Raw genomic sequence first — 288,358 nt, 5'->3', positions numbered from 1 at the left:
GCGTTCAACTGTTCAAGCTTTCAATGGGAGAGAACGAGATGGATGATGAAGCGGGGGGGGGGAGGTACCGGCACGCCAGCTTATAGAAGACAGATTCTAAGTATTTATTGTAAGTGATTCAACTTAGGGCCGTTTCAGACTTGACACCCGTGTCGCGCTCGTATCTATAATTATAATAAGAGGCCTTTGTATTCGAATAAAGGGGCATTTGTATTATGTTTATGAAAGCCCCAGAGCTAATGAGTCAACGAATGTGAGCGCTCGACAATTTTATGAAAATATTAATATACTATTTATTACCTACTTATTTAATTGAATGTGTAAGTATTTATTTAATTATTAAATATATATCTACGGCAAAAATTAATGTTTTATTTTTCCCTCGGCTGTTCTGTTTATGCATGTGCTATTTTGTCCGATTACCTTCTTAGATTACCGTTTTAGTACTGCACTGGCATGCATAGATTAATAGTAATTAGATAACCATAAATAATTCTAATTTAACATGTTGGTGACATTGCTCACATGGTCAGATAAATAATATTTTTATTTTTAGTTGAGTACATTGTAGGTTTGCAAACGTTAACCACATTAATAGTCGTCATCTTTACACAAATCAGTCGTAAAATCAAAGTTTAGAAATATTTTTTAGTCTTCACCATGTTTTTTTTATTACGCAAGTAGGTACCTAACTAATACTATTATCGTGTACTTGAAGTTTGACACGAATCAAGATTCACGATACATGATTTTGACGTAACTACGTCAGTGTTGCCATCATGTTGCCATCTTTTCAAAGTGGAATTATAGTACAGAGCCTCCAAAATTATAGTATATTTGGGGGAAAATATAGTAGGTACGCGTTGTCATCATTCTGTTGAAAATGCATACCTAGGTTTTTAATTTCTCAGAAAAAAATAACGGACAGTTTAAAAAACTCCCAGACCCCTTTTTATTTAGGTACCTCTTCCGACCAAAAATGCTTACAGAAGAATTCTAGAAATTTCATATCAAACCAAAGTCAAGGGATTTTTTTACGTTTTTCGAGCATTTTTTTCTCTAAATCTTCTTATATTGCACAATTATAGTACTTTGCACCAGTTTATCGAACGGAAATATCGAAATTTTAGTACTTTTTACATATTTTTTCCGATACCTATTCAAAATAATAATTATAGTATTTTGGGCGTACTATAGTACGCGGATCAAAATTATAGTACAAATACTATAATTATAGTACGGATGGCAACACTGAATCACGAATGATTTTGACGTACGTGAACGTGGGTACAATACAAAACACAATTTTGTGCAAACTTCCGACTGTTCGAAAAACGACTCATCGAATGACAGCTGTTCCCAGTGGTCATAGTTCACGGGATTATTAATTAATTTAATATTATTTATTATAATCCACGAAAATGGATCCCGACGAATGCCTAAAAGAGTGGAACGATTTGGTGACGGATTACAAAAATCTAGAGGTATGTGGACAAAATTATTTTCGGTTTTATTTTGGCTGTTCGCCGCAAAAGTTAGGTTATGTCCTCTTTTACCTGCCAGGTAAATAATAAATTACGAAAATTGCCCGTAAAACGGCTTCCCGGGGTGTAATTACAGTGTAGGCTTATTGTAAAATATATTTTTTAAATCAATATGTTACGTTTTGAAATCTTGAAGTGTCATCGATAATAGTTCACACGTAAATAGTTGGGCCTAACCTGTATTTTCCATAACACCGTAATAATTACTTCCAAATTACCTCGTTCGCGTTGAAGCTATCAAAGATATTATTCGATTCGAAAAGAAAAATAATTTCCTCATAATTTCTTATCAATATGGGGCTGTTGTAAATTTGGTCTTAATCTATGAAGTCTAATTTATTTATAACACTTGAATTGGTTGTTTAACTTTACGGTTATAATAATTAATCCTGAAAGATTTACTTCTTTTATAATACTACCAGGCAATAGGTATATTGTGTTACCTTTAATCATAAATTTCCAATTGATTATGATAATATAGAATGATAGTCAGGCAGATATCATAGCTAATACTATTTTGTATGTCAGTATGACTCAATATACATTCAGTGGGACCTACTTTAATCGAATCAATAGAAAAATTGCTTATAATGAGTTGGGTTTTTAAATCTTTCATTCCCGTAGCCAATATTTTCTGCTGCATTAGGAAATATGGTTAACACCGGCATGCCTTAGTTTTCTCATCCCGGAAGTCATTAGAGCTTTGCATAGGTAATGAAATTGCTCTGCATACATAACAATTCTATTTGTCATATAGTATGCATATGAGGCGTCTAATAACATAAACCGAAAACTACACATATGGTCAATATCTAACAAAAATAAGTCCAAAATTCTATGTGCACTTTCACACAATAGGTATGTATTGGTCTATTTATATTAGTAGTGAAGGTTGGAGGTAGGCTGTTAAGATCCACCATAAATAGTTAAACTTTGTTAGCCGGCTCTCACATCGTCGCTGTAGGATTGGTTTGTCGAATAGACCAAATGTCAAATGTTCAGGAGATGAAAAACAAATTTCATTATCCTATATTTAAATACATGTAGGTATTTAAATTGTTGTTTTTACAGCATATGCATGCTGTATTCATTACAAAGTAATTTAAAGAAAAGGATGGTTCTGGTCCATTTAGATACAAAAAATCGTTTTGCATTGAAAGGTCGATTTTGACAAAAACGGATATTCAACAAACCAATCGTATAGTGACGACATCTAAACTCGCCTTGACTGCAACGTGTTGAATATGTCGTGATGCGACGTCATCGTTATTCACAAAACACAGATTGCCAAATGGAGCTTCGCAGATTGTTCGAATATTTTTAGTTTGAAAAAAAACATCTAGTGCTGCTATCAACAAATCGCATGCTTCTCGGTCTGCGAGTAGAAGACGCCAAAACACATACAAACACCGACAAATTGGTCATTCCTATACCGGCTCGCTGATCGCCGCATGCAAATATCTATACGTTTCGATAGGTTACGTGCGACTGTCGCTAGGTAGATGTATGTGTTCTTCATATGCAACACGTGATCGACGTTCCTAGAAGGTTTGATTTATGACTGTGCGGCAGGCGAGGTGAGTTTAGATGTGAGAGCTGGCTTAGTCATACGTATTTGTTTTTATTGAACTAAGACTTTTACATTAAATTTACATGGTTTTCGCAGGGTTTAATTGAATTTTAAAAACTAACCAAGACCATCTGTAAATTGTAGTCTTAATTCAATGAAAACAAATATGTAGGTATGACTGACAAAGTGTAATGTGCACTATGTATGGCGAATCTTAACAGCCTACCCCACACTTCGCCACTGCTTTAATATATTCTAAAACGCCCCAAACTCACTCAATAAAAATATTTTGAAAATCTAACGATTTACATAAACTGATTATTTAGATCGATACAAATAGATGTTGACATGTCCGATTTTATTTTTCATATTATATTGGGTTTTGATTAAATATTATTTGTTTTATTTTGATTTTGCAGGTAGTGAACAGGGAGTATGTCGGAAAGCTTGAAGAGATTGGAGACTTGCAGGGCAAATGTCTCAAAGAAATCACTCACCAACGTTATCGGATGTCAATTATCGGAAAAGCTTTGCAAAAGTATGTACTGTTTTTACCTAATTTACTTTATCATTTGAAATGTGGTGTTAATTTTGAAAATTAAAAAAATACACAAATATAAATTCTGTACAATTGGTATTTATGGAATTTAAAAAAATTTCTGTGAAATCATTAGACATATTAAGGGCGCAAGAATCTTAAACAGGTGGTTAATAATGGTGTATTCAATAAAAATCTGATTTTTGACTGAAATGAAACTTATGAGTTTTGCAAAATTGTCCGACAATATATTCCAAAATTTCGATATTATCAAATGCCGCAGATAACCGCATGACCATTTATCTCAGAGTAATAATATAAAGAGAGTGGCTGTTCGGCAAAATGAAGCCGTGTGTTATAACGCACAGTAGAACCTCAATTTTATTATTATTAACTTAACCATGAAACGTTATACCAACATGTTGCTTCTCAATACGGCTACCAAATTTAAACACAACATAGCTAAACATATTTTCTACTAAATTAACTAAAAATAATTACCACTATCTTTATATTTAACACAAAAACAATAAATTTCAGCAACACATGCACGCAGTTTTAAATGAATGTAAGTAATTAGTCAAATTCGACGTTTCCAAAAAATATTTACGTAATTCAGCCGTAGAAATTCTCTCGTACTCTTAAGCCGCGTTGACACGGTCCAAGTACCATCCAAGTACACTTGGATCGAGTGCCATTCAAGTGACAGCTTCATACTATTTATTCCTATCCAAGTGCACTCGTATGAGACATCTTCATACTAATTATTCCTATCCAAGCTACTTGGACCGCGTCCTACTCATCCAAGTTAACTTGGATAGGAATAAATAGTATGAAGCTGTCACTTGGATGAGACATCTTCATACTAATTATTCCTATCCAAGTCTACTTGGATCGTACTTGGACCGTGTCAACGCGGCTTTAACGCATTTTGCGGAGATATAAGCGTGCTGAATGCTTTCTCATTCGCACTTATGGTTCGTTTATGTTTAGGCCTTGCCATTTATCATTTTTTTTTTGCAGAAACAGGTTATCCCTTGTAGACAATTATATTAAATACCCTTTTCTGTCGGCGTAGATGCGTTTTGATTCAATAATTGTTAATTTAAAGTTTGATACATTTCGATACATTATTATCACACACTAAGGTTAGGTTAGGTTGGGTTTGATCTAGAAAAAAGTTATAAAGTGTCATGCGGTCATCTGCGGCACCATTACCGAAATGTTTGTTGTTAAGATGAATACCAATCGGTGATATGACAGCTGGTCGCAATTAAAGCCTCGGTAAAAGTTTAATCCTTTTGCTGGTTTCATGGAGACGTTCTTATAAACGAAATTTATACAGAGTTCATCTTCAGTTTGGACCTACCTGCATCATCATAGCAATATAAAAATGTCATTGGCTGTGAACTGCTTCATACTAAGCAGCTGATACTTCATTGACTGCATATTGTCTAGTACCAATGAGCCGCTGCGATTGTCTTACAAACTGTCTGAAATTATGTACAGTTGTAAACTTAAAATCCATTCGAATTTAGTTACAAGCTTATTCTATTTTATGGTAAATAAAATGGTAAAATTATAAAAGAAGATAAATACTATGTGTTGGGTAAATGTTATAAATGATACAAAAAAGAATGTAAGTAGTGACAGAGTAAGCAATGTGCCATATAAATTAAACAAATCGTATTTTAGAGATGATAAAATAGTATACGTTTAATTATTTTGTTCCTAAAATTTCATGCATCGCACATGCCAAGGGCAAAAAGACATCAATAACATTGCTCTTAGTGTGACCATAAATAATTATATCAACTAAGATCAAAAGATTCTGTTTAATCTCATGTAAAAGTTTAAAGTACACACAATCTGTAGGTGTTTTGATAATCTTATTTCCACTTTAATTATAAGATAATAATATGTTTAATAAGATAGGTAATCAATAATTATTATGAAATAAAAAGAATTCATAAATATTGTTTTATTTTTAGAGGATATTGCTTGAATGACGTATTAAATTATTTTTTATTTGGGTTGGTCACTTGTAAGTTTTCTATTTAAGTCAGTTCATTTAGTCATCAGGGGTCGGAAGACAAATGTGGAAACGGAACATATTATCATAATTATTCATACCTAGGATGCTGATACATTACATCACTATGTTCGATCCTGAGAGTATCGTATGGGCCCCCACAGAGACTGGGACTGGAGACTGTATTAAGATTTTTTTTTTTTTACGGGACCTAGATGTTGGTCACTTGCTCAACCTATTAGGTCCGTACTCTGGCCCCAAACATACATTGTAAAATAACAGGTGAATTTGTTGGACCCACGACATTATAAGCTGACATGTTACCGCAAATGTGTAATATCACAAGCTGCCCAGAAGATGCCGAAAGGCGGAACGCAGTTTATTAAAAACGATTCAAATAGAATAAATAGTACAAATTTGAATGGATATTGATTTAAGAAATGTAAAAAACAGGCTGTTTCATTGATTTACGATATAGAATATACTTTTAGCTAGAATAAATTTGCTCTCGATGCGTACATCGTTTTTGACATTTTATAAGGTTGTCGGGACTGTTCATTGGTTGGTCTATTGATATGGTATGTGGTATGCAGTCATTAAGGTTTTATATCGCTAATGTGGAGGCCCATATGATCCTATTAGGATTGGACATAGTCGAAAAGAAAAAAAAATGTGCAGGAAGACAAAACTGAAAGTGGGCTCTGTACGATTTTTGACCATTGGGTGTCTCCATCAGGACAGTGAAATTATTTCAAATCCCATTAATTTATTTAATATGATATTATCATATTTGATTATACTTACTTAATTTGAAAACACCCCAGAGAAATACATATCCACTAGAAGGTGTTATCAAATTATATATTATATTCAATAAAAAATGTTGCATTCTTAAATCTTGTGAATTATTCGTTGAATAAAAATAATGGTTTTTACTTTTGATTATGTTTTTATTTGTGTTATGCTTTGTTTAGATTGGCTAAGGGCGGCCTAAAGGCAACGAACGATGAGAGGATAGACAAATTAGAAAAGGATTTGATGAAACGCAATGCACAACTGCACGAGATCGAACAAACGTTACCAAAAAAGAACAGCGTGTATTTGCGGATAATACTAGGCAACGTAAACGTTTCCATTCTGAACAAAAATGACAAGTGAGTGCAATATAATATAATCATCATCATCATCAGGGGCGCGACAACCCGGTGTGGGTCCTGGCCTCCTCTAACAGCTCCCTTCACCTATCCCTATCCAGTGTGGCCGCTTTCCAATTTGGTACCCCCAGAATACAGCAGTCACTGGCAGCTCCATCTAACCAGCGAATCTTTGGCCTCCCTCTTCTTCTACATCCTATTGGATTGCTGGACATCACTCTCTTTGCCGGTTCATTGTCATTCATACGGTGCACATGACCTAGCCATCGCAGTCTCCCAATCTTAATATAATATTATATTATGTATAATTTGTAAGAGGCACTGAAACCAATTGTTAGTAGAATCTCGGAATAAATCTTGGACCAAGTGGGATTTGAACACACAATATTTGCTTGCTAAATGCTTAGGGGTCATCCATATATGACATTACACTCTATGGGCGGAGGGGGGTCTGATATAATGTGATGATTTGTGTCGAAGGGGCGAGGGGAGGAGTCAGAGAAAATGTGATGTCACAAAGTAAACAAAAAATATAAAAGGATCTAAAAACACAATATTGGGAATCGGGGATTTAAGGATAAATAGGTATTTAAAAAAAAATCTTGTTTTTTTAACATTTAGGGGGGGAGGTGCGTCAAAAATGTGACGTAATATTGACAGGAGTAAAAGGTTATGTAAAAATGGAGAGGGGGGGGGGGGGGGGGTTAAAAATAGCCAAAATCGTGTGACGTCATATGTTATTAAGCTACCGAGCCAAGCAGATATATATCTAAGGCTGTTAAACCCAGTCCAGACCAACTTTCATCTGTAAACAAATAAACATGGTTTTTTTGTATTCCGCTACGGATGGAAAACATGTGAAAAATGTACTGACATACAAACAGATTTATGTTGGCCCGGACTATGCTTACAAATTATGTATTTTAGTGTGTACATATCCGCATATGGTATGTTGAAAAGTTGAATATTATGAAGTACATTATACAGAGAATATGCCCTCTTGTATAAAATCTCAACACTAAAATGGACACGTTTTCTGGAATATGTCAGACATATGACAAAAATATGTGGGAATCACCTATCTTGCGATGTAGATATTTCTACAATATACACCTAATCGTACAGCTGTAGAAACATTGGCAGAATCGGACAAGATATGAACACAGCTTGTAAATTGATCATTTTTACAATGTAGGTAGTGTTCAATTTATCTACCACTTTCATCTGTCATCATCATCTTTGATACCACAAACCTTGGCGGATCTTAGCGTCTTCCATCCTGAACGATCCTGTGCCGCTTTCCAATTGCTTTGTCCGAATATCCTTAAAATACCTTTATTTATCTGTTGATGGACTCATTTTCTTAACGTAACTTCATTTTCTTTTTCGTAATTCCTATGTGCTTTTTCTCTCCCTGGCACTTTGCATTAAAGTAAACTCAGTCATAGCTCGCTCTGAGCATAGCAACCTAAGTCTTGGGCATCTTCTCCCAGGACACTCCCAGTCCAATTGATTTCAGATGCTTCACATCACCAATTGATAGGTCCCGTTATACGCTCGATTAAGACCGAGCGTGGTACGGGGCGGGGTTGGTGGAGGGCACTTAACTTCATTGTTGATGGACACAGGCACAAAGTTTATGTGGGCATAGTCGTTTAACAGGGCCAATTTATTTTTTACATCACTGATTCAGTTTTGAATAAACAATAATTTTCATTGATCTGTTGTATTAAAATTAAATTAATATTTTTAGTAAAAGTGTAAATAAACATTTTCACAACACAAATTATATTGTTTCACGAAAATATTTACATAGTGTTCATTCAAAGCGTGACTGGTTTTAAATAATTCTAAAAACAAAACATACACTGTTTGTTTTAATTTTCTACAAAGTTGAACAATAATTTATATAGAAGTTAATGAACCAATTTATAATCGCTTTTTGACTGACAAAATGCAAATTTTTATTCAATGCTAATAAATGCGATTGAGGACATTATACTTGTAGAAAGTTTTATTAGGTGAATTTGACTATTTCGTCATTATGGATTTCGAACTTCCAAACAATGGCATTTTTATTTTGTATTTAATAACTATCAATACCATTGTCGTCAACTTTGATCAGGGTTGTCCCAGTCTTTAGGTAATGTTTGACTAATGTTCGCACTCCTACACAAGAATATCACTTTTTTTTTTTTTAAACACATCGCACGCTCAAAAGTAAAGTGACCTAACTCAACATTTCGAGTTTCTAGGTTATAATGATAATCCGACTTAATACAACACCATCTATTGGGCTAAAATGTAAAAACATGGATTCCTTCAACGAAAGAGTGTGATACCAATACATGGGTCTCTTTCACAGTGACCATTTTAATCACCTGCCTGAGTGATTAAGTGACTCACTACTGTTTACGGCGTTTTTCTAAAAAAAATAACGTAAATTTAACAAGAATATTTCATGCTAAAGTGACTTATTCGTACTTATGTCCCTTTTTTACAAAAAAAAAAAAAATTATTATAACTAATTAAGACATAAGTCGATATAATACAAAATATGAGATATATATATTTATGTTTTATTTTTATATGGGTCGTTTTACAATTTACAACGTTCAAAACAATTTGGAATATTTCGTAATAAATTGACCTAAAATAATAACTTTTTTTTTAAATCCCTAAAAATAATTTAATCAACAATTACCACTTATTAAAATTACTTCAGTATATATCTCGATTTAACAAATTATTATTATAAGTAAAAAAACTGTGGTAACATTTAAAATCATCCTAAAATCAATATTTAATTGAGAGAAGTCCCATGTGTAAATCTGTTTTTTGGCTGTCCTGAAAAATCGCATTTTTTGGATTAGGTCACTTTATTATTAAGCGTGCGACATGTCGGTGAACAAATTGGAAAAAAAAAAAAATTCAATGATTCCTTGCTTCCTGGTTCATGATTTTGTCAAAATGTTGGTCTTCTCTGGTAATAGCGATTCACAGGTCTGACTGAAAATTTTACAAGTATTTCGTTGCAAGTGGAATACTTACGGACGATGACTACGTTTCGTCCAAGTCTGTAAACATATTCAGTGCTGAACACTAAAACTCTTTCAAAGTTTTTAAATTGCTTTTCAAGAGCTTGAATTGTCCGCAAATTTATTTTCTCCTGCTCTTCATTACCAGACATTCTTATTATGCACATACTTTCCTAGCTCAGCACGTCACGTCCCCTGGGTGTGCAGGTTTGAAGGTTAGGCACACCTACTCGGAGAGACGTTTTCAACTGTCAGTTGATAAAACATTAACAAGACAATAATTATTTGGGATCAACAAATCAATCCGGAAAATATCACCTCCAGAATAAATATTTTTCCTCCGTTCCTCCATGCCTCCATGCTTTTTCCATATGCTCATAGGAAACTGATCTAAACCGGAAAATCAAAAATGCGGACATTAAGAACCGAGGTTTACTGTACCTATTGATAGGTATGGGTTTACGGAGGGTGTTGATTTATACTTTTACACTTATTGAAAACACTGATTCAGGGACATTACGTAAGTATATTTCGCTTTACAGGAAACAATTAATTATTAATAATATTTGTAATCGTAGGCTTTGGCGCGAAAAAGGTAGCGAATCGTATTTAGAGGCGACGTAAGGGCTCAACGGGGGTAGGTAGCCGACTGGTTGTACTACCTACTCGGCCCTTCCGTCCGCCGAGAAACAGACAACGGTAACTTTCTTTTTCTGTTTCGCTGTGCATTCTGGTCTAGCCTTGACTCATTTACCGTTACAATAATATTATCATTATATTCTCAACTCTGTCGATTGGAGGATTTTTGATGGGGGATTTAGGCATTATGATATTTGGTAACACTATATAGACAAACATTTACTGTATAAGCACAAACATGAAAGTAGAATTTAAATAATGTTTGAGACTTTCACGGTTGTTTTTTGTTAGATTTTTAGGTTGTACCCGTGTGTTCTTTCCTTCTTCTTTCCTCGACCTTTCAGTCTTGTGGCAGAGACCATTCTCACGAAATAATGAATTAAAGTGTAGGTACTATTAGGTGTATGAATACAAACGCTGCTCTAAGTCTGTTGAAAATGGATAGTAAAAAGGAGTGATTCTGTATCGTGTTACATAGTTGTGATGGTATCAGAACGGATATTTTTTACTGAAACTGACAGATCAGGTAGAATTCTATTTTTTTGAGTCAGTGAATAACTTAATTTATCAATATAAGAGATATTAAACTATTTGTACTAATCGTGTCCGGAAATTTGTACGTATGCAGTTTGCCGTATCACACTTCACTGTGAAATATTGTATCGGAAATATATGGTCGTACATTAAAGACCGTCCAACCTCTTAGGATCGTATAGTACTGAGATAAAATTCATGCCTAAATAAAACACGGTTCTTGTCAGCGGCAAACAAATTTTGAAAATAGCTGATATACTGGATTATTTGTTAGGTTGGGTTAGGCTTTCATTCTTGAATTCGTGAATTTTGCCAAAATCGGCTATGAAAATTGAATTAATGTTCATAGTGAATCTAATAAAATTGGAGACCGTATATTATACAGTCATCTCTTTCCGATAGAAAGCTCACGGCGAACTGTGCCACGGTGAAATGCTTTACATACAATTAACATGTAGTAATAGCTCCAAAGTGATTACTATGCAAATTTATTATATTTTAATTTTGATGGTATTATAGAACACCCACGATGGCCGCGCGGCTTAGGCGTTGGCCTATTGCGTCGTGGGTCTCAGGTTCGAATCCTGGGTCTGACAAGTACACATATTGTTTTTCAATTTGTGTATGAGTCAGAGTATGGACCGAATAGGTTGAGCAAGTGGCTGACATCCATTTCTCGTAAAAACAAAATCTGTCAATACAAACCTCCGCTCTGTGGAGGCACATATGATCCCATTAGGATCGGACATGGTCGAAAGAAGAATAGAACATTTTATGATGTTACTACTAAACTAACAGTGTAATTAAAGGAACAGGAAATATAAAAATAAAACATGGATAATATTTTGGTTTTGAGTACTATTTTGTACTGATTGGATTTGTTGTTTATTGGAAAATGTGATATCGGAGTCAATATGTACATATTTGAAATGTAACATACATTTTTGATTGTATCCCAGTGATTAGTACAATCATAAGATAAGATTATCTGTCAAACGTTAAATGATATAGATAAGTGAGTGTTTTCATAGGTGTATGTATTTTTTGTGATGGGTATTAATATAATATTACAGTGATTGGCAGCGACTTTGAAACTTGCGGTTTGGTCAAATTTACATGTTGTTTTTCAATCAATATAATGTACATATTTCTACACAATGAATTGTACGAATGGCTAACAATCAATCATCGTAAAAAGTCTGCAATCCTCTCCAAGACAGAGCATATGGAGGAACCTTTTTGATCCAAATAGAAATATTGATTAAGAAAAACATGTGAATTTAATCCAATCGCGGTATTAGAACCTGTGGCCCACAGTACAATAAGCGAGTCTTCTAGCTTCTACTCCACAGAAGACACGTATTTTTAAATAACATTCTCATGTTTTAATTGTTGAAACATTTTATTTTTGTAATGAGTACCAAAAGCCACATTGTATTAAGGGGGGACATGCTCGTCGAAGGTCAAAATTGAGTTTTTATTGTATTTTCAAACCATGATCCTGGACACTCCTTAAACGTTGTAGATAATCTATTTATATAATTTTGAAGCCTTATTATCCTTTTTAGTTATTTTAAATATTTGATGACTGCATGAAGTATTTTTGTTACATAAAATAGTATTCTTTTAAACCTCTCGCTCTAATGTTTTAGAATATAGTCATATATCGGTACATAACTGTGCAGTGGTGTTAAGATTTTTTACATTTATTAATTTTTAAACGCATTTATAAAACCATTGGCATAATTTATTACGAGATAATTTTTGTAAAATATTCACGATAAAAAATTATATTGATAATCTCTGTGATCCCAAATTTGACAAGAATTAGACATTTTATTATTAAAAAAATCGGCAATATTAACACATTTGAAGATGATTCTAAATATATTTATTATATGCTATGTTTTTGACCATTCAATTGTGATAAACATCTTATGAATAATGGTTGCTTTATAACAATTATTGACCTAAGAATAAGGTAGTGTTTTTTTGAAATATGCCATTTCTTTTGTCATTCCCTAGTAGTTAAGCTACAACATACGGCCGTAGCCATAAATTGACAAACTCTAATTAAAGTAAGAAGTAAAATTATGTTAACGCGCGTGTTTGAACATGTACCTAACTGAATTTTTTTAATTTTTTTTTTAAACGGTTCATGTTCAAATACGCGCGTCAATATCATTTTACTCCCTACTTTAATTATAGTTTGTCAATTTATGGCTACGGCCGTATGTTGTAGCTTAACCACTGGGGAATGACAAAAGAAATGGCGTATTTCAAAAAAACACTACCTTATTCTTAGGTCAATAATTATTATAAAGCAATCATTATTCATAAGATGTTTATCACACTTGAATGGTCAAAGACATAGCTTATAATAAATATCTTTAGAATTATCTTCAAATGTGTTGATCTTGCCGATTTTTTGAATAATAAAATGCCTAATTCTTGTCAAATTTGGGATCACAGAGATTATCAATATAATTTTTTATCGTGAATATTTTACAAAAATTATCTCGTAATAAATTATGCTAATGGTTTTATAAATGCGTTTAAAAATTAATAAATGTAAAAAATCTTAACACCACTGCACAGTTATGTACCGAAATATGACTATATTCTAAAACATTAGAGCGAGAGGTTTAAAAGAATACTATTTTATGTAACAAAAATACTTTATGCAGTCATCAAATGTTTAAAATAACTATAAAGGATAATAAGGCTTCAAAATTATATAAATATATTATCTACAACGTTTAAGGAGTGTCCAGGATCATGGTTTGAAAATACAATAAAAACTCAATTTTGACCTTTGACGAGCATGTCCCCCCTTAAAAGTTTTCTAATAAAGCACATTAAGGAATGCTATTGATTATTTTAAATGCACATAAGATATTTACATGAGCTTATTTCAACAATGGAGACGATTCAGTACCAAGTGATTATTTAACATTTTATCGAATTGTAAAAATAATTTAAATATGAGAGTTTTCTTAACATAATACCTAAAAGGCAATTATTGCCATGAACAGCACAAATTTATTTAACATACATAATTTGGAAATACCTAATAACCTGGAAATATACCTATTAGAAAAAATATAGGGGCTCAAACTCGCATCCATCAGACTCCGTTGCTTTACCAATTGAGCCACCAGCACCCTACCAAGTCACACTGAAATTAACTAATAATCATGCAACTGAAGCGTTTATTTAATTTCATTATCATTCGCGTTCGGGTCCTGCCTGATAAGAAGAATAAAAAATAATACAGATTTAACATAAATCTCGTGGGACACATCAAATAGTCACGCGGGACACAATTGGCCCGCAGGACACACTCTGTGAACCCCTGCTTTAAAGGCTATTGATCTATTCAGGATTGATGGGAATTATTGGTAATTTTGTATTTATTTAAAATTCCAAGGAATACCACCAAAATAATTTATTTATTTCTCATCTTGTAAAAAAATTATTTATTTAACTCTATTGATGTATATATTGATACATGTTACATTTAATCGGTCACGACCGTGACATGCTATATGTGCCAGGATAATAAAATTGATTATGTGCATTCTAATCAGACAATGCAGAACAATTATTAGAAAGCCTTGATGACCCCTATTGCATACAGACATACCTAATGTAATTCAATATTTATTTATTATTATTATGTGAGGAGTGGCTAGTACTCTTTGTAATAGGCAAAGGAACATTTTGATGGGTTAGTTTAGTATATTTTGGGAAAATTTAATTTAAATGTATCGAATTAATTGAATATTTAAGGCAATTTTTTAATATTTGAATATTAAAATTTAAAGCAAGGATTTATTGTCATATCAGACATAAAAATCATTAAGTAATTCAATGTTCAACTATTGTACTTAGCAATGGCGAGGGATGGAGGTAGGCTGGATTTGACATAAATAGTTCAAACTAAATTTTGCTAGTCATACTTATTTGTTTTCAGGTGGTGCTGGTTGGTTTTTAAAATTCAATTAAACCCTTCCTAAACCAAACTATAATAGTTTAGGTATGCTATGGGCGATCCGACAAATATAGTGCACACCTTTTCAGTCATACTTATTTGTTTTCGTTGAATTAAGAATACATATTACTGATGATGTTGGTTACTTTTTTTTAAATTTGTTAAGCTCTGCCTAAAGCAAACTGTAATCGATAAAAAATATTCTTCCATCTATAAAATATCTAAAATTATTTTACAGGCAAATGAATATTTTTTGTTGACTGTTCGCGAGCCGAATACTACAAGGTTCTAAGTGTTCGTCCTTGAAAAAACAAACCCAACAATGAAGTAGTTTTCTAAGCTGCCTCATTGTTACTTTTGTTTCTCCAAGGACAAACACTTGGAGCCTTGTAGTTCTCCACTCGCGTGTTGTCTACTATGGTTTGAATTAAGCAGGGTTTAATTGAAATTTAAAAGCTAACAAACACTATCTACACATTTTAGTCTTTGTCCAATGAAAAAAAATAAGTATGACTGACAAAGTTTACTGTGCACTATTTATGTCAGATTTTAACAGCCTACGTCCACCTTTCGCCACTGGTACTTTATGAACTTTTAATTCTGATACTACAATAATATCTTTTCAAAGAAATATTTGGACATACAATTATTGTTTTACATTTACTCTACCAGCAAGCAGTATTTAATTTACAATACTATGATTGATTTTTACCACGTTTTTCTTAGCTCGTATTCTTGTTTGTCCTTTGGTTGTTTATCCAGTACAAATCTTGCAATCGATTTCTAATTAACTTCCTGACTAGCTAGACATTTGAAACTTTTAGAATATATCAGAACACGATGCTAATGCATTCTTTTAATACTTTTAGCCATCTTTAAGTAGAATTGAATTCATTTTCAGTTAATTCTGTTTTGTATGAAAAGTTATTTCGGAAGAAATCTGTAATCAAATCCACTATTATTGGTTGCTAAGGGGGTGGTCCTAGCAACTAAATCATTAATATATACGTGCGTTACTATGGAAATCAAAATGACATTTCAGTATTCTATATTTGTTTGTTTGATGCAAAATAGCAAAGAAATGATTTGTTGACGATTGCCTTATTTGTCCTAAATTATTAATACATAGAATTGTCAAGTTTATATGATTCAACAGAAAATTAAAAAACGTGGTATATTAAAAGTTCTTTTTATCTTATTATAGTTATTTGTAATTTCTTTAAAACTATGTTATACAACAGTATCAGGATTCCAAGCGTATTTATGTTCCACATTCAAATTGCTCAATAGATGCATGTCTCCTTCAGGAATCACAAAGTCCAATAAGATGTTTTCTCGAATGTGATTGGCCGATTCTGCTTTTGGTATTATGGCAATATTTTGCTGTAAAGGCCATTTCAGTAGTAATTGTGTCGCTGACACTCCTAGCTTTTTAGCAATTCTGTTAACAGCAGAATCATTTAGCAAAGCTTTGTTACCGGTGCCTCCCAGTGAGGAATAAGCCTGCAGTAAAATTCCGTGCGATCTGCATTCTGCCAGTAAAGAATCTTGATGGTAATGAGGGTGCCATTCCACTTGGTTTACGGCCGGCGGAAAGCCGCTGGTATTCATCAACTCCCTAATATGCCGCACGTTATAATTGGAAACTCCAATTGATTTTAAAAGGCCAGTTTTTTTAAGTTTCATCAAAGACTGCCATGATTCATTTCGAAGTTTCACATTATCTTTGTCAGAAACATCCAGTCTAGATGTTCCTGGCCAGTGGATTAAATACAAATCTAAATAACCGCATTGTAACTTGTTTATTGAGCTTTTCACGGCGTTTTCCGTGCGATCACCGCCTCCTTGATCGCTGGGTGACAGCTTTGAGGTTATATATATTTCTTCTCTTGTCAAATTGTATTTCGGAAGCAATTCTTTAAGCGCGATTCCTATGGCGCTTTCATTGCCGTATACGGCTGCCGTGTCAAAGGATCTGTAGCCGATTTTAAGGGCCTCATCAACGACAAACGTGATCTTCTGTTGTCCGTGGATACGAAAAGTTCCGAACCCTACAAGCGGGAATTCGTTTCCGTCGTTTAGTTTGAATAGCGGAGTTTTGTTCATTTTGAGTCACTTTTTCAGAAGCCCTACGACTTTATTAAGTTATCGTAAATCCAACAACGATTGTCACTACTCCAATTTATTGTAAATCGAGCAAAATCGAAAGTTAACTAAACGTCACCTTGCCAATTTGCGATAGTGTAAACATCAAGGTCGTCATGTTAGCGCAACTGACTCACTGACAGAAATTTTACCGCGAAAATTTAAAAAACCGTATTGTCTGACTGAATAATATTTTTTTTCCAGATTCCGTTACAAAGATGAATATGAAAAATTCAAATTGATTTTGAGTGTAATCGGATTTGTGCTGGCTGTCATAAATTTGATAACAAACTTCAGGTATGTAAAAAATATACCATAAACAAAACATAGATAATATTGGTAGTTGATCATGTAATCCCACTTTTAGGTATGGCACCTACCTATTTTCACATGGTAAAATTAAATGTTGAATCAATAGTAAAATTATTACATTTTAAATTATATCGAAGGTTCTGAAAGTATTTTAGTCAAAACTATTTTGTTAGTAATTTTATATTATTTATTAATCAAACAAAATACATGAACATTTCAATTGTCGCCAGTAAACTTCCTAAAATTGGGTTACTTCATAACTGTACTAAGTACATACAGTATAGGTAAAATCTAATAATGACGCACTACATTTTTTATAGATCCCTGGAGTTGATATTGATGTTTTTATTAGTGTGGTATTACTGCACGCTGACAATCCGAGAGTCAATATTAAAGGTGAACGGCTCTCGCATAAAAGGCTGGTGGAGGCTGCACCATTTCATTTCTACTGCTGTGGCGGGAGTACTGCTCATCTGGCCGCAGAACGATGCATGGAAGTTGTTCCGGGATCAGTTTATGTGGTTTAATGCATACATAAGTAAGGAAACTAAGTTCAATTTATCTCTAATTTTATCGGAGTTTTGTCAATGGGTTAGGTTTTGATATAATTCACACTTGTAATACTACATAGTCAATTTTATTAATGGTATAGAATCAAAGATGTTGAAGGAAAGCTTGTTTTTATTGTATATGTGCAAGTTAAGTCAAAGAAAAGATTACTAAGGCCAATAATTTAAACATCTGACTTTTATTGGCATTCCAGATTCATTTTGAATGGATCATTCAGGATGGCCTGTTTCTTATTTTCTCATCACCATGTATAGTCATATTAGTTAAAACATAAAAGTTAAAACTTCATGAATAATTAGGCATAACGTAATCATATTTTATTGAATCGACTGTTTCAGTGAATTTAAAATTACATTAAAGGCTTGAAAAGTGAATAGTGAAGTGAACTACAAATTAATCTACAATATCAAATGAATTGAGGGGCTTATAGACAAAAATGGCAATTTTCACTTTCGTAAAACATTAAAGTAAAGTAAATAAACAAAAATGTCATATCTTTTTTATAGATGTAATTTCTGAAAAAAGTATTTTTAAATGTTTGTCTACTAATAATATAATATATAATTTTGTAATACTTTTTTTAGAAATTACACCAATAAAAGAGAAATATTAAGACATTTATGACTTACTGAAATTGCCAATTTTGTTTCTAGAGTTTTCAATGATAGCTAATTCAAACAGTAGGGAAGGTTTTTATTGTCAACGTCTGTGCAATTTCTTGATCTAATGATAGGGATAGAAATATTAATTAAAAATTGTCGACTCACTTTGAGTATGTGTAACTTTTCAGGCGTGGTCCAGTACCTGCAGTTCCGCTACCAGCACGGAGTACTGTACCGGTTAAAGGCGCTGGGGGCCCGACACAACATGGACATCACCATCGAGGGATTCCACTCCTGGATGTGGCGCGGACTCTCTTATTTGCTGCCATTCCTCTTTGCTGGATACATGTTCCAGCTCTACAATGCGTATACATTGTTCCACATTAGTTTTCACCCGGAGGCTACCTGGCAGGTATGTTAAAATATCAATCACGTAATTGATTAGATTACAATTTAATTTATTAGTCTTTGGCAACACCTGTTTGTTTACTATCAGTAATTTAAACGATATCTTCTCCGTCTTGGATTTTTTTTGATACTGGCACTTAACTCTAGCCATTCTCAAATAGATTCAACGTGAATATGACGCATTTTTACTTGTACACTTGCCACGAGACATCGAGCGATTCTAAACAAAGTAGTACATATCGTCACCGTTCAGGCAAAAGTCACCAACCCTAAAAACTAAAGTTTTGAGATATCACAATTTGAAAGTTTGAAAATGCAGGAAAAATCATATTTTAATGTTTTTAAGGTTTTATCTACATTAAATTATTTTCTCATGTCTTCTTAATAATTTCTTTAAGGTATTTTTCCTTTTTGATGCTAATTAAAACATCTGGAAGGTTTTGAAGGAGGCAAGGTAGCTCAATTATGGTTTGGTGACTTTTGCTTGTTAATAATCTGAACAATGTTAGCCAAAAGAAGTATCATTAAAACTCACCATCCATAGTAGAGTGACTTTTGCTTGTATATTTATAACGAAAGATTTTTTCTTTATTGAGTCAATAATGTCTATTCACCTATAATGACTTTTGCTTGTTAAGATTTTATCGAAAGTCATTTAGTGAAAAACAAATAATTCGGATTTAAGCAAAATTTTACTAACTAATTTACCGTGGTGAGTTTTAGTTAATTTTACGCTTCGGGTGACATACTCAACTCAAAACTGCCATTTTCGGGGTTGGTGACTTTTGCCTGAACGGTGACGATATGTATTCATACTTACAAAAATATATTAAAATACCTTTGATGATTGATTTACATTGCTGCAATAAATACTGATTTGAATTTGAAGTATAAACAACAACTAGCACTACGATTAGAACTCACGATTTCATATGAAGGCCTGATTATATAGCGCTTTGGACTATATATACCAGTAGCGAAGGGTGGAGGTAGGCTGTTAAGATCCGCCATAAATAGTGCACATTAAATTTTGTGAGTCATACATATTTATTTTTATTGAACCTTAAGACTACAATAATTGTTTACAGATGGTATTGGTTAGTTTTTAAAAATCAATTGAACCCTGCCTAAACCAAACCATAATAGTTTTGTGTATATTTAGGGGGATACGATAAATTTGTGCACACTTTTCCATTCATACTTATTTGTTTTCGTTGCATTAAGAATACATATTACACATATTGTTGGTTCATTTTTTTAAATTCATTAAGCCCTGCCTAAACCAAACTATAATAGAAAAAAAATATAATTCTATATATAAAATATTCAAAGTTATGTATGATTTAATTGGATAATTTTAGATATTTTATAGATAGACGAGTATTTTTTTACTATTATCTATTATGGTTTGGTTTTCGCATGGTTTAATTGAATTTTTAAAAGTAACCAACACCATCTGTAAATTGTAATTTTATTTCAATGAAAACAAATACGTATGTCTGAAAAAGTTTCATATGCACAATTTATGGCGGATCTTAACAACCTACCCCCACCCTTCGCCACTGATATGTACTACACATTACAACCTCAATTGCCAATAAACAACGAGTCTACATGAGTCACTATGCAGATCACTTATCTGTAACTACACTACTTTTTTAAAGTAAGCATCATGAGTCAGTTCAAATGAAACTTCAGTGATATCTTTATAAAAGTAATTATCAATTTTCTAATAATTAAAATATCAACACACTATTACACTTGCTGATTTCACGGGTCCTGTGTGTACAACTCAATGACAATCTGGGGTCAAATCTTAAATTATGAGAAATTTTTATGCGGCGGAATTCTTTGCATCAAACGCCAGAAGATTTATACAAATGATTGTAATTTAAATCTTTGAATGTGGTAAGTATATCATTAGTCTTGGCCAATGTGTTTTATTTGGATTCATTCAATTTAATGAACCTTCATAAATTTTTATTTTAGATTTACATGTTGTGAACCATTATAAATCAACACAAATCGGTGCATACCATCCCATTCTGATAGAAACTACTGACTTCCATGATGAATGAAGGATTTGGATAACCTGTACACTGGCTATGTAAACATGCCCAAATGAATAGAGTCATATTATGTTGTAAAGGGCATTTGAACGTGCCTGAAATTAATTAAATTCAAATTTTGCCGCAGTTAATAAAAAAATTATAAGCTTAATAATTGATGCACGTTGCCAAGATTGATTCACGTATATTGTGTCATAAAACACTGGATATTACCATTTATTATTATGTTCAACCATTTCACACAATTGAGCCCAAACAACAAACTAAGTTATATTTTAATGCTGGGATTTTTTTTTTTTTAGAGTTTATCTGTTGCTGCATTATTAATGAATGTAGAGTCTGTATTCTATAAGCTGGCGTTCACGTCACGTCGTTCGCGGACGGAGAGCATTGTGCCATCTCGTTCGACTGTTGCAAGTTTTCAATGGAAGGGAACGAGAAGGGATGCAGTGCTGATTCTGAAGCGGGGGGGAAACCGCACGCCAGCTTATAGAAGACAGATTCTAGTAACTCATTCAATTAACTGTAAACTCGAATTATTCAAAATTCTGAGTGAGATACTCCTATCAGTGTTATTAAATGTTATTTCCAGTAATACGATGCTATTAATACACAATTATTATGCCTTTAAATTCAGTGAAATCTGTCAGAATGGGAATCACACGTTTGTGTGATCGAAATGTTCAAAAATAATTGATGCTGCGCAGGTAAATGTTATTTCAAAATTGTTGTGGTGGGGTAAGAATATTTCCGAGCAATCTATTTGACAGGTGCCCGTGCTGAGTTTGTCATTCCTGGTGTTGTTCACGGGAAACATAGTCACGACGCTGCTCGTCATTCCGCAGAAGTTGTCCGAGCAGGTACCGTAAACCGCCAGGCTGTCTCCGAGAGTCTCCCCGGCCGACAGTTTGTCTCGAGGAGGGGAGGGGGGGCAGTGTGAAGTGTCGCCGCATGAATCATTCCTAGTCAAACAATATCAGCTTCAGTGTTACTATTATTTTAACTATAATCCGATTATTTTTTTTTAAGCACGACTATTTTGCATACTTAATCGTTTTGAAACTCGATAGCGAATTTAATTTTTACAGTTTCATACAGGTGCTTAGCTGTTTTGTGTGTATATTTTGGGAATAATTCTTGCTTTAAAATATGATTTTTATTTATTAAAAACACTTGCTCTATTAGTAATAATAAAATAATATAAAAAGGTTTTTGAATTAACTATCGGCAGTATTATGGTTAGAAAATTAATTAGAAAATTAAGTATTCAATGCACAGTATACATAATCAATAACACAATTTGTTTTAGAAGCAAATTAACTGGCAATTCTATTTATTTATGTATAGTAAATTATTTATTAGTTAGCATCATTGATTTTAGAGAATCTCGACATTCCATTTAATTATAATTATTAATAACTAATACTTTAAAATCTCAACTTTATAATAAAGTAATATTAAGAATTTCATGGTAATTAATAAATATTGTGTCTTTATCATTAATTAAAATATCCTGGGAGAAATGTTTAATTAGGTTTATGTATATTACCTTTATTGAACGGTAATAAAAAATATGACTAATGGGATAAACAGGCTTAATTTCAACATTCAAGACAGTTTCAAATCAAACATTTTACAAAAATATACCTAGTATTCTATTATTATTTATTGTTTCTATTTTTTTGTTGCATTTTTTTCTCATTATAGGAAACATCTCATCGATTGTGACTGCTTTATTTGTACTCTAATGTTTTTGTATTATTATGTAAATAATATGTTTTTTGCAGATACTAATTTTATTAATTGTTATCGTTAATTTACAAAATGTAACTTGAGGTTTGGAAAATATTGATAGTCCCTGTTTGAGGAGATATAATTTTATTGTAGTTTATCAAAGACGTTTTACTAATCACCGGGAATTTCAAAAGTGTAGGTAGAATCATTCCAAAAACAATAGATTATTGAAATCGAAAGCTCTTATGATCATTTCATCTGATTTTACAGGAAAATTAAATATTTCCAGGCCTCTTCAATTGTATTGTGTTTATTTATTATATCTAAGCATGATTTTGTCTTTGTCCCCCTGCATTACAATATAACTGTTGATAGTATGAGAAAGTATGATCTGGTATAAAAGCATTTTGTAATTCTTTATACTATACCGTTTGAAATACAATATTCGTTGTATTAAAATGATGCATTGTGTAGATATTTCTGGACCTGCTGGGCTATTCTAACGTCAGTTTGGCATGATGTTTTTTAACACGGCCGCATTAACTGTTAAAAGAGCTTAAAATTTAGAGTAAAATTTAATTAAAAGTAAGAGTTAAAAGAGCGAGAGAGAGTACGAAAATTACTTATTCAAAATTTATAGCGAGCTGTCGTTTAAAATTTATTTTTAAATACATCATACCTACCTGATTCCAAATGCATCTGAATAGAATCTCCAATTGGATAAAAAAATCAAATTGGATTTGGATTGCATTTGGAATCAAGTAAGACGCATTGCCGTGTGTTATCAATTATTGTAGATAACCGCCTTATATATGGAATTGCCCCGAGTGATATCCATGTTATTTTGGATCAAGATAGAGTTAGAATAGCCCTGCTGTGAGTTAAGTTAAGTTATGTTAGTTGATACATACCTAATCCTGCCATAATCTTGTTACCACTACCAAAGAAAAAGTTTTATTTCAACAATAATAGTGCCTGTACACGTGCATGGAATTGCTGTCGGCGATATTGCTTATTTTAAAATATCATAACAATAACGGTTTACACGTAAAAGTGCTGACTCTCTCTCTAGTCTCATTCTTTAAGAGTAAGCGAGACGCGATTTTGTCATTTTATACTACTATTTGACAGGATGTATTGAAAATCGGTTAACTTCAAAATGAATAGTTCGTTTTTTTACCGGCAGGTTCGCCATTATCGTTCTACTGCGCAGGCGTAGATCTTGCGCATAAAAAATCAGCACAATTAAGAAGCTTCCAAACTTGTTCGATTCATGCATGCAATCTTGCCAACTGCAGGATAATACATGTTTCTCCATACATTTTCTTACTGTGCACAGTAAATTCATGATTAATGAAGTCATTCAAATGGCCAAAATGTCTTTAAAACCCTCCAATAAATTTTTTTCATGCTTTCCAAAATGTTCCCAAAGAACCTCGGCTATCCGAATTTCTTTTTTTTCATATGATTATAAGGAAAAGATACAAATTAATACTTTTTAGTACTACTACTACTAGATTCAAAATTATCAAGCTCATTTGAATATATTATGACATACTGAAAATGTTGTATCAGCTATTTTTGATATTTAAAATAAATTGAAGTTAGTTCCACCTTTCGGTATGAAAGATCTCTACAGTTTTATTGAAAATGGCGATACCAGAACATACTTTCTTTATGATGGATTTATAACTTGTACATTTTTTTATCTGTTCATAATCATTTTTAAATCTTTTAGTCATTCACCTGTTAATAATCCTCCATACTACCTCGATGTCTCTGCGTACCATTTATATTTATGCACGTTAGCCTGACATTATATTATTAACCTGACATCCGTTGTACATGAATTGATCAGGTTCCAACGATAGCGATACTTTTCTTCATTTTGTTTGCTGGCAACACCACCACGCTTTTCATAGTCTTGCCGGAAAAGTGGAGCGAGAAGGTGTCTCTCCGCTACAGACTAAAAGCCCTCGCAGCCCGCCTGCATCAGCATTTGCCCTCAAACCGTTTGGTATGTCAAACAATGAATAGGTCAAATATGGGACGTTTGGAATATTAATCAACCAAGTCTGTTCAATACAAGGATATTGAAAACAAACCTTCACTTAAATTACCAATTTGATGGTCATTTCTTGATAGAACTTTAAATACCTTTGATCGAGTAGTTTTTAGAAATCATTTTAAATAATGACAGATTGATAACTCAATGAATAAGAGCACTAACTGTGACTAAAATGTCAGATTAAATTCCGCTTGGTCAAAAAAAATTCTAGGATTTTTCCTAATTGGTATTTTACCTACGGTGTCTGAGCTGATAGAGCGTCTGTCTATAAAGTCATTGATCACGGATTCAATTCTGCAGCTGGCAAAAAAATGCATGTTGTGTTTGATCCAGTGCAAGGATAAATGTCTAATAACCATTCCTGATAAAAAAGGTCTCGTAATATAACTTACAGTCAAACTGGTGTGGATCTATCACACGAATTGCTTTTGTAACAAATTTTTTTATCCACTTGCTCAATCTTATTGGGTCCAGACACATTCGTAATTTTGCTAGACTCGGCATTCGAATATGTGACCCATGACTTCACAAACGGACACATTACCACTCGGTCATTGCGGACATATTTTGACTTGTTTCATTAATATTCTGAACTTAAGAAGAATAAACATTTTAAAGTATTATTGTGAGGCTTACAAAGGTGGTGTAATATTCGAAATATTTTTATTGGTAAAGGGTAGTTCATATACATTTTTTATGTAGGGGTGTCGGTAGACATAAATCAGAGGCTAAGATTATTGTTACAATGCACATGCAATGCAAAATTACAAATGTTGATTATTCAACTAATTATGGGTACAGTTTGATATTGTCCATTTCTACTTCGTATAATAAATCTTGTGCCAGGGAGGATTAAGTCGAACGTCTTGTGACGAATCCTCGAACAATTAGGTACCATTAATATACTTCCGTTTAAAAATTGAAAGATTCAGTTAAATTATATTTTTAGGTGAAGTATATTTCTTGTGATCGGGTTATCAATTTTTTATGTAGATTTTGTAGACGAATTTAAAACAAGTAAGTAATGTAGGTATTATGTAGTTGTTTTGTACATATTGTATTTAGCTTTTTGTGTTTCTGTCTGCATGTAGTTTGTCGACCAATTATGTGTTAATGTCCTCTTTTATATTTTTTCACATGCATGCCTTTTTATAGTGTTTAAAAACAAACCTCTTTATATGAAAGGATAGAGGTATTGCATTTATTTATTGTAAATTAAATTCAATAATAGCTTCCTAGCTCAGTATATTAATTAAACCAGGGATGGGGAACCTGCGACCTTTTAAATGAAATCAAATTCTTTATAATAAGTTTATTTTTATTAACCCTCCCGTTACTGTAATGTCAACTGCAATAAGTATCATGAGCATGTAACAGTTCTGATCGGCCACTGTCTAGTAGGTAGTATCAGTGGCGAAGGGATGTAGGCTGTTAAGATCCAACGTAAATAGTGCATACTAAACTTTGTCAGTCATACTTATTTGTTTTCATTGAACTAAGAATACAAATTGCAGATAGTGCTGGTTAGTATTTAAAATTCGATTAACTCTTACCATATAACAACCCTTCCTCGTGAAGAGTTAAGTTATATCAATGACACTGCTTGAATTTCACTTTCTCCATCTGGTTGGAAACAATTATTGATGAATTTGACATTCGCTGCCTGTCGTGAGAAAACATAGTCACAACAATTCTCATAAAAAAGTGATATGACCACTATTCTGGCCTTATTAACCTCCCGTTACCGTAATGTCACCTTAGGTTACCCAGCCTAATACCGATAATTTGTGGCTTAGTATTTCATAATTGAGGCGTCTAATTCCAAAAAGCGATAAGTCCACATTTGGTCAAAATCGAGAAAAAAATACGCACATATTCTTTGTATAATTTTACACAATATGTATTGATTTATAAATTCCAAAACGCGACATAACCCTACGAAAAAAAATATTTTAAGTCTCGATTTATTACAAAAAGCGCCAAGTCCGTTTTTCATATTATTTAAAGCTTGGTTGATTTCGCGCATGTTTAAGTCAACCAATAAGGGAACGTTCAATATTGAAAAGGGCGTCTCCCATGCTGTAGCATCTGGTAAACTTATGACAGTGCCACGGAAATATGTGCCTTATGCGGGATAAATTAAAAAGTGAAGTACAAGTAGCGCTAAGTCCAATTTTATTTTGCCTATATTTATTACATTTAAGAGTTTATCGGCTGAAACAAATTGCCATTTAGTTCTAATTTCGACATAGAATACAACAGAAAAAAAAATCACACGTTAAAACAAATAATTGAAGCTAGAAACATAAAAACGTTGTTTCCCGAAAATATTGAATTGTGGACTTGTCGCTTTTTGTAATTAGACGCTTCAATTATTCAAACAGATGTCACTGTGTGTTTAATTTTTTAGATTTTGCAAATCAACAGTGGCTAGTAATTTTAATTCAAAGTCGGACGAGATAACTCGCAAAATTTATATGTGCGGCCTGTCGATCACGGCCTCACAGAGCGAGAAAACTCGCTGAAGGCTTAGAACCGGTTAAATGCGGCCTTATTAAGTTGGCCTTCCAATACGAAAAGGTTTCCTACCCCTAAATTAGTCAATGAAAAATAGACTTAGGTTTTACTTTTATGTAAGAAATTATTTAAAAATCGTTCCTTTGAAGCAAAAATATGATATATGTAAGAAGAGGCTTTAGAATATATTATATTCAATTATTTAATTATGCGTAACATAAAATATGTGTTCTGTTTTTATAGCATTGCTATACAATAATTTCAAAATAGATACCAATGTCAATTTTTTGCACGAAAGGGACGAAATGTATTTATTTTTCCCTTTTTAACAAAATAAATATAAAATACTCTCATTAAAAAATGTATAAATACATTATTGGTGTTGCTGATTGAATATTTAACACATTATTGTCACTGTATACTATAAAGCAGTTATCTTCACTTGTATAATTAATGGTATTTTAATGATCTCACTGTAAATTATGGCCACAGTGGAGCACTGGCAAATGGCTTGCCTTCAGCGCCTTGTTTAAATTTAAGTAGGTTCGGTGAACGACTAATAATTCTTCATAAAAAGTCTGTTGCTAATCTTCACGCTGTGGAGACGCATATAGGTAGTCACTTTCGCAGCAAAGTTTTGATTTTACTACCTTATCATATTGACATTTTAAAATATCACTTAGTGAGGTGAAACTCATTATATGACATGGAAAAAATTAGAGCTTCTCATTATCTGTATCCGTTTGATAGTGGCGAAAGGTCGAGGTTGGTTGTTAAGATTCGACTTAAATAGTGCTTACTAAACTTTGTCAGGCATATTTATTTGTTTTCATTGAACTAAGAATACAAATTGCAGATGGTGCTGGTTAGTTTTTAATATACCCATAATGTAATCTATTATGTACTCCATGGCCTCGGGCTAGAACGTTTTTCGGCCCCCCTACCTATCGCTAAGGTTAAAGGTGGTTTGACGACCTACAGTAGCGTTTTCCAATGTTCACAGTAAAATTATGGGTATTTTGTGTATTTTTAGTACTTAAATCCATTTGAGTTATGGAGTTATGGAGTATCGACACACAATTAAAAATTGCATCGCATCACCACATATTTTTAAATATTAATATTTTTGATATAAAATAGCGCTGCAGGCGATTTTTTTACTATAAGAGCAAATTTGTGATGAGTGTTTATCTCACTTATCTGATCGACTCGCCAGGTTAGTGCCCTGTCAGCTTGTGGGGGTCATGGTGGACATGTTGAATTTTAATTACAGCATAAAATCTTTCATTATTAACTACTATACGATAATAGTGCTGCAGGTCTATTCCAACATAACACTTAACTCTAAAATGAATTAATATTGTGATAAAAATGTTATGATGTATTCTATGTGTTTAGTATGGAAATGTTAAAAATAACACTTTTAACAATGGTTCCGTTGTGCGAGTTAATTAGATAACTCTTCCAGCTGTCATGTTATTGCGATGATAGTGATAGCACATTGGATGATCTCGCCTGAAGCATTATCAATTTGAACTCTAGCCAAAACACAGTTAGCAACTCATAGATTTTTCTCATTTATACAGAGTACGTCCGTAATATAAGTGGCGTTATCTCGGATTTCGGAAATATAATCAAACTGTGTTATTGGGTGTTATGGAGTTATACAAAGTTGGAATAGACCTGTTGGTGTAGATATACTGCTTTTAGTATTATCAATGACAAATGTGCCCCTGTAATTTACAAATATCGTTGTAACATCTATAAATATTCATAATAATATTATAAATATTCTTTGTAAAATAATCCAAAATCCTTATCTTACTAACATTCATTTCAGGGAGAGGACAAAAAGAAGGTGGCCAAGGATGAACAGAAAGTAGAATAGGTTCTTATGATTTTTTTTTTAAATAGCTTTTATGGTTGATTATTAAATTATTTGGTAACTTGCTACCTATCTTAAATTAATGTTTCATTATTTTTGACTTGTTAAAATCATAATTATTCAACTGTACCTAATGTTTGTGTATTATTATGACATAAATTGTATAAAATAAAATCAAGTAATTTTTATATATTTTTTTAACTGCTTTTAATTAATGAATTGTCAATTTTTTTATTTTGTTACTGCATTCATTCATTCGTTGCTTTTACATATTTAAATAGATTAATTTTAAGACCTTCGAAATGAAAATATTTCTAGTTGAATTATTAATCATTTCTTAACAGTTATGTTTCATGTTTACATGATTGTGTTAAATCGTTACAATCTAAAAAAGTTGACGATTATAAAGGAGACAAGTCTATTTGAAATGTTTTACTTTCGCTTCATGAATATGTTATGTGACCAAATGTTGTCAGTGTCTTTAAATTAATTAATTGATCAATGGTATTTTTTCAATATTTAAAAATATATTTATTTCAAGTTTCATTATTGTTCTTTTGGGTACAGATATAATATTGATTTTTGTCTAAAAGTTAATTTATTATTTTTAAATATAACTGTTTTATAATATTAACAATATTATATTGTAATATCTTTAAATTAATAATACTATTTGGCTATAAGCAAAATCATTAGAATTTTATTCCATGCAAATTAATAATATTAATATATATTTTTATGTATTAAATTTAAAAAAAAATATTAATAATGTTAGTCATGGAAGTTGAATAAATTTTAATATTGTCTATTATTGCCAGCAGAAGCGACAGGTGAACGCCGGCCACTCTGCTAGGCCATGTAATATTAATTCTTTTCCCTGTGAATGTTGGAATTATCCCGTGTTATAATGTCGAAAGTATTGCTTAGAATTTTTTGAGAATGGAACTGAATAGTATTTATAATCAATATTCTCTCCCCTAATTTTTATATGAAACTTAATAAAGTTGTAATAATTTGTACCTACCAAAAAATAATTACTTATTTTATATAAGCATATTTATTAGAAAAAAGCAAACTCCTCCCAGTTCTACTAATGTCATATTGTATTAATTTCTTTTAACGACACAAATGTCAACGATTGTTAACGCTTGACAACCAAATGAAGGAGTCTCGACATTGACGTTGAGAAAGAAACTTTTGTTTAGTGTACAGTCTTGGCATTATAGGTGTTTTTGCTTTTATTAAAGAAGAGACCATCTTCCTTGCAGTGATACCTGCAATTTTTTTTTAAGTACATAGTAAAATCATCTCTTTGGACAGGCCGTATCTCAAGGATGGAAGACACAATCACCCAAGAAAGTCCTCTTCGTTAAACTGGAAGAGTTAAGCAGAGTTGGTAGATGGTCCGGTGGTGGTTGGAATGTATAGAAAAAAACAACATCCTTGAGAGGCTAATGCAATGCTAAAGGGGAATAGACATGTTTCTTGGATAAAATCATCCACTATAGCAAACGATTCGTAAAATGACATTATATTTTAATGGAGTTTTATCACGTAAATACGAGTTCAATCACTCTATAAACTAGACGTAGCTTAGTACCCTTATACCTAGTCGAACCTCATAATATAGCATCGTCACAAATAAAGCAAACATTAAATTTGTATATTCAAATTTAAACATCCATTCCATTCTTGACGGTTTTTTGGGGTTCGTCTCAGGCAATCGCAATCATGTGTACGGCATTCATTATGATCAGCCAAGGCCGATCCACAGCTGTATTTCTTCAAGGCCTCTAGCTCCATACACATCCGCAATATTTTTAAATAGAAGAATATGCCCATTTTTATTAGTCCTTAAATCCTTTATTATATATATAAATGTAATATTATATTATAATATCATATTATAAATGTAAACATAGTAAAATTCGACATATCGACATTTATTTATCGGCTTCTATTTGTCGTTACGTTTTTAAACATTTTATAATATATGCTTTTGCCACATTTTTACCATGCGCAGGGAAGAAGGCTCTCGCCTCTTTTCCTTTATGTTGTTTACATGTCAACAGGGTGTGCTGGTGTGCTAAAGTAAATTTTATATTATTATTAATTATTGTATACGCTGTAATCGTCTTTTTCAAATAAATACCCCTACACTTATTAGATTCATTCACCCCACCACTAATCTTAACATTTGGCGCCCAATGTGGGGCCAATGTGAAATGTGAATCAGTTTTTGGAAATAGACATATATTATTATTGATTATAACTAACAGTGAACTGAGTTATACAGTTATAACTGATTAAAAGATATAAAATAACGATTCGAAGACTTTTTCATTTGGTTGTCAATACGATTCGACTCTAATTTTTTGATAGCATTTACAACGATTGATATGTTTAAAATACTTAATCATAGATAATACTACTTATCAAAAAATCCGTACTGTATTTTTAATATCATAGGTAATTTTTGTGCAATAATATTAGCGATATATTCTTAATAACAACAACTAACTTCTTCAGGTTGTGTCCATCAAATGGATCGTGTTATGCATTAACAGATCAAGTCACATGTAAAAAAACCAGTTATAAACAAAAACGTTGAAGTAAAATTTATTTGGGCCAAGCCTAATTATATGACAGTGAAACTAGAGTCTGTCTTCTATAAGCTGGTGTACCGGTTTCCCCCCCGTTTTACCATCCATCTCGTTCCCTGCCATTGAAAACTTGAACAGTTGAACGCGATGGCACAATGCTTTCCGTGTAACGTGTACACCAGTTTAAAGAATACAGACTCTAGTTATAGTATCCTCCACGTAACTTTACAGTTGTACACAGTGACAAGATTTCTGTGCAATACGCACTGCGTATTATTGTATTAGTAAATGCCAGGCGCCAGATTGGCGGATTTCATCAAATAATTCAAAAAAATCTGTTCCAAATTGCAAGATATGTGGAGGGTGGTCTACAAATGATTAAATTAACTGCAAGTCATTTTGCATCACAGATTCATTTTCATTTCCATATATTATTAAATATGCAGATATTGTCATGCTTAATCATGAAACTTTATAATCTTATGAATGGATAATATTATTTTATTAATTACAGCTTAAATCTACCTTTACTGAAACCAAAACATTGATATTATAATGCAAATATAGTTATAATCGTGGTTACTGCTATAACGTTTGTAAAGGATAGACTGAGTCAATTATTGTACATGTGACATATAAAATCGCTGTCTTAGATGGCAGCATATTTCAATGCGCCAATGAATGAAATATTTTTTTTCTATGGCTACCAATTCAACCAGTACTAAAAATGTTGTAGGTACCAAAAGTTCATTAGTCTCTTGATACAGTTCAATGTCTTTGATAAAACCTTCAAAGAGCAAAAGGTAAATTAAACAGGCAAAACTATACTGAGAGAATTTTGAAGCAATGTCCGTTGTGCCGATTGAGTACATATTTAAAAAAAAAAAAAGAGAATTATCTCAGTTTCGTAAGAATATTACTTGATCCAAAAATGTATAACGCTGTCTGAGTTGTATGCGTAGAAGTTTTCGGTCAGTATAAATAAATACAGCAAAGATGCAATTATTTTGATACTATTTGAATTTTTACTAACCGGCCCAGCGCCCATTATGGGGCAATTTGAAACTTAGTCCAATTCACATGTTTTTGTTTCAATACATGTTGTATTTGGATCAAGACAATGAACCTAATGTTTTGAATCAACCAATCTTTTTAAAATTAGTTTGTTTTTAAGATATCTCCAACGGTTGGGCCATCACCATGCGGACTTTGTTCATCTTATTTACTTTATGTTTCTGGGCCACTTCAAGGGCAATTCTGCAAGAGTGTGGTAAAGTGCACTGTTAGAAATATATTAGGTTTATGTTCATACACTGATTTCCAGTAAAATTTTGCAATGTTTATTGACCTTCTATGCTACGATTTGATGGACACAACTAAACTATATTTTTTTATTGCCTTTTAGTGTAATCTTCATAGACAACAGAACAATAATATTGTTTTTTTTTTATTAATATGGATTGTAAAATAGGAAGTTGTTCTTAGGATTTAACTACCTACATGAAATTGCATGATATTATATTGTACCATTAACAATTATGTAAAAGCCGTAATAAAGATGTGTTATAAAAAATTATATATTCTGTGTCTCATTATAATACCCCATTTCACAATATCAATTAAATTTAAATTTAAAAGTTAAATTAACTTACATTCTGAATTATTTGTTAAATAAAATGGTTTATTAATTAAATACATTTATTAGATTACCTATATTTTGCATCAAGAGTTTTTGTATATTTAAATGACCTATAAAACACTGATAACCCAGGAAATAAAAGATTGTAAACAAAACTATCTATCATAAATAAAATTACGATGACATTGTTTATGATTAGGAATAAGTAAGTAATAATTTTTAAATTTAAAAATAACAGGTGTAGAGCCTAAATATGTATATCAAGGTAAGAAAGGAAAGGGAAGATAAATCTCAGAAAAAATTAAGAATGACTTGAATAAGCCAAACTAATCATGGTGTATATTGTGCGTAATGGATAAAAAGGATATATCGCTGAATTAGTAAATTTCACTAATTCAGAAGTTCACATATCTACAAAGTTGTTAAAAACTTAACGTAGATATTTTAGACTTATCTCCCTTTTACTTTTGCACGTGAGTATTAGGGGAGTAAAGCGGAAAAAGACTAATTATTAAATTAACTGCAGTTATTTTGCTGTGGAGATTCAGATCTAGCCTATATGATAGCCAGACCAAGTTAAGGACGATACTGGCCTCAATATCTATAAATACTTGAATCGCTGGAGAGACGTAACTAGCACATTTGTAAGCAGTCAATAGTGAAGAACAATTAAAAATATTATATGAAACAGAAGAACACGAAAGTAAGAATATTATAATATGAAATGTGTATTTTCAATAGCAGATAAGTCCACAATTTAATATTAGTGATAAACGACATTTCTGTGTGGTTTAATTTTATTTTGTCTAATGTATGTATGTCATGTTTTTAAATATTTTTGTTCATATGCGTTTGACTGAGCTTAGAATTTATAGACCATTCATTATGTCATATTGTATGAAATCACAGATATGTAGCTAGGTATTTTTTTGTTAGATTTTCACCATATGTGGACTTATTGGTTTTTGAAATTTAACACTTCATAAATATAAAACCAGATGTAATTCAATACTTAAATATAATATTCCTGTATGAAAGAAAATATAATATAAAATACAATAGTAAAACAGGGCACACAATAATAATAATAAAATATTAATAACAATATACCTAATGAATTGTTAAATTTGAAATAAAAAAAGTACAATATAACATATAAATTAATATACAAATGATATATAAAAGTACAATAAAATCAGCACAATAAATTATTAAAACAAGTTGAGTAAGTAGACAACAAAAAAAAATTGAATGCAGTTCTTAAATGCTTGAACAGAAGGGAGTATTGAACACGTCAATATGAGAACTATTCGAAAGAGAACAAATCCTTGGTTTTGAAGAATAATACTAGAGAATTTGGCTTTAAAAAAATCAATGAAGAAACGGTCATAATTATTTGTCTGTCAAGTGGGAACACGAAACTGAATCATATTCAACAGTTCGGGGCTGTTTAAGATTGAATATATACGCGGCGTAAATGTGAACTCTGCCATTCTTGGTGGTGATGGCTTGTGTGTCTCTGATAATTACCTTAGGAATCGAGGGCATCTGGTTTGTTCTCCCACGGTGCAGAACTATCCTGCCATTAGTAATGCCAATTGGGAGGGCAGTAACCATGTTTAATGAAATCGCTTCGGATATTGATATATTCCACTTACGTGAGGGTGAATTTAGGTGGACGTTGTTTTATAAGTTTTTAAGATAGGGTCTATCAAAGTTCACTCTGTATGCTTCCATCTACTTTTATTTTGTTACTTATTTTATTTATTTTCTTATTTTATTACTTATTCTCTGTATTTTTATTTTTAAAAATTATTAACACTTATTTTATGTCATGTCGTGAACGCTTTGAATTTATAATTTGTTATGTTCATTATATGTAAAATAAATAATTTTGATTGATTGATTGATTAAATTTGATAGGTTTTCTTAATAAAAGCATAATAAAATATTAACTAAGCAATTTCTTCAGGGTTCCAACTATATCTGATTTGAGTGGAAAGGTTACTCAGTCGTTTCATTAATGTATCAGGAATTATAAAGTCTAAATTGAAATTAGCCTGAATATGATTTGGCGATACAGCCTTTGGTATGATAGCAATATTTTGCTGCACAGCCCACTTGAGTAACACCAAAGCGACCGGTTTATTAATTTCCTTAGCGATTTCCAGAATCTCTGGGTCGGTGACAACTGCTTGATTCGACGAACCACCGAGAGAAGAATATGCTTGCAACATTACACCGTGCGCACGACACTCATCTAGCGTCGACTGAGGATGATGGTGAGGGTGCCACTCCAACTGATTCACAGCTGGTAGAACTCCATCGCAATCAGCAATCAATTCTCTCAGATGTCGTTCTGTATAATTCGATACACCGATGTTTTTAATAATCCCTTGCTTGTATAGCTTCGCTAGTGCAAACCAAGATTCTTTTCTGTGTATGGCGTTTCTTGGATCAGTCGGATTAGCACCAGGCCATTCTTCAAAACCAGGCCAATGAATCAAGTACAAATCCAAGTATTCACATTGTAGATTTTTAATAGATCTTCTCGCCTCAATGTCTGCGTTGACTCCTTGGTCTTGCGGCAACAGCTTAGATGTTAAAAAGATATCTTTTCGGTTAAGATTATATTTTGGGAGTAGTTCCTTGAGTGCTTTGCCGATGTCCTCTTCATTTTCATACATAGCGGCCGTATCAAACGACCGGTATCCATTCTTCAGTGCTTCATCAATCACTTTGTTGATTGTTGATAATCCTTGAATGCAGTAGGTTCCAAACCCGATAAGAGGAAATACATTTCCGTTGTTCAGTTTGAAGTAAAGATTATTGGAAGCCATTTTTAACTGCCAGCAACTTGCACTGATGTAACTTTTCTTATCACTAATTTCTGTTTAAAATTTTTGTTCCTTTCCATATAATATTTCGTAATAATATAATAATTTCATGTTATCAATATTACGTGATAGTGTGACTTCAAAAATAGTAACAATAATTGTATTAAATAAAGCATTAAATAGTATCACACTTGGGCTTACGGTACTTTACGGTTAAAGGCAGAAAACTCAACATGATTTCGATTCGAGCGGGTGAAGTAGTAGGTAATTGATAATAGGTACTTCATCTATGGTAGAATCCGATCAAACACATTTATTTTGATACTAATTTACATATTCGATAAAGCACATTTACATGATAATTAATACAGTTATGGAATTGACTTTTACCTGATTGAAAGGGGCTCGAGATTACAACACACTATCGTGCTTCAGAAAAAAAGTCTGGGGATGTCACATTGTCAGCACTGTTGATGGACAAAATGATTCTTTCTCAAGTATAAGAATGCGAAAGGGCTTATGTTAGTGGTTGCTTTCGCTGGAGGGCAGCATGTTTTCCTAAAAGGCGCGAATTTCAAACAAAAATCAAACTGGTTTTGCTTTGGATAATTAATCACGATTGTAATTAATAATAAATCGGTTCAAATGTGTTACCAATGTATTATTACAATGGTAGATAACAGTAGGGTACCTATTAAAATGTTAAAATGCTTACTTAGGCGTTTTCTATATCACTGTACACTAAATATCAGGTACCTATATATATACGATACATACCTACTGTTAAAGCAGGGGAGGCAAACCTGATAATCAGCAAGTTGACGGCAGAGAGATATTTAAAAAAAAAAATGATGATTACAGCATAGTACCTAATTTAATTAAGAATGTAAATTTAGAAAGACAGCCTAGCCTGCACACCATGCCATCTTGCTAAAAGCACAGAGTCTAACTGATCTGTTACCTGTGACACTCAGATGGCCTAGTTAGTTAGCTAAGGTGCCACATGACTTTCTCAGAATTTTGGTACGCTAACATTTAATTGAGCAGGTATTTGGTTTAAACTTTTTAAAACAATATATTCCCGAATTTGTTCGGAAACATTAAAAATATAACTAAATATTAAAATTATTATTAATAAATTTAAGCTACTCATAGTACCTATAAGACCACCAGAAGCGGGTTCCGGCCAAATCCAAAAATGGGGGTCAATTTAGTGGATACCAACTTTTTTGATAAATTAATAAACATATGTACTTAAATAAACAATCGCGTCAAATATAATATACGAGATAATTTTCTTATTTTAATTCTTTTATTTTTAATTTAATTTATTTTAATCTAAATTTTCAAAACTAATTTAAAATACTATTTTTTTTATGTCTGTTTATAAGGATATGTACCTACTTTTATTATTTATCGTTGCGTTTGGGCAGCTCTGTTGTTCATAAATATCATGTCGGCTGAAAAGTGTGGAAAGGCCTTATTAAATAAAGTATACTACAGATGCTACCAGAGCGATCTACTTGATGCAGGACTGACATGGTAAGACCCCCACGATGAGCCACTGCACTGAGGGAAATCGTAAGACCTTGTGCTGGCTCTATGCTACGAGGCTGGACTGTGATAGCGTGAAATGAGTGAGTAGTATTTATGTGTAGGGAAATAGGATCCAGCTCAGTGGTAAAATAAAGCAATACAAAATATTGTTAAAGCAATGTTAACTTTGTGGGTACCCAGTACTTATCTATTGGTCAAGAGATCATGCCATTATAATAATTATTATTAAATTAAAATCACAAAATCAAAACTTATATAATCAAGTATTTATTCTACGTCACAGCGCTGCATGCGTTGATACTGTTTCGCCACTAGGTCTTTGCTCCCTAATACTATTACGGAATGTTAATTACTTCACCCATGGCTCCCAGGCCAGGATCTATAAAAGGCCCATCTACCTATCGCTAAGGATAAGGGCCGTGCTATTTTCTACAGTAGTATTCCCTAAGTGGTTTCCACGGAACCCTAGGGTTAAGGGGGATCCTATATGCCAACAAAGAACCTAGCGGAAATATACGAAGCTTGCGATTTGAGAATTATTTTAATAATTTACAATTTCAACTGTATTAATTAATAAACATGTATCTGAAAACATTAAAAAGATTTTTTAAGTCAAACTTTGTAATTTACACATCTTGGTTTTACACTGACGGTGCGATAATATATATTAGAAAAAAATATGACTGGGCAGGCCTTCAACTTGCATCCATTGGATTCCGGCTAATAGCTTTACCAACTTATTGAGCCACCTGCGTCCTACTTAATTAACTGGTATTCATACATGTGAAGCGCTTCAACTCTTTTCTTGTCCCTAGTAGGCATTTCTGAGATGTTTTCAAATTATGTATGTTTAATATTATGATCTCATTCAACAGTTTCAAATTTCTGTGGTATAAACTGTGGAGTTTGTCACATATTTGGTACATAGGTTACGTTATTATTACATTATTTTTATGGTTATATTTATTATTAAAATTTAGTTTTCAATTTTTTATGGTTTAGATTTTTGACTAATTCATAGTTTTAATATTTTTTTATATTTATTTTAAAAAACATCGATTTTTACAAAAAATATAAATGTGTATAACTTGAAATCCTTTTTATTTATAAGGTATTCCATGTATTTAGCGATTTTTAAATAAATCCAGTTGATTTATTGAGTTGTCGGCATATTATGGCACCTACTTTTGTGGTACCCTTCGCTATATTGGCTATTTGTAAGTCTACGTTAGGAAATACACTTAAAGTAAACATAAAATAAAATTCTAAATAAAATAATCCCCTTGTGGGGGCCATGACTTCACCATCTACGGAGAATTAGAACATTTCCTCGAAATCCACTCAAACAATGGTGGTAGGTACGTGGCTGATGGATCTGTAGGAACCCTTGTGAAAAAATTGATTTGATTATTTTTTAAACTAAGATGTCGGTATTTTCTAGTGAAGCGACCGTATCTTCTGCCATCACTGTTCTTAAAAGTTGTAGTATTTGTATTCGTTCGTTTATTAGCCGCTCTTTATAACGTGCCGTCCCTATGCAACGCATTACCTGCATACCAGCACGGGGCGTCACTGTACAAGACAGTAAAATACTTGAACGCCTTAATTTTTTTTATTAAAAATATTTTGCTATTTTAATTAGCTATTTTTGAATATTATTATCAGGGAACTCAGAAATAATGGGAACTGAAATACCTAACGGGTAAGGAGAAGCAGACAACCGATCTCGATTAAGGAAGAATACAGTATAAATTTAAATACGTTTCACGAATACGTCATACGTTCAATACTGACAACTGCTCTCGATTTATGCATTGACGCTCATTTAATATTGGTGTATTACAACACACTATTGCACGTCTATGATGCGTGGTTCATTTTCATAGGACACTCACACATTCAAAACCATGCGTCAAAATGTAATGTATTGGTATATAGCCTATCGGAATTCTATGTATTATCTGTTCTGTGATTATTATGTTTTCCTCAATATCGTTAGTAGACACGCGTGTAAGATGTTCTGACATAAATGTACGGTAGTGTAGTGGGGCCATTTCGCTAGATAAATATTTTCAACAATGATCACGATGTTAAAAAACTGCGATCCACCACTATTTAGCACTACACCACTGATAATAGGGCCGACGGACACCCTTCAGAAATGGAAAATATATAAATTATTTAGGTAAATGGAATATTACTTCTTATTATTCGTCAAGAGCGCATGACTGAGGATCGTGACACGGATGATTTGGGTGTCGAACAGCTATCTGAACGGGTTGGCCACACTCATCTCGGCATTGTACGCCACGCAAGACCTTTGGTCACTGGAAGACCAGTGGCATTGACACTCATAAATTGGCGAAACTATCTATGGCATCCTCTTTAATATTCCGATGTGGCATGTCTAAAAGACAAAACAGCGCGGACGACACAAACGGACATGATCATAATGATTATTATTATGACTGTTAAGCCACGCGCATTCGATAACCACTCGTGGATGCAACAGCTCGCAATAACTCGTAGGTGAATACCATTACTTATACCTGAAGGCCAAGTGATTATAGCTAGACTCAAAATGAGGAGTGTCTGGGTATGGTGAGTATACATGGAAAAGTGTGTTATTCTGCGTTGAAGCGAAGAGAAGCTATGGGTAGGAGGTGGCACAGTCAGTGGCAATTGCTAGATTTTCTAACCACATCCTTTCCCACCGCCTCAAGAATCAATGAAACATAATAATATGAATATATTTTCAAAATGGAGTACCCCCAAACCATTTTTCTGTTTGTGCGTCTGATTCTACTGCAGAAAGGTGTATGTGTACAATATACTATAAAATATTAGATTATAGTGTAAAAATCAACTTTTCTCCTGTCATGTACCGTCTACTACAGATTATTTTTTTTTCATTTTACTTATGAGTAGGTACATAGAACACGTGTACATACGAAAATATTATTTTTAATCAGATTTTGAATTATTTATGAAGGAAATGAAATGAAATTCCGCGGCACACCGATTGGGAATCATTGGACCCAAAGTGTTATTTTTTTAATTTAGAAAAAGAGTATTACGGCATTACAGCGATTGGCCAATGCGCCATAATACATAATAAATACAAAATTATAAAAATATCTTAATTACAAAATAAATAACAACTAATATAACAAGAAAGTAAAAAATACTGCATGTGTCCGTCCACAAACACGTCCACAAACATTATATAGTTAATAAAAAATAAATCAACCTTTATGGTGCCATCAAATAAGTTAATCGCACGATACACAGCATCATGAAACATAACATCTGTCCTGCGACGAGGTATCTTGTGTGTGTAGATAATAATAATATTATGTCTGGCAGGGGCGAAAATGGACTTTTAAAGCTTGAATCACTCTTAAAGTTAAGTCGAAAATAAAAAAAAGTAATTTAATCATTGGCTATTCAGACAATAAAAAGTGATTCATCTAGATTCTAGGCAGCTAGCTAGATTCTAGGACGTATGTAATTATTATTAAAAGAAAAAAATACAATATTATATTTTCGTGTTTTTGCGAATAAAATTATGCAGGCTAAAACAATGTAACAACAGGTACCTAGGTCATTGTTCTGAGACAGCTTAGATAATATTTGTATTATGCAAGGTGGTTGACTTTTGTGCATCAGTTCTCAGGGTGGGAAACGGAAGTTTTATAAAAAGTTAAGACTTTGTTTCACAGAGTGACTCTCTTGAAGATTGTAAGATCATCATAATCGGTACTACAACCCTATGTGGGCCGCTTCCCGGAAATGACTCCGCCGCAAGCCACATAGATAATATTGTGATTATTTCTACACATTAATTCACCCATCATAATCTATGTAAGTCTCCAGACGCTTTTCTTTACTTCTGACATATTGAAAAAGAGCCTTTTTGATGATTCCTTGTCTTCCATCCTTGATACAGCGTCAGCACAATGGAGTCACCACACCTTCCCGTGTCAGATAACGGGCAACCATCGTAGAACATGCATGTATAATAATAGTTCATGAGCGTATCTTTCAAGGTCACGCGCTTTCTTCCTCGCACATGATTTAGTACTTTTCAAAGATATCCAGTTTCCTCTCATCCTATTATGTTAATGCCCAGTATTTCAGACCTTTGATCAAAATGGGCCAGACGAAGGTTTTATATATTTAACTTAATTTTAGTTTCCCTTGATCTTAAGTGTCCCTGTAAAGTGTAAATCTATTATCTTCTTGGTTGGTGTTTTGAGGTGTATTGCATTATCCCAAGTATATACATATATGAATTTTTCGACTTTCACAACCACACAATTAGGGATGCACCAAGCGGGGGTGTTGGGGTGCGAAATACGAAAGCCGGATTTTATGATGAAATATATGAAGTACATACGTAGGTACATTGTCTACTGTCGATGGGCAGCACTTACAGAGCGGCAAATCAAAACATTTAAAGTGAAATATACAAGTATCACCTAAAATCTCCGATCTATAACTACGCAATACCTACATTACAACTGAATAGCTATAGAGACATACCGAAAAGCATTCTTTAAAAGTCTCAATAGGTTGGGTCAGTGTTATAGCACAATACATAAGAAATTTGTCCTATAACTTTGTTTTACAAATAATATAAAAGTATTTATATTTAATCTCATTCAATATAATATTGTTATAAAAATTATGCTTGGTTTGGTTTTATATCGGGGGGCCGGCAATTTTTTGGGTGGTACTCGGGCGGCAGCTTCCCTTGGTGCAGCCCTGTTCACAAATTCATAGCCATTGCTCGAGACTAGTCAGCTCGGTGGAGCCTCTCTTGTTAGATCTGGTTTCTTAATAAGAGATGGAGAAATTAAACTTTCACGGGCTTAAATGTGCCCCATGAAACAAGAGAAGAGCAGAGTTTCTAAATTAATTTTAGTCAAAGAAACTTCATCTTCTTCTAGTTCAGGTATTGGAATGGAGCCATTTTACCCATAGCTAAGATCATGGCCCCCACATCCTGAAGCGGGGCCCAAGGCTAAGATCTTTGTCGCCCCCCCTACCTATCGCCAAGGTAATAGGCAGTGTGACGCTCAACAGTAGCGTTTCCCAAATGGCGTTCACGGTAAAATGAAGGGTATAGTGTATTTTTATTACTTACATACACTTGAATTATGGAGTTATCAAGTAATGACACAATTAAAAATTACATCGCACAATCACACATTTTAAAATATAACAACTACTAAAGGAAAATAGCGACTTCTTGGTATTAGAGCAAATTTGTGATGTGTGTTTATCTCACTTATTTAGTCGACTCGCCATGCCGGGCCCCCAGGTTAGAGCCCTGTTACCCCCCCCCCGGTGTGGGGGCCATGGCTAAGATCCATATGCAGGTAAAAGACGGATGATCACCGTAGCAATAACGGAACAAACAAATAGACAAATAAAAAAACCTATCTTTTGTGTTTATAAATAGTCGGAACGCTAATCAATAAGAAAATAGTTTGAAATCACAGATACCTACACAGTGACGTCCCTAGATAAAATGCCGCCCCTAGGCAGCGCCAAAATGTCACCTTATTTTTTTATACATTATTTTAATCATCATTTCATGAGTCCAATATCTAAGAATATGTAATGTATGGATACATTACAAACAAAATATCAGACTAATTTTATTATTCGCAAATTTGCACGTGTCGTTTCTGGTCACCAAGGATGTCGAAGGGCAACGGAAGTAAACTATATATCGCGAACCCGAGAAAACCAGTGAGCTGAATTCTTTAATGGAAAGATATTTTCGTTATTACTAAGTTTACGTAGTTATTTCTATATATTCCAAATGATTTTCCTCGATTCGCCGCCCTTCGAATAACTGCCGCCCCCAAGCGACGCTCAATCTGCCTGCCCCCACGGGACGTCACTGTACCTACATACTTATGTTGTATCTATTATTCGTATAGGTACCATAATAATTATTATACATAACAGATAATTAATTGTTCACAGATCGCGGAAAGTTGACGGAATCTTTATGTGAAACGGTCTAGCAAATTTGTAGGTGTAATCAAAATAATTATAATTTTATAATAAATTATAAATTCAGCAGCTAGCGTTGAAAGGTAAAATTATGATTGTGTCTGACTGACTACTGTATATCCATTAATGTTAGTCATCTTTGTCTACACAATAATGTTAATAATATTATACTAATTAATTAAAACGCAAGCAATTTTCAGATAAGTAATGTACAGTAGAACCTCGATATAACGGACTAATGCGGGTGAGGGAGTGTCCGCTAAAGCGAGTGACGTCCCGTGAGGGTAGGCAGATTGAGCGTCGCTTGGGGGCGGCAGTTACTCGAAGGGCGGCAAATCGATGAGAATCATTAGATATATATAGAAACAGCTACATAAAATGAAAATATCTTTCCATTAAAAAAATCAGCTCACTAGTTTTATCGGGTTCACGATATCTAGTTTATTTCCGTTGCCCTTCAACGTCCGTGGTGACCAGAAACCAGAGACCACACTTGCAGATTTGCGATTAGTCTGATATTTTGTTGGTAATGTATCCATACAACACAATTCTCAGATATTGGACTCATGAAAGGGTGATAAAAATAATGTATAAAACAAAATGAGACGTAGTAGTAACGGAAATATCTTTCCATCAAAAAATCAGCTCACTGGTTGGAAACTAAATGTATTAATTAACTAACATACAAGTTGGGTTCGCGATGTCTAGTTTACTTCCGTTGTCCTTGGAGGTCACGTCCTTGATGACCAGCAATGACACGTGCAGATTTTTGTATTATATGTAGGTACATACTTGCCTAATTTAAAATTTATCCAAAAATTTTTGCCAGTCGCTCGCGAGTTTAGGAAGTTGCCACCTGTATTTTTAAATGTATCTGAAACCGTGGACATATTTCTATTGAAGCAGAGATAGCATTTAAATTAGATTTAATAGTATATATTTTGTCGGTAATGTAGCTATACCACACATTTCTTAGATATTCTTGTCAGAAGGATAATGAAAAATATTGTATTGAAAAAATGGGGCAGGATTTTGGCGCTGCTTAGGGGCGGCATTTTGTCTAGGGACGTCATTGGCTAAAGCCGACAGTCCGTTATATAAAAACACAAACAAAATCCTGTTTATTCGTCTTCGGATGATATATCCAGAGTCCAGACACATCCGTTGTGGGGTGACGTTAATTTTCGATGTCGACGCGCTTGCTTTCGGTGATCCTGCTGTGAAAAAGAATCAAGTTGGTTTTTTGAATTTTGGCGTTAGCACCCAAGTGGCAACCACCCTTGAAACGAACAAGGCCATTTTTGGCCTCTACAGTTAGGCATCAGCCTTGTGAATTTCGATCATTGTGCTAGTTATTGCTTATAATTCGAATGAGATACGATGAATTTAAGATGTGGTTTGTATGCGTTTTTAGTCACGTAACGCCACTGAAGCCAGTCTCTGTCTGGCTTTTTATTCAAAAATCATAGGCTGTTTAGTTAGCGCTTACATCCGCACATTTATTCAAAATAATTAATAAGAACATAATTTAAAAAATAATTTCTATGGGATTCAATCACACATAAATATTGATTGTTGTTAAAAATATAAAATAATTTATCTCGCGATTTTTATTTATCAGTTATTTATACCTAAGTCTGTCTTTTAAATATAGAAGTATTTTAAAATGTCTAGCTTTACGGGTTAAATTATAAATTGTTATGGAACATATTATACACAACAACGGATATTTTCAAAGATGATAGATAATATATTTTGAGCGTATGTTACGTTTATAAATGCTTAGCAAATTACATAATTCAATCGAATTGCTTATTTATAAACTAATTATATCAAACTAATTGAGATTTTGAAATTTCATCGATTTAGTGTACCTATTCATCAGTAGTAATATAGGGTTATCTTCTTATTTCCCGTAAATATATCTGACAAGCTTGGTTACTCCACAGCCTACCTCTTTCCAAAAGTCACCCTTCGCCACTGCACCCCTTAGAGTTATGGATTACAAACATTCGATGATAATGAACCATTTACTACCTGTTATGGATGGATATACTTAAGTTATTCACAGATTTACATAAAAATTAAAAGTCAACTTTCATCGCAATAGATTTTAGGGTTTTAACCGCGTGTTCTTCCTCCTTTCTTTCGACGAGGCTTTCTCTTTTTCTTTGCAGAGGCCATTCTCTTGAAGTTTCAAACAAGTCTACCTTCATGTCTGTGCTTATAGATATTTTTTTGTCTCTGCTGTAAAATTTCAATTTTGTCATTTCAAAAAGACGATTTATTGGCTTTATTACACACGTCATGCATTCTTTATCTGAGGTAATTTGAAATGCTCCAAATAATATTGCACGCGGTAGGAAAACGATAATTTTACGTTCTGGGACGTCATCCAAACTCATCCGACATGCTATTGAAATAATTTCTAGTAATTGACTTCCGAACGCAATGATTATTTCATCAGGTCGACACGGTTTTGAGCTAAATCTTAACCTCAAAACATTTACGATCGCCTCACTCCATTTAGCATTATCACGTTGATTATCGCAGTCGGTTGATTGCATTAGTATGTTTTGACTTTGTATAATAGTCAATGCCATAAATAAGTACCCCTTTGATCTACCCATACCACATTGTATAATAATTATTGAGAAAAATTTCGAAAGATCTTGAAAAAGCGCCACGTCCGTGTTTCATATTATTTAAAGCTTGGTTGATTTCGCGCGTGTTTAAGTCAACCAGTAAGGGAACATTCAATATTAAAAATGGCGTCTCCCGTGCTGTAGCATCCGGTAAATTCATGACAGTGCCACGGAAATATGTGCCTTATGCGGAAAAAATAAAAAGTGAGGTACAAGTAGCGCTACGTCCAATTTTATTTTGCGTATATTTATTACATTTTAGAGTTTATCGGCTGAAACAAATTGCCATTAAGTTCTAATTTCGACATAGAATACAACGGAAAAAATAATCTCACGTTAAAACAAATAATTGAAGTTTGAAACATAAAAATGTTGTTTCCCGCAAATGTCGAATTGTGGACATGTCGCTTTTTGTAATTAGACGCCTCATATGTCGACAAGAATGTGAGCCTCGAACTGTTATACAACCTCAAAGTGTCAGAATATGTTATACTTACCAAACTTTGCAATCTAATAAGGGTTAATAAACAATATTCATGTAATATGATGCAATACCTATAGAATTACTTTAAGACAAGTATGGGGCAGACGATCATAGTTAGTACTATGGACCCACAGCGGATATCACATACAAGACGTCAATAAACCAGTGCTCGAAATAGAAAATTTTATGAAGCGGAGCGCTCGATAATTTTCCAAAAAATTACGTTTACCAGAATTTTTGTTATAACAATAGGTACCTAATCTACCTACAAAGGAAGGATAAAATGCAAATAGCCATTAAAATGCACATTGACTGAACATATGGACAGGCAACGCCGCAGGCGAAAATACAACGCATATTTACGAAATATACTCTAAAAATATATATTTATTTTATTTTTTGTCTCTATTTTCTGCATATGTACCATCTACCCCCACGGGACGTCACTGTATTTGTACTTACAATTAATAATGTATTTATTTTAATTAATTTGATTTAATATGTTTATTTAGTAATAACACAATCGGGGGCGTCCCTAGGACATATTCTGCCCCTTAAATAGACTGAAAATTCCGCTCTTCTGTATTTCAAGAAAATATTATTATCCTTCACGTATATTAAAAAAAAGATTTAAGAACCGGAACGTAATAATATTAAGTAAGACGCTTGAGGATTTTACTAGACGGCTCCTCGGAAATCCCACGAACCGGAACGGCGCCGGTGCGTTCTGCTCCATTCCGAGCGCTGCAATAAACTAATTAAAATGATATCATCAAAAATGTATAAAAAGGGACACGCACCACACGCCCTTCGTCTATAATTTTTAATTCTTTGTAACGCGTATATCTTGTCCGCTGTAAAATATGTACTCTTGCATTACCGTTGAAAAAATTTAAATGTTTTAATTTTCGTGAAAGCCTATTGTTTCCCGATCATCTTCTCGCCATCTAGTCTAAATACATTCTCGAAGGTAAATCACCTGACAATTACCTTCAAGACGACAGACTTAACAGTGACAGCTGTGAATACTACTCAGGAGTTGCACATAAGTCTAGTCTTTGGTAAGGAGTCAAAGGAACACCATCACACCACATCAGGTTCCTGTCAACCCAAGCCACCTGATTCCTTTGCCTTCTTCCCTGAGGGACAGAACGACAGATTATCGGGGAAAGGAACGTTTCGATAATTTAATTAATTGAGAAAGCATTTTACTTTACAATATAATACATTTACTAATTAAGTTATTACATTGTCGCTAGATTTCAAAATCCATAAAGGATGAATAGGAGAAAAACAGCGTTTTTGTTTTCTTAAGTACATAGTCACGAGGGTGAAAATTTATATCATTTCGATTATAGAATATTTAAAATTAATAAGTTCCTCATTTCGATCATGTATAAATGTTAGAAAGCAGTAGTTCTTCAGCAATTCACAAAACTACATAAAGGTGGACTTGGCTGATTTTGAAATCTAGCGACACTATGTCTTAGGACTACACTCTACGTTTCGTTAGCTCGTAGTACATAGTATTATTATTGGATATGGGTGGATTATGAAGTTTCCTACAACCTTCTTTATTTTTAGACTGCATCCGGAAGAGTTTTCTTCGGTGTCTTTGAGGCAATCCATAGACTGATACCGCACGTGGTTTTAAACCTTATGACATTCTAAATTTACGATAAGTATATGTTGAAGGAAGTATATTTTATATATAATATACCTATAGCATATGTCCTGTTTCAGATTTTCCCCCTGATTTCCAGCGATGGAAAAAACATCGAGAGATATAAATTATCAGGATCATCACGATACATCCACTGGAGATGGTATTTTGTAAAGAGAGTTCGCTGTCCGAATGGGAATGGTTAGCGCTAGAGTAACATTCAACTCGATGCAGAGTGTCTAGAACTCACGACTGTACTCGATTAAAACCAAATGCTACCTGTTCGACACTTGCATTTTGATGGTGCTGCTTTACGGTAGCAAATCATGTGAACTTATGAAGACTCAGAGCAACCGTATACTGAGTGTCGGGTCGGCGTCGAGAAACTGGGTGTGGACTTTAGGAGTAACGAGAAGATAATAGAGCGAACCAATTAGCCTCTCATCCAGCTGAGAGTGGAGAGGCAACGTTGGACCTAGTTCTGTCACGTGCTGCGGACGCCTGAAGAGGACTTCAACCGGGTTTGCATGTTCTTCAAGCCACCCGGATTCCGGCATACTGTAAGGTCGTTAAATACTATCGACAGAGTATATACGGTGGAGCTCCGGGATGCTGGCATGATCTGGAATGAAGCAAGAAGACTGGCGAGCGACAGCGATTCTTGGATTTTGGTAATATTTTATAGTAAATTTGTATCTTTTCAAGATTTTGAAACTTCAACATTTCATGACTGGTTTTAACCGTTTTGAAGCCCCTTTTGAGTTTTGAGGACATTTAAATCAGTTGCGTCATCTGCGTTAACAGTGCTTGAAATGATACAAATGAGAGCGGTCAATAATTTTCCGAAAATATTAACATAGTCATCTCTCCTCTAATTGTATGCATAGGTATTTTATAAAAAAATAAATGTGTTAGATTAATTGTTATATGATATATCTAGCTCAAATAGCCAATTTTTTCCCTAGAGACGGGATAATTATGAGGATTTCATGAACGTCAAATAAAACCGCCTCTGGCTATTGTATTTAAAGAAAATCTGTTGTACTGTACCTAATGTTTGATTTAGTTTGTAAACATGTATAAATTGTCAGTGGGTGTATTGTTTAGAACAGGGATTCACAATGTGTGTCCCGCGGGCCAATTATGTCTCGCGTGACTTTTTGATGTGTCCCGCGAGAGTTATGTTAAATCTGTAAGTATATTTTTTTATTCTTCATATCATATATTCAAAATTACATTTCAAATTAAATATCATCTGCAGGATTTAGTTTCAAACAAACAATTGCATAAAACAAATAAATATTATTTTTTAGTATATTAATAAGAGTATTAATCATGTATATTTAGTTAAAAATATAAGTTTACACAATGAAATATCTTTTTATTATTACAACGTTTTTCTTAGCTCGTATTCTTATTTGTCCGGTACAAATCTTGCAATCGATTTTTAACTAACTTCCCGACTAACTAGACATTTGAAACTTTTAAAATATATGAGAACACGATGCCAATGCATTCTTTTAATACTTTTAGCCATCTTTAAGTAGAATTGAATTCATTTTCAGTTAATTCTATTTTGTATGAAAAGTTATTTCGGAAGAAATCCGTAAAAAGTAAAACTATTATTGGTTGCTAAGTGGGTCCTAGCAACTAAATTATTAATATTAATATATACGTGCGTTACTATAGAAATCAATATGACATTTCAGTTTTATTTCTATCAAGTACAATTTTTTTTGATCATTTATGCTAGTCAAGTCAAGTTTATATGATTCAACAGAAAATTTAAAAACGTTATATATAAAAAGTTCTTTTTATCTTGTAATTATTTTTCTGCCTAATGTTTGCCAAAATTGTCCCTTTGACGAAAAGTTTTGTGAATCCCTGGTTTAGAAGATCTTGCCACCATGCTATCGGTTGAACATCGCTGAACTAAAACATCCCATTTCCAAAAGTCAGTGTAGCTACATTTCCGGTACTTCAAAACCAAACATGCAATATTAGGCTGTAACGTCATTTCAGTTAGCAATTATAATGTGCTGTGTCAAGTGTATTTGAGGAATTTCGCATTTTTTATGCACATGGAATGCTCGCATTATTACTGCCAGTAAAATTGAGGTATGGCAGTCTATAAAACAGATGAAGATCGAAAATTTCTCAGAATGTTTGAAATTTTAATGACGTAGAACGTAGACCTTCTGCATTTAATCACAGTGTACTTCCTGTATGACGCCACGCAGAAGCGTGCGGAAAATTTTACAAGATGAGGGTAAAAAAATAAAATCAAATTATTTGTGTCCCCACCGAGTTTCTATGAACATAGGTAAGTACTAGGGATTCCAATCCCGGGATCCCGAACTATTTTCGATTTCTATAAATCCCGAGATTGTTAAACATAATCCCAAAACTTTCGGGATTGCTTTTTTTATCAATTTTTATGGAAAATAACATAAAAACGAAAATATAACAGAAAAAATACTTTTAATAACATATAACTACGATATAAATAAACTGAGTTTGAATGAAGTTTGGTTTATTACCCATGTGTTACCAATTCATTTTATTTTTTCACATAAATTAATAAAAATGAGAAAGATTAGAAAAAAATGGTTCGCACTTTCTTGATATGAATTTGAGAAATAGAATAAATAAATCAAGAAACATTTAGTTAGACGTTTCCACCAGAAAATGCTATTCTGGAGACCCACTGATCACAGGGGGAATCACCGGACACTTCATGCTAGTTTGTATTTATTGTCAACACAATATGTTATTTTTTATTCTAATTGAACTTGTTATCTTTTCATAAATAAATAGAAATGTTTTACTCTCACATTATTATGTATATTACAATATTATTTACTCCATTACACCTATGTATTTCCAAGATTGAACAACATGCACAATATTAACAATAAATGTCTTAAATAGTAGAAATTATTTATTTTATTAATTTATGACCGATTTTATCAATGTTTTTTGTATATATAAAAATTTTATGTTTACTATAGAAAAAAATGCCAATCCCGGGATCATAGGATCGTCAAATTGTAATCCCGAAATCCCGGGATCAAAAATTTGGCTCGGGATTGGATTCCTTAGTAGGTACTAATTTATAGCATGGCTTGAAAAGACCGGAGCGCACCGGAGCGCCGTTCCGGTTCATACAATCCTTAAAATTATCGATCCGTCTCGTGGAATAAAATATTTGACCTCTGAGCTAGATTGGCCATATAACAAAACAATCTATTGTACGACAACATCTTCTTGGCTACGTAAAGGAGGGCGCTGTTGTCGACTAAATGGGAGGAGCTTGTTAGTTTATAATGGAAGTGTGGTTAAAAATGGGAGGAGCATGTTAGTTCACAGTTTTAACACGTAGCCAAGAAGATGTCGTCATAGAGTAACACTTATTTTTATGATATACATACACATACAATTGGATAACATATGTTCATAATCCATAATAATAAAGTTTTAATAATCATTTTATTTCCAGCGCAGTGGGTCTATTATATTCTATACACAAGGCGGCTATCGGCGGCTATCGACGGTAGTTTATCATATTTATATAATGAGGCGGTTAATTGTTACAATAAGTTAACCATCTGAACTGTCAAAAACATCCCCTCTCTTGGCTGTGTTCACTTTTAGAGCGAGGTAGACATTTTAGACAGACGGCTAACCTAGTGTAACAATTGTAACACCTCAATACATAAATATGATAAAGTACCGTCGATAGCCGCATTTTGTATAAAATAGACCCGCAGGAGTATATTCAATCGACATTGTGTATGAAATGTCGTCAGTATTTTTACTGCAGTTGTATATAATTTGAATATTATCTTGACTTAATTAATTGGAATAAAAAAATGCCACTCATTGCTTCAAATTGTTCTAGAATTTATAGACAGAAAAAGAAAAAGGAGGCCACTCGCACCAACAGCGACATTACATCACAAAAACCATCAACGTCGGTTGATACAGCTACAAAATAAATCGAATAATCATTCACTACTCCAATCAGTAACAGACGTGTTTCTATGACATACTCCAACACGGTGGCTGTGTTAACACATTATTGCACGCCTTTGAATTGACCGAGGAATAATCCAAGAGCACCTAGTTGTTTACTAACGAAAAATTCTCGGCATATTTTCAGCTTGACTAGTAAATTTAATATTGATATGATAACATGCATACCTCATAGTATTATTATTATTGTACTGCACTTAGAAATATTACCTAAGATCTTCAATAACTGTGGTGATTTCATCTTTTCAATGCAACATATATACGTCATTATAATTATTAATACACTAGGTGTGAAGAATATAGACAATAATAATTACTAAAGAATATATTTCATATTTCATAGTAACTGATCTAGCAGATGAAAACAATATAAATCAAATCAAATTTATTTATTTTACATATAATGGACATAACAAATTATAAATTCAAAGCGTTCACGACATGACAATAAAATAAGTCTTAATAATTTTTCAAAATAAAAAATACAGATAATAAGTAATAAAATAAGAAAATAAGTAACAAAATAAAAGTAGATGGAAGCACACAGAGTGAACTTTGATAGACCCTATCTTAAAAACTTATAAAACAACGTCCACCTAAATTCACCCTCACGTAAGTGGAATATATCAATATCTGAAGCGATTTCATTAAACATGGTTACTGCCCTCCCAATTGGCATTACTAATGGCAGGTTAGTTCTGCACCGTGGGAGAACAAACAACGGATGCCCTCGATTCCTAAGGTAAATATAATAGTTTATTCATTGATTATAAAACTAAAAATAATATATACAATTAATTTATCTATGATCTCATTACGTATTATCAAAGAAACTTCAATCAAACTCGTTTGGTATTCTAAAGCTCAAATTACTTTGACAGATTCTCAAGTCAACCGTCTGATCCGACCATGGCCCCAACAAGAGCGGGGGGTTGCAAGGTTTTAGCCTGGGGGCTCCGGTTTAGAGGGGGGGGGGCAGTGTGCCAGGTCGACCGCAAATTTTCTCCAATTGTAAAAAAAGTCGCCTGTGTCGCGCAATTTTCCTTGAAAATTATTAACATTTTAAAATATGTGTCTACGTGATGCAATTTGATGTGATTTGATGATTGATATAATTAAATTAGAAAATTATTTTAATTATTTTGAGACTAATAAAAATGAGCATTTATAAAATATATTGAAGGGCGCATGTTACTTGACTACCACAAAAAGGGGTCGCCATCAGTGCCTCATAATAAAATGCCTAGTGCCGATAATTACTCAATAATTCAAGTGGATTTACTTAAAAATACTAAAAATCTACAAATACACGGAACGCCTTTAATTTCACCTTGCGGAACTCTGGGGTTCCATTAGGAACAACCATTTAGGGACCACTATTGCCCTGAACCATAGCTAATGTGTATGGGGGCCCGCTTTACCATGGGTCCGGCCGTCTGCCACGATCGTAACCGATCGTGAAAATGATCGTGTGCGAATTAGAAAAAAATCCTATTTTAAAGCACGATCGTTCAAAGATCACAGAGATACTTGACATTTGCATAATGAAATGGGAAACTGACTTCATTATTTTAACAGACAATAATAATAGATACAAAACAAAAATAATATCTTACTAAATACAATCAGCAACTTGATTTTCCCTCCACCACTCGCGACGTCTTCACACCCGTTATGCAGGCGTGTACCGTGCATTATATTATTGCTGCTTCCAAGTTCATAGATAAATTAACAAGGACATACAGATCGACACCACCAAGTATGAATAAAATATTCATTTACATTAAATTTTGCATGTATCTTATTGATTTTTATTATCTAATGCCTGGAGAAGCCGCCATCTTGGATTTAGGACGTCACACAGGCCACTTTCCACGATTTCAAATACCTAGTAAGCAAAGATTGTACAGAACATTAGGAATTTATGCTCAAGGACCATTTATAGAAATTTATATTTTGTCGGTACCAGTCACTAAAAATGATTTAATCCCAGATTGAAAATCAGTGACGTGAAAATGCCGCCCCTAGGCAGCGCTAAAATGCCACCCCATTTTTTATCATCCTTCCATGACTCCAATATCTAAGAAATGTGTTGTATGGATACAATATTAATAAAATATATAGGTCTAATTTAAATGCCATCTCTACTTCAAAAGACAATATTGCAAGTCCACGGTTTTCAGACACAATTCAATATACACCTGACAACTTTCAAAACTCTCGAGTGACTGGCAAAAATATTTGGATAAATTAATTAGGTACTCTCCAACAAGAAAATTTAGTAGACAAAAGGCGCCGTTGTCGACTAAATGGGCGGAGCTTGTTAGTTTATAATGGAATTGCGGTTAAAAATGGGAGGAGCTTGTAGTTCGCAGTTTTAACACGTAGCCAAGAAGATGTTGTTCGAGTATAAGTACCTACCTATAATTCAAATATAATTCTCAAATCTGCACGTGTTATTGCTCGTCATCAAGGATGTGACGTCCAAAGACAACGGAAGTAAACTAGACATCGCAAACCCGACAAAAAATACACTATGGTTAAACATTCCATGTCAATTAATACATTTTGTTTCCAACCAGTGAGCTGTATTTTTTAATGGAGAGATATTTCCGTAATTACTAAGTTAGGTACCTATTTCTATATATACCTAATGATTCTTCTCGATTTGCCGCTCTTCAAGTAACTGCCGCCCCCAAGCGACGCTCAATCTGCCTACCCCTACGGGACGTTAATCCAGAAATTAAAGCTTATATTGAGTATACCGAGTAAGAATTATTAAGCCTCTCATTTTTAGAACAAGCTATTGAAGTAAACACAGTAGCAAATATTTCAATTGAAACAGGGTCGGTGTTTGAATAATATGGGGTTTTTTTATGATCTGTGTATAAATGTCTTTGTATTCAACAGACAAGAGTAAATAATATATTTTAATGATGTTCGCAATGTCACCATAAAATGTAATGGACCCATTAAGATGTATAATTAATAATTATTAATTAATGTATATAGAATAATTATTATTAATTTATTATTATTACTCGTAGGTCAATACACTCGAGTAAGTATAAGTTACGATTATCATGAAAAATATTCGCAAAGGCGTAACATTAAAAAACCTTCAGATTAATTATATAAGAAACATTTGAATAGACAAATATATGTATTGATTCATGATATCTAGAAAGTTTTTATCCTTTAGCTATGAATAATAATAACATGTATATTATTATGATCATGATCTTTTAATGTTTATTTAGTAAATAAGAGCCGGATTTACGGAGGGGGGGAGCAATGGCTAGGCCCCCCAAATTAATAGGGCCCCTGGGTCCGAAACATAAAATTTAAATACATTTATGAACATACATGGTATACGAAGTAACTGGTATCGCACAAAAGAATTTGTTCTTAAGCTCGACGGAAGTATGCTACTGTCAATAAAATATACTATAATTAAGGAGATTTAAGAACGCTCAGTCAAAGCGTCTGGAAAGTGTCGACGCTGGATTATACAGGAATAAGTTTGTGTAGAAAGCCAAGACCATTTGTCCTTTTACCTACCTACTGACAGGTGTAAATTTAATTCCCTTGTCTAAATACGACACTGTACAAAAGTACACAACATTCTTAAGTATTTCTCTGCAATCTTATTTATATAACAATTGCATTCTGATGTTAATTTATATTATTATATTGTTGAGATTTTTCCATTAAAAATTATAAGGAATGCAATATTTATTATCTTAAAAAAGCATTACCATTTACAAAATATATAATATGCATACTTATTTTCACATTCCTTTAGGAACTGATTACATATCTGAGATTATCAATTCTCTGTAATCTAATAATTTTCTTTTTAACATAGGTTTCCAACTATGACAAGTAATAGTTAGATTGAGATAATTATAGTATTATTGAAGTTATACTTCTTTATGCGCGTTTAGAAAATCAGATCAGAGTGTATTTTTGGCGTGTGACATGTAACACATAATTTATTTTTTCACACGAAAAAAATCGCACTCGATTGGATTCGAACCACGATTGTTCAGTTATCAGCCGAACGCACTGAATTTACGCAACAGTATGATAATGCAATTGTGACGATTATACAGAATAATATTATAGTTTTGAATTGTTCCGTTACCTAGGCAGCGAATTTATTATTATATGTATGAAGAATTGTTCCGTTGCCTAGGAAACGAATTTATTATCGTCGGCCATTTGCAATTCCTTCCGTAAACAAACCATTAAACGTTATAGTGGCAGTTGTTACTTTAAAAATAAAAACAACGTTAAATAATTATATAATTTAGTAATATAAGTTAAAGTGTATAGAAATAAACCAACGGCGTTCCAATAAGCGGTCCTTTTTCATGAGTGTGTAATTTATAAAAGATAATTAAGAGCTAGTCGAAGAATCTATGTTATCACAAGTTTTGTTTTTGTATTGTTACGCCAAAGAAGTATAACTTCTAACGCGAGTACATAAGTACACACACCGATTATTAGTTTTATTAATTAAGTTAGTTAGCATGTTAGTTAGTTAGCTGTTATAACATAATATAATTTATATTAAATTTTCTAAACTTTTCTATACTTACTAAATTTTCTATTTTTATACCCACGATGGCCGCACAGCTTAAGGGTCGGCATAGCGTCGTGAGTCCCAGGCTCGAATCTTGGGTCTGGCAAGTGCACATATTGTTTTTCATTTTGTGTATGAATCAGAGTATGGACCTAATAGGTTGAGAAAGTGGCTGACATCCATTTCTCGTAAAAACAAAATTTGTTAATACAAACCTCCACTCAATTTCCATGAATATCCAGTGCCAATGCCTATTAGTTAGCCTAAGTTTTGTTCAAGAAAAATACGGCCAGCAAACGCTTCTTGCATTTGGTGTCGGAAAGCTGTTAATATAGAGCATAGCAGGGATGGCGAACCTATGGCACGCGAGATGATTTTGCATGGCACGCGAATGTTTCACTTTGAAGAGAAAATATATTACTACTATACATTCATTATTTTAAAAATAATGACATATGCATGTGTATTTTTTTCGGTTTTTCATATTATGTTGAAAACGACGAAATTCATGCATAAATGAAAAATCGCATTATATAAAAAATAGCAGGCAAATCTTTTTCAAGATAATCATTATGTTTAAGGCGAAGTCTTCACTGAGCCTTTTTTAAAGAGGCACCTAGCGGAAAAATACGAAGCTTGCAATTTGAGACATTTTTTTGATAATTTACAATTTCAACTGTATTAATGAATAAATATGTATCTGAAAACATTAAAAATAAAAATATTTTTTATTTTAAGTCAAAGACAAACTTACAATTGTAAAAAATGTAATAAAATGTGAATTTGTTCTATCGGTCCGCACCCTATTATTGCATATATTTTAGTGTCATATTTATTATTAAAATTTAGTTTATTAAGTTTTCTAAGCATCACCTAAGCGATTTTTGACAATTTCATAGTTTTAATATTTTTTATATCTATTTTAAAAAACATCGATTTTTATAAAAAATATAAATGTGTATAACTTGAAATCCTTTTTATTTATATTAATATAAATATTTTATTTATATTTATAAAAATAATTGATTTGATATAAATAAAAAGGATTTCAAGTTATACACATTTATATTTTTTATAAAAATCGATGTTTTTTAAAATAGATATAAAAAATATTAAAACTATGAATTAGTCAAAAATCGCTTAGGTGATGCTTAGAAAACTTAATAAACTAAATTTTAATAATACATATGACCATAAAATATATGTAATAATAGGGTGCGGTCCGATAGAACAAATTCACATTTTATTACATTTTTTACAATTGTAAGTTTGTCTTTGACTTAAAATAAAAAATATTTTTATTTTTAATGTTTTCAGATACATATTTATTCATTAATACAGTTGAAATTGTAAATTATCAAAAAAATGTCTCAAATTGCAAGCTTCGTATTTTTCCGCTAGGGGCCTCTTTAAAAAAGGCTCAGTGAAGACTTCGCCTTAATGTAAATATACAATTGCATAGGTCGGTCCTTAGGATTGGGCAATTAAAAATAAAAATATTCAAGCAAAAAACCTTGTACAACTAATTATCGGCAGTCATTCAAATATAATAACTGCTTGTTATTTTTACTGAAACATAATCTCTAAAAATGAAAAACCGTCCAGTGATGGAGAATATAATATTAAAGAAGAGTGGTTCAAATGCTTCCACAATCTCTTTGAGAATTTTGAAAACAAGACAGAAATATTCAAAGAATAAAATATATGCCTTCGGCTGATACGGTGAAAAATAGTATATCAACAAGTCAATTGTAATTTTTAAACTTTTTTAATGGAATTCTTAAAAACTATTTTTTTAGAAAACTTTTAAATAAATTTTTTCGCCACGAAAAACTGCTTGGCACGTCAGACAGTCACAAAATATTATTTGGGAAATTTTGGCACGCTTTCGTAAAAAGGTTCGCCATCCCTGGAGTATAGACAACTTACTGATTAATACGGAGCCACAATACTATTCAGTGCATTAACATAGTATTACCCCTGTTTTCCCTGCAGTGATGTCCCCGGTCCCGTGAGGGTAGGCAGGCAAGCCATGCGTTGCTTAGGGGGGCATATTATGAAGGACGGAAAATGCACGAACAAATACAAATATTACTAGTTTTGAGAACAGTGGTAGTTTTCAATGAAGCGATCGTTTCATTAGAAAGTATCGACATCTTAGTTTTAAAAAGATCGCACATACAACATTTTCACAAAGGGTGTCTCCAAACCTGTCAGCACCAGAGATCTACACATAGAAAGTATCGACATTTTCGTTTTAAAAAGATCGCCCATACAACATTTTCACAAAGGTGTCTCCAAACCTGTCAGCACCCGAAATCTACACATAGAAAGTATCGACATCTTACTTTTAAAAAGATCACACGTACAACATTTTCACAAAGGGTGTCTCCAAACCTGTGAGCACCAGAGATCTACACATACCTAGAACCACCGTTGGTTGAGGTAGGTTTCGTGGAAATGGTTTAATTCTCAATAGGTAGGTACCTACGTACATGATGTGTTCGTTAATTTAAAGATTTTCGGCATACTTATCTGTTTAAGATAGCGGAAAATACATAATAAAATAGGTATGTAGGTACCTAACGAATTCGAAAGACAATTTGAAATTAAATATGAAAGGGGACATCATTCTAAATTTGCGGCACTTTACCCAGGGACGTCACTGGTTCCCTAGTTACCTACGTAAACAATGCAAGAATTTTAAACCTATATACGAGTATTATAATTATAATATACATACACAAAAAGTTTTACTTTGTTGATCAAAGTAATAAATTGAGAGCGTCTGGTCTGACCGCTTTATCTCTCTAAAACTAGATGGCAGTAATTTGTGCAAAAGTATGATACCGCGGTTGTCTACCTACAACCGTAAAGATTTTTTTATAAATGTATATTATTAGATACATAACTATTGTAAATTTATTTTATTAAATATTAATTACTATTACTGGTGATGGATTTATAACCAGAAATAACTGTCGTCACCGCGAACTCAAAAATTATAGAGTTAGGTAAAGAAAACAGTTTTACATCTTTATAAAGTCTACCATTATATCTAAACGCCGCTCCAAATGATAGACCTGTTTTCTCATGAAACTTTGACATAAAAGTCGCTCCTTCCCTCTCTATTTATAGTACACATACGTTTGTCCAGTTGGTAGAGCGACCGTCATTATATAGATACGAAACCGTGGGTCGCCGGCTCGAAGACGGGACTAGTCAAAAATTGTAGATATTATGTTGTTTTTTCAAAGTAGGATAGGTATTTGGTGCAGTGCTAGGACTCAATGAGTTTAGCTAATGGCTAACATAAAAAATCCGATATAAAAAAGCCGATATGCTCCGCGTAGGATCGAACATGATAACTTTATTTTAAGTTTTATTTTTACTATTTATATATAATTTCTTTTATGGTGTTAACTGTCAATTCATGGTGGAAATGAATTGTATTATTAATTTAAATAAAACGTATTTTTAGTACCTACTAACTACCTACTACTAGTTGAAATTTTCATGTCAGTTAATATTAAATTTAATAAAAATGGAATAATCAATATTATACAATTGCGTTTTATTTAAATAATTAATAATATTTGTATAAGTATAATATATTGGTATCAGCTATCAGTGGCGAGGTTTGGATGTAGACTGTAAAGATTCGACATAGTGCGCAAGAAACTATGTCAGTCATAGTCATTATTTTGTTTTCATTGAACAAATAATACAATTTGCAGATGGTGCTGGTTAGTTTTGAAAATTCAATTAAACCCTGCCTAAACCAAAACATGATAGTTTAGGTATGCTATGGGCGATTCAACAAAAATAGTGCACACTCATTCAGTGATATTATTATTATTAAACTGGCGCTAGGGGCCGTTCAGGTCCATGGCCGACTGCACAACGTTTCTCCAGGCATCACTGTCCAGCGCTCTCTCTTCCCAGTTGACTATCCCCAGCCTTTCCGCATCCCTTTGAATGTTGTCCGCCCATCTCCGTTGAGGGCGGCCAAGAGGTCGAGTGCCAGCTGGTGTGCCTTTGTAAATCCTATAGAGAGTTCTAGATCTTTCAGATCGTACAACGTGGCCCGCCCATCTGAGCCTTCTTGACCTCAGAATATTAGTGATTCTAGGTTGGTATCGGTCGAAGAGCTCAGCGTTTGTGCGGATGCGCCACTGGTGGTTCTCATTGACGGGTCCAAGTATTCTCCGGAGGATTCTGTTTTTCAAACACTTGGAGCGCCTTTTCTTGTTTTTCTGTTAAACCCCACGTTTCACATCCATACATGACGATTGGCTTGATGACCACGTTATACACCCGGAATTTCGTTTTGATGGACAGCATTTTGGACCTGAACAGACGACTCAGCGCGAAGTACGCTGCATTTCCACTTCTCAGTCGGTCAGAGAGCTCTAGGGACATTTCATTTTTAGAGGTAATGTTGGAGCCCAAGTACTTGAAGAGAGAGGTTCTCTCGAACGAGGAGTTTCTTATTCCAATGTTTCCAGATGGTTCAATGCCTCTTGTCATTTTCAAATACTTGGTCTTTCCCACATTTACTCGTAGGTTCAACCTTTTCGCTGTGTCCTCCAGAGGAGTGAAAATATCTCTGACTTCTTCTTCAGATTCTCCGAGCACCACCAAATCATCTGCGTAGCCCAATATTTTATGGGACCCATTCAGGGTAACTCCACCTTCTGCTTTCAGAGCTTCTCTAACGGCTTTCTCTAAAGCTAAGTTGAACAGCATGGGTGATAAGGAGTCGCCTTGTTTTAGTCCTGCTGTCACCTCAAAAGATTCTGATATACTACCTTGCATATGAATTCTACTTCTGGATCCGTCCATGCATACTTTTATTATATTTATAAGTTTTGACGGTATTTCAAATTCTTTCAATATATTCCAGAGAGCTTCTCTATCAATAGAGTCATATGCGGTTTTAAAATCTACAAAGTGACAGTGTACATCTTGGGCGTATTCCCATTTCTTTTCAAAGATTTGGCGCAGTGTAAAGATTTGATCGGTAGTACTGCGGTTTCGTCTAAAGCTGCATTGGTAGTCACCAAGAATGTTTTCGGCATATGGTAGAATTCTTTCGAGAATAATGTTCGACAGAACTTTGTATGCAGTAGGAAGAAGAGAGATGCCACGGTAGTTTGCACAGTTGAGTTTGTCCCCTTTCTTGAAGATAGGACAGACCAGTGATTCTTTCCATTCTTCAGGGATCTTTTCTTCCTCCCATATTTGTTGCAGTAGCTCAAGCATGGCACTAAGAAAGGTTTCTCCTCCATGCTTGAGAAGCTCCGATGGAATATTATCGTTTCCTGCCGATTTGTTATTCTTTAAATAACTCAGTGCTCCCATCAACTCTGCCTTATTTGGTGGCGGTATAAGAGGTTCTGCTGTCGCGATTTCTGGCGATTCCAAAGGTTCATCTGGTACAGAGCGTTGAAGTAAGTTTTCAAAATGGGACTTCCATATGTTTAGCACTTGCTCTTTGTTTGCCACTATCTGACCCTGTTGATCTTTGATTTGTAGCGTGCTAGGTTGAAAGCCTCTTTTTTCAAAGCTCACTTTCGAGAAGAATGATCGAGTTTTATTTCGTTTTGCTTCTTCTTCCATCTGCTCAAAATTACTTTTGATGAAGCTTCGTTTGCACTTTCTCAGATGCTTTCGGACATTTTTGCACGTCTCGCTATATCGTTTCTGTGCTTCTTCGCTCTGCGTATTTTGCAGATAGAGCGCTCTTTCTGCTTTTCTCTCCTCCACCATTTGTCGGCAAGTGTCGTCGTACCAAGGGCACTTTACTTTCTTGGGTGCCAGTCCTATCGAGACTTCAGCAGCTTTTACCATTCCTTCTTTTAGTCTCTTCCACCTCTCATCGATACTCCAGGCTTCTCCTTCGGTGAGTTTTCCGATTTGGTTTTGTAACTCTTTTCTGTAGCTATCTCTTCCGTTTGGAGTTGTCAGCTTTTCTATATGGTACTTCACTCTCGTCTTCGCATTTGCGTGGGCTGTCTTTTTAAATTTTTCCCTAAAGGTTGCTATCGATAAGTTGTGGTCCGTATCACAGTCAGCGCCTCTGTAGCTTCGAATGTTTTAAAATAGCTTTATGGTGTCGTCTATCAATTAGGAAATGGTCAATCTGGTTAAAGGTCTTCCTGTCCCTTGAATTCCAAGTCACTTTATGTATATTTTTACGAGGGAAAGTGGTACTTCGGGCGATTAAGTTTTTGGCGCTGCAGAAGAGAGCCACTTTTTTACCATTTTCGTTAGAATGATCATGTAGGCTCTCTTTTCCAATAAAGGGTCTGAATACAGCTTCCTTCCCTATTTTCGCATTGAAGTCTCCTAGCACACATTTGATATCATGTCCCGGTAGCCTGTCAAAAGTCGCTTCAAGGAGATCATAGTAATTATCCTTTTCGGCCTCTTCTGAAGTCTCTGTCGGGGCATGTACATTCACAAGTGATATATTAAACCATCTTCCTTTGATTCTGAGCACACATATGCGCTCGTTTACGGGTTCAAAAGAAAGTATAGCATCTGCTACTTCTCTGGCGACCACAAAACCTGTTCCGAAAACATGTTTCCCCTCTGTGTTTCCGCTATAGTAGATAACATGCTGTCCGACTATAAGTTCTCCGCTATCCGGCCAACGGGTTTCCTGGATGGCGGTAATTTGGACCTTATATTTTGACAGTTCTTCCACTAGGTTTTGAGCTGCGCCAGCTCGGTATAGGCTAAGTACGTTCCAAAATCCTATTCGTAGTCCATTTTTCGGTCCGGGTCGTCTATAAACGGTTGCCATATGTCCGAGGCATTGTGTAGTATTAGTAACCTTTGGTGATTTCACGGGAGAGAGTGGTTAACCCTCTGCCCAACCCCCATTTTATTTATTTTTCTTTCTTTTTATTTTTCTCCTACCCTTGATTAGGGCATTCTCCTATCCGCCAAGACGCGCTCTCTAGGGGTTACAGACTCCCTTATTTGTTTTCGTTGAATTAAGAATACATATTACAGATGGTGTTGGTTAGTTTTTTTTTAAATTCATTAAGCTGGTATCTATGGCATATAAGTAACTTACTACATAATATTATTAATTATGTTCCAATGCAGACTCAATTTTACTCAAGAATCCATACCATGGTTCACTCTCTGTTGTTATTTTGTTAAGGGCTTTCCATCTTGGGTAGGTACCTACTTGAGACTGTCTCCGGAGAGAGAGGGGTTGTTAGAGCCACTCTGGATGCGAGAGGTAAACTAAGGCAAGTCCGAATTTTGTGAAATTGAGTTAATTCATGAAGATATTATGGTAAGGCTCTATTGCGTGAATGTCCTGTTTTGAGTATTAAAAAATTTAAAAAAAATAATGGTTACAACTAGAAAGAATATTTATTAGAAAAGAAATGTAGCTGCTTTAAATCATTTCTCTGATAAATAACAGATAACAGATATTGAAACAGTGAAAAAGCAGTAATAATTATTGGTCTCTCGTGTAGTACTGTTATTATAGTCCCCCAACTTTGAGCCTATCTTTGTATTCTTATTAAGTATTAATAAGCAGCATAATGAATGTCTGGAAATGCGTTTGATAAAGATTTGTTTTATCACACTATTGTTCTTATCAATCTAAACGATTGAAATACAATGTATCTTTATCGCTCATTGTTTCAAACTTCATTCTTACGGATATTGTTGTAGACTGTAGATGTATCCACCTTTCTTATCAAAGTCTAGGAATGCCATGCGTAATATTAATGGTGTTTATTTTACATAGAATTGAAATAGCTTTTCAATTCAGTTTTAATTCAACCTTAAAGAAAGCTGCATTCAAGCACTGTATCGAATCAGATTGTTCAGGCCCTGGTAGAAGAAGAACGTCCTGGCTCAAGAATAGGGAATCCAATCCCGAGCCAAAATTCTGATCCCGGGATTTCGGGATTACAATTTGACAATCCCGGGATCCCGGGACTGGTCCCGGGATTGGAATTTTTTTCCATTGTTAATATAAAATTTTTATATTTACAAATAACATTGATAAAATCGGTCAAAAATAAATCTAGTATAATTTATACTATTTAAGACATTTATTGTTAATATTGTATACGTTAAATCTTGGAAATACACAAGTTTAATGGAGTAAATAATATTGTAATATAAATAATAATGTGAGTTTAATATGAGATTGCTATTTCTGATAGTAAAGACATAATGAATAGATCAGCGAGATTTAAAATAGTAAAGCAAATAATCATGGCGTACTTATGGCCTTTCCGCTTCATAAATCTAATTAGTCAGCCAAATGTGAAACTGCCGTAAAACATACGATATCATGGTGGAATTACTTTGTTAAAAGTGCGAAGCATTGTTTTTTTTACCAATCTTTCTCATTTTTAATAATCTATGTGAAAAAATAAAATGAATCGGCAACCTACACATCAAACTTCATTCAAACTCAGTTTATTTCTTATGTAGTTATTTTGTATTAAAAGTATTTTTTCTGTTATATTTTCCATAAAAATTGATAAAAAAATCAATCCCGAAATCCCGAGATTATGTTTATCAATCCCGGGATTCAAAGGTATCGAAAATAGCTCGGGATCCCGGGATCCCGGGATTCGGGATCCCGGGATTGGATTCCCTACTCAAGAACCTCAGGGACTGGTTTGAGCTCAGCACTCCATCCCTATTCAGAGCAGCGACGGACAGGGGCCAAATTCATCGCCGACGTCCGATAACGGATATGGCACACAAAGAAGAAGAGAATAAGTTATTGTCTAAAAAATAATCTATTATATTTATAATATTACCTTCGAATAAAGCGAATTTAAATATAAGATGTGTTTATATGAAGTTGGTCCCGCTGTTCCATAGTATTGACTATATTGTGGACTTGTACCATAGAGATTTACTTTTTCTTACGAAGCTTTGATTATTTAAATAAGTACCTATATGATATTCTATGGAAACCACCATAAGAGTGAAATATAGGTATTACTTATTCAAATCTGACTAGCTTAATAACATTATAAGGAATAATATAAATAATAATATAAAATTAAAATGTTCGTTTCAGTCTAAAATTATACATAATGTGGAAATTCATTACCTATTACAATGTATTAACTAGTTGTATAAAATCTTTAAAGTGTTAAATACTCAACCATAGACACTCACAGTCTAGTCAGTGCGTATTATTTACTGGGACTGCACTGTAACTTGCTAAACCGATGAATTTGTCAAATTCAGCGAATGTAGATGACAACAAATATCTACGAATCTAAAAGACTGATAGGATATAGGAGAGGCTTTCATCTGGCTGTGGATCGACCCTGAGTAACGGATTGATCTGAAACTATTGGAATTACAACAGTGACGTCCCTAGTCAAAATGCCGCCCATAGGCAGTGCCAAAATGCGGCCACATTTTTTTATACAGTAGGTACTTTATCATTCACTCATGATTCCAATATCTAAGGAATGTATTGTATGGATACATTACTAACAATATATCTTGCACTAAATCTAATTTAAATGCCATTTCTGCTTCAATAGACAATATTGCGTGTCTACGGTTTCAGATAGGTACATTTAAAAATACACTTGACAACTACCAAAACTCGCAAGTGACTGGCAAACATATTTGGATACATTTTAAATTAGGTATGCACTTGTCATTGCTGTTCACCAAGAACGTGATGTCCAAGGACAACGGAAGTAAACTAGACATCGCGAACCCGACAAAAATCCTGTTAAAACGTTTATAGTACCTAAATAATACATTTGGTTTCCAACCAGTGAGCTGCATTTTTTAATGAATTTTTATATTTATTATAATATACCTAGTGAGTCTCCTCGATTTTCCGCCCTTTCTGCCAATCTGCCTACCCCCACGGGACGTCGCTGAATTACAATGAGCTAGATTTCGTCTCGCAGGGGATAGGCAGCGACTGGACAGTATTTTCATCCACAAGAAGCGGTTGAATCAAATAACTGATTGAAGATCAATGTAAACACTTGGTGACAAAAAGGAGAGCGATGAGCTGCCGATACTATTATAATATTATTGTTATGTTCCCTAATTATCCCACATAATTGAAGAATATGTTCCTTCAATGTGATGACAACACTGTCAGTAAGAAAATAAATTTTAAAAATTACATTCTTAATCATAAATGGACCGTGATTGTATTGGTGAAAGGAGGTAAACAATTCTAAAATAATTTTAATTCAAGCATTGATTAATAATTGCCATAATAAGGTATTGCTTATTCCGTGTATTTAAAAAGAAACTTTGGCACCAATGACAATGCATTAATATTTAAAGTTATTAACAAATTCTTTTTTAAAATACATTTTTTCGAAGTCATGCTGACATTGTGAATAAAAAAAAATGACATATTGTGTTTTTAATGAAATAATCAATAAATTTAATATTGTAATTTTCTAGCGCTCGTACACTTCCTGGATTTACTGGCAGCAATAGTGTGTATTTTAAACTATCGTGACAATAACTCGCATCGTGAGTGTAAAACGGCTGTACGAAGATTGCAGCGCAGTTCAATCAATTAAGATTGGAAGACTGCGATGGCTAGGTCATGTGCACCGTATGAATGACAATGAACCGGCAAAGGGAGTGATGTCCAGCAATCCAATAGGACGTAGAAGAAGAGGGAGGCCAAAGATTCGCTGGTTAGATGGAGCTGCCAGTGACTGCCGTATTCTGGGGGTACCGAATTGGAAAGCGGCCACACTGGATAGGGACAGGTGGAGGGAGCTGTTGGAGGAGGCCAGGACCCACACCGGGTTATCGCGCCCCTGATGATGATGATAATGCTTGTAAAACCAACGCATCTGCGAATTTTTCAATATCGAGATTAAATTCAAAACAACTGCAAAAGTCGTAAACCTGTTAATTTAAAAAGTGAAGTAACTGAAAGAACATGCAATATAATGTAGATATAAACCAAATATTATGGCTTTTTTTTCTCCTAACAAAACGAAGACCTCAAACCCTAATATATCAAAAATATGTCTTTTGCAGTTGCCTTGGTTTTACACTCACGGTGCGATTACTGTTAACAATCTACTAATATATACCTACTAACAATCTCATTCTTCAAGAGTAAGCGAGACGCGATTTTATGGTACTATTTGACAGGTCGTAAAAATCGGTTAACCATAAAATGAGTCTCTACGTGGTGTAGATCGTTTTTTTGCCGGCAGGTTCGCCACTATCATTCTACTGCGCAGGCGCAGGTCGAAAAAATCGCATGTTGCAGTCGAAAATTCAGAAGCTTCCGAACTTTTTTGATTCATGAATGCAATCTTGCAACTTGCATGACAATACGTATTTACACGTGCGTTTTTCTTAGGTCGTATTCTTATTTGTCCGGTACAAATCTTGCAATCGATTTTTAACTAACTTCTCGACTAGCTAGACATTTGAAACTTTTAGAATATATCACAACACGATGCCAATGCATTTTTTAAGTACTTTGAGCCATCTTTAAGTAGAATTGAGTTCATTTTCAGTTAATTCTGTTTTGTATGAAAAGTTATTTCGGAAGAAATCCGTAATCCAATCGACTATTATTGGTTGCTAGGGGTCTGGGGTCCTAGCAACTAAATTATTAATATATACGTGCGTTACTATGGAAATCAATATGAATGTCAAAATGACATTTCAGTGTTATTTCTATCAAATACACATTTTTTTGATCGTTTAAGCTAGTCAAGTCAAGTTTATATGATTCAACAGAAAATTTAAAAACGTTGTATATAAAAAGTTCTTTTTATCTTGTAATTATTCTTGTTATGGCCGCCGCGATAATACGTACTGTCAGCAGTAAATCCATGCACGTATAAACGGGGTATACGATTTATTATCATTAGTTGGAGAGGGCCAATCAAACTTGAAAGCCCTCCCTGTAGCTAATCCCACTAAGTGGCGAGTTTATGGGCTTACTTGAGGCACCGTCTAATGCTTCTGAGGTCCCCCCACGATAAAAAAAATCAATAAAAACCATAAATCACCACTACCAACGTACCTTGTAAAAATAACAGTATAAATCATACCTATTCAATTATTTTTAAAATGAGCGTGACTTTTATGTATATACGGACGTATCTGTTTGTGTGGTTATGTTATATGACTATAAGATATTTAAGTTGCTGGGATTTGGTTATACCTTGGGTAATTAATCTGTAAGAATTACGCAATTTTTTAAGATTATATAATTTAATAATTGCGTGACTGGTTTGAACTGTTTCGAGGCCCTTTTTTAATCTTATGACGGATCGAATGCGTCGTTTGCGTCAGAAGAAAGTCACCGCTGTATCTACGTTCTTATTCACATTCTTCTTCTTTCACCCTGTCACGTCCCAACATTGGGGCATAGGGCAAGCACAAGTTGGCGCCACTTCCCTCGGTCCACCGCCAACTCCTGTGCCTCCCGCCATGTCAGACCTGCAGCACGTAGGTCACTTTTGTAGCATCGCTGCAGGGTGAGGGAGGGCCGGCCACGGCGACGGAACCCTTGAGGCTGTGCCACAAGGGTACGAAGTGCCGCACTCTTTGGCGGCATCCGGAATACATGTCCCAGCCACGTAATTCGTCTCTTCGTGATAACTTCAATCACCGAAGGCTGTTGTGTCTGCTCACGAACTCGGGTGTTTGTAACGCGGTCGTACCAATGTACCCCTAAGATTCTGCGGAGACATCGATTCTCAAAGCTCAAAAGCCGAGACTCTTGAGCTTAGTAAGATGCCATGTCTCACAGCCATACAGGAGCACAGGTAGCACGCACGCGTTAAACAAACGACATTTGGTCCTCACAGAATACAGCCTTGACCTCCATGCGACTCCAAGTTGGTTGAACGCAGAGCCCGCCACACCCATGCGGATTCCAAGCTCACTAGAAATACCACCATCATCGGCAACCGTGGCACCCAAGTATTTGAATCTGGACACCAGCTCGACGGGCAGACCAGAAACCCGCAGAGGAGTGTCAGCGTCGATGCAAGCAGCACTGCACATGGATTTGGTCTTAGCGGCATTCAGATTATTTATAGCTTATTCACATTAATTACACATTAATAATTCCAAAACTTAAAAAGAATTTTTCGTCCATTTTACATATAAATAGGTACTGAACATTTTCGACATATCAATAGGTTTGTACACGGAATTATGCTGTACGTATGTAGTACCTATGCCAGGGATGGCGAACCTATTTTATGCGTGTATAATGGCATGCCGGCTATGTGATTTTTGTGATTTGTGTGATGTTATGTAATAGTTGAGTTAGTATCCAGTGGTGATCCATTTAATTGAAATGAAGATAGATACCTACATAGTTTAATATCTACTAAATTAAAAAAAAATACATTCATCTGCCAATACTGGCGTATTTTATCAATTTCCAAACAGATTACGTCTCAGTTTGAATACGATTTTTATCGATTTATTTTCATTGACTACGAGTATCTACCATCAGAGGTGGATATATATATATTTTTTTTTTTTACGAAAAATGGATTTTTGTCAGTTTAGGTCCATGCTGTGGATCTAAACACATACCTACCTATTGAAAAACAGCATGGGGATTTGCTAGAACCGGGAATCATATACATATATCATAATTCGATACCTCATTTCAATAAAGAAACAACTCAAGATTTCAATGTTTTGAGTTAATAATGCCATTCGACGTAGAAGGGTCTTCCCTTTACAATTCAGCAAAAAAAAGAGTCAAAAATTTCTTCAATGTGTTATAAAATTGAAAAACTTTTTCTGAGATTAATCATTAATTCAGTTATATACTGACTTTATGGGTTAATTCCTTATAAAACTGTAAAATTTTATTTTGCATTGCTTAATTCCACTACACAAAATATACATTTTCTTCAAAATCAACAAAATCAAGGCTTTAAAATTAAAATGAGAATTTCTGCAAAAAATTTAAACGGAATTATCTTGGAACAAAGTTTTTCGAGTTGTTTCCCTATTTAAATATGCTATCGTTAGGTCAATATAAGTGCGAACAACTATTTTCTACAATGCACGAGTAAGAGTTATCACATTTATAATAATTTGGCTGAATATTATGAACAATTAATAATCTTAAATTATAAATTACGGATACATTAAGATCAGGCGCTATTGTTTATCAGACGTTACAAACAAATATCTCACTAAAAAAAAAATTAAAATAAAAAATTTTAAATAAAAAAAAAACATAAATTTTTTAATCCATAGTCTAAAAAAAAAGTGACGTCCCAAGGCAATGTGTCGCCCTAAAGCAAACTCAGAATACCGTCCCATATCATTTTTTAGGTACGTTACAAATTGTCTACCACTTCATTAGGTATCTACTTACCTATTTTACAACGTTTTTCTTAGGTCGTATTCTTATTTGTCCGGTGGTTGTTTGTCCGGTACAAATCTTGCAATCGATTTTTAACGAACTTTCCGACTAGCTAGACATTTGAAACTTTTAGAATATATCAGAACACGATGCCAATGTATTTTTTTAACACTTTTAGCCATCTTTAAGTATAATTGAATTCATTTTTAGTTAATTCTGTTTTGTATGAAAAGTTATTTCGATATCATTATTGGTTACTAGGGGGTCCTAGCAACTAAATTATTATAAATAAATAAATAATATATACGTGCGTTACTATGGAAATCAATATGAAGTGACATTTCATTATACTTACAGTATTTCTATCAAGTACATTTTTTTTTGATCGTTTAAGCTATATAGACAAGTCAAGTTTATACGATTCAACAGAAAATTTAAAAACGTTGTATACGTAAGTTCTTTTTATCTTGTAATTATTATTATTTATTTTCTTAGAGCCGTATGCATGAGATTCCCAAATACGTTATAGGCTATATACTGCTCGTTTGTATGCATAAGCGCAAATGTTATTTGTTGGTTAGCGACATCACGATGTGACGTCATAATGTGTCATGGCGTACAAATAATTGCAAGCTTATAAAATTTCATTCCCTGACCATTAATTTAAAATTTTGAAATTGTAAATGTGTCTGAAAGTGTGCGAACGGTACCATATAAATTTAATAATTATACATGAATAATTATTATGAATTTTAAATAATTTATCAGTTATTTTATAACATTTATTTTATAATTCTACTGTACAAAAGGATAAAGTATTGCCAGTAAACATTTCCATTTGGTGGCAATACATACAGTTATATTATGACTAACTTCACTTCAATCATTTCTATAATGAGATGTCAAAACGGATAAGAATAAATGAATGAATGAAATAAATAAACAGCACGACTAGGAACTGTTTTTAAAATTCGCAAATGTTTTACAGAGTCTACAAAATGAAGGAGGGCCTCAAGCAAACGTTTGTTATAATGAATGCATTATTAAAATGACATTTGAAAGTGACAGATGAAGCAGCCATTTTGAATGACGTGTGACGTCAGATTGCTCACAAACAGTGCTATACGCTATATGGTGGGAAATCGGTTAAATAGCTTATAAAGAATTTCGGAATCTCATACATACGGCCCTTAACGGACAAACAATACATCAAAAATACACAAAAACTTCATGCACACAATATCTACTGAGAATTGGAATATTTCCACGAAACCTACTCTCATACTATCACGGTGCTGGTGTTAGCTAAGTGCAGACCTGTGGCCAGCGCTCAAAATGTAAAAAGTTTATGAACCGGAGCGCTCGACAATTCTCTGAAGATGTTTACATAGTCATCAAATTTTACGCGTATTTTATAAACATAAGTATGATAGATTTTATATTATATGGCCTATCTAGCTCAGACGGTCAAAATATTTTTTCTTCGGGACGAAGCGATAATTTTACCAATTATTTCACGCCGGTGCCCATTTCGAGCCATCCCTGTGGCACTGACAAAGTTGGAGGCACCCTTGTGAAAAATGCCTGTGCGATAAACCACAGTAATTACAATACGTATTTCAATGGGTATTATAATACAACAATAGCAATGGTTTTAAAAACTAAGATTTCGATACTTTCTAATATTGAAGAGACCGCAATGTATGTTTAATTGAAAACCGCCATTGCTCTCAAAAGTTGTAACAAGTTTTGTAATAGTTCCTACATTCTCCGCCCTTTATAATGATCCGCTCCTATGCAACGAATTACTTGCCTACCCTCACGGAATGTCACTGTGTAAATTTTTATAAACATATTTTTATTTTATTTATCTGACACGCGACTTTTTTAAAAAGATTTTCGCTTATATAATTTGACAGCTATACAATATAGAAAAAGGTCTGCAATCTCTAATCTATGCTGACTCATAACATAATAATATCATAACGTTTTAGACATGCTTTTTTTTATTTTATCATATTAGATTTCATTCGTTTACGAAGGCCACCACAACATTGAACAGTTAAAAATAACTACACAATAAAATAATATTAACCTATTGTCAACCAAAAATGTAGAGGCGTTTGGACAATAATTGCATAGTAACTGTAAATAATATTAAATATCCGCCGTAGTATAGGTACCAGTTTTTACTAAGTAAGTACATAAATAACTATGCATAATGACATTATCAATTTTTTGTAGGGCTGTCATTATTATGTCAAATTATTCAATCACGGCTTATTGTGATGTAGAGATGGTTTCCGGAACAAATAATATTATTGCATTTTCTACAGTACCCAGTTTATAATTAAATTTTATTTAATAATACGGCTACATATAAATATCTTTCTTTGGTACTCAGTTTTTTATACATTTTAAAATGATTTCCAGAGAAAATAAAGCATTTTGAATGACAATCGATATAATAATATCGTCTCTGTTCTGGCAGAACACACTAACTGGAGAATACTAGTTTTGAGTAATTTGACTTTGAAGTTGTTAAAATGTTTGATAGTCTATAATGTGAGTTTATTGAGAATCGTAAAAAGGATGACTTTAAAATAAAGACTGTTTATTTATTAAGGAGGTTTCCAGGCAGTAAAGTTTGAAATAAGGAACATTTTGGTATAACTAGCTCAATATGTCATTTCTGCCAGAACAGTGACGATATAATCCTATTATATACATAAGAACACACATGTAACACCCACGATGACAGCGCGGCTTTAAGCGTCGGCCTATAATGTCGTGGGTCCCAGGTTCGAATGCTGGGTCTGGTAAATACACATATTGTTTTTCAATTTGTGTGTGAGTCAGGGTATGGACCTAATATAGGTTGAGCAAGTGGCTGACATCCATTTCTCGTAAAAAACAAAATCTGTTAATACAAACGTCCACTCCATTTCCATGAATATCCATTACCAATGCCTATTAGTTGGTCTAAGTTTTGTTCAAGAAAAATACGGAAAGCAAACGCTTCTTGTATTCACACATAGTAGAGTAGAGGTCCATAATATGATCAAAAATGGAACTACGGACACCATTTTGAAATCGTCAGATGTCAGATTCTGTCCAGTTGCGAGTCTTGATTCGGTAGTTTTCGACAGTGGCTCCCCATCCATTCTTCACATAAGTTTGTAGGTCTGTCCAGATGGCGCGATTTGACTTACGCGTAAAAACTCGCGCGCATTCCAAGTAGACGTGACCTCATTGATCCGTCGACATGTACTCGCAGCGTGTCATCTATCGCGCGACCAACGCAAGCACTCGCTAGATTCTCGACAACATCGCATTGATTCCCCATTACAAAATGAATTACGACCGCTTCAAGCTCAAAACGACAGTTTTATGGCCATTTCAAAATAAATTACGTCACATAGGTTGTACAGTGCCGAGAATATATCTTGCTAGCTTGCTCACTGATATTAAATCTCAGAAGCTTTGTGCCACGACTGAGTTGCCCTTGTTTATTATTCGCATTAAAAATGTATTAGGTCACACACAGCCAAATGAAACGCGTTATATGGACGCAGCACACATTTGGTACCTACTCGAGCGTAACGCGCGGTGAGGCACGCGTTATCTGGACAAGGCCTACGGTTTATTACAATACGACTGTTTTTTTTCTGTAATAGTCTTTTAGTTTATACATACGTTTCATGTACCTATGGTAAATCGCTGAATAACGCTGTACAATAGGAATATTTATATACATAATACATAAATTAATTCTGTGAATAATAACTTTACTTATTTGTATAGTGTACATTTTTTTATCACTTTTAATAAACTAATGCGCTTGGATTGTTATTGGTGTATCATTATAGCAAGTTATGTTACCACTCAGGGTTCAGGGAACAGAAGTATATTATCCTGATGGGTTTAACCCATAGAACAGATAATAAATAGAATACCGATAGGCTATATTCAATACGCCGCATCTGATGCAGGGTTTTGAATGTGTGAGTGTCCTACGAAAATGAAGCACGCATTATGCACATGCAATAGTGTGTATAATACGCCAACATTAAATGAGCGTAAATGCATAAACCGAGAGCAGTTTTCAGTATTCGACGTAAAACGTATTCTTGACACGTGTGTAAGTTTAACCCGGATTCTTCCTTACTCGAGTCGGTTACCTGCTATCGCCTTACCCGTTATGTATTTCAGTTCCCATTATTTCTGAGTTCCCTGGTTTAACCCGTGAATGTTTTGGGGGTAATAATGATGTCCCAAAGTGAAATATATACATCAAAATTACAAATAAGACAGCTCAAATTGAACACGTGGAAGCAGCACTGCTGAATTTTTCGATAAGCTAGCTTCGTATAAAATAACTTTCTTACTTTTATGAACATGAAAATAAACTACAGAAATCGTATGGACCCCAAAGACAGCATCCAAGTTACTCTGGAAAAAAAAACCCTGATATCAATGATGATGCTGTGTTATCAACAATTAATTAAACAAACCTTTTTTAATGTGAAAATGTTTTCAATTAAATACTTCAGTTTTTCAATCAAAGGGAGCGGAAGGTAAATTATGCCTTCGAAATTGTTCAAACATTATAATGAACATGACATAATTATAAATACAAAGCTTTCACGACACGATATAAAAATAAGTATAAACAATTTTGAAATAATAATACAGGGTAATATTATGAGTAAATAATAAAAATACAAGTACATGGAAGCACACAGAGAGAACTAGGTTGATAAACCCTATTTTAAAAACTTATAAAACAACGTCCACCTAAAGTCTAACCTCACCTCACGTAAGTGGAATATATAAATATCTGAAGCGATCCGGTTTGATTGAACATAGCTATTGCCCTCCCAATTGGCACCAAATGCTTCGTATTTCTTGGATACATCACAGGACACACACATCCAGAGACTAGAGATAAAGGAAAAGCTATATTTAATTATATTAATACTATCGACCGGGGGTGGTTCTTGATGGAGTTTGAATTTCAATTCTAACGGATTTAAGTTGTGTACTGTTCCATTTGAGTAGTTTTTTGTGACCCGGGTTTCACCTTTAAGCATAACACAAATGGTAAATACACACTGACAACGAATATAGCTAATTCTAACTTATATTTAATTTTATTAACTATTTCTTTTATTCAACGAATAATTCACAAGATTTTAAGAATGTACCATTCTAATTATTGAACATAAGAGCATAATGAGCAGGTATTAAAAATGCCAATAGTTAAAATTTGTCGCAATTAAGCATGTCAGTCGTAGCATAGTGGTAATAGATAGGGCGCGATACCCAAGAAACGCAGGTTTGACTTCTGTCGGGTGTCTTACTTTTTCAAAAAAGATTTTTTCTTTTGGCTTTATTTTCTCATGAGTGTTTTCAAAATTATGTATGTTATATTTAATTGTTAAGATAAAACAATTAAGTACTGCAAACTTAGAAGAATATTCTTCTGATATTCTGAAGATATACCAACAATATACTAGCATGTTATTTTTTGCTGTTTTAATAAAAAAAAACTTACACTTGTACTATATTAACATCATAGGTATAAAGATTACATCCAGAATATTCCTTCGTGTATTTTTTAAAACTGATATTCATACGTAACATGGTATAATTAACACGCACATAAGGCATTTATTATAGTGCAGTGTATGCATACTGTATCAGCTATATTATCCCTCCCCATTCTCGACAATGATCCCATACGCGCCACTGACAGCCGCAGAATAGTGCAAGCGCAATTTTGCAGTTGCAGTTGTGAGCAACAACTCGTCGACGCCGGTTGTCTTTTGGCGTCGTGCCGCGATAGGGCGCCGGAAAAGCTCACTCAAGTGCCCTTACCTACGACAACACAGTGACACGAAAGACGAAAACAGTGAGACGCCGACTGTAATAACACGAAAAAACGTCTAAATATAAATCAAACCGAAAAAAACATTGCTACAACACGTAACCCTTTGACATAATCTATTTACAAGTGCCAAAAGAGAAATGTGTCAATTGAATTACAAGTAGAAAGTAAATTACAATTTTATATGAGTATCCACGAAGTGTATCAAATAAATTACAAGTGTACAAGTTATCAAATCGATTATTCAAAAAGTTTTTTAATTGTACATAGAGTAGGTAAATAAAATAATAAATACATCGGTTTTGTGAATTTTTATAACATATTACAAAAATGTATACGAACGTCTTGAGTTTTTTTATAATACTAGGTGAGTCTTATTTTTCTTAATATTATTTTTAGATTAACATTTTGTTCGTTAGTTAGAATATAGTATATTTTTAATTTGACGGAAAGTGAGCAGTGTTTTTGATAGACACATTTCCACGTCTGTCATGTGTGATATATTTTGAGATGTGAATATATTATTATTTATTGAATATTTTATTTAAACAGGTAGGAAAAGAAATCTTACTTGTACACGACTTAACTTTTAACCTTTAATATATTATATTATCATAATATATTGTTATATTTGTAAGACTTTTATTAATTAGTGTCACTTTAATCCATTGGCCTATCTTGGCCACCATTTATATTTGTTTATCTCAATTATTAGCGAAAATACTAATTAGTCGCCGTAAGTATTACGTGAATAATTTTTAACTTCACAAAGAAACGTGAATCAAGTTATTTAAAAATTTAATACAGCTACGAATGCAGATTTTTTTATAAGGCGGTTTCATTTATAATTAAATCAAATCGAATTAATATCAATGTATTTTTTTTACTGTGGCATAGATAGAAAGACAGTACAATATTTTTTTTTAGTAAAAACACGTTTAAGTAAGTACTTATTCATCAAAATTTGGGGCGGTCCGGACCTTCAATCCCCTATGTGTATTCCTGGCAAAATATTGTGTATATTTGATTAAAACTTCTATTTGTAACGATTCTTTTCTCTGTCTCTCTATTCTCATCAATCTTTGGATTAGAGAATAGCTAACAACCAAACCTCACGGTAATCGGTCACGATCCATCTAAGTACGTTGTGCAATGAATGTTCTTATGCGTGTGAGTGTAGTGAAATCATAATATATAACTTTTAATAATTAACATTGCCATCATATATGACATATTATGCAGACCTCCCCATGTTCCTTATTTTTTATTATTCCCTTACGTTCTTTGCTTGTCATTACCAGCCAATTATGTGAGACATGATCAATGTTCTTCAATATATTTTAGTATTTTTGCCCCCTTTGGATAGGTTAGGTTAGGTTACATTATACCTAATAAAATTTTCCAGGTAGGTACTCGATATCCACCCTTCGAACATTATGAGAAACCCATAGCTATTTTGACAGTTGACTGGTGACTTATTTTACAGATAGCACCATTGACTGCTTTTTCACCTTTGACTTAATATATTATGTTGCTTTCCACATTCAACACCATGGCCCCCACAAGGGGGGGCTGCCAGGCCTCTAGCCTGGGGGCCCGTGCTCAGAAGCGGCCCGGCGAGGCGAGTCGACCCGATAAGTGAGATAAACACCTATCACAAATTTTCTTTAATAGTAAAAAAAAGTCGGATATATTAAAACATACAAAAAAATACACTAAATATACACATTAATTTAACCGCGTACACATGTGCGTTGGGAAACGCTAATGTAGAAAGTCACACTGCCTTTATTCTTAACGATAGGTATGGGGCCCGCCAAAAATCTTAGCTTGAGGGCTCGCTTCAGGATGTGGGGGCTATGTTCAACACTATACCTAACGTACACCTTGCCATGTCACACTATGTCTCTATTTTCTGTGTTCATGTTAATATAAAAATATTATTTTTGGGAACCATTATAATATAAAAAGTGAATATCAAAATTGAATTTAAGAGATAAATACAACATGGCACGGACTATCGTAGTATTTAATTAACATTCCTGTGTTAAGGTAAACAAAAAAAAATATCCATTATCAAAATATATTGAGAATGCATGCTAGGGTTTCCAATGCCGGGATTCCGCTCGATTATTTTTATAAAATCCCGGGAATGATAATACATACTGTAATCCTTTTTTTTTAAATAAACAACTTTTTGTTAATTAATAATTCTCAAGATGTAAGAATGTGACATTATTTATTGAACATACATAATATGGAAACACCTCAGATACTTATTATAAAAAATATGGCGCCGGACAGGACTCGGACCTGCATCCATTGGATTCCGGGAAATACCGGTACTGGCCTTTCATCCGGGAGCTCCGGGTTCGATTCCAATATATTTATGAGAGCCTGAGTGTTCGTGATTGTTTCACTTCTATTACTAAATACATTACGGCCTCTTGGTCTGTTGTAGTGTTTTAAAGAATATATATTATATATACCAAATTACGAATTTAACTAAAAGTAGGGCAACTGAAACGCTTCTCAAATTTCGTTAATATTAGCTACCGGGTTTTGTAATTTGAATTAATATACTAATAATACCTTGAATCCTAGAATCTTTCCACATTTTAAGGCTAATAATTAATTAATAAACTATTTTTTTTCAACGAATAATTCACAAAATTTGAGAATGTAACATTATTAATAAAACACCTCAAAAACATACATATTAGAGAAAAAAATCAATAAAAAAGGCTACAGGCAAACGAAAAATAACGTATTTTACCCATCTAAAAAGTTATCTGAAAAGACAATGTGAATATAATTATAGTATTTTTCTTCTTTTGACTATGTGGATCATATTATATTGTATTAATAGATGTTTGTTTTACGAGAAATAGGTGTTGGCCACTTGCTCAACGTATCAGGTCCATACTCTGGCACCAAACACAAATTGAAAAACAATATGTGCATTTACCAGACCCAGGATTTGAACCTGGGACCACACGACATTATAAGCCGACACGTAAGCCGCTCGGCCATCGTGCATGTCAATTATAGTATACCTAGACTCTAGCTAGAGCGAATTATATGAACTTTCTTTACTACATGGCTTAGCATTCATACATCCATGTGATAGAAGAGAATAATTACTATTGGAAGAGCATATTAGCGAATCGTACGCAATTTCAAATCTACATCGGTTAAGGTGTATATTTGCTGAAGGGGTGACTCATTTTGAAAAAGACACTCTTTGGTATCTCAATTCACTTGTTAACATTTCTTGAGACTGTTCCCATTTTTCATTGACCCATGTTCCCATATATTTATATTAACATTAACTACAAGATAGGCGCATGATATTATGTACATACAATTAAAGTTGGGTTTCGGGAATTTCCCGACGGGAATTCTCGAGAAATTTTCGAGATTTTCCTTCCCGAATCTCGAGAATTGAAATTTTTAACACTTTGGGATATCCCGGATTTCGAGAATCTTTTCTCGGGATTCAGGATTTCTTTATTATTAAATATTAATTGAACAAACTATTTTCTATATGAAAAAAGTGGACAGAAAACACAAAACGTTCAAGGACTGATCGGGGCATTTAACACAATTAATTCAACGTCGACTCAAAATGAGCGCAATTTTTGCAACATCAGGGAATTTTGTGTCTCAAAAGCGTACGCGATTGTCAGACGCGGCGATTGACAGTCTGTGTTTTTTGAAATTCTATTTTAATAAGTAATGTTTTGAATTATTTTTGTTTTCCTTCTTCTATTTGTTTTGTCTTCTTACATAATAAAAAAAAACATATTTTTTTGGAATTTGTCTGTTTTTACACTGATTTTAGGATTTTTAAATGTTTTTTTTTTTTAATTTCCCGATTTCTTGAGAATTCTTTTCTGGAAATCCCGAATCTCGAGATTGAGATTTTCTCGGGAAATACCAAACTCTACATACAATACTTCATGTACCATACATGTACTATATATCTATGGTACATACCTACTTACCTTCTGGATCCCGTGATTGAGAAATTCATACTAATTTTGCAATCCCGGTATTGAATTCCCTCGTAGATAAGTATTATCGGTTTAACACTGAGCATAATTTCATTATTTTTTAATATTACGTGCGTTATATCTCATAATGGCTAGGAGTATTATTAATTTATTTTTGTGATAAGAATGCATTGGTAGGTTATAGAAAGCAATAAACAATAAATAGCTAGATAATATTATTGTAATTACAGACAAATGTATTAAAAATACATGTTTAGTTATCAACATCAACACAAATTATCGGCGGTATCCACCAACTGCTAGATAAAGCCTTCTTTATAATATCATGATTATTCTTTTCCTTGCTACCATGCATCGTGTCCGAAAACTTGTACGTATGCAGTTCGCCGTGTCACACTTCACCGTGAAATGTTGTATCCGAAATATATTATGGTTGCATACGTCCAACATCTTTGGGTCGTATAGTATCTACTGACATAAAATCCAGCAGGCAGCAGCAAAGAAATTTTGAAAATAGCCGATATACTGGATTATTTGTTAGGTTAGATTAGGTTAGGTTAGGTTTTTATTCTTGAATTCATGAATTTTTCCAACAACAGCTATGAAAATTGAATAATTAATATTCATATTGAATCTAATAAAATTGGAAACTGTATAGTGTACGACTCTTTCCGGCAAGAAAGCTTACGGAAAACTGTGCTACGGTGAAATGTTTTACGTAATTTATATGTAACCACCATGTATATCCAACCTTTTGCCCATCGTTAAAAATCAACAAAAATTGCAGCATTTTGGTGCTGTGGTAAGTTGGGGATGATAATTGTTATACGGCTATTCAGTGGCAACACCAAAACAACCATCATGCCATATATCGGCAATGTACATACAGCCTCAGGCGGTCCAGTTTCGTTTCTATATTCAACTTGCCGCATTCATTCAATTCACAGTATCGATTCGATAACCCATTCTCCCATAACTCATAAGGTTCCATATTATATTCCGTAAAACATTACACGTAAAACAATATTTTTAGAATGTATTATTACATCATTTTCATCCTAGAAAGTAAAATAAGGGAATAATAATTCATTATGTAGGTACAGATTTTACAGATTTTGACTCCAGAAGAAATAGCATTTTATTGACTATATTCTCTTATAATAAGAAAAATAAAATATCAGGAACTGAATAAGATCAAACATATTCTAAATATCTACAAGATATCGAGGTCTGTTTAACATCTAAAAATGGCTAAGAGGCTATGATTCTATTTATAAATTCAGAAATATGTAGGAATGCATACCTAGCAGAAGCAAAGTTTTATTTAGGTGTCCATTTTTGAATTCATTTATTTCAATTTGTTTTAAATTTCGAATTGAATTACGCAATGACGTCGATAGTAAAAAAATATATTCACCAAGGAGTTACAAAAAATCGGTATTCTGGATAACCGGTATTTTTTTTAATAATAAATATCCGGTAATTTGTTGATAGCTTCGTGTTATTTTACTAGCGTTTTTGCAGAATCTATACTCGAGAAGTGATACCATAATCACATTATGTATTATAAGAGACGATTATCGTTGACGCATTCAACACAATCGATCCGTCAAAAGATTTAAAAGGGGGTCTCGAAACAGTTCAAACCAGTCATAACATTACATTAAATTCTAACGAAATCTTTAAGAGTGAGTATTTCTCACAAAATCACTCAAACAAATATGCACTTGTATACAAAAAAATGAACCATTAATAATATTATTATGTGTCATCTTCAATAAAAATTATTTTTGACTACTGTATGTCATTATAGGAACGACGTTATATGTTTGCTGTGTACGTCGGCAGTTGGATTTTGTATATTTTATTTTATTTTTTTATCGTGGGGGTTTCAAAATCAGTCAGTGCCTCAAGTAACCACTTACCTAAGCCCGCCGGTGCGTATTCTCCTCAATAGATTTTATTGACATTAATTTTATGACTGGGAATGCCTCAGGAACAGTAACCCAAGACTGAGGTCAGCATCTGCTCAAATGTGATTTGATTGAATTTACATGATATTAAATTAAGAGTACCCATGGGAGAGGGGACCACGTAGAGCCAAAATCAAATAGTGGGATAAGTGAGCTTGCCCTTATCCATGCAGTTTATTAACTGTTGAAATCAAACTAGATACACCTACACTGTGATATACCTAGATATAACACCGTCCTTCAAAAAACTAAGGTATATTATTTTTAATCTCAATTTTTATCAACAGTCATTTGTAACTACTTATAATATTTTAAACTGATACACGAAAAGATTGTTTTAACTCCACGGAATCTACACTTGCCGCTTCCAAGCAGTGTATGACGTCTTGGCCACATGAAGCGTTACTCCTGCTACCGTCTCAAATCTTGAATCCATGTGTACTTCTCCATATCTGCCTGGAAGTATTTTTGAAACCAGTCCCTAAGATGAGATACTTAGGTGATTTTCAAAAACAGTTTTATACCGTTACAGGAAAGCATTGAAAATCACCAGTTTGTGACACTCAGTGTAATTGTGCATCGCTGCATTTTATTAAAATTGTCAGAGGATTATTTTAAAACAGTCTTTAAATATTTTTTTACAGTCATTAATTATTCGTATCAATATTCATCTCGAATAATAATTAAAAACTCTTTTATTTTAAAATATACTTTTTTTAAATTTAATCGATATCACTTGTATAATGTAATTAATTTATGTTTTGACTATTTGCTTACGGCCAAAGGTTAAAACCTGATTGCATAAATTCACTTGATTATTTCAAAATCTGCTTAGATGACGCTTTCTTGGTCCAAAAAAAGATCAATGTGATGAATTTGAGTATTTTGTATTTTACGAAATAATAAAGCTGAAAAACAATTGAAGATGCATACACTATTCATTTTTACACAAACCTTGTACAGCGAATTCTCGCATTGGTATGTTTTTTTTGTTGTTGCTTGCTATAACACTAAAAATTGTTTCATTTTAAATGTCTATGATTTTTGTAATGACGGGTTTAGGAGTACGGAGACCCGAGTCACTGACATATTATTATGATCCACCCCACGCAATGACTTTATTAATGGACAACGCACTCAATACAGTAGCTAGCAAGTAAATTCGCGCATATCGACATTCGCACATGTATAGGTAGACGTCACGCAATTTCCATTATACTTTACCTATCACGCATCGGGAATTTATAACAATATGACCTCCATTTTAATGGCGTTAGAATAGTGTTTCTAGTGTCAATGTTCATTTGAGCAAATATACCCGTTCGAACCGAACCATTTGGCAGACCGACAAAAAGCATCGGGAATTTATAGCAATATTACCTTTATTGTAATGGCGTTAGAACAGATTATGCCACTCGGCAAACCCGACAAAAAAGTGAGTGTAATTTTTTTCCAGATGCTTCATCCATATTAATGTCATTGACCCCACGATTCAAAATAAAATAAAAATCATACATTCCAATTATCAACGTAACTAATAAATCTCTTTCCTAGAATCACATGACAGAACTGAACACAATTACTATTGAAGATGCCACATATTAATATTAGTGCTTCGTTGTTTTATCTAGAATAACGTATCTGTAATTTAATAATCGTATGACTTGTTTGAACTGTTAAGAAGCCCCCTTTTAAATCTTCTGACGAATCGACTGCGTCATATGCGTGAAAAAAATCGGTTAATTTATAAGTGAAAGGTATTCCTGTAAACATAAAAAAACTGCAATAGTATAGATCCACCAGTATAAATAATTATTATTGTCCGCTGACTGAGGGCGCCACATGCTAACATTTGACGTAGCATTCAATACTTTTTATACTGTGATAGGCTTAGTTCTAAATTCTAACACCAGACGATTTATGATAGTATATCTAAACGTGTTACAAAACTAACTATCAAATCTCAGATTACGATAGATTAACAGATGTAGTGTTGCTGTACAAACATGCTACGAAATAATTTTCAATAGAATTTCACTCAATTCTGAGAAAAAACAGAATGCTTATATCTACTATTTATTTTATTTTTTCATAACGGACAATAAATCCCTACGACTCTTCCAGTTAGATACTATAAATTACCTCATTTTTAATCGATCTATGCTCCGTACTTGCATTAAATATTACATACTCATGACTATTCTAAGATTTTGGATTGACCAAATAGAAGAGTTCAGAATAATATTATATAGTAAAACTGTATACCTGCCTCTCTCAAAACTATCAACTTTGCATTTATCAACGGTCCCAAATATCGTCTCTGTTCTGGCAGAACACACTAACTGGAGAATACTAGTTTTGAGTAATTTGACTTTGAAGTTGTTAAAATGTTTGAAATAATGGTCTATCATGTGAGTTTATTCAGTAATCGTAAAAAGGATGACTTTAAAATAAAGACTGTTTATTTATTAAGAAGGTTTCCAGACGGTAGAGTTTGAAATAAGGAACATTTTGGTATAACTAACTCAATATGTCATTTTTTCGAATCAGTGTCTTTTGCCAGAACAGTGACGATATATTGTATAGTTATATGAAAATGGTATTTTATTTATTTAAATTGAATTACATATATGTAATAATTATTAATATTTATAGTTAGTTTTCTATAGTAATTAAACGTTATATATATATATATATATATATATATACATCTATCTATCATCCCGGTAGTTTTTTTCACAAATCATCAAAACCGGTGTGGTAATTTTGATCCGGGATTACCTACCATATAGGTATGTCACCTACCGTGTACGTACAGTATACGAATAATAATATAATAATTGGATCACACATTAATGTAGAAAAAATCGGCCGTAAATTCAATATACGCAAAACGATTTATAAATTTAGTCCACTGGCGCTGGGGTCACCAACTGGTGGTTATATTCTGTCGAGATATAAAACCAATGAATTAATTTTAATTATTTAGTTATTGAGGTACTGTTATTTCATTCCCACGCACGGTGGCCTCGCGGCTTAAGCGTTGTCCCACGTTCGTATCCTGGGTCTGGCAAGTACACATATTTTTTTTATTTGTGTCTGTCAGGGTATAGACCTAATCATAGCCCCCATATCCTGAAGCGGGCCCCAAGGTAGGATCTTTAGCGGGCCCTCTACCTATCGCTAAGATTAAAAGCAGTGACGCACTACATTAACGTTTTTCAAATTGTGTTTTAGGTCAAATTAAGATGTAATTATGTCTTATACCGTGTATTATTAGCGATTTTTAATACATTTACTTTGATTATGGAGTTGTAGAGTATCAACACAATAATCAAAATTTACATCGCATAATCATATAATTTTAAATGTTAATAGTCATGAAGTACAATAGCGCCGCAAGGGATTTTTTTTTTACTAATAAAGCTAATTTATGATGTGTGTTTATCTCACTTATCCGGTCAACCCGCCACGCCAGGCCCCCCCAAAGCCCGGGCCCCCAGGCTAGAGCCCTGTCAGCCCCCGCTTGTGGGGCCATGGACCTAATAGGTTGAGCAAGTGGCTGACATCCATTTCTCGTAAAAAACAAAATCTGTTAATACAAACCTCTCTCACTACTTAGCTAGGTACTTTCTTTCATTGTGTTAACTGTCAATTCATGGTGGAAATTCATTGTATCATTAATTTTAATAAAAACGCAAATTTTATAGTTAATAATGCCATTTTTTATTAAATTCGACCGGTTTCATTCGTCTCAGAGGGAGTTCGTTGAGTTATAATTTTCCAATGCTGCTAAAATTCAACTCGTTATTATTATACAACGGTTGAAAGTGCTATTTTTGTCATTTCATATTATTGTCGAACAAGAACTTCTTGTCTACGTGTTCTAATCTAATCACGTTTTTAAATGTGGAACGCCCCCAAACTTATCATTTTACGCTTCCATGGTGTACGGATCTATCAATGTACGTAATCTGAAGCTTTTTATAATAAAAAAAAAATATGTCTACAACGACCAGGAGTGATGTTAGAATTATTATTAGTAAACTTTTGGTTTTTGCGAAGAAGAAAAAGCGTCGCATCTAAAAGGAGAGCCGATACATTATTTAAACATGGCTCTAGTACGCGTTGCCGCCATGACAGGTATGTCACTGAGGGGTTTTATAAATGCGATTATAGCGACTTCTTGTTATCGCTGATTTCTTGTTGTCGGACAGTGAACACAATCATGACGTCCCTAGGCAAATTTCCGCCCTTAGACAGACTCCGCCTACCGAATACCGCCCCCTTTTCATCTCGATTTTAGTTTCAAATTGAATGCAAAAGTGAACTAACCTATTTTACTATCTTCAACTGACAAAAATCTTGAAAAAAAAATACTGAGTATTGAAGCGTTTCTACGAAACCTATTCTCAAACAGCGATGGTTTTAGGTACCTAAGTGGAGGTCACTGACAAATTTGGAGGTCCCTTTGTGATTTCTTTAAACTAATAGGTATGTCAGTACTTTCTAAGAAAACGGCTGAACCGTCCGCTCAATGGATATTTATTCCCTAATTTGCCGCCCCTAAGCAACGCGCGGCCTATCAACAAAAACAACAAAAACGAAATATACAATGCCAATTTGTGCCAAGGTATTGAAATTATGTCGGACAAGCCTGTCAGAGTCGATTCCTTTCCTGTCACTTTAAAGTTATGTCGTTTTAATCACCTATTGTAGTCGACTCCTGCATTAATACGCCACATGCTCCAATAAAATCGTCCGAGAGAACATAAAAGTGCAAGAAAATAAATAATCAAGAATTCTTTTTATTATAGAAAAACGGTTTTTCGCAGTCTCTGTGTGAGAAATATTTTATAACGTTAAGTTCAACGCATTCTGAGAAGGCTAACGTGATATTCCTTGATCACAAATGAGATTAATTAAAACATTGCGGATGAGAATTACGTTATCTAATTACGAAACAATGCATATTATGTTGAATAATTAAGTAAGTATTACAAAGTGTGCTTAAAATAATAGTTTAGTAAGCTCATATGTGAATCTCAGAAATCTAGTGACTCATCCGTTTATCATTCTTTCATTATTTATGTGTGCATTAGGCTGGAAATTGGTTACCAGGCCCGACGTTACTATTTGGGCAGCATGGGCTGCAGCTTCAGAGTGCTCTATGCCTCAGGGCTTCATCTTTATTCGCACCACTATTTTGCAGGACAGTCATTTGTAGTTTCAATTTCTTCTTCAAAACTTTCAAGTTTCAAAACATGGCCTCTTTTCAACTAGATATTTTAATATTTCTGAATTACGACAGTATTTTATTATGACATTAACATTGTTTTCATATTATTATAATATATACAATAATAATGGATCAAATCTGTGATTTTAGGTTGCTGGGTACTTATTGAGCTAATGTTTCTCAGAGATATCTTAACCCTTTACTACTACATTCTTGTGTCACGTTTTAATTCACTGGAAACAGTCGGCGCCAATTTGACGCCGCTGTCGACCAAGTGATTCTGGACAATCGGCATCAATTTGGCGCCGCTTGTCTATATTTTCGTTTTGATATATTTATTAAAACACTATAAAACTACCTCATTAACATCATTTATGGCACTACAGTCCTTGGCTTCCTCCAAAAATTTCCTCCATCGAGGACGATACAGCGCCGTCACTCCCCAGTTACTTTTACTGAGCATTCTTAAATCTCCTGTGGCGCAGTTCACCCATCTCAATTTCGGCCGTCCAGGTTTTGCCCTTGGGGGTTGCGTACATAACCCGCCTTGCTGGTATATCCTCCGGCTTTCTATGCACATGACTGATTGTTTTCACAATATTATCTACCTATTTAAAAACACAATTATTACAAATTAAACTGTTTCAATACCGACCAAAACATATTTTTTTTATAAAATATAGAAATTAAATAACCATTAACCTAGTTGTAGCAGTTTTAGTAAGCTCTTCCCAACGTTATTTAATATGGCTGTTGATCCATTTTTTGGTCCATTTTAATCTGTCCTTAAAATTTCTTAAACGAACAGTTATTAGTATGCCGCCCTGCAAAGTAAAAAACATTGTTTTGTTTTTGGTAAAATGAGAACCCAAGTTTTAAACTACCTTTCCTCTTATATTATATACAATTATTGGATTGTTTTGACATAATCTCTAAATAGACAGTATATATTTACAGAGAAACGGTAGTTTAAAACATGGATTCTCATTTCACTAAAATCAAAAACACTGTCTTTTTACTTAGCCAGAGCAATATATCAATAAAGTTACCATATTAAGTTGGTTTACCAATATTTATTATTTAGCCATTTTTTAAGTATTAATTTAATTTGTTAGCGCGTGACGCTGAAATTCCTTAATTCTACTCTGCAAGTTAGTCACCTCATCATTCATCAGCCTGATCACACCGGTAGACAAGACAATATAAAAACTAGACACCGAAGCCTGTCTACATTAGTATTGGAATTAAATTAAGCAAATTAAAATTTCTGGATCAGCTTAATAGACTACCATGTAACAATGGCTTGTGGCTTGCTTAGTCTACATTTAAGTGGCGCCGTTGGTGACAGTAAAGGCCAAGATACAAGGTGTTTAAAAAGTTCTTTTATTTTATAGTTTGACTATGGAATAATGCACCCCAACAAACGGATAATATTTTGAGATATCGCTGTATTTTCAATGTAGATTTATACGATTATTAAGGTGCGTTTTGGTACTGATAAATAGTCAGCGACGCCAATTCAGTACCACCTACTCAGCGCCACCAATTCGGCGCTGCCAGCTTAGCGCAGCCAATTCGCTAAACATTTTGAACGCCGGTAATAATATTATAATTGTAATGACTAAATTACAATCATTCATAGTCTTTACGACACATAATGAATTATAATGAACGAATGATTGTCAATTATAATAATAACCATTACACACAAGGATTTATAGTTAGTTTAATTCAATTGATTTTTTAAATCTTGTTGTCAGGTTCTTATCTACTCTCTACAGTAGAAGCAAGTAGACAATGATTTCTCAGGGCATAATGCAACGTTTGAAATTCGGCATATCTATTTTTTAATTTGTTGCCTATTTTTTTTGTTCCTGATTCTTTAAAATAGGTAATATCGCACAAGCACAAATTTGTAATGTATCTACATAGGGGGCTCTCGTGGTGCAGTGCGTAATGCGCTGGCCTTCCACCTGAGAGTTCTCGGTTCGATTCCCGCTGACACAAAAATTTATGTGATTTTCTCAAAGTCTGGGTGTTTGTGATTGTTCAAAAAATTACTAACAACCACCTTCTACGAAAAAGCAAGGACATGGTTATTAATAATTATAACATGGTTTCTAAAAAATGCGTTGTAGGCTTTTTTAATGTACTCGGAAGAAATTTAAGAGAAAAGTATAAGAGACTATATTATCTTAATATGAATATCAGACTTTATAGACTATATGGGAAAGGAATTAAAGAAATCGACCATTTTTCGTCCATTTTGTCGAAAGGCTTCTTTGCTTATTTATATAATCGTTTGTCGACGACAAATTGGCAACACTGTCGGGGGGGGGGGGGGGGAAGTATTCGCACCCTCGGACGCCGCGTTGCTGCAGTTCTTTCCTTGTTTTTTCTTATTTAAAATGTCACCGCAAACGAGTAACAAGTTATGGTATATTACATATTATTATTTTTGTTTATTAAAAACTGGACCGTCCATCCAAGGACGTTCAAAATTTTTAACTACAATCTAAATACATGCTATTTAATATATCAATTGAATCGACATTTAAGTATATGACTTTTTGTGTTTATTTTATGTATTTAGTTGGCATTCAAGAAATCGAGTTGATTAATGATGATTAACCTCGTTGACCTAAAATCAGAAAATTCAGTTTGAAAGTGGGAAGAAACAGTTGCAAACTCGTAAAACTGCAATGAAAAATATATTCACAAATACTGTCCGCGGATTTTTTTAAATGTCTTCAAGAAACTAGAAAAATGTATTGTTTTATCTTACCGAATCACGACAATTTTAACTAGTAGTTGTTACATGAAATGCTTATCGAGTCGAGTGTCGTATTTTTTTTCTACTTAATAATGATTATGATAAATGATTTTTTCTAGTATATACCTATATGCATGAGATGTTTTCAAATTATGTATATTCAATAAAGACTATGTAGTACTGTTAATACAACATACATGAATAAAAAGTGGTAAAAATGTGATGATTGGTAATTCATACATAAACACAAACATTATCATAATTGGCGGAGTATACGCTTTGTAACTGTGCACTTATTTGCACTTTTTACTACACTGATACGCCCCTTTGTCTGATTACTTGATACGCCTCTTTGTCTGATTACTTGATACGCCTCTTTGTCTGATTACTTGATACGCCTCTTTGTCTGATTACTTGATACGCCTCTTTGTCTGATTACTTGATACGCCTCTTTGTCTGATTACTTCGCTTAAAATTAGATCAAATGATCACTTGTATTAATATAATCTAGTAAAAAATAAATAAATAGATACTATATGTAAAAAAAAAATATATTTTAGAATATATTACATAATTGTCATTCTAGAGCCAGAGTGCAACTGACCCCATTAAAAATGTAAGGGTGACTGCAACCCAAAGCAGACAGAGCAAGTTGTCATGCGCTGCCTATTAGTGAGAGAAGATGCAAGTTAGATCGGGCTTACTCAGTAAGTTTTAACATTGGCCGAGTCGCTGAAAATCGGGCGTCATTTTAAGAAGCATATGATTCATCCAGTAGTATATCAATGTGTGTACGAGATAACTCTGATAACTTCCGGATCGATTCTGTATACAGTACGGTTAACAACTGCTGCGCATGCGCAATGTCACGGACAATTTGTTATTATGACAGTAAACTTACCAACATGACTCTTCTATGTATAACTCGTAACATAATGACGTAATGTTGAATGTTCTCTTTCACCAGGTGCCGTCACACCTAAATCCTCACTGGCGTACCAAGACACCAATTCCCGAAGAGCTGACGGGATAATATACGCTGACAATTCTTCCCCGTCTGGTAAACCGTTGGGCACATGTAAGAGATTCTTCCATGCTGACCATTACGGGGGAGAAATATGCGGGAAGGATGGTCAGACGTATCCCAATGCGATGTATCTTCATTGTGTCAACAGGCATCGGACGAAAGATGAAAGTAAGTACCTATCTATCTATTAATGATTTGCGACTTTTTGTGTTTGAGGGACCTTTGACATATCGCCACCTTACTAGAGATGGAAAAACTGGTCGATTTTGAAGACTAAGTATATTTACTACCAGTATAAAAAAATATTTAGTATATAAACTTGTTCCAAAATACTTACTAGTAATTGGAATACTATATAGATCGTTTGGCGTGCGTATGCGACAAAAGTTTCATACTCAACTGAAACTAAAACCAACTCCATATTATTATTAGTATTTTAAAATACGTATCGGCTCAGGGAACTTAGACTGTGTATCGGCTTCAATATAATCGCTAAAAATACGCTGAGCTCCGCTTGTCGAAAAGTCCCATTTATTAAAAAAATATATATATGAGTTGTTTTTCTGTTAGGTTACAATATTATTGTTAACAAAAATGAATAACAGTGATTTTTTTAATTTTAAACATGTTTTGAGCTGTATTTAACAATCCTAAACCTGTGCGTCATCTCACCACTGTGACTAATAGACTAATAAATTAAAATATACCTATATTCAAGTGCTATTTTGTTCGTGCGCATTTAATGTCAATAGTGTTGAAAGTCTACCAACTGGCGAGTGCACAGAACAGCGACTCGCGATGATATCATCACAAGTTTTTTGGAATAAGTTTATTGGGCCACAAATACTTAGTATGGATGGTTTCACCCGAAACTTAAGTACACAAACTGGTGACAGTATTTCCTACTCGCCTCTACACCTTACTATTAAAACCTCGTAAGTCTTAAATTTTGCGGAACAAACTTCATTTTTCCATAATATCAGCCTTAAGAGGTCCAAAAAGGGTACAAACCGAAAATAAAAAGTAGTTATTTTTTACGGAACCCTGATCGGGAAGCATATTTATATTGACTGATACTAGTATTTAAAATAAAACATATAGTGGGGCTCTGACCCCATCAGGGAGCTTTGGCCTCTGGCCGAATATGACCACTCGCCCCTTCGCTACACTCGCATAATAACGACTCGCACTAATTAACGTAATGTTTAAGTTTCGTTATCTCTAAAAGTAGATCAGCAACACCCGTATATATAAATCGTCTATAAGAATCGGTTAGTCAAGCTTTGAAAGCATAACAAAAAAAAATACTTTTGTAGTACCGGACCGCCCCCAAATTTTAACAGAATCACATTAGCAGAATTTGAAGTAGGTATTTGTGTAAGGGAAGCAGACGAAAATTTTGCGTAAAAATGTGACGTAAAAACCTAGACAAAAAATCCTGGCCTACATAAAAACCTGACAGAAAACTTTGCAGTACTTATTTAGGTTATTCTTAAAATGTTTAGTGATAAGTTAATTAGTAAATATTCCACAATATAATATGAATGTTATAACCTTCAGCAGTCATCCTGATAAACATTATCAATATGTAATAATCAAATATTTGCAAAAATTACAAATCATAACTAAATATTTTAAAAAGTTATTTGTAAAATAACATGTCACTCCACCGTTAACAGTAAAAATAATTAATATTTGGAGTAGATAAATGAAATCAAAACAAAGATACCTATTAATATAGTCGCGCAGACGCCGAGGGACTGAAATGTGCCCTGGCATCTGGGAGGACAGAAGATCTCGGCAGAAATGTAAACCTCTTCAACATAATTGGAGGGAGGATCTGAACAGCGAACCTTCACTCCAAGTAGACAATATGACAGCGACTCGCAGTCAAAACCTTGCATAAAAATTTTTGTAAAGGACAGAATTCTGTTGGAATTATTATTATTTAGTTTGTGTCTCTGACAATAATTATTCTTCAACAATTAAATCGGGAACTTCGATAATTATCTATTTCAAAACGTATTATATTATAATATAGAATAATCTGACATTGGATTTAAATATCGATATATTCCACTTACGTGATATGACTTTAGATGGACATTGTTTTATAAATTCATAAAACAATGTCGGTTGAGCTCGCTCGGTATACAGTTCAATGTATTTTACAAAATGTTTATTAGGTCGTATTCTTATTTGTCCGGTGGTTGTTTATCCAGTACAAATCTTGCAATAGATTTTTAACTAACTTTCCGACTAGCTAGACATTTGAAACTTTTAGAATATATCAGAATACGATGCCAATGCATTTTTTTAAATACTTTTAGCCATCTTTAAGTAGAATTGAATTCATTTTCAGTTAATTCTGTTTTGTATGAAAAGTTATTTCGGAAGAAATCCGTAATCCTATCCACTATTATTGGTTGCTAGGGGTCTGGGGTCCTAGCAACTAAATTATTAATATATACGTGCGTTACTATGCAAATCAATATGAAATGTCAAAATGACCTTTCAGTATTATTTCTATCAAGTACAATTTTTTTTGATCGTTTAAGCAAATCAAGTCAAGTTTATCCGATTCAACAGAAAATTTAAAAACGTTGTATATAAAAAGTTCTTTTTATCTTGTATTTTTATGTTATATTCTACACACGTACCTACTTGATATAATTTACTTCGTTTTTTATATAAATGCAATGACGGGTAGGTATAGGGAATTCGATATCCGAGGAACTGACTGATTTTTAAGCCCCCACGTAAAATTTCTAGATTTTTGCATTACTAGAATCACATCTTATCACTCAAATTTGTGGTTTATTTTTTGTATATAAGTACGCATATTTTGTTTGAGAGATTATACTAAGTATAATATTATGTCCCTTTGATATAAGGTGGAGGGATTTTGTTACGCGTTGGGTAATATTTGTAATAAATTTGCATCATTTTATGATTATGGTATAATTTAATAATTATTGTATTACTGGTTTAAATTGTTTCGAGGCCCATTTTTAAATCTTATGACAAATCTATTGCGTTATAAGTGTTGAGGAAACTATGTGTTAAATGTGTCTAAATGTTATGCTGCGTTTCGAATCGATTAAATTAATTATTTGTAACAGAAAAATAAAAAAATATTTTTTTTTAATTGACTACGTGCAATACAATTAATGTTTTAGTCATTGATATACTACTGGATGAATCATATGCTTCTTAAAATGACGCCCGATTTTCAGCGACTCGGCCAGTGTTAATACTTACTGTTTTAATATCAGCGGACTTAACTCGATATAAGCTCACTTAATATTTGTCTCGAAAACGACCTGGCAATAATTATGAGTAAGCCCGATCTAGCTTGCATATTACTCTAACTAATAGTCAGCGCATGACGACTTGCTCTGTCCGCTCAGACATGAATTTTTGGTAGCTTTCAAGCTTTGGGTTGCAGACACTTTTAGGGTCACTATTCCAATAACGCAAATTTAGTTTTACAGCCAGGGCAATACGGGTGAAATTCGGGAATCCATGTTAACGGTCTTAACGCATTATACCTACAAGGAAATATTATAAGACGATATTCGTAATATCTTCTTTTGTGGTACATTTTTAAAATGACACTTGTATGGGAATTCCTCATCTAGTAGTATATCAATGGTTTTAGTCAAAACGAGAAAAGTAGGTAAAATAATATGTAAATTATGCAACCGATACTCATTAGGTAGCAAATATATGTGGCATTATAAATACTAGAAAGCTGGTGCCTCAAACCCTCTCATCAAAAGTGCACCTAATATTGTATAGATACTAACTAAATTTATTTTAAAAAACTAGACAATATTTTTGCATTATGAATAATTCATCGAAAATATAATATATTTTTTTTCATATTTTAATCTATCAAGAAAACAGTAATAATATGACAATTGAATACCTAAGTTTTCTTTATGAAATTTATTTCGTAAACAAAGAAATATGCAGAAAAATAATTACTTTAAATTTAAATTTAAATTAAAAAAAATTTAAATTACTTTAAATAATTACTACATTACGAAAAAAAAATATTTGCTTCTGGATTCACGAACATAATGTAATAAATATTACAAGTAAAATACACTGTGCCAAACATTGTATAATCCTAGCATTTTAACATCATGTTTTACTTATCTTAAAAATGCACTCGTGGGTAATAGAAATACAGTAAAAACAATGCTGCCGGTAAACATTTGCTCATTGATAACATGATAACAATGATTATAATAAAAGTCCACTCTTCGATTGTTTGGTTCACTATGTGTTACTGACTGTTAGCGCTCGTCCAGCGTACGGGCATTCCGAGGAGCATTGACCGGCGCGCGCAATTCAAACGTATAACCGTGTGTGAAAATGTTCGTAGACGATGTCTTTTTTTGGTTATACGTTTATACGGTTATACGGTTGAGTTATGCGCGCCGCTCAACGCTCCGCGACTGGACGGGGCCTTAAAGGCGTTACAGTCATTGATATACTACTGGATGAATCATATGCTTCTTAAAATGACGCCCGATTTTCAGCGACTCGGCCTTTGTTAAAACTTACTGAGTAAGCCCAACTAGCTTGCATCTTACTCTAACTAATAGTCAGCGCATGACGACTTGCTCTGTCTGCTTTGCGTTGCAGCACCCTTAGGTTCACTATTCCAAGAACGCAAATTTAGTTTTACAGCAGGGCAATACGGGTGAAATTCGGGAATCCATGTTATCGGTCTTAACGCATTATACCTACAAGGAAATATTATAAGACGATATTCGTAATATCTTTTGTGGTACACTTTTAAAATGACACTTGTATGGGAACTGCTCATCTAGTAGTATATCAATGGTTACAGTACGATGCTGAACGACACGTCAGAGCACTGGATACATTTACTAAGAAAGGCATGTTCTTCAATATTGAAATTACAAGGGGTATTTTGATATAACTATATTATTTTGTATCACACCGGATATTCCAATTTCAATATATGTACTTAAATTATTTCTACTGAATACTCGATGACAGATTCATTAGTTCCTTATGAAACTATACGTTGACAATGCATCTCAAAATAATGGGAACTGTTTGCAAAGCATAAAAAGAGACTTCCAAAGTCCAAACCGCACCATATTTGGTCTCATTTGGAGCAGTACAGGGTAGCTAGTATGTCATTAAAATTATTTATTAATATTATGGATACTTATTATATCATATGATTGCCTTGGAATACTTAAGGCATGCGTCGTATCCACAGCATCTATGGACCGCATGCTACCGATATGTACCGCACCACGCTAGGTCTTAATCGAGTGTATCACGAGACCCTTCGTTTGGGTCACCACTTTTTAACGCCTGGGAATGTCTCAGGAACAACTACCCAGCTACCAGCTACGCACTCAAATGTGATTTGACTGAGTTATTTCAACGTAAGGTGCCCATGGGAGAGAATAACACGGTGAACTAACAAAAAATAAATTATTCAAATTTAAAAATTAATATTATACGAAATAATACTGAAGAATATGACAATGTGAAGAGTTCTTCACGTCCACAGGAAGAGGCCGTAAATTTTTAAAAGAAATAAAGTTAGCCTTTGTGATGACTAATTCGGATGGCCACAATGGGCCCAACAGCTGGTCGGACTGACTTGAGCATCTCTTCCCTTCCGGTACACATTATCGGACATTAACAGAAAATGTGACTCGCACCATATAGTTTTCCGCCACATGGACATGTTGGTTGGGTAACAAGTCTAACCTCGTAGACCTTGGCAGCGAATCCACCATGCTCACTCAAAAATTAGCTGGTGTAGGATCAGGAGTAATTGCACATTAGGAAAGAAGAAATAAGTGTGTCTGCCCTTGATGGAACCACCCCAATTTCGACGTATCCAGCGTCATTTGATGTATTTTCTGCTTCCTCAGTGTTTTTCAGCGTCAAGGTTTGGAGGCGATATAAGTTCGCTAAAAACCTCAAATGGAAATGGTCTGGACACATAGCTCAAAGAAAGGACAATCGTTGGACAAATCTAGCTATCCAGTGGTACCCAAGAGGTACAAAACGTCCCCAATTAGCTCATTCGGTCTACTTCCTTGTATCTAATTTATATAGAGTGGGACCCCGATCTACCGTTCTCGCATAAATCGTTTTTTTTCATTCGGATCTTTCATTTTTGAAAGTCCTGCCAAACACCCATAAGAACAATGTTAAATTTAATAATCCCGCAGTGACGGTTACCCGATGTATTGTTTTCCTCGATCTATCGTCTAAATATTAATGGTCCCGTCACAAATGTTATCCCGATTTACCGTTTTTGTTGAATATTTTTCATTTCGCTTTCGTAGAATTGTTTATGATACATACAGACCTTTCAGTCGCGTCGCTTTGTTTGCACAGGTCGGTCAGCGCTTAGGCTTGCCTCGCATCTTGTATCACGAATTTTTAAGAAAAGTAGAACTCTAGGTGAGAAACTGAAAATAATTCAAGACGTCGAAAAACATCCAGGAAAAAAACGAGTTTTTTCTTTTTTTAATTTATATATCCCGCATTTATCGTTTTTAGGGTCTCTTTAAAACCGTAGAATCGGGATTTCACTGTTTATAAATATACTTATATATTTTTTTTTTGTATTTACACTTTTCTACTGTATAATAACTTTTATATAATACTGTTTCAATAATATTTCTTTGTTTCTAAATGTCATGTTGTGAACGTCTTGAATTAATTATTTGTAATGTTCACTACCTATATGTAAAAATAAATGAAATTTTAAATTTGCAAGGTCGATGAAATGATTAAGTTCTACGGAAGTACGTGGCGACGCAGCTCACAGGACCGAGAGAAGTGGAATCAGATTCGAGAGGCCTTCATCCAGCAGTGAATAGATTCAGGGTGATGATAATGATGATAATAAGGTGAAGGTCACCAACAACGGCATGTATTTACCTCATACCTGTATTTTGCAGGTCAATAGGGAGTATCCCGTCCAGTACAGGAAGCGCGTCCATGACAAATAAATAACTCTGAATTTTAGAAAATATGAAGTTTTGACGCAAAGCTTGAAAAATCAGCAATATTGCCGCACAGAAATATTTTATTTCGCATAGCAATATCGCATAAGTACCAGTATCGCAAAGTAAACAGTTATGTTGCTGGCACGATGTACTGAAGCATGCACATTTTTGCATATAGAACAAAATGTAATTATTCAAGATCAAGGTGGGACATTATCACAGAAATTCTTTAAGAATTTATTAATAGATTAAAAAATGAACGTGCCGAAATCAGAGTGTGGTATATATACGAGAAACATGTGTCGGAGATGGAAAAAAATCGCTGGCATTGTGCCACGGCGATGGATTGTTGTAATGCTATGTTATGACCACCCAGTCGAGGGTTACGGCTTTGCTTAATTTATTATCCAATTTTTTCATTCATCAATTGGACTGAGAGTAGGTATATTTTGATAAATAGCCGCTGATACTGTAATCTACATTACAAGATTCGGCATAATAGAAGCGTGACGTGAGAAGAATAGAAATGGAAAGCTGGCCATTAGGTTCGCGAAGGACAATCTGTAATAATTATTATTCATTCCATGAGCGGAAGATAATACATATCATAGTTTCGGAATCTATGGATTAGAGTCAAGCCACACGACCCGCAAAACTACGTCGATAGCAACCAGAAAACCATAATTGCATGTTTGCGGATTTGTATAATATAAAGAACAGTCTGCCAACAGTGGTATTGTTTTTGCGGTTCTGCGTTTGACCACAATTTATTATTCTATAGCGTTTTATAAGTTTCGGTTTCATAATTTAGTCAAGCATCTACGCAGAATAACCCAAATGGAATCCTACATGAAGGAATTTTGGAAAGTGGACTCCCAATCAACGTTCCTTCTAATTTAACTATTGTGTGTGCGGATCATCAACGCACCTGAGCAGTGGCGTGCGTACCCGGTGGGGTAAATTTACCCCCCCCCCCCATAAACACACACATACATTTTATGTAATAATAACACAAACTATAATTTAATAAATAAAAAAAACAGGAAATAAAGAAAAAAATCGATAGTATTCGTTGATAAAATATATTAAATACTAAACTTGCAGAATTCCGTAATTCGTCAAAAACATCTTTTACTGCATAACGCATAATTTTTACTTCGCCAGCTTTCGGGAACATCTGTGTAGTTAGATACAATATGATTATGAATATCTTGTACAGAAAGCATAGAATCATTTATTTTTATAGCCAATAGTACATTATCAATTAGCATTTTGACTAGATCGCAACCAGATTTTTTGCGCTCAGCGATCTCAATCTTGTTCTTTCGTTCTTCGGGTGTTTCCGTCATTATTTTGAAAAGTCCACCTCTCTTCAATTTTTTGAATTTCGTAACAGCATCCCGGTGTATTTTCTGACTTAAATGCCTTTTTAAAAGATACAACCTCCATTCAATCAACTTCTTTCCAGACGTGAATTATTCTTCTTGCATAATTGCTGCGAAGCATATGATGCATTATTTGACAATCATATCATTTCCGAATAAACAAATATATCACCAATTCTTACATTTTGCGAAAGCATTGAAGATGGCATTTCTGTTTTGACGATTACAGATAGCCATTCCAATTAAAATTTATCGCAGTATTTCTTCTTAATGATCGCATTTGAAATATCACATCCACTCCTTTTTGACATTTTAGGGGATAAGTTTCCTATACCTAATTAATAAGTATAATTGTACTATAATATACATATTATGTAACTAAGCAAGCAATCGTATTGTTCACTTGATTTGTTGCTTTCTTTTACAATATTTTTGTGTGAGGACTGTGCGGGGGATGAAAACATGTGTGCGGACACATTTTGATAGGTGTGCGCGCGCCTACGCGCACACCTTAGAAGGAACATTGCTTCCAATACCTCGAATAGTCCGGAATAATTATGGGCTTTTTTTTTACACATTTTCCTATTTTGTTTGTCTTCACTAGGGAATCCAATCCCGGGATCCCGAATCCCGGGATCCCGGGATCCCGAGCTACTTTCGATACCTATGAATCCCGGGATTGATAAACATAATCCCGGGATTTCGGGATTGATTTTTTTATCAATTTTTATGGAAAATATAACAGAAAAAATACTTTTAATACAAAATAACTACATTAGAAATAAACTGAGTTTGAATGAAGTTTGATGTGTAGGTAGCCGATTCATTTTATTTTTTCACATAGATTATTAAAAATGAGAAAGATCGGTAAAAAAACAATGCTTCGCACTTTTAACAAAGTAATTCCACCATGATATCATACGTTTTACGGCAGTTTCATATTTGGCTGACTAATTAGATTTATGAAGCGGAAAGGCCATAAGTACGCCATGATTATTTGCTTTACTATTTTAAATCTCGCTGATCTATTCATTATGTCTTTACTATCAGAAATAGCAATCTCATATTAAATTCACATTATTATTTATATTATTATATTATTTACTAAATTAAACTTGTGTATTTCCTTCCAAGATGTAACGTATACAATATTAACAATAAATGTCTTAAATAGTATAAATTACACTAGATTTATTTTTGACCGATTTTATCAATGTTATTTGTAAATATAAAATTTTTATATTAACAATGGAAAAAAATCCCAATCCCGGGACCAGTCCCGGGATCCCGGGATTGTCAAATTGTAATCCCGAAATCCCGGGATCAGAATTTTGGCTCGGGATTGGATTCCCTAGTCTTCACCTATAAAAATCCACCCTAAATCTGGGTATGGAGCAGTGGCGACCGGTGAGTTATTTTACTGGGAGTTCACTTTTTTCACCTTTTGACTGCCGTAAAAAGGCCTTTGCCTTCATCAAAACTTCACCAAAAAATCAAAAAAAAACAATTGAGAATATTATCATCAACAATGCCATTTATCAATTAATTCCAATAAAAAATAGGACTTCTGCTAATGAGAAGCAACATATTAAGGATTGGCTTACTTCAATAACAAATTAAGAAAATAGGTGACCTGATTTAATGCGGCTCTTGAAAGCAGTAACTCATCAAAATTGACATTATTTAAGCATGTAGCCGTGATATTTTACAATTTCCACCCTACCACGTATATTAAACCCCCCACAGAGCTAGTTTGGAGAGATATCATACTTGATAAACATTGTGAATTTAGTTATCAAACTGAAAAAAACTTGAAGTTTATTTTTAAATTGTACTTCGCCTAAATTTGAGAAATGTTGTCAATATGTGCGGAAATTTAATATACGTACTGTGAAAAGAATTAATTTGTATAATAATATTGAATAAAAATTATCAAACAATAATTGTACGTGTGATACAAGCTGTATTGTTTTAAAACCGATGAAGCCGCATTCGGGCCGGGAGCGACCGAAACTGTCGCTCGGGAGCACGCAGAAAAAATATTTACATATTGCTAGTCCACGAGGCAGACGACGCTCTTTCTCATTGCAAAGAAATCGAACAGGGCGCTTAGGTCGAGCGATGTCGGTTATCGCTCCCATCAACATATAATATTTAAAATAGCCGGTTAAAAACACATATTAGAATTTGTTTTGGTATATGAATTAATGACTACGGTAATAGATCAGAACACTTTTAATTAATCAAATATAAATGAAATACTTATTTAAAAAAATAAGTCTTTTTGCATAAATTGAGTGGGTGGGTGTCACCGCTCCAGCGCTCTCAAGGGAGCATCGCCACTGGACTATGGAGTTTTAGATTCCATTGAGTATCAAGCAGAGCAAACAGAATTCTCTAACTATTTTCTGAATAATGTAAAAAACAATATATTTAACGCGATACGTCGAAAAACATTAAATCTGGAAATAAAAACGAACAGTGAATCTCTAAAGAGTCCAAATGAATCTAATAGTATCCAGAAATTTAATCGCCCGAAGAAGAAGCAAACTACCATCATTGATACTTACCTACAGCCCACGTGTTAAAAGCTAACAATTATTTATCGCAAGATATTTAAAATGCACGTTATTTAAGTGCATCATAACCGGATTAAGGCATTAATCTCCCCGCAGGTTCTTGAAATACCTTTGATTAAAATAATAACAGAACTAATTAATAATCAAGTGCGGCGCAGGTTGCAGTGACTATTTTACATATCCGTGACAAAATAGAAAACTAATCTCGTTAAAAGGTTATTATCGATTACTTACCTGCATCTATTTATATTATTTCACTTTACGTCTTGTGCAAGAACTGGGCCACGTCAAAATGGTGTGCACTAAAACTAATATTTAACTTATTCAGTTTAACTTGAAGAATTTTTGTTTCATGTTAAATACAAGAAAGCAAGGTTGATTTGAATTATGGTAAAAATAATTCACTGACCAATGTACGTACAAGTCATTAAGACCTCATTAATTTTAATAAATTTTAATTAGGTATGACATTTAATTTTCTAATAAAATAAAAATCACTTCATATTATTATATACCTACTTACTCCATTCGGTTGTCATTGGAGGTCACAAGTAAATTATATATACAATCGTTTATCGTGAACTGTCATACCGAAAGAAATGTCCGTATAGCACTGAGATCAAAAAAATACGCATTGTTCATGAAGTATTGCAGACAGTAATATTCCAATTTTATTAGATTTAATAAGAACATTTTAGTTTGATATTGATAGAATCAAATATTTGATAATAAAAGCGCATGTACATCATCATCATCAGGGGCGCGACAACCCGGTGTGGGTCCTGGCCTCCTCCAACAGCTCCCTTCACTTGTCCTTATCCAGTGTAGCCGCTTTCCAATTTGGTACCCCCAGAATACGGCAGTCACTGGCAGCACCACCAATCTTTGGCCTCCCTCTTCTTCTACGTCCTATTGGATTGCTGGACATCACTCTCTTTGCCAGTTCATTGTCATTCATACAATGCACATGACCTAGCCATCGCAGTCTCCCAATCTTAATTGATTGAACTGCGCTGCAACCTTCATACAGCCCGTAGAGCTCAGGATTATTAGATTTAATAAGAACATTTTAGTTTGATATTGATAGAATCAAATATTTGATAATGCAAAGCGCATGTACACTAAAAACAAAACAATGATTCGGTTGGTCGATGGTGTGCGTGCGGATGGGGAGCCGTACTAAATACCTGGCAGCCGATGAGCGCGTATTCGTACGCATACAATCCACGAACCGAATCATTGTTTTGTTTTTACTGTACATATGCATGGATTTACTTGTATACGAATAGTGAGTATTTTAAACTATCGTGATAATAACTGTTTACGGGTAAAAGTGCTGACTGTCTCACCAATCTCATTCTTCAAGAGTAAGCGAGACACAATGTTGCCACTATCGTTATACTGCGCAGGCGCAGATATCGCGCAGTCCAATTGTCGCGTGAAAATTTAGAAGCTTCTGAAATTTTTGATCCATGCATGCAATCTTGCAACTTGCACGATAATACGTGTTTACGCGTCCTTTTTTTGTTATGGCCGCGTTAATACGTACTGTCAGCAGTAAATCCATCCACGTGTAAACGGGATATAATGCTGTCATTATTATCAGATATATAACAGGTTTACAACTTGATACTTACGAGCACCTATATAGGTACCAGAATTTTATATAAGTTATTTATAAGATATGGTTGTATTTCTATTTTACTTACCTACTTATTTTCTTCTGTCTTCCCACTGTATTTCGGTGGTTTTATTGTAATTTGAAACAATAATAATATTGTAAGTGTTTTATTTAGAATTTGATCTCGATTATAAATTTCCGATACAAAATTTTACGGTGAATTGATGATACGGCCAACTGCATGCATACAAATTTCCGGACACGGTCATCGACGTCTGTATATTCCACAGAACAGATTAATAAATATAATTCAGATAGGCTATACAATACACTACATTATGAAGCAGGGTATGGAATGTGTGAGTGTCCTATGAAAATTAAACACACATTATAGACTTGCATTAGTGTGTGTTGCAAGGTTGCAACTATCAAATAATAATATACCAATATTGAATGAGCGTCAGTGCATAAACCGAGAGCAGCTGTCAGAACGAAATACAAGCGTATTATTGACACGTGTTTAAGTTTATCCCATATTATTACACACTCGCGATCGGTTGTCTGTTACTCCACACCCGTTAGGTATTTCAGTTCCCATTAAAACTCAAAATAAAATCCGTTGATAATATTGTGAGTGATTTTGATTCATGTTCCCAGTTTCCACCGTATATATAGAACTATATGACAGTATTTCATTTTGTGACTCGTAAAATGTGTAACAACATTAACATCATTAGATATTTACTATTATAATAATAATAATATATTCTTATATATTAATATTTTTTTCTAATAGATACCACATAATCATCAAAAATTGAATTTTATATTATATTAATAATAATATGTATTCTATCTTCGAAAAAAATATTATGTGCACGAAATTGGGTCAGTAAAGATTCCAACAAGTCTATGTAGATAGGTAGCTATATGAATTCTAGTCTAGGTGACTACAGTGCAGTCTAGACTTTGAACCTTTCTCATATTATGTGAGATATTATACGTAATATGACCTTGTGCAACCACTCTTTTTAGAAATACTAAGTATCCGTCAAATAAATATTGTAGTTACTATACTATAACGTATGTGCAAGTGATGATTTTTTTGGATTTTAAACATTTTGGCACTCGGGCTTGACTTGAATCGATGAGACAGGGTATTTTTCGACACTTCAAATTGAGCTCTGTACCTAGGGCGTGGGATGAGAATGTAATGAGTATGACAACAGAGTTTACTTTGTCATGCACCTGGCCACACAATATGCAGTGGGCATTGAAAAATAATTTTGTATTTTCAGCAGACTTTCTTTTCTGGTTTTCTATCGCAAATCTAATCCAGACATAGTGTACTATGTGGAATTGTAAAAAAATTGGCCATTACTCATTTCTAACTTAGCTCAGTTCCAGTTGCCTCCCATTTTAGACCTTTTTTACCGTTAACATTTGTGCGTAGTTTATAATTTTATAATTATTGTAAGAAATAGTATTTACTGTTCCCACCAAATTTGGTGGAAGATTGAATTATATGTTATTCTGTTACTCACAGGGAACTCAGAAATAATGGTAACTGAAATACATAACGGGTAAGGCGATAGCAGGTAACCGACTCGAGTAAGGAAGAATCCGTGTTAAACTTACACACGTGTCAAGAATACGTTTTACGTCGAATACTGAGAACTGCTCTCGGTTTATGCATTTACGCTCATTTAATGTTGGTGTATTACACACACTATTGCATGTGCATAATGCGTGCTTCATTTTCGTAGGACACTCACATATTCAAAAGCCTGCTTCAACATGCGGCGTGTTGAATATAGCCTATCGGTATTCTATTTATTATCTGTTCTGTGGTTACTCAATACCCACTCTCAGATGGAAAGAGGAAGTTATGTCTCACTGGTTTTGTATATCAAAATAAACGGTTTCCTTTTGTCCATCCACATCGACCACATCCCGAACAGCCATCTAATGTCGTCCAACCATATTTTTGACGGAATTCTTCGCGGCATTTCTTTGCATCCTGCGCTGCAGTCACCCATATTGGTTGCATAATGTCACCAGTCAACTTGCAGCCGGATTTTCTCATCGTCAATGTGACATTGACCATTTAAGGACAAGGAACGGAAGTGACGTAATGGCGGTAGAAAACATCACAATACCAATAAAAAAAATCAAACCATTTTTGTTCTAATAATAAAAAAAATTCTAAGATGAAATTATACTGAAATCGATAATTTTAACAAAGAATTAGGGGGGGGGGGGTATTAAATATGATCTGATGTCAATGACATTAATATGGACGAAGCATCTGGGAATACAAATGACACTCACTTTTCTGTCGGGTCTGCCGAAAGGCATAATCTGTTCTAACGCCATTACAATAAATGAGATATTGCTATAAATTCCCGATGCTTTTTGTCGGGTCTGCCGAACGGTTCGGTTCGAACGGGTTCGCTCAAATGAACATTGACACTAGAAACACTGTTCTAACGCCATTACAATAAAGGTGATATTGCTATAAATTCCCGATGCGTGATATCGCATAATGGAAATAGCGTAACGTCTACCTATAGGTACATGTGCGAATGTCGCTATGCGTGAATTTACTTGATAGCTACTGTATTGAGTGCGTTGTCCATTAATAATGTCGTTGTCTGATGTAGGCAGGGGGAGAAATATGTTCTGTTTTTGTTTTTAGTTTTGGAAAGAAGTGTCAAATGTACACAACAAATGTTAGTACGATATCCGTTATAAAAATTTCAAAAATGTTACAAAATCTGTATAGCAAACTATGAAATATTGAAAATTTTCCAAAATTCAATTATTGTCAATTACAGGCGTGCATTAAGGGGGGGGGGGGGGGGGTCCGGACGCCTCGTCAATTACAATAAATGTATTCATTAAAATGTATTATTAAATTACGCTTGAAGCAATATTATTTGTCTTAACGAATCTGACTAGTTCCTTCTATCGGTAATACAGTTCCCTGCAATAGGTCAATTGAATATTAAATTTAATTTTTAATGATAGCAATTGTGCGCTAGGACAACTTTGATTTAAATTTTAATTTGCGGATACGTTAAGTAAGAGCCATTGATATTCTTACATTGCATAATCAAATCATGTCGTCCGCCATCTACCTACATCATAATATTATTCATAATCCTTGGGACTCCTAATATCCCTTGCCTCATTATGGATGATCACTAAAATTACAGGCATTTTACCAGATTTTATTCCGGAATATTCGGTCAACGAATGCCCATGATCTGAATCCAAACACTGATTGAAAAAAACAACATGTATAATATATTGGTTAGACGCGTATTTCGACCATGCAATCCACGACTTCATAAGCAGACTTTTCTCACACATCCACGGTGGGTGCTTATTCAAATAAATATATTCAACAGATTCAAACGTTTATTCTACTCGAGTTAAATTTCAAATATAAAACATTCGAAACAAGTGAAATGAATTTTACTGTCAGATAACGACATGAAATGGATTGTAACACAAAATGCACATAATATATTATTTTCGATGTTGGACTAAAAAAAATTTTAGTTGAAAAAGAAATACAAAAGCTGATGTTTCTATAATTTTCGTATACCTAATCAATATGTTTTATTGTTATATATAACTTGTAATTTTCATCTTATTTTAACACATTTCAAATGGGTAAATGGTAATTATTAAGTTGTATTTCTAGTGTGCGTGGAGGTCACAATATATTTTTTTTAATTAAAGTTAATATCTCAATATTCTAAAAAAATGCATGTACTCATACATACCTACATACAATGACTGCCGGATTTTGCTAACGTTCGATAAAAAATCAAGTTTAGTTATTGAACGTTTTGTATTATTTTTTATTTATTTATTTATTTAGAGCAGCGGTTCTCAACCGTTTAATAGTGGTAACAAAAATGAAAATTTTTCGAAAATAATTATGTCTAGTATCCAAATAGCATGACTATATAGTACAAAATTTCACACATTTTTATTTTATGCTTTCATCATCATCGGCTGAGTTCGATCCACTCTTCTTGGTCAATATTGCTTCACTTCTCCATACGTCCGCAGATTCAGAAGGTTTCGTTGACTTATCAGCCTTGTGGTAGTTTAGTATTCTTTAGTTACACTGCAATTTTCCTGTGGTTGTCCACTCACCTAGCGACATGTCCGGCCCATTGCCGTTTCATCATCTTTGCGACATCACGCACCCTTAGCTGCCCACTGATACATTGGTTTCCATATTATGCGGAATAGGGATCGCGCAATACCGGTATTTCAAAACCAGTGTCCCAGTATTTTTCGATACCGAAATACCGGTTTTTATAAATCAGACAATAGCGATCGGTATTGACAGTAGAAACAAAATGTATTAATTACATAAAATCAGGACTGTCAGTACTCTTTTTGTAGTTTTACGCGATGTTTGGTATACTTCCGTGACCCTTCATCGTCCTTGGTAACCAGCAATGACACATGCTTTAACATACTAATATTTTAAAGAGATTTTTACATAGTATTTTTTTATATTTATTGGTAGATACACCTCTTTTTTCCAATTATTTTACGAATATTTCAATAGGAAATACCGTAATACCGGTATTGGTATTTTCTTTCGGTATTGAAATCCCCAATGCGGAACATGCACTTTTCGATACAATCTCGCACATTTTTTGTGTTCATGTTTCACATGAATTTTATAGCACACATTTTTTGAATAATTTACGCATGAGATCACTTTAAAAATATATACCATCCCAATGTTAGTTCGATTTTTGTGAACGATCTCGTCATACATACTTTACTATAATACGTATAGTTAGTTGATTGACAGAAATGAGTTTGTTTATATTTTTATTCAATTTTTAACATTAGCTTGTTACCAAATTTGTTTTGTTTAACATTTTAATTCAAAATACAAAATTGAAATAAATCCTACTTGTCATTTTAGTACGTCCGAACAATATGACATTAAAATTATATTTGATCATTCTGAAATGTTTTTAAATCTTTTGTTGAATCCAGAAGTTGATGAAAGAGTTGTTTTGTAACATTTATTAAATAAGCAATACATTTAGATGACATTTAAAAAAAATAATATTATACTTAGAAATAATCCGAGAACCTCAAAGTCATCTCTCGCGTACCACTATTTGAAAACCGCTGATCCAGCATATTATCTTAATGAAACAAACCATAATAATGGCTAAACTATTAACGAGATAAAAAAGTATGGTAACCTACAGAAGGCTATGGACCGGTTTAGATTGTGGGCTCACGAATTAACAGAACGGTAAGTACCTAACTATCATTTACCAAAAAGACCGACATAAGAGTATAGACAATAATAGCCTTTAACCTTTAATACAGAGCAGTTACACGCACAAATTGTTTGTGGTTATATGAAATCATTTTATATGTATATATCACTTATACCCCTTTAATAAGTTTTATATCTTCAATTTATTTCTACCCGAAAAAGACGCGTTTACAAGGGATGCGTTTTTGGGCCCTAACCATCCCCCGGTGGTTTTGATGAAATTGTTCGCAGAGTAAAGCTAGGCTGGAGTCCTCTTGGCCGCCTGAATAATGTCTTCAAAAGTGACTTTCCACTGTGCCTAAAGCGCAAAGTGTTCAACCAGTGTGTGTTTCCCGTGATCACATGTGCGTGTGAAACATCGACCCTAAGTAAAAGAGAGATCCAGAAACTTAGAGTAGCACAACGTGGTATGGAGAGGTGCATGCTGGGCATAACGCGAAAGGACAAAAAGAGGAATGAGTGGATAAGGAAGCAGACAAGGGTTTGCGATATAATAGAGTTTATTAAAAGCCTTAAATGGAGATGGGCTGGACACATAGCTCGAAGAAGAGACAATCGTTGGACAAATCTAGTCATCCAGTGGTATCCAAAAAGTACAAAACGTCCGCAAGGTAGACCTTGAGGCTGCTGGATCTATGAAATGATAAAGTTCTGCGGAAGTACGTGGCAACGCAATGCACAGGACCGAGAGAAGTGGAAGCAGCTTGAAGAGGATCCAGCAGTGGACAGATTCAGACTGATGATGATGATGACGAACCATCCCCCGGAACAAAATTTCTTACGAATTATTTAGGTGACTTGAATATTACTTCTTCTCTTCGTCATGACCTAGTGACTAGTCAGTGTTGCCGACTGTCGGTGACAACGTCACAAACACATGCTAGATGGGGTACGAAAACAAGCTATTTGGCAGACAAAAACACTAGATTCTGAGAAAATAAAATTTTACTAAGTACCCGTTGCTGATCGAAAAAAGTGCAAGTAAACATCACACAACAATCTCCTAGAAACTCATTTTAAAATTGACAAAAATTAATTAAATAATCTAACAACCCACGATAATTAATAATTAGGTAATACCCACTAGAGAGTGAAATATAATCGTCAATCCGATGCCACATGCATAAGCACATATTAAATAATTATAATATCTGATACCAATAAGATAAATGATAAATGTCTCAAAGACAAAAGTGATGAGGAACTGATTTGAGCAAGTCAGCAGCTACGTCTATCCCGGACAGCAGGTGCCCATAGACGGAAGCATGCACGATGAAATTGCTCGCAGAACAAAGCTGGGATGAAGTGCTTTCGGACGTCTGAATAGTATCTTCAAGAATGACCTACCATTATGTCTTAAGCATAGGGTGTTAAACCAATGTGTGCTGCCCGTGCTCACGTATGGCTGCGAGACGTGGACCCTCAACACGAGAGATGTCCAAAGGCTAAGAGTCGCACAGCGAGGCACGGAGAGGAGTATGTTGGGCATCACGCGAAAGGACCGTAAGAGAAACGAATGGGTTAGGAAGCAGAAAGAAGTTCGCGATCTAATAGACGTTGCCAAACAGCTGAAATGCAGATTGGCGGGGCACATTTTTCGCCGAAAGGACGGCCGCTGGACAAATGCCGTCATCCAATGGTGCCCAAGGGGCACGAAACGGCCAGAGGGTCGCCCTAAAAGCCGCTGGATTGACGAACTGGTAAAGTTCGGCGAAAATACGTGGCAGCGAACGACACAGAACCGAAAGAGTTGGAAGAAGCTTGGGGAGGCCTTCATCCAGCAGTGGAGTGACCCCGGCTGATGATGATAACAATATGTTACTATAATTCCAAGAATGCCTCTATTGTTTCATTGTATTGTTTTATTTCTCAAGTACCGACCTACCTTCATTAAATATCTGAATAAATAAATTTAAAATCTAGCTAATTTTCAGCACATTTAAAGCTGTTGAAGGTATCAACATCAACAAATACTTATAAAAACGCTATAAGCTAGATGCATTTTTGCGAGCTAGATGCTTATCGAAGATACTAGATCTCGTAATAAAAACGCTAAGTTGGCAACGCTGGACCTGGTGACTGGCAATCGTGACCCGGATGATTTGACTGTAAAACAGCCTTCTCAACGGATTGGCCCCTCTCTTTTCGTCATCTATTTTCATTCTACGACTTGCAAGGCCTGTGCCAGTGGAACTCAAGGCATCCAATGGTTGCTTTAAAATTCTGATGTAAGATTTCTAAAAGTTAAGACAGCGTGGACGACACGAACGATCCTAATAAAATGGCAATTAAGACACGCGCAATCGCAACCGGTCGCAATAACTCACAGCTAGACTCAAAGTATGAAGTGTCTGGGTATAGATAATGTACTCGGAAAAGTTCGGGCTCCGCGGTTAAAGCGATAAGTTATACTTAAGGCTATACCTCAATTGAGGCACAAACGTAATATAATTTGTCATATAAATCTAACATGCGTCCATTTAATGTTCTGTTTATTGTTCTATTAGTAACAATAATAATATCGTCTATGTTCTGGCAGAACACACTAACTGGAGAATACTAGTTTTGAGTAATTTGACTTTGAAGTTGTTAAAATGTTTGAAATTGTGTATCATGTGAGTTTATTAAGTAATCGTAAAAAGGATGACTATAAAATAAAGAAGGTTTCCAGACGGTAAACTTTGAAATAAGGAACATTTTGGTATAACTAACTCAATACGTCATTTTTTCGAATTAGTGTCTTCTGCCAGAACAGTGACGATATATTCATTGACATGTTTTCTTTTACAAGTGAATGGGTAACGTTTTTAGTCATCTTTACACGATTTAAGAATTAATACCCCCGTCGCCATCACGAAACACATTGACGTGTTCCCAGCTCGACGTTCTCTCTCCGAATGGCAGCGAGTCCAAAATTTCGCCGCGCCTATAGTTGAAAATTATTTTCCGTTTCACTGATGTATAGCCTTAAGTAGAAAACAGGGTAAATGCGTGTCGAAATCAGTGGCTCTTGCTAGATTATGCCAACATCGCCGTCTTAAAAAATGATAATAAATTATTATGAATATTTTGTTCGAAATTAACACCCCCCCCATAAAATTTTCCAGATGCGCGCCTGACCCGGAACGCTGTCAGTGTAGTCGAATTTATATTGATTAACTATATCGCTGTTGTCACATGAAAATGTCGTCGCCTATTTTAAATCATATTTCATCAACCACGATCAAAATATTTATATTAATAATATTAACATATTAAAATTGACCGATTACCATTTTAATGTTATTAAATGATTAATTATTATACTGCATTAAGCGGTGTGTGGTTCTCAACATCATAACGGTTCCTTTAATAACAAAAAAAATAAATAAAGATCTCTTGTTGGCATTTAAGAAAATTGCATTAAAAATTACACGCCTGTCATATACGTCATTATGCACATTTTTTTTTACCTAAGTCTATTTTGATCAGCTGACCATGGAAATCATTATGATAGATGCATATTTCAACTATAAAATTTTATGCATCCATAAATTATCTCTCTCTTAGAGCCGGTGTATCGTATTTCCAAAAAGAACATTTTTGGAGGACGAAAATTAACATTTTTTATCCGCTTGATATCAGGCGGCATTTCGAAAAGTTTGTGCACTTTTAACAAGATGAATTGGCATAGTATTCTATTGAGCCAAAATATCGGGGAAAAATCGTTTTTAGATAACTACTCTCTGGTTTGATTGATATTCAGTTTGGACTACTAATTTGAAGTTAAATTTGATATTTTACCGCTGGAAGCCTATTAAATACCAAGATGGTCGCCAAAATATCAATTTTATTTAATTATCGTCTAACTTGATTGATTTTCAGTTTACAGATGTATGGTATGGTGCACAATACTAATTATAAATTAAACTTGATATATTATAATAGTAAGCCCATGAAATACCAAGATGGTGGCCCAAAAACACATTTAGAAAATCTAGATGGGTGGTTTTATAAAGTGCATAAAAACGTATTACAATTTGATATGATTTATTTTTATTGTAGTTGTCTATGGTGCTGATTTGACATTAACGCTTTCGATGCTGAATAGATAATGAGATTTTAATTACCCCCTTTAAAATGCACGTTAATTACATCGATCGGCCGCCTGGTCATTACGCACCGTGTGCGTCTTCCGCGTCCAAAGTATTAAATTTTGTAATAAAATTGGCAACTCATTAATTACCAAGATGGCGGCCAAAAAAATCACATTGTTTATTTTTTCTGATTTGATTGATGTAAAGGTTTTACACCATTTAAAAGTTTACTTTTCACAATGTTCATGCTTTTATACAAAAGTGCATAATTCGTTGGATTTTCAGATCTATGATCGCCGGACTACACAGACCTTCTGCTTTTTTTATTGTAGGAATTACACGTTTTGTTACGAATAGAATCGAAATGTGAATTGGCTTTGAAAGATATAATACGTCAGGTAATAAAATTGTATTTTACTCTTTTTCTGTAAAATCGTACTTACGATACACCTACAGATTTAATATCGCAAACACAAATTTAATTATACACAATATAATTTGCCAATCCAACATAGTGACTTATGAGTTATGACCACCGAACAGATTTTTGTATTCCGTGCTTATGACGTTCGGCACTTTTTATGAGATAATCCATGTTGTCAAAATGCCAGAAATAATCACGGCATCCGGGAAAATTCAATAATTTATTCGTAATAAATAAGGCTGTCCAAAATTACGCAATAAAACAAAGTCTTTTAATCTTTCGAGATCGTGTTTTGTTGATCATATTAAACTGCTGAGACATGGTTTTATAATAATTACAAATTAGTAAGTTTCAGAGGTTATAATTGTGTAAATGTTGTCGCCGTAACCAACCCTCCCTCACGTTGCAGCAGTGCTACAAATACGTTCTACGGGCTGCAGGTGAAGCAGGTGCTGATGATGGAACGAGGGCAGTAGAGCGACATTGTGTTTACTTTATTTTCCAATGCTGAAACGTAACAGGATGCAGTAGTTATAGTAGTAATAGTGCATGTCGTGTATTTATGCGATAATGGCCGTGTGTACCTGCCGTAACCCTGTGGCTTAAGGTCACTTTTGGATGGACAACAAATACTATTAGGATCTTTTTGTAAGCGAAAGAGTACTATGTCATAGCATGTTATGTTTTTTTACAAGGAGTAGAATCCCTCCAAATAGTCTTTATAAAACAAATTGATCACAGATTAACCTGAATTACAGTCTGAAGCTTTCTAGAGTTCTAACTTAATAATTCCTTTCATCCCGTTCCAACAAAAAGAAATGATGGGTATCTATATATTTATTTTTTACACTATGTTATGATAAGATAAGTTATAAAAGATGGTGCGAAGCGGACTGAACCTCGAGTAGTTGTGAAAAGGGTTGCGTATTATTTTTAGGTATTCTTGACCATCTTTATCGGGCGATGAGACTGGCAGCATATTACAAATTCATAAAATGAACAGAGCTTTATTTTCGACCATTAAACCTCAATCACAACAATGCATCGGCTTGCAAGTCTTGCCGGTGCATTTTCATGATAATTACACACTACAGTATATATGCATATATACTCTCTACCAAGCTACCGAATCCATACATATACAATGTGCATTACATGATAGCAACGACTATAAAGTACATAAATTTTAACATATTTATCACACGTCTTAAGGGCGGACGTGCTCAGCGTGGGTCAAAATCGAGCTTTTATTCTATTTTAAAAGCATGATCCTGGACATTCCTTAAACGTTATAGATAATCTATTTACATAATTTTGAAGCCTTATTATCCTTTATATTTATTTTAAACAGTTGATGACTGCATAAAGTATTTTTATTACATAAAATCAATGACATTAATATGGACGAATCATCTGGAAAAGAAAATGACACTCACTTTATTGTCGGGTCTGCCGAATGGCATAATCTGTTCTAAAGCCATTACAATAAAGGTGATATTGCTATAAATTCCTGATGCTTTTTGTTGGGTCTGCCAAATGGTTTGGTTCGAACGGGTTCGCTCAAATGAACATTGACATTAGAAACACTGCTCTAATGCCATTACAATAAAGGTCATATTGCTATCAATTCCCGATGCGTGATATCGCATAATGGAAATTGCGTGACGTCTACCTATACATGCGAATTTACTTGCTAGCTACTGTATTGAGTGCGTCGTCCGTTAATAATGTCATTGCATAAAATAGTATTCTTTTAAACCTCTCGCTCGAATGTTTTAGAATATAGTCACATTTCAGTACATCCATGTGCAGTGGTGCTAAGATTTTTGATATTTATTACTTTTTAAAAGCATAAGTAAAATTTATGTCGACATTATTATAGTGAAATATTTACGATAAAAAATTATATTGATAATCTCTGTGATCCCAAATTTGACAAGAATTAGGCATATTATTTTATTCAAAAAATGGGCAATATTTACACATTTTAAGATAATTCTAAAGACACTAATTATAAGCTATGTCTTTGAACATTCAAATGTGATAAAAATTCTACGAATAATGTTTGCTTTATAATAATTATTGACCTAAGAATAAGCTAGTATTTTTTTGAAATACGCCATTTCTATTGGTATTCCCCAGTGGTTAAGCTACAACATACGACCATAGCACATAAATTGACAAGCGATAGATAAAGCAGGGAGTAAGATCATGTTAACGCGCGTGTTTGAACATGTACCTAACCGGAAATTTTTTTTTTTTTTAAACGGTAAGTAATAATTAAAATATTATCACCAAAAATATATAAAAGGGGACACAAAGGGGGCTCTTTGTAACGCTATGTTTCTGTCTGCCGTTTTATGTAGGTACTTGCATTTCCGATTGAATAAACTTTACGTAAAGCTTATTGTTTCCCGATCGATAGTCTAAATATATCCTTGAAGGTAAATCACCTGACAATTACCGTCAAGAAGACAGTCTCTAAACGTAACATCTGTGAGTATTCAACAAGAGTTGCACAGAAGTCTTGTCTTCGGTAAGAAGACGAAGGGAAGGTAATACAATTACACCAGGTTCCTGTCAACCCACGCTACCTGTTTCCTTTGCCTTCCTCCTTGAGTAATATAACAGATCGATGAAAATCCATATCGCGATCGACGCGTTGGGCATACCTGTAATAATACATTGATAGCGTACTACAATATACCTTTAACTACGTTGTAATATTTTTTGTAAATTTTTCACATTTATCACTCAGATTACCAATCAAAGACTACGTATTTTTTGTGTACTATTGTAATTTACGACCGAATGGTGCTGCAATGGCAGAGTGCTGTAACGGCTGGCGCTAAAACGGCCGCGCACAAAAGGCGGAGACGAAATGCTTACTAAACAAAAAATATTGTAATATAAAATAATATAATAATAAATAATTATTTTTCAAAAAATGAACGAAGCGGCCGAAGTCTTTAAAATAATTCCATATTCAAATACAGTATAACCCCTATTTTACGTTTTTTAAGGGACTGAAAAAAAACCTAATTGGAGGGAAAATGTAAAAGGAGGGTATTGAAAAAAAGAACATTTAAATTTTATGTTTCTAAAAAAATAACGTTTTATTAAAAAACAACATTCAATTAAAATTTTTATTGAATTTTTTTTTATTTTTTATTAAAAAAATCATGTAAGTATATTAGTTTGTTGCATTTTTGTTATGCAATTCTCACCTTACGCCGTTCGAATGTCGCGACCCAATCATTGTCAAGCGCGCGGAACTCGCATATTTTGAATATTTCCGACGTAAATCGCGGGAAAGAAAAACGTAAATGCGGGTATTAAATGTACTGAAATACATCGGGACTGAAAAAATTACACGCAATTGCCGGGAAAACGTGAATTCCGGGCACGTAAAAACGAGGTTATACTGTATTACCAAAGCACATTCAATGAATTTGTTATAGCAAAAGAAAGAACCTTCTGCTGTCACATCAAAAGATGCGATTTCATAGTGACATCTATTAACCGAATTACGAAGCATACAAATCACCTTCGAGGCAACTTACTATAGTTAAACTAATTACATTTCATAATAAGTAGGTACCTATTTTTAAAACCGATATTGTGATTAGGTACAGTAATTATTTAAACAGTAACATGTTGTGTTTTATTTCAATCGGGGTTGCTTTATAAAATTTGGTATAGTACTTTAAATTATATATGGACCATATACCTCTGTCTACTGCATGGGTGGCCAAACCGCAGCCCGCGGGCCACATGCGGCCCACTGGGTGTCAACTTGTGGCCCGTGGAGCAGTGAGAAAATAAAAATAATAATAAATCAAATGCTATCACTAGATGTGCTAATTTCGTAAATTGGGATCAAATATTGGCTCAAAATTTTAAAAAGCACCGTGTGCTTTTTGCTGCATTTGCAACGCCATTCTCAGTAGACGTGAATTTATTACCGGGGAATTTACAAATGGAACATTGTGAAATATTTTGCGATGAACAGTTGAAGGAGAAATTCCATCAGGTTGGTTTGGAAGAGTTTTACAAAACATATTTGGACAACGAGAAATATCCTGCGTTTTATAAACATGCTCTTCGCTATTTGGAAACACACGTGTGAATAGCTTTTTAGTCGGATGAAGCATATCAAAGCCCGAGTGAGAACACGAATCACTGATGTGCATTTAGAAAACTGTTTGCATGTAGAAACAACCTCACTCGATATCGATGCATTTAGTTCTGCCACACAAAATCAAACTTCTTACTAAAATTTCTTATTTTTATATTATTTTTATTATTTAAAAAAAAGTCCAATCTAATAATATGTTTGATTCTCATTTATGTTTTATTTTATTAATATATATTTCTTTTTTGTTTTGTATAATAAAAAAATCGGTTGTGCGGCCCGGAAGGAAATCTCATTTTTAGAATCTGGCCCGGCTGCTGAAAAGGTTGGCCACCCATGTTCTACTGTTAAAGTTAGCTACAACTCACTTCGCATTGCAGGTTTACTTGAAGAGAACTTCACACTTCTACTTTGATATTCCATTATAATGTCAAATTCACCCAATTGCGTGATTATATTATGTGCAGACATTTTCAAAATAATCTTTGTACATGTATTTAAATACAAATGATTAGGTGTCGCTGAGTTTCAAAACCCGCTATAACACTTTTTCATTATGTTGAGAAAATCAATAAAAACTTTTTGAACTAAAAAGGTTTTTGAATGTTTCAGTAGTGTTATAGCGGGATTTGATAGACACATTGATTTTGTTTCATAAATGACAGTTAGACGTAGCGGCTTTTGAAAGAGGCGATAAAATTTTCATGTAGAGATTTTAATAATGAATCCAACAATATATAGTATATCTTAATTATTTCAAAAAAGTGTTATAGCGGGTTTTGAAATTTAGCGACACAGATGATGTATAATTAAATTCGACATCAATTAAACATTTATCGTACCTCACACATCGCCATATCAAAGTAGGCAATTGAATATAAATATCTGACAGAATACGTAGAATATTATTTAAGTTGAACAATCACGTAAAATAATGAAAAATGCATACGTAGGAGCTGCCATTTTGATTTTGGGGCTGCCAATAGAAACGCCAGCGAGCGGTTTACGCGTCAACTTATAATGTCGTAGGTCCCATGTTCGAATTCAACACATATTGTTTTTCAATCTCGTAATAGGTTGAGCAAGAAGCTAACATCTATTTCTCATAACAAAAAAAATCTTTTAATGCAATCTGCACTCTGTGGAGACCCATTATAATGAGCCTTAGGAAAAAAATAAAGAATAAAAGAAGAAAATAATGAACTTGTTATCAATACAACCACACACGTACAATTGCATCCGAAAATCGAACTGCCTTCAAAATTCCTAATACTTACGGAATGCATACAAGTCTCGAGTCCAAATTGAATTATTAAAAAAAAATATATGCACCATATTTTAAGGGCTGACCTGACAGAAAGATATACCTATTGATTTTTTAACAAAAATAAATTTTCGTCAAGACTTGAATCATTGAATAAATTGAAATCCTTAATACTCGCTCAGTGTTGCCAACTGTCGTTGACAAAAACATACCAGAAGGGATACGAAAACAAGCTATTTGGCGGGAAAAATGCTAGATTTTGCGAAAATAAAATTTCAATAAGTACTTTTTTTCGATAGGTATTGAAATTTCATTTTTCTCACATTTTCCCAGAAACTAATTTCAAAACTGACCAATGCAAAATAATTAATTAATCTAACAACCTACGATAAGTAATAATTAGGTAATACCAGATAGTGGAATCCTCGATAATCGTCAATCTGGTGCCACATACCTACCTCTAAGCATACATCAAATTATAATATATGATACTAATATATCACTATAACGCCAAGAATGCTTATATTATTTCATTGTGTTGTTTTATTCTTCAAGCACCGACCTACCTTCAATAAATAAAGTAAATACCTATCTATCTTATTTTCAGTACATTTAAAGCTGTTGAAGGCATTAAAACGTTAATAAAAACGCTACAAGCTAGGTGCATTTTTTGCAAGCTAGATGCCTATCATCTAAATCATAGATAAATCTGGCAGGAAAAACGCTAAGTTGGCAACGCTGTACTCGCGCTTAATTGTATGTCATAAATCCATTTCTATTCTATTACTAATAAAATTGTACATAAACGCGAACGAATAAATATTATTTTTAGCAATTTAACGATCAAAATCACGAACGCCACTGTTATGCAAACGTTTTAAATTTAGAACAATTTAAGCGCCATTGGCCCATTACCGGCTATCAAACTGTATTTTACTGCGCTATAAAAAGCAGATTTTCAAGATTCCATAATACCAGTAGTAAAAAATCGCTCCCCGTAGATTTACTCGACACACGGGTTAAAGGTGATGAAGTTTTACACGATTTAATGTCATAACCGCCAGTTGAATGATAATTTATTTATGATCTTGTGACAAATGTAATGCGGCCCACCCAGAGGCGTTACCTTTAAGACAATAGAGATCAAATTGGCAGACAAGAATAAATCACCCAAGCGTGATATGAAATCCATCTGATTAGACATATATTTATTATTTTGTAACATTTTATGTTATTGTTCAATCGTAGATCGGTTATTTTACATAATATCTAGGTTACGTATAACATATAAGTAATATAATATGTTAAACTATATTATAATAATTCGACTTTGGAAAGGAAAAAGGGCGTAATCCACACAAATCGAATTTTACAGGAGGTACAAAAACATGTTTGTTATGGTTTTCGGTCAAAGTTAAAATACAAAATACACATAACCTTCAAGTGCATGATAATTAATAATTTTGTTTTTATATGCCTAACCTGATATTAATAATTATTGAATTAATAAAAAAAACAACAGAAATGATGGTAAAGTCGATTTTTCCACAACACTTTGTTCTTTTTTTTTTAATTGTTAGCTAAATTTAGATAGTAAATCGGCTATGATGATAATATTATATCGAATGTAGAATTACTAAATAACACTAAATCAAGAAAGACAATAAATATTTACATTCTGGTTAACAGTGATATTAACGAACGAATATTCCGTACTAAGCGATTATTAGCTCTAGCTTTATAATACCAGTGGCGAAGACTCAATAGCAAACGACGCGTGTGTTTATCAATTAAATTAGGTAGCGACATATGTCTGATAGCATAAAAATCTTACGATTATTCAAGCCTGCACGAGGCCCTCAAAATGTTAACAAATACTGTGATCATAAACAATTCCGCTTTGCATGACTGAGTAGGCTATTAGCGACTACCTTTTTACCTTACATATACGAGAAAAATGAAAGTGTATGTTTTGTGACTTAAGATTTTTATAGTAATAACACCCTGATATGGAATCGGGCGGCGGTTTTATTTTTCTGTAAGATGCGAGTCGTCACTGTTGAATAAAATATAATCGCGAATAAAAAAAAAATATATATATTTTTTTACTAAATACAAAATAAATACCACATTATCTAATGAATTGATGAAAAACGACTAAGAAAGGATTATTACAACAGAAAAAATATTTAAAAAAAATAATCTATTTTGATAATTATACGAAAAATATACACGTACCTACTTAAGTATGTACCTAAATGCGGGCCCCACAAAATGACATTTAATTTGGCCGTCGTAAAATGAAAGTTGACTTATCACTATTGTAATGCAAAATAATATTAAACACAGACGTTATGTCAAAAGAGTAGTTAGGTACTAGTAACTAGTAGGTAAAAGTAGGTAAGTAAATTTAACTATGTTCCGTAAGTATTACTGTTCAAGTGTAAACTTCTTTCAAATATTAATCGGTTACATCCCTTCAACAAACGCTCTTCGCCATTTCTGTGTATGCAGTTTGGTGTATATTATATACTATTTTTTTTAAATCACATTTCAGATTCATTTATATCGAGACTAATTTAGTGTTACAAACCTACAATATTCTTTTATATGCAAATTTTGGATCATAATCATAAATAACGTGATATTAGCTGTTATTATGTATTAATGCAGTATTCCATACCAATTTTAAAAAGCTTGTGTTTCCTAAGTATAACGATAAAACTATAAATTTAATATTAAATAGTTTTTAAAGATCATTTCCGATGCAAATTAACTTACCTAATTATGTAGTGTGACCAATATTCAGAGTATAATGGCTTTCCAAGAAATTGAATTTTGATGATACAATAGTGGTATTCTATGTATACTGTGCATTTACTTTACTATTGTATTACTTTATCTCATTTATATAGTCACTAGTCCATAGCTGGTCTAGTTAACCAATCTTTAAATAGGCGTTTCTTGAAATGACACAATTGGACACAGTTACTGGAACAGTTATACATTTTATTTAATGGAAATAATGATGTTATGAAATAACAACAAAAAACCTCAGTACCTTTATTAGGTTACGGGAAATCAGTTTGGGAAATCTACGTAGGTAGAACTAAAGCAGCGTACACATTAGTGCATGCAGGCATTCCCAACCGCTGTGTCGCGATACACTGATGTGTCGTTAGCATCGTTCTTCTTCTTCATCGTGAGAACCTCATGGCTAAGTAGTGTCATAACCCGATTGGGCTCCATCCCTCTGTGTTCCTAATTTCGAATTCATTGTAGATTCAACATATTATGCTTCTATTAACAAAACGTGACGCTTTTAACATGAAATACGTACTTACAGTGACGTCCCTAGACAAAATGCCGCCCCTAGGCAGCGCTAAAATGCCACTCCATTTTTTGTATTTTAAGTATTTTTTGCCATCCTTTCATGACTCCATTATCTAAGAAATATGTTGTATGGATACATTACTAACAAAAAATATAAGTAGGTACCACTAAAACATAAAAAAAATTATTTAACCAAAAAATATAATATAAGTTAGACATTTACCCAAATCCCAGAGCTGAGGTCTTATTTGGTTGATATTTCTGGCACATTTGGTTTGTACCATTCAGGAATACACAGATTTAATATTTTTACAACATTTTACTATGCTATTATGTACCTACAACGCGTAAAAAAAACTAGCTGTTTCTATATACACCAAAATATTTTTTCTCGATTTGCCGCCCTTCGAGTAACTTCCGCCCCCAAGCGAAGCTCAATCTGCCTACCCCCATGAGATGTCACTGCGTACTTAGTTTCATTAGTGATTTATGATTTATCTGCCCGAGATAATAGGCAGCCGGACCAACCATTTTTCCAGCCGCAGGGGTCGTCATACCTCACACGAATCAAAACTTGAAATTGTGTACACATTCAGGCCACGACCCTCAGCTATGAAGTTCCGACGATTAAAAGAATAAGAGCGATGGCTACACCAAAGAAACAAGTTTGTAAGACTTAAACCCTGTTTACACGTGCATGGATTTACTGCTGAAAGTACGTATTATCGCGCTCATAACAAGAAAATGCACATGTAAGTAAACACGTATTATCATGCAAGTCGCAATTTTCACGCAATAATTGGTACATGCATGGCGGTGCGCATGCGCAGTAGAACAATAGTGGTGAACCTGCTGGAAGAAATACGGACTGTACCGCACAGAATATTTTGACATCTACCGATTATCTACGAAACCTGTCCAAACTTGTTTGAAGAATGAGATTGAAGAAACAGTCAGTACTTTACGTGTAAAAGTTATTATCGCGATAGTTTAAAATACACACTATTGGTGCAAGTAAATCCATGTACGTGTACAGGCGCTATAATGTACTTATCATACTAATTTACCCAGTGACGTCCCTAGACAAAATGCCGCCCCATTTTTTTTATCATCATTTATTTCATGACACCAATATCTAAGAAATGTGTTGTGTGGATACATTACTAACAAGAAATGCCATCTCTACTTCAATAGACAATATTATAAGTCCACGGTTTCAGATACATTCACTGCGTCCAACGCAACTGGTGCTTTGCCCATCAGGTGGCCATTAGATATAATTAGCATGTTATTTAAATGTGGTAATTAAATATTAATTAAAAGGTCCGCTGCGAATGGGTTTTAAAAAATACACAAAACTCGCGAGTGACTGGCAAAAATATTCGCATAAATTAATTAGGTAAGTATGTATCTACCTATAATTCAAATTCGCCAATTTGCACGTGTCATTGCTGGTCATCAAAGACGTTACGTCCAAGGACAACGGAAGTAAACTAGACATCGCATACCCGACAAAAAAAATACTTATATTCCTGTTAAACCTTGTATGTTAATTAATACATTTAGTTTCTATCCAGTGAGGTGAATTTATTAAAGGAAAGATATTTCCGTTATTACTAAGTTTAGGTACATATTTCTGTATTTACACAGGGTTCGAAATGGACCGGAACGCACCGGAGCGCCGTTCCGGGTCGTAAAGTCGGCAACATTGTCGTTCCATCTCATGGAAAAAATAATTTTACAATTTGAGCTAGAATGGCCATGATATAACAAAAAATCACACACTTATTTTTTTATAATACACATAAAATTAGATAACTATGTTAATATTTTCATAAAATTCTCCATTTCGAGTGCTGTATATACATAATGATTCTTCTCGATCTGCCGCCCTTCGAGTAACTGCCGCCCCCAAGCGATGCTCAATCTGCCTACCCCCACGGGACGTCACTGAATTTAACTTCACCCACGATTACATTCAGATGTTTCGTAGCGTCGGGTGTGTGTGATATATACACACGTCGCGTGCCGAAGCGTGTTCCCAATACTGTTCTCACCATTAGACGTTTTACGTCAAAAACAACTCGGGTGTCTGTCCGCTTGACTTGATATCAGATTTTCTACGACTCAAAGATTCTAAACTTCTATTATACTTTAATCTGACCCAACATGACCTAACCTAACTAACAACACAATACGAACATAGTATTATCGTTGTGTAACAAGGATTTTTATTCATGTACGTACTTAGAATGTTTTCGGCCACTTGTGTTGCATACCCACTTGTGAAAATATTTTTATTTCAATATTCAAAGCTGCCAATCTCTGTATGAAATAAGTCAGTGCATTTTTTTATTAATAGCCTTGTAAACTAATAATAAGCTTTAATTAATCGATGTAAATTTTCTCGCGCCCGTCTCGTCAGCTGTTTTCAGCCGCCGCAAAAAAAATGTGAGAACATAAATTACATTTTGCTTTATCTGTTGTCTTCAACTTGTTACGTAAGTAAATTGGCAAACCAAATAATAGCGCATGCCCAATTGAATGCGAGCAATTTGCCGTTGTGGTTTTATTACTAAACAGTGTAATTGGTCGTCATTTATGACAGCAAATAGAGAATGCCTCGACATAATATATAATAAAAAAATACTTCTCCCCATGAAAATTAATATAATATAGTATATAGGAAACCAGTGCTCGAAATAAAAAAAATATGAACCGGGACGCTCGATAATTTTCCGATAATATTAGTTTGCGATTTTTTTTGTTATCATCATCATCAGTCCGGGTCAATCCACTGCTGTATGAAAGCCTCCCCAAGCTTCTTCCAACTCTCTCGGTGCTGTGTCGTATTTCCGCCGAACTTTACCAGTTCGCCAATCTAGCGGCTTTTAGGGCGACCCTGTGGCGGTTTCGTGCCCCTTGGGTACCACTGGATGACGGCATTTGTCCAGCGGCCGTCCTTTCAGCGAGCAATGTGCCCCGCCCATCTCCATTTCAGCTGTTTGGCAACGTCTATTTCATCGCGTACTCCTGTCTGCTTCCTAACCCATTCGTTTCACTTACGGTCCTTTCGCGTGATGCCCAACATACACCTCTACATGCCTCGCTGTGCGACTCTTAGCCTTTGGACATCTCTCGTGTTGAGAGTCCATGTCTCGCAGCCATAAGTGAGCACGGGTAGCACATATTGGTTGAACACCTTACGCTTAAGACTTAAGGCTTTTTTCGTTATATACCAACCTAATTACAGCAGCAGATTTCGTTTTTTTTTATGTAAAAAGTTCTCTATTTAATATTTTATTTATTTCCTATACAGTTCTGATTATTTCCGTTGACATTAGAAGTTGAATTATATACATTTTTTGTATTCATAATCAGATTGCTATAATGCAAATAAACAATAGTTTTTATTTTGGCTTAGCGGTCCGCGAAATATTTCTTATATTTTACCGGTCCGCATGTGTAAAAAGGTTGGGAAACACTGATTGAATGTTACATTCTAAACATTTTGTGTCTTATTCGTTGAATAAAAGAAATAGTGGTACAGTTCGTTTATGAGGAATACAGCGGAAACCACATTTTGAAAATACCCGATATACTGTATTATTTGTTAGTTTGGGTTAGCTTAGGTTAGGTTGGGTTAGGTTTGGTTAGGTTAACCTAACAAATAATCCAATATATCGGCTATTTTCAAAATGCGTTTTCCGCTGTATTCCTCATAACCGAACTGTACCGAAATAGTTTATAAAATTAATCAAACGGTTCTGATTGGAAAAGGGGTAAAATCTGACCAATTAGAGAGTATTACTGCCTCCATATTTTAGTGACAATTAAATTAAATTGCTTCTCCATTTTTGAATTCGGGCATTAACCCATCGATAGAACTGCCATTTCACTGATTAAATTTGGTTTAACTGCTCTCATGAAATTTGACTGATTATTTTTGATTAGAATAAAATACGACGATTATAATTTTATTGTTAGGAACTTATAGGATTAATCTGTACCTATTACGCCCACAATGGGCGAGCATTTACGCGTGAGGGTTATAATGCTGTGGGTCCCGGTTTCGCATCCCAGGTCTGGCAAAAATTCACATGATATTTGTCTTTGTGTGTTTGGACCTAGAGTATGTACCTAATAAGTTGGGCTAGTTGCTAACATCTATATCTAAAAAAATCTGTTAATACAACCTCCACTCTGTGGATGTCCATATTAAGATGTTTATAGGATTGGACATGGTTATAATGTTAATAAACATATTATTAGTGTGTTTATTGAGGAATTGTGTCTATATAATCAAAATATAATATATAGTATAGACTCGATACTATGGAATCTAATCCCGAGCCAAAATTCTGGTTCCGTGATTTCGGGATTACAATTTGACAATCCCGGGATCTCGGGACTGGTCCCGGGATTGGCATTTTTTTCCATTGTTAACACAAAATATTTATATTTACAAATAACATTGATAAAATCGGTCAAAAATAAATCTAGTATAAATTATACTATTTAAGACATTTATTGTTAATATTGTATATGTTCAATCTTGGAAATACATAAGTTAAATGGAGTAAATAATAATATTGTAATATAAATAATAATGTGAATTTAATATGAGATTGCTATTTCTGATAGTAAAGACTTAATGAATGGGTTAGCGAGATTTTAAATAGTAAAGCAAATCATGGTGTACTTATGGCCGTTCCACTTCATAAATTTAATTAGTCAGCCAAATATGAAACTGCCGTAAAACGTATGAGATCATGGTGGAATGACTTTGTTAATAGTTCGAAGCATTGTTTTTATCCAATCTTTCTCATTTTTATTAATGTATATGAAAAAATAAATTGAATCGGCAACTTACACATGGGTATAAATCAAACATCATTCAAACTCAGTTTATTTCTAATGTAGTTGTTTGTTATTAAAAGTATTTTTTCTGATATATTTTCGTTTTCATTTTATTTTCCATAAAAATTGATAAAAAAAATCAATCCCGAAAGATTCGGGATTATGTTTATAAATCCGGGATTCATAGGTATCGAAAATAGCTCGGGATCCCGGGATTGGAATCCCTACTCCATACTATATTATAGTACAGTCATATCCAACTTCGAATAGCTATCAAAATTGGCAGTGACCTATCACACTATTCGTCGTGAAAATTATAAGTTTTGGTCTTTTTTTACTGTTCTTATACAGTTTTTACTATTCTCATACTGCACTTAGAGATAAAAGGAAACCGTGCCTATATATTTTCAACTTGATTGTTATGTTATATTTAATATTGATATAGTCATAACATGCATACCTCTTATTATGTACCTATCAATAATATTATATACTGCACTTAGAAATATTACCTAAGATCTTCAATTGCAGCTGTAGTGAGTTCATCTATCCGATGTATCAGATAAGTAGCTACGTCATTTGAAGTAAGTATCTATTATACATTGGGTATGGAGATTATTGATTATAATTATTACTAAGTACACTTTATAGCAGGCATGTTCAACTTTAAGTAGGCTGTGATTTACTATTCAATTCAACAACTCTCACTACACAGTACACACAGCCATTGTTATGCTTCAACTAGTTCAACTTGAATAAGCGTTTTATATTTGGATCAAAGAACAACACTAATTGTCTTTCACCATTACAAAGAAGTACACAATTTCCCATTCGTCGTGATTTGGTCTTATGTTGGACACTCATTGCATTCATTATCAAATTATTCTCATACTACGTAAAGAGTCTACTGCGCATCGTTAAAGAGAAACTGCAGGGATTCATTAGTACGCGACCACAGACTATAGATACATCTAGACGCCAAACGTTGCATTGCTAAATGAAGCTGCGTGCCGTGCGTTTGGTTTGTGGGCGAGCGAACGCATTCGTCTACAAATGTTCGAGACCATAGACCATTTCGCTAGTGCTTGCACTAGACGCTCAGAATTAAAATATAATTTTCTATTTTTTTTACGTTATATAGTATTTTTAAGCGGTCAAAATGCAATCATTAGGTAAAGATATCCATAATTTAAGTTATTTTAAAGAAACACTAGGTCACTGATATTAAAATATATAATAAAATAATATACAAATAAATTATCACGAACATGTATCAACTTACCTATGAAACGTAATACCATCTTCTTGCTTATCAGTACGGCTACCACATTTTAGTACGCGACGTTGTTTGCAGCAAAGGGAGGGTAGGGGTGAAGTGGGAGCGCTGGAAGTGCTTAAAAAATATCTCGACTTTCATTTTGAACGATGTTTTTAGAGGCACTTGCTTAATTTTTTACAGAGGTGCCCAATATTTATAGCGACGTCACTGCATCCAACTGATCCAAGACAGGGGACAATGGCGAAGGGTGTAGGTAGGCTTGGAGATTTGACAAAGATAGAGCACACAACACTTTGTCAGTCATACTCATTTGTTTTCATTGAACAAGAATACAAATTTTAGATTGAATCGGTTAGTTAAAATTCAATTATACCCTGCCTTAGCCAAACCATAATATATAAAAAAATACTCTATCTATAAAATATCATGTATAATTTTAGAACATAATTTTATATATTTTATTTCATCTACAGTTTGTATTCTTAGTTCAATGAACACATATAAGTATGACTGACAAAGTTTAGCCTGCACTATTTATGTCAGATCTCCATAGCCTACCTCACCACTGATAGGAGAAGATGGAAGAAGTTTTTTGGAGGATGCCACGACCCCCCTGGGTTGTTAATCCACGTATGGTGATGATTATATTAGATATTCCATGTATAAAACGTACCATTTTAAACCTAGAAAAATGTAGGGAAGTAATAACGCTGTATATCCAACTTCTCTCAAATAGATTAAAGAATCTCACTGTAATTATGTACCTCTTATTTATCAGGCTTTACTTATATCGCGCGTGGAAGTCATGACATATTATTTTTGTCCGAGTACCTAGTGCATGGCCCCCACAAGGGGGGGCTGACAGGGCTCTAGCCTGGGGGCCCGGGCTCAAGGAGAGGCCCGGCGTGGCGAATCGACTAGATAAGTGATTTAAACTCACATCAAAAATTCTCTCGAATAGTAAAAAAAAGTCGATTGCGGCGCTGTTTATCTTCAATATTAGTATTATTTTAAAGTATGTGGTTGTACGATACAATGTTTGATAGTGTATCGATACTCGACAACTCCATAATAATTCAAATATACAAAAAAACACTAAATATAGGTACACATTAATTTTACCGCGTACACCATTTGTAAAATGCTACTGTAAAGCGTCACACTGCCTTTATATTTAGCGATATGTAGGGGGGGGGGCTTCAAAGATCCTAGCCTGGGGGCCCGCTTCAGGATGTGGGGGCCATATTCTAGTGTGTGTTTTTTTTTGTTTTAAAGAGTCATCAACAGAATACTTAATATAATGTTCTTTTTCTTATTCTATTCGCAGAGATATTCATCGCTCACGGAGGATCATGCAAGAATGAGAGCGACGAACTTCCAGAGTGTGAGAAGAACATGCTGTACGAGCCAGTCTGCGCGTCCGATAACCAAACGTATGCAAACGTCGAAGCCTTGAGATGCAAGAATGCCATGGTTCCTGAGCACAGTAAGTCGATATTCAAACACTTATGTGTGCATAATTTTATACATAATACAGTGCATCTTATTATATAATATATTCAATTGTTGTTAAATTACCAGTGGTGAAGTTGACAATATTTTCGCCCTTGTCAAGAATTTTGGATTATCTATTGATACTTTTTTACCAATACGTCTATTATACTTTGGTATAGTCTTTTAATTTTGATAGGATACTGTGATATATTGTTTCGATGCGACAAAGTTTATTATTTGTGTCATGGCCCCCACATTCCTAAGCGGGCTCCCAGGCTACGATGTTTGGCGGGCCCCTAACCTATCGCTAAGGTTCAGGGCAGTATAATGTTCTACAGTAGTGTTTTCCAAATAGTATTCCGTGGAACTCTAGGTTCCGGGTAAAATAAAGGATATTGTGTTTATTAAGCGATTATAAATAAATTCATATAAAAATAAAGATGGTAAATAAATTCACTTGAATTGTCGGCAAACAGCATCATATTATGAAGCGCTGATCGCGATCCCCTTTTGTTATAGCCAAGTAATATACGACCCTTTGGCCATATTGGATAAATAGTCATTTTTATTAGTCAGGGAACACGCTAAAAAATAATTATATCATTAAAATTCACTTACAATTCGCATATTGGTAGTCACTTTCGCAGCAAAGTTTTGATTTTACTACCATATCATATTGACATTTTAAAATATCACTTAGTGAGGTGAAACTCATTATATGACATGGAAAAAAATGACAGCTTCTCATTATCTGTATCCGTTTGATAGTGGCGAAAGGTCGAGGTTGGCTGTTAAGATCCGACTTAAATAATGCTTAACTAAACTTTGTCAGTCATACTTATTTGTTTTCATTGAACTAAAAATACAAATTGCAGATGGTGCTGGTTAGTTTTTAATATACCCATAATGTAACCTATTATGTACCCCATGGCCTCGGGTTAGGACGTTTATAGGCCCCCCTACCCATCGCTAAGGTTAGGTTAGGTTAGGTGTTCTGACGACCTACAGTAGCGTTTTTCAAATGGTGTTCACAGTAAAATTATGGGTATTTTTAGTACTTAAATCCACTTGAGCTATGGAGTTGTCGAGTATTGACAATTAAAAAATGCATCGCACCACATATTTTAAAATATTAACACTATTGAAATAAAATAGCGCCGCAGGCGACCTTTTTAATATTAGAGCAGATTTGTGGTGTGTGTTTATCTCACTTAGCTGGTCAACCCGCCACGCCAGGCCCTTCCTAAGCCCGGACCCACAAGCTAGAGCCCTGTCAGCCCCTCCTTTGTGGGGGCAACGATTGGTGTATTAACGTACGAGTAATATGGATGGATACGTCGCAAAGTCTACAGTTAGATGATTCTATTTATACTTTCTCTCTTACCAGGGCCACTACTAATCGCATCTCGCTTCCCCGTGTTTCCTCGTGTACCCACAGATAGGGAATCCAATCCCGAGCCAAAATTCTGATCCCGGGATTTCGGGATTACAATTTGACAATCCCGGGATTGGCATTTTTTTCCATTTTTAATATAATTTTTTTATATTTAAAAATAACATTGATCAAATCGGTCAAAAATAAATCTAGTATAATTTATACTATTTAAGACATTTATTGTTAATATTGTATACGTTCAATCTTGGAAATACACAAGTTTATAGTATTGTAATACATATAAACAATAATGTGAATTTAATATGAGATTGCTGTTTCTGATAATAAAGACTTAATGAATGGGTTAGCGAGATTTAAAATAGTAAAACAAATCATCGTGTACTTATGGCCTTTCCGCTTCATAAATCTAATTAGTCAGCCAAATATGAAACTGCCGTAAAACGTATGAGATCATGGTGGAATTAATTTGTTAATAGTGCTAAGCATTGTTTTTATTTCAATCATTCTGATTTTTATTAATTTATGTGAAAAAATAAAATGAATCGGCAACTTAGACATGGGTATAAATAAATCAAACTTCATTCAAGCTCAGTTTATTTCTTATGTAGTTATTTGTTATTAAAAGTATTTTTTCTGCTATGTTTTCGTTTTTATTTTATTTTCCATAAAAATTGATAAAAAAAATCAACACCGAAAGTTTCGGGATTATGTTTATCAATCCCGGGATTCATAGGTATCGAAAATAGCTCGGGATCCCGGGATTGGAATCTCTACCTACAGACTCTTACGCATTCAAATAAGCCACAAACACTTAAAATATTATTATTAATAAAAAAAAATATTTACGCAGCAAGTTTGAGCAATTTTCGATATTTTCTTCAGCAAATTTCGATGATAAAAATTCTTTTACACCTTGTCACGCAAACGTTCTGTCAGAAATGACTAATCGGACAGAACAAGGCCTGAATAGAAACGAACCATAAGTGCGAGTGTGAAAGCATTCGGTACGCTTATATTCTTCGCAATATGCGTTAGAATGAGATAGAATTTTGTACGGCTGAATTAAATATTTTTTTCAATATTTATATCATCGGCGCTGCGCTGTCATATTTTAGACATCCCGCTTGTCAATATCAAACGCACACATTTATTTTAAATTCCATTCACTCATTTAATATGAGCCAAGGAGAAGTCGAGTGAGCCAACCGACATTTTTGAAAAAATGAGTTAGGTGCGTTATGGTATTCTACATGTCATAAACTATCATAAAAGTGAAGTGAGCTAAGTAAATATATACTAAAATAATGGGTACTGTTCGGTTAAAGCGGATACAGCGGAAAACGCATTTTGCAAATAGCCGATAAACTGGATTATCTGTTAAGTTAACCTAACCTAACCTAACCTAACCTAACCTAACCTAACCCAACCTAACCTAACCTAAACTAACCCAAACTAACAAATAATCCAGTTTATCGGCTATTTTCAAAATGCGTTTTCCGCTGTATCCGCTTTAACCGAACAGTACCAAATAATGTTTTATTGTTAAAATAAAAATATTCATTGAGCTATCGTATTATATTGTCAAATGGTGAAGTGAGCCAAGTCATTGTTCACTTCACTTCACCGTTCTTACCAACTGGTGGTTAACGTGTTGTTATCCTATAGAAGTGAACACGGCTAACACGCATGTTGCTATGGTAACAAGCTTGTTAGCTGTGTTCACTTCTATGCATTCATCCAAGTTTCTCACGTAATGGTGAACATGACTAACTTATCTAAAAGTGAGCCAAGTACTATTAGTATGTAGAGGTGAACACGACTAACATAGGCTAAAGTGAGCCAACTGACATTAATAAGTAAAGGTGAAGTAAACTCACCCCTTTTATTATCTTATTACAATCAATATTATCCATAAATATTTTTTTTCTATTTGTTTATGTAATAAACTTCCATTTAATATAATAAATTGAATACAGCTCCATAATTAATTTAAAAAATATGGGTACTGTTCGGTTATCAGGAATACAGCGGAAAACACATTTCGAAAATACCCGATATACTGGATTATTTGTTAGTTTGGGTTAATTTAGGTTAGGTTAGGTTGGGTTAGGTTAGGTTAGGTTTGTTTAGGTTAACCTAACAAATAATCCAGTTTATCAGCTATTTTCAAAATGTGTTTGCCGCTGTATTCCTGGTCCAAAATATGTAAAAAGTTCATTAAACTAAAACCTTCAATAAGAAAGTTTCACCATTTTGTCACTTAGCCTACTTCACTTCTTGAGGGCTCATTTGTGGTTTATTTTGTTCGTTCTTGGGGTGGAAGGGATGGCCTGAACTCGAGAATCCCTACTTGTGTGCGCGCCTGATATCAATAAGTATCAAGTTTTGGATTCTGGGCAGACCTATAAATATGATCCGTATGCTCTAACTGAGGAGCGGATAATGGTGAAAGAATGCAAAGAAGAATATGATTTTTCCAACAAATTCTTTCTTGTTAAATCTAACGATAGTTTCGTAATTCTGATATAATATGTAAATAATCATACAGTTTTAAAGTTTCTTAAAAATATGTAATCAATATGCGCAAAACTAGCATGGACCATTTAATTTAATTAATATTGGTTACAAAGCTTTTACTGACTGTTGGCATATAACTTCATCCTCAATTTAATAAAATAAATTGTTTTATTTCGGTCTAATGTATAAATACGTATTACTAGACTTATAATAATTATTACTAACATTCCCCACAGATGTAACTCAGCCATAAGTAAACGGCAATTAAAGTGATAATATTTTAGCAAAAGAAAATAATATAAGTTTGGGGGTAATTTTTCCTTGTCAAATTGATATATCGGTAATATAGTTTCACGCTTCGCAGATTTTTTCACATGAGAAAAAAAATAGCGCTATCTTTATGAGAAAATGCGTCACTTATTTACTCGTGAACAGCTATTAAGATGAAATACGTAGTTCAGTAATTCCTAACCTTTTTAGTTGGAAAAACACTGGGACTAAAACCAGGGACAACCCCTACTAACATTAAGTTCGACATAGATACAAAATAATTACAAGATAAAAAGAATTTTTTATATACAACGTTTTTAATTTTCTGTTGAATCATATAAACTTGACTTGACTAGCTTAAACGATCAAAAAAATTGCACTTGATAGAAATAATACTGAAATGTCATTTTGACATTCATATTGATTTCCATAGTAACGCACGTATATATTAATAATTTAGTTACTAGGACCCCAGACCTCTAGCAACCAATAATAGTGTATTGGATTACGGAATTCTTCCGAAATAACTTTTCATACAAAACAGAATTAACTGAAAATGAATTCAATTCTACTTAAAGATGGCTAAAAGTATTTAAAAAATGCATTGGCATTTTGTTCTGATATATTCTAAAAGTTTCAAATGTCTAGCTAGTCGGGAAGTTAGTTAAAATTCGATTGCAAGATTTGTACCGGATAAACAACCACCGGACAAATAAGAATACGACTTATTAAAAACGTTGTAAAATAGGTTATCATCTACACATTGCGTCTGCTTACTGTTTAGAAACACACGCCCAAACAAGGCCGTGACAGCTTGGAATGACCCATGGCATCCTCTGTCCTTCCATATAAAAAAAATGGATGCTTTCGCTGTCATCGGTAACTCTATCTAGCCAGAATAGAGCCATATATTATATCATCAGAATAATTATGTATTAAATTTAGAATAAATACAAATATGCGATAGCACCATAGGTGTCAACTATTGTATCTATAGGATTTTTTGAACTTCAGATATATTTTGTATGACTGTCAGGTTACGTCACATCAGGTCTCTCTACCGAAATGTATGTAATACGGTAGGCTTGAACAGCGAAGCCTAAAACCCTTCCGCATAATATTATTGTCTATCACTGCAGTGGGTCTAGGACAATTTGGCACCGCGAACTGGCCTCCGCCGATTGGCCTCCGGTAATTGCTTATCAGCAAGCTTATCAATCAAACTACTGAAACATTTATACTTAGCAGATAACTTACTTAATATTTTGTTTTTAATTTCATACTATTTTAAAATACGCATTTATGCATAATAATATACATGTTTAAGCTTTATTATAATATTAAGTCGATAAAACGCTGAAATATAATGTAATTTTCATTCTAACATCTAACATTATTTTTAATATTTGTTGTAAATATAAATAAGTACCCGTGTATAGACAATAAATTAATTGATTATGCGCATCTTTAAGTTTTAGCGAGGGAAGACTTATTTTCTTTTAATAAACATCATAAGGCATAATAATTATTCTCAATCTATATTAAAAATGTGTCAAGCGCGAAATGTATAAGGTACAACTACTGAGAAGATAGAAGCATATTAAACTGACTTGCTTACTTACTCCAACATATCGTAACGTACGTCTATTCCTTTGCGCATTTAATTCAACTATGCGGCGTCCAATCCTCCCGGAGACAAATTGGGTCGGCGTCGAATTGGGTCGGCGTCCAATTGGGCCGGCGTCCAATTGGGCCGGCGTCCGATTGTACCGGCGGCCAATTACCGGAGGCCAATCGGCGGAGGCCAGTTCGCGGTGTCAAATCGTCCCATTCCCCACTGCAGTTGTGTCCAAATTAATTTCTGTGGCGTTCAATCACATAAAAATTATAGCTAAGTACTTAGATTGGTTTTAAAAATAATTTTATATTATGATTTTTATGTATCAGTTAGTTCAGTCATAGACTAACAATTTTTATATAGTTATTTATCATGTCGAGATATTGATGACGCTATTTTGATTTGTAAGTTTTGTGATCTAAATTCAGCGTATTACTGTGTTTTGTGATTGTGGATAAATTATTTGACATTGCACTTAAGTTATTCGTCAGTGTTTTGAATATAATATCTATAAGTAACTATTTTTTTTATTGTCTAGTTTTATGGATGAAACTGTAAATTGCTGTGTAGCAGATCGCATTACAGAGATATGATTTTCAAATTTGATGTTTATGTTATTACATAATTTAAACTCATCTACCTATTCATCAGTAGTAATATCGTAAGTGTCTTCTTATTACTGATACGTGTGCTCTTTGTCTCTGATCTCCAAACCTTTCTCATGCCTACCTCTTTCCAAAAGTCACCCTTTGCCACTGATATATATTATATATAGTTATCGGCAGTGGCGAAGGGTGACTTTTGGAAAGAGGTAGGCTGTGGAGATCTGATAAAAAGAGCACACTTGTCAGGTATACTTACGAGAATAGTACGATATTTACTACTAATGAATAGGTACACACTAGTAAATGACAACGACACACTAATTCAATGAAACTTCAAAAACTCATTGACGACATAAAAATGAGCGATGTGTTTAAATTACGTATTTTTCAAAACATGTATACCGATCAAAAATCATTAGATAAAATTTATTTTTATTTATAAAAACAATCTATACTTACTTATTTATTAACATTCGATTAAACGCCGTTGAAATTATTTTTTTAATTATCTAATTATTAATGATTTTGGACAAAGGGCGCGCAGTCGTGACAACATTATTATGCGCGAATGTTTTAGGCTCTGCGATATGAGCTTACCTTATTTCGTACAAATCAGCAGACTTGCTGCGGTTACGAGACGTAAAGCCCATACAAAAAAAATCAGAATTATTTCACACATAATCGGAGATTTATTTACGTCGAGACGTCGCGTCATTTATTATTTATTTGCGGCACGCTGTGGTATATTTTTAATACCTTTACAGTTGTTTTGTAAACTGTGTAATACTGTAATACATTCCTACATATACGACATCTCTCGTTGGCAAAATAAATTATTTTTATATAACATAAAATAATGAAGTGATTAAGTATATAAATATGTCAATATGCAATTAAAAAGTATTTTTCTTAAGAAGGTAGGCTTTAAATAATCGCCTAGTATGGAGTCTTCGTCACTGGTTATCGGATAATATCTATGTCTATATATAACCAAATTCAACTATCAAAATTCTTCATAATAATATTGTTAAATTAATAGGTGACATCGTAAAAATCTTTTTAACTATTCTGTTTAATCAATTATTAAAAAAGGCATTGAGTTATATATTTTTATCGCAAGCTTTTGCAAATCCCCGCGAAATCTGAAGGTTGAGAATCACTGATGTAGTTAATATGATTAATGACTGTGATGTGATATCTGTAATATATGTCTAAGATTTTTTTCACTAAATACGCTGCAAAATAAGGTGGACACTTCTGTGTATTATTATAATTATTATATTATGTGTCTAATCAATTATTAATGATGACTTTGTGATTGCTTTTTTACATTCCACTAAGTATAATATGTTTTAAGATCAACATTTTTAACCAAATCTTATATTAGATCTAGGGATTGCAATACCGGTATTCCAGTATTTACAATACCGAAATACCGGTTTTGAAAATCTAAAATACCGGAATTTTTAGTATTAAGCAAGCACATTTTTTTACGGTTTTCAAAATGAATTATAAGTTATGTGCTTCTAAAATGCAATATATTGACTTAATCCAACATAGGTGAAATAATAATAAAACAAGATTTATCAGATATATTTCTGTAACTGTCGCGATGAATTAACATAACATTATTTCGAAATAGAAAAATCCGTGACAAATGTTCAATAATCATTATATAATTATTGATGACTGCACAAGCGTTGAAATTAACAAGCTTTTCCTGCAGCCGGCCTTATTTACACTTGATGAATTAGTCTTTTTGAGGGTTTTTGCTAAAATTATCAATATATTGAAATTATTTGTAAAAATCACCAATTCTACAATATTATGATCAATGCATATTTTTAAATGTCAACATAATAAATGTAGGTAAGTAGATGACATTATTAATGGACAACGCACTCAATACAGTAGCTAGCAAGTAAATTCACGCACAGTGACATTTGCACATGTATAGGTAGACCTCATGCAATTTCCATTATTCGATATCACGCATCGGGAATTTATAGCAATACCACCTTTATTGTAATGGCGTTAGAACGGTGTTTCTAGTGTCAATGTTCATTTGAGCGAACCCGTTCGAGCCGAACCGTTCGGCAGACCTGACAAAAAGCATCGGGAATTTATAGCAATATCACCTTTATTGTCATGGCGTTAGAACAGATTATGCCATTCGGCAGACCCGACAAAAAAGTGAGTGTCATTTTTATTCCCAGATGCTTCGTCCTTATTAATGTCATTGGTTTTTGCTATAAATAATGTTTTAAAGAAATTGAATACCTATACTTACTGATAAGTACCTATTTCTGTGTTTCTTAATGTTTTACTGTTATGTCTTTCTGTTGTTCTTAATGTTTTAACGAATACCGGTATTCAATGAGGAATACCGAAAAACCGGAATTGACATTTTCATTCGGTATTGCAATTCCTAATTAGATCGTCCGTATATGAACTCATGTCATAAGGCGGTAGGGTTTGATAATATAGTGTGACGATTCGTGACGTATTTGTGTGAAGAGGATAGGGGAAAAATATGAAACGTGACGTTAAAACAGGGCTCTAAATAGAAAATTTTACGAACCGGAGCGCTCGATAATTTTCCGAATTATTAACATAGGTATGTAGTTCTTTAATTTTATGTATATTTTATAGAAATAAGTGTATCTATCTAGTGTATATCTGGCTCAGACGGTCAAATTATTTTTGTCCACGAGACGGAACAATAATTTTGCCGGATTCATGACTTGGAACGGTGCTCCGGTTCATTTCTAACCCTGCGTCAAAACGAGTAAAATATAAACATTGAGATATTCCTTGTGAGCCATTATCAACAAATTAGGGCAGTTTGAAAATGTATTCGACAGGGGTAGGTTTTGTGAGAGACTGTGCTGATGGAGGTCAAAAAAAAGAAAAGGCGTCAATATGGTATTGTATATTATTATTATATTATTAGACCAAACAAACAGAATTATTTCATAGGGACCTATAATGTTTTGTCTGGTTTACGTACGGTTTACAGTTGTAGTTTGTAGTTTGCTTACATACATACATGAAAAAGTAAAAAAAAATACTAAAATCTAACATCATATAAAAATGGCTAGCATTTTTCTATGTGGCCATAAGTATTTTTATTGATTGGTGAGTAGATACTGACAAACTTCCTTCTATTGTCCAGATTAATAGTAAAGCAATCACGGGTGTGAAGGGTAGAAAATGTTGTTGATAAGGACCACCTCCTTATTATAAACATCTAGCCACCGTAAATCGTTCAATCTGCAATTCGGTTCAATATTCCCTGTATGATTATTACAAAACTGCTGAACAGTTAATTAGATTTAACGCCAGAATTCTCGTCAACATATTAGTGCCAGCCATCTGCTTAATGTCATAAAAAGTTGGTAATAGCACATAGGTATCTATCGATAAAAAAATGTTTGCACTGCCTATCAGTATTCCTATACAAACTCTAATAAAAATACATTAAGTACGTGCATGACCAGTGCTTTTAAGATAACAGGAATCGTCACTTTAAATTAATCACTTTAATTAACAAAATTCAGCGCTCGAAATGGAAAAGTTTACGAACCGGAGCGCTCGAAAATTTTCTGATGATATTAACAAGGTTATCAAATTTTATATGTACTGTCATTTCCCTCCATTTTGGTAAGGTGATTAGGAAGCTGTCACTTTTATTTTTAGTATGTTTTTTCGTCTGGATTCGGGATGTGGAGGTGAAGAAATAACACACCGGAATTGTTTTGGAAACGGCAAGGTATATTTAAGTTAATATTATATAATAGTTACATTTTTAATAATTTATTTTACGGAGGACGAAATGTACGTGTTTGCGATTTAGCTGCTTGCAGCGTTCTGCCCGCCATCTTGTGCTTTGCTTTCAACGAAAGTGTTGTCGAAAAACGGCGACGTTGCAATATTTCAACGGTCATAATCTACGGCATTGCCGGCTCGGCTCTATTATTATTATTTATTTTCGTAATCAGCGCTTTACTATTTGTTGGATTTGATACCGATTCGGGCCTCTCCAGATACACAAAGACATCCCCAAATGGGGACCATACGAGGGTGTCACAGTACCTATATTATAAACATAAGTGTGCTTATGATTTTCTGTTATATCTATGGCATATCTAGCTCAGACGGTCAAATTATTTTGTCCGTGAGACGGAGCGATAACTTTACATATTTCACGAACCGAAACAGCGCTCCGGTGCGTTCCGGTCCATTTCGAGCCCTGATAAAATTACAAATAAAAATGCCATTTAGTACTTATCGTGCATTGTGACATGTACATAATATTATTTATTATCAACTAAATACACCCCTGCAAGTAACTAAATATCATGTAACGAACCGTGACTATTTCAGGTTATTTTCTTTCATACCTTTTTGCATTACTTCTTGAAACGAAGTATTCCTTTCTGTAACTGACATCTCAAAATTACATGATTGATATGCATTATATATTATTACAGCTGGTATGCAATAACACATCTCTAAAATAAAATGCATTAAAATCCTCTAAAAAATATCATAAAACGAACCTGATATCTTGAACTTTTTTTATATTGCAAAACTGTAGTCACGAGTGCGTTAATATTTTTGATTCAAATTAAATTTGCATTGTTGTAATTTGAGAAATGAAGTCATGTTGTAATTGATTAAGTGCATTTTTATATCTGCATACTTCATAATAACTAATACAAAAATATTATATCAGTATAATAAAAGCAAAATATTGATCTATTCTATAATTAATTTACTTTACTGTTATTTCAAGGTGGAAGGTTATAATAGTTGTTTTTCTCCGTATCTTCGGATGCCACCCGCTGTCATACAACATTTTGCTATATTAGTTCAATAATATGTATGATATTTAATGCTAATAGTAGACGGGGATGTGCCCAACCAGGGGCGGGGTAAAAATTAGTGAGAACAGTTATATAAAAAGAAATAATACTTGTGTATATCCTTGTGTAGTTTTACGAAATGATTGCTTTACCGCATTTTTCTTTTTCCCCAGTCGTACTATTCATTTCAAACTTTCTACATTTTTTTTATTTTATTTTGTAGAATTTATATAATTTGGACGAATCCGCGTCATCATTACATAAAACCTTACTATGTCACTGTCCCTCGATTAGTCTATGGGCATAGAAAGATATCGACCGTGTTTAGGAAAAAGGGCGTAACCCACACAGAACCAATTTTACAGGAGAGGCAAAAAACATTTTTTGAATGATTTTGGTTGATTGATAAAAAATAGGCATAGACATTGGGTGCATGATGATTTGGTGTAATATCTTTTTGGTCTACTAATAATTAAAGAAGTTATTACGGAAAATCATTAAAATTGAGGGTAAATGCTTTTTTCTTTAAATTAAAACTTATTAATTAATGCTCAATTAAAACCTGAATTTAGATAATAAATCAGCATTTACGGCTTACTTCCTTTTTATAGAACGTGTATTTAGTTGTATACATTGTTAATATCTAATAAAAGCACTTTTCGAAAAATCGAGGGTTACGCCCTTTTTCCTAAACACAGTCGAATATTTAATATACTTATTAGCTAGCTATAGATCATTCTGAAAATGGGTCTGTCGTCTGAAACATATAAATACCCCTTAATACCAACCGCTCCGCACTGCAACCAGTCTTAATCTGGTGTATCACGAGGTTCTACATTTCTATCTGAAGCATCACCAGTTGTCTATGCATGGGAATGTCTCAGGAGCAGTAACACAAGACTGAAGTCACCACTAACTCAAGTGTGCTTTGACTGAGTTTACATGACTATAAATTAAGAGTTCCCACAATAGACAAACAACAGACAAAAATAAAATAATAACATATTAATCAAAATCTAATGTAATATTGCCGAAAAAACTAAGTAAAGAGATCGCCAAGTTCACAGTATAACGATTTGTATTATTTTTAATTGATTAAAATTACCGAACAGCTGGTTAGCCGATTTGAACAGTTCCCTTTCAGTACACATTTCAGGGAATTTTCAGAGGATGTGGTTTGTATCTTATAACTACGTCTCCACCACGTTTAACAAGTCCAACCTCATAGAGTTTGCCAACGAAGCCACCATAACCAAGCCAAGCCAGACAACTCTAAAATAGCTATAATAGTCATGGCCCCCAGGTCACATGATTGGCGGGCCCCCCAACCCATCGCTCAGTGTGATGTTTTACTCCAGGGTTCCATGTAAAATAAAGGGTATTCCGTGTATTTTAGCGATTTTTGGTATTATTAAATAAATCCACTTGAATTGTCGGTACTCGGTATTATATTATTATGAAGCACTAATCGCGACCCCCTTTTGTGATAGTCAAATAACATGCGATCCTTCGCCATATTGAATAAATTTACAGTCAACTTTATTAGTCAGGAAACACACTAAAAGTAATTATAAAATAAAATACTACTTGTGAAATAGCCCCGCAGGCTACTTTTTTACTATTAGAGCAAATTTTTGGTGTGTGTTTAACTCACTTAACTGGTGGATCTGCCACGCCGAGCCCCCAGGCTAGAGACCTGTCAGAGCACCCCGACAAAACCGCCCGGACAAATCCACCTAAACAAAATCGCCCGCAAAAAATACAAAAGTGTATAAAACAAGTGCTTTTATGGTTTTTCGAATTGCGTATCGATAGAAATTTACATGCATACGATTAGGGATTACAATCCCGGGATCCCGAGCTATTTTCGATACCTATGAATCCCGGGATTGATAAACATAATCCCGAAACTTTTGGGTTTGATTTTTTTATCTATTTTTATGGAAAATAAAATATAAACGAAAATATAACAGAAAAAATACTTTTAATAACAAATAACTACATTAGAAATAAACTGAGTTTGAATGAAGTTTGATTTATACCCATGTGTAAGTTGCATATTCATTTTATTTTTTCACATAAATTAATAAAAATGAGGAAGATTGGAAAAAAACAATGCTTCGCACTATTAACAAAGTAATTCCACCATGATCTCATACGTTTTACGGCAGTTTCACATTTGGCTGACTAATTAGATTTATGAAGCGGAAAGGCCATAAGTACACCATGATATTTGCTTTACTATTTTCAATCTCGCCAACCCACTCATTAAGTCTTTACTATCAGAAACAGCAATCTCATATTAAATTCACATTCTTATTTATATTACAATATTATTTACTCCATTAAACTTGTGTATTTCCAAGATTGAAAGTATACAATATTAACAATAAATGTCTTAAACTTAAATAGTATAAAATATACTAGATTTATTTTTGACCGATTTTATCAATGTTATTTGTAAATATATTTGTTTTATATTAACAATGGGAAAAAATGGACCAGTCCCGGGATCCCGGTCCAAGAAGGTTAGCACACAGTATTGAAATTTAATTTTAAACAATTTGTATTTTTTTTACATCTTTATTCGTATGTTTTTTTATTTGTGTAAGTATCTAAAATATAATATTAAGTATATGAAAATTGTCTCATTTCTAAATCGTTTTGGCGGCGATGTCTGGGCGGCAATGTCCGGGCAGTTTTGGTTCGCCCCCCCCCCCCCCCCCCCCCCCTGTCAGCTCACCCCCGTGTGGCGGCCATGATCATCGTAAAAAATCGAAAATTATAGAATGAAGGAAAGTATTATCTGAAATCCAATATAATGGAGTTATACCAAACAAGCGCAGGTTCAATTGATAAATATAATGTTTTTTATAACAAATATCTACTCATACGATGGTATAACAGACGTAACCTTGGCGATTCTGTCTTGGTAACTGATTATCAATTCTGATGACAAATGTTCATAAAAACTTTTGGCATAAATACTAATCGGAAAAAAATTGGCATACAGTGAGTTGAATAAAATGCACCGTTAATAAATATTATTGCTCGGAGAATACGGCGATATTTTTTTAACTTTGACTTTCTTGACAAGAACAAGTATTTTTTTATTCGCCTGTCAAAGCAGTGTCCATCCTTTGTCCAAGTGGCTTTGAAATCAATAGCGGTTCTCAAACTGGGCTCCACGGAATACAGGTGTTCCGTACGACATCGAAATAATATTATTAAAACATACATAATTCTGAAAACACTTCTGAGATAATATTCGACTGTGTTTAGGAAAAAGGGAGTAACCCTCGCAGAACAAATTTTACAGGAGAGGCAAAAAACGTTTTTTGAATGATTTTAGTTCAATATAAAAATAAAAAAAAATGGCACAGACATTGGGTGCATGATTATTGATGATTTGGTGTAATTTTTTTTTGACCTAACAACAATTAAAGAAGTTATTACAGAAAAATCATTAAAATTGACGGTAAATGCTTTTTTCTTTAAACTAAAACTTAATTAAAGCTCAATTGAAACCTGAATTTAGATAATAATTTGGCATTTGCGGCTTACTTCCTTTTTACAGAACGTGTATTTAGTTGTATACAATGTTAATATCTAATAAAAGCACTTTTCGAAAAATCGAGGGTTACGCACTTTTTCCTAAACAGAGAAGAATTATATTATAACCAATAATCTTTTTGAAAAAAGTAAGACACACCAGCAGGATCGAGCCTGCATCTCTCGGGTTTCGCGCCCACGCACATATACCACGATGCTAAAGCCGCCATACTTAATTGCGACAAAATTTAGCTAATGGCCCTTAATACTCTTCTGAAGCGCTTTCCAAATTGAGCTATTATTGGCGATCGGCTTTTGTATTTTTAACTCAAAGTAGGTATTACTTTAATTTACTAACCGACGTCACGGATAACTTCAAGATTTTTTGTTGCAACTTACTTGAACATGCTAATAATTTTTCATTAACTATTTATTCACTTATGAATTATGTATGTTCAATAATTAGAATGTTACATTCTTAAATATTGTGAATTATTCGTTGAATATAAAAATAGTTAATTAATAATATTACTAGTAGGATGTGTGTATGTATCAAGTAGTGACGAAAACCAATAATTACTCACCTACATTATTTATCATTATGTCTAAGCACTACACAATTTTAATAGTTTTGCAGTGGCGAAGGTTGGAGGTAATATGTTAAGATCCGACATAAATAGTGCACACTAAACTTTGTCAGTTATACGTATTTGTTTTCACTGAACCAAGACTACAGATTGCAAATAGTGTCGGTTAGTTTATTCGTCCATCTATCTCTTCTTCTTCCATCTAGCGCTACATCCCGGGGTGGGATTTGGCCTCTTCGACAACCGCTCACAACTCACTCCTGTCTCTCGCCACACTTCTCCAGTTACCGGGTCTTCCTATACGAAGCCAGTCCTCTTCTACGGCGTCAGCTCATCTCCTTCTTGGTCGGCCTCCGGGTCTCTTCCGTTGGGGTAGCCACTTCGTCATGATTCTTGGCGCTCTAACTTCAGGCATTCTCTCCACATGTCCCGCCCATCGTAGTCTTTGGGAATTACAGTATCTTATGATTGTTTGCTGTTCAATCGGCTCTTCCAACTCGTGGTTCATTTTTATTATGTAGTCATTGATATACTACTGGATGAATCATATGCTTCTTAAAATGACGCCCGATTTTCAGCGAGTCGGCCTTTGTTAAAACTTACTGAGTAAGCCCGGTCTAGCTTGCATCTTACTCTAACTAATAGTCAGCGCATGACGACTTGCTCTGTCTGTTTTGCGTTGCAGCCACCCTTAGGTTCACTATTCCAAGAACGCAAATTTAGTTTTACAGCCAGGGCAATACGGGTGAAATTCGGGAATCCATGTTAACGGTCTTAACGCATATTATAAGACGATATTCGTTATATCTTTTGTGGTACATTTTTAAAATGACACTTGTATGGGAACTGCTCATCTAGTAGTATATCAATGTCTGTAGTTCCTATTTTCCAACGTGGGTCCAAAGATTTTTTTGAGTATTTTGCGCTCTTTTTCGTCCATCTATAAAATATCTAAAATTATGCCATTACATCATAGATAATGTAAGATATATAAGAATATTTTTATCAATTATCGTCCGGTTTAGGCAGAGGTAATATGAGTTTTAATAAGCTAACCAACGCCATCCGCAATTTCTTTCTTCCACTATGATGGTTTAGTTAGGGAGAATTTAATTAAATTTTAAAAACTAACCGGCACCATCAGCAATTTGTATAATTAATTCACTGGAAACAAATAAGTATGATTGACAAAGTTTAGTGTGCACTATTTATGTCGGATATTAACAGCCTACCTTTTCGCCACCGTAGTATTTATACGTATAAGTATAAAGGTAACGCATTTCCGTGAGGTTCAATATTTTTAGCAAGAAACAAGACATCGTGATAGACACGCCGGCCAGGTACGGTGTAAACATCATTTAACAATCGCAATAATAGAGAATATTCATATTAGCCTAAGGGCCCTATGGAATCGCAGCTGTACGCATCTGACGGTCCAAGCGTAAACTATTATTTTTGATTGTGCATCGTCCCCCACCGTCCAACAGGCACTCTTCTCTGATATTTCCTTTGCAATCTTTTCGCAGTCTAATAATTATTGTTTGTGTATCGTCCCTTATCATGGCCCCTGATCACTTCCTGACGCGGGCCCCCAACCTATAGCTAAGGTTAAGGGAAGTGTAATGTTCTATAGTAGTGTTTCTCAAATAATATTCCGCGGAATTCCGTGTATTTTGTAATGTGAAAATGAAAATAATGGATATTCCAAAGAGATTAGACTCCGTGTATTTTTAGCGATTTTTGGTATTTTAAATAAATCAGCTTGAATAATTGTTGGCACTCAGCATCATATTATGAAACACTGATCGCGACCCTTTTTTGTGATAGCCAAATTACATATTGTGACCCTTCGCCATGTTGGTTAAATAATCATTTATATTAGTAAGGAAACACACTAAAATTAATTATAAAATAAAATCTTACCCGTCTTATAGCGCCGCAGGCGACTTTTTTACTATTAGAGCTTATAAATTTACGAAGTGTTTATCTCACTTAACTGGTTGACCTTCTAAGCCGGGCCCTCATAAGCCCGGGCCCCCAGGCTAGAGCCCTGTCAGCACCCCCTTTGAGGGGGCCATGTCCCTTATACTGTCCAACCACCATAGCTAGTGTCCCTATGTGTCCCAGACACATGATGTATGTTGTAATGTTTTTTTTAATACATACCGTGACTTTAAAAACGTTTGAGAAACTCTAAAAATATACGCTTAAATTTGCTGATATCAATCAAAATTATTTAAAAACACGACGTTGCATAATGTTTTAATAATAATATTATGCAAGTCAGCAGATCCGCATTTATGCGCCATTAATATAGTAATTATTACATAAGCTAAATTTGCATATGTTCACGACCGCGGTTAATAGCCCCGATTTAATTGCACTGTCTGTTTTTATTTTGTTTAATTTTCTGCCCAATTATATATTTATTTAGTCAATTATTTACTATTGAGAAATAATTTATTTTCAACGGATTTTAAAACGAATACAAAAGACTCTAACATTCATAGCACCTATGCAGGGTCTTACCTCGGATAGTACAGATTATTTACGCATACAAACGATAAAAATAGATCGTGGTTAAGGTTGAAGGATCGAAATGACGTAGGATCATAAAATCTATGTCAGTAAATCAATTTTGATCCTGCAATAATAATTCAGATTTTACCTACAACTAATGTTAGTATGAAGCAATGACTTTAATATGTCATTGGTTTGAAGATTGCAATAAGGCAGTGATTTCCAACCGGGTTCTACCAAATAAATGTTTACTCATTGTAATGAGGCTGTCATCGGATTTCTGTAACCCAGATCTCAATTATTATAATATTATTTATTAAATATTCTTTTTTTCACGTACAATCAATCAGTACCTATATATAATATGATTTCGTAATGTTATGAGATAGCGGATCTGCAATGTCATAATATTACGAATTAATAGTATTTCATAATAATTTCAACTTATTCTTTCATAAAAATAGCGGGTCAGAATCGATTGGACATCTCATTCGATTACAAGTTTCCAATAAAGACACATCGCACCTAATTACCGTTACCTATATACCCTATGTACCCTTGTAGTTATTGGGAACAGTAAATAAATTCTCGCCTCTTCCATCATCATGAACAATAACTACCGACTTTCATCTGCAATATCTATCCTCCGCCGAACCAGAACACCACACAAGAAAATGGGTTTACTGGAGTGCTAATAGTGCTAATAACAAACTATTTCTTCTTTAGATTGGTGGCTACACTGAACTGTTTTCCCTCGCAATTTTACGTCAAACCTAACCTCGCAAGCGGGTGGTAGCTTCGGATATTTTCGTACGTTCTCGGCAATCTTCGCTTGAATCTTCGTGACTCGTGGCAGACGGAAATAGGATTGCTTCCAATTTGCTCACGATCGTTCACGATCCCGGAAAACTATAGATAATGGATTTTGGCAATCGTGGCAGACGACCCAGACGCAATTTGCCAATGTAATTTGAGCATAATACTATCGTCATTGATGTTCGCCCGCCCTAAATCTAGCTCTGACAAAAATAATATTTTTTTTCATAAAATTGACATGATCAATTATTATTGAAACCGCATACGGTCGACATGTGAAACAATGTCCGAAAAAGGAATTGCAAAAAGCCAACAATGTCCACTCCAAGGTCATTTGTTTAATACAAAGGCTTACCTATTATACTATTGCCTAGATTTTAAAAGCCCTGGAGACATTCTTTTAATGAGGCCAATTCAATCATTAATTGAATTTTAAATATCAAAACAATACAATATACATCGTGCATTTGATAAGAGTTTGCGATTAGTGAAACACCACCTTAATACGGCGAGTTATGTTACAAATATGCTGTAGGAGTGTTCCCTGAGAAGTGAGAAGTCATTATACTTGTCTGAATTCCGTTAAAGGATGATCTGATTTCTTTAATCGAATATATTCACGAAGGTATCCATCTTTAATTTGAATGTCTTTTGACTTTGATTAACACTGTATCGACCCGTGTCCGGAAACTTGTACGTATGCAGTTCGCCTTATCACACTTCACCTAGAAATATTGTATCGGAAATAAATGGCCGTATATTAAAGACCGTCCAACCTCTTTGGGTCGTATAGGACCTACTGACATAAAATTCATGTCTAAATAAAACACGGTTCTTGTCTGTTTACACTTTACAGGAAGCCAAACAAATTTTGAGAATAGCCGATATACTGGATTATTTGTTAGGTTAGGTTAGGTTTCCATTCTTGAATTCATGAATTTTGCCAAAATCGGCTGTGAAAATTGAATAAATGAGGCGTCTAATTACAAAAAGCGATAAGTCCACAAATTAATTTTCCGTTGTATTCTATGTGGAATTTAGAACCAAATGGCAATTTGTTTCAGCCGATAAACTCTTTAACGTAATAAATATAGGCAAAATAAAAGTGGACGTAGCGCTACTTGTACCTCACTTTTTAATTTTTCCATATAAGGCACGTATTTCCGTGGCACTGTCATGAGTTTACCAGACTGATGATACAGCATGGGAGACGCCATTTACAACATTGAGCGTTCCCTCATTAATTGACTTACATACGCGCGAAATCAACCAAGCTTTAAACAATATGAAACACGGACACGCGCTTTCCGTAATAAATCGAGACTTAAAATATTTTTTTTCGTAGTGTTTTGTCGCGTTTTGGTATTTATAGATCAATATGTATTGTGTAAAATTATACAAAGAATGCGTGCGTATTTTTTTCTCGATTTTGACCAAATGTGGACTTATCGCTATTTGGAATTATTAGACGCCTCAAATGTTCATATTGAATCTAATAAAATTGGAGACCGTATAGTATACGGTCATCTCTTTACGATAAGAAAGCTCAAGGTGTACTGTGTAACGGTGAAATGTTTTAAGTACAATTTACATGTAACCGTATCAACCAGCTGTCAAAATTGTTTTCGATTTTCAATTATTTAATAAGGAAGGCATATGTGTCACTGACATAATAATATTATGTATTACATAGAATGAACATCACTGTTTCCCCTGTGAATACAATTCTAAAATCATTTCACTGGACCCATTAGTCATTACGTCCCTAGGCAAAGTACCGCCCTTAACCTTAAGAGAACTTAGAATGCAGAACAGTTTCATTTTTAATTAAAAATTGTATGCAAATTTGTTGGAAAAATCTTTTAAAAATTATATACACATCTACTGACGATTATACAATTTCCACGAAGCATACTCTCAAATAGTGGTGATTTTAGGTACGTAGAGATCTGAGACGCTGACAAGTTTGTAGACCCCTTAGTGAAAAAAATATAGTGTAATAAATCACCATAGCATATTATGATTTAACAATAGGTATAGTAAAAGTATATTGCCATAATTTCGTTTGCATCTGTTATTTTTTAAACTAAAATATCGGTACTTTCCAACGAAGCGATAGCATTGACCGCTTCGTGAAAAACTGTCACTGCTTTTAAAGGTTGTAATATTTGTATTCGTTCCTTCATTTGCCGCTCTTTATTACGTACTACGGGACGTCGCTGCGGATATTGACTTCACAAATTGATAGTAATTTAATTAATAACACGACCACGATGGCCGACCGGCTAAAGTGTCGGCCTATAATGTCGTGGGTCCCAGGTTCGAATGCTGGATCTGGCAAATACACATAATGTTTTTCAATTTGTGCTTGGAGTCAGAGTATGGACCTAATAGGTTGAGCAAGTGGCTAACATCCATTTTTCGAAAAAGAAAAATCTGTTAATTCAGCCTCCACTCTGTGGAGGCCCATATGATAGGATCGAACATGGTGAAGTAAGTAAGTATTATAATGTCTGATCAATTAGATTAGAATTAAATTAGAATGCAGAGAAATGTGGAAGGAAACAGATGCCATACTATTTATTACACCAACCCATCAAATATTCAGGTACAATAATTATTCTTCCTTGATGTAAGTAAAGCATATCTTGTTATTTTCTTCCAGATGCCAGAGTTCTGAGGAAAGGAGAATGCAGTCACCTCAGTTGCCCTTGCCATGCTGACCACACGAAAGTCTGCGCGTCCAATGGAATCACTTACAAGAGCTTGGGAGAAGTTCGATGTCTCAAACGACATAATCCAGGTGAGTTAAAAACAACTTTTAAAATTAAACCTTCGTACCACTCGATAGTTCAATATTAACCAATTAGAACAGCGTATATCTCCAAATAATATAATTAATACAGGTAGCTTAAATTCATACAATTAGCGATAGGTCGTGATAGTCAGAAAACAAACACACGTTTTCAAGTAATTCATTGACGAAATCCCTTTATCATTAATTCATCAGTCATTGAAACTCGTGACTTAGGAATATATTTTTATTGTGGACAAACTTATAAATCGGACATTAATCTTATTTTTCCAAAGCTAATTAGATGGTCGGTTTTCTTAAGCGTCCTCGTGTGATTCATGTGAATTTAACATCGTATTTCTTCTGAAGCTATTGTGTATTATTAATTTAGTTTTTTATTCAAAATTTATTAGCAATTATTATCAGAGATAACCGATTACTGATTTCTCTGTACTAAAACCGTTTAGTTACTTTAAAACATTGACTTACTACATAGTAAGTAAAATGGTTTTTAATTAACAATTCAACCATTGTCCGACCACTTGATAAGAAAAATTGTGAACCGTCTATACTACTCTATGCTCTATGCCAACGATTCATCATCTTTCCCAGTGACGTCCCGTGGAGGTAGGCAGATAGAGCGTCGCTTGGGGGCGGCAGTTACTTGAAGGGCGGCAAATCGAGGAGAATCATTAGGTATATATAGAAATAGGTACCCAAAATTAGTAAATAACGAAAATATCTTTCCATTACAAAAAATCAAGTCACTGGTTGGAAATAAAATGTATTAATTATCATAGAAGGTTTGACAGGACTGTATTTTTTTTTCGGGTTCGCGATGTCTAGTTTACTTCCGTTCTCCTTGGATAATGACACGTGCAGATTTGCTAATTATATTTGAATTATAGGAAAGTATATACTTACCTAATTAATTTATCCAAATATTTTTGCCGGTCACTCGCGAGTTTTGAAAGTTGTCAGGTGTATTTTTAAATGTATCTGAAACTGTGGACTCGCAATACTGTCTATTGAAGCAGTGAAGGAATTTAAATTAGATTTAGTGGTACATATTATATTTTGTTAGTAATGAATCCATATAACACATTTCTTAGATATTAGAGTATGAAAGGATGATAAAAAATACTGTATAAAAAATGGGGCGGCATTTTGTCCAAGGACGTCACTGATCTTTCGTATAGTAAATCCATCGACATGTTCAATGCATCCATTCAGCCAGTCTAGCAGTACAGTTCAAGAACATTTCGGGTTGTATATGACTAAATTTGAAAATGCTAGTTCAATAATATTTACAGGTTCATACAGTGGTACGCAAGAGGTACTTCGCGGGCTGCTTGTGGTGGTTTGGTTATATGTGTGCTCCCATGATTGAAACGCTTTAAATACACGGATTCCAAACCCTGTTGCGCCCGTGTACTCATTTGTGGACGCATCTGATGGACATCACCGAAAAGCTCAATGGTTTAAATTTTAATACGTAGAGTATTTTTTTAGAAATGTTGTGTGCACACCGCTGGATATCACACAACTCCATAATATGTAAATATAGTTTTAAGTAAAAACAATTTGATAAAACCAATTACTATTACTTAAAAAATGAACAAATTATTCTGATAGTGTGTGGAGGCACCGCCATCTTTAGATTAATAAAGCCTGAGCATAACTTTTTGCACAAGTAACGAGTGGTCCACTGCCATACTATTTATTGATAACTTACTTGCAAGCAGAGTTTGGTATTCTATAATGACTGAAGAGTATAAATAAGTTATTAGTTATTGTCGTTTAGAATCGTCTGTCACATTAACAAACGTCCTAGTGTATTATGATATTATTATACACAGAAGAAGTTTACTTACTTTCATCGTCGCTTCCAATTATTAATAACACATAACCACTAAATCAGATGAACTCCAAGGTCTCCAAGATACGTTAAAATAATCTGAAAGAAATCTGAAACTAAGAATACTCTGACAAGTGAACACGACAGACGCGTCAGAATGAGCATTCTATAGAACAATGACAAGCAATGACAGGTCATCCATAGACAACAGGAGGGGCGAAAAGTAGGACCTGTCGTGTAATGTATCGGCTTCCTTCTTCAGTGGGCAATGATGGAGATGATTCGTGTAGGTAGGTGGTTTAGGGCCTTCCTGCACACGTGATGTACCATTTGATCAATGTTATTATTTTATCATTGGTCCCCCACTTACCCTCCAGTGTAAAGTAAATCATGCACTGGAGCTATATAGAAAGTGGCTTGCTTCATGTCGTGGGAGTAGGGCCATCAAATTGAAAGAAACAGTATCGATTCCTCGTATCGAAGTATTGGTACTTTTATGACGGCCCTACGTGGGAGTCGATTAATTTATTTTAAAATATTATATTTAAAATCTCTATGTGTTGCAGTTTAAGAGATATACATATTATACAACTGCTCCCTTCTAGACGATATTTTCTACTGTGCTGCACATTCAATAATATTTATTAAACGTTCAAGAAATATCGCGCGGTTTTAAAATGGCGTGCACTAGAGGTGAGTTGGAAATACTGTCACCAGTTTGTGCACTCAAGTTTCGGATGAAACTACCCATACTTAGTATTTGTGGCCCAATAAACTTATTCCAAAAAACTTGTGATGATATCATCGCGAGTCGCAGTTCTGTGCACTCGCCAGTTGGTAGACTTTCAACACTAGCACGACATTACATGCGCACGAACGAAATAGCACTTGAATATAGGTATCTTTTAATTTATTAGTCTATTGCGTTCGAATGTATGAATAATAGGTCATAAATTTTGTGTCGCAGCACAGTGATGAGATGACGCACAGGCTTAGGCTTGTTATATACCGCTCAAAAGATGTTTTTTTTTTTTTTTTTAAATCATTGTTTCATTCATTTTTGTTAACAATAATATTGTAACAGAAAAACAACTCTTGAATTAAAAATTTTATAATAAATGGGACTTTTCGACAAGAGGAGCTCAGCATATTTTTAGCGATTATATTGAAGCCGATACACAGTCTGAGTTCCCTGAGCCAATACGCATTTATATTATAGAGTTGGTTTTAGTTTCAGTTGAGTATGAATACTAGTAAGTATTTTTGAACAAGTTTATGTACTAAGTATTTTTTTATACTGGTAGTAAGTATACTTAGTCTTCAAAATCGACCAGTTTTCCCATCTCTAGCGTGCACCACTGTGCTGTCGGGCTCATCCAATCTCTGTGTAATACAAAAATAAACTTGTAATATAAACAGTATAAGAAATTATCGTTATTTAATAAACAAATACCACATAATAGCGGTTAATAATCTCATTCATTCAAATTTTGCGGTTACGTCCTCTTCACATTTCCGCGTAAAATATTGACGTTTGGGCCTACGTCAAAACTAAAGAATCCGAATATTTCTACAAAAACACATTTTTATAAATTATATTGTTAGTTCACAGTAAATGAATGAAATATTTCAATACTTAGTCATGAAATTTGTAGGTTTGTGCATAATATGTGGCAATAAACCGTAATCTGTATGTGTTGTTATAAATACAATGAAACCCTGTTTTTACGTTTTTGAAGTAACTGTCAAAAACAACATATTAAATAGCGTGAAAATGTAAATAAAGGGTACCCAGGTAACCCTGCCTAATCCAAGTCATAGTAGATAATAGTCGAAGAATATTTTATATACTTATACAAGGATATTTTTTAACAATTATAGTTTGGTCTAGGCAGGGCTTAGAGATTTTTTTAAAACTAACACCATCTGCAATATGTATTCTTAATTCAACGAAAACAAATTTAATAAGTACCTATGACTAAAAAAGTGTGCTTTATTTTTGTCGGATTGCCCATAGCATATCTAAACTATTATGGTTTGGTTAGGTAGGGTTTAATTAAATTTAAAAAAACTAATAAGTATAATTGACAAAGTTTAGTGTGCACTATTAATCGAATCTTTACAGCCTACCTCCACCCCTCGCCACAGATATATATTCATTTTGCTTCGCGTAAGAGTAGAATAATAATATGGCATTTTATTCGATATGAGCAATGATTTGAGTTTCCCTATCTCCACCCGCCATGAATATGTCGCTATAAACGTGTCAGAATGAAAAGATTTTAGTGCTACACTTCCTTGTCCCGAAGCGATGCTGCATGGGACTAATATAGCAACCATGCAGCGTTCTGTTTTAAAAAATAAAAAGAATCTTGACTTGCTCTGCTGTCATTTATCTTTAATGACATGAAGTGTCCTCTGTACCCGTGTACTGAAACTCTGCCGAAACAGAGGAATCAGGAGTTGAAAATGATGAATCTAATGATGGATCGGAATTTTATTCCGTCCTCCATATGACGCAGCAAATTTTTCGAATGCCTCAAAGTTGGCCTTGGTCGATATCAAGTCTGTGTGGCCAATTGGGCCCGCGTGTGGACGGACCCTGGCAAACAGCTCCGCTCGTATGATCGCGTGGCAGCGTTCGCCCCGAAAGCTATTGCGATGTACTGATTTACGATGAGTAGGGTTTGGACCTGAAGTCTGTATAGGCAACATTGAAATGCGGTCGCCAAAAGCTGCATCGATTCAGGCGCGAAAATTACCTCTATCTTGCTTTCTGATCAGTAGAGTTTGGCAATATGCCACCCGGTACACCCCGTTTAGTAAACCGCTATTTCGACCATCTTTGCCTAAACAGATGACTGTACAACTATTTTCATTAACAATTATAATTTATTACAAATCAAATGTAAAACATAGCCTAAATAATGGTTTAACTGAAACGTGATATTGGCTTTTGTGATGAAACATTTTTTTTTTTACATATTAAGGGGGGACATGCTCGTCGAAGGTCAAAATTGAGTTTTTATTGTATTTTCAAACCATGATCCTGGACACTCCTTAAACATTGTAGATAATCTATTTATATAATTTTGAAGCCTTATTATCCTTTATAGTTATTTTAAACATTTGATGACTGCATAAAGTATTTTTGTTACATAAAATAGTATTCTTTTAAACCTCTCGCTCTAATGTTTTAGAATATAGACATATTTCGGTACATAACTGTGCAGTGGTGTTAAGATTTTTTACGTTTATTAATTTTTAAACGCATTTATGAAACCATTAGTATAATTTATTACGAGATAATTTTTGTAAAATATTCACGATAAAAAATTATATTGATAATCTCTGTGATCCCAAATTTGACAAGAATTAGGCATTTTATTATTCAAAAAATCGGCAAGATTAACACATTTGAAGATGATTCTAAAGATACTTATTATAAGCTATGTCTTTGACCATTCAAGTGTGATAAACATCTTATGAATAATGATTGCTTTATAATAATTATTGACCTAAGAATAAGGTAGTGTTTTTTTGAAATACGCCATTTCTTTTGTCATTCCCTAGTGGTTAAGCTACAACATACGGCCATAGCCATAAATTGACAAACTAAGGCTTCAATATTATATAAATAGATTATCTACAACGTTTAAGCAGTGTCCAGGATCATGGTTTGAAAATACAATAAAAACTCAATTTTGACCTACGACGAGCACGTGGGCCGTTAATACATAATAATAACATAATAATTATTATTATCTTCAAATATTATAAACCGCTAATAAATAAATTGACATGGGATATACGACAAATATTATCCTAAACTGTAAAAATATGTATTTTTGTGTATGAAATGTCTAAATATTGTAAATTTACAACATACCATTATTTGAATTATTCACAAGGTTTATTTATTGATTGATATATAATTTTACTCATAAATAAAAGTTGCAACATTCAGTCGTTACCCAAGCGGCCCAAGCCACAGCCCTAAATATCACAGCTGAAAATTACAAACCTCCAGCATTTAGAACACCCGAACGTCGCCGCGCAAAATAAATTATGTTGCATCGGCGGGCAAAACATCCGTCCCACGCCAAATTCATGCGTTACATTTGCCCGCGCAACTTCGTCCCACGCCAAAAATACACTCTGATCTGTTTTCCCAAACGCGCCTAAACAAGTATAACTTCAAAAAGTGTTGCGGCAGGCAACGATATTACTACTGTAATAATATTATTTTTAAGCCAGGATGTACTTGTGTGAAACTGAACTCTCGCTAAACTCTGATAACAAGACAACGTATTGAAACTTGACGCGGCTCCCAGACATTCGAATACCTACAACTTGCTGTCTACAATTTAACCGGAGAAGAATTAACAAAAAAATAAAATATTATGTAATATAATATTATTTTTTCAGTTTAAAAATATTTAACTTTGAACCATGAAATATATCGCACTTCTTCATGTTTCGTCCGTGTTCATTTGTTACAAAATATGAAAGAATTTAATTGTGAATAAATTAAATTGGAATACGTTATACTAATCACTAAGTGAACAGTAGAGTAGCCAAATTTGAAATCTTGTACAAAACCAGCGAACGCGATTAACATCCAATGTATTGAGAAATTCATCTGGGGCGCTACCAACATAACTTTAATGCAGGTCTAGGTATATTTATCCATTTTAATGAAAGTTACAATCATCATTATCATCAACATCGTTCTTGGCTCTGCAACTCAATCATACACAGAGTGTAGGTTTGTATTAACAGATTTTGTTTTTATGAGAAATGGATGTCGGCCACTTGCTCAACCTATTAGGTCCATTCTCTGACTCATACACAAATTTAAAAACAATATTGTGTACTTGCCAAACCCAGGATTCGAACCTGGGACTCACGATGCTATAGGCCGACGCGCGGTCATCGAGGGTGTTAAATATTTTTTTTCTAGATACCTTTATGGATACCTCGCATATACTACCGAGGTTTCTTTTATGGTAGGTACTCTACTTGATGCTAGTCAAATGAAATTTGTGCCGGCTGTGAAATATGCCTTATTGAAAACCATTCGTCTACGCGCATCGGGTATTGCTAATTTGAATTCGGCCAGGGCCTACGAAACCGCCTTGCTTTTACCCTGGAAAATTCTTTATAGCGCAAGGCGGTGGATGGTGATGGATGAATATTTTGTCGTATTCATTGGGAACTGACAACTGCTATTTATAGGCGAGTTTTTCCCGTGGTAAAAGAAATGTCGCATAGGACTGATATTCTGAGCATATACTTATCCTATCTTATATCACTGCAATCACTGGATCTGAAAGGCATGAATCACCATTACATGTCAACATTTATTATTTTGATTCTTTTTATTACATCAATACAGAAATTAAAAAGTGCATCTCTTCCGGCCTCGTTTGCCTTGGTCCTCGGAAAGTCTCGAATGCCCGCATCTGCCAACTGTAATAAAAAGTTAAGGTTGTACCGCTAAAAATTGGAAAATCTAGGAGTAAATGTAAGATGTCCTGATCGCTTCCGTCGTCGCATTGGCACTTTTCGTCAGATGTTATTTTAAACCGGTGCAGGCGTGCTCGCATGGTGAAACTTTATATTAGGGCGCAAAAAACAACTTGTTAATTATTACAAAGTTATAACCACATTTGTGACAAAGTGAAAAATTACCTTTCATCTTGGCAATTATTTGCAGGTACCCATAATAAAAAAAAATCTCCGAGTAATTAGGTAGTGATTCCAATATTATTTATAAATATAGACATTTCCGCAATTTTTGACTTGTCGACGTTGCCTAGAATTAATCAAGAAAATTCTACAAACTCATCCACTGATTCATGAATTTCATTTGATTTTTAAATATTTTTTATCGGATTCCGAGTCACCTACCGATTTGAGCTCCCAGGGAATAGCTTTTTTGGCCCTTTCGAATAGGACACATTTACAACTTCAAATAATTATGTATATCTAAAGTTAGTTTATTTAAAACAAAATACTTTTCAAAACATACACTATTATAATAAAATTAATGGCGTGTGGTGACACTATTTGCTATAATATAGCAATGAATTATATTATCTACAGTTTTGTAATTCATTGAATATTGGCTGGGGTGGCGAATGAATTGTAAAGGCTTTACCCAACTCCACAACTGACACGTTATTGTCTATGCTCATGTTTAGAGCATAGACAATAGCGACTCGGAAATGACAGTTGTCTAGAGACCTTCAATATATAGGTATAGAGGTTACAAGGGCACTCAGTCTTTTTCAAAATATCTAGATAAAAGGATTATGATAAATTGATAAACCCTTACACGTAAAACATAGTTTAATATTTATAACTTCATGCTATCTTGCCATGTAATACCACTAGTGTATTTGTGCCATATACATAAAAGACAAAACTATATAAATACCAACGCGTGTTTCCTTGAATACTCCCCATATAATATCACATCTCACATAAAGCAACCGTCTGAATATAAAATAATAACTGGGGTAGTTGACCAAACAAATAACAACTACACCCCTTACAGAATAGTGGTAGTTACACTATTTAACATTCCAGCGCATCTATTCTATACACAATACTGCTATCATCAGCTATCGAGGGTAGTTTTTAATATGAACGTCTAAAGTCTAAACAGTATATCTCACTCTAAAATTTAGCACAGCCAAGACAGGTGCTGTTAAAACATAGCACTCATTGTAACAATTACAACTAACTTATTGGAATTATTACAATAAGTGCTAATACTTCGATTCAAAAATATGAAAAACTACCCTTGTGTATAGAATAGATGTGCAGGACTGACAAGAAATTCGCTAATTTGACGACGCTGGACCGAATGAGTGTTTTGTAGATCAAATTTTAGATAGGTACTCGATAATAATACACAACATTAATTATTATAACGCAATGCATTGTAAGCTCAAGCCATGGTATTTGCAACAATAAGCCCGTATAATTCACCAGCAATTTATTAATAAGTACCAATTTTAACCGCATTGCACTCCATGTCCATGACATATTGTTATTATAAGAAAATATTTTACGACTCTCGGTCTACGAATAGATGCGATGCGATAATAATAAAATGTATGTTTATAATCATAATTAACACTGTCAACCTCTGGTACAGATAATATTGGAGTTTTACATACGATCATTAAGGTCATTCTGGGGTCAGGCTTCACATTATGCAAACGATTTGACTCAAAAGCAAAAAAGCGGCCACACATTAGGTATATGGGTTTTTTGCTTACCTGCATGATAATATTATTAGTTATCACCGTTATCAGTAACGTCATTGGTTATGTTATAAATATTATCTTCTCGTGGGTAGGCAGGTAGGTACAGCATTTCGGTATATCCTATATCTAAATCTAATTTTAATTTGAAAACATCTCATGCATCTATATGCATGAGAAAAAATAATTTTGTGGAAAAAAAATATGTAAGTAAGTATATGCATGAAATGTTTTCAAATCACGTATTTTCAATATATAATATTTAATGTTCCATTCTCAAATCTTGTATCTTATTCGTTGAATAAAAGAAATAGTTTATTAAATTATTTATTAGCAAGTCTAAGTACCACATTATAAAAACTAAATAATGGAGAGATCCGCGACGTCGGTTAGTAATAAAAGAATGAATTGATACCTACTTTAATTTAATTTACTAAAACCGATAGTCAATATTATAAATTTATAACACAATTCGATAAGCATTTCATGTAACAACTAATAGTTTAAATCGTCGTAATTTAGTAAGATACCCGTTATTCCAGCAGATACAGGTTCAAGTCCCGTCGGGTGTCGTATTTTTTTCTACAAAATATTTTTTCTAGTGTGTATATGCATGAGGTGTGTTCAAATTATGTATGGTCAATTATAGAATGTTACATTCGCAAATCTTGTGTCTTATTCGTTGAATAAATGAAATAGTTAACTAAATCTAATCGTCAAAATAAGACGACTGCTCCGTCCACTAGAAGCACATATCAATATTGTGACCATACCAAAATTAAATCCGATATAATTAAAAATGATTTCAAGTTATACAAATTTTTTTAAATCAATATATTTAAAAAAAAAAATTAGTTGTCAGTGTTTTTATTCATATTTAAATGTGAATTGCGAACAGTTACATACTACATTACATTTAGAATTATATAGAGAAGTTATAAATTATATAGAGAAACAATAATAACAATAATAAAAGAGTAAAACAAAATAAATGACAAAAAGTGTAAAACTAAACGATATAAACCAACAAAACAATCATTATAAAACCACTAGCATACTAGTTTTCCCCAAGTATATAAAATACCTCCTCCAATACCCTGGATACCCCAAGAGTACCTAAAACAGCAACTGTATTACTTTGCTTATTTACTGTTTCAGGTACTCGGTTGAACAGTACCTACTCACCTATTAAATAAATAATATTTTAAAATAATGTTTTTGCAGTCATATACTATGTATTAAATTATACCAGAATCTTAAAATAATGCATATTTCAACCAAATTGAGTATGCAAGTTATCTTTTACATATTTCCCAAAGCATAACAAAATTAATGCACATAGCATCAAACGGGCATATTATAACATAAACCACCCAAACAAATAAGTATTTAAACATAACAAAATAAGCCACCCTTGTGTTATCACTCATCAGTCATCTCCAATAATTATTATTTTATGTACTTACATGATCTGATTCTAGAAAAAGGGGTAGATTGATATTTGTACCGGGTAGTAGGGATTGCAATGCCGGTATTTCAAAACCGGTATTCAATTATTTATCGATACCGAAATACCGGTTTCAAAAGCATACACGTTTATGTTTTTTGAAAATGAATTTAATGTGATTTTTTCATTACTTACGACTATTGTGTTATATCAAATTTAGTGTATAAGATTAATGCTGCCAAAACGCAAATATATTGACAGAAACCAACAAAAGTTACATAATAATAAAAAAACATCTCAAATATTTATAGAATTGTCGCAATGAATTACCATATTTCAAAAAAGAAAACATTCGTTTCAAATATTTCCAATTACTCTATAACAACTATTGATCCAATGTTGATAGTACAAACGTTGAATTTGAGAAAGATTTTCTTGTACCTGGACTTATAGTACATATTTGTAAAAGTAGCAGTTATATAATATTATGATCTATCTATACATATTTATAAAGGTCGACGTAATAAATTATGTATGTATGTTCTTTAGCTTGCTATAAAATAGTGTTTTCAATAGATTTTAATAGCTATATTTATTGATAAGTACTTTCTTTTTTTACTATAATATATTTTGAGAAATACCGGTATTCAATAAAAAAAATACCGAAATACCGGTATTGATATATTCATTCGGTATTGCAATCCCTACTGGGTAAGTACGATATTAGTTGGAATATATGGTTTTTATTTTATTTTAATTTTATTAAAATCAGCCTCGGGTCTCGGCCTCCCTAAACTCGCCACTGCGCTTTAGTTATAATAATAATATATTAACTGTAGCTCACCTTTTATTAATCTGTAATAGTACGTTAGCACAAATTATCGTGTACAAGGGGCAACATAATTCAATAATAATATTTACATAGTTACTAGCTATTTATTATCCAATTAATTATTCAAGCAAGTATTGTATAATTTTCTTGTGATTTACAAAGTAGACAATAAACAATCAAATTATTGTTTCCTACACATGACCTCTATTGGATGAAAATATTTGTATCAGGTGTATTTCAGAGGCGTTACTGAAAATAATAAGATAGGACCTAATTTCCTAATTAAACTTATCCGAATGACTGCGGTCCATCTGAAAAGAGAGTCTTTATAGCATTTAGTATAGCGTAGTGACATACTCCTGGACTTCCCGTCTTCAATGGGGTGCCGGAATAAAGTTTTGTAGGCCTAAACGTGCAGCTTGGTCACATAGTCAATTAACAGAATATGAAAGAATTATAACGTATCACTTGGCTATCTGGATAAAAAAAGAATATGTTAGATTTAGAATGCTAATATGTACCTAGATATAAAATTTTAAACTAATAGCTTTAAGTATTATATTAAGGACCTTAGTATAATAAATTGTAATTAATTTAGTAATAGGAATAGTTTGTAAATCTATGTAAGATTTTGTTTTATGAGTTTAAAAGAGATGGATGTAAGAGATGCAAGCGTGGAAGAGAGTTAGCATGAAAGTCTTTTGTAGTAACTGTACCTACTCGCTAAATTGTCACGCGAGAATTTTTAAATATTTTAAATGGCAGTCGGAAGAAACACGAGTCGCGAACGGACGCAGAGTTGAACTAGCTTACTCCCGCGCCAAAAATAAAACTAATGTGTTAATTATTAGAATATAAGTGTGTAAAAAAGAAAACCATTGAAAATATAAAGCCATGTGCTTACAAAAAAAAAGACAAAGACTTTTTATTTAATCTACTTTTTTGTGAATCCTGAACAAAATATATAATCGAAATAATCGAAACTTAACGAGGTTAAGTTAACCCATTTATAAAACGCAAAGTAAATTAATGGTGGTGACAATACCTAGATACTTGAAATTCTAGTATGTATGTTTAATCTATACCGTTATTATAACTTATAATTTTATTATTTGGTACTTCACTGCTTTGATAATTGAAGCGAGTAGACTTCAAATTCTTACACCAAGCAGTATAATAAATAAACACTGGAACTTTTAAGTGTATACAACATTGACTAGGTATTTAATAATCACAGCAATTTGTTTTCAATTAAGTTTACATGTCTAATAAAACAATCAACTTAACATCAGACAATAGTGATTGATAGAAGCAAGATGTTTCAAGGAAACCAATCTATTTATCTGTCGTGTTGTACATTATACTGTAAGCCGTGAGGTAATCGATATTGTCTAGCTAGGCTGCTAGGACACCAATGGCATAATTGAATTTAATACATAGCCAAGATAATAATGAATAAATTATTACCTAACATTACTCATTTTCTTATCTGTTTGATCTCATTGTTACAATCTCAGTAATTTTTGTAACCGTTTAACATTTAACTCTACGCATTAATGGCGAATACTTTTTACAAAAAGTTTATTGCATTTTTCGAAAAATTGAGGGTTACGCCCTTTTTCCTAAACACAGTCGATATTATATAGAAATAACCCAATTACATACATAAATGTGTATATTTTATCAAATAACATCATTATAATTTAGGTCCGAACACTTGATCTGTAATGCAGTTGAATTTCTTTGAAGCAGCTTCTTGATATCTCCAGGCTACGTCTTGACTATTGGCCTGGCTGTGATATTATACTGACCATTAAAGCAGGCTTCTTTTGTCGTTGGTAAACAGTAAAAGCCAATCTTTCTTGGTTCTGTGGATATTAACCCATATAGGAAAGTTAAACAACAGGTTATTTTACTTTTATTTAAAAAATAAAAACAAAAAAAAACTCGAAGACGTAGACACTTGCTTTTTCGATAAATCTAATGTATTATATTATTATAATATACATAGTATATATCATCATCATCAGCCGGGGTCAACCGACTGCTGATGAAGGCCTCTCCTAGCTCCCTTCACTCTTATCGGTCCTTAGTTCGTCGCTGCCTCGTACATCCATCGAACTTTATGGGCTCGTCCATCCAGCGAGTTTTAATTTAGTGCACTTTGGATACTACTGTAAGTCGGCATTGTCCAGCAGTTGTTTACTCGCCAAGCTATATGTCCGACCCATTGCCGTTTAGTCTGTTTGGCAACCTCTATCACATCGTCTTGTCTTGTCTGCTTCCTTATCCGTTTATTTATTTTATCTTTCTGCGCTATGCCCAACATCCACCTTTCAACGCCACGTTGCGCTAGTCTTAGTTTTTTTTTTTTTTAATTTCTCTTATGGTTCATGAATCATATGATTGCGTCAGTACTGGTTGCACACTTTAGGCTCAATGAAAGGTCCCTTTTGAACATATTATTCGGGTGCCCAGGTCTAATCGTATTTTTTTCATTTCTCTTACATTGAGAGTCCATGTTTCACAAGCAAACGCGAGCATAAGTATATATTATATGCATACATAGTGTAACACTACAGCAGGTGATGAGGCCCAATGACAATAGTATATTTAGTAATAGAAGAAAAACAATCACAAACAAACATGCTTTAAGAAAATCGCAAAAATATATTGTGATCTTACCGAAAATCGAACTCGGGCCCCCGGTTGAAAGGCCAGTGCCTTACGCAGCGGACTACGAGGGTTTATGGACTAAATTGAAAGTAGAAATACGTTTTAAAAATGTCTGACTGCAAGACAAAATTTATGTATTTGCTTCGAATCTGTCATCGATATTATTCAGTAGAACGCGAATGACAGAATTTACGAGTTCGTTTGTTTTTGTGAATTCATTTAAAAATTGGAATGTTTACATAATATAAAGTTGCCTGATGATAGAATTATATTTAATTTCGCATTTTAGTTAAATAATTTTATTGGTACTATCATATTAGGTATATTGTGTTACATAGATAATAATCAACATTTTTTAATTTTACTAAGATAACCATAAAAACCGATACAGGGATTCAAACATAATATGACTCATTGAATATACATAATTTTTGAAAACACTTCTGAGAGAATATAATTTAAAACCAAAGAGATTGGATGAGCACCGTCCTTTCTTTCTCCGAATCTCTTTGATTAAAACCAATAGACACTAACCATAAACACTAAAATATCTTGGAGTGATCCGTGACGTCGGTTAGTAATTAAAGTAATACCCACTTTGATTTAAAATACAAACGCCGATAGCCAATAGTAGCTCAATTTAGAAAACGCTTCAGAGAGTATTATAAGAGCCATTAGTTAAAATTTGTCGTAGTTAAGTATGGTACCTTTAGCATAGTGATCTATGCGCGTGGGCGCGAAAGCCGAGAGATGCAGGTTCGATTCCTGCGGGGTGATGACTTTTTTCAAAAAAAAAATTCTATTAGTTTTTTCAAAAATTATGTACCTATGTTCAAAAATTAGAATGTTACATTCTTAAATCTTGTGAATTATTCGTTTAATAAAAAAGTAATTAATTAAAAATATGATAAGTATACTTAAACGAATCTTCCTAAAAAATATATATATATATATGTATATTTACTTATATATTTTAAACTAGTGTGATTGACCAGGTATTATTATAGGTTCTGTCAATCTATATAGTACAATAGGCGATATTGGACATCATAGCATTCCAATATGATAATCCAATATCGCCCGAAGCTTACACGATTTATGAAAGCGGTAGTGCCCATCAGAGAAGCAATTTCATCGCATTGTAGGATTACCTTGTTGAGAGAAGAGACGCGTGCAGGACATCAGTTAACGGCCATAGATTTCCAAGATAAAATCACGAATTTTCTTCAAACAGCGCGGTTATAAACCATCGATAATAAGAGACAATCTCAAGCAATACTCTATCTATAGGCAACAATATCTTTTTTGATGTATCGATAGGAGTGTAATCAGCTTAGAGAAACTTTCATCCAACAGAAAATAGATGCAGGCTAATGATGATAACATATTATATAAGTAAAGAATTCTGTTGATAGAAAACAATGATCGCTAAAGTATTTTGGATTTAGCATAGCAATTTAATTATCAGATAATAAAATTGTGATATTAGCAGTTTTCTATGTAACAGGTTCAAAATCTAGGTTTATAACAGGGAACTGAAATACCTAACGGGTGTGTAGTAATAGACAAGCGATCTTGAGTGTGGAAGAATATTGGTGTATTTGAAGGTTACATTACAATACACAATATTGCACGTCTATAATGTGTTGCTTATTTTCGTAGGATACTCACACATTGAAAACCCTGCGTCAAAATGTAGTGTATTGGAGTATAGCCTATCGGAATTCTGTCTATTAATCTGTTCTTTGGTTTATAAAAATAAGCTAAAACGGGGCCTCCAAAGTTGTCAGCACCACGGGCCTCCACGTACCAATGGCGAAGAGTATAGGTAGACTGTTAAGATCCGACATAAATAGTGCACACTAAACTATGTCAGTCATACATATCGGTTAACTATTATGGTTTCGTTTAGGCTAGAATCTAATTGAATTTTTTAAAAACTAAACAATACCATCTGCAATTTGTATCATTAGTTCAATGAAAACAAAAAAGTATATCTGTCAAACTGCAGAATAGCCTTCCATTCAGAGAAGAGCTCAATTGCTTCCAAATAAAGAAAAAAAAATATCTGACAAAGTTTAGTGTGCAATTTTTATGTCGGATCTCTACAGCCTCCCTCCACCCTTCGCCACTGCCACGTATGTACCTATATATATACGTAATTACAACGTCTTTCTCATAATCTGAAATAAAAACTTTTGCATCCAATTTTTAGAAACTGAATATTGAATTTGAATTACCTTAATGATCTGTTATGAAACCTATTTTGTGAGGCGGTCAAGTAATTCGACATCCGTAATCCTGATTGGTATTTCAGATAAGTTTTTAATTCATGTTGAACCATACGGTAAATATACTATACTCTAGTTGGGACGCACTGTTGCTGCTTCATAGACGTCTTGCTGTAGTTCTCGCAATTAGGAAGATCAAAGTTTAAAGTCCTTCGGGGTGTTTTTGATAATCTTGTTGCAAGTATTCATTTCCGGGTTTGGTCTATGAACGTATAACAATAACTGGATATTGGTGTTCTACTCGTTGAGAAGATTATGTTTAATGTAGGTACCTACTGATACCTTTCGCTTAGAGGTCACATTCTAATGGATGATAAATAATAATAATAGGAGTTAAGACCTATTTAGAAGGGAACGAGAGATAAATCACAATAAACGATGTAAGTACAGGCGAGATCTTCCCAAGAGTATTTATTTTACAACTATTTTTAGAATAAGCAAGAATACATTAATTAAACTTCTGGGAATGGTTTTGGTGGGTAGTAAAACACTAGTGAAATTTTTAAATAACTTTTTAATTAATTAATTTATTTATTTAGAAAAGAGTATTATGGCATTACAGCGATTAGCCAATGAGCCATAATACATATTAATAAATACAAATTACAAAAATGACTTAATTACAAATAACAACCAAAATAACAAGCAAGTATAATATGCTTATGTAGATATTAAAGTAAAATGATAAATACAATTATAAGTTTAACCTATTTAACACGTCCACAAACATGATATAGTTAATAAAAAATAAATCAACCTGTATGGTGCCATCAAATAAGTTAATCGCACGATACACAGCATCATGAAACATCACATTCGCCCTGCGACTGGGTATCACGAAGATGAAGACGGTAGAGTTTCGAGTGATATTAATTGGTGGTACATCTGATTTTATATTATGTTATGAAGGTGTACCTTGCAACGCAGGTCAACTTATGACTGTACTGTTGACAGTACTGAGGCTTGAACCGGGATGCTACAGGACTTCCCTCGTAGTGAAATGTTTAATGAAATGAGGTCGTATTATTGTGATAGTAATATTTATGTGTGACATAATAATATACTCTTGTGTCTTGACTTATTCATATATTTATACAATGAGCATAGTAAATAATATTCATAGCATAGTACATAGTATATGTCTCGGGTGTTTTCGTACTGCGTCATTCGGCCGTGCAAATGGCGGGAAAATACAAATTTATGAAATAAACCTGGCATTGTTAAGAATTAGATCAATGTACTGACCTACAAACGTATCTGTAGAATGGCCAAAAATGGAACTACGAACTACCATAGGACGCCATTTTGAAAATGTCATTCGAATGTCAGATTTTGTCCAGTTAAAAGTCTTGATTGGGTAGTTTTCGACAGTTGCTCCCCTCCATCCATTCTTTAGATAATTTTGTAGGTCTGTAGCTGCATTATTACGATGGTGACAGTATCTACAAATTATATTCCACACGAAATGATTTTCATGCGAATAAAATCGTAATTTATATATTATGTAAGTATGTTATTGTTTTTTTTAAAGAATCTGAAACATTATTTTTATCTTAGGTATATAATATTATTTCGTTTAGTATTGCCATTTTGCGGTTAGCCACAATGCCCACAATAGAGGCGCCATCACACATGGTCATGGAAACTGGAGAATCGCGATATAGGACGTGGAGATTATAGAGCCAATGATCAATAAAACATAATATTATCATAATATCATAGTGACATAATTAGTATTGCCACTTAGATTTCAATAGTTACAAAAAAACCTTGGAAAGAAAATGTTATTTAAGTACATAAAAAGCATAACAAAGGAAGAAAATTTCAAAAATATATTATGTTTAAGTAAAACAAGCAACTGTAATAACATTATAATGTGGTTGGTAGATTTTTACAGACCTTAAAAAGTAACATTAATTCTTTTGGCTATTAAAAAATATACATCTATTTTACAATGTATTATTTAAATTTATTCATACACATTTTAAAAAGTTTTCAGACCAATCAAGAATAGATTGTCTGGTTATTAATCGCGTACCTAATTATTGGTACAGTGAGATTAATAAAATGTACACAACAATTTAAAATTTACGTTTAGAAGAGAAATCGCCGTCAACTCGTTAACGTATCAAATAAATCTCGTCAACCAATTATTTATATAAAATAAATGTGGTAAAACGTGTTCGAATTGTCAACCTTGCATTACTTGGTTAAATTAATTCATAACTTTCGTCCATATTGTGATAATATTATATTACTAGCTGATCCGGCAAACGTTGTTCTGCCATATAAATTATTTCTAGTGAATATTTTGGTTGTTAAATAAAAAATAACGAATGTATCGTAAGTGTGTGGGGATGGGATCTATGACAGAAAGAGGAATGGAGCGCTGTAGACGATGACCGCCGATAAAAACAAAAAAACACCAACCATTCATTTTCTCAATTCAAAATGAGTAATGATGTTCATAATGAATGAATTACCTGTGATAGGATCTCGTTGTTTAATGTTTATGCAATAACCGTCTTGCCCCTTCCAGAAAATTAGCGGATATTGGAGAGCGTCGTATGAACGGTGTGTGTCAGCGATGAACTCCAGATTATTGTTTCTTCTTTGAATCACGATTTCTCGCGTCGATGTGCGGTCGCCAACCATGATTCCAGCAATGTCGTCAACAACAGGCGCATTGAATCGACGCACGTGCTCTCCAGCTGGTGTTTTATCAGGATTGATGACAATAGCGTGATTGTCACTTTGCAATTCGTGCATGTGTGCTTTGAAGAATTTCAATAATTCATTGTGCTCATTCAATGGGGTGTCCAGTTTGCCGACGATGCGCCTGGTATTAGGCGAATTGAGGTTATTGTAGCCGCAACGTGCATCCACACGATTGATGTCCTCACCGTCCATGAAGTAGATTTGTAAAAAATTATGTGGTTCGTTTGGCATTGGCAGCAATGAGCCTACTTTGTGGTATACTTGGCCTTTGATTTTGAACGTAGAATGGAATTGTTGACCATTTGCCGCAGTATTGTGAACTATTTCTGTTGCTCCGAACGAAGTCATTTGGAAGTATGAATTGAATGTGCGAATGGACTTCAGGAACAGGTTTGAATCTGGAACCGTGCCGATGAGCAAGCCGTTCAATGGTTCTGGTGGTATCTCAATTTCTGGTAGTTGCACTTTCCCTGATGCTCAACACATCCCGGCTGACTCATGTTTGAATTTGAAAGCATGACAATGGGAACATTCTTTGTCCATAGCACCAATCAGCACTTTCGGATGAGCGGAATATTCAATATCTGGCTCGTACTCGAATGCGAGACGAAGGAACGAAGCGGATGTAAATGTTCGATGTACTTGTTGGCGTTGTCGGTCATTTGCTCTGCGTGTGTTAACTACGAACCGGCGCGCTTGGCTCCATTCCAATTGTCGTTGTTGATTTCGTTCAGCTCGTGCCTCTTGTGATTGAGATGCACGCAATTGCGACATGCTCACACGCACGTTTTTGTTATCTTGTTGCATTTTTTCATCTGTTCTTTATACGTTTTCGTTTGTTGCTTTATACGTTCGACGGCCCAAATGGTCCCCCTTGCGTCTTGCTGGCATTGTGCACTGTAATACACGCACACAAAAATAGATAAATTAAAATAAATCGTACAAAATTTTGCATGCACTGCGTTGTGATATGCCGAATGAAATGTCAAAATGACGTGACGCTTCTCTTGAATTCTTCTCGGACGTAGCGCCATCTGTCATTCAACAACATAAATAATGTGTGTAAAATAATTCTGTTTGAAATACGAACGACGGTTAAATTTGTTCATACAAAAATAATAAAATCGCGATTAAAAAATGAGAAGGTGAGGGTAGGAGAATGAAAATTTGGGGTTATAGGTATTTTTTGATGCAAAATAATAAAAAAAATACAAAAAGAAATTTTCAAAAAAATAAAAGAAAATTTTTTCTGGATAGAGATACCCTAATCACCTTGCGTTATGAAATATACTTGTTGACCTATTCTCATACCTAACAAATATACAAAAAAAAAAATCATAAAAATCGGTCGAGCCATTTCGGAGGAGTTCGACCACAAACATCGTGACACGAGATTTTTATATATATAGAGATATATGTGTGTGGGGTTTTCCAACATTATTTTCAAGAGGGGCCAAAAATTGAATTGCATGAAAAAAATTGTTGTATAAAATTTTGTAATTGTGATTTTTGACGTCACAATTACAAAATAAAGGGGTGTCTATAAAGTAAGTAAAGCATGAGCATGAGACATGAAACCGGGTCGTGACGTTACCTGATCTTTTCCAAGCCGAACTCCGCTATTCCTTCAGAAATCTCGCAACTGATAACTGGAATTTGAATTTAAAAAAGGGATTACACGGCTGAAGCAGTGCTCGAAATGGACCGGAACGCATCGGAGCGCCGTTCCGGTTCATAAAATCCGCAAAATTATAGCTCCGTCTCGTGTAAATATTAATTTGACCATCTGAGCGAGATATGTCATATTATAAATAAAATCTAACAAAATCGTTTTTTTAAATACATATATGTATAGAATTAGATAAGTAACAGTGTTAATATTTTCGTAAAATTATCAAGCGCTCCGGTTCGTAAAATTTTCCATTTCGAGCGCTGGGCTGAAGGCTCGTGCAATCCATGGTTTAGGATGTACATAATAAATTTTTGGGCGCCACACGATCTTACGACCGTGAAAGATAATAAATATTTAAAAGTGTGGAATATGGGAACAAATAAAATAAAAGAGCGATGTATACTTGACAGAAAGTATATTATCGCAAAGACAAGAATTTAAAATACATTAAATGGATATTACGCAGTAATTATAAATAAGTACTAACTTTAAATACAAGCAGCTAAGTTTGAAAAGAAATAAAGCAAGAATGGTGAATCAAATAAATAGTTTTAAAATACCCAAATTGGAACGATCAGAGACTCTCGACACGACGGCTGCATCGTGCTCCGTTAGGTGACGTCCATGATTAATATTGGGTATACCCAACCGGAGAACGAGTGTTCTGGGTGGCAACCAAAATCAGGCGGCTCTCGTGGTGCAGTGGATAAGGCGCTGGCCTTCCACCCGAGAGTTCTGGGTTCGATTCCCGGTCATGACAAAAAACGTTTATGTGTTTTTCTCAAAGCCTGGGTGTTTGTGATTGTTCAAAATTACTAACAACCACCTTGTACGAAAAAACAAGGATATGGTTATTAATAATTCTAAAAAAAAAAAAAAAACCGGAGCACGAGTGTTCTGGGTGGCAACCAAAATCAAAAAGCCTTATTTCTACTGTCGCACCACGCGACCTGACATTGTCTCCGGAAATTCCAACAGCGCCAAATTTGTCCACACGACTCGCGAAGATAGCTCGTCCAAAGACAAATTTTGAATTGACATTGACCATTTGAATTAATTAATATTGTAGGTGATGTTTATTTTAAACATAACAAAATCTTGCATATTTGTTGACAACGTCCAACCATAGGAGTACGTGCCTGTTAGTCGAACTCAGACCTAGTAATTGCAATATCGGTACCTATTCAATTTATTTATCCATACCGAAATACCGGTTTCAAAAATCCAAAATACCGGGATTTTCGTTATTAAGTAGCATACACGTTTATATTTTTCGAAAATGAATTTAATGTTATTGTTCATCATTCACTACTATATTGTATATTAAATTTAGTGTACCCACGTGTTGTATGCTGCCAAAACACAAATATATTGACTGAAACCAACAAAAGTTAAATAATATTATCCCTCAAATATACTTATAGAACTATCGCAATGATTTAACATAATATTTTGCAAATAGAATTTGAGAGAGATATTCATGTTCCCGGACTTATCGTATTTGTAAAATTAGCATTTCTAAAATATTATAATCCATACATATTTATAAAGGTCATAATATTTCTTTCGACCATGTCCGATCCTAATAGGAGGAGCATATGGGCCTCCGCAGAGTGGAGGTTTGTATTAACAGATTTTGTTTTTACGAGAAATGGATGTCAGCCATTTGATCTACCTATTAGGTCCATGCTCTAACTTATACATAAATTGAAAAACAATATGTGAACTTGCCAGACCCAGGATTCGAACCTAGGACCCACGACGCTATAGGCCGACGCTTAAACCGCGCGGCCATCATGAGTGTACTGGAATGGAATACTACAAAACTCAAATCAATTAGATTTTTTTTTAATTAAATGCACAAATTAGCCCGTGGGTGCACGCAAAAGTGTTCGTGGATACACCTGTGGCCTTGTGAATCCCTGCCCTTGTAATAATAAGTTAGGTAGTTAACCAAATTAACCTGCATTTTTGACTAACACGTATTAATCATACAAACGTATGATACTGTCATGCAGTTTCGCAGTGGCAATAACTGCTTGTTAGAGTATTATAGCTTATTGCTATATGTACTGTACTCCGCGCCTTGCCGCCATACGAGCAGAAGTATTGAGTACCTATTCACTACTTAACTGCTACAAACATATATTTTCTAGTATGGCAGTAATCATCCATCCATCTTGCCCGGAGCAACAGAAGCGCTGTGTGTCGAATGTCGATGATCCAGGAAGATATCACGTCAAAAATGTGGCGATTTATGCGGCTAGTTAATCAACTTCAAAGCGTCCATATTGCCTGCACAATACACGATATTATTGTGATTTACTCATTCTGCAGTCAAGTTAGCACTCAACGAGTAGTTCGTGGTGTTACAGAAACAGAAAAATGTAACATTGCTTGCATTCCGGGAATTGTATCGTATTGCATCTAATGGGCACTGACATTCTTTCGGTGCCAATGATCGTGCTCTTGTTTGCTAATGCAACAACTTAACATTAATTATTATCTTTTGGTTATGTTTAAAATTTAAAACTGTAGATTCAATCTTGGACTGCACTGAAGTATCGAGCATGATCCAGTTTCGTCTCCCGACTAGACAGACACAAAATTGCAGTGGCGAAGGGTGGAGGTAGGCTGTTAATATCCGTCATAGATAGTGCACAGTAAACTTTGTCAGTCATACGTATTTGTTTTCATTGAAATAATACTACAATTTACATATGATGTTTATTAGTTTTTAAAATTCAATTAAATCTAGCGAAAACCAAGCCATAATAGATAATAGTCATAAAATACTCGTATATCTATAAAATATCTAAAATTATGCAATTAAATCATACGTAACTTTGGATATTTTACAGATAGAATAATATCTGTATGTATTATAGTTTGGCGTAGTCGGGGCTTACTGAATTAAAAAAAAAATCGATAATATGTGTAATAGGTATGTATTCTTAATCCAACATAACAGATGGAAAAGTGTGCACAATAAAATTTTGTTGTATCGCCCAAAGTATACTAAACTATTATGGTTTGGTTAGGCAGGGTTTAATTGATTTTTAAAATCTAACCAACACCATCAGATCTGTAAATTGTAGACTTGGTTCAATAAAAACAAATGCGTTTGACTGACAAAGTTTACTATGCACTTTTTATGTCAGATCTTAACAGCCCACCCTCACACTTCGCCACTGTTCTATGGATATGTTCAAATCAATACCTCCTCCGTTCAGGTACTCAAGTACTGCAGTGAATGATTTTTTTTTTATGTGTGATATTATCTAATTATTGTACTTTTCCATTTTTGTTTTGTTATTATTGTTATGTGTAGGTAGTGTTACACCCCCGAATGGTCCCAATTCGGGGATGTCTCTGTGTATCTGGAGAGGCCCGAGTCGGAATCAAACCAACAAATAGTAAGGGTTGATTGCAAAAATAATTAAATAATGTTAAATATCTGACCGGCAACATTGTCTGAATGCCGTTACAAAAAAAATACGAACGGCAACGCCGCATTTGTACCGCTCGTAAGCGGCCATTTATTTTAGCGCGAGAGAAGCATTTTTGACAGCAACGCAGTAAGCAGTGTTAACCTCGCTATCCACCAAAATTAAATTGAAAAGATTTTCTATAAAAATGTAACCATTAGATAATATTAAACGTAAATACATCTCGCCGTTTCCAACACAATCCCAGTGTGTTATTTGTCCACCTCCAAGTCCTGAATCCAGACGAAAAACCACAAAGAATAAAAGTGACAGCGTGTTTTCACTTTCTAAAATGGAGGGAGATGACAGTAGGTACTATGTTTTACTGTTGATTTTATATATTTTTCATTTTTACTTGCGTCGTTTATAAATAAATAATACAATACGAGTATTTCTTTTTGATATTATCATAAAAAAATCATTATGGGCATACACAGAGTGGAAGTTGTATTAACAGAATTTTTGTTTACGAGAAATGAATGTTAGCCACATGCTAAACTTATTAGGCCCATACTCTGACTCCAAACACACATTGAAAAAGAAGGTTACATGTAAGATGTACGTATGCAGTTCATCGTGGGACACTTATTCGTGTGCCGCAGTACGTGAAACATGAGTTTGTATAACATTTTATCAAATGACGAGTTCTTCGTTGAACATTTCACCGTGGAATACATTTGTACGTATCTTACAAAATGCGGCGATAGTTTGCAAATAGTATTGTTCCAATCAAATTAACCCTACCTAACCTAACCTAGTAAAGACATCTCCACATGTTGTAGCATACGTAGTCACGTACAAATATACTCCACGCTGAAATGTTCAACGAAGAACTCGTCATTTGATTAAATGTTACACGAACTCATGTTTCACGCACTGCGGCGCACGAATAAGTGTTCTGCGGTGAACTGTTTACGTACAAATTTCAGGATACGGAAAAACAAAACGTGTATTTTCCAGACCCAGTATTCGAACCCGAGACCCACAATAGAGCTGATGCGATACCTGCTCGGTGGTCGTGGGCGTTTGTATAAAAAATAAATGTAGGAATGTTCATCTTGAGGAAAATTCCAATTTTGTATGGAAGAATGAAACGATACACAATGATATCCTGAGAGAAAATAATTATATATGTTTCTTTTTTATCACTACTTTCATAATATTATGTTTGAGCACCATCTTTGTACAAAAAGGTTTTCTTCAATATCTTTATATAGGTAATATATTATATTTCGATGTAATGGTGTTTTGAGTGGAAAGACGTACTTAGTAAAGACACAATATTGTGTAGATGATAGTGGATACTTAATCCATTTGATGTTATATTAATAAGAGTCGGTTTTGTCTGTTTAAGGAGAGACATATTCAGCGTACGCTAAAATGGAGTTTGTATGCTATTTTCAAAGCATGATCCTGGACATTCCTTAAACGTTGTAGATAATCTATTTACATAATTTTGAAGCCTTATTATCCTTTATATTTATTTTAAACAATTGATGACTGCATAAAGTATTTTTATTACATAAAATAGTATTCTTTTAAACATCTCGCTCTAATGTTTTAGAATATAGTCACATTTCAGTACGTCCATGTGAAGTGGTGTTGATATTTTTTATATTTATTAATTTTTAAAAGCATTTATAAAACTATTAGTAAAATTTATGTCGACATTATTATAGTGAAATATTTACAATAAAAAATTATATTGATAATCTCTGTGATCCCAAATTTGACAAGAATTAGGCATTTTATTATTTAAAAAATGGGCAAGATTTACACATTTAAAGATACTGATTATAAGCTATGTCTTTGACCATTCAAATGTGATAAACATTCTACTAATAATGTTTGCTTTATAATAATTATTGACCTAAGAATAAGGTAGTATTTTTTTTAAATACGCTATTTCTATTGGCATTTCCTAGTGGCTAAGCTACAACATACGGCCGTAGCCATAAATTGACAAACGATACATGAAGTAGGGAGTAAGATCATATTAACGCGCGTGTTTGAACATGTACCGTTAAAAAAAAATTCGGTTAGGTATTTACATTAAAGTTCATTACGTCCTTTATAAGTTGTAACAGTATTGGACTAAGCAAGCGTTAAATCATTTATTGAATTTCCAGCTGTAACACTATATTATGCTGACCGACATTCGATTCACATATAATATTTTTAATCAGTGAAGTTATGTCCATATATTAACATATCCAGTTCTAAAGAAAATTCTCGAACTCACTTTCTGTAATTTATCCATGCCTTTTGTTGCTTTTATTTTCACATCTAATCATTTTTTTTTAATATACTATTACTCCTATGCGTCGGTACCTAAATTAGGTACTGTTACAGTAGCGTTGCCAACTAAACTTGTTTATTGCCAGTTCTAACCTTTTTTGAATATGCATCTAACGGGTGCTGGACGAAATCCCGAAGGCCGAAATCCCGAATGGCCGGAATCCCGAAGGCCGAAATATAAAGAAATACAAACATCAATAATTGCGCAATTTTGCAAGAGAGACAAAATCCATTTGTTCTACAAAATTGTCTCTTCTGTAAAAAATTGCGCAATCTGCAAAACCCATTTTCCGCAAAATGTCCCTCTTATAAAAATTGCGTAATTCAAGATTGCGCAATTATTGATGTTTGTATATTTTTATTTTTCGGGATTTCGGCCTTCGAGATTCTGGCCATTCGGGATTTCGGCCTTTTGGGATTTCGGCCATTCGGGATTTCAGCATTCGGGATTTCGGCCTTCGGGATTCCGGCCTTCGGGATTTCGACCCAAACCCGCATCTAACATACAAAATACACAACTGGCGTATGGCATTAAATACAACGTTTTTGATACCACATTTTGCTAACAGCGTCAAATATCCCATAGAAACGTTAGAATATTGAACTAGATTAGCTTGAAATTAAAAATATACTGTGGCCTTTTGTGGCCCATTCGCTGCTTCCCACGCAACTGGTGCGTTGCCCATCAGGTGGCCATTAGATATAATTAGCATGTCATTTAAATGTGGTAATTAAATATTAATTAAAAGGTCCGCAGCAAATGGGTTTTAAAATACGGTTTTGTACTATAATAATAATTTGGGTTCACGTAATATGTACTGTATATCAGTGGCGAAGGGTGGAGGTAGGCTGTTAAGCTCTGACATAAAAAGTGGACACAAAACTTTGTCAGTCAAATGTATTTGTTTTTATTGAACTAAAACTACAATGTGTGGATAGTGTTGGTTAGTTTTAAAAATTCAATTAAACCCCGCCTAATCCAAGACATAGTAGATAATAGTCAAACAATATTCTTTATCAATAAAATATCTAAAATTCTGCCATTAAACCATGTACAATTTTAGATATTTTATAGATAAAAGAATATGTTTTATCTATTATGGTTTGGTTCGACAGAGCTTAATCGATTTTATAAAAACTAACCAACACAATCTGTAATATGTATTCTTAATTCAACGATAACAAATAAGTATTACTGAAAAAGTGTGCACCATTTTTGTCAGATTGCCCATAGCATACCTAAACTGTTATGGCTTAGTTTAGGCAGGGTTTAATTCAATAATACTCAACCTTTTTTTCTTCGGGCCAAATATATATATTTGTAAAGTAACGCGGGCCGCATCACTACTGGTGTGACGAAAAAAATCATGAAACCCCCCCTATTCTACAACACATTTTTGAGATTTTAAAAATTATGCGTGTTTTTTAAATTAATCGTGTGCAATAGCAACACTCTTATACCAGATCTGATGTGGACCATAATGACAATCCTCTTCGGGTGTCACTATCTGTGCGTCAAAGTCGAAACGAATCTCAAGATATTCGAAATTCCTGATAATAAATGTGTTTCGGGCCGCACATAAAAGCTTAAAGGGCCGCATGTGGCCCGCGGGCCGCAGGTTGAGTATCGCTAGTTTAATTCAATTTTGAAAACTAACCAGCACCATCTGCAAATTGTATTCTCAGTTCAATAAAAATAAATAAGTATGACTGAAAAAGTTTAGTATGTACTATTTATATCGAATCTTAACAGCCTATCTCCACCCTTCGCCACTGCTATATATACATGACCCCTACAATAGGGGGCTGACAGCTCTCTAGCCAGGGGGCCGAGCTTAGAAAGTGCCCGGCGTGGTGAGTAGAACAGTTAAGTGAGGTAAGATTATTCTTTATTCTAAGGAGATAAGTAGATATACCCCACAAATTTTCTCTAATTAAAAAAAGTCGCTCGCGGCTATTTATTAACAATTTAAAATTTGTGACTGCGATGAAATTTGGTGTGATAGTATGATGATTGATTTATAATTAAATGATAATTCACGTGTTGAATTGTATTTTATAATTATTTATAGTGTGTTTCCTGACTAATAAAAATGACTACGTATCCAATTTGACGATGGTCGCATGTTACTTGGCTACGATAAAAGGGGTTTGCGAATACAAATCATCGTTAAAAATACATGAAATATCCTTAATTTTTCCTCGCGGAACCCGCAGAATAAATACCATTCGGGGGACACTGCAGTAGAATATCACACTGCTTTTACCCTTAACGATAGTTAGGGGATCCCGCCAACCATCCTGGCCTGGAGGGGACACTACACGTTGTGGAGGCCATGACTAAAATACTATATTTTTTAATTGACTATAAAATTGGCTATCGAGAAAAAATATCCTACGCAAAATTTGCCGACGGTCGGAAGAAACTGTTTTTCTGGGTGTTTTTTTTTTTTGTTTTGAGAAAATCTAGCACTTTCTGCCGTCTAGATTATTTTTTAATCCTATCGATGGTATTCTGCCATCTTTTATTTGAATAAGTTCCACTCCTAAATGTACGAAACACATCAATCAGTATTCAGTATTGTGCCTATCTTTTAGCCAAAATTCTACAGAATTTAAAAAGAGAACGCGGATAATTCCGAAAACCAGTATTATTTATCGACGATACTCAGTCGATGGGCAACTTATATTGGTCGGGCCAGTATGAAATAGAGACGTTGTCTTTTCTTCTATCTGTCTTAATAAGCGGAGTTCTTTGATCGTCGCGGCACCGATTGTCTCATTTAAATTGGTCTCCATATGCTACAATGATTTAAATTAGGTAGCTGTCACCTACATACCTTAAGTATCAATAGTTCAATCGTTATCGATCATTATTTAATTTGGAGTAGCTAGATATTTGCGATCGGCTCCGTGGATCACAGAACATAGTGATATTTTATATATCTATCACCTATTATACAATTCATCATCATCAATCCACTGCTTTATGAACGCCTTCTCAAGCTCTCTTCATTTCTCGCAATTCCTAGTTATTCGAACCAATATTTCGTAAATCCAGCGTACCTTTTCACTGACTTACTTTCAAAAGCAGCTAAAACGGTTTTTCAAGTACGTATTTTGAGTTGGATATATATTTGTCTACCATAGTATGGTCTGAGTTTTAATTTCAAAGCTGGGCTAAATACGTCGATATTAATTATTAACAATCTACCTTAGTTTCAAAATCGGCTAAAACGGTAGTAAGAGATAAATAAATTGAAATAACATATTAAGATACATAAACATGAAAGTAAGGCCCGTTTCAGACGGGACACCGGTGTCGCGCTCGATATAATAAAGGAGGCCTTTGTATTCGAATAAAGAGGCCTTTGTATTATGTTTATGAACGCCCCAGAGCTAATAAGTCAACGCGTGTCCGGTACACTTTTCCGTCGGCTGCTACATTCTCAAGCCGCTAATACACTTGTTTTTATTAACGCAGCCAGTTTTATTTTCTAATTTATAACGCCAAATTATGCATTGACTCATTAGCTCTGGGACGTTCATAAACTGTGACGTCCCGTGGGGGTAGGCAGATTGAGCATCGCTTGGGGGCGGCAGTCACTCGAAGGGCGGTAAATCGTGGAGAATAATTTGGTATAATATATAGAAACAGGCACCTAAACTTAGCAATAACGAAAATATCTTTCCACTAAAAAAATCAGCTCAGTGGTTGGCAACAAAATGTATTAATTAAAATAGAAGGTTTAACAGGTGTATCTTTTAAGGACCTCAGACTCTGGTGATTTGTGTAAGTGTCTAACTTAGTTATATTATATTTATGCTATTTTTATATCTAAATTTAATTTTGTATATTTTAGTGGTATTATTTTGTTAGTAATGTATAGGTACATACAACATATTTCTTAGATATTGGAGTCGTGAAATTATGCTAAAAAATACTGCATAAAAAATTGGGCGGAATTTTGGCGCTGCCTAGGGGCGGCATTTTGTCTAGGAACGTCACTGTTCATAAACATAATACAAAGGCCTCCTTATTATATACGAGCGCGACACCGGTGTCCCGTCTGAAACGGGGGTAAGTGCTTCAGTCTTGATCATCCCGGGTTAGTAGGGTTTGGAACTGTAGTGTGCATGGGCAACATTGAAATGCGGTATCTAGCCAAAAACTACATAGAAGTAGGCGCGAAAATTACCTAGAAGGGTTTGGCAAATGGCAATACGCTCCCGGGTTTCGTTTTCCAACATTTACATAATCTTTGTATGTTATTAATAAAGTAACTAATTAAACGATCATATTTTTATTAAGGTTGAGTACAGTTGAGGCATGGTCTAAAAAGATCGTGGCTAGACGGTGCGCGGATTGTGCAAATAACGCGTGCCGAACGAAATATAATTTGTCATAAAAATCCAACATGCGTCCATTTAATGTTATGTTTATTGTTATATTACTAATAATAATAATATATTCATTGACATGTTTTCTTTTTTAAGTAGGTACATACGTAAAGTTTTTTAGTCATATTTGCACAATTTAAGGATATTTTCATCCGACGCCATGATAAAACAAATCGACGTGCGGACTCCTCGACTATCGGTCTCCGATTGGTGACTAGTGATAAATTTCATCGCATATACTCTTAAGAGTATACCTCAGTGAAACCGCAAATAATTGTGAGCTATAATAATTTTGCATGCGTTGCCAGTCGGAAAGCGATAGTCGACCTCTTCACCTGGACACGTCAATTTGTTTTTTGATGGCGTCGGCGGAATTAATTCTTAAATCGTGTAAAGATGACTAAAAAATGTTACGTTTTTACTCGAAAAACAAAATATGTCAATGAATATATTATTATTGTTACTTAAATAACAATTAACATAACATTAAATGGACGCATGTTGAATTTTTATGACAAATTATGTCTTGTTCGTCACGCGTCGTTTGCACAATCTGTGCGTTGCGTAGGGTAAGTGAGGGTAAGAAGATCATACACCGCTTATGGTGACAGATAAACAAACATAATAACTTATTTACATTTTTTTCTCCTGCGGCACTGACAAAATTTGCCAGTTCAAATCTTCAGTAATAATGCATGTCAGACGCCTAAAGACTGTCATTGCATTAATTATTGTCAACCCTAGTACATATACAAAAAAATCCAAAACCCTTGGAAGTCGGATGATTTTATTATCGAGCACTCTCGTTCGTAAAAATGAAATATAAGAAAATTAGAATCTCACTACTTCCACATGGCTCAGGGGTTTGACGAAGATGGCCTAGTTATTTCCAATTCAAACAGACACCTTGATTGAAATAACAAAGTTAGTAACCATGTATTGACAGAATTTAAAATACTTAGTTTTTTCATTTATTATACGAGTAATTCTTCATTATTAATTTTGTGGTGCTTGAATTCGAAGTACGTAAAATAATATTTTTTTTTTCATCTTTTACAGATCTCAAAGTAATGCATTCCGGAGGTTGCACCGTACGTGAAGTGAGGAGAACTCTGGGCCGAAGATTCTCGTGTCACATGGCCAAAAACCGATACGAGTGGAACCCTGTCTGTGGCCAAAATAACCTGACATACGCCAACCCATACCTGTACATCTGTCACCATCCACGTGAGTTTGATTCAACTTTTTTTTCTCCTTTTACCGACTATGTCCGATCCTAATAAAAGCATATGGGTCTCCACAGAGTGGAGGCTTTTATTAAGGGGGTACATGCTCAGCGTAGGTCAAAATGGAGCTTTTATTGCATTTTAAAAGCATGATCCTGGACATTCCTTATGTTAACGCGTTAACATAATCTTACTCCCTACTTCAGTTTTAGTTTGTCAATTTATGGCTACGGCCGTATGTTGTAGCTTAACCACTGGGGAATGCCTAAAGAAATGGCGTATTTCAAAAAAACACTACCTTATTCTTAGGTCAATAATTATTATAAAGCAATCATTATTCGTAGGATGTTTATCACACTTGAATGGTCAAAGACATAGCTTATAATTAGTATCTTTAGAATTATCTGTGTTAATCTTGCCCATTTTTTGAATAATAAAATGCCTAACTCTTGTCAAATTTGGGATCACAGAGATTATCAATATAATTTTTTATCGTAAATATTTCACTATAATAATGCCGACATAAATTATACTAATGGTTTTATAAATGCGTTTAAAAATTAATAAATGTAAAAAATCTTAACACCACTGCACATGTATGTACTGAGATATGACTATATTCTAAAACATTAGAGCGAGAGGTTTTAAAAGAATACTATTTTATGTAATAAAAATACTTTATGCAGTCATCAAATGTTTCAAATAAATATAAAGGATAATAAGGCTTCAAAATTATATAAATAGATTATCTACAACGTTTAAGGAATGTCCAGGATCATGCTTTGAAATACAATAAAAGCTCCATTTTGACCAACGCTGAGCATGTCCGCCCTTAACAGATTTTTTTGTACGAGAAATGGATGTAAGCCACTTGCTCAACCTATTAGGTCCATACTCTGACTCATACACATATTGAAAAAGAATATCTGTACTTGCCAGACCCAGGATTCGAACATGGTACCCACGAGTCCACGACGTTATAGGCCGACGCTTAATCCTCGTGACATAACTGTGAGGAAATAAGTAAATTATTTTACGTATTCCGGCTCTCTAATATACCCCTCACGGGACGTGACTGAAAGTTCATCTGAGTCACGTCATCCTCAGAGGTTCTGACGAAGAAGAATAATAACTGATATTCCATTTACCTAAATAATTTGTATTTTTCCGTTTCTGGTGGGGGGTTCTGGAGATGAAAATATCTCCTTGGGTGCACACTTTGTCTGGGCTGGATTAACCATCAGGTTAACGGTGTAGGTCAGGGCAATAAATCGATTGGGATCCAGAGGACGACACATAAATTTAAATGTGCATTTTTTTCCGTAATCACATAGTCAAATTCAATGGTGAATCTTGAGGAAATCTCGTGGTGCATTTCAGTTGTTATTTTTACAACTTGGAAATGCCTAATAGAAATTAGGATTAAGCAAATATATATGAAAATAATTAGAAGATAAAAAGAACTTTTTATATACCACGTTTTTAAATTTTCTGTTGAATCATATAAACTTGACAATTCTATGTAATATTCTTATTATTGTTATTCTTTTTATTGTACTTGATAGAAATACTGAATAAATACAGAATACTGAAATGTCATTTTGACATTTCATATTGATTTCCATAGTAACGCACGTATATATTAATAACTTGGTTGCTAGGACCCCCTTAGCAACCAACAATAATAACGTTCCATACAAAACAGAATTAACTGAAAATGAATTCAATTCTGCATAAAAATGGCTAAAAGTATTAAAAGAATGCATTGTCGTCGTGTTCTGATATATTCTAAAAGTTTCAAATGTCTTGCTAGTCGGGAAGTTAGTTAAAAATCTTCAATCGTCCAATACAAATCTTGGACAAACAAGAAAAAAATAGTACTGGACAAACAAGAATACGAGCTATTAAACGTGGTAAAATAACAATAATTAGATAGACATATATAAATAAACCCTTTTTTAAATTAAGTAGGTACTTGGATTTTAGCCTCTTCCAGTGTAAATCTGGTCCTGAGTATCACATGACATTAATCGCTTTGGGATAGTGTACTTAGTATCTACATACGTCAGTGGCAAGAGGTGGAGGTAGGCTATTAAGATTCGACATAAATAGTGCACACTAAACGTTTTCGGTCATTCTTATTTGTTGTAATTGAACTACGAATCCAATCTGCAGACGGTGCTGTTAAAGTTTATAAAATTCACCCTCTCTAAACCAAACCATAATACTCTAGATATGCTATAGGCCAGGGGCTCCCAACCCCGTGCCCGCGGGCACCATGGCGCCCGCGGAACGATTCGTATGTGCCCGCCACTATTCGACAGAGACAGAATTTTCACGCTAGCCTGACACACGCATAAAACCCGAAGTGAACGAACGCCACGAACTAAGCCGATGAACGCCGAAGCACGTGACAGTAGTCACGTGCTCGTACCGTCCCGATTGCTTCGGCGATCATCGGCTCAGTTCGGGTTTTTGGCGTGTACAAGGAGTGATGTGCAAATAGCATTCGCGTTGTTGTCATTGTGATTGCGATTGCTGCCCCGTTCTAAAAAATTATGATGAACTAGCTGACTCTCGCTGGCTGATTGATTTGGGATTTGATTTTGATCATGGAAAAATTGAATTTTTAAATTTGAAGTTGCAGGGAAAAAACAAAAACATAGCTGAAATGATAAGCTCTGTAAAGTCATTTAAAGCTAAATTGGATTTGTTGATATCACGTCTGCAGATCAATTTTTCTCGTGCATTTCCCACATATGAATAAAATGCTAGGTAACAATGAATTTAACCGGTTATTATTTATTAAGCATCTTCAAGTGTTAAAAAACAATTTGAAGAGAGATTTTTGCAGTTTACAGATATCGAGCCAATTGTTTCCTTCTGTATCAATCCTTTTACTGGCCAAATAAATGTAAAGGAAATGGCCGCATGTATTGCAGATTTTGTTCAAGGTAAGACAGAAGAACTAGAGTTAGAAATTTTGGACCTTAAGAATGATATTTCGCTTAAATCCTTAATATCAGAGGACTTTTGGAATACAGTGGACAGAGAAAAGTTCCCATTTTTGAAAAAAGCGGCATATAAAATTGAATCATTTTTCGGTTCGACATATTTATGCGAATCATTGTTTTCAAACATGAACTTAATAAAATCAAGATATAGATCTCGACTCACCGATGAGCATCTTTATAATTGTTTGCTAACAGGATTATCGTCATACTCTCCTAATTATGAGGCACTGGCCAATGATATGCAATGCCAAAGATCACATTGACATATTGATATTCTATTTTTTTATAAAATGTTTTCTTTGTATTTGTGTTTTTTGTTTACTTTGTTTACGTTTTGTAAATACATTTCTCTGTGTGAATGCAATTTGAATAATAGTTTTATTATTTTGAAACATTTTTGTTTATTATTTATTAATAAATTATGAATATAAGAAAATAAATTATGGGAAAATGAGAAGTTATGGAAGGAGTTTGTCGATTAAAAATAGGTGGTGCCCGCCACCCTACCGATATTTTAGAATGTGCTCTAGAGTACAAAAAGGTTGGGAACCCCTGCTATAGGCGATCTAACAGAAATAGTGCACACTTTTTCAGTCATACTTATTTGTTTTCGTTGAATTAAGAATACATATTACAGATGGCGATGGTTAGTTTTTGAAAATTAATTAATCCCTGCCTAACCAAACCATAATCGATAAAAAATATTCTATCTATAAAATATATAAAATTGTATATGGTTTAATGGCATAATTTTAGATATTTTATTGATAAAGAATATTGTTTGACTATTATCTACTATGGCTTGGGTTAGGCAGGATTTAATTGAATTTTAAAAACTAACAAACGCTATCAACACATTGTAGTATTAGTTCAATAAAAACAAACACGTTTGACTGTCAAAGTTGAGTGTGCACTATTTCTGTCGGATCTCAACAACCTATCTCCACCCTTCGCCATTGCAATGTTATCATGTTTTATGACATAGTTATAGGCGCCTACATGAATAAAATAAACACGATTTCACTCTAGAACAAATTAATTGCATACATTCCATACAAGAAAAGTATTAGGTATAATTTCTAAGAAAAAAACATTAAAATGATTACGCAAACAGCTATTTATTTTTATTTGTATTAATTCATGGAATATGGTTGTTATTTACCTTTTGCGCACAGAGAATGAAATTTTGATCGACGAATGATTCAATTGAGTTTAGTTATCTTAAAAATATAAAATATGCCATCTGATATAAATAATATTCAAGTTTATTATGCTATTGTTATACTGAATTGCACATATATATTATAGTATGTAAAATGTCAATAAGAATTGACAATCGGTATCGACTTACGTCATTGTAAATATCTGAGATAAAACGATTTAATAGGGTACCATAAAATGACAATAAATCAGTTTGTATACAAATTATCTATGCGCAAATAATAACCGTGCATAAGTAAAATATTGAGCCTATCAAGTCTCCAAGGTCCTGTTATCGACACACTCGAACTGGATACTAATTTAACGAACTAGTATCTATCTACTCACAGAATGATTATTTAATGTACCTACATAGTGCATATTTCGAGTTGAAACGTTCGGAATTTGAAGTTCGCAAAGATTCCCACATTCCAAATATATTCAGCGGCGATTGTGTTCGGCGTATATTCAGCGCTCGAAATGGACCGGAACGCACCGGAGCGCAGCTCCTGTTCGTGAATTCCTCCAGATTATCGGTCCGTCTCGTGGAAAAATGAAAAATTGCATTAGGATTCGTGAATATCTAAATATAATTTTAAGTTTATACGAAACTGAAAATTTAACTCAATTTTCACCTACCTTGCCGACAACATTATGCCCAAATCTTGCATGCCACAAAACTGTCCCAGCAAACCGTCTAATCTTGGCAGGTATATAACAAAAAATCTACTAAGTACATACACTCTTTTTATATAATCTTACATAAATATTTTAATATTTTCGGAAAATAATCTAGCGCTCCGGTTCGTAAAATTGCCCATTTCGAACGCTGCGTATATAACATCCTCGGGAATCCCAAGCGACCACTGTCTGTCGTGTGTCCAGCTAATGATCCCACAAGGGGCAGGGGGCACACAGAGTGAACTATTGATAGACCATATCTTGAAAGCTAATAAAACAACGTCCAACTAAATTCACGCTCACGTAAGTGGAATATATCAATTTCCGAAGCGATTTCATTAAACATTGTTATTTGCCCTCCCAATTGGCATCACTAATGGCAGATTAGTTCTGCACCTTGGAAGAACAAATAACAGATGCCCTCGATTCCTAAGATAATTGTGTCGCCTGATTTCAAAATCAGCCAAGTCCACTTTTAGGTATTTTTGACTTTTTTGTGAATTGCGGAAGAACTGCTGCTTTCTAATATTTCTGCATTATCGAAATGTGGAACTTATCAATTCTAAATATTCTATAATCGAAATAATATAAACTTTCACCCTCGTGACTGTGTACTTGAGAAAACTAAAAGCTGTTTTTCTCCTATTCTTCCATTATGGACTTGCCTGATTTTGAAATCTAGCGACACAATTATCAAAGACACACAAGCCAACACTACCAAGAATGGCATAGTTTCCATTTACGCCGCGTACCTATTTATAAGTCGGAAAAAATATGTAGCTAAATAAAGATCTCTTCTAAATTTTAAGCTACAGTATGTAAGCATACCTACCTGAGAGAAAGACAGTTCTGCCTAGATACCTTAAACCGCCACTGGTCACAATAATATGTCATCGATTTTATTTACACATATCCGGAATATCTAAACATTCTTAACAATTCATGATCTCCATCGACAGATTCAAAATATGTTCGAAGATCAAACAAAACAAACCCATGTCGTTTGTATCGGTGCCAATTAGCACATTAGAAGTGACATAGTGCACTATTCTATCAGAGTGACGTCACCCTAGCATGGTCACCTGTCATTCATTATGTCACGGGTGATTATTACATGCATAGTCACACCGGGCGCAATTGCAGCTTTTAGTCATTTCTTATTTTTGACATCTTTGTTTATTACATCTTAAAATAAGATGCCAAGATTTGTGACGGAAACAGCGAAAATGACATTGTCGGAAATTGAATTTAAATTTTGAATCAATTCGTCATACATAATATAACCATTACGCGAGTAATTTTTCTTATCAATTTTAATCCGTACTTCCGAATATCATCTTCCCTTATCGTGCCATCTCGTAACCGAAGAAAGCCACCATCAGGACGATCTTTGTTCTATAATCTGCAACCCTAAACAGTTCAATGAAACTGCACTCATACCAATCAGATAAGTATTTAAGCTACGAAATGCGGTATCGTTCTTTGCTACGTTTTGCATTGATCTTTTCAACAAGTTGGTTAATACTGTACTTGTGTTCTTTCGCATTGTGGTCGGAACACTATAGTTTTATTGTTTTGATACTACGTAGAACTTCTCAGCCTGAGTATATCATCATTTATCACATTTACCATTTAGTCAGCACAAAGAATTTTGAGAGTGCGTCTTTCTTGGTAGTATTGATTTGTGTGTCCCTGATAACTATCATAGGAATCGGGAGCATCAGTTATTTGTTCTCCCGAGGAGCAGAACTAACTTGCCTTGGTGATGCCAATTTGGAGTGCAATAACTCTTCCAGCCAAAACAATTCACGCAGGAATCGACAAATAAGCAGATTTTGTCTTATATTTTCGTCAAACAAAAATGTTTCATCCAAACTCCATATCCTGGAATATATTACACAACATATCTTATACAATACGGTTGGCTATTCGCAAAACGAAAATTGAAACAGCATCCCTTTATGTATCTAATTAGCTTATGGTTAAGCTCGTATTATTATGTATTTAGGTCAAGGCCCCCACAAGGAGGGGGACAGGGTTCTAGCTTGGGGGCCCGGGCTCTGGGGGGGGCTCTGTGTAGTGGGTCGACCTGATAAGTGAGATAAACACACACCACAAAGTTGGCCTAATGAGAGAAAAGTCGCGCTATTTTCCTTCAAGAGTATTAATTGTTTTTAATTGATGATTATTGTGTGTCGATATTCGACAACTCGATAATTCAAGTAGATTTATTCAACAATACAAAAAATCGCTAAAAATACACCGAATACCCTTAATTTTAATTTTACATAAAACAACATTGAGAAAATGATTCTGTGTAGCGTCCTGGCGATGGGTAGGGGGCCCGCCAAATATTCTGGCCTGGGGGCCCTCTTCAAGATATGGGGGGCATGATTTAGATAGGTAGGCACCTATAATATACACGTATATTAAAAATAAACGTACTTACAACATTACCTGAATATTTAACTTTCATCACCAGCAAGATTTTATTTAAATGTACATATAAATTAACATGTAAAATCGCCTTATTGATCTAATTTTCAGGACCTAAATGCCGATAGAATGAAAATGCATTCGGTTGCTAATTTATGTGAAGTATGTACACAATATTTCATACAATGATTCCGTTAACTGCAAGAAAAACTCAACTCACTTTATAATGTTAGAACATAATCATTGAAATTTAAACCAAAATACGTGAGTCTGTAATATTTGAAACGAGTTAAAAAGATAATAATGTTGATAGGTATATTTGTATTATTTATTGATATGGAAGACAGATTGAAATGATCAGAATCCTTCAATGAAATACTTTCATCTTGTCTGTTGGTTGCGACATCTATTCGATCCGATTAGAAGTTTATTCATGTCGGATGACTCGGAATGTTCTAAATTTGAATATGTACTTACTTACAATATGTAACACGCCTATGTTTTGTTGTACCGCTGGTACACAATTTCTAACTGAAAGCATACTATACCTACCTAATATTTAATTCAATTCAAACGCATTATTAATTAGATAATAATATGTAGGTATATTGTATTTTACAGGCTCTTCGTCAAAGGAGGAGGGTAATATATGGCTTTCGAAAGCCAATCGTTGCAAAATTTTGTGGCATAAATGTTTACAATTAATACTCGTCTCAGGATGCAGAACGTAGACAGTCAGGAAAAAATAGTGCTAAACACCGCCGTCAGCTGAGATAGATTCACCGTTGGATGGAGATACGGGACCCCTTCTAGATAATCTAAATCTAAATTAAGGGTAGTCAACCTTTTTATGACTACCGCCCACTTTTGTATCTCTGTTAGTAATAAAATTTTCTCACCGCCCACCGGTTCCACATTAATGTGATTTATAAAGTAGAAAAGTAACTTTACTTCATAAAATGCATAAAGCAGAATTACAGCAAGTTAAAGCATATAATAATAATTACTTACCAAATACTTTATGTCCTACTTTCGCTAAGTTTGGCAGAATAAATCTTTATAAAATAACTTACTGTAGTTAAATCTATCTTTTTATTTATACTTTGCATACATAGAAGCATGAAGTCTGATGAAATTACATTTAATTAATTAAATTATTAATTAGATCCCTAGACATATACGAGGACGATACAATTAGTATATTTCCTGAAATTTAAATTGTCACGGGGAATTTTATGAAAACATAATGAAAATGTTTTTAAAACCCCTACCGCCCGCCATGAAAGCTGGAACACCCACTAGTGGACGGTAGTGATCAGGTTGACTACCCCTGGTCTAAATGCTTCGACTTTTGATTGTATTGGCGTAGCTAGAAATATTGTCCTATATGTAAAAGACATGCATGGGTCTATTGACCGTCAGCGTTTCGAAAAAATCAGTTCAAAACCAAACTCGAGGGTTTCTTTCAAAATCTTCATTAAAACATTTTCCCATGAAGCGCCTTACACATTTCGCTAATATTGGCGACTCGCGTTTGTGATTTGAATCAAGGTACCAATAATAATTAAGTACCTACTTACCTTGATTACTAACCAGCGTCAGGATTTCTCCAAATTTTCTAATAACTTAATAATATGCGTTTATAATTTTAGTCACACGTGCCCAAGTGCCCTACTTAATCACATACTTTTTTTTCGACCATGTCCGATCCTAATAAGATCATATGGACCTCCACAGAATGGAGCAGCATTAGCAGATTTTTGTTTTTACGAGAGTCTTTAAGACGCGGAAAAATTTGAAGAAATTCTGACGCAGCACTAGGCACTAGCAAAACCATCCGTATTAAATTTACTTTTTCTACTGCCATATTGACAGTTCAAGAATTCCATACCCTGGCGAATTCACGCACTCGGCAGATAATTTAGCTAATTCATGAATAAGGCAACGGGCTTGACTATTACATGAATTAGGCAAAATTTTGCCCATTTCACGTAATAGTCAATTTCGCACATTCGGTGTAACATATACATAAAAATATGCAAACACTGGTTACAAACCCGGAAGTACGTTCGTAGGGAGTGGAATAAAATATAATTTAGGTTGGTCGACCGCAGGGCAAATTATACACATATCGCCAAAACCTATGAATACATTACATCGTTTATATTAAATATAGGTATTATACAATTATATTTTAATGATTCATAGAATCATCGGCCTCGATTTAATCATGCACGCTTATAGTGTTCCGCACCCGGCCATTTCTTTTTTTGCAAGAGTGCATCTCAAGACAACGGATGACATAATAATATAATTATTTCAAAGGGGAGGTGACGCAAAGCGAATATTATAATAATTATACCTGGCATCTCAGGTGACTGAAAACAAATAAAACTGCATCGCTGTGCAGTTAGAGTAAATATATGAACAGCGCAGTTTAATCTGATAACAGGTAGATAACTACAATGATAATTATTTTTGAAACATAACTTCATAATAACTGATAATGAAATTCGACATTATAGAAAATAACATTGTCGATTTTTCCGGTTGGATCATAGAGGCAGCAGTGGCGAAGGGTGGAGGTACGCTATTAAGATCCGCCATAAAAACTTAGGGCCGTTGCTGTTCACGATTTTTTATAAATGACATAGCATTGGTAATAAAAAATGCTATGTTTTTGTTGTTCGCTGATGACTTGAAACTCTTTTTGGAAGTTGTCACCTTGGACGATTGTCGTCAGCTCCAACTTGATATAGATAATGCCAACTAGAATTCAATATTGATAAATTCAATCTTTTATCGTTTACCAGAGCCTCAAAAGTGTTGTTTTTCCAATAGTCGATGCATGGCAGAATTCTGTCACGAATATCATCTGTAAGGGATCTTGGCATTACGTTTGAGAGTAAACTGACATTTATTAGCCATATAGTTACCATTTGTAACAAAGCGCTTCGTTGCTCAAAATGTTGGGCTTCGTCATGCGTACTTCCCGGGTCTTTTCAGATGTTACGGTATTAAAACTTTTATTTAATTCTTTAGTTCGAAGCAGATTTGAGAGTGGGTCTATTGTTTGGGCACCGCATCAGTTGAATTATGGCCTTGTGGTGGAGAGGGTACAGAAGAAATTCTTGAGACTCCTTTACTTGAGGTTGTATGGATACTATCCGTGGCTTTATCCAACTGACTTTCTCTTAGGCATGCTTACATACTGCAGTCTGCCATTTAGAAGAAATCTTTATTCAGCTACGTATTTTTTTCGACTTATACGAGGTATAAATGAGAACTCTGCCATTCTGGGCAGTGTTGACCTGTGTGTCCCTGATAACTATCTTAGAAATAGAGACCATCAGTTGTTTATTCTCCCAAGGTGCAGAACCAACCTGCCACTGGTAATGCCAATTGGGAGGGCGATAACTATGTTCAACGAAATTGCTTCGGGTGTTGATATATTCCACTTACGTGAGAATGAGTTTAGGTGGACGTTGTTTTATAAATTCTTAAAATAGGGTCTGCTTAACTAATCCGGTGTACTTCCTTGTACCTACCTAATTTATCTACTGATCTATCTCTTTTTTTATGTAATACTGTTTTATATATCTTTGTTTCTAAATGTCATGTTGTGAACGTCTTAAACTTATAATTTGTAATGTATACAATATGTTAAAAAAAAATTGAAAATAAATTGAAATTGAAATCATCATATTATTGACATATCGAATTTTTAACAAGTGTGGAAAAAATACGTAGTAGTGGTCCGCGGGGTTCAAGATTTTGAGTTCAGTGGTCCGCGAGGTCCAAAAGGTTGGGAACCGCTGTTCTAGATGTTCAGTAGGAATAACAGCTGGCGATGTTCAATTATTCTTCAATATGTGAATGACGTAGGTGCCATCAATGAAGCCGCTCCAGTTACGCAACTATTGGTGCATTACCTAGGTATCCAATGATATAACATGTTATTATAATTATACCATCACAACATGGCCTATTAATATTGTGCATTCGGTTGCCTTCGAATCAATACACGATGTTTGCAATAGACAAACACTTATCTTTTCAAAAGTCTTCACTCGAAGAATTGCAACGCATAGTTTCCATTTGCTTAGTGCAGTGGCGCGAAAATAGTGCCATGGCGAGTGTTCAGACTTCAGACCGATAATACATTGAAAAATTCGTAGAGAAAACAATATTATTGTCTATTGGCATTGCTAAAGCAATTTAGAATCAAGAAATTTATACAAACAATTTAATGATAATAAATACATCTATATTCGAAAGAAAAAGGGAAATAAGTCTACAATCATCTCTCTTCACACACAGAAATGATTTACGAATCACCGTTCATATTCAGGGAACTCAGAAATAATGAGAACTGAAATACCTAACGGGTAAGGAGTAACAAGTAACCGTTCTCGAGTAAGGAATAACCCGGAATAAACTCAATCACGTGTCAAGAATGACAACTACTGCTCTCGGTTTATGCATTGACGCTCATTTAATATTAGTGTATTACACACACTATTGCACGTGCATAATGCGTGTTTCGTTTTCGTAGGACACACACATTCAAAACCATGCATCTATAACTGCTGCATTAACCATGTTTAATGAAATCGCTTCGGAGATTGATATATTCCACTTACGTGAGGGTTTTATAAGTTTTTAAGATAGGGTCTATCAATAGTTCACTCTGTGTGCTTCCATCTACTTTTATTTATGTTATTTTATTTCTTTTATTATTTTACAGCGTTTTTATTACAACGTTTTTCTTAGCTCGTATTCTTATTTGTCCGGTGCTTGTTTGTCCGGTACAAATCTTCCCGACTACCTAAACATTTTAAACTTTTAGAATATATCAGAACACGATGCCAATGCATTTTTTTTAATACTTTTAGCCATCTTTCAGTAGAATTTAATTCATTTTCAGTTAATTCTGTTTTGTATGAAAAGTTATTTCGATACCATTATTGGTTGCTAGGGGGTCCTAGCAACTAAATTATTAATATATACGTGCGTTACTATGGATATCAATATGAAATGACATTTCATTATTCAGTATTTCTTTCTATCAAGTACAAATATTTTTGATCGTTTAAGCTAGTCAAGTCAAGTTTATATGATTCAACAGAAAATTTTAAAACGTTGTATATAAAAAGTTCTTTTTATCTTGTAATTTTATTATTACTTAGGTATTGCATTATTAACTCACATTGCTCTGTACTTATATTTAAAAAATTGTTAAACACTTATTTTATGTCATGCCGTGAACGCTTTGAATTTGTAATTTGTGATGTTCATTATAATATGTAAAATAAATAAATTTGAATTTGAATCAAAATGTAGTGTATTGAATATTGCCCATCGGAATTATATTTATTATCTGTTCTGTGTTAATAATATTATTATAATTACATTTCTCGCGTCTAAATAATATCACTTCAAAGCTTCCACGCAAAATCGATAATATACGTATTTCTAAAATCTAAATGCATTTTCCTAATGGACTGCCATGTTAATATTAGATTTCCCACCTCAAATAGTTTAGACTCGAATCGAATATTAATAATTATATCTTATCCCGTTGCCCTACAAACCGGGTACTTCACTGCGGCGCGTGGTGTTTGTATCACGAGATAATTTCTCTAAATTTGCATGTAAAACCATTAAAATGTGTTCACCGTTTACTTACATGATCCAGATGTACAATTAAAATTCCTGTGAAGTATCTATTTACATTCACGAAGTTGCTCGCCTGAAGTGGTTTGCGATAAAATAAGCATTATATTGTGCGCACCTATATTCTGATACATATCAATTTGTTCGAAGGATCATTAAATTTGCACCCAGTTGCATCATCTACTTACTTAATTATTCAATTGCCCCAAACTTAACATTACAGATTATTTATTTTGGCAGTTGCGATTAATTCTAAAGCAGAATTTACCACTAGAGAAAGATGTGCCAATACCAATGACATTAATATGGAGGAAACATCTGGGAAAAAAAATGACACTCACTTTTTTGTCGGGTCTGCCGAATGGCATAATCTGTTTTTTTTTGTGATTTAACGGAGGCTTTGACTGCGACTCATATCGGCTGTCATATCGCCTCTTCTCTTCTAGAAGGGGATCCGTCGATCAGGTCCTCACTCCTATTCTGTTAAATAACTTTACAATTTTGCCTAGCTCTTCCGTCTTACCCACCGCCAGGACACCTTTCAATTCGTCGACGTTCTCATAGATATCCGCAATTCGCAACTGTACCCTGTGAAGTTCATATTTAGGGCATTGTAGTGCTATAATTATGTACAATGTCCTCTAAAACATGACATTCATCGTAGAGTTGCGATTCGCTTCTTCCCATGAGGACATAAAATCTTTTGCCCATTGTGTGCCCTGTTCTTAGTCTAAGTATTAACTTAAGCTCATTCCTCGTCAAAGGAGACTCTACAAACCAGGACACCTCTCGTGGTGATGGTAGAATAGACTTACTCCATTTCCCCTTTTCTAATAATGCCCTATGGCATAATCTGTTCTAACGCCATTTACAATAAAGGTGATATTGCTATAAATTCCCGATGCTTTTGTCAGGTCTGCCGAATGGTTCGGTTCAAACGGGTTCGCTCAAATGTACATTGACACTAGAAACACTGTTTTAACGCCATTATAATAAAGGTGATATTGCTATAAATTCCCGATGCCGATATCGCATAATGGAAATTGCGTGACGTCTACCTATACATGTGCGAATGTCGCTATTCGCGAATTTACTTGCTAGCTACTTTACTGAGTGCGTTGTCCAATGTCATTGGCCAATACAATCACTTGAGTCGTTTCTTCTTCTATAGGGCTCGTCTTCTTTCCGAGGCTGGCTACACACATTGAAGTCTCGTATCTTAGCAGATAACTAAAGTTGCGTTCTAACTGTTCTAAGAGAATCTCGTTCTGCGGTGCCTGCGCATTGTTTTTGTCGTCATGTAAATTATAATATTTCCAGCGCTCAAAATGGACCGGTGAAATATTCGAGAATACCTCTCCGTCTCGTGGAAAAATTTAAAATGTAGCACCTGTTCCGGAATTATTATAAAAATCATTACATTATTAATTCACGTTTTTAATAAAGTTTAATAAGAGACTTCACATGTCGTACCAGTGGCGAGGTGTGGAGGTAGGCTGTTAAGATTCGACATAAATATAGTACACACTAAACTTTTTACATCCTCGATGGCCGTGTGGCTTAAGCGTCGGCCTATAGCGTCGTGGGTTCCAACTTTGAATCCTGGGTCTGGCAAGTACACATATTGTTTTTCAATTTGTGTATGAGTCAAGAGTATCGACCTAATAGGTTGAGCATGTGGCTGACAGCCATTTCTCGTAAAAACAAAATCTATTGATACAAACCTCTACCCTGTGGTGGCACATAATATGATCTTATTAGGATCGGACAATGGGATGCTTCCATGGTATACATAAGTAAGATGTGTTTTTTCTAAATATCAAATAATGACAAAATGACTCCGGCCCATCACACAATTCAATTTTTGACTGGACATGGAGGCTTCGCTGTAAGCTCTATGAACTTGACCTTGTTTCGGCATAATCGAAAGTACGTACAATCTGTCCAATCCGTTTAGAAAGTCCAGAGAAAGGACAACATTAATAGGAAAGGACTACATAAACGATTTTTCTTCTACGCTCACAGATATGGCTTAGCAATCAAAGCCCCCTAACTTTGTCGATATTACGCTGTCTGATTTCCAGGTTGTTCTATTTCACATGTTTAAGAAAAATGACTTTTTAATGCCATTTTGTTCTATTTCCAGAACTCTGTTTAACCCATTAGTCAGAATATAAAAATTATGAACGCATTTGTCGATAATCTCGAATATAAGTTATTCTTTTATATGCAGAACACAGTTTTTAATATTATATAGGTTGTGCATATATTTCAATGTGAACTATCAAATTTCTCTCCTTAAAATTTTACAGAAAATGACATAGAACAACCTGGGAATCAGACAGCGATGTATATATATGAATACGTGTATTAATTAAGGCGCTTAGTACAAAAAACAAAAAAACTGACATTTTTATAGAAAAGTGTTCTACATACTAACGCCAATAACTTCAACTATGGTCTAAGTGCCAGAAGTGCCTCAAGCAAGTCAAAAAATACAGCAAAATATTTAAACCTGTCGACGTTGTAAGTCCGTTGGCCTATTTTATTTATAATGGTGTAAATAGCACTACAGTGGTCAACCTCATTCAATATAAAATGGCTGACGATGGTGTGTTGACACATGCGAGTTCTTAATACCTAAAATTATAGAAGCTGCGGTGATTGCTTCACACTGTAAAACCACATTTTTCAAAAGGTCTGCTTCATGAAATTTTACTGCAATGACTCGGTATTTTGTAACTACAGGCAATACTACTTTTTGGTACTTAGAGCCTTAATTAATACACGTATTTGACGTATTCAATTATTATATTGGTGGTACAATTTATTATTTCAATGTGAACTTTCAAATTGCTCTCCTGAACATTTTACTAAAAGTGACATAGTGCCTGGAAATGAGGCAGCGATTTTGTAAAAAATAATGAGATTTGCTATATTATGCATTGCAAACAATTTAAGTACCAAGTTCCTATGTATTTTTCGTAACAGAGTTGAAAATTGAGGCACCTAAAACTGTGAGGCCGGGGGCCACTGCCCCATCTGCTCCTGTTCGATATGGACTATTTGGATAGGTACTAATATGTTCCTTTGCCCTTTGTTCATTTATACGTCATCTAAATTGAGTTTCAGAAATGAATATGAATCTTCAACGTTTTCACCAGAAGTTACACACCACAAAACAGATTAATAAATATAATTCCGATAGGCAATACCTCAATACACTACATTTTGACGCAGGGTTTTGAATGTGTGAGTGTCCTACGAAAATGAGCCACACATTATAGACATGCAATAATGTGTGTTGCAACCTTCAAATACACCAGTACTGAATGAGCGTCAGTACATAAACCGAGAGTAGTTGTCAGAACGAAATATAAGCGTATTATTGACACGTGTTTAAGTTTATCCCATATTCTTCCACACTCGAGATCGGTTCCCTGTTACGTTGTGATTATATTGAGATGCACGTCGCGTACTGTCACGCTGTCACGGCGATAAATTTGGTCTATGGTTTTGTCATTTTGCAGATTATTTTGAACACGATCTATATAAATTCAATAATATTTTGAACAGAACCCATCCTGCAGATCATAGATAGACAATAGACAATATTCTTATAGAACATACACAGTGCCAATAGCTAAAAACAAAAAACACGCGATTTTGACATGAGTCAAAAATGTGTAGGCATGTATAAAATGGTAAAAAACGTTCATTGAGTCATGCAGGTGTCGATGCAGTGCGGTACAACGTGATGTGACCTCATTGTTGTTCTGGTGATTTTGGCAGATTTTGCCAAGTGACAATGTTCGTTTAAGTTCAAAATGTGCTACGGGATGGGAGCATCAGTCTGATAACATTTTAAACACCATTAACCGACATTACACACCTTTCCCCCGTAGCACCAGCTTACTGTGACGTCACGTGATAGTACGCGACGTGCAGCATATTATAATCACAACTTTACTCCACACCCGTTAGGTATTTCAGTTCTCATTATTTCTGAGTTCTCTGTTACACACACACTACGAGGCAAACAGAAAAAGCTCCACGATTAGTCATTGTTTAACAATACCTACCTTTTCATCTATAATGACTGTAATTATTCAAGATTTTCTTCAAAGATTCAAACGCCTTTGCAAATATGACCTAACTCAACAACAATGGCTTTATAATTTGTGTTTATTATTGTATTTATCTAAATATCTATTGCTTCTTATAACATATTATACTTATTTCCACGTGCATCCACTTTGAAGTTACGTCATTCGATGATTTAATGGAGTAAGTAACGTACATAATCAATTCAAGTCATTTAAATAAATCTGTCTATAGGCATTACGATGCAATCTACATACATTTATTGAAGGAGACAATTATTATTCTAAGAGACTCATAAAACGTTTATTTCCGATTCCATTATTGTTTATTGGGATGTTTTTCTTGTACGAAACGGCCATCCGTTAAATCATTAAAATCAGAGCTGTTCGAACCTGTATTGTTTTCCGGTATTATGACGGTACTGCTATACGGTAGCAAGTCATAGCACTTTACGAAAGCTCAGAGCAACTGTATATAGGATTACTGAGCTTCGAGAACAGATGTTTGCTGCAGATATTGAGTGTGCGGTGGTACAACTATAGGAGTAATGAGCGAGCCATGCAGACTCTCATCACATGGATAGGAAAAAAGCTACGTTGAATCTGGTTCATTTACCTATTACATATCATCATAATCATCAGCCTGAATCTATCCACTGTTGGATGAAGGCCTTTCCAAGCTGATTCCACTTAACCATTTCATCGATCCAGCAGCTTCTAGATCTAGATCTACCTTGCGGTCGTTTTGTACCTCTTGATTCAAGACAATCAAATTACATCGTTTTGAAAGACCACTAAAGTATACTATATTCACTTAGTGTATACGGCGCATGCTGGCATGGCCTGGGGAGATGCAAGAAGATTAGCAAGCGACAGAGATTCTTGGAGTTTTTTCCCTACCTCTTCTTTTAACTGCGTCCTTGTGAGGTCCTGACTTATTATATTTCTAAGGTTGGGTCTTGTGAGTACATCCCACACAGTGATGTCCCTAGATAAAATGCCGCCCCTAGGCAGCGCCAAAATGCCGCCCCATTTTTTATACAGTAGTTTTATCATCCTTTCATGGGTCCAATATCTAAGATTCTAAGAAATGTGTTGTATGGATACACTACTAACAAAATATCAAACTGTAATAATTATTCGCAAATCTGCACGTGTCGTTTCTAGTCACCATGGACGTCGAAGGGCAACGGAAGTAAACTAGATATTGCGAACCTGACAAAACCAGTGAGCTGATTTTTTTAATGGAAAGGTGTTTTCGTTATTACTAAGTTTAGGTAGCTATTTCTATATATTCCAAATGATTCTCCTCGATTTGCCGCCCTTCGAGTAACTGCCGCCCCCAATCGACGCTCAATCTGCCTACCCCCACGGGACGTCACTGTTCCCACATGTGATCTAGCTAAGCATTGAGCTTTTCAATTTACATTTACCTTCGCTTTTCAAAGAAGTCTTTCGAGGGAAAACAGTTACGAAAAATCTTCTTCCGAATATTGTCCTTATGGGTGGGTCCAACAAACAAAAAGTTCATCCTTTAACGGGATGTTTGGCGTCTTGTATGGATCATTTTATAGCATCAATCTACAAGTTTAGCTTCTTACCTGGACTCTGAGCCCGAGTCTCATTCTTTGAAACGCCGCTGCTTGGTGCCATATGCTTTAAATGAGGAGTGGAGATGGATAAAGAACTCTTCCACCCGTGTGCTGAGCATCATGGCCCCCACATCCTGAAGCGGGCCCCAAGGCTATGATCTATGTCGGGGCCCCCTACCTATCACCAAGGTCAAAGGCAGTGTGACGCTCTACAGTGGCGTATTCCAAATGGCGTTCATGGTCAAATTAAGGGTACCTATTAATTAGTGTATTTTTAATATTTTTACAACCACTCGAATTATGGAGTTAATATTAAGTAATGACACTATTAAAAATTTCATCGCACAATCGTATTTTAAAATATAACTACTATTAAAGGAAAATAGCGCCGCAGGCGACTTTTTTACTATTAGAGCAAATTGTGATGTGTGTTTATCTGACTTATTTGGTCGCCTCGTCACGCCGTGCTCCCAGGCTAGAGCCCTGTCAGCCCCCCTTGTGAGAGCCATGCTGAGCATCCCCAACACGCCTGTTTGACGCGACCCTCTATTGCAGGGACATAAATAAAAATCTCCTTGATTAATAAATAAAAAAAACTCTCTTACATTAAGTACCTACCGTTCAGTCTAAGATGTAGATACATACAAAACACAAGAATTGTTGCTATTTGAAACCTAAATCATTATTTTAAATAAAGTTCTCGCAATACGGGTTGTGCTTAGGTTATCTTTATGACGTTCTGAATGACAGACAAAATTGCTACCTACCTACCTACTAACTGACATAATGAATAATAATTAATAGGCACACATAACGGTACTTTAAAAAATTAACACACTATAAGACAAGCGATGATTTTTTTGTAAAGACCCTGACCTTAACTGCATTCATTGGAACTTGAATTTAATCTTCAATGTCATATTTTTATGACATAATCATCTCTTGATTCAAGAGTCTTTTTCATTATCAAATAATGACAATGCCGTCATGTGGAAAAGTAAACAATTCGGCCTTTTTTGTTTTGTTTATAATATTATTAGATATCATCATTTTTCCTGCTTTCTATCAATTAGATACTTATCAAAACAGGCGAATGAAATATTAGATACCTACCTACTTCTTGGTAAACCTCGAGCGGATGCAGTGATGTCCCTAGACAAAATGCCGCCCCTAGGCAGCGCCAAAATGCGAACCCATTTTTATACAGTATTTTTTATCATCATTTCATGACTCCAATATCCAAGAAATGTGTTGTATGGATACTTTACTGACAAAATATATACAACAAAATCTAATTTAAATGCCATCTCTACTCAAATAGACAATATTGCGAGTCCACGGTTTCAGATACATTTAAAAATACACCTGACAACTTTCAAAACTCGCGAATCACTAGCAAAAATATTTTGATAAATATATTAGGTTAGTATGTACCTACCTATATAATTCGAAAATCTGCACGTGTCATTGCTGGTCATCAAGAACGTGACGTCCAAGGACAACGGAAGTAAACTATAAATCGCGAACCCGACAAAAACAGTTACAGTCCTGCTAAACCGTTTATGTTAATTTAATACATTTTGTGTCATTTTTTTAATGGAAAGATATTTCTGCTAATACTAAGTTTAGGTTCCTTCATATATATAATAATGGAATAATGGTTCATTCCTATATATATCTAATGATTTTCCTCGATTTGCCGCCCTTCGAGTAACTGCCGCCCCCAAGCGACGCTCAATCTGCTTACCCCCACGGGATGTCACTGTGTGGATGTCATGACCGATGATTTGGACGTCAAGCAGCATGGGTAATTTGGATCCACTCTTCTCGGCATTCTACAGTATTCTCTGGCACGCAAGGCATATTGTGTCAGTAAAAAAACAGAGCCATTCTTGATGTGGTTCATCCATCTAAATAGAGTTCATTCTCGTCTTCTCATACTTTCTCGATACGGATTGATATTCTCAGCATCCGCCTCCAGCATCACATTTCAAATACAATATCTCTGTCTTTTGCGTTTTCTTGAAGTCTTGGGAAGAGAAGAGATCTAAACTAAACGTATTTTAATCACGGTAGCAATGAATGCTTTTGCTTTTCCAAATTGCTTTTCATTTCAACATAGCAATTTCGCCATTGCTATTTTCCTTTGCCACCAACCAAGCAGCCTATCATTGGACCTTGACTCCAGAAAAGAACTTCAACCTGACTTGCCTGTTCTTCAAGCCAACCGGAATGCCGTTAAATACTATCTATAGAGTGTATACGTATAATGTATACGAGTTACGGGATGCTGATATGGTCTGAAACGATGCAAGAAGACTGGCTAGCGACAGCGATTTTTGGAGGGCCGTCAGTCATTCATCCACTTTTATCAGAGATGCTAGACGCGAAATAAATTTATCAGCTGACCACCTCTCTATTCTTTAGCAGCAGACTGGGTTGCTGCATAGTATTATTACGATATATGAACATCAATCGATGATGTTAATATAAATGTTTGGTGCGGCGCGGGTGATACAAACGGACACTCACCCCCGTTTCACATGCAGCGAATATTATCGCACGACCATTATTCGCCAACGTGTGTATGAAACTATCGGTCCTAATAATAATTAGAATCATCACTCGATAATCTCTTGTAGACAGTTGTGGGTGAGAGTATCCCACCGGTTGTTATAGCTCCAGGTCAGGTTTTTATCACTAGAATTAATGCACGGAGTGTTTGGGGATGGGGAATGAGTCCGGGAAAATTCGGGGTCCTCGTTTGAAGCAACGAGGCGCGGTAAGTAGTAGACGAAGTGAAAGCGGAGGTTAGTAACACCGGCTGGCTATAAATAATTTTCAGCGTTCATCCGGACATATTGCTTGAGTCATATTGTCAGGCCGCTGAAATAACTAAATAATTTATCGGCATAGAAACTGTTATGCTTTATAGTTATTCTATCTTTTATTAATTTACATGTATCTTCCTAATGTCTCTCACATGTCCTGCCAAAGAATTATAATGCGTTGTTACCTCCAGTGGCGGGTGTGTAAGTGAAGGTTCAACGTAACTACTGTATAATCACATTTAAGATTTGGGGTAATTTAATAATTGTATGACTAGTTTGAACTGTTTCAAGGCCCCTTTATAAGTCTTCTAACGAATCGATTGCGTCATATACGTCAAACACTGGTTACCTCCCCATCTCTTCAATGAGAGCCTGGGAGAGAAAGTTGTTATAATATGTACTACTCGTGTGTATATTTTATTGATTCTCTTTGCACCATAATATCATAAATAAAGCGTCACGTTGAATGATAAAATATTGGACACACCAGCACCATCGCTTGATGTCCAAATTACTAAATCAGATATAGGCACTGATCGAACAATAAAGTTAATATAATTACATTATCTTACTTCCAGAAAACGAGGCCAAGTGTGCTGCAAAGCCAGGCGAGTGCGGAACCCTTCGGCAGCTGGCCTGCTACCGAGCTGATCTCATCAACCAACAGAAGCTGGAGTCCTCATCCCTGGTGTGTGGGTCCAATGGAGTAACGTATCGCTCCTATGAGCACCTTCATTGCGCCACTATTTATGACAGACGTAAGATACTTATTCATCTATACAATCAAAATCTCAGTATGGTTATGCACAAATAGAAAGGCACCACTCGGGGCCGTATGCATAGTCATACTTATATAAATAAGTGGACTTAAGGCATTGTGCAGTAATTAAAATATAAATTATTAAGGAAAGTTAGATGTGTTCCTATTTAAGTAACACATATAACACATTAGCCCATTCATTTACATAAGTATGACTATGCATAAGGTCATCAATCACTTGTAAATATGTAACTCTCCGTCTATAGCAAATGTTTACACGTTCTCACATAACTTCACACTTAAGATAGGTACAAAAAAAGCTTTGTATATATTGAACCAAGTATATTTAGATGAACAATCACATAAAATCCAAAGCATCCAAAGACAAAAGTCATTTTTTCATTTCATTCAATCATTTCATTCAATGCTGCCAAAGGAGAGTTTTTTTTTTTTTCGACCATGTCCGATCCTAATAAGATCATAGGGCCTCCATATAGTGGAGGTTTGTATTAACAGATTTTGTTTTTACGAGAAATTGATGTCAGCCACTTGCTCAACCTATTAGGTCCATACCCTGACTCATACACAAATTGAAAAACAATATGTGTACCTGCCAGACCCAGGATTCAAACTTGAGACCCATGACGCAATAGGCCCGACGCTTAAGCCGCGCGGCCATCGTAGGTGTAGTGAAGGAGAGTACTATATTATTATTTCTATAGGTACCAATTCAACCAAAGGTACCGAGTAATCCAAAGGCTTTTTTAATGTTTCAGTAAATTCATCATTTTTTTATTATCTAGTGGAAAATTACGAAGCTTGCAATTTGACACATTTTTTGAGAATAATATTAATAGATAAAGAATAGAGAATTAATTAATAACTAAAAAATATATTAAAAAGAAAATTATTTTTTTATTTAAAGTCAAAGATAAACTTAAAGCTGATGATCTACAAGTACAATTTAAAAGTCTATATAATATTTTAATATTTTCAGATTTGGAAGCTGTCAGCACTGGAAGATGTAATAAAGGATACGACACGTGTTCACTGACATCTAAACCTCTGATTGGAAATGGTCATCCTGTGTGCGGATCAGATGGCTTATCATACGTCTCAATCGAGGCACTGTGGTGTGTAAAACACGTGGGAAAGAAAGGTATTTTTATTTGCATTACCTCCATAAGCCTATATAAAATATATTAAATATCACATTTATATAGTACTGACAATCTCAAGTGGCTTTATTATTCTATATCAAATTTAGGATTCTACATATCCCACATTTATTGACATTTTTTCAATCAAGCTGTTGTTAAGTAGTGTAGTAGATAGTCAGTCTTTTCAGACCCCACTCCTGATCTGTTGGTATGTGTCCAATTGTCCATGCTGGGTCGATTGAATATGTTCTTCCGGTAAGCATTGTAGTTTTAGAAACCAGCCCACCGATTTTCATTCGCAGTTTGATTGACCATCAAATCAATAAAGGTAGAATGTATGAGCAAGAAGAATACCTGCACAGTTGCTCCCCGAGCAAATTAATTTGCAGGGTCCAAATCAGCCCAGGGCTTCTCCACTCGTAAATCCAACCCTGACTATTAGAAAGAAATAGTACTTATCCTTTCTATGCGTGTGAACCACGATATTTAATGAAACTCTTTTCTTATTCAATGAATAATTCACGATATTTAAGAATGTAGCATCTTGTTATTCATGCAGTAAAACCTCAATGTAACGGATTAATTCCAGCCAGCTGAATGCCCGTTATATAATGAAGCAGGTTTTCCGAATGTATAGTTAAAATTAACAAATTATTTATGTAGTTTACCATTTTAATTAAACAAATAAACAATATTCGTAAATACATAACAATATTTAAATTTTTTAATAACACAAAAAAAATCCTTCTCACACGTCAACTGCTGCAGAAAGTCACGCCATGCGACAGCTAAACCAATTACTCTGTGCTTTGCTGTGTGATTCCATGCTACTCATGTGCCAAAAATTATTTATTTGGAATACGGACCGGAAATTTTGTACATTGGATCCATTAAATCGAGTTTCACAAAAATTAAGGATTTACTGTATGTAACTTCAAACACCTCAAAAAAATTTTGAAAAAATAATGGAATCCAGCGGACATATTATTATTTTATATTAAAAAAGTTTTTTAAATCTATGTCCGATCATAATATGGGCCTCCACAGGGTAGAGAATGTATTAACAGATTTTTGTTTGTTATGAAAATGGATGTTAGCCACTTACTCAATCTATTGGGTCCTATTGAAAAATAAACATCTGATTTTTCTCCGGATTTTCGAACCCAGGAGTCATGAAATTATAGGCCAGACGTGTAACCGCTCGGCCATCATGGTAAAAATATTTAATTTCAAATAATATATGATTCGGGAGAGAATAATCATTATGCACGATACGTGTTAGCTATATACATTTAGAAAATGGATAAAAAGGGTGTGCAACACTGGTGTAAAACTTGAGAATAGGTTACAATACAAATATTCACATAAATTTTTGATAAGACGTTCACACCGTCAAATTAAAGAAGGATTAAAACATTAGAAGACTAATAATTATTATTAACTAATTGGATACAAATTTTGTAACAATTAATGTCCTTGCTATGGTCATAACAATGTATGCATTGAATTGAACGATAGGTATACCGCTGACCACAGACAATCAATGACAATACGCCACAACCACAGCCATGTAATTAATATGACGGTCAAGATCACCTTTTGGCCTTGCAATCAATCAGATGTATTGCATAACACATGAGCTAAAAGCTTTTGAATCTTAAAATAGATGCACATGTCTCTGATTTAATCTTAAATATTAACACAACTGTCGTGTTAACGAAATTATTTTTATTCGGAAATCGTTTGTCTGCCAATCAAATCCTATTAGATAGGTTAAAGTTCTACGTCGGTTATAAACTATTCCATAGCGATGAAAGATGTTTGGGGTTTCTATTGATTAATTTATTATCCATGGTAAGAAAGAAAGTTTACAATAAAATTTGTTAAGCCGGCTACAAACATGGTGACATGTAAATTGTACGTATTACATTTCACCGATGCACAGTTCGCCTTGGGCTTTCTTATTGGAAAGAGATATAGCACCGAGATAAAAAAATTACGCGTTGTTCGTGGAGCATTGCAGACAATAATGTTCTAATTTTATTAGATTCAATATAAACATTAATTGGATATTTAGATTGGTTTCAAATATCTCATAATAACGCTATCATTATTGTTATCAGACATTAAATTTGATATGTTCGGTTTGATATTTTACCTAAACTAACCTAACAAATAACCCAGTGGACGGTCTTTTATTAAAAGTAAAAGTAAAAAGTCATATATTTCTTCTTTCGACCATGTCCGATCCTAATAGGATCATATGGGCCTCCACAGAGTGGAGGTTTGTATTGACAGATTTTTGTTTTTACGAGAAATGGATGTCAGCCACTTGCTCAACCTATTAGGTCCATACTCTGACTCATACACAAATTGAAAAACAATATGTGTACTAGCCAGACCCAGGATTCGAACCTGGGACCCTCGACTCTATAGGCCGGCATTTAAGCCACTCGGCCATCGTGGGTATTTACCGACCATATATTTCCGATAGAACATTTCACGGTGAAATGTGATACAGCGAACTGCATACGTACAAGTTTATGGACACGCACAAACATAACCGGTTAGCTACTCGAGAGGTTATACTACTGCAACTTTTTATAGTATACATGAATATGTGTATGATAAAAAGTATATTAGTCTGAGATTGCATAATATGGTTCACTGTTATGTTCTCCTGATACTTTTCTATGTATGCAGGTATTTACACTAAACCTGGAGATGTTATGGAGCGTTGAGGCTTTCAGGATCCTTAAAATTCCTTAAACTGACCGGTTATAATACATGTTGAAATTCTCAAATAGTAAACGATCGAGAAATTCTGCGTAGTATCAAATCCAGAAAATTATAGTACCTCAGTACCTCAAGTACAGTAAATGTAGGACAAGAACACATTTTGTGGCTTAAGAACCTCCATGAATGGTATGAATGTAACTCTATGCAGTGCGCAAGGTGCTACCCTTCCATCCGAAGGCTCCGAGTTTGATTCACAATGAGATCACAATATATTTATGTGATTTTTTTTAAGCCTGGGTATGTGTGATTGTTTCTATTACTTCAGTGACATTTTATGAAGCCAGCAATAAAGCAAGATAGGAAAGAGGGAATCACTTGTGACTAGGGATTACAATACCGAATGAAAATACCAATACCGGTATTTCCTATTGAATACCGGTATTCGTAAAATAATTGGGAAAAAACAGAAATATCTACCAATAAATAATATAATACAGGAGAACCTCGACTTTCGCACATAATTGGTTCCTGAAAAGGTGTGCGAATGTTGAATGTTCGAAAGTAGAGGGAAGTAAAAAAAAAAAAATTGTGTGTATTTTGAAATATGTATTTATCAAGTAAATATAAGATGTTTAAGAGACATGTTTAAGTGGGGTTTGCGGGTGTTTCCCTTAAAAAGTTATCAAGAGTTAACTGTATGCCACTCTTCTTTTTCTTATTTTAAATAAAATATTTTAAATGGTAAATTATTAACTTTACAATATTGCTTAACTGCTGGCACGAAATGTAAAGTGAACCAATCTTTTAATATTAACGCAGTAAGCCCAGGTTTTTTTTTATTTTTATTTGAATACTGGAAGCAATTCTTTATCCTTCCCTTTCAATGCTCTGGGATTTTCTGGTTGATAAATTAACATTGGCATCAATTTTAAATCACCAGCCAAGTTTCCACCAAGAAGCAATGTCAATCGGTTTTTAGAAGGTTTATGCCCAGGGGCAACTGATTCTTCCTTAGATAAGAATGTACGATTAGACATTTTTTTCCAAAATAAACCTGTGTCATCTACATTAAATATTTGGCTAGAGGAATATTCTCCATCTTCAATAATTTTGGATAATGAGGAAATAAATTCTCCGCGAAAATCAGCCGATTCTCCAGTGAATTTAATATAAACCAACCGTTACTTGCTTGAAAAATCGTGTTAGAATCTTCTTTTAATCTAGCCTTCCAATCTTTGTGCAAACTAAGAGCCTTCGCTTGAATAATTGAAATATTCAGAGGGACATCTTTTTGATGTTGGTCGTCGATCCATGATGACAAATATTTTTCCATTTAATCCATAACTATGCCGTGTCTTTTGGAAACAACCTTTAAAGATATATTTCCACAATTTTGAACGTATTCCTTAATTTTATTTTTCAAAATTGAACATATCGTAGTAGACCTGTTTGTATCATGCGAATGTCCGATTGAAGAAAAAGATTCACCGCAATTAGAACGTCGTGTGAAGTTTATAAGTCCTTGATTTCTTTTTGTTCGTATCAACACTGCAGTTTTTCCGTTTCTCACTCATGTTTATAAATTTTTAGGGTGAAATATTTCAGATGAATAAAATTAGCAAATTGCACAACATGACACGCCCACGGATATCTTAACCCCACGGCCAGCGCGACGTTTTAAAAAAACGATTTTTTTTGAAATGTGCGAAATAGCGAATTGTGCGAAAGTCGAACGTTCGTAAGTCGAGGTCCGCCTGTACATGTAAAAAACTTATAAAATATTAATATTTTATAGCATGTCGTCGCTATAGGATTGGTTTGTCGAATATCCGTTTTTGTCGAAATCGACCTTTGAATGCAGAATGATTTTTTGTATCTAAATGGACCAGAACCATCCTTTTCTTTAAATTGCTTTGTAATGAAAACAGCATTCATATGCTGTAAAAACAACAATTTAAATACCTTCATGTATTTAAATATAAGATAATCAAATTTGTTTTTCGTCTCCTGAACATTTGACATTTAGTCTATTCGACAAACCAATCCTACAGCGATGATGTGTCACCAATTACGATGAAGGGTCACGGAAGTAAACCAGACATAGCGTAACCCGACAAAATTTTTACAGTCCTGTTAAGCATTTTATTTAATTTTATGTTAAATAATACATTTTGTAATACACTTTCAATACCGAATATATCTCTACTCATGACATATTATTATTTTACTTTCAGTAAATAAATATTAGTGTCCAAGCTCTAAACGGTGTCTCCTCTATAGTTAGTAAATCAATAGTGAGAGAGGATAATATTATTGTATTTTTTTTTTAAATATATTTATTATAATATAACCTGTTTGTTTTGTTTCCTTCAGATCTTCAATTCAAGCATGACGGAGCCTGCATCTGATGTGTGGTCGATCTGTGAATGCCGTACGGTTAATAAGCCAATGTGATAAGTGAGATTGCAAGTCCATTGCAATGACAGTGATCCGAATGTGAAGATATGTAAAATACTTTTTTTAAATACAATAAGTATTATGATGTGCCATTAAATATTTAAAAATATAATTGAGCAACATCAATTAAAAATGAGACTACCAAACAATGTGCATTGTAGTACAAAAAATTATTTAGAAACTAATATTTATTTTTTGCTTTTTAGCTTTTATTGTTAATGTAGTGCGAAAAAAATTAATAAATGATTAGAATTCATATCTAAGATACATTGTATCAATTAACTGATTGTTTATTTGTAATATTTTTGTATAAATCAAATGCTCGATTAAAAAGTGTATGTAATTTCGAATTAATAATAAATTGAAGATATTATGATACTAGACAAACGCAACTCTGAGCAATTACATACTAAAGTTGATTTGATTTTCATATTATGGTGAAGAATATAATCGCCAGAGATTACGACCTGTGCCTATATGTCTATACGACCCTAAGGGGTCAGATCAGAGAAACCCATCTCAATTTTGAGCGATTTTGAATTACATATGGAAGTGAATATAAATTAACATATATTACGCAACTTCAATACATATCTACTGAAAACACTTTCTTGCAGTGGCGAAGGGTGGAGGTAGTCTGTTAAGATCCGCCATAAATATTGCTCACTAAACTTTGTCAGTCATACATACTTGTTTTCATTGAAATAAGACTACATTTTACAGATGGTGTTGGTTAGTTTTTAATATTCAATTAAACCCTGCAAAAACCAAGCCATAATAGCTTATAGTCAAAAAATACTCGTATATCTATAAAATATCTAAAATTATGTAATTAAATCATACATAAATTTGGATATTTTATAGATAGAATAATAATTTTTATCTATTATAGTTTGGTTTAGGCATAGCTTGATGAATTAAAAAAATGAACCAACAATATGTGTAATACGTATTCTTAATCTAACGAAAACAAATAAGTAAGAATGAAAAAATGTGCACAATTTTGTCATATCGCCTAAAATATACCAATACTATTATGGCTTGGTTTTCGCAAGGTTTAATTGATTTTTAAAACCCAACCAATACCATCTGTAAATCGCAGTCTTATTTCAATAAAAACATATACATTTGACTGAAAAAAGTTAATGTGCACTATTTATGATGGATCTTAACAGCCTACCTCCACCCTTCGCCACTGCTTTCTTGTTAATGTCACTGGAATGTAAATTAACGTTTGTTGTATCCTGTAAAATAGAGAAAAATGAGATACATTTTCTCTAATCCTAAAGGATTGAAATTGTTGAGTGACATTCACAATTGTTTCATGTATTATCACATCACTAATTATGTTAAAGTGATGGTTACTATTTTAATCCATCTTAGCAAATAAATGTGACATATTGACAAAACAAGAATATTAGACACCACTTGTCCAAGGTTGAGTCTAGGCTCAAACTAAAGTCATCTAAGATACAGTCTTGAAAAAGCGAGTGGAGGTGAGTATTGAATGACAGTATTGCGTCAATGACTCATTCAGAATGTAATATGAAGACCATAATGAGTTTGTATCAAGCAGTGGCGAAGGATGGAGGTAGGCTGTTAAGATCCGCCATAAATAGAGCACACTAATCGTTTTTACATACTTATTTACATACTTATTTGTTTTCATTGAAATAAGACTACAATTTACAGATGGTGTTGGTTAGTTTTTAAAATTCAAGCCCTGCGAAAACCAAGCCATAATAGATAATAGTCAAAAAATACTCGCCTATCTATAAAATATCTAAAATGATGCAATTAAATCATACATAGCTTTGATTATTTTATAGATAGAATACTATTTTTTATCTATTACAGTTCGGTTTAAAAATGAACCAACAATATGTGTAATAATGTACCTATATTTAATCCAACGAAAACAAATAAGTATGAATGAAAGTGTGCACAATTTTATTATATCGCCCAAAATATATCAAAACTATTATTGTTTGGTTTACGCAGGGTTTAATTGATGTTTAAAATTAACCAACTCCATCTGTAAAATTGTAGTCTTAATTTAATAAAAACAAAAACGTATGACTAACAAAGGTTTAATGCGCACTATTTATGGCGGATCTTAACAGCCTACTTCCACCTACGCTACTGGTATCAGGACATGCCATAGAATATTGAAGATTCAAATTCACTACACTTTTATTGCTAGCTTTTATTTAATGAGCGCAAAATGTCTAGAATGAGAATAGTACTCACCGTGATAACCCAATTATCAGAGAATCCATTGTCATGTCAATGCAATATTATATTTATTTTGTATAATAGGGCCCCACAAGCGTTCCTGCTATGTAGTCAGTTGTCAGGAAAGGCATACTTTATGGAAAAACAAAAGAAATCTCTATTCAACAGTAATGGTTCAAATAGACTATATAACGATTGGGCACATATGTGCCAAGAGCGTTTTCGTGTCTATGATCATATCTATGCCATTCCGACATATTATACATACATATTGTATGACAGCTATGACATCGTATTTACACTCTGTGACACCCTGTGACACAGGACGCCAACATAAGAAACGGGTTTTTCCGTATTTATATGACCGATCGTCATAGAGTCTATTTGAGCCATAAGGAATGCCATAAGCGTGTGAGTCATTATTGTTCCGTTGCTTTTAAGGTGAGAAATTAATATTATATCAGGGTTAGTGAGATTTGATTTAAAAAAAAAAAACTAAGCAGAGATTCATTTTAAATGTAAGTCCCAATTTTATTAATGTAGACATGTATTGGAATTCAAAAGATCTATGTATAATTTTTGTATTGATGTGTATGAAAAAATATATTGCTTAAAAAATTACTGCCAAACACCAAATAGTTTATGTATTATTTATAATATGAATGGGAGAAATTAGAAATTCTCCGATTGTATTGGCTATCGATGCTTGTCAATAAATTATTATTGAACTGTATACGAATTTTACGAATCGAGCAATATATCTTTCAGTACTAAGATAATCAACATTAATTTGTTACCTTTTCTGAAATGTTTATCCCATTGAAGGCGTCCCTATAAAAAGGGTCTATGTAATATAATACATTGGTATCAAAAGTGATTTTATTGTATTTAAAGGGTCTATAATATGACAGTATACACAGCATGGGGAAATTAATTTTCATATCACCACACTTCTTATCAAAATTAGTTCTAAAAGGTTGGCTTATGTGGAAGAGTGGTATACAATTATTGTGATGTACAATTTGATGCTTTTCCTTTGATTTTTTTTTATTTTCATTGTTAGCTCTAAAATATTATTTTTAAAATAAGAAAATGCTTATCTTTCAAAATGTAGACATAAAACATTGAAATTGTTCTATTTATCCATCTCTCCTGAACATTTTTGTTTTTTGCATATAGACCCTTTTTAGCCTTCAATTAGCACTGAAAAAATGTACTTTTTTTATCTATAGGATAAAATAGTGTCAACCCTCATTTTGGTTAATTAGTATGACATCTGCAAGAAAAATTGTTTCTAAATAGTAAAAAAACTGATTTAAAATTCACCCAATCCATTGAGGTAAAATAGTTTCCTATAATACATTTTTAAATTAATCAAATTATATCCCTTTTGACTTATTTATGTACAAAGTTTAAACTAAAAACATGAGGATTTTGACACTATGTAGTCCCGAGATCCTCATTTATTACAAGGACTAATAAAAAAAGACCTGTGTATGTTTTCGTCAAACTTATGGATATCGTTTTAAATAATAATTATTATTGCTTGGCACTTTTTACTATAAATAGAATGCATATTGAAACACTTCGCCAAATGAAAAGTTATATTACAAGATCTCTAAAAGAGAGTTTGAAACTAGATTTAAAAAATATTTAAATTATTATTACTCTTATTTGTAGTATAATAAGCTAATCCAGCGGTTCTCAATCCACTTTTTCTGGTGTAGAATTATATATATATATATAAATAACACCTTGGGATTAATATATAATTTTTGAAGATTACCGGCACATTCTTATTATAATTGACAAAAAGTCAAGATCTTTTTACAATTAGTAATAGCAATATATGGTTTGAGCACCGCTGATTTAACCTGCCAATGTGTAAATTTCTTCTAGACAATAAGCAAGTTAAATTAATTAATTAATATAAAATATTAATTCGTAGAGAATGTAAAATAATGAATGTGTTTTTGGGACGTTAAAAAAATAAATTACGTGTGATATTCTATTACAAGGTTAGTTAGCAAAGTAATATTCATAGATGCAGAATATTTTTAGTAAAATTGTTATTTATAGGTGTTTAATAATTAAGTTTGTTATAATAATAATATTATTATTATGAAATAAAACAACATAATACAGTGAACATTTCTTTATATTTTTTTCTTTTCCTCACATGAAACGTTTCAGTTGTGTAAGTATATTTAAAATATTCATGCAAACCATATTCAGACATCTTTTTTTTTTTGTATGATCATCTTATTAGATTTACACATTGTGAATCAAATTTTAGAACACAGATGTCTATGTTGTTTTGGTTTGAAACATCACTATTTCGAATATGATTAATGAATAAACATTTTAACAGATGTCACAGTACATTGAAAATACACATAAAACATAGATTACCTATTTACAAATTTTGAATTACCTATGTAAAGAAATCCGATACATGTTATCTATAAATGCAATAAGGAATATTAATTAGGAATACAACTTTCAATTGGGCAAAACAAACTTCAACTTTATTGATTTTTCGAGTTATCAAAAAAGCTTTGCACAAGATCTAGTATTACTTAATTATTTTGAGGCATATAGATATACGTCACCCCGTTTATAATTTGTATGGACAAATGACTTTTTTGAATTGTAATAGTTAGTACCTATCTCTTCAGTAGGTATAAGCATATTTTATCAAACGACTTAAGTGTTTGCTACCATGTTACTCTGCCGTATAAACCTACATCTCACATACAAAAACTGTCTGATGAAGCAACGAGGCACAGTAAGGTAATCAATGAGAGAGGTAGGTAAAGTGGAAAGCTAGCTGCGAGAAATTCCTTACTGCACATTCTTCTCACCCGAGTGAAGTGCATCACATATTGAATCTTCATGTCCAGACAGCCCGTGCAATGAACACGTGGCACACAATTGGTCCCACTAACAAAATAGTGGTTATTGTTACAACAATTAGAATAAGTTAGAACTGGGGTGGTGGATATTTAAAAAAATACGAAACTATAAAGCCTAATATATCAGTTTTATTAAAATGTCGTATGCCTATGAATAAATGGATGTCGAAGCCCATTTAACCAAAATTTCACTAAAATAACACAGATATTATAATACTTTGTGTGAAAAAGAAAAATAAGTCTTAAAAACGAAGTTGAATAAGCCAAATCCGGTAATCATAATGCATTTATGGATAAATTAGAAATGGAATGAGTTGAATAAATGACTCGGAAATAGTATTGTACTCGTAAATTTCACATATTATAATGTGATCCAAAACTCCATCTACTTTTGGCTATCCTGAAAAGTAATTTTAAACTTTTCTCCTTTTTTCTTTCGTACACAGATTATACTTCCTGAACTATCTACTTTATTTCATTTTTTACATCTTGAAAACTCAGTAGTTACATAATAATTTGTTAATTTGGCATACATACCTAATTATTAGAGCCTATCTAGGACATAGTGATATTATATAATCTTAAGTAGGAAAAAATAAATTCAAAATCCTCGAGTCTTTCCTGGCTGTTCTATTGTCTTGGAATTGGTCTCACTCTGTGTATTTTACCATTTTGTTTCGAGCTCATTCTCAAGAGAGATTAATGAGCTCATAAGGTAGGGTTAACATTCATCTCTTTTTCAGTGGATACATTCAAGATTTGAGGCTGCAAATTAAGATTTGACCTTGTCTTAGAAATAACCAAGTTATTAGACCTAGTCTTAGAGTTTTCATTTCATTTCTTTTAGTTTAAATTTTGCCCTAAATAATGCATAATATGCATTAAAGTTTGACACGTAAACGAAACGCACATTCAATATTGACAATATTATAGGACACTCATAAGGACTGTCATTAAGTCAACTGGCTTATTGATGTCTACGGCGACTGGCTGGTTCTGTGGTTTAACATAATGTATTTATGGAATGTCTAATATTTACACAAAATTGTTAACTTATATTTCAGTTCTGAAGACAATAATTTATCAGTAGGTATTAAATATAAAACGCAAATTAATAGCATTCCTTAGCTTTCTATTAATACTTAAAACAATAAAATAATGAGTAGGTTTTGACCATTTTGTTCACATTCTTATATGGAGATACATGCATTCATACTAAATCAAAATATAATAAACATGTATGTACCTACATAAAATTTTATATTACATACCTCGCATTTACTATTTATAAACATAATATGAGCAAAACAGCACATAAAGGGTTATCGAATTAGTACTATAGATTTTTAAAACGTTATAGCAACCGTTTTTTCTGATTTTATTCTGACAGAGATTACTATTTGTAATTTAATTTGAAAATTCAAGTCAAATGGTAATTTTTATGATGTTAAGAATCTAACCCGTCAAAAACGTACTGCTGAAAATATCGATGTTGTGAATCAAAGTGTGGATGAAAATTCAGAAGAATCAATTAGACGTCATCCTCAAGAACTTAGACTTTCTTATGGTACTACATGGAATATTCCTCATAACGATTTGCATTTGCAGGCAAATAAAATACAGTTAACACAAGAATGTAAACCGAATGAACCGAATGACCTTTGGTGAAACAAAATTTTGTTGATTGGGCTTTAGAGCAGCGATTTATAAACTGGGGGGCGCGCCTCCCCAGGGAGGCGCGGACTGTTGCAAAGGGAGGCGCGTAATGCAGCCACAGGCTTGCAGTTTGCAAGTGCATAGTTTCTAAAACGGCATCTAGTTATAAACTACATAAAAAAACAGTCATATAAAAGTTAGGCTATTTGCAAACCTGTATGAAGATATGGAGACTAATAATTTTATTATACTTCATTTCTATACTATTGTGCATGGCCCCCACAAGAGGTGGCTAACAGGACTCTAGCCTGGGGGCCCGGCGTTGCGGATCGACCAGTTAAGTGAGATAAACACACATCACAAATTCGTTCTTTTAGTAAAAAAGTCGCCTGCGCCGCTGTTTCGGTTACAGAATATTAACATTTTATAATATATTATGTGTCTGTGTGATACAATTTGATGTGATTGTGTGGTGTGTTTAATTGATGATAATTCACATGTAGAATTTTATTTTAAAATTATTTATAGTGTATTTCCTGACTTATAAAAATGGCTATATGGAAACAAAACCTTTGTTCAATTTTGGTTGAATCGAATTGAAGAATAATATAATACTTTGTTAAGAAAAGAAATGCAAGTAGGTACTGCTACTATTCGTAACACAATATTTATGCGAAACTGAATTTTCTGCATTAGATGCAATGAAATCCATACATCGAGCCTGTTTAGTAGAAAAAAAGCATTTTGTGTAAAAATGTATTTAATGAAATAAAGGAGGGGAGGCGCTAAGATTAGATTGTTTTAAAAGGGAGGCGTGGTAACGTAAAGTTTGGAAACCACTGCTTTAGAGCATAAGATTTCATGAAAATATCATCTTCAGCGATGAAGCTGTCGAATTTTGAGTAATCAAAACCCACATGCTATTCTAGAAACACGTTTACATATACAAAAATTAACAGTTGGGTGTGGTTTATGGTCGGTGTAATTGGACTGTATTTTTTGGAAAATGAAATTGCAATGCAGTTTCTGTCAATGGGAAACGCTATAGAAATATGATTAGGTACTGATTTTTTCTAGCACGAATTAAATGATTTTGATCTGATACATGGTCCCAACAAGATGGTGCATTGAGATTGAGAGAAAAGTTCAGTATATATATATATATATATCTTATTTGATAACCCTTTATATTATGCCTCTATCCTGAGATATAAACATACCTACGTTTTTTAAAGATAAACTCTACTTCATCCACATTTACCCCATAGATGGAACAATGCAGTAACACTCAGGATTCCACGTCATTTGCCAGTTTTCCCAGGTAATCAATGCCAATATCTTTCAACTCTATTAAGTACATCTTATTAATGGCATTTTGCAGTATTTCATATATTTGCAGATACTGGAGAATGCTTGCATAAGAAACACGTCAAGTTGAGGCTCTTTTAACATATATGTCGCAAGTGGCCGAGCCAGGTACAAAGACGCATCTTCACCTTAAGACTGCATGGTCGTCTCTCTTATATCCTAATTTCTAACAGACTTACTATACAGTAGTCACAGCAAGAATCTCTTCACGAAGCATGACATAACTGCAGCAACATTAGCCATAATGCAAGTTATGAATTTAAGTCTCATCCACATAGAGTTCAGCATATATCTTTTGTTTTATACGCTCTCGATATTCCATCCATCCTTGATCACCGGTAGTCTGGATTGGGACAGGTGAGGTTACACAACATTTTACGTTGATTTCTAGACCAACACTAGACTAGTTGCTATGCAGCCTGTCTCACGATTGCCTCTCAAGACAGCTTCCACAGTGAAATCGAAAACGATTATTATTAATAGTGCTGCAGCCCGGTGAGGGCCCTAACCACCTACAACACTATTGTCAATCTGGAGGTCCCTTTCTACTCTGTCCAGCCACCGAAGTCGATATCTCATCGTCTCCTGGGACATCGTCGTCCCTCTATTTCTGTGTCCTGCCCAGGCAAGTCTTCAGATGTTTATAAATTTCCAGCTGTCCAGCAGATCTCGTACACTGTAAACGGTGCAACACATATTCTTTTTCAATTTGTGTCTGAGTCAGAGTATGGACCTAATAGGTTGAGCAAGTGGCTAACATCCATTTCTCGTAAAAACAAATCTTTTAATGCAAACCTGATGATCTTATTAGGATCGGACATGGTCAACAAACAACCATACTCCATTTTCACAGATCGCATTGGATTTCTGAATACATACCCTGCTCAATCACTGTAACGTTGGCCTCATGAGTGAGTCATACCGACCAATAATTTACAAGTCTCTCCTTCCAGTTATACATTTTTTGAAAAGAGAGACACGCAATTTGAAGCTGTACACAGCAGCTTCTAATATCATTGGCTATTTACCAATTCACTAAAACAATAACCTATTTAACAATTTTCGCCGCTCTAGCGCAATTCACTCTCCGTGTATACACTTTAGAATTAACCGGTTTTTTACTGTTCATAACCACTTCAGTGCATATGGAACCAACGACCGGCCGCGGTCTCCACAGCGATGAAACATTCTTACCGCGCTCCAACACTACTACAGCTTCACTTGTCAAGCATTTCATTCTAATAAGTCTATCAGTCATTTGATTGTCTGCTTCTTTATCACCTTCGACTACCGGCAAAGGTTTATTCGAAGAATTATTACACTTAGACGCGTCTATGTCACTACTGCCTTCTGATTTCAAGACATCCTGTTCCAGACCACTGACGACTTCTCCAATCGGATTGCATTTATTTTGTTCCTTCTTTAAGGAACTGTCACACTTCAACGTCTCTACATTCGTACTCTGAATAGATGTTAAAACACCTCCATGCGAATTAACTAGTATAGGTTGCTTTACTTCTGATTTAACTAAAACCTTCTTGACGAAATTGTTACGTTTAATAATACTATTCAGCGGCGTTGCCGGTTTCGGTACAACGGATAAAACAATACCTTGCTGCTTCATCTTTTTTAACTCATCACCGGTGATGATTTTCAGACCTTGGATAGCAGCCCCCGGAGGTATTGCAATTTTCTTAACTATAATCTCTTTATTTGTTGTTTTCCTTAAAATATTTGGCAGCAAGTTTTTCGCGTTTGATTTAACTTCAGTCGATTTAGGCAAACAACTAGGTTGACGATCAGGTTCATTCTTCAAAACTCCCAACACACTGCTATCAGTTGAATCCAGAGTTACAAGACCCTCCGTATCGGATTTGATTTTAACATCAGCGCAATATCCATTTTGAATCGGTGCTTCTTCTTTTATTGTATTGCATGATTCTACCGTCTTTGTATCGAAGCAGTCACTGAATATATCTTTGTTCATATTGACAAACTCGTCGAGGGTTATGGCTTCGGAACTGCTGGAGACAGCGTCATGCTTCCGTTTGTTATTTGTGACATTTTTTTTCTTTACGTCGCCTTCCTCGTCCGATTCATCATCTGACGGGGGCGGTGAAAATGTTGACATGTCGCCAATTTGAAAATAATTCTTTCCCACCTTTTCCTGAAAAACGAATCAATTATTTATACAAGTATATAGATCAGGGGTGCCGAACCTATGGCATGCGTTTGAAGAGAATAAAAATACCTATAATAATAATAATAAATGACAGATCGCATTGTATAAAAATAGCAGGCAAATACTCTTCAAGAATAAGCATTACGCTTAATTTAAATATATAATTGCATAGGTTGGTCCTTAGACTTTATGCGTCACTTATAATATTATCACACTAACTTCATCAGACGGCGGGGGATACCGCGCCACAAACCTCTAATTTTGATCGATTTACAATGCTTGAGACCACTGTAGCGAGAGAATGCCTCATCTGATTGGATCAATTCTCATGTTAATTTGTGCGATAAGAACCAAATTAATTAATACCTACATTAACAAAAAAAATCATTCATACCCACAAAAAATGACTGCACCAAATAAGAAACAGAAATTTGATAAAGCTAATACATAGTAGTAATACTGGCAGACAGTTTCAAAATTGGTGGACCGAAATGTATGGCATAATTGAAAAAAGTGATGAAGCTATATGTCTGTTGTGTTCTGTGAGTGGTATCTAGAACATCATATTTTTAAAAACTATTTTTTCCTCATGAAAAAATTCTCGGCACGCCAGAGAGTTGAAATAAAATATTTGGGAAATTTTGGCACACGTACACAAAAAGATTCGCCAACCCTGATATAGGTTGTGTAAAGCTCATTTTGAGCTATCCCACTTTTTGCAGAAAATTATTTAATTATATTCAACAACATTGAATTCCTCTCTAGAACAAATTTCGAAATGACGATTTTATACGAAGAATTAATAATATGTAGGTTATTTAATATCTTTATCAACTCCTAGAATTTATAATGCGGGACCTGTGTAAATTTTTGAATCCACCGATAACTAATTTTCACAAAAAAATGAGTCCTTATACAACACAAAATGAAACAATTTAATATAATATTGAATTGAAACGCATTATTACCAACACGATAGTATATTATTCACAAGCATTATAAGAAGATAAAAAATGATTTGACATGAAATAATTATCGACAATCTTTAATCGAAATGTAGAATAATTTTGATTCACTGTAATAATTTGTATTGTGGTAATGTGCCAACAACCGTACAGCCTACGTTATGCATATTGCTCAAGTAAAGACACCTTTTCAAGCTATCGCTTGACAGCATCCTTACTTTGTTGTCGTGGCTATGAGTCATTGACTGCACGTAAGGTCATTAGCTATCTCAACAAGTGTAATGAAAATACATTCTTCATTATTGGTATTAGCCGTAACACTGGACATCTTTGAAAGGAAGATACTGATAAGGGCCATCGGAGCTGTATCAGAGAAAGATGGCACGTGGCGGAAAAGGTATAACCAACACCATGTCCACCACAAGGGGAAGCTGACAGGGCTCTAGCCTAGGGCCCGGGCAGAAGAGGGCCCGGCGTGGCGGACGACCAGATAAATGGAATAAACACACATCTTAAATGTGCTCTAATAAGTAGTAAAAAAGTCTATTTAATAAAGCGCTATTTTACTCCAGGTTTATTCCCATTTTAAAATATAATATGGTTGTGCGGTGCAACTTTTGGTAGTTGTGTGTTAAAATAATCTGCACTGAATTTTTTTTGACCGTGAAAACCCTTTGGAAAACGCCACTGTGGAGCATCAGACTGCCTTTAACCTTAGCGATAGGTAGGGGGGCCCGCCAGTGATCCTGGCCTGGGGGCCCGCTTCAGGATGTGGGGGCCATGACCAACACTGTACCTAGTGTACAATGATTTCTTTCGTTGTCTCAAATGTGAAAGTGGAGGAACTCCATTGGGCAGGCCATGTCTCGATAGAAGGCAGCAAACTACCAAAGAGGCTCATCTTCAACAGCGTAAACCCAAGAGATGCAGGTTCGATTTTTGCCGGGTATCTTACTTTTTTCAAAAAGATTTTTTCAGAACACAGAAGTGGTTTTCAAAATTATGCATGTTCAATAATTAGAATAGTACATTCTTAAATCTTGTGAATTATCCGTTGAATAAAAGAAAGAGTTAATTAAATATTATGATTGAAATGAGATTTTGCAATTTTTTTTAAATAAATTAGTCGCATCATACTAACCAGCATTGTTTTTAATTTTTTCTTGGACGGTACTCTAGTATATGTTTTAACTCTTCGAAAATCAAAGTCTTGGTCGATTTTCGTTACAATCTGCTGTCTGGAAGAAAATAAAACAATTTACCAAATGATGAATGACAGATTAAGGCTATATATTAGCCGCGAGATGATCCAACATCCAACCAAAATGTACACCGTCAAATGCACAATATAATATGGCTCCTTAAATCTTAAGTGTTGTTGTGCTGGGACAAATAATCATTGAAATGTCATCTCTTTTGAGTGTAAGCATACAATATTTTATTAGTAATGTTTACAATCATAATTAAATGAATTAAAAAAATTTGATTCGAAATTCGCAGCGAATATCTATGCGTCGCAACAAAAAGGGGAAGGGCCTCACGAATAAATACCATTTCTATACCTAAATAGAAAATATTCTATGAATATTACAATAATTGAGGCGTCTAATTCCAAAAAGCGATAAGTCCACATTTGGTCAAAATCGAGAAAAAAATACTATAATACTACTAAATAGTATTCTTTGTATAATTTTACACAACACTACGAAAAAAAATATTTTAAGTCTCGATTTATTACAGAAAGCGCGTGTCCGTGTTTCGTATTATTTAAAGCTTGGTTGATTTCGCGCGTATTTAAGTCAATTAATGAGGGAACGCTCAATATTTTAAATGGCGTCTCCCATGCTGTATCATCCGGTAAACTCATGACAGTGCCACGGAAATATGTACCTTATGCGGAATAAATTAAAAAGTGAGGTAAAAGTAGCGCTACGTCCAATTTTATTTGGCCTATATTTATTACATTTAAGAGTTTATCGGCTGAAACAAATTGCCATTTGGTTCTAATTTCGACATAGAATACAACGGAAAAAATAATCTTACGTAAAAACAAATAATTGAAGCTTGAAACATAAAAACGTTGTTTCCCGCAAATATCGAATTGTGGACTTGTCGCTTTTTGTAATTAGACGCCTCAATTTAGGTATTATCAATCTAATTTTGAAATGAATACAAAAATAAAATATGGACGTAGTTTTTATATAGATGGTTAAATATCATTATAAGTAGATCATAAAAAACAGATTCTTACTGTCGACACGAACTTTTGGTATTTTATTTGTGATGGGTTATATACAGCGAACTCGGTTATTACAATCACGGATATAGCGAAATCTCGGATGTAATGAGAAAACATTCGTTGACATTTTAGTTTATGATTTTCTCCATACATTTATTCACTGTTATAACGAGCAACTTATCGGGTATACCGAGCTAAAATACATCAAAAATTTTCTTAAAACTATTAATGTGTCGACCGTTTAAAACAAAATAATTAGAGATTAAGATGAAAAGAACTTTTTATATACAACGTTTTTAAATTTTCTGTTGAATCATATAAGCTTGACTTGCTAGCTTAAACGATCAAAAAAAATTTTACTTGATAGAAATAATACTGAAATGTCATATTGATTTCCATAGTAACGCACGTATATATTAATAATTTAGTTGCTAGGACCCCAGACCCCCTAGCAATCAATAATAGTGGATTGGATTACGGATTTCTTCCGAAATAACTTTTCATACAAAACAGAATTAACTGAAAATGAATTCAATTCTACTTAAAGATGGCTAAAAGTATTAAAAAAATGAATTGGCATCGTGTTCTGATATATTCTAAAAGTTTCAAATGTCTAGGCTAGTCGGGAAATTAGTTAAAAATCGATTGCAAGATTTGTACCGGACAAACAACCACCAGACAAATAAGAATACGAGCTAATAAAAACGTTGTAAAATACATTTTATTTCTACTATTTTTTTTTACTACAGTTGCATTACCTAATTTGAAATTTTTAATTTTTTAATTTTTGGTTCTATTCTCTATTTCATTTTATTATCTATTTCCTAACACTCAAGCACCAGTCACGCATTAATGTAAAAATTATTGTATTACACTCACGCCCAGTACCGTATTACTGCATTTTTTAAACACTGTGTGAAAACGCCAGGTGCCCGAGGGGTTTTATGTTAATTAAACATTTTTGTGAAACTCGGATTAGCTATTTTGCTTATACTAAAATATAGCTTACCTCATTTCTTCACTGGTGACATACAAATCATCTTTTTTATGATAGGTGGTGTGAAAATTGTATGCTTTTTCATTGTAAAAGAGAGCATCACAAATTGTACACTTTATGATATTGATGGGAGGGTTTCCTTGCTCGTTAAAATGATGATCGTGGATATGTTTCTATAAAAAAAAAACATTGCAAATTTAATATACAGTCGTACTCGGTTATTAATATCACGGAAATAGCGAGATCTCGGATGTAATGAGGAAACATTCGATGACATTTTAGTTTATGATTTTCTCCATACATTTATTCACTTTTATAACGAGCTATTTATCGGATACACCGAGCAAAAATATCGTCAAACATTTTCTTAAAACTGTTAATGTGTCAATCGTTAAAAAACATTTTCGACCCTAATCAATAAAATCCGACCGGGCAGGATGCCTCCGGGATCGGATTATGTTTATGACACTAGTTAAGTGTCTGTTTTTGCTAACAAGTTTTCGCAAACAAACCAAAATCACAGATTTTCTTAATAAACAAATAGTATTAATACTGTTAAAATAATTGTCTGCTTTAAAACGAAATTTATTTTAAAACGAAAAAACCATAGTTTGTATTATCCGTGTTTTTCGTTTGTCTGTGCCGCCTCTCCCCAGCATTAGACTGGACAATGAATCTACTGTATATCTTCATGAACACTTGATGAAAACATTTAAATTGGATATTCCATTATGATACCCAATGTATTAACGTCTAAGATTATTATGTCATTTTGTTATTTGGAGGCTAGGAGGAATATTCAACTGCACTCCTAGCCCCCCTTCGGTAATTTAGTTTAATGTGTATAATAAAAGTATATTGTGAGTGTTGTATTTCTGTTTAATATTAGAGTCTCTGTAAAAATAAATAAGTCTGTCAAGAACCCCACCGTGTAAGAATTATTTGTTGTTATTCAAATACATTAACTCTATCACAATAGTATCACGATTCATATCTAAAAGACGTCTATTGAAAGGTAATGCGTAGTTGTCCAATTAATAGGTATTTGATGATGTAAAATCTGCTTCTAACTCATTTTTTACTTGTATTACTTTAACCCCAATAAAACATTATACATACCTGTAAATTATATTTAATTATATACTCCACCCCGCAGAAATTACAGTAGTAGACAGACATAACATCCCCGTGGCTGTTGACAGAGATTTTCTTAGAAGGTGGAGGAGTATCGATGGTGTCCAGGGAATAAGCCGTCCGGTGAAACGACTTCTGATGATAGGTTCGGGCTTTCTTGTCGTAGAACTCCGCATTGCACACTTCACAGTTGATTATCAACAAAGGCCTGACTTCATGAGCATGCGTTTCTTGATGCAGCTCCCAGATGTGCTGAAAACAAAGAGATTCAACTACTATACGGCAGTGGCGAAGAGCACCTCTTGGAGGGAGGTAAGCTGTGGGTAACTTAAAAAAATAGTGCACATATGGACAGCCATGCTCACGGCTCATTTAGACGAATCACTGCGAATGATGATCCGCAGTAAATTGAATGCAGGCGTTCATTTCTTGTTTACACATACGTGTCACCGTAAGTGAAATACACAATTCATTCCAAAATGGCATCAAGTAAATTGCGCTGCAGGTTGGAATTCAAACAATTTGTGATTGTTTGTTATATGAATGCAGAAATTTCATTAAGAGAAAGAGGAATAAGAAAAAGAGTTGTAGGTGGATAAAACCATAGATAAAACTATACATGAGTAATGCAACGTAATACCATGGGAAATATGATGATGCATTTTTGCAATCATCCGTAGTATCAAAAAATGATCAAAAACTAGAACCAGTTGAACTTCATTCACTTTTGATTCCGGATGATCACTTTCGATGTTTCGTTGATGAATGTGCGTTTACATGGGTCACTGGGGATGATTCCTCCGCGATGATCGTCAAAAGTGAATCACGTAAACGGGGCTTTATAAAGCTTATTTGGTTGCGAAGTATCTAATGAAATGTTTGCCTTATGTTATCTCGAAAAGTAGACCGACAGCATATGGTTTTTTTACATTGTTAAACCAACCATAAAGAGTCAATCAAATTTAAAATCGATAACACTAAACAAAAAAAATAGGAAACATCACTGATTAACCAAGCCTCCAGCAGCGTAAACTGAGCTACCCTCACACCTATTCGTCCCACCACATTTAGTGGATTAGATCACATTGTATTTTGGTTGAGTGGTAGCAACATAAAAATTGACGCATGCTCTGCTGTCTCCCATGTGTAAATGTGCCTAAACTAATTTTAATTTTCCATCCAGATTTATGAATTCTGAGTTTTTGATAAATTATTAATTAGAAATTTCATATTTTAAAATCTAGCATATCATGTAGGTACTCATTTAAGTATAAGTAGTATAAGTTATAGAGTTTAGGCGCATCTCTCGCATGGATATGACATGAGAAAATGTAGACACTTTACAGGATACGAGGATTAAGTGCTACCATTTTATTGCAATCGACATTAGAATCCTGTCCAAACAATATTGTAGAACAGATTTACAAAGTTCTACGTGAAGGATAGCGTAAATTGAATACCTTAATAGGAAACTGCTTCCCACACCATGGACAAAAATGCTTGATGGGAGCATCCCGATGCTTTTTATATTTGTGCGAGATGGCCTCCGTCGTCGTGCTGAATTCCTCGGTGCAGACATCACATTTTATTGTCACCTTAGCAGTGTTGGAGTTTTTATGGACGACTTTGGCATATTTTGAATACGGTGGCTTCCCGGTGGTGCCCCTAGCATGAGTCCTAAAAACGAGACAGAGGGAAGGTAAACTACAATTTTTTTTATCCATACATAGATTACAGATCTTCACTGAATATAGACTGCAGAATCAACGAGGTGCATCAACCGATAACAGTCTAATGTATCGTAAGTCAATCTTGGAAATCTTGTAAATCCAAAACGACTTTAATTCCGTTTTAAATAGAATTTTGAAATTTAAAAAACTAAAACAAATTATTAAAAATGACAATTCTTGGTATAGATCTACCAGTATAAGTTGTCCGCTGAGTGAGGGCGCTACATTATAACATTTGACATAATATCATTCAATACTTTTTATACTGTAATGAGCTTAGTTCTAAACACCGGACGATTTATGACAGTATAGATTGAAGTAGAAAACAGGAAAAGGAAACAGGAGAAGATTGGCGAGGTGGAGCCAGTGAAGAATAACAGACCAAATCAATTTTCCTTACAAAGTTTTAAGTTACTTACCTACTAACAGATAACATAATTGTTATTATAAGGACATTGAACTCAGTTTAATACTAAGCGTGAATTATTTTCAATGCTGAATGTATACCTCTCCAAGCATTACGATTACACTAATATTACGTATTACCAATCTTAAATACACTTCTGGCGTTTTTAAATACGTGTGGGGCTTTCTTCATCACTTATTTCCTAATGTATGTTCTGCAGTCGGTTCGCAAAATGAACAGATAGATAATTGCGTGTGTTATTTACTCTAATTAGGTATTTCGCTATTTTTAACATTAATTTAATTCATGCAGTCTTAATTTTATTCTAATCGATCAAAATCTACCAATTTTTAAAAATCGTAAAATGGAATTCTATTTTCTTTTAATTGACAAATTGCAAACGCAAAGAAAAGTTTTGTCAACATATTTGAAAGTTGAACTGAGGCATGTAAATCGTATAATGCATTAAAAGAGTTGTATGTTTTGTAAATAAAGTATGCCTACATTTAACGGTGATAGAAAAAAATACATTAAAAGCTACGGTACCCACCTGAAATGTTCAGCAAGGGATCCCTTAGATTCGAATTTATCACTACAAAAGATACAGATGAACGGTGGGGTAGACATTTTTGACAGTATAAAGCATTTAACTAATGACGTCCATGTAAATAACAAAGATTTAACAATTGTTTAACTCAAAAATCAAATGAATTCACGTAGACGGCAATTTAAAATATCGCTGTTGTCATGTCAAAATAACAGCAATCGATTCGCGTCTTCGAAAATGCGCGCCATCTGGTGTCTGATGTCAGCAAAAGCATTACGAAGGAGATACCTGGCAGCCAAAAAATATTTTCCCTAAAATTCTAGCAAGAATCCACAGAACTGATCAAGTAGCGAAATTATGAAATAATTATTAAATATTCCACGATTTTTTTAATCAAGATTTGACTTGAGCAATATTTTATTTGCCGAATCTATTTTCGAAAATATTTATGGTTAATAATATTGTGGATATAGGAAATTAATGTTTTTTTACGTCACGTGTCGCGTTTTATTATTATGTATAGGATATTAGTCTATGGCTATGGGTAGGTACGTACAAGTTTCAAATTCAAATAAACTGATTGAATTTTGTTTTTTTAAGTAGGTTCAGGTGTTTTTGTATAAACCTATTTTTATTATAATTATTCCAAACCTATTATAATTCTAATACAGTCCTTTGGATATATTCCGGCAGTGTTAGGGGTTGTACATATAATATGATGTCAAACCCCAAGGGGGAGGGTTGATATAACATGATTTGCGGTGAAGGGGGTACTAGGGGGATTGTAGAAAATGTGAGATCACAAAACCAACAAAATATAGTTTTTTCGGAGAATAAAATATTCTTATAAACAGAAATTAAGGATTTAACACAAATAGGGAGATGTGTGCATTGTGGATTGACAAGAAGTGACAATGGGGGTCAAGAAATACCAAAAATCATATGTCACATTACGGAAGACCCCTTACATAACTATCAGCATAGACTAATATACTTTTAACTATTAGTCTTCTCAGAGCAGGAACAGTACCTATTCCTTTGCTCGACTTATATCCATGACAGAAATTATTTTGGAATTTAGGAAGTGGGGAAAAATTAAAACAGAAAATTCTTTAGAAATAAGTTTATTACATATACATTCAGCCATGTCAATAAATCAGTAATTTTTTATATTTTTAATGATGCAATTTTAACAGGAATAAACCAAAGCCACATAACACGAATGACGAGTTTTAAAGAGCGCCATAGTGCTTAGAAATAAGCCAGTGACACTACTTATCGGAGTGTTCCGCATCATACTTTTAGGGAATGTACCTATATGATTTGATGATTTCTTTCTGAGAGAAAAGTCTTTAAAAGATTGAGTGGTTATTTGGTGGTAATTCATATATTTTATTGAAACCAATATATAATATTCTGATTTAATAATCACCACATGCAATTATTTATAAGAGATTTAAAATTTATTTCACATATTACCAAGATTACAACTGAGTAAAAAAAAAACAAAGTAGTATCACTGTTTTCACTTCAAATAGTTATCATTTTCAATATAAAAAGACATTCCATCTTTGATAAGCAACTCATACATTGCCATATAAATCATAGAATGGTATTTAATGCTTATGTGGTAGCAGTAGCGAAGGGTGAAGGTAGGCTTTGGAGATTAGACATAAATAGAACACATTACACTGTGTCAATCATACTTATTTGTTTCATTGAAATAAGATAAAAATTGCGGATCTTGTTGGTTAGTTTTTAAAAAAAATATTCTTCTACCTACAAAATATCTAAAATTATGCCGTTAAATCATACATAATATTCTGGTTTGGTATAGGCAGGCTTTAATTGAATTTTAAAAAATAACCAACACTGTTTGCAATTTGTATTCTTAGTTTGATAAAAACAAATAAGTATGGTTGACTAAGTTTAGTGTGCACTTGGATCTCCACAGCCTACCTGCACCCCTCGCCACTGTGCGGTAGTGACAATGATTGTTATCAAAATATTCGTAAAAATATTGTTTAGTTTTGAGAAAATAATGAAAAATAAATAATATATCGTTCGACAAACTGCAAAATTTCGTAACCCACAATTCACAAATTTTACAGGAGCCACAATAAACTATATATTATGTAAAGCGTCAATTACATTGAGCTTCTTTACGAGCTTTTTGTTGGCGAATTTATAACCTGCCTGTAAAGTCGCCCAGTGTAATCATCGAACAAGCTAACAAGCAGGTTGTAAACACTCTACCGAGAAAAGTTGAAAGCCGGTCAACTTTACACGCTACACGCCGGCGTGTGGGCCTACTGCGTCTGCGCAGTAGCAACCTCCCGGTAAAAAAACGAACTACGTTCTGTCAAAATAGTCGCTGGCTTGTGGCTTCTCAGCGAATGGAAAGTTTTGTGTGTAATCATCAAATCGCAGTAGCTGAATCGCACGCTTTTAAATTCGCCAACAAACAGCTCGTAAAGAAGCTCAATGTAATTGACGCTTAATGCAATGTACGACAAAGCTGTAAATAGTTTATTTTGTAGATTTTTGTAGCATATGACGCAGACCAAGCAAAAGTCTTACATGCAAAATGTTCTCCATCTCGCTTGTAAGACATATGACATAGGTATTGCAATTATATTTTGGTCTAATATCGAATTATGATATTTTGTTTTTTTAATTTAAAAGAAAACTATTCATCAAAACTTTCTGATATTGTACACAGTGTGTATACTAAACTCCTTGCTCGAATCAACAAAAATGTCAATTTATCCAAATTGGTGGGTTACGACATATTACTGTTTGCCGAACGATATTGTAGGTACATTTATTTACTTAATAGAAATGTAACTAAATTAAGATATTCATTAATTATCAGAAATTAACACACTCTTGAAATGGGTTTGAATAAACTATAGATTTAACAGTAAGGTTCTACGCAACTACAGCGGTTTTTGTTTAAATTTTATTTCAAAATACATTATAAATCAAGAAAGAGAACATAGATTAGGGTTTAATTTTTTCTATTTTCAACATTATCAATCAAATCAAGCAATCACATTTTATTATATTATTTATGAAAAATATTACTTAACTATTATTTGTTTAGTAAGCCCAGTGTGAGTTAAAAATACCATTTGCTAGTCACTATCATTGGTTTTACAATCCGATGTGGATATGGATATTGGCCGCATCCCGAAGAGTTAAATTAATAAAAAAAATACAAGAAACCTATAATATCCAAGTGCTGGATTCAAGAACATGTTTAAAAACCACATACGAATCTGCCTGCCTTGAGACTCAAACTTGCAACTTCAGAAGTGGACATTCACTCGTCCATTGTAGGCGCTTATGAATTGTGACAAATCCATAAAACTCTTAACATCAAAAAGACATGTAACACAGTTGAATTGTGACATGAATTCCCATCTTCTCTGCATCAGCCATATTACCAGAAGAATGAAAAACAATGAAACTTAAAGTGAAGTATAAAGTACTTAAGCTAAGATTAGATTGGTTTAATTTTGAAATGGAGTCCAATCAACGAGAATACGAGGCACTTTAAATCCTGCACTAGATAATAAAAGCACCGCAGTCCTTCAGGGTCGCGCGATTGGTTCACATCCACTAGCGATCCAGTCTTGGAGGTTGTGAATGAAATGTGCTCTTCGCCGATGACGATTTCCAGCTCCTGAAACAACATAAAAAACATTGCACAGTTAAAAGAAGAAGACGTAAAAGGATTGTTGTGTCAATCAAACAAATCGCACCACTCCAGAATCATACCATGTGAGGTGCTGAATAAAAATATAATATTATTGAATGTATCTTGGGTGTCACAATGGAAGCGAAAGACATTTGTTCGAATCCCACACCTAATAGGTATGTTTCCAGGTTATAGATAAATATTATAGAGTGTGAATTAACTGCGCATGAAATGAACATGGTTTGATTTTGATATTTGAAAGTCATTAAAAGATTCTCAAAAACAAATAAAAATCACAGATTTTCTTAATAATAATAACGGAATATCATACGAGGCTGAATTTTTGCTACTGCTCCATGTTTTTCATATACAGAATTTGCTATCGAATGACCCTTACGATGACGGCCTTAATGCAATACAAAAAGTGAGTCAAACCCAGTAGCACACACAAATTCGTCTTGACTGCAACATAGCCATAAATCAAATTTGACAGTAGTGTTGCAACTCTTTACCGTGCACACAACTGTGTGACTAAGCGTATGCTGAGATGCAGAATATGAGAACAGTGCAGTACAGATTTTGTCCTGTACTGTGTCTCGTAGAGCCAGCATAAATTGCTGCACAGCGCGTACATGTTCGGACGTATTATATTCGGTAATTTTATAGTACTCCATATAGTTTATGTGATTTATGTCTTTTGAGACAAAAAACGAACTCAAAATCTAACACAACCTACTGTAGCCTAAAAATAAGTAGGTTGTGTTAAGTTTTGGGTTGTTTTTTGGTCTCCAAACATCTTTTTCATAATGACGATAAATACTATAAAATTACCTTATCTTCAATCAAAAATATTGAATTCACACTGTGTGCGACAATAGATTAAGTGAAATGTGTTTTATGAATGGTAACAAAATAACATTGACAAATTCAACTTTTGCAGTCGAGACGAGTTTGTATGTGTGACCAGGTTAAGTGTAGGTTGCAATCCTGGATAAGAAATCGCAAATTTGACAAAACATAATTTACTATAGGTAAATCATTTTACAGTGGCACCATAGGCGATTCGTGCGTGTATTGAATTGCTTGCGACAATGCCAGTTTCAATGCTAGCAAACAATACCACTACAGCTGCAAGCCGCATTTGCCGTAAACATGGTGCCACTGTAAAACGATTTACCTATACCTATGTAATTTTGCTGAAAATCAAAAATGCACTGTTGATTCAATCAAATTGAAATTAAATGTCATTTTAGACCTCATTTCTGTTGTCCGTTCAGTCGAGGTTTCCATTTTGGTCTGTTCAGTTTTGAAACAGTGGCGTATTTAGACGATCAGTTTAGTTGCCCGTTAAATTTCAGTTGGGAAACTGCGATATTATATTATATTTAAGTATTTTGTATCCACCAAAAATTAATATTATTTTTATAATAACTTTCTAAACATATTGGTTGGTTGATATAATGCAGTAAGTACCCATATTTGAATAAATAGTATTTCGCTGGGTACCGCCATTTTAATACCTCCCGGCATTTTAAGGGTCTAGTCCTAGTCTCACTTCTCAGACATAATGAACGGATTGTCTTAAAAGAAATGCTAATTAACGATACGATGCACGAAAGACGACGCCAGTTTTAGAGACAATTAGTGGTGTCGAGTCATTACTATACTCAGGAAATTTATCAAAACAACATACAATTTTATTACAATATTATATTAGCAAGAACGGCATGGACCATACCTGTCGTCCAACACGATCCGGTTGCGGCCACATTGAGTCGTCTTCGTGCATGATTTCGGAATCATGTATGACTCTTTTCAATTCTTCCATAACGCAAGTGTGAACGTAGGCTTCTTTACGGATCATGGTGTCATTCTTGTAGTTTGAATTGTTGGCATACCTTAATTTGCCATCGGGTCTGAATTCAAATTCCAAAAATTCGTGGCCGAATTTTCCTTTGTGGCCCACATAATACCGAATATAAAAATCAGTCGACATTTTTGGTATTAGGTACACAGAAACCAAACGAGAAAAACCGCTAACTTTACACAAACTGTCTATGCCGCTAACCGGCTAACCTCAAAAAGCAAACGCCAAAAATCATAGACGATTTAGTCATGAACTAAATAAGAACGTTTGTCTATGATAAAGAAGAAGTTTACAAGGTATTAATGAGATTACTTAAATCAACAGTACAAAAATACCATGCAAAATAAATTGAAATATTACCATACAGAAAATTTGTTTTTATCGTATTTTATCGAGGGGTGTGCGTGCGCACACCTACCAAAATGTCTCCGCACACATTTTTTCATCCCCCGCACAGTCCTCACACAAAAATATTGTAAAAAAAATCCTTTGCGAGATTTTAGTAATAACTACAGGTGTTCAGTGTACGTAACAAACAATTCAAGTGAACCATACAATTGCTTGCACAGTTACGTATATAGTACAATAATTATAGAAAACTTATCCCCCAAAAATGTCAAAAAGGAGTGGATTACAAAAATGCGAACATTAAGAAGAAATCCTGCGATAAATTTAAATTGGAACGGCTCTCTGAAATCATCAAAACAGAAATGCCATCTTCAATGCATTCGCAAGTAATAAGAATTGGTGATATTTGTATATTCGGAAACAGCTGATGATATATTGTGTCAAATGCATAATATGCTTCGCAGCAAATATGCAAGGAGAATAATAATTCACGTCTGGAAAGAAGTGGATTGAATGAAGGTAGTATCTTTTAAAAAGGCATTTAAGTCAAACAGTACACCGGGTACACCTACCTATTACGAAATTGAAGAATTTGAAAAGAGGTGGACTTTTGAAAATAATGAAGGAAACATCCGAAGAACGAAAGAATAGGATTGAAATCGCTGAGCGCAAAAATCTGGTTGCAATTTAGTCAAAATGTTGATTGATCATGTACTATTGGCTATAAAAATAAATGCTCCTGTGTTTTATGTACAAGTTATTCATAATCATGTATCTAATAATATTATAGAGATTCCCGAAAGCTGGCGAAGTAAAAATTATGCGTCAGAATTTGTCGTATTGTATTTATTAACGCAGTCCGGAAGTCTCGGTTACATAAATTAATAATTTTTGATGAATGTACGGATATATCTGTGCAAAAAATGCTAAATTTGTACGTTGATTACGAAATTAATAAATACCATAAAAATATAGGTACGTTTTAATGAAAAATTGTATGTGTGTGTTTGTGGGGAGGGGGTGTAAATTTACCGCACCGGGTGACGTGTGACACAGCTCAGATGCGTTGTTAATCCGCACACACAATAGAAAAAATTAGAGGTAATGTTGGTCGCAAGTGCTTAGGTTTTCCATATTGATTAAATCCAAATACTTAGACTAAGTAGGTAGATAGCAAGAAAAAAATATTTGGACGATATACCTAGGTAGGTATGTATGTTATAACGATTTTAATGAACATAGAAATAATACCCTACTACCCAAAGAGATTGGACTCCTCCCCAGAGGTAGCACACAAACATAGACTAATATACATGTCAGTGTGTACTCGTTTTGTGAGAGAAAGTTCTATTTCTCTGAAATTAGGTACACTTTGCTGCAAATGGGCCATACTCGGACATAAAAACGCCCCACTGAGTATTTTTTTTTATCAACACAAGCTTACAACCAATTTATGATAAACGTAGTTTCGTTATAAAAAGTTTCCGCAATAAAAACTTTATTAGGATTTAGGGTAAGAAAGAATAATGCAAATGGAAGCAAGTATTTTATTTTTAATAACACAAAAAACACAATATTTTGAAAAATCAGTTAATAGCAAATGGTTAAATATTGGAATAAGATATATTATGGTCTTGTTTTTAGATACTGTACCATATAAAATAACATAGCATTATTGTTTAAATAAAAAACACAAATAATTACAGTTAATTACAAACAAAAAAAAGTTTATTATATTACCTACCTATTTACACAGGTGTATTTTGAAAATATTCTATGAAATAAAAATATAACATGGGTTCGTTTTTGACATATCGTCGTTGAAACTAGAAAATTGTGTAACTCCAAAAACACTACTTTACAGGAGAGACAAAAAACATTATGGTTTCCTATACAAATGTATGGTTTTGGAGTGAAATCATCCATGATTTAACAATGATACAATTTTTCTGGAATTACAAAATTTGCAAGACGGATAGATATTATCAACGGCCACTAGATGGCATTCAAAGTCAATTTTCGATTAAAATGGAGTTACACAATTTTCTAGTTTCAACGACGATATTGTGTATAAAATTACTTGTTAATATAAACCTATTAAACATAAAATACAGGTAGGTACTTATGTTGAAAAATTGATTGTATAGTTAATTACAATATTTTATCTATTTAACATAATATTATTATCAGAGAAGCCCTGCATATATAATATGAATTCATACAAAAAAATCGATTATTTAAAACGAAAATGTTTTTATTTTAAATATAATGTATGAAAGTCAGCGTTGAGAAAATAATATTTTGAAAAACTATTGATTCCTAAGTATAATTAATCTATTAAAATATTGTCTAATATGGTTGATTGGTTGCTCTGCATTTTTTGCTAAATGATGATATCTTATTTCTAAATATTTATTTGAAACTAGTTTCATTAAATTTGTGACGTGATTTGAATGGCGAAGTATTATACATGTGATTATCTAATTCTCTAAAAATACAGTTGCTATTAACAAAAAAAATTAAAGTTTAGTATTTAAATATTCTAAATTAAATTTTGGATGCACACGAATGCCTCCGCTTTGATGCAGGGCAAAATATATTTAACTCTGAAAACTATTATAAATTTATCAAAATAATGAATGTCATTAACTAGTACTAATATTGTTTACTTTGAAAAACAAATCTTATATTATTTTGGGTTGAAAATAATATTACGAGTGCGGCCCTGGCACATGACATTGGAGAATTAACATTTTGACGTTTGACATAATTGTTATTGCAACAGATTTTTTAGGAAAAACTATCAATGTATAATTAATAATATGCATATATTGTTCCGAAATGCTGTTACTCCTTTGTATTCTTCCATTAAAAACACTTTTTTAGCCTAATAACATCTGAAATCTTTGTAAAATACAATAACAATATCCGCCATGTTTTTTTACAACACAAAAGCAAACGATAGTGAAGTAGCAGCTTACAGTTATACCAAGAGACTTTTTTTTCTGTTTCGTATTGCTTCGTACGTGTTCGTACTAAAATGACGATGTGTTCACTCTCCACAGTCTAATCTCTTTGCTACTACCACAAGAACTCACACCCTCAACTAAATAGGTACCTACCTACCTAGGGTGATTGCTATAGTAATGGGACATTTAAGGAAATGACTTTTTTAAAAAGTGTACAAGTCAAAGAATATTAGCCTCTAGGGAACATATCTGATATGTAAAGATGCAGAATTGAATGAATTTTAAGAAAATACATGTTAAAATAATATAACCAAAAGCATTTATTTGAAATTTATATTCTTCGAAAAAAAGTGAGAAAACATAGTAATGGGACACCTTTGACATTGTCATGGGACGCCAGTGGTACAGTTATGGGACACAGCATTTAAATCAAATTATAGATTAATTTAGATACCTAAAGTCTTAGCCTAAAATAAATCTTGAAGGCTATACCTAAATACATACTTAATTAAATTTTCACACTTACAAAAATAAAACACATTTAATGACAAAAATTATAAATAACCCATGTTGTAGAATCTGAAACACAATAAAAAATTTTTTTTAGTAATGGGACAGTACAGTGTTATAGTAATTGGACACCCGGTCAATAACTGTACGCAAAGAGCTAATCAACTGAAATTTTGTAAATAAGCTAATAATAAATAAGCACGAACCATTAAAGTCCACAGAAATTCATTAATATTAAATAAATTTAAGCAAACACAGTAGGTAATTGAACAGGCTGTCCAAATACTAAAAAGTATTAAAATCTAATCTAATTGGACATACTTACCATTAGTTTATTTTTCGAGATGATAAGTAAATCTCAATGTATATAGATATTTCGTAGTCCCTCGCACTTCCCTGAGAAGTTTCTTTCCGAAATTCACAAAACTTGTATTAAAAAATGCCATCGAAAGATCACTGGTCCTTAAAGGAAGTGATAGTACAAACACGTGTTTTTGCGATTTTGAGATGACTTCATCTAAGAATTATTATATTTTGTAAGTAGAGCCAACTAGCGACGGAAAAATACAAATGCAGTCATATAAAGAGGAAATGACAGAATAGATCTGTCTCCTTCACGCTTACAGAAATGCTTAGCTAATCTTATTTTGGGAGTTTAAAGTTGATGTGTCCCATAGCTTATGCTGTCCCATAATTATAGCAGCCACCCTATATCATTATTGTTTTTCCTTAAAAAATTATACATAATTTAGAAATAAATGTAGGTATAATTGAAAATTTACTTGAGATGAACTTTACATAGGTACCTAATTATCAATCGCTTTTTTTCTGAATTAATATTTTTTGTTGAGTTGGTAATAACCTGTGTAATAACAATCTGTCAGTGTGACGTTTGTAATTGTAAATAAAATTATGCCGCGTAACTACTTGAATCCGATATTATGATACATGTATATATGTATATATGTATACATGTATATATCTGTGTATGTATTTTATTTATCTTTTACGTAGGCGTTTTCGATAACACATCGCGTGCTAATCACAATGAGGCGGCAGAATACGTAATCGACAGAATGCTGTTTTTTTTCTTAACACAGTGCTATTTTTTCATCTTTCCGGTGGAGTGGGAGTTGAACTTTGTCCATTTAAATACGATATAATACGTCTTATAACATGAGTTACCGCAGAGCGTCTGGATTAGTTAACGGCATCAGCAGGTATTTTACAACAGCTTCTAAGATGGTCACGGCAAGAAAATATGTTCTGGCTAAACATTTCCAGGGCGAACCGAAAAAAAGTGACTTCAGGATCGTCGAAGAGGAACTTCCAGAATTGAAAGAAGGGGGTAAGTACGCAACACCCCAAATTCACCCCCATAGGTACATTTAAAAAAAAATCTTATTTGTTGGACAATTAATTAAAATTAGTTACTTAAGTACCTACCATTGTTGTATATAAATGGTGTATTGTTAATTTTTCATTCAAAATAAAAATATTTTTCACTTAAGGCCATGCATTAGTTGAGGCACGGTCTAAAAAGATCGTTGCTAGGCGATGTGCGGATTGCGGGTCGCGGGTGAAAATGACGCCTGTCAAACGAAATATTATTTCTCATATAAATCCAACATACGTCCATTTTATGTTCTGTTTATTATTCTATTAGTATCAATAATAATATATTCATTGACATGTTTGCTTTTTAAAGTAAATGGGTAAAGTTTTTAGTCATCTTTACACGATTTTAGAATTAATTGGCCCGTCGCCATCACCCAGCAAAGTGACGTGCGTCCGAATCCACGTTCTCTCAAGGAATGCGAAGCAAGTACACATTTTCGTCGCGCGTACAGTTGAACATTATTTGGCGTTTCACTGATGCGTCACCTTAAGTAGGTACATATTCCAACAATTCAATTAGTTCCATATAGATTTCACCAAGTGTATTTCTTATATTAAGTATTTTATTTTACATTGCTGACCAATTAATTAGGAGAATTACTGACGTATCGAGTTTTTCCATACTATCGACTTCAGAAAGAAAAATTCTTACATTCATATAACTTCTCCCTCTAGATTTCCACCATTTAGAATTATCTAGTCCAGTGATTCCCAAACACATTTCTGCGAGTGGTAGTTCCATGAAAATGCTCAAAAGGTTTCGAAAAATAGTGAAGTGCCCATCCGAAATATAAGCAATAAAAATCTTTCTATTTCTTAGTCCATTTCCGTTCTTCAGTTGGAGAATATGGACACCATACAATGCCTCCAAGAATTCCTGTTGCTCTCCAATCTTCCCAAGTGATGCCAGCTTCCCATAGCTTTGCTGTATACACCCACTGGATCTTAAATCTGTTTCTAAATAGTTCCCACCAAAAATATCCCATATTCACATTACCTACATTTGGCCAGCCTCAGCTTAGAATGGTGTTGTACTTATATTTCATTGCATTTGATATTACAGTGAAACCCCGATTTTACATCTTTGAAGGGGAAAAATTAATGTAATCATACAAATTTGTATGGTGCATATTTTTAGTTTGTTTACATAAAACTGACCTCTTCTTCACCGATCTTCTTCATCGGATAAGTTTTCTTGAACACGACTATCCACTACCTATATTATCATTTCCATTAAGTCTGATGTCATCACACTGGAGTCAAGGTCCATGTAACTGCAATAACATTGTAGCACTCACACCACTCAGCATTAAATGAGTGACACACTTGTGTTTTGTTGTCAAAACAAAACAATAGAGCTATAATATGTATTTGTCAGCATTTCCTCAATCATAACTAGATCAGTAGGGTCTGTTATCTCTTGCATTACATTACATACATTATTGCATTTGTATAAATTGGAAGGATACTGTAGGAATCCTCACTCAACTCATCGAGTCCTTCACTCGACATAGTCAACGTCATTCCACTCTAATGAAGTCTCAGTTCATTAATATAATCAATCCGAATCACACCGATCTCACCAGTACATCATTACCCGCGATTATAATCTCACGTTATAATCCTTATTATTGTATTCTGTGTATTCTTTTAACGATCAATAAACTCTCCTCTCCCAACAACGACCTTCTATTATCTCCATCTTCATCTATCTCCGAAACATTGTACTCTGTAGTACCTATCTTCTACCATTTCATCTTCTTTCCGCTCCTTGTCAATTCCAGATTTTTAATAATTTTAATTGATGTTTCAGATGTAGCAATAGCAAAAAAACGTGAATTTCTGGGAACGTAAAAGCGAGGTTTCACTATATGAATAATTTTTATGATGTTTCAGAATATCTATGCAAGGCGGAATTTCTGAGCGTTGATCCTTATATGAGAGCCTACATGATAAGATATCCGGCGGGAACTGATATGATCGGAGGACAGGTAGCAAAGTGAGTACAACCAATAATTATTAATACTGTATTATTAATTTAAATAAACACAATTTTATCATACTAATTCCACTTTTATTAAAATATAACCGGACGGGTTTCCTCCGCCTCAGAGGGACATTTTCAATTAGTAAATAATATACAACAAACATTTATACCAGTGGCGTAGGGTGGAGGTAGGCTGTTAAGATCTGACATAAATGTACACAATAAACTCTGTCAATCAAATGTATTTGTTTTCATTTAACTAAGACTACAATGTGTAGATGGTGTTTATTAGTTTTTAAAATTCAATTATTAAACCCTGCCTATTCCAAGCCATAGTAGATAATAGTCAAAAAATGTTCATTTATCTATAAAATACCTAAAATTATGCCATTAAACCATAGATAATTTTAGATATTTTATAGATAGAAGCATATTTTTTATCGATTATGATTTGGTCTAGGCAGGGCTATGTGAATTTAAAAAAAACTAACCAGCACCATCAATATGTATTCTTAATTCAACGAAAACAAATAAGAATGATTGAAAAGGTATGAACTATTTCTGTCAAATCGCCCATAGCATACCAGAACTATTATAGTTTAGTTTAAGCAGGGTTTAATTGAATTTTAAAAACTAACCAGCACCCTCTGCAAATTGTATTATTAGTTCAATGAAAACAAATAAATATGACTGTCAAAGTTTAGTGTGCACTATTTATGTCGGATATTAACAGCCTATCTCCACCCTTTCAATTAATTTAAAAAAAGACAAAAACATTTAACTCGCTTATCAGACAATTAAAATTAAATTGCGTTTTATGTGAATTAATAATACAATGCATTTCCGCTATGAATTGACTGTTTATACTATAAAATAAATTATTATTGTGTTAATGTTTTTATTGCAACCTAGATGTTTCTTTTGATGTGTCATGGTCATTATAAATACTTCCAATTAATTGCGTGTATGTTAATAATATTTATCTTTTTAATCTCAAATCAAACAATTTATATTATCAATAACAAGGTATATTATCGATTGATCACATATATTATTATCGTATATTATGTTTTCGAACAATCTTTTTAATTTTTACGCACCAAATGATGAAGATAGATAAAATGATCTGATAAAACTAAAATAATAAAATGTTTTAAAAGTTGAAATAAACAAATCTTCAGCAAGTCAACTATCAGCAGGGCTATTCCATCATAACACAAGCGTAACGAGACGCCATGTTGTCATTTATGGTGCTATTTGATAGATTCAGACAGGTTCGTAGATAATCGGTAAACGTCAAAATATTCTGTACAGCGTAGTTTCTATTTCTTCCGGCATGTTCGCCACTATCGTTCTACTACACATGCACACCGTAATGCAAGTACTAATTAATTGAGTGCATGCAATCTTGCAACTTGTACGATAGTACATGTTTACACATGCATTTTCTTGCTGTGGCCGCGATAATACGTACTGTCAGCAGTAAATCCATGCACATGTAAACGGGGTGTATGTAGGTATACATAATTCCTATTCGATGACATCTTTTTCTAAGTTGGCGGTGGCCGCGCGGCTTAAGCGTTGGACTATCATGCCGTGGGTCCCAGGTTCGAATCCTGGGTCTGGCAAGTACACATATTGTTTTTCAATTTGTGTGTGAGTCAGGGTATGGACCTAATAGGTTGAGCAAGTGGCTGACATCCATTTCTCGTAAAAAACAAAATCTGTTAATACAAACCTCTACTGTGTGGAGGCCCATATGATCCTATTAGGATCGGACGTAGTCGAAAAAAAAAAAAGGTCAAAGTGACGTAATAAAAAAATGTCACTAGCATTGCACATGCGTATGTTAAGTGTTACTTGCTAATTTAGAAAACTATCTTGTATACAGAATTGATCCAAGGGTTATCGAACTTATCGTGGAACAAGACAAAAAATGGGCTCATGGTGAATTTGCTTTGCAGTAACAAAGATATATTATAATAGTTGTTGTACTGATGATAGAAATCCTTAGTTGAACCTCAGTTAGATGAGTGAAATACACATGTGTAAATGGAAGTAAATTTTAAAGGAAAATTGACAGAATGGGCAATGTTTATTTTTTCACTGAGGAGAAATTGAGAGTTTGTCTTACAACCAATCCTCATAGAAATACTCTCAAACCGTAGTGGTCATATTACGTCTCATCCTTGATAAAAATGACAGTTCTCATTTTTTTCCAGGATCATAGAAAGTAAAAACAAATATTTCCCGGTGGGCCAGCATGTAGTCGGCAACTTCGGATGGAGAGATTACACCATCAGCGGGGGAGAGAAGGATCCGGAAACCAGCGCAAGCGAATACCTCTTACCAGAGATGGGGCAATTGCCGCCATCTCTTGGCCTTGGAGCACTAGGAATGCCTGGGTAACTAAAAAACAGATTTTATTCAAGTAAACCCATCACAAGTCATAACAATCAACTGTTTGTCCTTTCTTCTAGTTTGTTTTAGGCACTTTAGATATTTTCTCTTAATAAAATGGCAACAAATGGTGCGCACCACTGGTGTACACTAATATATAATATATTCGACTGTGTTTAGAAAAAAGGGTGTAACCCTCCATTTTTAGAAAAGTGTTTTTATTAGATATTAACAATGTATACAACTAAATGCCGCAAATGCAAAATTATTATCTAAATCCAGGTTTTAATTGAACTTTAATTAAGTTTTAATCTAAGGAAAAAAGCATTTAAACTCGATTTTAATAAATTTTGTATAATAACTTCTTTTATTATTGTTAGATTGAAAAGATATTACACCAAATCATCAATCATCATGCACCCAATGTATGTGCCTATTTTTTAAAAAATATTAAACCAAAATCATTCATAAAACGTGTTGATATATAGCCGTCTAATATAATAACATAACTAAATATTATAAGTAATAATTTAAGAATATTATTAATACGTTTAACTATGGCACTGGCTGTCCGCCAATGCTAAATACTAATTAATACTAATTACAGTTCTATGTTCACTTGGGTGTCCGGCGTGACAACAGTGTGTACTCGAAGGTCTATTGTAACGGTCGCATAACAAAATGTAATCTATTACTCTGTATATTATTATTCATGAAGTTGATAATAATAAAGTTAATCATATATATAAAACTATGTTGATAATTTAACATCCTCTAAACGATCCATTATACTCAACAAAACGATTTTTGCCCCTCCTGTAAAACTTGTTCTGTGAGGGTTACGCCCTTTTTACTAAACACGGTTGAATATATTATGTGGCTGATAAATATATTGTGATATAAATTTTTCAAGTAAACATATTTTTTATCTGCTAATATTTTATAAATCAATATTCTGCGAAACACTGAGCTTATCTCATATAATAAAAATATTATCATATTGCTCAGGTATATTTCGGTCATATTAGTTTATCTCTACATAATATTATACATAACTATTTATTTTTGATTGTATTTTATCAAAATAATTATCAATAAGGATTCCTTAAATACGGTCAACACTAATGATTGACTAAACTTCATGTATTCTAGAACCAATATGGCATGGTAGCGTTTTTATAATGCTGTATGCAGTGTAAAAGATGGTACATAGCAGGGTTTTGGGTATATAATATCAGTAGCGAAGGAAGGAGGTAGGCTGGTAAGATCAGCCATAAATAGTGCACATTAAACTTTATTAGTCATACGTATTTGTTTTTATTGAACTAAGACTACAATTTACAGATGGTGTTGGTTAGTTTTTAAAAATCAATTAAACCCTGCCTAAACGAAACCATAATAGTTTTGGTGTACTTTGGGTGATACGACAAAATTGTGTACACTTTTTCACTCATACTTATTTGTTTTCGTTGGATTAATAATACATATTATTACACATATTGTTGGTTCATTTTTTTCAATTCATTGAGCCCTGCCCACACCAAATTTTAATAGATATAAAATATCCAAAGTAATGTATGATTTAATTGCATAATTTTAGATATTTTAAATAGACAAGTATTTTTTGTATTTATTAAAACCTAGGGGCGGCATGGTATATGAAAGTATGGTGAAGCCGGCAAGTATGGTGAAACAGGTTGGTAATCAATTTGCGGCAAAATCTCCACGTTAACATTATATTATATGGGTACGTTATAATGACCAAAGTAAATCCTCTGTGATGCCCTGCATTTTTTTTATCGCGTCGCCATTTCTCGTGAGTTATCGGCTGTTGTCGGCATGCTTCATTCAGTTCTATGAGGAAGCCAAATCAATGCCTATCTCTACTTTTAATACATCTATGATTAAAACTAACCAACACATCTGTAAATTGTAGTATTATTTCAATGAAAAAACATACGTATGACTGACAAAGTTTTGTGTGCACTATTTATGGCGTATCTTAAGAGCCTACCTCCACCCTTCGCCACTGATAGATATATTATAGCTATGTGAAATGGCAGGTGCCATGAATGGGAACGATGATATAATGGTAAGGGTATAGATATTAATAATGTAAGTTGTTATCGATGTGCAGAAACACAGCTTACTTCGGTTTCCTGGAGCTTTGCCAGCCTAAATCATCGGAAACTGTTGTGATCACCGGGGCAGCAGGAGCAGTTGGTGCTCATGTCGGTCAGATCGCCAAGATCAAAGGTAATCAACAATAAATTTATATCACATATCAATGGCATAGAGCACAAATTTTATATGTCAGTTATTTATATTGACATTTGTTCTGGGTTATAAACCCATCTTCAGACTAAATATAGGGTTATCAAATAAGAGATATATATTTTTAATTTAACTCTCAATAACTTGATTGTGTCACGAGCTGTATGGCATGTTGCACCGTCTTTTTATTACCACATATTGTCCAGATCAAAATCATCTAATTCATGCCAGAAAAAATAAGTAATCATGTTTCTGTAATGTTCCGGTCCAATTACACAACACACCAAACCGTTAATTTTTGTAGATGTAAAGGTGTTTCAAGACTAGCATGTGAGTTTTCATTGTCCAAATGCGACAATTGTGCTTATTTACAAAGCCATTTGTTCAAAAATGAGTTTCATCACTGGATATCATTTTTTCATTAATAATGTGTCTGTTTTAAGTTGCTCTGAACATTGATATACTACTGGATGAATCATATGCTTCTTAAAATGACGCCCTATTTTCAGCGACTCGGCCACTGTTAAAACTTACTGTTTTAATATCAGCGGACTAAACTCGATATAAGCTCACTTAATATTTGTCTCGAAAACGACCTGGCAATAATTATGAGTAAGCCCGATCTAGCTTGCATCTTACTCTAACTAATAGTCAGCGCATGACGACTTGCTCTGTCCGCTCAGACATGAATTTTTGGTAGCTTGCAAGCTTTGGGTTCCAGCACCCTTAGGGTCACTATTCCAAGAACGCAAATTTAGTTTTACAGCAAGGGCAACACAGGTGAAATTCGGGAATCCATGTTAACGGTCTTAACGCATTATACCTACAAGGAAATATTATAAGACGATATTCGTAATATCTTCTTTTGTGGTACATTTTTAAAATGACACTTGTATGGGAACTCCTCATCTAGTTGTATATCAATGGCTCTGAAGCCCAATCAGCAAAATTTCGACGCACCAAATGGTCATTCAGCGTTCTTATGTTAACTGTATTTTATATGCCTTCAAATGCAAATCTTTATTAAGAATATTCCATGTAGTGCCATAAGAAAGCCCAAGTTCTTGAGAATGACGTGTAATTGAACATCGATATTTTCAGCAGTACTTTTAGGTTTTGACGGGTTGGATTCTTAACATCACAAACATTACCATTTGTCTCGAATTTTCCAATTAAATTACAAATAGTAAACTGCGTAGGTCAATTATTTTGACTGTAAATTTCACGTATTGCCTGTAACGTAGCTCGAATAGATTCATTATTTTTGTAATACATTTTAACAATTTGTATACGCTGCACAACTGTGTATCTTCCCATGATGATTTGCCAAACAAATACTGAACACAAATGTCAATATTGGTAGAGAAGCAGCTATTTTTTTTGTCAAGTCTATAGTGCTAATTTGATAACCATATAATTCGTCACCGTTCAGGCAAAAGTCACCAACCCTGAAAATGGCAGTTTTGAGTTGAGTATGTCACCCGAAGCGTAAAATTATGTTCTTTAAGATGCGAAACTCACCACGGTACATTAGTTAGTAAAATTTTGCTTAAATCCGAATTATTTGTTTTTCACTAAATGACTTTCGATAAAATCTTAACAAGCAAAAGTCATTATAGGTGAATAGACATTATTGACTATATAAAAAAAATAAATCCTTCGTTATAAATATACAAGCAAAGGTCACTATACTATGGATGGTGAGTTTTACTGATCCTTCTTTTGGCTAACATTGTTCAGATTATTAACAAGCAAAAATCACCAAACCATAATTGAGCTACCTTGCCTCCTTCAAAACCTTCCAGATGTTTTAATTAGCATCAAAAAGTAAAATTACCTTAAAGAAATTATCAAGAAGACATGAGAAAATAATTTAATGTAGATAAAACCTTAAAAACATTAAAATCTGATTTTTCCTGCATTTTCAAACTTTCAAATTGCGATATCTCAAAACTATGTTTTTAGGGTTGGTGACTTTTGCCTGAACGGTGACGATATAATAAATTGACTGCTTAAAAATTTACAAAGATATGATACATATTGCATAACTACAATTTTTTTTTCATAGATACTAAACAAAGTTGCATAGCAAGTAACTTTGTTGCTGTGCACGGTACAAATTAATAAGAAAAATGTCTTGCATGTTTCGACAAACTGTATTATATTAATGAACCTAGAATGTACTTAATTTAAAAAATATATATAATAGCGCCTGTACACGTGCATGGATTTACTGGCGGCAATAGTGCTTATTTTAAACTATCATGACAATAACTGTTTACACGTTAAAGTGCTGACTGTCTCTCCAATTCATTCTTTAAGAGTGAGCGAGACGCGATGTTGTCATTGTATAGTATTAGTTTGAACTATTTGACAGCTAGTGAAAATCGGTCAACCTGAAAATTCGTTTTTTTGCCGGCAGGTTCGCCACTATCGTTCTACTGCGTAGGCGCAGATAGAAAAAATCTTACTGTCACATAAAAATTCAGAAGCTTCCAAACTTGTTTGATTCATACAATTCAGTCAACAGTAAATCCATGCACGTGTAAACAGGTTATAATACTTACTGATATGTTTCTTTATTTAAAAAAGGGCCCCTTATAGGTCTGGGTTTCTTTCGTAGTTCCGACACCGTTTAGACTCCATACTATAGTTTTTATCCATACTTTTGAACAGTCTTCCTTCTAATTTGGAATATTCTTTGACAGGCTGCACCGTTATCGGTTTTGCCGGCTCGGAGGCAAAATGCAAATGGCTGAAGGATGAACTCGGTTTTGACTTTGCCTTCAATTACAAGACAGTCAACCCTGCACAGGCTCTGAAGGAGGCTGCTCCAAATGGAGTTGACTGCTATTTCGACAATGTAATTATTACAATATATTGTATTTTCATTGATTCATCCATTCACATGACTGCAGTTAATCACTGGCACGAGAAACAGAAATACTGTGTCTTAAAATTAAGGGTCTACGATGATTTGGCGTTATCTTGATGCTAGGACAATTGGACGATTGCCATTTTCACTCCGGTAAAAATTAATGAAATTCAACAGGGAACTGAAATACCTAACAGGTGTGGAGAAACAGGCAATCGATTTCAAATGTGGAAGAATACGCTTGTCGTTAATTCTGACAACCGCTTCATTTTATCCACCGACGCTCTTTCAATATTGGTGTATTTGAAGGTTGCAACACACAATTGCACGTCTATAATGTGTGGTTAATTTTCGTAGGACACTCACACATTCAAAACCCAGGAATAGCCTATCGTAATTCTATTTATTAATCTGTTCTGTGGAATTCAAAAATCAAGTAGCTTATATAAAATACATACCTAAACTCAGTGACATCCCTAGGCAAAATGCCGCTCTTAAGCAGAGTTAGAATGCCATTTCATTTCATTTTCAGTTTCGAATTTTCTACAAATTCGTTAGGTAGGTACTACCTACTCATATATTTTGTTATTTATTTTTGGCTATCTGAACAAAAAATCTTTAAATTGGCACACACACCATCTAATAAGAATTAGAGCATTTCCACGACACCTACTATCAAACAGTGGTTTTAATTACGTGGAGATCTGTGGCGCCTACAGATTTAGTGGCACTCCTGTGAAAATTTTGCCTGAGCGTTAAACCGTCACCATATGGTATTTGGTAATATTTCTTTAACCAGCTTACTTGATAGTTGTTTTCAAATTAAGCATCTCCCCGTGACGTTGTCGTATTACGAGATGATGTGAATCCCTCTCATTAAACTGAGGCGTAGTCCCCTTACCGTTGTGCAGTAGGCTCTTTGCACGGTAGGAAAATAGTTTGATATTAAGTGCAATGAGTGTCCAAAGGTAGACCGAAACTTATCATTTCAATTGAGTATTTGCGATGCTGTTTGTAACGCTGCAGTGTCTTCAGTCAAATATAATACATTTGTTCAAGTTGAATAATGACAATGGCAGAGTGTGGCTGATCACAGTCTACTTGAAGTTAGACATGTCTGCTATTACATATTGCACAATAATACTTACAAAGTTACCAGTATTTCTCAAGTTGTATAATACAGTGTAACAAACTTATGATTAGTACAACATATTGCACAAACCTTCAATAGAACGGACACACAACCAAGATATTGCACAATCTGTTGATATTGTACGATATTTGGTTTAGCTTGCAAATGTTTCATAGAATTTTTACAAGCACGACGATAGCAATTGTCACGATGTCCAAATATTGTCAATATCTTATGTCGTCGAGTCATCTCAACTAAGTCTCTTATGCTTTCTTTGAATCGAGTAAATAAAGCTGATCTGCTGGGAAGAGGACATTCATTATATTATTATATATATCAACTGATTTGAATCTAAATCAGTTCTTTCTTTTCAAGGATTTTTTCTAATTTAAGTGTTTCTAATGCTAAGTACCCATGCACGTTCTTGCTCGATGGTTTTATGCTTATTCGAACATGTCTCAACGTGTGTACCATCTAACTCGATGCTTTTTTATTCAATAACGAGCAAACGGCTCGATGCGAAAAAGATTCAAAGGCCGTAATTCTTGCTCGATGTTCGACAGAAATCCGCTCGTCGTCCATGGCTCGAGACGCATTGACTGAGCGTCTTGTGTCGAGCTGCTCGAGCATGTGGACGCAACGACGAGCATGCTTCCAAGTCAACGTGTTCTATCGAGTAAGAACATGCGTGTGTACTCAGCATAAGGTTTTACAAAATTATTCATTATAAATATATTAACAGGTTGGAGGAGATATTAGCTCAATAGTATTGAATCGGATGAACAAATACGGTAGAATTGCAGTCTGCGGAGCAATCTCTTCTTACAATGATGACGCTAGTAAATTACCAAAAGGTATGTTTAATACTTTGTTTTTTGTCTTTCACTTACCTTACCATAGGCATCAAGACACGAATGCCTTATTTGAATATGCAACAGTTAGGCATTTCGCTCATGGAGAAACTAAAATCTGACGAACTGGTTGCTGATGGAACTCATAAACTGACCAATGACTGATGCCTCGCACACGAAACTACTGAAACCCACTTTATATAACAATCATATAACCTCAAACTATCAAAATATATATAAAATATTATACTAGGTATTATACAAAATATAAACCGATGTCCATTGACGCAAATGCCATTTTAGTCGCTGACTCTATCAATATAATTATTTACTAAGTTATAATGAAAAGTATTTATTATTTTGACTGTACAAATAAGCAAATAATATTTCATCGAGAGGTCACTCGAATATAAGTTCCCGGGCTGTTAGAATCTCATTCTCCGTATAGTCCCGCACAACATCTCATTATACTATAATGCTGACAAACAAACCTGACATTTGAGTTATATACAATACATCTTGCTAAATGCCATTTCAAAGTAGTTTGCATAATTTTACTGTTTCTTAACTTTTGTATTGTTTTCAGTTGCGATTCTCCAACCGACATTTGTTTTCAAAGAGTTGAGGATGGAGGGCTTCATCGTCAGCAGATGGGCTGATAGATGGAGGGAGGGCATCACACAGAACCACAAGTGGATCAAGGAAGGCAAGCTAAAATACAGAGAAACAGTCACTGATGGTTTTGATAATATGTTTGAGGCGTTTGTCGGTATGCTGCGTGGAGAAAACACCGGAAAAGCTATTGTTAAGGCTTGAATAATGTAATTTGTTATGAAATAAACCATATTTTCTAAACAACTCTAGTTTTATTTGTCGAATTAATTTCAATAGTCAAAAAAATAAAGAATTTCACAAGGGAATTTTATGAGACTTAAGTGTGACAGATTTGATGTCCATTGCAAAATTAATATTGGATTGGAATTGAAACATGACAGCTTGTTTATGTAATTATACTATATTTTTTTATACAAATGAATTTTTTCATAATATTATTTGTGATGGTTCATTTAAATATTCTCTTTATGTAATGGTAATACCGGCACATTTTTTGCTGAAACTATGGGCATGAATAATTATAATTTAATGCGCTCCTAGAGACAGACATTTTCAGTGATGTGCTGTGTATTTTGTTTTTGAAATTTTATTTTTATTGTGGAACATTGTTTGTGCTAACTATGCCTGATTTTAGAGGGTATGTCAAACTTATAATTCCAATTACTCCATAATATGATTTTGAAACTTACAAATTTTTGGCAGTAATTATTTCTTTAGTTTGTGAAAGACAGTGCATCTCGCTCGATACTCATAAAACTACCATAAATGTTTCGAGGGAAAATAATAATTATTCTGCAGTCAATACTAGATGACCATTTTACTACAGCAGTATGAAGTTATTTACTACATTCATTCTTTATAATAAACAGTTCTATAATATTGTAAGAGCAGTATTTTCATATTTTTCAAGCGTTTAAGTTACCTTTAAATTTGGAGGTCCCATGTCAGCATGGGTCCTCTATTCATGCAGGAAGTCAGAGCACCGGTAAATCTGGTCCTAACAATAATTGATTCGAGGTGTACTAAATATTATATCAAATTATTTTAATGAAATACTAGGTAGGTATAATATTGTTGCCTTGAAAAACGCATTTTAAGTTTTTTTGAGTGGAAAAAAATCGTATGGAGGTTATTTTTAAATATTTTGAAATGAAATTCAGAGCATATGACATTGTGACTTATTATCCAAAGATTGAAATGTAATTAAAAATTTTTTTTATATTTCATATAAACAAAATTTTCTTTTTTTTGTACAAAGGCATTTACACATTTAAAAATTATTACACATAGTAAACCTTTTCTAACATTATTTTTGTAACCACTATAGACTGGCAAAATCGTGTAAATGTTACCTTTTGGTTATATGTTAATTGAAGATTAGTTTACAAATACACAAGTGACCTGTATTTTCTTACGTAAAATGTGATTTCATGGATTTAGCTCCAAAAATGCTATTTTGCCTGTAATGTAGAGAAAAAAATTACGAACAAAACTACATTCATAAGGCAAAATAAGATATTCTATTTTTGAAGTTAGGTACATAACAGATAAGCAAACACTTCAAACAATAATATTTCGTAATCCAATAAACTAATAGCGAGGACACTCCACTGGAAGATAACTAAAAAGTGTCAAGGATATGAAAAGATTTAGAATACTGATTCCTAGCCGCATGAGGGGATTCTCAAAAGATAGCAAAAAAAAAAAACAACATAAAACAAATTAGGTAAGACAATTTTTTTTTAACATAAAAGTAACGATAGCTCACTGTGGGAAGAGAGTCTTTGTAGTATCATAGAATGATGGAATAAAAATTGAGGAATTCAGAGTTGCTAGTAATGAACGTAGCCACCCACCAATGTGCCAACAGAAATTGTATAAAAATATTTTGTTGTAAAATTACCTGTTACCAATAATTGAAAATTTAATATCAGTTGGGATGAAACCTGTCTTGAGTGAAAAATAGCGTCTGTACACGTGCATGGATTTATTGGCAGCAATAGTGTGTATTTTAAACTAACGCGACAATAACTGTTTACACCTAAAAGTCCTGACTGTCTCTCCAATCTCATTCTTCAAGAGTGAGTGAGACGCGATGTTGTCATTTTATGATACTGTCTAACAGGTACCTAGTGAAAATCGGTTAATCTCAAAATACCATCGTAGTCCATTTTTTTGCAGGTTCATCATTATCGTTCTACTGTGTAGGCGCAGATCGAAAAATTCTCAACTGTCTCTTGAAAAATCAGAAGCTTACGAACTTTTTTGATTCATGCATGCAATCTTGCAACTGCAGGATAATACATGTTTACACATACATTTTCTTGTTATGAACGCGATAATACATACTATCAGCAGTAAATCCATGCACGTGTAAACGGGGTATATTATAATAATTATTGTGGAATAAGTCCTAGATACAGTAAACTCTCAGTAATCTGCCGCTTGATTATCCGACAACTACTATAATTCGCCGGTATTCGATTGTCAAATTCAGTAGTCCGCCGCGTACAAGTATACAACACAGATGAGACGGGTTTATTTTGGGAACTTCTCCTTCGCAAAAAGTACGTTCATCACGAAGAAAGTAATGTACCAGGTAGGAAAGTGCCCAAGGATCGCATCACAATTATGCCATGCTCCAATGCAACCGGGACACACACACTGAAGCTTTAGGTCATAGAGAAAGCCAGGAATCCTAAGCCATTCAAGAATATCTGCCTCACTGAACAACTGGTTGTGTCAAGTGATTTACCGTTTAATATTTAGTTAATAAATATGTATTATTTAGTAAATACTTGATTTTGATTATAAATCAAACCGTAATTTGCTAGTACAAATTTCTCAATAAAAAAAACTATTTTTACGAAACACCTGTTTTAATTATTACCATATTTTGTATGTGTGCACTATAATCCGCCACTTTCACTAATTGGACACTTGTCTGGTTTTTGGGATGGCAGATTACTGGGAGAGTACTGTAGTAATAAAATTGTAACTTAACATTTTGAAGAGTTTATTATTTCTAATAACTGTTTAGTAAGGTACTTCAATGTATTAATCTATTTATGATTTTTAATTTTATTTGATAAGATCTAGTATGCCACCTAAAATAATTTTAATGTTTTCATATAGTTCGGCAACATGACATGGCATAAGATTAGCGAGTTTTGATTAATATTATTATTTGTAATTAGAATCTGATATCATTTTCTGAGGAGTGATGAATGCATGATAATATTTTCAAGGTAATACCGAAAAAAAAACGATGAACACAAGGTGACAACACAAAAACAATTACCAAACAAAACAACCGTGAAAGTGTCAAACAATTTATACCTATTACACATGTTTTTGTGTGTGGTAGTCATAGACAAACTTATATTTAATGAATTCAAAGATGGCGGCTTTTTGACATTCTATTATGTTGTAAATCAGCGGCAACGGGTGGAGGAAGACTGTTAAGATTCAATATAAATAGTGCACATGAAAATTTGTCAGTCATACGTATTTGTTTTCTTGAACAAAGAATACAATTTACAGATGGTGCTGGTTAGTTTTTAAATTCAACTAAACCCTGCCTAAACTAAACCATAATAGTTTAGGTATGCTATGGGTTATTCGACAAAAATAGTGCACACCTTTTCAGTCATACTTATTTGTTTTCGTTGAATTAAGAATACATATTACAGATGGTGTCTGTTAGTTTTTTTAAATCCATTAAGCCTAAACCAAACCATAATCAATAAAAAATATTCTTCTATCTATAAAATATCCAAAGTTATGTATGGTTTAATGGCATAATTTTAGTAATTTTATAGATAAACGACTATTTTTTTACTATTATCTACTATGGCTTGGATTAGGCAGGGTTCAATTGAATTTTAAAAATTAACAAACACTATCTACACTTTGTAGTCAATGAATAGAAATACGTTTGAATGACAAAGTTTAGTGTGTCCTATTTATGTCGGATCTTAACAGTCTACCTCCACCAATATTATTTGGCATCTTAATAATTGAAAATATATAAAAACAACGATAAAAATTAGTTTTGTTTTATATTTCATAGGTCGTTTGTATAATGTTATAAATATAAAGTTATATTATACAAACTTCCCCACTAAACCACTTTTGGATATGAACAAAATATTTATTGTATATTTTATAAGATTATTATTATATCCTAATAATTTCATGTGAATAATGTAACATCCGTAGGTGAGCGCATCAAATTTTGCATCATTTATTTTGCAGGTCTTGACAGAAAGAAATGAATGGAAAACATTTGTGACGGCTTCATTCATTTCGAGATAAATAATAAACGTTAATTAACTTTGACGTTTCGGCCTTTCTCAAATTCACCTCTCTCTAATTTAATTCAAAATTCTTACAGAAAATCATGGATGTATATTTTTATCTGTCTTTTTTAGATTTTTCTTATTTGATTTGTAGATTACATTCGTAATCTATTTTTTAAATTGTCTCTTGATCTTATTGTGTAAAGCAGTCTAATTGATCATACTGAAATTAGCTGACGTTAACCATTTAAAAAAATGCTTATACAGCCAATAAAACAAACGCATTATAAAAAATATCGAACCTAGTAATATTTGAAGACACATCTATCACTTGCCTAGCTATTGAACATTTTTAAAATATAAAATATCATATGGCTATATGCCCTCTTATGTTATATAAAAGAATGCTCGTAATGGAACGAACAAATTACCATCACGTTACATGCTGTCACCATGAGCTTGCACTACGGGAAAAAAAAGTAATGTTGTTTTTCTTGGAATTCAAAATGTTAATAGACTGATGCTCCCATCTTGCAGCACATTTTAAACAAAAATGAATGTCAGTTAGCAAAATTTGCCGAAATGGCCAAAACAACATTAAGGTCACATCACTAACCGCATAAGTCAGTGAATGTTTTTTTTATTTCCTGCAGGCCTACACAATAACAAAATATATACTTAGACAAAATGTCAATATATTAATAATTGTTTTTAACCAAATATGTAATGCCATAACTAACAAAACATAACCAATTCACATGTAGAGAAGTTCCATAAATAGAAAAGTAATAATGCGTCCACATATTGTAATGAAGTCACGCCAAATCGATGTAGTATACTAATCAGAGTTATTTACATCATCCGTTCGAAGAGATATCGTAAGCGTGACTGGCATTTTGAACATCTGCCGGAGATCACTCTTGGCTGAGTCAGTGATCTGCTTAAGTTTACCACCTTCCGCACCGGCGATTAATTTCTGAATTCTTTCAGAGGGGCACGTGACCACGACAGTAGTTATCACTCTGTCAGGGTTTTGTCGCACCTCGTAGAACTCGATCTCGGTGGTGATACTGTAAGGAAGTTCTTGGCCAAGGAAATCCATGAATTTGGCCCTCACACTATCCACAATCAGAAATTCGGGCGTCTGATCGGACCATTCGTAAACCGAGTACGGCCATTTGGCAGGCTTTGCGTTCATCACTAAGTAGTCCTGTAGAGAAAAAAAATGGATCACATTTGGTTCAATAGATATTAATACCCTAGAGCAGTGTTTCTCAATAGGGGCGATATCACATGTATAGGGGGGGCAGTTAAAATCATAAGGGGTATTTTATTTATAAGTAACCATTTCCAATGCCGTTATCCTTGTAGCACTTTGGTAAAATATACACGGGGTTCTGCTATGTCATTTACAATACTATATAATGATTCCCAACTAATTGGGAAACACTGTTCTAGACACACATCATCACTTACAAGATATAGTTTCAGCCTATTCTATAGTGCCACATGTCTTTAGCATAAATATTGAATACATAGCATATAGCATAAAGAGTTTGGACAAAAACGAAAAGGATGCTTAAGAATTTTTTGTGTGCCAAAGCTAGTCAATTTTAATATTTCGCTATTATGTACATATGACATAGGTACACATTTTTATGTGATTGTTTATCTAAATATTGATGGTGTATTTGGCCGGCTATGTAAAATGATTGATGTGGTTCTAGGTGCTACAAATGAATCTGCACTGGGAAATCAACCTATATTTTCATCTGTTTAGGCTTCATTAAAGTGCTGCAGTAGCGAAGGGTGGTGGTAGGCTGTTAAGATCCACCAAAAAAAGTGCACATTAAACTTTGTTAGTCACACATATTTGTTTTTATTGAACTAAGACTACAATTTACAGACGGTATTAGGTAGTTTTTAAAAATCAATTAAACCCTGCCTAACCAAACCATAATAGTTTTGGTATATTTTGGGCAATATGACAAAATTGTGGACACTTTTTCATTCATACTTATTTGTTTTCTTTGGATTAAGAATACATATTATCGTTGTTTCATTTTTTTTTAAATTCATTAAGCCTTGCCTAAACCATTATTATAAAAAATATTATTCTATCCATAAAATATTCAAAGTTATGTATGATTTAATTGCATAATTTTAGATATTTTATAGATAGACAAGTATTTTTTTACCATTATCTATTATGGCTTGGTTTTTGAATGGTTTAATTGAATTTTAAAAACTAACTAATGCCATCTGTAAATTGTAGTCTTATTGCATTGAAAATAAAATACGTATGACTGAAATAGTTTAGTGTCCACCATTTATGGCGTATCTTAACAGCCTACCTACACCCTTCGCCACTGCAGTGCTGTATATGTGCAATTGGCACTTTTACCTTTAATTGTACATATCTTTACCTGTCTGTCTGTTAAGACATTTTCTAGCTGAATAATTAATTATTTGTTACTGAAAATCTAGAATAGTATGCTTTTCACAAAGCAGACCAACCAATGGCGCATTACTTACTTTGATACTATCAATGCCATCACTTTCGAGGGCTGACACCATAAAAACATCAGAGAACCCATCAAAGCCTCGTTCGAGATCCACAGGCCTGCGCTTGATCAACTTTGATCCACATTCAACCGGTTTGCCTGCAACCAGTCCGTTACTCAGTATCCTTAATACGTCCAATAGTTTGCGTTTCGATTTTAAAATGTCGATCTGTGAAAAGACAATATTTTATTAATTATTATTAATGAATGAAAATACATAATATCGTCTCTGTTCTGGCAGAACACACTAACTGGAGAATACTAGAAAAAGGATGACTTTAAAATAAAGACTGTTTATTTATTAAGAAGGTTTCCAGATGGTAAAGTTTGAAATAAGGAACATTTTGGTATAACTAACTCAATATGTCATTTTTCGAATTAGTGTCTTCTGCCAGAACAGTGACGATATATTCTTTTTAACACTAGAATAGGCCACGAGGCCCAATGACAGTATTGTAGAGTAACAGTAGAGTAGTTAGTAACAGAAGTGAAACAATCACAAGTCTGAATATTTACATAAATATATTGTGACCTCACCGGGAATCGGATGAAAGACGAGCACCTTACGCACTGGCCTACAACGACATTATTGTTATTGAACATTAGTATTTTACAAAACTTAAATAATATCCTATAAACATAAACTGTAAAGCTGTGATCCAAATGCCATTATTGTTTTTACATTATTTAAATGCAATATAATCCCAGTAAAAGGTTTTCCATATATATTATAATTGGCATTGTAGAAAATGTAAAAATAAAAAATCTTTTTTATCTCATAATAAAATATTCCCATATTCCCAGTAACAAACATGTCATCTAATTTATTTTTTAACAAATGGGGAGCGGTCAAAAATGTGACAAGGGGGAGAGGTAAATCTCATTGTACCTCATTATTCAGTCTATTCTAATTCTAATCTAGTACTAATTTTAAAACAGGACACATACTGACATTTATCCAATTCTATCCTAAATCTATTTTTTTCAAGAAACACTGTTTCTCTCATACAACAAAATATAACAATTTGTGAGTTAATTATGATTTATTTTTAATTTAATTAAAAAAACCAATCAATTTTTTCCGCAAATTATATTCGGCGTGATAGGTACCTACTGCCATTTTCTTACGGCAACCAAAAGGTTATTTAATAATGTAATTATTTACACAGCATAATCGATTTTTAAAATAATTTAAGACCAATGATGTCCATGGAAATCGAAAGGTATTTTTAATCTACTTTCGAAAAAGTTATGGAGGTGTGTGCTAAGCAGAAACAATGATCAATAGATCATCATTTAAATATGGTAAGTAAGTTTTTGTGTACCCCCACCGAAGGCAATTTTGTCAACCACCGGCCGCCACTAGTTTCAACTAGTTGTTGTGTCCGTCATATATGTATACGCGGGAAAGAGTGCAACACTGTTACCAGTTTTGATTTGACTGTATTGGTGTTAAGTCAAATTTTAGTATGCATTACGCTGTAAGACTGAATTAATTATTTATTAGAATAAAAATATAGTTCGATTAAAGATCCTTACCTTATTTAGAATAAGAAAACTTGGAATGTCCCGCCGTTTATTCAATAATTCCACTATCAAAGGATGAAGGCTGTCTCTGGTCCACGTATTGCTGACATCTTGGATTATTCCGATGGCATCTGCGTTATTCAAACCGGCGCTCACATCTAGCATCATTGCTCTTGTTAGTTTGAATCTAACAAACAAAAGGGAAATTTTTGAATCAAGCAGTATCATTAAATATGGAAACCTGCTTGAAAACGCAAAATTGCTAAATACGCAAATATTTGGCGGATATTTATGGTCGCATAAGAGTTTGAATTATATTTTAGTCCATGAGTTCCATAGAAAAGCAGCCAATGACAGCTCAAGTTAACGTGATAACAAGAAAATAACCTAAAATATGATAATGACAATATATTTTATTAGTATCCATCGTAACAGCATTAATAAAACGACTTAATCTTAAAGTACGTAGCTAATTTATCTTTAAAGAAGCTACTTACGTCAATTATTTACCTTATAGGTACCTAATATTGAGCTTGCAATGGTAAATACTAGAATATAAACAGAACTCCCAATGTATTCTACAAATCTAATAATAATAAAATATGAATGTATCTATATCACAAAATCTCGATAAATACTTACGTAAATAAGAATTTAAATACAAAATAACACTTCCAACGATAATATTTAAAAGACAAAAAATAATAAATAACAGAAGCCTTACAAAATTACATTCTAAATAAAAATTACAATTACTTTTTTAATTTTTACAAATTACATTATTTACAAGATTGTGTATTTCAGACGGTCATATTATATTTTCCACGAAACAGAGCGATAATTTTACTGATTTCACGAACAGGAATGGCGCTCCGGTCTATTTCAAGCCCTGATTACGTTATGACATTCAATCTGTTTTCGATCAGCTAGCGCCTCTAGCATCGAAACATGTGAAACTAAAAAGTCTCGGTGACTTTTAGTTGCGACTATTAGGTCCATATCTGGGTCCAGACGCACATTGATAAACAACATGTGAATTTTTGCCAAACCCGGGATTCAAACCTGGGACCCATGACATTATAACCCTGACGGGTAACTATTCGGCCATTGTGTCAACTTAGTATACTTTTATCTCGATATCTCAAAAGAAACTTCTCAAAAAACAATCTAGAATCTATTTTATTGGATCAACTTGCCAAAGTGTTGAAAAAAGAAAATGCACTTACTTCCGCTTGCAATTAATAAACATGAGCCTCGCTTACTAAATTTACTATGGGTATATAGGTAAGTACTTAATAATAAAATTGGCATTTACTTTTTTTCTTCTTTTTTTGTGACAACTCCAGGGGTGTCCAAGAAGATAACTTGCGTATCTCCCACTGTATAAAAAGCTTTTGAAAGTTTATTTGTTGTATGGACTTTGTTTGATGCTGCACATACCTAAAATAGAATATTTAAAAAATAATCAAATAAAAACATCAGCAAAAAACTTGCATGATACCTATAACGAATTGTTTACAGAGTACAAATTAAAAACTTCCACTTTCTACTGTCAATATTAATTATTACACAGAACAATTAATTACAATATTGACTCAATGTTTTGTGTAAAATTTTCGAACAACCTATGCACAATTTTGAACATACAGACCTACAAACTTATCTGTGGAATGGCCAAAAATGGAACTAAGAACTACCATAGGACGCCATTTTGTCTCCCATCTCATTCTACAGATAAATTTTAGGTCTGTACATGAAAATATTCTGTTTTCAAATCATTTTTAGGGCCAGTATCAAAGATTAGAAAGATAGAGATTGAGCCAATATGAATGAAATTGAAGCAAAAAAAGGACCACTGATTAAATTAGCTACAAGTGACTTCGCATTGCAAATTCATTTGCAGAGAACTTCAAACTACTGCTTTGACATTTATTTGTTAATTTGCAGGAATATAAAGACAATTCGTCACGATAAGTAGATAAGCAGCCAGTAATACTATCCTTTATTATTTAGTTCAAAAATCCTATTAAACTTGTCATTTATACTGCATTCGAGTAAGTAATGCCAATGAAAATAAAAAATGGCCACCATATTGCGTGAATAAGAAAATGGAAATCGAAATGGCAACTGAGCGATGTTCATATTTGTAGAGTTTACTGACTTAACCATGCTTCATGCGCTTGCAAAATAATTACAAATGTCATAATATAAATAACGTACAAGGCTCCTTCTATGTATAGTCCAAATTCTTAGACCAATATGTGTATATGAACAGAGGTAACTGAATTACAACACTCGTCGGATTGTTGACAATATTTTATGGCTGTACAATGGGGAATAATGCTCCTCATCTACACATACTTAACAGTAATTTATCATCCCTCTGATCCTTGTGTGACAATGAAAATCCATCAAATGAGTGATCGACTATGTTGAGTATTTATGTATCATATTTTGGTATGAAACGGTGTAACAGTTCACCTATCCACAATAATGGTAAGGTACATTATCAGGCTTCAAATGGATATTGATCTTTATAGATCACAAAATTTTATATAGACAATAATAAAATAAACAATAATTTGGATTTTCTTTATCAACCGTTGTATTGACAATGGTCTTGATAGGTATTGATGATGGCATGGCATTTGATTTGAGGAATGTAGTAATTCGCTGTGAAATAAATAGTACCTAAATAGAAAATAATAAAACAATCTGACATGCAAATAAATAGCTTTACTTACTCTACGGTCAATTAAGCTATTTATTAATGTACTTTTGCCAGCATTGGGAAGTCCAACAATAGCAACATTGATAACTTTTTCTTGGTTATGATTTTCTATCTCTGGTTGAACTGAAAAGGCTCGTAATAATCTTGGATATAAAACATTCGTTGTGGTGCAACAACACAAAATGTTTTTGGACGCCGCGTTACCGTTGCCTATTATATTGTGAACGACGGGCAAAATTAATTTAAACATCGTGCTACATTCAAGAATACAACAACAAACGTCGTTTTTTGATCAATCTTTTGACAGCTTAATGTTCAGTATTCAGTAATGCCATACTAAAAAACATACATTGCAGCAGCTATGGTTTTTCAATAAAAAGCTTGAAAGCAAAGAGATTGGATCTTTCAATCTCTTTGCTTGAAAGTTAATTAGTTAAAAAAGAATATATTTTACAACTAAGTAGGTATATTTATTTACATATTGCATTACATCAAAATAATTAGTAGATTAGCTAATATTCTGAAATCTTCAAAAATTGTCTATGAATTGTTGATTCAAGAAGTGACATTCATAGACAATATACGTGTGACATTTCTCACATTTCCCTCGTGCGAAGCTTTGCTAGGTTATGTTATGATTAGCTACCAGAAATAAAGTACGTAAATAATATAAAATTTACAACATGGGGGAATCGAATGAAGAGAAAGTCCCCAATTTCCACGAGATGGAATTGGATGACAGAATATTGAAAGTGAGTTATCCCGCTAATACAAGTCTAAAGCTTATTTCAATGTAAAACATTTGATCGTGTTACTTGATCGCGTGCATTTATTTACAAAGATTGATTTTTAACTGTTATAACGTATTATCACTATAATAAAGTTATGAATTATGAAAATAATATCTACGAGTACTTTAAATAGTGTGTAATATTTATCTTTATGCAGGCAATTGCAAAACTAGGATGGATGACACCGACTTTGATTCAGGAACGTGCCATTCCTTTGTTATTAGAAGGAAAAGATGTGTTGGTGCGTGCCAGGACTGGCTCGGGAAAGACCGCCGCTTTCACAGTTCCCACGATACAGAGAATTTTAAATTCCAAGCAGAATGACACCCAACAAACCACAAAGGCTTTGATATTGGCTCCCAGTAAAGAACTCTGCAATCAAGTAAGTACCTACTAAACCGTGGACTGTCAAATGTGTTTAATCACCCCAAATTAGTGTACAGTACACTCAGTAATCCGCTGCTCAATTATTCGACAACTATTATAATCCGCCGTTATTTTTACTAGTTGAAAACACAAAATCAAGCTCTATAATTCGCCAGTATTCGATTGTCAAATTCAGTAGTCCGCCGCGTACAAGTGTACAACGCAGATGAGACTGGTTTATTTTGGAAACTCCTTCATAAAACATACGTTCATCGCGAAGAAAGTAATGTACCAAGGAGGAAAGTTCCCAAGGACCGCTTCACAATTATGCTGTGCTCCAATGTAACCGGGACACACAAAATGAGGCTTTTGGTCATAGGGAAAGCCGGGAATCCTAAGCTATTCAAGAATATCTGCCTCAGTGAACAACTGTTTGTTTCAAGTTTTTTACTATATTATTATTTAAGTTAATAAACTTAGTTTATAAATATGTATAATTTAGTAAAGCCTTGATTTTAATTGTAAATAAAACCGTAATTTGCTAGTAGGGTAACTGCATTAGTCCCCGGACAGCTTCAGTATATGGACAGTTTTGTACAAATATAACGAAAATAAGCAAAGTATGGGAGTTTCATATGAAGGATGACTCACATATTGTGCCTGTATTGTTCCTTGAACAATAACATTATATTCGTCATGCAAAAAAGAATTAATTCAACAGTATTACCTTAGTAGTGGTGCGAGTGCTGACTCAACAAAAAAAATATTCGATTTCTCAAAAAATAATTAGTGAAGGAAGAATTCAAAAAGTACGTTAAAACTATGATTATTTCATTTATTCACTTCAAAGATGTTTCATATTATTCAGTAATATGTTCTTGTATATTATTCAATGATAAAAATAATGTATTTTGTTAAATTTAGTTAAATATTTGGTGTCCGGCAACTAAAGTGCAGAATTTTATCTTTTTTTAGTTGTCGGACGCAGTGTCCGGGCACTGAATTTATAAGAGACATTGAGTATTTGTGTGTGTACAGTATCACATCGAGGCTTGCTTGGTTTTATACAAGTTAGAAAAGGACAAACATAGAATTGTAAATATTTTTAGTTTTCGGACACGATTTTATAATTTTGATCCTGCTGTCCGGCGACTAAAATTCAATATTGAATGACCGGACAAAGCTATTTTCTAATTAATTACTATATATTTACACAAGTATCTCCAATAGCTGCTACGAGTACGTCAAATGCAAGCACCAGTTCATCAAGTGTGAGCAATTTAACATTAAAATCTCATCTTTTTTACATCAAACCTACTCAATTTGGGAGTAAAAATAGAATTATCAAAGCACCGAGCGCCATTACTTCGGAAGCGTGGATGAAGATCATAGAAGAAAAAGTGAAGGATGACAAAAGTACAGCAATTCATAAAAGATGAAAGGAAGAGGAAAAGAGAAGACAAATAAAAAAAGGAACGCGAAAAAGGCGATTTTCCAAAATTGTTCTGATGAATTAGAAAGTGATTTTGAGGATGATTTATCAAAGAACATTGGCTGTGATGGATGTGTTCGTTGGTTTCACCTTAAATGCACGACAACGTCTATGTTACGAGGGTGGGTCAATAAGTCCTTAGAAAAGCCGACAGGTGGCGCGACTAGTACTGCAAGCGGTTTGTTTTCATGCAGCGGCACTACAGATTCAGTATGCTGCGAAGTTTCAATCAGATTGGTCGGGTTGTTGTGTGTTTCTCGTACATTTAAAAAAAAAAATTGCTTGTGGAAAATGGAAAAATAGAAAATGGAGAAAATTGAGTTTAGAGTTGTTATTAAACATTTTAATATAAAAGGGTTAACAGCAAAGGAAATAAAAAATGAGTTGGATTTAGTTCACGGCATATCTGCTCCTTCACTTGCAACTATTTATAACTGGTTAAATGAATTTAAACGTGGTCGTACATCAACAAAGGATGAACCACGCTCAGGACGTCCTGTAGAGGTGACTACACCAGAAATGATCAATAAAATCCACGATATGGTGTTAAGTGACCGAAGATTAAAGTTGAGTGAGATAATTGAGGTTACAGGGATCTCAAAAGGTAGCGTCATTTCTATTTTACATGACAAATTGGGCATGAAAAATATTTTTGCAAGATGTGTGCCGCGTTTGCTCACAGTCGACAATAAACGCAGTAGGGTGGTGGCCTCTAAAGCCCTGTTGTCGCTCATGCAACGCAATCTGGATGAATTTTTTCATCGCTTTGTGACTGTAGATGAAACATGAATACACCACTATACTCCCGAGACGAAAGAACAGTCAAAGCAGTGGATTGCGAAGGCAAACCATGTCCAAAGAAGGCGAAAACCGTAAAATCAGCTGGTAAGGTTATGGCTACTGTATTTTGGGATGCACGTGAAATTATTTTCGTTGACTATTTGGAAAAAGGAAAAACAATAACAGGGGATTATTATGCATCTTTATTGGACCAGCTAAAAAACAAAATTGAAGAAAAACGGCCTCATTTAAACAGGAAAAAAAATCTCTTTCATCAGGACAATGCCCGTGTTCACACATGTTTACGATCAATGGCTAAAATTGAAGAATTGAAGTTCGAATTGGTCGACCACCCACCGTATTCGCCAGATTTAGCCCCCAGTGACTTTTTCCTTTTCCCAAACTTAAAAAAATGGCTAAGTGGACAACGTTTTTTTTCAAATGAAGAAGTCATCGATCGGACAAATGCTTATTTTGAGGACCTTCCGAAAACTTATTTTTCTGACGGTTTAAAAAAAATTGAGAAACGTCTAACCAAGTGTATTGAGCTCCAAGGAAATTATGTTGAGAAATAAAAAAAAAATACAAAAATAAAACCTGTTTTAATGCTTTTTTCTAAGGAATTATTGACCCACCCTCGTATCTTATAGTGAAGCATCACTAAAAGATTTTTTATGTAATTTTTGTTTAAACTCAGACCTAAATTAATATGTTAATCACCCGTATAATGACTTTTTTTGACTATTTTTACCATATTTTGTATGTATGCACTATAATCTGCCGCTTTCACTAATTGGACATATGTCTGGTTTTTGGGGTGGCGGATTACTGAGAGAGTTGGTACTGTATTTTAATATTGTTAAACCTGTCAAGTACACTCCAAAACTTAGAAACAGTGGACAAGTTTGTATATCTGGGATCGACCATTAGTGGAAAAGGCGGATGTGAAGCGGAAATAAGAAGGCGCACACAGATTCCAAAAAATGCGATGACACGTCTTACCACTATATGGAAGGATCGGGGAATTTCGATTGCCACAAAAATGATGCTTGTGCAAACAGTAGTTTTCTCTATATTTTTATACGGAGTCGAGTCGTGGACCTTGAAGGCAAGGGAATGGAAGGCAATTGATGCCTTTGAGATGTGGTGTTGGCGCCAAATGCTTCGTATTTCTTGGACAGAACACAGGACGAACCAGTCAATCATCCAGAGACTGCAGATGAAGGAGCGGCTTTCGACAATATGTCTGAGACGCATTCTGCAGTTTTTTTGGACATATTGTTCGGCGCGGACCGGACAACCTGGAGAGACTGGTGGTTTTGGGTGGCCTCCATGGAAGACGAAGCAGAGGAAGAGCGTCTGCGTGCTGGAGCGATCAAGTGAAAGAGCTGACTGGGGGCACCATTCATTCTGCCCTGAGAGAAACGAAAGATCGAGAAGGATGAAAAGTCTTGGTCGCTCAAAGCATGGCAAAATTAAAAAGTGGTCACAAGTTTAAGACCAACAAGAAGCCTGTCTACTAGTCAAGGAATACGTCATAAATTCAAAAAATACAAAAGGCGGTTCCTATCCAAGATATTTATTATCAGATATTTGGTCAAGATGGCCGACATTCTATGAATAAATCCTGTTTTGTTTCCTGAATAGATAGTTAAGAATTGACTCTTGTAATGCATTGCTTTTTACAAGTCAAGTGTTCCGACTACTATAAATCTGATGCAGCTATGATTTAATTAAATTGTCGTTTCCTTATCTTTGTAGATTTCATCAGCTGTCGCCGATCTCACCCTCAAGTGCGCACGTGAAGTTCGATATATTGACCTCTCCATTGATGGCGATATCAAACTGATGAAACCTTTGTTAATGGAGAAACCAGACATTGTCGTGGCGACACCGTCAAAAGCCTTAGCACACATTAAAGCCAATCACCTGAATTTAAAAGCTGGCCTCGAAATGTTGATTATTGATGAAGCAGATCTTGTGTTTTCTTTCGGATATGAAGATGAAGTCAAAGAGCTTCTGAGGTATACTGTCACTATTTTTATATTATATAACTAAATTGGTTATTGACTGCAGTATACCGTACCAAACCACACCCGATCTTACTTGGTCAATCTTAGGACCTTACGTTTGAGCGTGAAGTATCAGCAATTTTTTATAACTGAGGATGTCTGGAGTAATTATTCAAGACTGGGGTCGCGGCACACTCAAGTGTGCTTTGACTGAGCTTAAAAAAACAATCGCACCATGAGTGTAAAACCAAGATATCTGCAAATTTTTCAATTTCGAGATTAAATGCAAAACACCTGCAAAAGTCGTGAACTTGATAATGTAAAAGTGAAGTAACTGAAAGAACATGCAATATAATGTAGATATAAACCAAATATTATGGTTTTATTTTAGAAAATCTATTTGTCCTGATAAAATGAAGACTTCAAATCCTAAGGTGTAAAACCCACTTAACGGAGCGAGTGGGGCTCTCGCGCAAAATTTCACAAGTGGCGTGTAAATCATCGAAAATACAACGTAATCAAATACGCCAGCGCACACTGGATTTGACGGCGCATTTTGCCCGCCTGCCCTATGCGTCACCGTTGTGTGGCTTTTCAGCCGGACGAATTAACGAAAATACAACGTAGTCCATTCATTGAACACGGCGAGCAAAATCACGCTCTGGAAGCGTCGTCGATAGAATGCCGAGAAGCCATTATTTAATAACAGAGAACTCATTGTTTAGTTATTGCGTAATTACTAGCCCCGAGAAATAATATCATATTTTTATTGCTTTGTTATGAGAAACGCTGATAATAATAATTATTTTGTGCTTGGGCCCCTTATTACATAGGTGAAGGGTAATGCGCGGGTTGGAGGGGGCCTGCCTACTCAGTAGTGAGCGCACCAAAGCTTTTTTGGTGGGCTTTATGCCTAATTTCTCCAAAATATGTCTTTTGCACATGTCTTGGTTTCACACTCACGATGCAAATTAACTGAGATATTGACGAATCAAACAAACATTTTTATCTACCGAATTTCGCCTGTAGAATTTAAGATAAATTAAAATAAAGCTAGGTGTACACGTAAACGAAACAGAGCCGTGTAGGTCTCACGTTGGTGAAAGATGATTGAAGCCATGGAATTGCTAATATATAATATATGCTGCATAAGGCACCGGCCATTCATCCAGGAGCTCTGGTTCGATTCCCGGCGAGGTTATAATATATTCATCTGATTTTCTCAAAGCCTGGGTGTTGTTTCACTTCTACTACTACATACATTCCTATGGTTCCGTCAATTCTTCAAAAATGGAATTGACGTTTCCATTGTGTGTCTTGTGCTATTTAGACATAACGTTTCACAATCATTGACAAATTAGAAAACAATACACAAGTCATTTGATTCAGTAAAACATCGGTTCATAAATCATTCATAATATCTTTTAATGCATTTCAGTTTCATGCCCAAAGTATATCAAGCCGTCCTCGCATCAGCCACTCTCTCCGAGGATGTCCAGAATTTGAAAAAGATTATTTTGAGGAATCCGGTGATCCTGAAACTGGAAGAGCCTGAGCTGGCTCCGTCCTCGCAATTGGAACATTACCATTTAATGGCGGAAGAAAATGACAAAGCCGCCATTTTGTACGCCCTGCTTAAACTCAATCTTGTCAGAGGGAAGACAATTATATTTGTGAGAACAGTCGACAGGTGCTATAAGTAAGTGAATGACTTTTTCGATGTGAAGCGATTTCAATGTTAGTATGTGCTCTGTCCATAGAATCGCCATAATTGTATACAGTTAATTCCGGTAGCTTGAAAGGTGTATATTGGAATTGATAAGGAAAACCCAATCTTTGTCTATGTGGGATTCAAAATATGCGTCAGACAGTCTTTACTCAATACACTGATACGCGATTATAATAAGTTTGTGTATTTCGGTGGCTATTTTCTTTAAGCGATAACAAAATTTATACTTCACTTTTGTCCGCTTGGTAACAGTTAGTTATTTAGAGGAATATGTCTCAACCTATAGCCCCCTTTTGAGTCGTAATATTTTTCCGTGGCCCCCCAAAAATTGAACTGTTTATATTTTGATTAATAAATGGGTTTTTGAATATACATAATTTGAAAACATCTCATGCAAATACACACTAGAAAAAGTCATTTTGTAGAAAAAAATACGACACCTGATGGAACTTGAACCTATACCTGCTGGATTCGCGCCAGTATGATTTTCCAATTAAGCTACGGGCATCTTACTAAATTACGACAATTTAAACTAGTAGTTGTTACATGAAATGCTTATCGAATTGCGTTATAGAATGTTACATTCTCAAATGTAAATATATTTTTTTAATGTCATAAATTAACATATCGCGAGTGGAGAACTACAAGGTTCTAAGTGTTTGTCCTTGTTAAAACAAAAGTAACAATGTGGCAGTTTAGAATACTACTTCATTGTTGGGTTTGTTTTCTCAAGGACGAAGACTTAGAACCTTGTAGTATTAGGCTCACGATATCCATTATTTAGCGCGATCCTAGTGACTGATGCAAACTAAAAAGATTTTTAAATATCTGGTTGCAATTTTGTCAACGCAAACAAAGATCGCCTCTATTCTCGATATCAAGACGGTTACGAACCTTTGAGAGCAGATGAATAACCTGACTAAATCCAAATTCAACAAGAAAAGATAATATGGGAAATGCAATAAATATAAATTAGCCCCTTGTAGAAGCTGTTATTTTTTTCGCTATTGAGTCTTCGTCATACATGACTAATTAAAAAAATAATTAACCTATTTATAGAAGTAGTACCAGGTATCTTCGTTGTGTTTCTATTTTGTGGCTGTCATCATCCCTCTGCAAGGAGTAACCACAGGGGCGAGGTATCAATGATGCATAGGTACACTAAATTTATTTTTTCTTGCAGACTCAAACTTTACTTAGAACAGTTCAAGATACCGGCATGCGTTTTAAATTCTGAATTACCGGCCGCTGTCAGATGTTTGGCCGTCAGTCAGTTCAACAAAGATGTGTATCAAATAATTATCGCATCCGATGAGAAGTCTCTTGAAAAGCCTGATGGAGGTTTGCTGCCTCCCGAAGAACCAGAAAAGAAGAAGAAAAAGGTTTTAATAACCAAATATCAATAATATAATACTGAATCTTTAATTCCATTTAGTATCCCTTATGTACCACTCTACTTTTCCAGTAGTTAACCATGCACTGAGTAATATGTCCAATCCAGTTTAGCGACATCAATCTGATCTATTCAAAGAATTTGGACTATAAATAGGAGTCTTTAACTTTATTTCTGTTATGACATATGAAATTATTTTTCAACCGCATGACGCATGGTTAAGTTGGTAAACTTCACAAATATTAAGATCACTTGGTTGCCATTTCGATTTCCTTACATACCGTATGTACCGTGGTGGCTATTTTTTGTTTATTAAGTATAGTACTTATTTGTATTTTTATACGCCGTGCAAATTGGCAAATAAATGTCATAGTAGTAGTGTGAAGTTCCCTGCAAATTAACCTGCAATGCAAAGTCACGTTTAGCTAATTTCATATCGAGTATAGGAAGGAAAATGGACTTAATTCACACAAATCAAATATTACAGGAGGCACGAAAACGTTTTTGTTATTGTGTTCGGTCAAAGTTAAAATACAAAATAGACATAGGTACATAACTGTGAAGTGCGTGATAATTAATAATGTGGTTTTTATATCCCGAAACTGATATTAATCATTGAGTTAATTAAAGAAACACCAACAAAAATGCTGGTTAAGTCGTTTTTCCCACTTCACTTCATTTTATGTTTAAAAATAATTGTCAGCTAAATTTAGATAATAAATCAGCATTTGCATCTTACATCCTTTGGACGCAACGTGTATTTAGTCGTGTACAATCCAATAAAACCTATTTTGAAAAAAACTGAGAGTTACGTCCTTTTTCTTTTCTACAACCAATATGAAAATCATTGGTCAGTTTTTTGGCTTCAATTCCGTACATTTAGGCTGTATCTATATAGGAGGTTTACAACATGATGTTCCAATATCTGTTTCAGAAAGGACAACAGTTGCCATCAAAGCGGAAAAAAGACAAAGAATCTGGCGTGTCTCGAGGAATAGACTTTAAGTGCGTGTCGAACGTTATCAATTTTGATTTCCCGCCAGATGTTAACTCCTATGTGCATAGAGCGGGAAGAACAGCGCGTGGAAATGATAAAGTGAGTTGATGGCATTAAACATATTTAAATTTTATTTCATTAACATTGTATTCAACGCAAATGCGTCTGCAGTGGTCGAATTGTAAAATGTCTCGCCTCTGACTAATTCATATTATCGTCGTTTCCGTTGCAAAATTGTATTGGAGCATAAAAACAGTTTACAAAATGTATGGCACTTGAATCAATTCAAAAAAAGTTTTCATAATTTCAACGAAAATACAATTTTTGTAAATTGTGTTATTTTGCATGTATGTAAAGGCGATTTTTGCAGTTTTAATTATACAGTATAACCTCGATAATTCGAATATAATAGATAATATAATAAAATATAATAAGGTAAGTACGAATCAATGACAGCCTATGTACCGGGTCCTCTACATTTCTTAGTCTTTGACATGTTTCAACTGGCAAGAAACATTGTCAGTACAGTCTCATATTAATCCTTATTGTGAAAACATCACAGTTCTTACAATATTTTTTAAACGGTAAAAGTGTTAAGCAGTAGAAATATAAGTTTTAATGAAAAATTGTATATAGAGGAGTGGGGGGGGTGTAAATTTTCACACCGGGTGACACCAGCCCTAGTCGCCACTGCTCAGATGCGTTAATGATCCGCACACACAATAGAAGAATTAAAGGGAACGTTGATTATAACCAATATAACCATCTTACTTTTTTCAAAAAGACTTTATCTATTGGATATGTTACGCTGAATGTGCGAAATTGACTATTACATGAAATGGGCAAAATTTTGCCTAAATCATGAAAAATGCAAGCCCGTTCCCTCATTCATGAATTAGGCAAAATATCTGCCAAGTGCGTGAATTCGGCAGTAATTTTTCTGCCTAGTTCATGCATTGGGCAAATTAGATAGTAGCGCTACGGTGGTGTTTTCTGCAACTAAACCAAATGCTCATGCATTGGTCAAAATAAATGGTCGTGCTCCGGTGGCGTTTTTTGCAACTAATCCAACTAACCAAATGTGTCAAGTGTCATTGATTTTGATTTATAAAAATATACCAATCAATAACTACAATGACGTTCATATCCATTTACTATGCCCAAAAAAAATCTAGAACTATAATATGATAACGGAAGAATTTTATTAAAAGGTATTTTCGCGATTTGATTTGTGCTTGGGTATCAATCGTGCAATGGTCGATTGTATGTTTGTGATAGTATGATTTGATAGTTTGTTGACACTTGTTAGCTAACCTCAAAATGGACATTCAGATGAATTCAGAATTACAAAACCTAACCTAATAATAATAATATTATATTATGTCCAATTATAACTAATAAAACCATCTGTCTTAAATTTACTTTTTCTGCTGTCATGTTGACAGTTTAAGAATTTCATACCCTGGCGAATTCACGCACTCGGCAGATAATTTACCTAATTCATGAATAAGGCAACGGGCTTGACTAACACATGAATTAGGCAAAATTTTGCCCATGTCATGTAATAGTCAATTTCGCACATTCGGCGTAACATAATATATAACACTATTTACGAATATTATATTAGTGCATCAGCGGTGGAGTAGCAGCGTGATGTACACATAATATGAAGCAGTGAGTCGAATAACGCGTTTGGATATAAAGATATAAGAGATAAATAATACATTTTTTCAAAAGTGTTTTCAAAATTATGTAGTTTATTATATTTACTATTGAATCTTTGTCAATGGTATTTTAAAGGTAATTGCTAAATAATTGCTTGGTATGGAGCCTTTGCTACTGCTTGAGTTGGAGAACTAAACAAAGAATAGAAAACAGATACAATTCTGTCATTATCATTATATGTACTTACTACATACATCATTTTCAGATGCATCAGAAAATTGTAGTTTTTGAAGTAAATTATGAATGAAGAAACTTTAATGTTATTTTGTTATTTTTTCAGGGAACTGTTTTATCATTTGTATCAATTAGAGAAAAACCTTTAATGATTGAAGTTGAAGGGCATTTATCAAAAGGATATAATATGGAAAATGTATTAAAGTAAGTATGCATATAAATGATAGATCTATTCTCAGTTTCATCAAATGAAATGTATATTAGAATATGCATCCATTGTGGCTTTAGTGATGACACTAATACAACCGAATTGGTAGAACCAATTTATTTGGTTCTGATCAACGCTGTGTCGATTTAATCTTCTCTCTGAATCTTTTCCACAATAGAATCATTTTATATATTCCCCGCTTAATTCTTCCATAATCTTTATTGACCTTTTATTTTGCAGGGCATATGAGTTTTGTCTAGAACAAGTCGAGGGATTCAGGTACAGATCAAAAGACGCTTGGAGAGCTGTCACGAGGATTGCCGTGCGAGAAGCCCGACTCAAGGAAATCAAAATTGAATTACTCAACTGTAAAAAGCTTAAAGTGAGTCGTTAACCTATAATGTAGTTATCTATGTAGCTTTATGCGCCGGCTACACGCTCAAGCTTTACCGCGAGCTTGCCTGCGCAAACCAGATTGTATTGGGAAGCCCGTGTGAAAAACGCTGTAAAAGTGTTCCGTTTTGCACAAACACCGCACAGGCAAGTCGCTGCCGTCTAACTGGTGCAATAGTATCAAATAGTTTGAATATAACAATAGTGGCTAGTGGCAGCCGGTGGTTTCCAAAAATGCTTAAGTAGGGGTGCACTGAATACTTACTTACCTTATTTAATTATTCGGTGTTGTTTCTGTTTAATACTTAAATTTTCTGTGCTTTTTTTGTAACTAGAGTAATGATGTCGTCGGTCCCTATTATAAAAGTCGGATCTGCAAAATGCTATTTTTCAGTACGAGCAATCAAAGATGTTTCATCAAATATTTTGTGACCTATTGCTTGCCATAATGAATAAAAATACAGGTTATAGAAACTTTTCTAAATGTTTATAAAAACATCCGTCTGTCCAGTGAACTTGTTGCTGCTATAACTGTCAGATCCGACGCATCTTGCTCACCCACGCCCAGCCAACAATGTCGGTTGGTAAGAACCGACATTGTTATTCGGACACTCTCGGTAGATCCGTCATTTTTAACTTGAATATCTCGAAATTTTTCAAACAAACAAAAAAAACTGTGATTGTGGTATAAATGTTTAAAGTGTTTAACCCTTTCCCGGCGACCGTATTCCAGTAGGATACGGCTAGTACGTAACACATGGGCGACCGTATAGCAGTCAGATACGCAAACCTTGACCTGTGGATAACGCAAGAAATATTTTTCATGCGGCATTGAGAATTTTATTAAAAAATAGCCCGATCCATCCGCCTACTTCCACCTATATAACTTTTTTAAAAATATGTTGTTTTAATTTCATAATCATCGATCTTTCGAACCCTCTCGATCTATTGAGATTCGCCGGTACGATTGCATCAGTTCAAATCTACGCGGTATTTTAGAGCACCTGCGCACTAGGTATACAAAATATTTTCATTCGAGTTGAGTGTGCGCCGAGTGATTTACCTTGTAAAGTTGAATATTCACCGCAATCTTTACAACACCATGTTTGCGGGAATAAAAGACAACCAAAAAACCGAACCGAAAACAACAATGTGTCGTCGAAATATTTCTAAATATGTACTTGAACTTGTGTTCTGGATTATGTCATTTATTTTTATTACTCATGGTCATGTGTCACCCCAATTGTTTGAAAGTCATAAATCGAGCTCATTATTGAAAGTCGTAAATATGTGGTAAAGATTCGTCCACACGGAATGAAAAAATATAATATATTATTATATTTTAGTTAGGACGATTGCGAGTTTTACCAATAAATTACGAATTACTATGAAGGAATATATAAAACATATAAATAAATGTAAGTATAAAAAAAACACACACACGGACGGGTACACAACGTAATATAAAATATAAATCATGGAATATTGACTTTTCAACTACATTACATATTATCTTTGCATGCAATTTAATGTTTATAAAATTTTAAAACCTCACGCCAAATATTTTTTTTTTTTAAATTACGCAGATCTTACAAAATAAATATTTATAAAAAACAACAATCACTAACATAACACAATGCTCAATAAAACTGAAAAGTTTAATCTAGTAAAAATCCAAATTACACTCAAAAAAGAACAAAAGAAATTATTACAATATTTCAACCAGTGTGGACTCAACTTTACGCGACCCATAAAACTTAATAATATGCGACACAATAAAAGCTATTATTTTCAATATTTTTAACGGCATTTTTAAGTGTTTCTAACATGACTAAAATAAAATTAGTGTCAGTGATTTATTTCTTTTCATAGGCGCATAATCAAAATGACCCGTTTTTACGTCACAAACATGGCTGTGTAATTTTTCGGTTCAAGGGACTATGGACGATTTTATTCAAGTAAACACAGCTAAATTCAACAATCGATTCTATTTTTTAGTGTGGCACTTCGAACCTTATGTATCTAGGCATGATAACAGTTATACCAGCTATTTTTAATTGCCGTATTTATCATAATACAGCGAAGCATAGCATTTAGAAAAATCATACCGCAGACAGGGCCCCTTTCATATTGAAACTTACGCGGCGGCCGGGTTAAATAACTTTTACGTAATAATCCGAAAATGACAAAATTTCAGATCCGACTTTTTTAATAGGGACCGACGATGTTATGAGGTGCACACTTTTTGAACAAATGTATAGGACAGTATACCGCCTAATAGCATTTTCACACATTGAGTGTTGATTTAAAAAAAAATACAAGGAGTGCTGTGCACTTGTATGATGTTAAAGCAGTCTTCATTGGGTGGAATTCTTATGAAATTTTAGTTATAAAACACTTGATTTTTCTAATTATGTAAAACCCATTAGGTAACAGGTTAGAAAGCTAGCCTCTTGTTCCACGGGTTTTGAACTGGGCCAAATCCACATCTTATTGTTAATCACTGCTTCGATCCATGTACCCAATGGGTAAACAAAAAGTTAAAACCAATCCTCCGCCATCATTGTACCTAGAATGAATGTATTTTCAATTGCTTCTAAATGTTTTTTTATACTTTCAGGGTTTCTTCGATGATAATCCCCAAGAATTACAAGCTCTCCGACATGACAAAGCATTGCACACGGTCCGAGTTCAGCAACACTTGGCTGATGTACCGGAGTACATTATCCCTGAAGCTCTCAAACAAGTGAAAGGCATTGCCAACAATAAGCCAGCACAGCCAGTGTCAGTAAATCCACTTAAACGAAAGAGGACGAAGCATACCTTTGGAAGCAGTAGGGCTCTCAAAAACAAGGTGTGTGCACTTAGATCAGACCTACTTATGATATTATAGCTCAGACGAAATCGATGCTCTAATTCAGAGCACGGGAAACTTTTTTTGGGAGTTACCCAAAAATTATTCATATTAAACAATATATCTTCAATAATAAAAAGGATTGAACAACTTTCAACGTTTCATTGAAAACATGTCCACTTTGGGCTCTGGAAAAATGATACTGCTTAATTTTTGATAACATAACACAGGGTTTTTATAAGTCAGAATAACTTGGATGCTGTTTTCGGGGTTCAAGCGATTACTGTACTGTATTTTTGAATTCATAAAGGTAGAAAATCGTTGTTTTCTAAGATAGCTTGTTGCCAAAACATAGCTTGCATTATGCAATTTGAAAAGCCTTACAATTATTTTGCAGTTTCGAAATATATATTTTTATGTATTTTTCGAGCCTCCATTACCACTGAAACTATAATTTTTACCCCCGTATTTTAACCGGTTCTAATTATATGAGAAAAATCCCCCTTTCACGTCAGACATCATGAGCAATCGTCAATCTTAAATAGTATTGAACTAATAACTTACGATTCAGGTACCTACAAATTAGATTGTCTTACGCTTTTTGTGATTGGTTCATAACACACTAAACCAAAAAATATCTTGGTCAGATTAATTGTATCTTAAGATAAAAAAACTTCAAGCCACATCTGTTACCGCTATTCGGCTTCTCTAATTGTTAACTAATATGTCTCCAAAAAAAATATATTCTATTTGCAATCCTAAATGTGCTTAATGGTTTTTTGCGATTATCTATAAATCGTGGAATATGGAGGTAACTCACGTTAAAACTAATATATAACCTCAATTGCACTATGTTTAATTGTGATTCAGTTTGGTAAGTCAAAACTATGTAATTCCGAAAATTAGATATTTTTGTGGTTAGATTATTTACAGACGTTCGAGTGTTGTTATCATCAGTGTCCCAAAACTACATCAGTAATTTTATTATTCCATGACAAAGTTACAATTATTTTTTGGCAGGGTACTCAGTAAAAAATATATGATGCAACTATTAAATTCCTTTTTCAAACTTTACAGTCATATATTATTCCCATTGCAGTAAAACTAAAATGATTTTTTTTATTGTATTATTGATATAATAATGTATTTTTCTTTTCTTTAGGCCAGACAAAAGAACCCACTGTTGAATTTAGAAAGAAGCGCAAATGCAAAAAGAAGTAAAACCGATGAGTAATCCACAAAGAAGAGGAAAAGAATAACTTATCTCAAAATATTGCTGTACATATTTGCAGGAGAATAATATTATTTATATTATTATATTTTAATGCAAATAAATACCTATCTTTTTAAAAATGTGTTATTTTTTAACAATAGTAAATGATGCTGCATAAATGTGCTACAAAAATTAATGTGTTATTATGTAATTCATTTTTTTAAAGCATTCTAATCCTAAATTATTGATTAAAAAAAATAATAATAACAGCAGATCGAATAAAAGTGGTGCAAGCTGAAGTCTCCAATATTATTGAAAAATAGAAATTAAAAAAAAATCGTATGAACATACATTACATATTACGTGTCACACCCTTCATAAACTATAAAATTTTGATTTTGCAATAAGTATCATGAGCATGTAATAGTTGTGATTGGCCGCTGTCTAGTAGGTAGTACTACATATTGTGCTATATATTATATCCGGGGGTTTGTCTTCAAGTCTGGCTGACTTTTTGTTCTATACATTAATTGGAAGCAGGGCATTGGATGTTTGCAATGTTCTCCCTTTCGCCATGAAGTACAATTATAAAGGCTCACAACCAATCATGAAAAGTTAAATTATATCACCAATCACAATGCTTGAATTTTATTTTCTCATCTGGTTGGAATCAATGATAAATAAAACAATGACATAATCAACAATTATCGTAAAAAAATGATATAACCACTATAGTCTGTATTAAAACAACTGCAGGTGGGTTTTTGTACTTTTTTATTAATCAAAAAATTGACAAAATATCAAAATAAACAATATCTTGATTTAAAATTGTTTTACTCATCAGGAAGAGAGGGAACGATATCTCTTTTTGATGTAATTTATTTTCTTGGCAGATTCTGCACTTTTACTTCTCTGCAAATATTTAATCTGAGAACGACCATCTTCCATTGCCAAGTTGATTGGTCGATGTAAATAATAAGCGTTTGCTCCAATTTCCGTGTGAAGCCACGGACTCCGATGTACCCTGAAACCACACAATATAACATGAGATACATAATTATTGGCCCATATTGATTTCCAACCACTCAACATTCAAAGGTTGTTTTTTAAGGATAAAATAGGACTTGGAATAGTTTCTAAAATAGGGGTATATCCAGTGGCGGCTCATCCATATGCACTGCCGAACTGCAGCACCTCCAAGCAAATTGAGAAAAATGTGATATTATATTAATAGCAAGCAATTTATGCAAAGTTCTTTATTTTAATTATTTATATGTATTTAATTTTGATGTTAATAGTAAAATATAATATAAATAAACATTTATTTTTATTCAACTGCAGCACCCCCAAATATATCTTATCCACGAGCCGCCACTGGGTATATCTAATGGTTTATCTAAAAAAAAAATAGTGTGGAGGTAGGTACCCAATTTAAATGTTTTTTAGGAGGATTGATTGAAAATAAAACAAATAACAAAAATCTGGATCAGTCACAGGTTCGAACCTGTGCAACGCGAGGCAATTATTCTGGCACCTGCTTCACGGTGGGCAATTTATAAAAAAATGTTCCAATATGCGCCAAAGCAATAATATGGTGACCTAAAAAGCCATATATAAGAAATTTAAATTAATATTTTACCATAACACCATGTGTGAACGGGCTTCACACTTGACCGAATCGATTACTGTAATGATGAATATCGTAAGGCCAAAACCCCAGCAAAGTGTCTGATGGAGATAATAAGGGTCTTCCAGTAGCACCGTCAAAATTCTTTCGCAGGTTGTCATCATGAATACTGGATGCCTATGGCTTGCAATCAGTTGGTACTGGAGTAGAATGAAGGCAATTTTTAGTATTTTTTTACCGTCAATGAATTTATAAATAGTAGCACCTCACCCTCATGTCACTGAAATAAATCAGGTTGGCGGATGCTTCACGCTTGCTAACGAACTTGTAAACATTGCTTCATTTTGCCATTTTGAGTTCTGACATGGGGTGGTGTCGACAACGTTAGCCAGTGGGTCCCCGATATGCGGTAAGGGACTGCGGGGTCCGCTGGTATTAAATAACTCATGCACATAGTGAGGAATGTATAACCAACTGAATATTGTAGTGATTCCTATTACTTCTCGCATGTGAATATCGGGCGACTCTTTTGGGCAGTCTATACTTCAAAGATGGAAGACCATTGAAGTTAATCCCTCCATACCAAACCCGCCCCGCACCACACTCGGGTCTTAATCGAGCGTATCACGGGACCCTACAGTGGCGATGTGAAGCATCTATTTAATGTATGACTGAGAATGTCCTGGGAGCAGATGCCCAAGACTAAGGTTTCTACGCTCTAAGTGGGCTCCAACTGAGTTTAAAGAATTTACTTTAATGCAAAGTGCCGGGGAGAGAAGAGCACATGGAAATTACAAAAATAAAAAGAATTTAAGGTATATGTAACAAACGAAGCTAATCATACGGACAGCAAAACTTATGTGAAGAGATCGTCAAGTCCGCAGTAAGACGCCGTAAATTTTTTAAAAGCAAGATAATTGGCCTTTGTAGCAACCAAGTCGGACGGCCCGATGGGCCCTACAGCTGGTTGGACTAACTTAAGCATCTCTTCCCTTTCGGAGCACATTCTCAGAGGATATGGTTGGCATCCTGTATTTCCCCTCCGCATGGACATGTCGAACGGTTTACAAGTCCAAGCAGGATGGAAGACAATCAACCGATTAAGAGATCAGATGGAAACCGAAGGGTCGAGAGACCTAGACTGTGTAGAAAGAGGCACAACATCCCTGAGGTAAGGCAGTAGAGTTTCTTGGAGGAGTAGTGTACATATTGTGTTGTATTGAAATTGCTTTAACACATATATAATATTAACATTTCTCCCTTCACTCCCGTGATTCCTCCCTACTCACTCAGAGGACAGAAGAAGGTTCGTTAGCCTCTCGGCGACAAAACCACAAGATATTGGGTTTTGACCCCTATGTATCCCCTGGAGGCTTACCACGCCGTGGCACACACCTTTGCGGGAGGTCTGTGTTGAGTGAGGTGGGTAAAAAGCAATGGCTAGATATTGTAAAGGGCGCACGTTATAAGCATTACTCGTTATTTCGGAGAATAGGTATTTTTAAATGAGCAGTCACATAACACAAAAAGTAACAAATTCAAACAAAAATACACAATTAGAATTTTTCCCCGAAACAAGCATGGCATTCATAAACTACAAAAGAAGTTGTTTATTGTAATGAATGCTGATAGGTACCTATTGACTTCAGCTTGGATTTTTTACATGAAATTTCAACCATATAATATTGTCGGCGAAAACACCAATAAGGTACTTAGTCACAGTGTGTCACACTTAGTGTCATAAACGTAATCCGATCCCGGTGACATTTGTCTACGATCGGATATTATTGCATAGGGTCGAAAATGTTTTTAAACCATCGACTCATTAACAGTTTTAAGAAAATTTTTGACGATATTTTTGCTCGGTATATCCGATAAGTAGTTTGTAATAAAAGTGAATAAATGTATGGAGAAAATCATAAACTAAAATGTCAACGAATGTTTCCTCATTACATTCGAGATCTCGCTATGTCTGTGATCGTAATAACCAAGTTCGACTGTTCGAACTGTAGTTATCAAATTTTATGTGTATTTTATAAAAATAAATGTGTTGAATTTTTTTGTTATATGGCCTATCTAGCTCAAACGGTAAAATTATGTTTTCCGCAGAGCGATAATTTTACCAATTTTTTGAACCGGAACGGCGCTCCGGTTCGCTCTGGTCCATTTAGAGCCCTGGCACACCGCGTTAGTAGATACTCACATTCTCGGCCCATCGATAAATTGCCCACTCAAGAATCTTGACGCACATATTCCATGCCTCAATAGCGTAAACGATCATCCAAAGAGTCACTGTACCCTGAAAAATGATTGTAACAATATTTATTAAGCAATCTTACAATAGTTATAAGAGGTTGTCTTGATTTTTTTTTTTATTATTCATAACCATGTCCTTGTTTTTTCGTACAAGGTGGTTGTTAGTAATTTGAACAATCACACACTCAGGCTTTGGAAAAAATCACATAAATATATTGTGCCCTCGAACGTGTCATTGAACCCAGAGCGCCCGGATGGAAGGCTAGCGCCTACGCACTGCACCACAAGAGCAGCCGATGATTCCTATTTTACCCTCAAGATTTATTTTTTCATAAAATTCGAAACATAATTTTTTCGAGAAATCAATGATAATCTCGAAAATTCGAGTTTTTGTACCAGGACATATCTGGCATTTTTAGAAACAGCAATTTTATTCTAGCTATTAGCTGTCAATTTTTATAAAAAAAGTTCAACAATACCGAAACATCAATCTATTCAAATATTGATAGTCAGGCATGTAGAATTATTGGATACCTGTTTAATTCCCCGGCAGTGTTGCCATCTTTTAAAAGTGGAATTATAGTACAAAGCCTCCAAAATTATAGTATTTGGGGAAAAAATATAGTACGCGTTGTCATCTGTTGAAAATGTATAGATTTTTTGTTTCTCATAGCCCCTTTTTATTTAGGTACCTACTTCTTGCCAACAAAAATGCTTACCGACGAATTCAAGAAATTTTATTAGGGATTTTTTTACGTTTTTCGAGCAATTTTTTATTTATTATAAGTTCTCCAAATCTTCTTATATTGCGAAATTATAGTACTTTGCACCAATTTATCGAACGGAAATGTCGAAATATTAGTACTTTTTACATGTTTTTTCTGATATTCAAAATTATAGTATTATATCGTACATAGTACGCGGACCAAAATTATAGTACAAATACTATAATTATTGTACGGTTGGCAACACTGTTCCCCGGATAACTTTACTATAATAATAATATTATACTTTCCGAAAATATTTCGATCTAGGAAAGGAATAAGGGCGTAATCTACATAAAATCAAATTTTACAGGAGGCACAACAACGTTTTTGTTATGGTTTTCGGACAAAGTTAAAATATAAAATAGAGCCAACTGTGAATAAATTGATCCCTAATTTAGTATTTATATTCTAATCTGAATCTAATTAAGTTAATTAGAAAAAAATTTCCCGCGTCACTTCTTTATTTTAGCTAATAAATCGGTATTTTGGGCTTTAAGCTTTATATCGCCTAGTTGTATTCATGTATCCTGATCCTGATCGACTCTTTTAAATCAACCAATCAAGACGCGAGGTAAAACATGTGTTCATCCGGGACAGCGCGTACGCAGTCCCGACTACCAAAAATTACGCGCCCGAGTTATCCGCATTAGGGATAATCGCAAGGGTCAGCCCAACCGGAGTGCAATGGAAGAGCCTCGCCCTGGGGGAACCGCCTTTGTGATCGCGGTGTCCCCTACGCCAGGTAAGTATGCAGTTCGTTCGCTATCAAAGGGTTTTATTGCTCTGCGTCTCAAATGCGCTGGCGACTTTAATGCCAATTGCGAACACCATCTAGCGGATTTATTGGCACTACGCAATACACATTTTTTTCCGACCATATTATCTGATCCTAATAGGATCATATGGGCCTCCACAGAGTAGAGGTTTGTATTAACAGATTTTGTTTTTTACGAGAAAGAAATGGATGTCAGCCACTTGCTCTACCTATTAGGTCCATACCCTGACTCACACACAAATTGAAAAACAATAATATGTGTACTTGCCAGACCCAGGATTCGAACCTGAGACCCACGGCATGATAGTCCAACGCTTAAGCCGCGCGGCCACCGTGGACACATACCATTTTAATAATAAAAATATTATTCCTAGGTACACCATATAATGTCCTGCATGCACTTTTCCATACTTTTTACACTGAAGTACACTGTACTTTTCTATTTTTACGACGTTTTTCTTAGCTCGTATT

At 34.0% G+C, this 288,358-nt stretch overlaps 7 protein-coding genes, 1 long non-coding RNA gene and 1 other non-coding gene across 11 annotated transcripts; 4 read left to right on the top strand and 5 right to left on the bottom strand.

Annotated features, from left to right (window-relative positions):
- Positions 1-1,295: 1,295 nt before the first annotated feature.
- Positions 1,296-34,572, top strand: LOC147073935 (transmembrane protein 120 homolog). 3 transcript variants are annotated; one of them, XM_085944206.1, is made up of 8 exons: positions 1,296-1,484; positions 3,534-3,652; positions 6,659-6,838; positions 17,393-17,485; positions 17,821-18,038; positions 18,861-19,084; positions 24,742-24,900; positions 29,309-34,572. In XM_085944206.1, the coding sequence occupies exons 1-8, from the start codon at positions 1,422-1,424 to the stop codon at positions 29,354-29,356; spliced, it is 1,104 nt and encodes a 367-aa protein (XP_085800332.1). In that variant the 5' UTR covers positions 1,296-1,421; the 3' UTR covers positions 29,357-34,572. The 3 variants fall into 3 exon arrangements, with proteins under 3 accessions (XP_085800332.1, XP_085800333.1, XP_085800334.1); XM_085944207.1 differs by lacking the exon at positions 24,742-24,900 and adding an exon at positions 21,920-22,009; XM_085944208.1 differs by lacking the exons at positions 24,742-24,900; positions 29,309-34,572 and adding an exon at positions 21,920-22,663 and having other exon boundaries at positions 1,297-1,484.
- Positions 34,573-77,546: 42,974 nt separating this feature from the next.
- On the top strand, positions 77,547-214,169 carry LOC147073934 (serine protease inhibitor dipetalogastin-like). The gene is made up of 8 exons (XM_085944596.1): positions 77,547-78,062; positions 92,664-92,891; positions 131,367-131,525; positions 152,948-153,085; positions 185,094-185,261; positions 207,372-207,551; positions 208,551-208,712; positions 213,826-214,169. The coding sequence occupies exons 1-8, from the start codon at positions 78,026-78,028 to the stop codon at positions 213,858-213,860; spliced, it is 1,107 nt and encodes a 368-aa protein (XP_085800722.1). The 5' UTR covers positions 77,547-78,025; the 3' UTR covers positions 213,861-214,169.
- An 8,747-nt stretch (positions 214,170-222,916) lies between these two features.
- LOC147073933 (uncharacterized) lies at positions 222,917-232,503 on the bottom strand. The gene is made up of 6 exons (XM_085944593.1): positions 232,287-232,503; positions 231,061-231,277; positions 229,586-229,852; positions 228,479-228,639; positions 226,372-226,468; positions 222,917-224,250 (listed from the first exon to the last, which is right to left on the bottom strand). Exons 1-6 carry the CDS (start codon positions 232,361-232,363, stop codon positions 223,132-223,134), a joined length of 1,938 nt encoding a protein of 645 aa, XP_085800719.1. The 5' UTR covers positions 232,364-232,503; the 3' UTR covers positions 222,917-223,131.
- An 894-nt stretch (positions 232,504-233,397) lies between these two features.
- On the bottom strand, positions 233,398-238,065 carry LOC147073932 (protein mago nashi homolog). The gene is made up of 2 exons (XM_085944466.1): positions 237,725-238,065; positions 233,398-235,971 (listed from the first exon to the last, which is right to left on the bottom strand). Exons 1-2 carry the CDS (start codon positions 237,980-237,982, stop codon positions 235,789-235,791), a joined length of 441 nt encoding a protein of 146 aa, XP_085800592.1. The 5' UTR covers positions 237,983-238,065; the 3' UTR covers positions 233,398-235,788.
- A 4,659-nt stretch (positions 238,066-242,724) lies between these two features.
- Positions 242,725-255,455, top strand: LOC147073931 (prostaglandin reductase 1-like). The gene is made up of 7 exons (XM_085944617.1): positions 242,725-243,028; positions 244,975-245,077; positions 247,288-247,470; positions 249,603-249,721; positions 252,448-252,602; positions 254,489-254,600; positions 255,184-255,455. The coding sequence occupies exons 1-7, from the start codon at positions 242,857-242,859 to the stop codon at positions 255,411-255,413; spliced, it is 1,074 nt and encodes a 357-aa protein (XP_085800743.1). The 5' UTR covers positions 242,725-242,856; the 3' UTR covers positions 255,414-255,455.
- A 3,976-nt stretch (positions 255,456-259,431) lies between these two features.
- LOC147073930 (GTPase Era, mitochondrial-like) lies at positions 259,432-266,640 on the bottom strand. The gene is made up of 5 exons (XM_085944615.1): positions 266,349-266,640; positions 264,920-265,044; positions 263,617-263,791; positions 262,049-262,246; positions 259,432-260,723 (listed from the first exon to the last, which is right to left on the bottom strand). Exons 1-5 carry the CDS (start codon positions 266,583-266,585, stop codon positions 260,352-260,354), a joined length of 1,107 nt encoding a protein of 368 aa, XP_085800741.1. The 5' UTR covers positions 266,586-266,640; the 3' UTR covers positions 259,432-260,351.
- A 293-nt stretch (positions 266,641-266,933) lies between these two features.
- On the top strand, positions 266,934-282,602 carry Ddx56 (putative ATP-dependent RNA helicase DDX56). Its single transcript, XM_085944614.1, has 10 exons — positions 266,934-267,087; positions 267,284-267,508; positions 271,526-271,788; positions 273,215-273,475; positions 274,689-274,887; positions 275,833-275,994; positions 277,901-277,998; positions 278,243-278,384; positions 281,016-281,249; positions 282,412-282,602. Exons 1-10 carry the CDS (start codon positions 267,019-267,021, stop codon positions 282,481-282,483), a joined length of 1,725 nt encoding a protein of 574 aa, XP_085800740.1. The 5' UTR covers positions 266,934-267,018; the 3' UTR covers positions 282,484-282,602.
- Positions 282,603-283,220: 618 nt separating this feature from the next.
- LOC147073927 (uncharacterized) lies at positions 283,221-287,862 on the bottom strand. Its single transcript, XR_015070405.1, has 4 exons — positions 286,880-287,862; positions 286,293-286,388; positions 284,102-284,289; positions 283,221-283,486 (listed from the first exon to the last, which is right to left on the bottom strand). It is a non-coding gene; the product is annotated as an uncharacterized LOC147073927 (long non-coding RNA).
- Positions 287,701-287,862, bottom strand: LOC147073928 (U1 spliceosomal RNA). The gene has a single exon (XR_015070425.1). It is a non-coding gene; the product is annotated as a U1 spliceosomal RNA (small nuclear RNA).
- Positions 287,863-288,358: the final 496 nt, after the last annotated feature.

This window comes from Rhyacophila brunnea, unplaced genomic scaffold (genome assembly GCF_057557595.1).
Source record: "Rhyacophila brunnea isolate RB1 unplaced genomic scaffold, BYU_Rbru_1.0 scaffold_17, whole genome shotgun sequence".
NCBI lineage: Eukaryota > Metazoa > Arthropoda > Insecta > Trichoptera > Rhyacophilidae > Rhyacophila > Rhyacophila brunnea.
Note: the sequence above shows the minus strand (reverse complement) of the source record. Positions and strands in the feature narration are given on the sequence as shown.

What these genes read in the sequence shown, in the direction of transcription:
- LOC147073935 (XM_085944206.1), top strand. Translation starts at nt 1,422, where the DNA reads ATGGATCCCGACGAATGCCTAAAAGAGTGGAACGATTTGGTGACGGAT. An exon ending in AATTTGATAACAAACTTCAG is followed by an intron (nt 17,486 to 17,820) that starts GTATGTAAAAAA and finishes CATTTTTTATAG; the next exon opens with ATCCCTGGAGTTGATATTGA. An exon ending in ATTTGCCCTCAAACCGTTTG is followed by an intron (nt 24,901 to 29,308) that starts GTATGTCAAACA and finishes CATTCATTTCAG; the next exon opens with GGAGAGGACAAAAAGAAGGT.
- LOC147073934 (XM_085944596.1), top strand. Translation starts at nt 78,026, where the DNA reads ATGTATACGAACGTCTTGAGTTTTTTTATAATACTAG. An exon ending in GCATCGGACGAAAGATGAAA is followed by an intron (nt 92,892 to 131,366) that starts GTAAGTACCTAT and finishes TTCTATTCGCAG; the next exon opens with AGATATTCATCGCTCACGGA. An exon ending in TGCCATGGTTCCTGAGCACA is followed by an intron (nt 131,526 to 152,947) that starts GTAAGTCGATAT and finishes ATTTTCTTCCAG; the next exon opens with ATGCCAGAGTTCTGAGGAAA.
- LOC147073933 (XM_085944593.1), bottom strand. Translation starts at nt 232,363, where the DNA reads ATGTCTACCCCACCGTTCATCTGTATCTTTTGTAGTGATAAATTCGAA. An exon ending in GGAAGCAGTTTCCTATTAAG is followed by an intron (nt 229,853 to 231,060) that starts GTATTCAATTTA and finishes CTTTGTTTTCAG; the next exon opens with CACATCTGGGAGCTGCATCA. An exon ending in AAAAATTAAAAACAATGCTG is followed by an intron (nt 224,251 to 226,371) that starts GTTAGTATGATG and finishes TTCGTTTTTCAG; the next exon opens with GAAAAGGTGGGAAAGAATTA.
- LOC147073932 (XM_085944466.1), bottom strand. Translation starts at nt 237,982, where the DNA reads ATGTCGACTGATTTTTATATTCGGTATTATGTGGGCCACAAAGGAAAA. An exon ending in CGGATCGTGTTGGACGACAG is followed by an intron (nt 235,972 to 237,724) that starts GTATGGTCCATG and finishes ATGTTGTTTCAG; the next exon opens with GAGCTGGAAATCGTCATCGG.
- LOC147073931 (XM_085944617.1), top strand. Translation starts at nt 242,857, where the DNA reads ATGAGTTACCGCAGAGCGTCTGGATTAGTTAACGGCATCAGCAGGTAT. An exon ending in TCCAGAATTGAAAGAAGGGG is followed by an intron (nt 243,029 to 244,974) that starts GTAAGTACGCAA and finishes ATGATGTTTCAG; the next exon opens with AATATCTATGCAAGGCGGAA. An exon ending in CGCTAGTAAATTACCAAAAG is followed by an intron (nt 254,601 to 255,183) that starts GTATGTTTAATA and finishes TATTGTTTTCAG; the next exon opens with TTGCGATTCTCCAACCGACA.
- LOC147073930 (XM_085944615.1), bottom strand. Translation starts at nt 266,585, where the DNA reads ATGTTTAAATTAATTTTGCCCGTCGTTCACAATATAATAGGCAACGGT. An exon ending in ACAAAAAAAGAAGAAAAAAA is followed by an intron (nt 263,792 to 264,919) that starts GTAAATGCCAAT and finishes TTTGTTTGTTAG; the next exon opens with ATTCAAACTAACAAGAGCAA. An exon ending in ATGGCATTGATAGTATCAAA is followed by an intron (nt 260,724 to 262,048) that starts GTAAGTAATGCG and finishes TTTTCTCTACAG; the next exon opens with GACTACTTAGTGATGAACGC.
- Ddx56 (XM_085944614.1), top strand. Translation starts at nt 267,019, where the DNA reads ATGGGGGAATCGAATGAAGAGAAAGTCCCCAATTTCCACGAGATGGAA. An exon ending in ACAGTCGACAGGTGCTATAA is followed by an intron (nt 273,476 to 274,688) that starts GTAAGTGAATGA and finishes TTTTTCTTGCAG; the next exon opens with ACTCAAACTTTACTTAGAAC. An exon ending in CAGCGCGTGGAAATGATAAA is followed by an intron (nt 275,995 to 277,900) that starts GTGAGTTGATGG and finishes TTATTTTTTCAG; the next exon opens with GGAACTGTTTTATCATTTGT.